The 236,050-nt window shown below is 37.9% G+C and overlaps 14 protein-coding genes and 4 long non-coding RNA genes across 46 annotated transcripts; 10 read left to right on the plus strand and 8 right to left on the minus strand.

The window, feature by feature from the left end:
* Nucleotides 1–66,172: 66,172 nt before the first annotated feature.
* On the minus strand, nt 66,173–68,424 carry tmem53 (transmembrane protein 53). Its single transcript, XM_084411072.1, has 3 exons — nt 68,213–68,424; nt 67,879–67,982; nt 66,173–67,214 (listed from the first exon to the last, which is right to left on the minus strand). The coding sequence occupies exons 1-3, from the start codon at nt 68,265–68,267 to the stop codon at nt 66,516–66,518; spliced, it is 858 nt and encodes a 285-aa protein (XP_084267198.1). The 5' UTR covers nt 68,268–68,424; the 3' UTR covers nt 66,173–66,515.
* An 876-nt stretch (nt 68,425–69,300) lies between these two features.
* opn4.1 (opsin 4.1) lies at nt 69,301–70,929 on the minus strand (the record flags this gene model as incomplete). The annotated part of the gene is made up of 1 exon (XM_084411067.1): nt 69,301–70,929. Exon 1 carries the CDS (start codon nt 70,801–70,803, stop codon nt 69,301–69,303), a length of 1,503 nt encoding a protein of 500 aa, XP_084267193.1. The 5' UTR covers nt 70,804–70,929.
* A 3,520-nt stretch (nt 70,930–74,449) lies between these two features.
* LOC311291783 (PX domain-containing protein 1) lies at nt 74,450–81,785 on the minus strand. Of its 4 annotated transcripts, none has more exons than XM_084411033.1 (9): nt 81,501–81,785; nt 80,532–81,048; nt 79,469–80,174; nt 78,767–78,848; nt 78,168–78,392; nt 77,685–77,818; nt 77,206–77,329; nt 76,887–77,114; nt 75,364–75,502 (listed from the first exon to the last, which is right to left on the minus strand). In XM_084411033.1, the coding sequence occupies exons 2-8, from the start codon at nt 81,045–81,047 to the stop codon at nt 76,895–76,897; spliced, it is 2,007 nt and encodes a 668-aa protein (XP_084267159.1). In that variant the 5' UTR covers nt 81,048; nt 81,501–81,785; the 3' UTR covers nt 75,364–75,502; nt 76,887–76,894. The 4 variants fall into 4 exon arrangements, with proteins under 4 accessions (XP_084267161.1, XP_084267160.1, XP_084267159.1 ...); XM_084411032.1 differs by lacking the exon at nt 81,501–81,785 and adding an exon at nt 81,262–81,498; XM_084411035.1 differs by lacking the exons at nt 76,887–77,114; nt 77,206–77,329; nt 77,685–77,818; ... (3 more) ...; nt 80,532–81,048; nt 81,501–81,785 and adding exons at nt 74,450–74,864; nt 74,988–75,084; nt 75,186–75,300; nt 75,590–75,832; nt 75,982–76,144 and having other exon boundaries at nt 75,402–75,502.
* Nucleotides 81,786–81,861: 76 nt separating this feature from the next.
* prpf4ba (pre-mRNA processing factor 4Ba) lies at nt 81,862–94,114 on the plus strand. Of its 2 annotated transcripts, XR_014627608.1 has the most exons (16): nt 81,862–82,100; nt 82,448–83,617; nt 84,003–84,143; nt 84,818–84,964; nt 85,048–85,129; nt 85,595–85,802; nt 89,622–89,695; nt 90,032–90,122; nt 90,218–90,365; nt 90,568–90,705; nt 90,793–90,946; nt 91,032–91,146; nt 91,275–91,426; nt 91,524–91,610; nt 92,011–92,827; nt 93,862–94,091. XR_014627608.1 is itself a non-coding variant. In XM_084411019.1 (15 exons), exons 1-15 carry the CDS (start codon nt 82,054–82,056, stop codon nt 92,212–92,214), a joined length of 2,958 nt encoding a protein of 985 aa, XP_084267145.1. In that variant the 5' UTR covers nt 81,862–82,053; the 3' UTR covers nt 92,215–94,114. The 2 variants fall into 2 exon arrangements, 1 of the variants encoding a protein (XP_084267145.1); XM_084411019.1 differs by having other exon boundaries at nt 92,011–94,114.
* A 1,868-nt stretch (nt 94,115–95,982) lies between these two features.
* On the plus strand, nt 95,983–97,029 carry LOC311291808. The gene is made up of 2 exons (XR_014627617.1): nt 95,983–96,121; nt 96,828–97,029. It is a non-coding gene; the product is annotated as an uncharacterized lncRNA (long non-coding RNA).
* A 207-nt stretch (nt 97,030–97,236) lies between these two features.
* On the minus strand, nt 97,237–99,673 carry LOC311291793 (uncharacterized protein). Its single transcript, XM_084411069.1, has 3 exons — nt 99,578–99,673; nt 98,777–98,859; nt 97,237–98,337 (listed from the first exon to the last, which is right to left on the minus strand). The coding sequence occupies exons 1-3, from the start codon at nt 99,602–99,604 to the stop codon at nt 97,317–97,319; spliced, it is 1,131 nt and encodes a 376-aa protein (XP_084267195.1). The 5' UTR covers nt 99,605–99,673; the 3' UTR covers nt 97,237–97,316.
* A 4,912-nt stretch (nt 99,674–104,585) lies between these two features.
* Nucleotides 104,586–106,987, minus strand: ccr9a (chemokine (C-C motif) receptor 9a). Its single transcript, XM_084411070.1, has 3 exons — nt 106,848–106,987; nt 106,534–106,601; nt 104,586–106,273 (listed from the first exon to the last, which is right to left on the minus strand). Exons 2-3 carry the CDS (start codon nt 106,585–106,587, stop codon nt 105,221–105,223), a joined length of 1,107 nt encoding a protein of 368 aa, XP_084267196.1. The 5' UTR covers nt 106,588–106,601; nt 106,848–106,987; the 3' UTR covers nt 104,586–105,220.
* Nucleotides 106,988–111,821: 4,834 nt separating this feature from the next.
* LOC311291790 (thread biopolymer filament subunit gamma) lies at nt 111,822–117,931 on the minus strand. 2 transcript variants are annotated; one of them, XM_084411066.1, is made up of 9 exons: nt 117,171–117,928; nt 116,980–117,040; nt 116,772–116,867; nt 116,034–116,213; nt 115,468–115,593; nt 114,002–114,222; nt 113,418–113,455; nt 112,108–112,140; nt 111,822–111,957 (listed from the first exon to the last, which is right to left on the minus strand). In XM_084411066.1, the coding sequence occupies exons 1-9, from the start codon at nt 117,812–117,814 to the stop codon at nt 111,914–111,916; spliced, it is 1,443 nt and encodes a 480-aa protein (XP_084267192.1). In that variant the 5' UTR covers nt 117,815–117,928; the 3' UTR covers nt 111,822–111,913. The 2 variants fall into 2 exon arrangements, with proteins under 2 accessions (XP_084267192.1, XP_084267191.1); XM_084411065.1 differs by lacking the exons at nt 111,822–111,957; nt 112,108–112,140 and adding an exon at nt 112,169–112,394 and having other exon boundaries at nt 117,171–117,931.
* A 3,261-nt stretch (nt 117,932–121,192) lies between these two features.
* On the plus strand, nt 121,193–124,493 carry bfsp2 (beaded filament structural protein 2, phakinin). The gene is made up of 8 exons (XM_084411068.1): nt 121,193–121,771; nt 122,199–122,281; nt 122,394–122,550; nt 122,629–122,784; nt 123,442–123,567; nt 123,665–123,900; nt 124,093–124,178; nt 124,317–124,493. The coding sequence occupies exons 1-8, from the start codon at nt 121,346–121,348 to the stop codon at nt 124,358–124,360; spliced, it is 1,314 nt and encodes a 437-aa protein (XP_084267194.1). The 5' UTR covers nt 121,193–121,345; the 3' UTR covers nt 124,361–124,493.
* Nucleotides 124,494–124,501: 8 nt separating this feature from the next.
* LOC311291806 lies at nt 124,502–125,808 on the minus strand. Its single transcript, XR_014627613.1, has 3 exons — nt 125,510–125,808; nt 125,345–125,410; nt 124,502–125,261 (listed from the first exon to the last, which is right to left on the minus strand). It is a non-coding gene; the product is annotated as an uncharacterized lncRNA (long non-coding RNA).
* Nucleotides 125,809–126,332: 524 nt separating this feature from the next.
* klhl18 (kelch-like family member 18) lies at nt 126,333–134,948 on the minus strand. The gene is made up of 10 exons (XM_084411058.1): nt 134,638–134,948; nt 132,830–132,960; nt 132,594–132,734; nt 131,291–131,489; nt 130,975–131,135; nt 129,728–129,864; nt 129,411–129,633; nt 129,147–129,251; nt 127,808–127,919; nt 126,333–127,709 (listed from the first exon to the last, which is right to left on the minus strand). The coding sequence occupies exons 1-10, from the start codon at nt 134,770–134,772 to the stop codon at nt 127,323–127,325; spliced, it is 1,731 nt and encodes a 576-aa protein (XP_084267184.1). The 5' UTR covers nt 134,773–134,948; the 3' UTR covers nt 126,333–127,322.
* A 13,282-nt stretch (nt 134,949–148,230) lies between these two features.
* nrbp2a (nuclear receptor binding protein 2a) lies at nt 148,231–180,768 on the plus strand. Of its 2 annotated transcripts, XM_084411059.1 has the most exons (19): nt 148,272–148,819; nt 163,900–163,932; nt 172,556–172,678; nt 172,857–172,958; nt 173,054–173,143; nt 173,267–173,307; nt 173,953–174,047; nt 174,517–174,540; nt 174,901–174,984; nt 175,145–175,200; nt 175,299–175,394; nt 175,481–175,613; nt 175,785–175,887; nt 175,983–176,033; nt 176,127–176,262; nt 176,683–176,736; nt 176,822–176,885; nt 177,208–177,263; nt 178,988–180,768. In XM_084411059.1, the coding sequence occupies exons 1-19, from the start codon at nt 148,697–148,699 to the stop codon at nt 179,084–179,086; spliced, it is 1,563 nt and encodes a 520-aa protein (XP_084267185.1). In that variant the 5' UTR covers nt 148,272–148,696; the 3' UTR covers nt 179,087–180,768. The 2 variants fall into 2 exon arrangements, with proteins under 2 accessions (XP_084267186.1, XP_084267185.1); XM_084411060.1 differs by lacking the exon at nt 163,900–163,932 and having other exon boundaries at nt 148,231–148,819.
* Nucleotides 180,769–182,403: 1,635 nt separating this feature from the next.
* On the plus strand, nt 182,404–195,039 carry puf60a (poly-U binding splicing factor a). Of its 19 annotated transcripts, none has more exons than XM_084411051.1 (15): nt 182,430–182,514; nt 183,348–183,419; nt 184,657–184,765; nt 185,321–185,416; nt 186,202–186,291; nt 186,471–186,539; nt 186,836–186,997; nt 187,104–187,196; nt 187,301–187,514; nt 187,822–188,012; nt 188,305–188,361; nt 190,221–190,298; nt 190,968–191,079; nt 192,890–193,137; nt 194,148–195,039. In XM_084411051.1, exons 4-15 carry the CDS (start codon nt 185,336–185,338, stop codon nt 194,445–194,447), a joined length of 1,695 nt encoding a protein of 564 aa, XP_084267177.1. In that variant the 5' UTR covers nt 182,430–182,514; nt 183,348–183,419; nt 184,657–184,765; nt 185,321–185,335; the 3' UTR covers nt 194,448–195,039. The 19 variants fall into 19 exon arrangements, with proteins under 19 accessions (XP_084267172.1, XP_084267174.1, XP_084267180.1 ...); XM_084411052.1 differs by having other exon boundaries at nt 182,438–182,520; XM_084411049.1 differs by lacking the exon at nt 184,657–184,765.
* A 787-nt stretch (nt 195,040–195,826) lies between these two features.
* On the plus strand, nt 195,827–217,852 carry LOC311291798 (uncharacterized protein). 5 transcript variants are annotated; one of them, XM_084411076.1, is made up of 4 exons: nt 195,827–196,051; nt 196,216–196,320; nt 196,428–196,493; nt 196,611–197,702. In XM_084411076.1, exons 1-4 carry the CDS (start codon nt 195,875–195,877, stop codon nt 196,728–196,730), a joined length of 468 nt encoding a protein of 155 aa, XP_084267202.1. In that variant the 5' UTR covers nt 195,827–195,874; the 3' UTR covers nt 196,731–197,702. The 5 variants fall into 5 exon arrangements, 4 of the variants coding, with proteins under 4 accessions (XP_084267202.1, XP_084267201.1, XP_084267200.1 ...); XM_084411075.1 differs by lacking the exons at nt 196,428–196,493; nt 196,611–197,702 and adding exons at nt 213,921–213,986; nt 214,104–214,280 and having other exon boundaries at nt 195,829–196,051; XM_084411074.1 differs by lacking the exons at nt 196,428–196,493; nt 196,611–197,702 and adding exons at nt 204,774–204,839; nt 204,957–205,106 and having other exon boundaries at nt 195,829–196,051.
* LOC311291802 (cystatin-like protein) lies at nt 206,770–208,240 on the plus strand. Its single transcript, XM_084411081.1, has 4 exons — nt 206,770–207,015; nt 207,193–207,297; nt 207,410–207,475; nt 207,593–208,240. The coding sequence occupies exons 1-4, from the start codon at nt 206,842–206,844 to the stop codon at nt 207,710–207,712; spliced, it is 465 nt and encodes a 154-aa protein (XP_084267207.1). The 5' UTR covers nt 206,770–206,841; the 3' UTR covers nt 207,713–208,240.
* Nucleotides 213,464–213,799, plus strand: LOC311291809. Its single transcript, XR_014627618.1, has 2 exons — nt 213,464–213,521; nt 213,690–213,799. It is a non-coding gene; the product is annotated as an uncharacterized lncRNA (long non-coding RNA).
* A 7,344-nt stretch (nt 217,853–225,196) lies between the features above and the next one.
* Nucleotides 225,197–226,882, plus strand: LOC311291799 (cystatin-like protein). The gene is made up of 4 exons (XM_084411078.1): nt 225,197–225,429; nt 225,599–225,703; nt 225,840–225,905; nt 226,023–226,882. Exons 1-4 carry the CDS (start codon nt 225,256–225,258, stop codon nt 226,155–226,157), a joined length of 480 nt encoding a protein of 159 aa, XP_084267204.1. The 5' UTR covers nt 225,197–225,255; the 3' UTR covers nt 226,158–226,882.
* A 976-nt stretch (nt 226,883–227,858) lies between these two features.
* LOC311291803 lies at nt 227,859–229,733 on the plus strand. Its single transcript, XR_014627610.1, has 4 exons — nt 227,859–228,065; nt 228,244–228,348; nt 228,460–228,525; nt 228,643–229,733. It is a non-coding gene; the product is annotated as an uncharacterized lncRNA (long non-coding RNA).
* Nucleotides 229,734–236,050: the final 6,317 nt, after the last annotated feature.

Consider the following 236,050-nt stretch of genomic DNA (forward strand, 5'->3'; position numbering starts at 1 on the left):
AATAATAAATTACACAGAACACTTATTAGCATTGGGAAGTCTGATTAATTTTAGCAAATCAGCTTGTTCAAACAGTTCACTGATTTGTGTTCCCTAAATTCTCTAAAAACCATCCTATGTTATATCTTTTTTAATAATAATAATAACACGCATAGAAGACTTCTTACCAGTGGAAAGTCTGATTCATTTTAGAAAATCTGTTCGTTCAAACACTTTGTTTCAATGAACTGGTTTAAAATGTATTTACTGATTTGTTAAGTCTCTCAAAAGTATTCCCTAAATTCTCCATCATTAAAATACTTAAAAAAACAGCAAAAAATAATTACAAATAAATAATAAATCACCATCATCATCTAAAATAACATTAAAATAAAACAATAATATTACATAATAAAATAATCGTATAATTGATAAAAATGGCTCATTAAATTATTTTTTTTACAATTATTTAACAATTAAAAATAATTTTAGTTTTTCCAATATCGAGTGCATCAAATGTTGAGTTTTGCTAATCCGCTCGACTGAATCTTCAAAAGGAACCGGTTGCCAGGGAAGAATTCGTTCACAAGTCGGACTTGGCTACTTCTTACAATACAGCGGCTAGACCTGCTGGAGGATGCCACTGAGATTATGTATGAAAATCTTGTCAATAAAATGTTTGTTTGCTTTTTCCTCTTGTCTTCACCCAATTTCTTTTTTCTTTTTCTGTTGACTCAAGTAATAAGACAAAAACATCAAGAAGACAACACCCCGGCTCCCTGCTGTAAGCTAATAAGCTGTATCCAGGCTCTGCGTTCGTGCAGCAGTCTGTAGGTAATACGCCTGTCAGACAAGCCCTCATTTGTGTATCAGTGGATCAACAACTCCCTGCTCTGAGTGGAAGAGAGACAGAGACACAGCAAGGCAGAACAGCGGAGCGACGCCAAGAGACGAGAGGAGACACGGGACCGGGGCAGGAGCGAGGGAGGATGGGACATGCTGTTCTGAGGATGAGTGAAGGTTGAGCAGGGGGAGACACGGGTCTCGTTCTCCCCTCATCCCGACTCTCTTTCTTAATTGAAAAGGAAGAGAGTGTGGGCCGTTGTCAGGGCAAACAGTAGTCAGTCAGTCAGTCAGTCAGTCAGTGCATTATTCCACAGTGCTTGGCTAGGCTCCCCTTCACTGGCTGTAATTTAAATGACTGTCAGGTCAGTGGCGAGAGCAGCACCTCTCCCACTAAAAGGGAGGCTGCCATTGCCTTCGCCAGCCTGCCACGCGCCTGATTGTCTGTCTCTCTCTCTCTTTTTCTTTCTCTCTCTCTTTCTCTCCTATCCCAAACCAAATGGCAGGGAGGCACAGCTGTCACCCACTGGTCACAATGCATTTACTTAGTGACAGAATTCTAATTAGTCGGCAAGGTGGTGTCACTAGACTGAGAAGAGCAGAGATGGAGAGAAGGAGAGTGAGATAGAGGGAAAAGGAGGGGGAAGTCAGTTGGAGAAGATAAAGCTGGAATCGGATGAAGTAACACAGTGGGGTTGCAAAGAAACCACAACATTCACATATTTCTCTGCTCGTAGGACTAAATTACAGACTCAAGAGTCGCCAAAGCAGCATTAGATGAAGCAGAGCTGGCAACTTTTGAGTTTGTTTTAACAAAAATCTCACAACTCGATCCGATTCAATTGATAAGCCTACGATTAGAATCAATGTTGATTCATTTCGATATACTGTATATCAGGTACATATACATGTAATTTGTTTCTCAAGGAAAAAAAATTCTCGGAACTAATGCTGTAAACTATAGCCTACAGGGAACCATGTCAGCAGTAAATTATTATTAAAAGTTAAAATTAACAACTGATTTGTATATAATTGCATGTAAGGCAGATTTTTTATAATAATAACAACAACATTATAAAAACTTTTTAGTGATGTATGTAAGTGAATGTAATATACTGTGTTTTTGCTTGTTGTCTTTTAATCAATGTTGAAAACAGTTGACAGTAGCTGTGTTCAAAAGCATTTATTTGAAATAGAAATCTTTTAATAAATGTCTTTACTGTCACTTTTGATCAATTGAATGCATCCTTGCTGAATAAAAGCATTAATTTATTTAAAAAATAAGATATTTTATATGAAGTAATGATAGGCTCAAGAAGTGAGTCAAATGCTGATTCAATAACGCTCTGATGGGTCCAGCTAAGCATTCACTAGTAACTCTTACTGGAGTTTGCATTTTGTTTTTTGTTTTGAACGATGTACCAAAATCTGTAAAACTACAAGTCAAAATACCTCAAGAAGACCTGTGGTCACAAGAAAAATTGCGCCATTTCTGAAGTAACCATATTCCTCCCAAGAACCACAGTTAAACTGGAAACCTAACAGTTTGGAGCACTCAAAACAACCCTGTGGACCTGAAAGAGGGCAGTAATAACTGGAGGCAGTGATGAGTGAAGCTGCAGGGAATGCCCTGCTTCACCCCTTCCCTGTGCGGACTGCAGCGGCACGAGTGGGCCTCGTCTCCTGCTCTCTCCACAGTAAAATGCCTCCTGAACAAGAGGCTTTTAAGGCCCTTGAAGAGTTCATCCAGGGCCCATTACCATAGCTCAGGAGTGGGATGTCGACACCTGGCTGGCCGAAGCAGCAGAAGCAGATCATGAGGGCCCTCCAGGAAGATAGCTAACAAGAGCCCGTTCTCTCTCTCTCTTCTTCTCTGCCTCTTCACCCCACCCCCTCTTTTTCATCCCTGACTTTCACCCCCAACAGCACAAACGCAAGCACCAGTGGAGACTGGCAGCCCTGTCAGGGGTCTCCTCCGGTGCGGCTGAAAGGGTCGAGGGTGGCACTGATTGCGTGTGAGGTGCCCAGGTCACAGCGCATTTACTCAGTGACACAATTCTAATTAACCAGCTACTGCTGTGTCACTGCACCACACAGACAGGGCGCACACCCACCCGTACATTCACACACACACACCAACTGTGACTCAAAAGTGCTTCCGATTTTGTAAAGTGTAGAAGGTAAGACAATTTTTTTTCAAACTAAATTACAAACTCTTAGAAGATGTCTATAACACTAGATTGATAGGAGGAATTTCCCCATGTCTATTTTGAGTGGTTTTGTCACCTGTGCTAAATTTTTACAAGTTGCCCCATAAAAAAATGAGTTCCTGATAATCTCTTTATGAGGAGATTATGAAGAAATAATTTCCTTAAAAGACACCGTTATATGGTGTACCGGTTTCATTGCTGTGCTTTTGTCACATATTGCACTTCCTTTAGACAGGTTATTGAAATGATTGCAATTGATGACTCAAAATCAGCCAAAAAGCTCTTCAAACCCAGTTATTCATTCCTCAGATTCCTACAGTCGCAAACCCACACAACAGCAGATCAACAGCAGATTCACCTACTGAGAATTTAGAGATGTAGATTACTTATATGAATCCACAGAGGTAATTGTATATATATATATATATATATATATATATATAAATACATATATATATATACAAATAATAATAATAATAATATTATATATATATATAAAATGATACATTTTTATTTATTTATTATAATCTTTTATTATTTAAATTTTTCTTTCCCATTTTGTATATATGCCCACATGCCTCACACTGAAAACCGCTGGACTACTCCACTGTTGCAAGCCATACTCTCTCACTGAACATAATAGCAGGCAAAATAAGAGGAGAGATCACAGTACGGGTCACATGAACACTGGCAGGAATGTCGGCAGATGACCTGACCTTGTCTGCTCTACACACAAACTGCACTGGCCACATTATGCAAATCAATCTCTGCCCAGATACACCACCAGCACAAGGAATAATCGTGCATATGTATGTGTCTGGGTGTGCATTTAGCGGTATTGTGTTTATTTGTGTGTGTGTGTGTGTGTGTGTGTGTGTGTGTGTGTGTGTGTGTGTGTGTATGTGTACACAAAACAGTCGATGAGGGGGTATTTGAAAGGCATTCCTGATAAGGTGATGTTCCCAGATTCATTTGCACTTGGGCATAAGGATTAAGAGGACAAAATCTGAAGATAGAAGACAATTGAACCCTGTTTAAAGCTTTTTCCTCTCTCTCCCTCTCTTTTAATTTGTACATGTGTCATGTCCTCCTTTCCACCCCTCTCTCCCTATTCAACAAGCTCGAGTCATTAGCGGCTCAGGTGGTCGACTCAAGGTTAAAGAGAAAGTCAGTGAGGAAAGATAAAGGCTAGGGCTATAAGACAATAATGGAAAAGTCAAATTAAAATCACTGCTAAGTTGGTTCTGGGGCGAAAAATAGATATGATGGCTCCATTAATGAGGGGAATATGGCTGCCGCTTTCCACGAATATTTCTCTGATGTGCCCTTTTCAAATTCATGCATCACTCTGGCGGAAAGCTGGTGCACGAAGGGCTAAGTTAGTAAGTGGTGGGCCAAAGGAGAAGGTCAGGTTTCGAGTAAAAGGAAAAAACTCTCGCCAAAATGCAACCTAGGGTCTTTTTGTTAATCTACCCGAGGAAAATGTTCGTTTAAAAACATAATTAGAATGGAAACGCCACTTTTAAGTTTGACCGTATTTTCGTTTTCGGTCAAATTGCCTTTTGTAAGGGAGTGCTAGGGGCACGACTATGATAGCATCAAAATCGCTATTTTTAAAACACTAAGAAGGCTCGACACAACATGAAACTTTGCTCGAAGTATCACCAGGGGCTCTACACATGAACTCGAGCACTGAGAACATTGTTTGTGTACACAGAGTTTACTAAAAAGAAAGATTTTGAACAACTCACTGTAGCGGTTGTTGTTTCCATCCGCCGGCATTTTGTCAGTCAAAAATAGTCGATCTCCGAATGCAACGTAACAGGGAGGAGAGTAAAGATGGAAAGCTCCTAAAGCTTATAAATTCACGGAAATTTGTTGTTTTGTCATTAGTGAAAATCAATATTGACCTTGTATTTGAAAAAGGATCCTCATATAAGAAACAATACTAAAATTCAGAGTCAGTTCATTCGCATTCGGAGATCGACTATTTTTGACTGACAAAATACCGGCGGACGGAAACAACAACAGTGAGTTGAGTTCAGTGAGTTGTTCAAAATCTTTCTTTTTAGTAAACTCTGTGTACACAAACAATGTTCTCAATGCTCGAGTTCATGTGTAGAGAGCCCCTGGTGATAGTTCAAGCAAAGTTTCATGTTGTGTCGAGCCTTCTTAGTGTTTTAAAAATAGCGATTTTGAGTTGTGCCCCTAGCACTCCCATTCAAAAGGCAATTTGACCGAAAACGAAAACACGGTCAAACTTAAAAGTGCCGTTTCCATTCTAATTATGCTTTTAAACGAAAGTTTGCCTCTGGTAGATTCACAAAAAGACCCTAGGTTGCATTTTGGCGAGAGTTACGCTTTAAAGGAGAACTCCGGTCAATTTTAACATTGAGCTCATTTTTTTTGTACATTTGGAGTGCTGTCAGTACAGAGAACAACGACAAAAATCGGTGTTGCCTACACCGTGTTATCCTCTTTTTAAAATTTGCACCCTGTTGACTTCAATGGGGCAGGTTTTAAACCTGCGTTTAGCCTGCTTTAACATCCTTGATTTGTCATTACAAGTGCACAGCCATGTGAGTGAGTTTATTTAGAGTGAACACGGTGAATCTGACTGCAGTAGATGTGAAAGAAATGAATAAAAATGATAATAATTCAGCCAGCGAAAATACCTGTATTTACATCCTGTTTTCGGTCGAAGTCCAAAGTAGTCAATTGTTGAGTTCACGTGCGTGATCATAGGTACTAAACCTATGCGCGTGAACTCAACAATCGATTACTATGGACTTCGACCGAAAACAGGATGTAAATACAGGTATTTTCGCTGGCTGAATTATTATAATTTTTATTCATTTCTTTCACATCTACTGCAGTCAGATTCACCGTGTTCACTCTAAATAAACTGTCAATGTTAAAATTGACCGGAGTTGTCCTTTAACTGGTCTTAGGTAAAGCTGACATGGCAATGGCTGCCCATCAGACTGTTTTGACAAGTGCTGGCAGAAATCGGTTAACACCGCCCTGCTCCTACTCATCATAGTCATTTAAAGCTACACTGTGTGATATTTTCCCCCATCTAGCGATGAAATTGTATATGACTACCCAGTGAATATTAGGCTGAGTCCCAATTCGCCTACTTATACTACGACCTAAAAGTATGTACTTTTTTTGTGAGGAAAAAGTACATACTTTTGAGTGTGTAGCAAAAGAGTATGCACGTTCTGGGACATACTTCGATGATGTCATGCAACGTGAACGAGAACGTGGTTGCCTAGTTACGCACACCATGACTGTTAACAAAACATTTTACATTTCATTCATTCTTATATGTCCAATATAACTGTATTTACTATTCCCATCTTTTTTTCCTCATAGTTTTTTCCAAAATACATTTACAATGTGTCCTACCAAATTGAGGAGTGAAGCAGGCTGTCGTCGTAGATCAACCAAACGCAGGCGGTCCCTACAAGATAAACACGGTACTTTTTGGCACAACATAACCCCAATAATATTACGAGACAATAAAATATAACTTTAATAAGGGTTCAACATTTGAATTCTTACACTTAAAAACTGAGGGCGAATCTCCGCGGCTGCATCCGGCTGCCATGTTTACATCACCATAGATACCACCATCACCACAAAGCTCCTCCCTCCCGCACGCAATGGGTTGTGGGCAATATTAGTCGTTAGAGTGTGCATTGATCTGCACTTCGAATTCTAACCGGAAATAGTAGACCATCCGGGTATCTTTGGAATACTCTTTTCAACATACTACGATTTGGGACGTACTAATTCTAGTTTCGCATACTATTTAGGACGGATAGTATGCGAATTGGGACTCAGCATATGTTTCTGTTCCTTTCAATTTCGAGGGCGTTTTAACTCCTACGGTGGCCGTATTATTCCAAGATTAACATGGCTTCCAGTTCGACTTCGTCCAACTGAGCCTTTAAAACTATCACCTGTGATCCGTCGCAGCACAGATTTATGTTACAAGGTAAACAATACTTTTTCACCATTGACGTGAGGAAAAGTAACGCAAGTTATACTAGAGGTCGTTCTGGCGTTATGCACAAACATGCTATGGTTAGACAAGCAACTATAAAACTTCGAATTTACACAAATAGGCTGAATTACCTGTCGAGAAGAAAGCAGGCAACTTCGGCGTCCATTTTAAAATCTTTGCTCTTCATGAGCTCTTTCCATCTGGGAAAAGTTACTCCAGTATTGACTTTGCTGATTTGACGTCGCTTTGACGTTTTAATTCTCTCTTTCGCTTCCTTGGCAATGTCTTCGAAAATAGGCGTGATCCTCCATCAGAAATCTTTCAAATCTGCCGGCAGTCGCGAGTAATCTCCCCCTCGCATTCGTCTCTGAGTGTAAAGCACGAAAGGCGAAGCTTGAATTTACAGGTATGTCCCTCTTTGGCTAATGTAGTTTCAAGATGGAGGGGCAACATGGCGACCGGCATTCGAACCCCTCACCCGTATGTACTTTCAATGGCAGATTATAAACTTACGAGAATACTTTATTACTTGAAAGAAGTAAATATACATTAATGAGCACATATATTTTTGAAAGAACTAAGTGTTTTTTGCTAAGAATCAACAAAAAAAATTACACAGTGTAGCTTTAAGATAACTTATATTCGGCATTTCAATCTTTCAAGTCGAAGACATAGAAGCTAAAAGATATGTGCTAATATAGGCAGATTAGATCAGAAGGTGGAGGAGACTGATCACTCATTTGGGAGAAATTGTAATGACTAGTAACTACAGTGACAATAAAGATTCGCCTTTCAAAACAGTTAAGAGTCAAATCACTGTTTTGAAAGTGTTTGTTTAATCCAGGACAAGGGTTTAAAAACTGGAATAAAAATGTATAAAATGTATCACGGTTTCCACAGAAATATTAAGCAATACAGCTGATTTCAACAATGATAATAATAAGAAATGTTTCTTAAGCCATAATTTAGCATCTTAAAGTGATTTCTGAAGGATCATGTGACACTGAAGACTTAAATAATGACTGCAGAAAATCATCCTGCTATCACAGGAATAAATTACATTTTAAAATATAATAAAACAGAAAACAGCTATTTAAATTGAAATAACGTTTCACAATATTTCTGTTTTTACTGTATTTTTGATCAAATAAATGCAGGCTTGGTGAGCATAAGATGCTCCTTTCAAAAACATTTCAAAAATCTTCCTTCCTGAAAAAAACATAAATAAATAAATACATAAGTTAACAATTACCAAATTTAACAATTACTATTTACATCTAGTTTCTAAAGTAGAGACAGAAAGAGAGGGATAAATCAAAAGTATTTTATTCTATTAATGACCACAGTTCCTCTTTAGGTATAGGTATACATCTAACATTACTGTAATAGTGGATAGAAAATCATACATTGTAAACTTACTCCAAGTAGAGAGGATCTGTACTTCTATACCTACAGTATCACAGAAAATAGCTGCATGGGGTGTGTTACCAACATGGCCGTCGACTGAACTGACTTGATTTCAGGTGACTTTGGATTAGAGAGAATCTATAAAGCCAACAATCCACTGGCCCCTTTCAACTTCAACCAGCTCCAATTTCTGATGTCAAACCACAACAGGTCATAAGTCTCATCCGAACTTCCATGCAAAATGGATGTCATAGGAACACTCAAGTGACAGTGGGCTAGTTAATTTTAGCCTGAGAATGGCAGGCAGAAGAGCTTCCACTGTTTGGAGCCTTGTTCACCGAGGCCATCACTCTGACTCAGGTGACCCATCCGGGTGACCTCACTGGTGAAGTGGAGCACTGGAGTAGGGAATAGGGGTGAAGAAGTGTGACCTGTAGGAGGTTAATACATGCTCATACTTCATACTGAGAGGGTGAGCCCATTTAGGGTAATTTCGCAAGAGTGCACTAGCTAGAGCTACTTCAGTGCTAAGAAGTGGCCGGCGAAAGTAGGGCCGCTCTGTTCATTAACATGCCTGCCGCAGTGAAGCACCTGCCACAGTCTTTTGATGGAGAGCTTTTGCATGGCCCCCTCGGCTTCCCCAAGCCTCCGTGGCTCGATTACACTTTGGATAACTTCACTGGCCTTGGAATAATTCATTTCTGCTAATTCCTCCTCTTTCGGGTCCCACCATGCAGGGCACAAAAACCCCATGCTGTCACCGGTCCCCTATCTCACTGCTTTCCCAGCAAAAATGTACAGGCAGGGAAATTAAATGTCACCATAAATAATCCCTCTTACTGTGCAGGCCCTGCGGGATCAGGAACTGGCTCTTCTCCATGTTCCTGGGCAGCGGACACCAGCGCTAAGTGATCTTTGGCTCTGTTGCGACACCCCTCTGAGATTTTCACTCTACACTTTATTCAGAATTAACCAATCAGAAGCGAGATCTGTAAAAAAAAAAACAAAAAAAAAAAAAACAACCGAAGCCGTTTTATTACTCCCTTATTTTCACATGCTTCTTGTACTATGATGTAATAATCATACTCTATGTAAATGACAGCGATATGAATGTGCTCTCCACCGGCACATAATGATGATCGCGTGTGTCATACAGCCTCCCCCGAGACCAACCTACATCCTTTTTATGGTAGTCATTCTCATAAAATGAAGAGCCATTCCTAGGCATGGTGAGGAAATAAATTAAGCTTGTTCTTGTCACGTGGGAAATAAAGCCTGTAAGTTGCATAGTTTTATCTATTTGTTCTTCACTCAAATGCATGCAAGAAGCAACACAGAAATCAAAATGTATTTATTTTTCACACTTCCTGTCGATGCAAATAAGGGAGTCTCAATAAGTGCCTGCTGTGTCCTGGAATTTAATGATACGGTGTTCTCTGCCCCACTCCACAGCCCGGCCTCTGAGCGGAGGAGAGTCCACCACATGGGAATAGGATGATATAATGATAATCAGTACACATGGCAGCCACACAATTCCCATTTTAATGGCCGATTGTCCTGGAAAAGACTCGTTAATAGGAGCATATCTACCCGAACTTGTGTGTTAAAAAAAAAAATAACAACCCCAAAAAGTACATATGATTATTGATTCCCAGCATCCTATTTGATTTTGGACAAATGAAAAAGCAGATGATGATGAACCCTCGCCATGTAGTATGTGTGTGTCTGTCTTGGGCAGTGTTGGTGCATTTGTGTCTAATGAGTGGTTTAGTGCGAGAGCTAGTTAGCACGGGGGAGTGTTTGTGCGGAATCGAACGGGCTGATTTAAAGTACGGAGGTCAAAGGCCGGCCCAATTACGTCCTTGGCGAGGGCGCCTCCTGGCTCTTTGATTCTGCACTTCTAAAGGGGCAAGGGAGGGGCAGGGGTCTGTGGCAGCCGCATTATGGGGGTGTTAATTGGACCATGTTGTTTTAGACGGCCGAGCCATCAGGGCAGGCCACAACACCACCACTGGTCTAATTGCAGAGGCAAAGGCCTTCATGTTCCCTCACAACTGTAAGCTTTTACATGTGCCCGTACAATACAAGCACACACTCTAGTCCATCGATGTAAAACAGCCATTTTAAGCTGTGCATACAGCATAACAGGGCAACTTGTTCAGCCTGTCAGCTAGCACGGAGCAGTAAAAGTTCACACATTATATGTTGAATAATCCTGGCTTTGTTATGGCATGTTGTGTAAAATCTAAATCTCTGTGACAGCGAGAGGACGGGATCTATTCAAACTCCTCATTTGCAAGGCTGTCACCCAAGCCATAGCTCTCTGTAATGTTTAATTACAGACTAAACAGAGACAGGTTTATAATCAGTCGACTCTGCTCAAATAAAGTCATCCTGTAAAAGATTCAGGAAGCTTGTTTCTGATTTGTGAGAAATACCAATTTTGACTTAATTTCCCATAACTGTAACTTTGTATCTCACAATGTGACAATGTATATCATTTTACACTCAAAATTATGACTATTTCTCTCAGTGTGACTTTAATCTAAAAATGGTAACTTTATTTCTACAATGTGACAGTATCTCTAGATTTATTTTTCATACATTTCTTTCTCTTTATACTTACAATTACAACTACTATTTCTCCCAATGTGACTTAAAATCTCACAACTGCGACTCGTCTAATTGGGACTATTTTACATTAATTCATATAATTATATTAATATAGGGAATATTTCTCACTATTCCATTTCTCAAAAAAATTATTTCTCACAATTGCAACTATTTCTCAAAATATCATTTTATTTATCACAATTGCAACAGATTGAATTAATATCTCACCATTTCTACTTTTCCACAATGCTACTTAATATCTCACATTTACACATTTTAAATCTCACGTTTTCCTTATTTTAAACTTTTTCTCACAATTACCTCTTTTTTTTTTAATCCTTTTTCATTTTTTTAATCTGAGACAGAAGCAGGCTTCAGTATGGTACTGTGCTGCAGACGGACGACATTGAGACACAGCTGATATTATCACTGATATCATCTTAAGTCTTCTTTTGGCTTGTTTCATTTCAACAGACTTCAACAATTACCACTGAGACCATAACATCAGCTCAAACTAAATGGTTGTCCACATATCTACCTCTCTGCCCTCTTCAGTGTAAGAGAGATATTTGTGTTGTGCTGATTATTGCTCTCTTCTTTCTGCTCGTCAACACAAAGTAATTTGTGCGAGATGAGGTATTGAGCGGTTAAATTGTGCCGCCGGCACGTTTAGCCTGTCATAAAACATGTCTTCTTTATTGGGATGGCTCTCCAGGCCAACACTGTCCACCGCTCTATAATCCAGTGCTAAGAGCTCCCTCCTGGGCCTCCACACAGCAAAAAACTCCTCTGATCAATGCTTGTCACAAGAGAACAAGGTGCCGAAGGACTGCTGGGATTTTCAGACATGCTCAGGTGCTTTTTGAATATGAGCTGCATTCCCTGGTCACAACTTAGCTACAGACTCCACAGTACCTCTTCTCAATTGGTCAGAAAAAATGTTTGGTATTGATTGTGAACAGACTGCAGATAAGTCCTGAGTCAGAACGTTAGGACGGGACAGGGATGAGAGGTGCCCTAACTAACAAATAAAGAGGTCTGGAGACAAAGCACCTCATTGGAATTACAGATGCATTTCAGAGCCATGCAAGTGCAGAAACAGATCCACAGATGTCTAAATTAATTGATCGCATTATAAAAATTTTCCCTCTGAGAGTAATCAGTCAGAGCTATTGATAATGGGGCCTGGTGCCATTGGCCTTGTGTGTTTATTCATAGTGATATGTTACTATGCCTTTTGCACTGAGTGCCTGAAGCTGGAAAGATGGATGAGGCCTCTGCTGCCACAGGCACTGTATGAGCTATTGTGGCCAGTATATTGCAAATCTCTCTTTCTCTCACTCTCATTACACTTCATCTTTTTCGGATCTTGGAGCATTCACTGAAGTGATGTCTACAATTATGTCGCCTGCTCAACAAAAACGTAATAAGATATATTTATACACACTTTAATGTTCTTCCCAGATGCTTTTTTAGCCAAGCGAACTACAAAAAAGTCTACTTTGAAAAAAAGTTCAAAATAGTTTCATGTAAAATTAGCTTTAGTACCTACAGAAGTGTAAATTGCTTAATTGTACTTCATTATAATACTTATTGGCATTATTTTAGAGAATTTGTTCTGAATAAATAAGCTTTCCATTGATGTGTGGTCTGTTAGGATAGGACAATATTTGGCCGAGATACAACTATTGAAAATCTGGAATCTGAGGGTGCAAAAAAATCAGAACATTGAGAAAATAGCTTTTAAAGTTGTCCATTTATGTTCGCGATTGTGCTGCATTCACTCACAAAAAATAAATGTTTCATATACTTACGGTAGGAAATTTACAAAATATCTTCATGGAACATGATCTTTACTTAATATCCTAATGATTTTTGGCATAAAAGAAAAATTGATAATTTTGACCCATACAATGTATTGTTGGCTACTGCCACAAATATACCCGTGCTACATGTGACTGGTTTTGTGATCCAGGGTCACATATTTTAAGGACATTGGGTTCCAAACAACATTGAATGGATGGACATAAAAACACTAAGATTCTTCAAAATATCTATATTGGAATGTGAGGGTGAGTAAATGATAACAGAATTTACATTTATGGGTGACTATCACTTTAAGTAGAATTTCTAAGTAGACTTTACGCTTCTGAGGACCTGTAACATTCCTGTGAAACATAAATATATTTTGGACAAAAGATGTCCGAATTCACAGTACTCATAAAAGAATAGACGAAAAGTACCCAGATGACCTACTACTTCCGGAGAGATTCTGAAGTGACTGTATAGGCCAGGGCGAGAGGATTTGTGAATGGCATGAAGCGACACAACTGATGCTGGTAGGTCACATGCTAATGACAACATGGTGAATGTAGCATTTCCAGATTACATTCATACTACACACACTCTATTATAGACCATAATTAGCCCTTGGCAAGTACTTATTCAAATTGAGGTCTACTCAAGAGAGTGTGTGATTTCGGATACAATCTAAGATTCTTCACAATATCTTATTTAATATCTAAATTTACATTCAACACTTTAAAGGGATAGTTCACCCAAAAATGAAAATGCTGTCCTCATTTACTCACCCATGTTGTTCCAAACCTGTATGACTTTCTTTCTTCTGCTGAACACAAAAGAAGATATTTTGAAGAAAGTCGGTAACCAAACGACTGATGGACCCCATTGACTTCCATAGTAGGAAAAAAAAAAATACTATGGAAGTCAATGGGGACCAGCAACTGTTTAATTACCAACCTTCTTTAAAATATCTTATTTTGTGTTCAGCAGAAGAAAGGAAATCATACAGGTTTGGAACAACATGAGGGTGAGTAAATGAGGACAGCATTTTCATTTTTGGGTGAACTATCCCTTTAAGTAGAATTTCTTAGTACAATTTACACTTCTGAGGACCTGTAAGAGAAAAGCATTTTGTCCCCATGTACACAGAATTGAATGACAATAAAGACTTGATGGCTTTGAACTTTATTATTCAGCTACAGGTAGTCAGTGCAGAAAAGTGAGGCATGTCAAAACATCTGGAAGTTATACATAAAGTAAATAGAGTCTGAAAACTGTAAGGGCTTGATTTTTAGTGGTCCACAAAGTTTAAGTGCCAGAGTATGGTAGGACCAGCCGTGTCAGACCTGACAGATCAGTTATAAAGCAGAACAGAAGAGGATGTCCCTTGTGGGACACTGGTAATGAGGGTTCAGGCCAGGGTGTACAGACTGAGCATTTCCCACTTAAACTTTGTGGACCACTAAAAATCAAGCCCTTACAGGTTTCAGACTCCATTTACTTTATGTGTAACTTCCAGATGTTTTGACATGCCTCACTTTTCTGCACTGACTACCTGTATACAAGGCTTCCATTTCAAACTTATTTTTGAATTAATAAGTCAATGTCACACAAACTTACAGCCATATTCAAGATCATTAAAACAATAAAACCATGCACGAAAGAGCTCTGTTCAATTTCCTTTACAATTGAATTACAGTGCACAAAAAAATCTTAATCTGATTAATCATACCAGCAAAAGCCACATGATTAATCCAGAATTACTTTCAGTAGACTGGCATTGTGCTTACATCTCAGTTCTCGGACCTGTGCTAAATCCAGTTTAAAAAGCGGTGAATCTCACAGTCCAAAAAGTGTCAGAGCATAGTATAAATCAGACCATGTCTGTGTCAAACACAATACAACAACCCCACCGATCCCGCAGCCCAGCGCCAGGGCCTTTCCACCCCCATGTTACGTGATGCATGTAGTCTGATGGATGGTCCCCTTTCCAGGGTAGACACCATGATGAACACAATGCCTGGAGACAAACCATGCCCCCCTCTATAGGCCTCTGCTCCTCAGATCCCCCCACTGCACACCTCCATTCATTCTGCTTTTATTTATTCACACGCTCACGGCCTGTTTGTTTTTTTAAGCAAAACAAATTGAAAGGAATAAAAGCAAGCGTGAATTGCGCTTTTTATATTCCTCTTTGTGTCAAGAAGTTTGGCTCAGGGTTGTGCATCATGCCACAAAGGTTATGCATAGGATCTCGGCTGTAAAGTATGATTAAAAGTGCAGGAGGATACTAATAGAGATGCGCAGGGTTATAAGACTTTCTTTCAGGTGAAAGGTCCAGAAAATTTCTAAAAATGTTAATAATATCCAAACAAATAAATGCAAATTAAATGCATGCTATCTAGAGAACATCAATCTTGTTTCTACACTCTATCAGTTCGTAACTTATAGTCATTGTGGCATGACTGTCCAGTAGGGATGTGCCTAAAGCCATATTTGAAAATGCACAAATAATCATTTTATTCTGGAAAAATGTAAAAAAAAACCCAGACTTATAATATATTTATAGATTAATCAACCAACAAGGACAAGCAGAGTGATCATTTCCATAGAGAAAAATACTCATTAGACTGATTATCTAATAAACAATATAGTGGAAAATATTCATTATAGAAAAAAAATATTATATCTCATTAAAATATTTGTAATAAATATATCCAAAATTACAATGCAATGATAAATCAAGTCAAGTCAAGTATATTTGTATAGCGCTTTTCACAATACAGATTGTATCAAAGCAGCTTCACAGTATTAAATTAAAATAATACAACAAGGTTTGTTTCTAGTGGAATTTATTGATTGATAAAATTAAATATCCCCAAAATATCCCCAAAGTCTGTAAAGTCAATAAGACTAAGTGTGAACTTTATACATGCAAAACTTGAATTTTTTACCTTTATTCTTCATTGAATAAAGGTTGTAATAAAAAAAATATTTTTAATATCATATCATTTATAAAATTCATGAAATATAATTTTATGAATAATACAAGGCATATTTGCTAAATGGAAACATTAAATTGAATAGTTACATCTAAAACTTCCTGTTTGAGCCAATCCACATCTGGATCTATCCAAATAAAGATATAGATCATTTTTCAATGCAACAGATACAGACACATGTATTGTCTCACAATTGCCGTACAGAGCCTCTACTCTCAACCATTGTTTCAGTATTGGTACAAAAGTTTCCTTCAGCACCATGGACAGCAACTGTATGGTCAAATGGCTGGCACATCATTCCCACCCGTTTATGTTGACCAGATAGGATAGTCTCTTAAACACCCACTTTAAGACTGATCTCGGTTCAATTACACTAGTTGGCTAATCACATACTAGGCTACAGGAGGTGAAAGCGCTTTGAAGGTAGGATCTAAACATCAAAGCTGCAGTCATTAAAACGAGGATGAAGGAAGAAGCTGCAGTAGTTTCAGAAGCTTCTCTTCCTCTTCATTAAGAAACAGATCGGGGGGGGGGGGGGGACACACACAACACAAGTGCAATCAAATGAAGTTTCCCGACTCGGCTTGTTCGGGGCCAACTGCTTCCGTCAGCAGGACGAGACCACGTGAGCGTGCAAACGGGAGAGGAAGCGAGACAAATCCCCCGAGTGTAACTCAATAAAGGCAAAAGTGTCACATTGACAAATGAAGATGGGGAGATATTATTTATAGCTGAGACTATGTTAAACAGCCTGGGTTTGCTCTGTGTACTTTTACTCCGTTTTGAAAAAACGACCAGGCTAAATCTTCTTCTTGGCGGGCAGTGATAAATAAGGACGGAGGGAGTCACCGCTGGTCTGCCGGGCAGGCGGCAGGGATGTTGTTGATGCTCATTCATGTTTACCCTCAACCTCAGGCTGCTCCATCACTCCTCTTCCCCACCCTCCCTCCTCCTTATCTCTGCTATGGCCCTGCGGAGGGAGGAATTGTGGGAAACAGCCAGTCGAGAAGCCTGACAGAGAGCACTGACTTTAATTTTGTCCAGAGGGGGATCAAGCCTCTCTCTCTTCCCCACCTATTCCTCGATCTCATTCTCTCGCCCCCGGAACAAACAAATATTTGTCCTCATTATTAATTAAACAGGGTGCCGAGAAGCACAAAGGTAAATTGACGACAAGCCGTCCTCAAGCCCTGCACACAAACTGCCGTGCACAAACACAGCACCGAGCGGAGCTCGTGGAAAAACTACTCGCCGGTTGTGATTTACGAGGCCCGTTGCATGCAGGCTCTGGCCTGCACCAGTAAGCTATTCATAAACAAAAGCAGCTAAATAATGAATGTCTCTCTGGCTGTGCGGCCTGCCCATGTGGCGGTTAAATGAATAGGAATTAGTGGGGAGGAGTGGAGTTGGGCCCTGTGTGATGTTGTTTATGTGTATGGGGATATTCATTTATCTCTCCCAGTGTTCGCTGCCATGTGGTGAGGGCAAGAGCACGGAGACTATAAAGTGTGTGCGTGTGATTCGTGTTCATTTTTGTCCTCTCTAACAGGCCACTTGTGGAGGTGATGTGATGCCAAAAGAGAGCATTTGTCAGCTGAATACTTGCAATTTTAATGCATGTACCAAAGTGGCATGTAAAGTCATCTTGCCCCAAAAGACCATTAAAGAGTCTGAATTAGCATGATCTTGGTAACATTTTCCAATAAGGTTCTGTACATTAGCATTAGTTAATTCCTAACATAAAACTTCTTTTACAGCATTTATTAATCTTGTTTAATGTTAATATTTACATTCACTAATATATTTTCAAGTTGCATATATTAACATTTGCATCATTAATTGTAATTAAACTAGTTTAAAATTCTAATTAAAAAATACTGAACATTCTAAGACCAGGGATGGCTGTAACATCTGTTTGTTTTAATGTTGTTGGTTTTGTTTGTTTGCACTATTTAGCTTAAAATTTTATATGTAGCAAAATGGGACAATCTGGACCATCGAAATAAAGTGTTACCAAAATTATTTTTACACTAACCCAACTTCACCCAGTCCATTTCATTTTGAATGGGGGTGGTATATACTGTCCCATTTATTTAAACTTTTATGTATTCCAATAAAAGTAAATGAAAGTAAATAAAAGTAAAAAAAAAGAAAGAATAAAAAAGGTTGTGTTGCAACCCTCCTCGTCTGCTCAGACTTGATATACTGTAAATGTTACTAAAAATTTTAAATAACATTTAGGAGTAAATGTTACTAAATGAAATAAAGAAAACTGCTGATTCAGCTGATGCGGTTTATAATTTAACACATTTTAACATTATCGCAGATACATTTTACAACATTTGTAAAATGTAAAATTTTTACCAAATTTCTTTTTTTTGTGTGTGATGTAAATTACAGTCTTCAAATTTATTTTGTAACCTCAAGAGGAGGGTAATCATGTATGATAGTGATTTCCCTGTGTATGATTTCCAATAGGTTAAGCTGACAGTGTTAAAACTAGAGCTGCACGATTATAAATAAAGAATCATGATTTTTTGTTTCAAATAGAGATCACGATTGTCCCACGAATCTAAACTAAATAAAAAAAAAATGGTTCTGACAAAATATAAATTGCTGCAGTCTATTTAAAAATGTTTAATTAATTAGAATGAATAATTTTTTTTCGAAATTGTTTTAAATGAATGATTCAATGACTTACTCATAAAGACTTCACTTTTTTCAGTACTGGATGAATCATACCCCTTTTCCACCAAAAAAGAACTGGTTCGGAACTGGTGCTGGTTCAAAGTTAATTCAACTTGCGAACCTTCTCAGAACCTGTTTGTTTTTCCACTGACTAGAGAGCCCAGCGAGCGACGTCGTTTCGTCACTGTGTACGTTGCCATACGTCTTAGCTTTCCCAACTTCAAGCATAACAATTACAATGTTGGACTACATCGTCTTTCTGCAAATGTTTCTCCTGGCTTTGCGATCCTACATTGGGGTCAGAAGAAGACGTTTAGAACACATTTGTGCTGCTCGTCTGGATTACTATAGATGGAGGTTACGTTCGAGAAGAAGTTCGACAATAACCCCGCCCCAGCCCCCCCAGCCCCCGAACGGTTCTAGTCCAGCAAAGAGTTGGTGCCGCTTTGGAACCAATTTTCCTGGCCGAGAACCGGTTCTTTGGCTGTCGAAACACAAAGAACTGGTTCGCGAGTAGGCACCGGCTCCGAACCGGCACCAGCACTGCCTTGGTGGAAAAGGGGTATCAGTGTTTTTGAACAAATCTTTTGAAAGAATGATTCAATGACTCACTCATAAATGGCCCTGCCCCAAATGGAACCCTAAGCCCTTGCGATCTTCCTCGGAGTCCACACTTTCGTGATGTAATGCCGCTTTGACTGTCGGGTAGATGTCTGCTGCGGAGCTCGCGGGCTTGCAGAATCTGCAAAAGTGTGCATTGAGGGCGCATACACCCTCCCGAATCTTAAAAATGACAAGTGGTCATGCGGACTTAATGGACGTGCATGCAATGGCCATTGGAAGTCACAAGAGCGCAAGTGCACATGAAGTGTGTCATTTGGGACAGGACCCTTACTTCACTTTTTTCATTACTGGATGAAGCAGCATTTTTGAATGAATGTACATTTTTAACAGTCACATGTCACCAATAGTGGCATAACAATGTAATCAATAATCAATACAATGGATATTTGAAGAACAACTACCGTAGATATCAGTGTTTATATCCTAACTGTCAACTTTTATTCCAATACTTCTGTGATCATTTGAATTATTGTAAGACAGAAATAACAATACTCTGTGTAGTTTAAAAAGACTGTTGGTGAAGCTGTTTCATACCTATACTCAACAACTGTTCTCTCTGGGTCAGCGGCAGCGCGAACACAGATTTGAATGTACCGGTATGATTTTGTCAAAAGGTTTAATAGACATAGCCGAATCATTGTCATTTAGGAATTAGATTAGTGTGGGTGTTTGAATCGAGATCACAATCTTTTACCGATTAATCGTGCAGCTCTAGTTACAACTGACCCCATGTTACTGCCATCACCAGTATCAATCTACCTAATGCAATTAGTGATGTCAACGATATGAACCTTATTGTAAAGTTTTACCACGGTCTCCTATCGGGACCATCCACAGCTCAGATTCAGCTTCTCTAAGCCTCCAGGACTCTGTTTAAACTGTTTCTTATGTCCATGATTCAGCTGGATGTTAGGAATGCAAAACGCTGACCTTTCCTCAGTCCAGCGGCCCAGCCCTCAGTCAGCACTCGTTTAATGGCACCTGCCATCCTCCACTGACCGTCCGTGCTTTTTTGCAGGGGGCATATCTGTCAGCAGTGCTGAATTAGTGATCCGTGTGATCTGATAGCAGAAGGCCCACCGCAGCTCCTGATACCAGCCAGAGAATTCTCACCTGAGGCTGAGTGACAGCCAAACAGCAGGGGATGGACAGGCAACCCATGTCATTCATATTCATTCATACGTGAAGACATTCGCATGGACATGCTGGCGCAGGCAGGGTTCTGGTCTAGCACACTAAAGATGGGCAAGATATCCATCCGTATGCTTAATATGTGTGAGAATCACATAACGTTCAAATGAATGATGAATCATTGATGGTAACTCTCAGCGTGTAAAATCAAAGTTTCATTACAGTGATCAGCTGGACTGAGGAGGTCCCTCTCGACTCATTAGGACCCTCACGCTGACCCTAGAGCTTCTTATTGACTCTGAAGTGAAGAGTATCACAGGCAGCAGAGAGAGAACTAGCCCTGAGCCATCCTTTAACCTCCAATGACATTTAACTAAAACCCAATCTCCATCTCTATGAAGGCTAGCTCTGACCCCAAGGGTAAGAGAGGGATCATGAAGAAAAGAAAAACATTTGATATATTCATGCTCACCCATGATCACGATCCGTTTGATATGCTGACCATCATTTTGATCACATTTAAATTGTACATGTCTTAAGGAAGGCTGTCATTAGATTAAAAAAATGATTTTTTAAAAATTACATGTCGACATTATTTTTATTTTATTTTTTTATTTTTTTAGCCAGAGATTGTTAGGGGCAATGAGGGGTGAATCAAGTAGAGGTTGTTCTTTTTATGACATTCAGCGCCCATGCCCAACATTGGTTTCGATTATATTCCCTCGTTAAAGAACTAAAGCTGTGCAGTCTGTAACAGAAGGCTGTTTTTTAATTGTTGACCTATATACATGCAGACATAGATAATGTGTCACATCTTGTGCTATGATTGTCGCATTTTTAAGACAGTATGTAAAGATTAAAACAGTTATTTTTTTTACATTTACCACACTCAATTAATAAAAAATTGTCAGCCCTAGTTTTGAGCATATATTTCATTGTGTGTGTGTGTGTGTACACACTCATACACACAGATACGTGTGCCTTTACAGAAGTAACCACAGTGAGCTCCATTACTAGGAGAGAGGTCAAGGTCCAACACACTGGGACATCATCATCTCCATCTTATCAGCGTTGTAATAATTTGACGATAAAATAAAATAAATAATAAAAAACCACCATAATCTCAGCCAGCTGGAATTGGAAACTTATACAAGGGTTAGCAACTGGAGGTGGATGATGCCCTTGGGCCTCTGCTGTGCACTGGCAGCAAGGGAGAGAACAACTGAAAATGTCCTTCTGTTTGACATATTGCACATCATGTCGCCCCTCTTTTACGGTTCTGCAATCTTTAGCATTTCACAGAAGGGTTTTCGTGTGCAGGTTAACTAGTAGCCAGGGGCTACAGAATTCCGTGTGACAAATGGAACAGTCAATTGGTATGAGGGAGTGCAGCAGGCAGGGTGGGGTTTGAGGGTTACGCCATGCAGGCGTACTGATCTGTAGTTATGGGAGGGGGGGGCAGATAAATCTCTTCCTATGTAGCTTATGATGGCTAGATCGAGGTTTGGGGCTTGAGTCCGTGCTCAGGGGCAGAGGTCAAGAGCCGGAGATTGTAAGGGGCAATGAGGGGTGAATCAAGTAGAGGTTGTTCTTTTTATGACATTCGGTGCCCATACCCAACATTGTTCTCGATTATATTCCCTCGGTAAAGAACTAAAGCTGTGCAGTCTGTAAACAGAGTCAAAACACATCTAAAAACTGTCCTTTAATGACAGTCATTTGCCACTGAGGTGTAACTCCATTTCTTAGTTCATGTATAATGCCCTAATGACAACAAAACCCCTGAAGAACACCATACACAAGATTTTTTAAAGGGAAGTAATAAATAGATTTAAATAGATCAAAAGTGTAAAGACATTTATAATGCTACAAATTTTTTTATATTTTATATAAATTTTCTATTCATCCATTAATATATACAGTGCAATGCATAAGTTAATACACCCATGCTAAAGTTGACTAAAAAGAGGAATAAAAAATATTTTGGAAATTGAACTTAATGCCTTAATTTAAAAAATTAGGAAAAATCCAACCTTTAAGGACACCAATTTTCTTTGTGAATGAATAATGTATCGTAAATAAATAAATGTTCTTCCTTAAAATACATGGTGCATAAGTTAGTACACCCCTATGTTAAATTCCCATAGAGGCAGGCAGATTTTTATTTTTAAAGGCCAGTTACTTCATGGATCCAGGATACTATGCATCCTGATAAAGTTCCCTTGGCCTTTGGAATTAAAATAGCCCCACATCATCACATAGCATTCACCATACCTAGAGATTGGCATGGTTTTATTTCAGTTAGCCTAATAGCTAGTTTGATTTGCATTGCTCTAAAAATCTGCCTGCCTCTATGGGAATTTAACATAGGGGTGTACTAACTTATGCACCATGTATTTTAAGGAAGAACATTTATTTATTTACGATACTTTATTCATTCACAAAGAAAATTGGTGTCCTTAAAGGTTGGATTTTTCCAAATTTTTTAAATTAAGGCATTAAGTTCAATTTCCAAAATATGATTTTTTATTCCTCTTTTTAGTCAACTTTAGCATGGGTGTATTAACTTATGCATTGCACTGTATATGCACACACACACATTTTTCCAGCACTTCAAAACTCAAATATTAACATATTTAAATGTTATTTTTAATGTGATGACCAGAACATTATTTGTTCATCCTTCAAAGATTACCCCCATTTACAAAACCAAAAGTTTCAAGACGTAGGAAAACTCACACTTATATAAAAAAAAAAAAACGACATTAAATTACTGAGTGTGAAAACATCGAAAACAATAATACAATACAATACACATTTTATTTCTAAAGCACATTTAAATCAACTGCCGTTGACAAAAGTGCTTACCAGCATAGATAACGTACCGAACCATGACACCACTGTGTCGAATCGAACTGAACCGTGAATTTTATGAACCGTTACACCCCTAATAACTTTAATATATATTATTATATTATGGCCTTTTTTTTTTTCTTTTTTTTTTGCACCAAGCGAATAAGAGTCAAAATACTCACTTTAAACATTCAACACAGTCCTTAAATGTCATTTGTACTGGTGAGAAACTCCATTTCTAAGTTCATTTATAATGTCCTAATATGACAACGAGGCACCTGTGAAGAATCCCTGGAGTTTTGCCCTTTCACAAAATTGAGCGCATTTAACAACCCTCTTAAAAGTCTCTGAAATACATCAGCTGAAGGACTCGTCTTTTCTCCTGTCAGCTTTCACTCTCAGAGGAAGCAATTTTTCCAACATCCCCATCTAATTTTTTTTATCCTCACATTCTTTAGCTCACACACACACAAATGCTCCTTCCATCACCCCTTCGTTTCTTGGCTCTACAAATGCATTTGTTCAATACCTCCAGCAAACAGATTAGAGGCTTCTTATCTGAGGCAGGAGTACGTGATAATGGCTTTCACCAGATCCCTCCACTGTCACAGATTAAAATGGCTCTGGCTGAAGCGTATTAGCAATCACTTTTTTCTTCTACATTTTTTTGTTTTTTTGTTTCTGCTTGCCATTGGATTTCCTGTCCAATCTATTGTAGCAGGACCCTAAAGATACAAGGAGAAGTCAGTTTCAATCTGATAGGTGATTGTTTTTTTTTCCATCTCCCTGTTGCTGATTCCCTGGTCTGCCATCGATCGATGATTCGCCTGGCTGCTCGTCACCTTGGTGTGTGTGTGTGTGTGTGTGTATAATGGTGTCAGTATGCAAGTGTGTGTGTGTGAGTGTGCGCACAAGTGTCTTAATGCTCACCTCCAACACTTCCTTTAAACTTGATACGAAGTGATTGATCTTTGGGTCCAGTGAACAAAGGCAGACAAGTAGGCCTGCCAGAGAGGGACAATGCGTTTTGCCAAGCCGCTACAGAGGCTCAATTACAGGGGTTACCTGCGTTCCTTATTGGATCACACCTGGGATGCATCTCAGAGCTCTGCACTTCCTTCTCTCCACTGCAACACACTAACAGGCACTCCACTTTGCTTAATGTACTATAACTGGGATCAGACTGCTGGGATTGCTGCTTGAGTAGGTTAACCCACCAGCTTACTGCACAATCCATTAATAACTCTCTCCTTTACTGGCTTCACAGCAATACCTGTCCGACCAGAGTATCGACGCACATACTGCAGCTTACGTGAGATCACAGAAGGAGAAGTTTGTCTGAGGAGTGCAGATGTACATTCCGTCCCATGTGTGACAGCAAAATGTGTTATATGGACTGGCCAGCTCAGGAAAAAAAAAAAAAAAAAAGGAAATGACACACCTCCACGCTAAATTGATCTGGTTGACCTTTAGACCTTTGCTTTGACACTTCCTACTCCCCCGGGTCGTCCGTGAACATCTGAGACACTTGCAGATTCCTCTAAGCCCCCCCTTTCACATGGCATTAACATGTGCTTCTTATATTCTGTTTTTACACATTTACGTGTTCATTCTGATGACAATTCGACCAATGCATTTAGGCCTATACGTGAGAGGTTGTGTTACTGAAACATTTCCTTCATTTACTTAAGTGCTTTCAGTCGTTTCTTTTTTTTTTTTACAAACCCCTCAGTAAATGTTTAATTATGCAGTGAAAAGGGGAAAGAAAAATTATAAAGAGCACTCTTTGGAGAGAGAAATGAGAGAAACAAGATAATTAAGATAATTCAGTAAAATAAATCAATTAAATCGAGTGAGCAAATAGCAAGCGAGGAGTGTTTGTTGTCTTTTTCACATTATAAGAGCAGAATAAAAGTAAAGAGCCAACAACATAGCACTAACAACTCAGTCAAAGTGATGTATATTATTTTGTGCAGTGTAACCTTATTACATACAACACTGTACAAAAGTTTGGGGTCAGTAAGCTCCTAAATGTTGCATAACTTTATGTAATGTGTGGTTCGGAAGTTACTGCGGTGTTTGTGGAGCTCCCTGGTCATGCGGGTACATTAGCAAGCCGGTGCAGCCTTCGCACACATTCCTCAGCCATGTCATCGACAGGAATTTACTGCATGCAAATGAAGCCGAGACGTGCAAGAACGGCTTGTAGATGAGATATACATATTTAATGAGATAAAATGAAAGGTGGAAGAAGGAGGTGGGGAAGAAGGGGTTAGGGTTCCAGATCCTCTCGTTTGCTTGTTTTTATAGACTGGTCCCTTACAAGCAAGCAAATGTCACAGCTGCTGTTAATCCTGCTACATCTGGACTAATGAGGCAGCAATGCACATACTTGTGAGAGTGTGTGGGTGTGTCAGAAAAAAAAAAGAGAGAGAGATGCTAAACCACTTGTGTATATTTGCACATGACTGTGTGTGTCTATGTGTTTCTCAGCAGTGCTGCCCGTTGGAAGGTCCCTCATTTCCCCTGGGGGAGACGCTCACTGCCTTGGTTTTATCTGCGATGAGAGTGATTATAGAGATGGTCTCTTAATGAAACCCTTCCACAAAAGTGTGTTAGACAGTCATCGTCAGCCCAGCAGGACATTGTCTTAATCATAGAATGGACCTGACATGGAGATTCTCACAAAACACACTAACTAGATTCGTCTCAACTCAACCTACCTTTCTCCCTCATTCCTGCTATCCAGAAAACCCAAACTAATGTTGACATTGTAAAAATACACACACACACACATATATATATATATATATATATATATATATATATATATATATATATATATATATATATATATACATACACATACACATACACACACACACATATACACACACAATATCAAAATATTTTGTTTTTAATAAATAAATATCAATAAATTATGTTCTTACATAAAATACATATTAATTTTAGTATTTTTTGTATTATAAACATATTACATATACATTATGTATTAAAATACCAAAAACATTTATATTTATATGTATAACAATTATTAAAAAATAAATGTGTGTGTGTGTGTGTGTTTTCATACTTATTGTATACATGAATTAGTTAATATATGTGTGTGTTTGTGTCCGCTAAAATAAATAGTTTGTTTTTGATAAAGGAATTATCATTTAATGCCTAATTTGTCCTGCCTTTTGAGTCAGTATCTCAGTGCAGGTCAGTTTAGTTTACATTGAGTTCTGTGCTGTAATTGTAAGACATTGTTGGTGTGCTGGTTTAGAGTTGTTCGGATCCTCAGAGATGAAGAGACCCTAGACCTGCTATGGGTTTAAATCACTAGAAAATTGGTTCTTGCAAGCTTGATTGTGTTGGTAAATGAAGGCGTATGTGACTTTGGGGTGTGTGTGTGTGTGTGTGTGTGTGTGAGTGTGTGTGTGCGTGTGTGTGTGTGTGTGTGTGTGTGTGTGTGCGTGCGTGCGTGCGTGTGTGAGAGTGTGAAAATCATTTGATTTTAAAATTACAAAATTAATTGCAAGTCTAACCTTTCCTTTTATAAAGAAATTTCTGAATTTCTAATAAAGTCATTCCTATTTATGCAACTAAGCTTATGTATTTGTATTAAACATGATGCTGTGAACGTAGCTACCTAAAATTGCACATGAACCCCAAGGCTATGAAGACACATGATAAACAACTGCATTTTTTAGTACAGTATGTTGCATAAAACCGGCAGAATCACGTGGTGGCGAGTTTTCCCATAAATTATTGAGAAGCCTACACATGCCATACAGCTGCAAAATGATAAATCATCCTCGAATCAAATAGAAACATCTCCATATAAGCATAATGAAAAAAAAAACAGGGAGGTAACATTTCCACAGGGCGACGGGACAGAGCTCGTACTGGGGATGGGGTTCTAGTGCCCTGGGCTGGCAGCATCTTCCCCATTACTCTATTGTGCTGTCCTGGCCTGGCCTGTCTCTGTCAGCATACCATTATTATGAATAGTGAGCATAATGCGTTGCCATGAATAGGATTGTCTGCCTGATTGTGATGTATAGTTTTTCATTACTGCTCCCCAGCCTCTGCCATTAGGCATGTGGAAAACTCTATTTATCCCCTAATTTGTAAAAATCCCCTCCCTGTCTGATAGCAATCAGAGGACTGTAATTGTCTGTGGAGCAGTGACGGCTATGGCTTGATGAAGAGCTATGTGCGCAGAAGAGCAGGCCGCCACCGCTGGCCGGGCCGATCGCCCCCGTACAGCCACCACGAACCCCCGCGTACAACCCCGCACCTCATCCCTGCATGCAATTAATAACCATTTGCAAATGGCAGACATGTAAAAACCCTTCCGTCTCCATCTTCCAGTATCTTCCTCTGGCGCGTGCACACACACACACAAATGCGGACGGGTGAAAAGGTGCTCCGCCAGTGAGCGGACAGGCAGGAGAAATGAAGACGTGGCAGGGCGGCATGTTAATTAATGCAAATGTAGCATGGAGCGATAACTTCATCCACAGTCTGAGCTTCGCTGTCTCGCCGTTGCTTGCTACAGTCGCCTAAATTTTACAGGCTCAATTAAGGCTCGCTCTGAGGCCGCTTCTCTGTAGGCAACGCTGTGTAGTAAACTCCACCGTTAATTCCTACTGATGAGAACACATACGGACAGCTAAACGAAAGTCATTGTTGCAATTTTGGAAAACCACCTCCTCCATCCTCCACCAGTGTAATTCTTCTAATTTGCAGCAAGGTCTTAATATATGCGTGTGCATTATTTTAGGCAAATTTGAGAGTTTTGCATGTTAATCGGGTTATTCTAATTTATGATACACCATTATGCAGATAATACTGAATTACTTCTTGATTGAAGACCACTAGCGAATCCCCTACCCCCACCAAAATCCAAAAAAAAAAAAAAAAATTGTAAACGCAGTAGCTACACTACTTGCAGTTAACGGTCTTTGTATTTTAAAGGGATCCTTTTAAGTGGACGTCCGTCTTGATAAACACTTTATGCATATCAGCTTCCACTTGTGGCCTGGCAGTGAGAATAATGGCTGTCTAATTGACTCATTTAGGGGCCTTTTGCCTACAGCAGGACTTTGCATTAAATGTTTGATCGCCCTAATTTCCAAACACATCATTAGGGACATCTCAGGCCTCTTAATAACAACTTTATGAGGCTGCTTTAAAAGTCGTGCCTCTTTTTTCCATTTTATTTTTGGCCCCTCCGTTGTTTCGCCAAGTCGCTGGTCATAATTAAGTAAAACATTCAAAATATGGTAATGCAGAACCTGTTTGAATAAGTGTCTTCCATTTCCATAATTCTATTATGGTGTAGAGCCCGTTAATTGGTTGAGAGTGTGGGTATAGCTCGGTGGAAATGTTGCAGTAATTACAATCAGAGTGGTCCACCAGAGTTTATGTAAACACACTACTTCTCTTCTCTTAAGGAGTGGACAAAACGTAAACTGCAAAATGGATATGATATACTGAGTGTGTTAGTTGGTACACATTATTCCATGCAATCACTACTGGTAAAACACATTATGGAAGGAAGCACATGCTATATAGAAGAAAAGAGCAGAAAACTAAAAGAAATGCAATGACCACACTTAATTAATGCAAAATATTTCTAGACACAATTGTAATAAGACAAATATATAAAAAAAAATTCCAATAAATGAAAAAGCAAAACGCTTATATTTGTATTCATTTGCATAGTATTGCAAATCGTATTGGAAATAAGGGACAATATTTGTAATCAGTACATTACCATTGATCTTATTTGTTTTTAATTATACTTTCTTTTCTGCACTTGTGAGTGTGTGCAAGTTTGCACGCTTGTACATCTGTGTTGATTAGTGTGTTTCAGCAGATCATGCTGTTGACATCCTGTCTGCCTTCCGTTCAGTTCGTGATGAGGAAATCATGATACTTACTACAGAAATATGTGCAGGGCTATAGCTTTTTAAGATATGTAAATTAACTGAAAATGTGCCCTAAATATGTAGAGTCCATGCCATAAATATGACAAAACAAAAAAATTATTGCAAATATTACTGTAACTGTTAAACATAAAATGCTCTGTTAGAAGTGAAATCTATCTAATTGACATGGTTTGAGAAATAAGATTTAAACATTTCAATAGTAAATGATTTACAATAGAAATGTAGGGTACAAATATTAAGATTTTTTTTTAAATATATTGTTTCTTACCTAAAATATGTGTGCAATACATTACAATACAATCTGATTGTTTCAGATATTTCTAAACTTTTTTTTTTCTTTTTTAAGGTTTCATTAAAAGCACAGTATGTACGTTTCACCACTAGAGGTCGCTTATTCAAAACAATAAAAAAGACGTAGCTTGATGACGCAGTGATGGAGCGTGGAATCATGGGAGTTGTCGTGTTCACCTCCACAGCCGTTTTCGCTTTATGGGGTTATCTTTGGCGACAGAATCCGCAGCAAACAATAATAAATAATTGTGGTCCATCATGGAAAAACAAACAATTGTGGCTTGCTAGACGCTACCAGAGATCGTCAGCTTTGACGCTACAACTACTACCGCATTTTTTTTTTTTTTCGCATTTTTATATGACTCCATTGACAGGTGATGCAATGACACAAACCACGTCACAATGTAAGTACGCAAGTCAACAAAATATATAACATTGTTCTAGTGGTTTTTGTACATATTGTGCCTTTAAGATCCAGCTAGTCCTCCTAAACAATCTTGTCTATGTTTAGTTGAGAGGGCATGTTTGTCATCTCTCCTCAGCAGACAGATTTCATTACAGAGGAATATATGTCTTCCATGTAATCCCTACAAATGTGGAGAGAGGAGCAGCCCCAAGTCAAACCACATAACAATCAAGCGTAATTTTTAATCTTCAGCATTCCCGATTCAAGACTGTTTACCCTCGGCCTGTTGTTAGAGAAACGGTGTTGAAACACTTTAAGTGAGACAGCAAAGAAACAGTGAGAAAACATTCTGCACACTTGTGTCTCCAGCATCTGTAATTAACCTTGATGCTTACTGCTGTTGTTTCCATTGATTTTTTTGTTTCACATGTGGGTGAAAATTGCACTTTAAGTTACCCTGAGTGTTTAAATTAATAATGAAACCACAAGAGTGCCCTCCTCTGACTTTCAATTAAAACGATCAAGCTTATCGGATCAATGGGAGGAGAGGAGAGGAGAGGAGAGGAGAGGAGAGGAGAGGAGAGGAGAGGAGAGGAGAGGAGAGGAGAGGAGAGGAGAGGAGAGGAGAGGAGAGGAGAGGAGAGGAGAGGAGAGGAGAGGAGAGGAGAGGAGAGGAGAGGAGAGGAGAGGAGAGGAGAGGAGAGTGCACTGCTAAGCTGGACGTGGTCGGCACAAGACAGCAGGAAGTCAGAAACATAAACAAGCATGTTCCAGAGGAAGCAGGTGCTGTAGGTTTGTATCTGTTGGTGTTTGGAGCCATGGATCCCCCAATCAGAAGCTCATCAGGCAGATGCATCCGGGTCTCATGGCCAACACACCAACAGACAGCAGCACCGCCCACATGCTGGCAGCACAAACAACCAGTCAACCGGGCAAACAGGCTGACCTGTCAGGTCACAAAGGTCAGATGCCAACAGAATGATCACATCTCTAACACTGTAATAGGCTGAAGCAGATAGACAGCGCTTGCAAGACAGCTCTGTGTTGATATTTCTTAAATAGTCTAGTAATGGTTTGTTCTGTACTAAAGCTTTATGGACTCAATTCAAATGTGTTTTGTAAACTTTAACTTTAAACTACTTTAAGTAAAAAATTGTCCTATTTACTGACACTGAATCTCTGTTCAGCATACAAATTGTGAGGGCATCACTGTGAAATTCACATATTGAATTATGATTGGGCCTGTCTTTGCATACATTTAAATATCTAGTTTACCCACAAATTTTAATTTATTTAAATCATACTCATGTAATTTCAAACTCATGTCATTTCAAGATTTTGAAGAATTGTTGAAGTTGCTCTTTTCCATGCAATTACAATTAATGTGTGTATATAGTGAGTATATATATATATATATATATATATATATATACATACTGTACAGACACTGTCTTATACTGTTCATTCTAGTGTGTAGATGAGACACATGCTGCATTATGACAACAAAAACCAAATCATTTACAAAGAGCCAAAACCTAGAACCTAGAATATTAATTAGGCCTATTCTTTTGCTGCCTTGCAAGCACTTACATTTCAGTGCATTTAAATCTATGGTTCAAGTTTACTCTCACACTTCCGACCAGGACTTTGACTAGAGCAAAGCTTTAACTGTGAGGTAACATTGCCAACCTGGGGCGAGTGATCTCATTGGCAGGGAGGTGAAAACAAGGGGAGGATCCAGTCGATTGTCAGACCACTGTCAAAGGGTGAAAGTGCAGCGAGGTGACTCAGCGTTAGCCTAGGTAATGGCTTCCTCTTCCTGCTGGCCCGGTGTGTCCTGCTTCATGGCCCACCCACAGTTTGGGCCATGTGGAATCATGCCTACAATAACAGCCTCCAACACGTAGGGAAGGGCAGCAGGTGGGGATGGGCCTTCATATCTCTGCGTCAGTGCTCGTATTGTCTGACTCTCTAACCGCGAAGCAGGAGGATGTTTGTGAGTGAGGAGGCTGTTTCGATCTCCCCTCCGTCTCATTAAAAAATGCCCTCATGGGAAAGTACTTCATAGTTAAGTCACAACATTTCCCCTCAGTGAAAACAGATAATGAGAATGGCTGGGGCAGAACATTATTGTGATTCAAAATGGTGCAAATCACACTTATCAAGTCATCTTGATTCAAAACAACAAATTATGGAACTCGGCCAGAGGCAATGGATGCACAACAACGGGTTCAATCAACGCTAAGTTGATGCAACAGTGAAGATCAACAATAATATTTAGCATTTTATGGTCCAGCATTTAATGGAGTTAATTCATATCCCATTCCTTTAGTCCACGATCCTCCCTCACAACAATTTCTCAGTTTTTGACAGAAATCATTGGCCCATGTTTGCTGAGCTGCTTGATTGCTTGGCACATTTAGTTATGGATGAGTGACACCTGCTGGTGGTTAACTTAAGCAATGCACCAAAAAGCATCTTCAATGCTAACACAAGGCCATTAAAACCATTTCGCCCACTGTATGTAATCAACTTAGTGTTAAAGTGTGGGAATGATAAGGTCAACTCCATTTTACCATGCAGATGACCCGCTGAACAGGGTCCAATGAGTTTCGGGACAGGGCCACTGATGGATTGCCACAGAAAATGTAACATTCGTTGATCTTAATTATTTCATACCTTGCAAACTGAAACATGGTTTATGTGATTGTATTATATGCTTTTGTAGAAAATTCTGCTCATTTGTCATTGATAATGTTATAGCTGGATCATAGATGTGGTTTATGTCAAAATAGCAAAAATTATTTGTTATTTTAAAAGCATCAGTAAGAATGTGTTAAATTACAAAACAGTAATTTTTTCTGTTGTATGCTAAAACGCAAAAATGTGTTTAATTCTAACATTAGAAACTCAACAAACAAAAAAAAAAAAAACGTTCTCTCACTTTCAACTGCTTTTAATTCCAGCAAATGTCTTAACGTGTAAATATTTGTATAAACATACAAAGATTCATCAACTGAAATTTCACAGACATTTGATAAAGAGAAATTGAAAAATGAGTCCATGAATAAGGGAGGGGGGGGTCAATATCAAAAGTAGCAGTCAGTATCTGGTGTCTAGCGCATCTCATCCTCATGGACTGAGCCAGATTTACCAGTCCTTGATGTGAGATGTTACCCCACTCTTCCACCAAGGCACTTGCAAGCTTCTCAAGCACGTATGGAAGGACACATGGTTACACGTGGTTTGGCACAGCAAGGACGATCAGTTGTCTTTCCTGTCTCACTGTAGCACTAGTGTCTATTACAGACATTGCAGTTTATTGCTCTGTTCACATCTGCAGTCCTCATGCCTCCCTGCAGCAGGACTATGGCATGTTCATGCAGGTGATCAGGGACTCAGGACATCTTTCTCAGTCAGTTGAAAGGTCTCTTTAGTGTCTTGCATTATTGTAAATCTGACTTTAATTGTCTACTGCCTGTGAACTGTTAGTATCTTAAGAACTGTTCCACAGGTGCATGCATAATCATTTATGGTTCATTGAACAAGCATGAAAATTATTTTTTAAAGCCTTTCCAATAAACATCTGCAAAGCTTATTTGGATTTTACTAAATTATCTTTAATTCAGTATTCTGACAAATACTTAATTTTTTTTTTTTTTTTTTTTTTTTCTGAGTTTGGCCATAAATTATTAAATAAATTGTTGAAAAGTGCATAATAAAAATTATATATTTATATTAAACAAAGTATATATAATTTATATTATAATAAAATATATTATACAAGTATATATTATTATATAGGCATACAATATTATTTCTATCAAAATAACAGTACAAATACATTAACAAAAGCTAAACAACTGGCCAGATTGGTCACACAGAAAAACAATCTTGCTGTTAAATTAGCCAAACTGAATCTGGGAACTGAAATTTTCCACTCATCACTGGAAGAAATAGAAAAAAACTTGTTTTAACTAATGTTCAAATGTAAATAAATACAAAATGAGTGTTTAAATCATGCAGCTACAAGCAGCATCAGCATACTTCTCCCTCAGAACAATATAATGCCACTAAATTTCCTAATTTGTTCTAATCCCTAACGTAAGCAGTAGCGTCCTGGGAGGCAGTCGGTGGAGTCTGGCTCCATAAGAACTTGCAGTGAGTGGATTACACATGCAGCTCTCCTAAGCCCAGGCAGTCCAAGCTGCATTAAGTACAGTTAAATATCAACCACTAAATGAGATCTTCTCTTTGCTCTGGGAAGGGGGCAGGGGAAGGGGGCAGAGTGTGTGTGTGTGTGGGGGGGGTGCAGAGTGCAGAAAGAGACGCAAAGGAAAGGGAGGATTGTTTTCCTGGTCACTCCGCCTTTCTGACATACCCGCTGAACACAAATATCATTCATTAACAGTAATCTGCCATTTTAACACTGATGTATGGTCCCTAAACACCAAGCCACTGGTTCACATCACCAGCTATAAAACACAGGGACAGTTTAAATATGGACCTGCTGGTCCAGGGATGACTGGCTATCCGTCTCTCCCTCCCTCTCTCCCTCCCTTCATCCTCTCGTCCTAACCTCCAGCAGAGCTCAGGTGCCGCACCATCGCGCCGCAAATGAACACATTTCCAGCGACCAGCACCTCTGATGGCTCTATGATTTCTGACAGGTCAACAGCTGGAGAGAGAGAGAGAAAAAAAGCTGGAAAGAGAGAGAAGACCTTTTAAAATCATCCAAGAGTCCTATGCTTACTCAACTAAACGAAGTAATGAAATGCATTAAAAAAGTGATATGTTAAGATGTATACTCAACTGGTGCATACAAGCTCAGAAATGGCAGCAGTAATGGTTGGTCTTGAATAGAATAGAATAGAATAGAATAGAATAGAATAGAATAGAATAGAATAGAATAGAATAGAATAGAATAGAATAGAATAGAATAGAATAGAATAGAATAAAGCGGTAGTCACACATTTTCATCTAATTCCACAACCTATCACGAAGATTGGGGTTTAAATTGGCAGACCTCTGTAATCAGCTCCGTTTAACACTAAGTTGATTAAGGCAAGTTAATGAACACTACGTAACTTGAGTACAAATAACGTTGAAAGAATGAACACAATCTACTTGTTTACACTGAACTTAAATGTGCCTCAACAGTGGAAAAGGTGATTTTAAATTATGTTGTTAAGAATGTTCAGAAACATACAACAAAAAATGTATTTAACATAAGCATAATGGTTACCATGAAAAAAGCTTATCGGCAACCTTGACAACCATTTTTAAGATAAGGATATTATTTTGAAAATAATAATTACAATTGTGATTTACAAAGTCACATTGCGAGACAACAACAAAAACACAATGAAAAAAGATATACATTTGCAATTGCAATAAATAAATTCACAATTAAAGTTGCAATAGTGATACAAAGTCACTTTGCAAATTGCGAGATATGAAGTTGCAAAAATTAAGCCACAATAGTAAGAAATAAAGACCGATAAAAAAAAGTTAAAATAATTAAAGTCAGAATTACCTTTTTTTTTTATTCATCATACATGACAAAATTTCAATGATTTAAAAGTAATACCACATATTTTTTTGGTATTATGTGGCCCAGAGCAATTTTTACACACCCCATCAGGGGTCTGCGGCCCACACATTGATAAATGCTTGTCTAAGGTGTAGTTTGGATATCTACAGGACCTAAAATGAACACTCACCAAGCCCCAAATGGGAGTAAAAATCGGCGTTGGCGAGTATAAGAAAGAGTGTCAATCACCAGTTGGCCGATAACACTTCTATGAATTAAAACAGTGAAATGTTGTGAGAACATGACGTGATCGACGATCTGGCCAGTGCTGCATCACAAAAGTTTAAGCCTTGCCAATTTAAATATTCAAGCGCAAGATGACACATGTACAGTACCAGTTTATTTGATCCATGAATTAGGTCTTAAAGTGACAGTATCCTATAGAGCTGCAACAACTAATCAATAAAATCAATTATTATCGATAATGAAAATAATTGACAACGAATTTGATGATCAATTAGTCATGTCTGCGCGCTCTGCTCGGAAACCAGTTGCTTTACAGTAGTGAATACTGAATAACCCATTTCTAGGGACAAAACGCATATGAAAAATAGCGGAGGACAGAGTGAGCTGCTGCGGGAAAGGTACATGATCCAAGTTGTCTGAAACATGAGAACGTATTTATAAGCGCTTCAAACAAAAGCATAAGCATTTACCGCGTCTTGTCCTCAATCTTGTACTTTGACAGATGTGCAATGCCTCTGACACGTGTTTTTCTCAGCGCGTAACTTAATTTGTATGGTTATATATCCTTATCTGTAAATGTTACATGCGAGTATTTCCATTTAGCATATTCTGACAACAAGCATCTTGTTAAACTCCAGTGTTCAATGAACGATTCTATTTGCGCTATTGTTTGTAATTTGATTATTTGTTCTTATGTTTTTACTGACTGTTTACTTGTCTTTAATAATGTTTCAAATTTATATTAGTTAGGCTAGTAGTTCTAGCTGTGCTCATAGTAGTTTTTAACTGCCTGTTTTTGCAAAAACAGTTTCAAGGCTGGTAAAAAAATATTTATGGGCGGTAAACTTTAAGCAACCGGCCATTGGCAGGTGTGGCAAAAAGTTAGTTTTAGGCCCTGGTTATCTAATTAATTATTCAATTAAAACTTTGGATGATAATCCAAATAGCAGCACATTACTATTTACACAACCAAAAAGCACTATTTGCATTAAAGTACAATTAGCATTGTCTATGTGGCATCCACAACATGCAAATACAAAAACTATGTTACCATTTACAAATAAACACTAAATTGCAATCTTAATTTATCACCCAGGGTTGAAGAACATTCACACTTTTCCTTTCTGTGAAAGACTTTGTGTAGCTATATCTTACACAAATACAATGGCAAAACAAGATTAATGCAGCTATTGGTTCATTTTACCCATTTGAACCTGCATAACGAAGAATTTCAGTTTTCTCATAGAGACCCCTGGTGTTGCGGGAGACAGTACAGACTGTGAATCAAGGCAAAACTCAGCGCCAATCCCAGCCCAGCTAATGCAGACATAAAGCTTTCTCCTACAAATGAATAACTGCATATCTTAATCAAGTTAGCATCCAGTTATTTCGGCTGGCAAATAAATATTTCTATAATGTTATACATGGGGCTCTTTCCCATCAGGGCTGGGCTATTAAAGTGATTACATTAGAGCCCCGATAGTATGAGAGATGGACACACAGTGACTTTTATGTGCCGGTGGGCCACAACATACAATTACAATAGCAAAAAAGTCATTTAGAGAGATCGCAGTAATATGAGAATGGACACGGTGAGCTGACCTCTCTGTCCTCTCATTTCAATGCAGCCATTTTGTTTCATGCGGTGAGGATCCATGGTGGCTCAGGGGGTAGTTTGTCCTCATTAGAGCGGCTCTGAATGGGAGCGTGGCACAGGCGCGTGTCCGACACAATCTGATAACACAGCTGAGGAGTGGGGAAAATCAATCTGCTGTCGGCATGACGAGGGGAAGTGTGAGGAGAGATGGCTTCCGTGGCACAAGAAAGGAGAAGGTCGGAAACAGGGTTTAAGTGAGGGGAAAAATTAGTCATGTTGTTGGCACTCAAACTAGTGATGATGATTTTGAAGCAGAAATGTGCTGACACTTTAAAGACTAACATATAGAGCATATAGGCAGACACACACACACACACACACTGCCACCACTGCAAAGTCACTGTGATATTTCATCTAAATGCAGAGTGAATAAAGAGGCTGGATAAATTGGAAGCTCCACAGTTAAGTTTATCATTCATCATGAAGTCATCATGACCTCATTTTTTAGATGATCTTATGAGTAGTTACGTACAATAAATTTTACAGTGTTTTATTTCCACCTCTCCATCTTCTCTTACTTTTTCTCTCTCTCTCTCTCTCTCTTCAAAGCCTAGAACAGAACAAATGTTCACTACCCTCCAAATGTTTGGGGACTGTAAGATATTTTAAAGTTTTTGAAAGAAGTCTCTTATGCTTACCAAGGTTTCAATTATTTGTTTAGAAATACAGCAAAAACGGTATTATTGTGAAATATTATACAACTTCAGATAACTTTTTACTATTTATTTTGAAATGTAATTTCTTCGTATGACGATAAAGCTGAATTTTTAGCAGCCATTACTCCAGTCTTCAGAGTCACATGATCCTTCAGAAATGACTCTAATATGCTGATTTGATGCTCAAGGATTATTAATGTTGAAAACAGTTGCACTGCTCAAAATTATTGTGAAAACCGACATAGGCCTAATTTTTTTTCAGGATTTTAAGCTATTTTTTTAAGAAATTTAAACTATTGTTCACATTTTTTGTAACAATGTAAAAGTCTCAAATAAACCTGATAGTGGGCATATTCAAAAATGTACATACACTTATGCCACATTTGTTAGCCGTAGGTGCAAACAGCGCTCATGTTAATTCGTGCCAAGCCTGAACCTCTTTGTTCAGATTTTGTCTCCTTCCACATTAAATTTATGAAAATTGTGTTTCTAATATTCCTTGAGCCTGGCCCATAACGGCCTTATTAAATCAATTGGGTATGATTATGCTGGATTTAAAAAAAAAAAAAAAAAAAAAAAATCAATGCCAGCCTGTAATTGCATATTACAGCGTTATTTCTGCATTGATATTGATAATATGTATGTTTACATTTCACATGATTAAAATCAATGTTGTAAAGTGAGTTATGACAGCTCCCGTTGATGAGTCACATTTATGGAGCGTGGTTAATAGGGTAGTTGATGCTTCACATAGAGTGCCATCATTTATCTCCATATAGAAAGCATCCAGAGCCAGAGAGAGGCGCTTTCTCTCTTTTTCTCTGGCTATCGTTCTAGTGTTTCTTTTCTTCTTGCCATCTACTGTATTTTTTTCCTGATCTAGGCTATATACGCAATTTTACTATTCATTTACCAAACTAACAAGTGAAGAATGGTGCAGTAAAATAATTGTTTTTTGTTGGAATACATACAAAAACAAAAACAAAATTTAATTGAGGGGAAATGTGTAACATTTTTACTTATTCTGGAAGTAAACTAATCATAAGCTGATTTCTAAAATAATTAAATACATTGCTCAGTTTGTCTGAGCGTCCCAACCAGCCTGACATAGCAACAACGGCTAGTGGGGGCAGGACTATCTGTTTGTCTGACCAATGACAGACAGGGGGAGTGTTCAGGGAAACCTAAAAAAAAAAATCATTATTTTCGCAATTACATTTTGACCAGGCAGTAGCGAAATTAGACACTTCACCATCCAGTCCTTAATTAGATTTACAAAACATTGAAATAATAGGATTTTATAAAAAGTTAGAGGGTTGTTTACTTGCATTCAACTGGAAAACAAGGTAAACACGAAAAACAAAAACAGTTATTTACAACGTAAGTGCATTATCATTTGACGAGTGGTGTACAATTTTAGAACTGTCCCATTTTAATCTTGAAAATTTCCCCCCTTTTGTATATTTGCCTCTGATTCAATCTTCTATTATAGGCAGAATTTGCACTTCCATTCCTGCTCGAGTGACGCGCCCATCACCCAAATGAGATTGGACTCTTCTGAAGGATGGATGCCCCTCTCCAAACTGTTTTCCCCCCTCTAAATAGCTGCGGCACTTTACGCTGCCACTCAGAGCGTTTTGTTGGTGCTCGGCACCTATGACGGCCTCACTCCTAATTGTGTTAGGGGGCTCTTTGGATTATGCGTTTTACTTTGGGATGCAATGTTTACTGCATGTTCCCCATATCAGGTGCCTCTGCTGGAGTTTGTGTGCGTAACCAGATCCACCTCAGGGACACCTCTCCAGTAAAAAAAAATCAACACAAATGTGGGGATACATTTGGGGACACATACACATGGTAACAAGAACATGCAGGCTGCTCTCTGCACTGATATCTTGATCTTGAAAATACACCATCACCCACTGTAATAGCAATAATTTAATATTTGAATTTATTGAGGATGCTTTTTTGTATTATTTACTTTGTGTTCTGATGTAAATATTAATGTTAACAGCATAACCTAACGATGAATTAGAAATTTAAAGGCAGATCTGGATTCTGTGGGAAGAACATATTCTCAATATTCTGAATTGACTGCATTTCTAAGAACAAATGTAATACAATTGTACAAATACAAATGTATTATAATAATATTACTACTGTCACTCTTTAACAGATAAAACAGAAGAAAGGTTTGTGCGCTGCAGGGGAAAAGGGCACTTTCACATTAGCCATCAGACCATTTTTTGTTATTAAAGAAATTTGGTCTATTAGGTAGAATTCGTAAGCCAGCCTTCTTACGTGTATGATCATAAAGCCGGGATTGGGAAGTGTGGGGAGAGGACCTGCAAACCCCACCCCCCGATCCCCATCCCCATCCCCAGGTCTCAGTCTGCTCTGCCGGTGAAGCTTTAACTTTAATTAAAAGTTTGTTCCCTGTAGGTGACCTACATCCCTCAGCAAGGTGACTGAGAAAGAGAAGAAACTGATTATAAAAAAAGGTAAGTGGGAATAAATGATGGAAGTGTGGCGGAGGGAAAAAAGCAAGAAGGAAAGTTGAATCGCTAGTCAAAACACATTAAATAAAATAATCAGTAAAATAGAATAAAAATGAATATTCCATTACATAACATTACTCACACATATAAAATATACATATACACGTCATAAAGTTTATTAGCTGCTTTATATCTACCTATATATATATATATATAACATTGTAAAAACCCAACATCTTTGGTGCAATTTTTTTCCTTGTTCATGAATCATGTCTGATAGACAAACTTACCTCTAAAGAAAGAGGTTCATTATAGAGGACATCTTTCGACTATTCTTTTATCAGTAAGTGTTGAAACACTATGTCAGTGCTGATCATAAATCACAGAGTCATGATTATAAGACAGCAAGCATCTGTCTGCTAACACTTCCTCTGGCAAATGATAACTGAGAATCAGACTCTCAGGACGTGGCACCACGTTACACCTCCCTGAGCTCACCTAACTGAGGACCCCGATCTACAGGAGCTACCCCCTGTTCTTCAGCACGGCCCAAGGGGAGAAAGATGAGAGAGATGGAAGCACGGGGGGCTGGTGGGTGGGTCGAGGATGAGAGAGCTCTCTGTTTTACTTAGTGTCTGTCTCCCGGGCCGGCTCGCAGCTGAGCCCTCCTCTGACTGGGACTTTATCTGCGTTCAATCACAGCGCAGCTCCAGCAGGCCAGATCGTTGGCCACCCCGGGCTCCCGGACAGTGAAATATGGCCACAATTAGCCCCGGACACAGTTCAATGATGATAAAGCGCATTCGCACCTTTTACGCTATGATTAAAAGGCCTGCCCGCTCAGCCACTGATAGAGAGAACTAATTTCACATTATTATTATTATTATTAGCATTCCTTGATTGTAATGCACTGACCCATTCCTCCTCCTCTCTTTCAATCCCTTTCTTTTGTAGCATCCAAGCCTCGGATAGATGCCGAGGGGCTCTTTATCATTTACACATCAGCGGCTGTGCATTGCTCCCCTGTCTGCCCCATTTATTTCGCCTCTCTTTTCTATGTATACCTATACCACTCTATCTTTATTCACATCTATCAGCGCATACGCAGGGCTGCCCATCTGCCCGGGGCCACTTCTCTGGTGCCAAACAAACAAGACACCTGCAGAGAATATTACACAGTTCCGTCAGCAGAGACCCTCCAATGTCATCCACGCAGATATGAACCCCACTGCCACGGAATAGATACACATATACAATCACACTGAAAAAAAAAAATGAAAAAAAACAGGCGCATAGTCACTCCTCACCCGAAAAGAGTTGATAAATGGAGGGGCCATAATGAAATGGAGACATCAAGGAGCATGAAAAGAGAGGACGAGAGAAAGAGAGGGGAGGGGGCCGTAATCCTGCAGGAACAGAACAGGGAAAAGAACAGGGGAGTGAGAAAGAGAGAGAGAAAGAGGCAGAGGAATAAGAAGGATCGCCTTTCGTCCGTGTTCCATCAAGGGAGAAATTACACATTTACTAAGGTTTTTTCTTAGGACGACGGCCCCCATAGATCAAACCACTGGATGTACGAGCCAATTTTCAACATGAAATATAGACACCAAGAATCAATTTCACCTGTGTTCTCTCCCCCCTCTCTCCTCACACCAACGGCCGGACCCATGGATCAGACCATGGTTTATGTCTTTCCGTTATCCACATACTGTCCAATACACCTCCATTACGAATGTCGAGCGTGTGTAAGATATAAGTATATTAAATAGACTTATTTAAATAAATCATGCTAGCTGGCTCTGTAAAAATCAGCTTTTTATCCTTTTACCAGGACGTCATGGGACACTAAATTCCAGTATTATGAGAACAGCCAACAAAGCAAACGTACAAAAATTAAATGAAGCAAAAACCATCAATCAATAAAAATGCATCCGGTATGATTACCTTTCAAATATAAGCACAGTATATTGTTTATAAATAGGCTAACATGCATATTCCCAGTGAGAAAGTTAATTACGACACTCCCAGCACATATCCAGACATTTTCAGGGGAGAACGAGCTTGTTGTGATAGCAGGATTATTCTCATGGCTTTTTGTGTATGAGGCGGTGGACTTTATGACATGTGATAGTGCTTTAATATTCACACGAGCAGCAAGAGATGCTTACACAGCTGTGCGTTCTGCACCTGGACAGCAGGAAGTGACTCAAGCCCACTTCCGTTTTGCTAAGAAATATATACAGCGGATGTTCGGTGTGAACTGCGTTCTGTTCTTCAATGGCTGACAAACAATACAGAAACTTGATTTTTCTGCATAGTTGAGGGAACAGACGTTTTTTTTTATTGCTGTATAAAATACAGCAAAAATACCGTCAACTGAATGTTTTAAGTTGAATATCATATTTCCATATGAAATAATAACATCTACGCAATGTGTAGTATTAATCGGGGTCAAAATGTGCATGAAATAACAATAATTAAAACAACTATCATTCACTGTGTTTTCTGGACATTTGATCATTTTCAACATTGATAATTATAAGAAAGGCTTCTTGAGCACCAAATCAGCATATTAGAATATTTCTCTGAAGTGTCATGTATGTATGTATGTATGTATGTATGTATGTATGTATGTATATATATATAAATAAAAGCAAGCAAACCCTGTGTCTCTGTGTGCATGTGACAAGTCTTCTGAAAGCTGTCTCCACTCTCCACTGAAGTTCACCTACAGTCATTGTCTCTGTCAGAACACAATTACTCCACGTCCAGGAAAGGGGCCCCGGCGATAAGCAGTGGGAGGGTCTTCATGTAAAATTCACTTAGGTGCCATATTTTTCCTCCTGGACAAGATTAATTGTATTATAACTCGTTTCAGGGAAGAATAATGGCAGGGCCGGCATTCTCCTCAAACACTCCGCTCACGGGTATTTCTTAATCCATCCTGCAGAATTGAGGTTAAGAGGGATCTCCTGGAGGTTATCTGACTCCCCTACAAGAGCCAGCAGAGATTGATGGGCTAAAGAGACTGAGATGCGATGGTCATATTCATATGGTAATGCCCCATTGTCGCAAGCAGCGCATGGTTTTCCTAATCTCAACCTGTAGTGAAATTGAGCCAAGCGCTTTATCATGTGCTGCAATGATGCGGCAGGAGAAGCCACAAAGCATGTGTTCCGAATTAGACGTGTTTTGTAGAACATGGATTATTTCCGAAGGAAATCTGAGAAGTAAAATGATAACTCAATCTGTGACTCTTTTGGTGTTTTTTTTTTTTTTTTTTTTATCTATAGTATGAATTCCAGTATTTGAAGAGATGAAGGATCTTGCAACAACAACAAAAAAAGATTTTAAAGGGCCGTCCATCAGGGATTATAGTGTCACGTCATGTTTTTCTTAAATCCATCAACAATGTATAACTGAGCACATATTATCAGATTCAAATTCTTGTAATATATTGTGCAATGCATAAATGTCAGACTATTCATTGTATGATCATGACTAATAACACTGAGTTTCAATAACTGGCTCTGTCTATTCATCCATGATCTGTCCAATATGACTTTTTTCAAAATGATTTTGACTGCTGACAGTATAATGCCATCTTAATTCTACCTCTTTTAATGTTCAGCACTAAATACCACAGTACAAGCTTAAAGCTAAGCTAAGTTATGCATCAAAATGACAATCACAACATATTTAGCTGCTTAATGTTTAAGACAACAAAACTGAAATCACAGAATTTAAATTAATTGAAAAAAATATACTATAAAAAATTACTTTCTTAATGCACATTAAGGTCTCATCTTATCGTGAAAGATTTATCGATGTCATTAAAAATATATACACAGTAGTTAGTCTTCATAATACTTAATCGAAATGTCATGAAGCAATTATACTGTATATTACAGTAAGTAACTTGAGACACTGATTTAGCAACTATCACTATTCGGTCTGTCTGCATTCTGGTAATATCCACTTTCATAATACAATCTCTATAAAGAATGAATAAAATCCCACCCCACATTTTTCTCATTGAATTTTCTGTTTCACTCTGAAGTAAAGAATGAAAATGGGTTTGCAAACAGCAATTTATGTTTACTTTACAAAAATTTAAATTCTGACATCATTTACTCACCAAAACAACGCTGAACCCCACTGACTTTTATTGTATGAAGAAAAAAAAATATACAAAATATATTTGTTTGTGCTCCACAGAAGAAAGAAGGTCATACAACTTTGTAACAACATGAAGGTGAGTAAAATATGGCAGAATTTACTTTAGGAGTGACCTATACCTTTATTTATTTTTTATAATTGTCAATTTCAGTAACTTGTGACATTTCCTGATCCTGTTCCCCCCTCTTCTCGCCCATTAGTTCCTGTCCTCTCACTGTCCCTATAAATAAAAGTGGCAAAAGGCCAAAAATAATATTGTGCACTGATTAAGCAGAGTTGATATTGTGACTGCAGCAAACCCTCTGACCAATAGCTTGTTTCTGCAGTGGCATGTGGACAGATATCTGTAGGAGGATTTGATTAAGTTGGATGCAGTGTTTTTGACTCCTGGTCAGTCTTTCAGCACCCATTGGATTTCTGCATCCAAATGCTTGTGCGTGCATTTTTCTCCATATCATCTGCACACCTCCCAGGTCGCTAATCAATAGGCATATTAATCATTCAGGAGAAAAAAAATGTGACAAACCAATTATTAATCTGCCCTGTCAAGTCCAATACAGTAATGAATTTACTAAAAATGGTCTTCACTTCATCCATTCATTAACTGCTGATGGGTGGCAGACTTCACAATGTCACTGGATTTTCTCTAGTATTGATGCCGGCCTGGCAGCTAATTTACAACCTTGCCTCTTGTGCAGAGCCCTAGTCTGCACTAATAAAATGGAGCTTGATAATCGTTAAGGGGCCTGTCGGACAGCAGGCATGGCTTCGTCTGCCTGTACCAAACCCACGAGCACAACACCGGCTCCAAAACTAACAGGTCAGGTGTGTACACAAAATGTGGATGCGCCTATTACCAGCTTATGTGTGTTCTCGTGTGTAGGTTTACTCTCTACAGCTGCAGTAGTTGACAGAAAGGCAGGTTGCACTCTGGGAAGAGAGAGACACTCGCTGTCATTTCCATAGCGGGCAGCCATCTCGCTGTCTGCTCTCTCTCTCTCTCGCACACACACACACACACACACACAATCACAGCAGCCTATTAAGTTCACAGCAGATGATACACAACTCCACGGACCCACAACTGTCACTGCAGGAGGCACCAACTTCCCTTAATCATTTACTTACAGTATGTCTTCATCAGCCTTTATTGATGGGTGTTTTACACCCCACTAAACCTATTGACTACATAGAGATCAAAGACAGATGATGCATTGAGAAATCATTTACTGGGTGCAACTCTCCCTTCCAAGTTCAATTAATGATCATTCCATGAGTCGAGCAGCTTGTGTTTTTTTTTATCTGCAAGAGGTGTGATTGGAAATATCACAAACAAACTGGATTTGTTTTAGCTAGGCTTTAAGTCCAAGTGTGCATCAGCGCAAAACAGATTTGGTGGGCCCAGACTAAGATCATGTACTATTTATACACTTACTGTTGTCAAGTGCTGAACCCTCTTCGCAGCCCCACAACCCCGAATTTGCATACAAATGAAGTTCTAAATGGGCTCAATGACATAATTGACTTGCAATTAGAAATATTCCAGAGCTGGTCACTTTGCAGTGGACAGAGCATGAGCAAAATGAGGGGAAAAAAGGCCTGTTTAGCATATTAATGAAGCTCATTAGCTGTCACTTCACCGAGCTGACAAGAGGACTTATATATGCAATGGCCCCACAGCTTAATTTGAAATGTGAGTTCTCAACACTAATTGTTTTTGAGCATGTTTCTTTAGATCATTGAAGAAATCGTGTCATTTTGGCAGCTGCGGAAGACGACTGCGGGCAATACAGACTGCACGCATCAAATCTAATATCAGAATGTTTCTTTAATTCAATTGACATTCAAATGCGCAAGATGGGATATATAAACATGAAAAAAATGAGCAAAAGAAGGGTCTTCATCCTCGGTAGCTGTGCGTGTTCAATCAAATCAACACTATAATGAAATAGAGGGTACTTTGGTGGTGCGTTCATGCATTTGATGGAAATAAATGATTGTAATACTCAAATACCATATTATTTACATTGTACTCCAAGTTATTATCATGATCTCTGCCCACAAACGTTGTATCACCATGCTAAATTTATATGTATGAATTAAACTGACGTCATAGGACCAGGGCCGGTATGAAAGTTTGGGCCAGAATAAAAAATAAATAAATAATAATAATAATAATAATAAAGTTTAGTCAACAGAAAATGTTTCCTTAAATATATACACACACATTAGTTTAGAATTTTCTCTTTTATTATTACTAAAAAACACTTTTAGGAAATATAATACATTGCTAAGAATACAAATTGATCAACCTTTTGAGGTGGGACCACTGATCTACATATAGGTCTATATAGATCAGTGGGTGGGATCAGTGAATGCAAATAAAAATCTAAACTACTGGCCCAACAGTAAAAAAAAATAACTTATTGTTGAGCCACTGTATTTTTCGGTAAGTGAATTTTTGGTGAGTGTGCCAGCGTTATCTTGCCACAGTTTATATACAAATGAATCAAAGACGAACTGGATAGAGCAGTCAAGATGAAACGTCTGTGGTTGAACAGCAAGCTTGAAATAGTCTGAGATACAGAGGTAAGTGACGGGCCACTGCAGCTCTCCACTGTAAGGAAGGGTAAGGAATGAAGCCAGGCTGCCTAATTATCCACTGGTGTAGTTTGTGCCAGCCTCGGCGTGTGTGTGTGTGTGTGTGTGTGTGTGTGTGTGTGTGTGTGTGTGTGTGTGTGTGTGTGTGTGTGTGTGTGTGTGTGTGTGTGTGTGTGTGTGTGTGTTTGTGCGTGTGCCGAGGAGGTTGGTGGTTATCGCATAGACAGCTTTAGCACCCCCACATTGTAAACACGGGCCCCAGTCGCTTCCCCCGGCTTGTTAACATCATCTGCGTCACTCAGCACACCGTTACTGTCAGGTCCTCGCTGCGCCTGCCGCAATCAGCATTAACCATGTCAGCCCCTTAATGGGCCCGCCATAAAACCAGCTGACAGGCCAGCCAGCGTCGATCTGCGCCTAAGACAAACTGCCTTCCCGCCCTCCGCGCACACATACACTTGCCCACACACACATACTGTAGACACAGTCTAGTTAGCTCAAATACACACAGCCACACACACAAATAATGTCTCATCACTTGCCATCTCCCCAGCCTGCCAGACTCACTAGTGCGATGGAGGTTGTGCTAAGAGATTATAATAACAAAAACACGGCCACCCAGATCCATTCTCCTGTCAACAAGTGGAGAAAAGCCACTTGATAATGCCGCTCTTTCTAAGCTGCCATTTTTCTACCATTCACTGACCCTCCACTGGGTCTGTAACTGCACTGTGCAAAATATTACTCTATCATCTCTATGAAACTGTGCCATTTTTTTGTGAACACACACTGCTTTTCCTTTTTTTTTTTTTATACAATGAGCTCGGTGTTACAAAGCCGTTCTCTAGCTGAATGGTACAGTAGTCGATATAATTATACTATTGAAACGTAGACACTCTTGGTATTTGTTTGTTTTACACTTCATGTAAGTGGTATGCACTTGTGTATGCACACAAGTGTTATGGAAAATCAAATGGATTGGTCCTAAATGACTGAAACCTACACTGTGGTTATACAAATTAGTTGCTTGTACCTTGGAAGGCCTCGTTTTGCAAGGTGAACTCCAAAGCAAGCACACATTTCACATATTGGTCCTGTCTATGTATTGGATGCATGCTGGATCAAATAAGACAAAGTGCCTCCTTCAAGGTTAAGCATAACTTCAGATGAGATCTGAACAGGGAAAACACAAAGTTATACTATTAAAGCTTTTCGAAATAATAATGCCCAACCACGATGTAATGGCAATATACAGTAGAATATTAATACAGTAATGGCAGAGTTCATACAGGATCAACACTCAAAAAAATAATTTTGCTGCTTGTTCAATTTAGATGATTAAAAAATTAGCTAATGCAACATATATTATTATTATATTACACACATACACACACAGACAATTTTTCTTTCTTTCTTAGTGTATGCCAGAAAAGAAAATCAATGTCAACTAACTATCAAACAATGTTTTGTAAATAAAAATGACTAAAAACATATAATGGTTATGAAGTAATTTATTGTGCTAAAAATGAGAAAAGTCTTTAGAAAATTATAGGCAGTGCATGTGATCTGAGACACAGTGTTGCAAGTGTTGAGACCCAGGCTCAAATATCGCTCAGCCCTCCTCATTCTTCATTGCATAGTAGTCAAAGTTTGTACAATACCACTCAAACAAAATCACTAAAATGTTTGAGTGAATTATGTATGTGGTCCCTACATGCATAAGGGTAACTGTATTTGTGCTGATTAGTTTATAGATTTTTGTGCTAACGTGATTTGGTACCTGAACAAGTTAACAATATCAGCTATCAATGGTATAAGCTGAGAGCATCAGCTCAGAGAGAATGACAGGCCAATAAAAAAATACAAAAACATCCCGAATCACTCTACTGAATTCAGACGCTTGACATTCAGATTTTCACATGACTTCACTACAACAAAACTCAACATCCTGAAGCACAGGTCCTTCTGCAGATCATTCAGGTTGAAGACGCTCTCACATACAGTGCCATCCGTTGGGACATAAAAGCAAGGGGACGCATGAGCATGTCAGATGGTGGCCTTTACGTAAACGGCTCTTGGGGCACAAAGGCTAACTACCTCCTCGCCCCCAGCCGACGGCTGCTTTTTCGGACGGCGCTCTGAGACGATGCCTCTCCAGGTAGACCGAAATGGCCACCACTGCGAATGCGCTTGACCTTTCCCTCCCTGCTCTAATCTGATTGTGCCTCCTTTATGTAATCAGCCGCTAAAGGTCACTGAGCTATTTAACATGGGAACCCTTTAGCTATGGAATTTGCCTTGCAGTAAATTACCTTTATTATGTTTCACTCACATGTCACCCATGCAAAAAGCTACTTAACTCCTTGGGTGTCAAGAGTCTTACAAGCGATAATGTTAATGGTTAATCGTTACTGTAACACTGTCCCATTCGAGGGTAAATCATTTGATATATCGGTAAATGGAATGAAGAGACAAGGATTTTACATGAGGGCTACTCTGACTCACAGGTAAGTGCGAATGACTGGTCGAGCAAATTTAATGGCACCTTTGAACATAATTGTGTGTGTATATGTGAAGTTCATTTGAGGCGCACAAAGTAAATCCGTGTGTCGGAAGAGAGGATAAAAAAAAATATCAAGAGAAATTAGAGCTTGACCATTGTATACGTCTTGATATTTATTACTGCAGAGTTGAAGCAAAGCGGAGACCATCAGATAATATCAAATCCATACATGGACAACTGTCAGATATGCAAAAATAAAATATTAGGCCCAGTATGTCATTCTGCGCTGGGTAATGACAAGTCAGGGAAAATTGATGGATTTATCATTCATTTTGCGGTTTCGTAAATCTGTTTTTCGGTCTGACAGTTGTATGTGAGTCAATTATACCAGAGATCTAAAATTCAGTTCTTAATACAAGAATTCACTCTCTCTGAGAAGAGAGAGGAACAAAAAGTGGCCTAACATGGAACTGCATATCGACTCTGCATATATAGTATTTTATCTTATTTTTACATTATTTTTTAATTGCAGAAGAGGTTCAACATGAGCTACAAAAAAATAGGCCTATATATTCAAAAGTAATGCATCAATGCTACAACCCTTTCACAAAACTTTTCAGACATTGCCCATATACCTACAAAACTCATGAAACGTACAATTATGAAGCACACTTTATTATACCATGCAGAAATCGGAGAGTTTCTGCACTTCACAGAGTTCACAAATAAAACATATTTCAGTTCTGTCCTTCAGATTTCCTTTCCATTTCCACTGCAGCAGAACAATCGCTTCTATTCAAACGGAAGCATGAAACTGTAAGGCTCTTAAACCCTCACAATATAACACAGCACAGTCCTGAAAAGGGTCCAAATGAGATAATTCATGTCTGTTTGCTCTAAATGGGAAAGCATCGTTTTCTAATAGAATCATATTTCACCCAGACTAAAAGCTTCCTCAGGAACAATTAAAGATAACGAATGAGCAATGCCTTATTCAAACTGATCCCTCCACATATGCACCCATAACTCTAGACCAATTGTAAAATTGCCTCTTTGCGAATGTGCTGCTACGTTTAATATGATGTTACAGTCTCTTTCATTAATCAACTGCTAATGAGATTGAAGCCTTACTGTTGACCAGGGCTAAGTCCTGCTCACTCAGGTTGTGATAGCCATTTTCACAAAGAAACGTTTTTCATTTACACAGGCTCTACAGTCGAGTAAAAGAGAATGAATACATAAATTCAAGAATGCAACAAAACACACACAATTTTGTGATAACTCCAGTAAGCATCAAGAGATATAACATAAAAAGTTATAAAATGAAAATATTGCATTAGAACTAATGCAGGAACAACAGCTTTTCAGACATTAGCAAAAGCACAGCTCTATGGACAGACTTTCTATTTTATTTAAACAATCAGCTAAAACAGTAAACTAAATGAATGCAAAACAAACCAAGAAAAGAAAGTACTACATTTGAATAAGTGCAGTAAGAAACCTCTGTAAATCCTTCTGGTAGTTTTCATCGCCTAACTCTTTTTAGTAAACTTTATTAAATACAGGATAAAAGTAGTACAAGAAGATAATTCCCAGTAAGACAAGTGGTACAAATTAGCATAAAAAAGTTAATGTTCCCCCATTGGTGTACTTTATCTTAAAGCAATATTAGAGTACACTCTCTCTGTTCTGGTGTAATATTCTTAAAACTTATTCACGCTTATACGGCACCAATTACACACATCTATCCGATTAAAAGTGATGTAACAGTGCTGAAAATGCCATCCCTCCGCAGTACTTATGCCTATCCTTTCAGAGTAGTGTCATTTAAATGAAAGACACCCAGTGCTGCAGGGCTGACCAGTCTCATTCTATTACTGAGACTCGGATGTAGTCTATTTTCTGACAGTGTGAAATTCGAGTGAAATAAAACTTTTACTTTTCCCAAGAGTGGCAAAAGTTTAGAAAAATGTTCCTCTAGAGAAGCCTAAAAGCATCTCTAGACGGCATGAGGATGTGAAATGAGCGCTTTAATGTGCCGATTGCTTCTTCCCAGCCAGGGGTCAGGTAAATACTGTTCAGATCACATAATGTGCTGGTAATATTTTGTAGATCATGTTTCTATTATTTAAATGACATTGTGCAAGGGAGGGAATCACACTGGCACACGGAAAGGTTGAGCAGTGAAGGGAAATGATTTAATGTAATGGGAGGAATAAAGCATCATTAGCGCAAATTAACTATTGTCAGTCGAGGTGATCTTGTTGGGTGCTAATGCTATTGGCAGCCGCTGAAGGTGGCAATTTATGCACAGGGGGTGGGGTGAAGTGAAGTGCACATCAGCATGCATTTAGTGCCCAATGGCAGGCGCGGTCACAGTCGTTCCATTGGGTTTTGTCTCGTAGAGTTTAAGTAGTGCCAAGATGAGGAATGCCCATGTTTAATTCACGCCGCTTATGTTTAACTTCAGGCCAGGAATGGGCCGCAGTCCATTAATTAGTAACAAACGGCCGTTCAAAACAAGATCTGCCTTGTACAGGTCGCCCATTTTCCTAGGTTTGAGAGGCTGCGGTTTTACCTCCGTCACCTGCCAAGCACTTTGACGGTAACATTTTTTATTTCAACAAAGTTTTGGACAGCACTGAGACAAAACAATTACAAAAAAAATGATAAATATATCGCTTTGCAGTTCCTGTGGGTTTCTTACTAAAGTTGCCAAATAACATTTAAATACATACTTAGTTGTTGTTGTTGGCGTGTGTGTGGGTGTGGGTGAACCTGCTGAATATTCATATTTCAAAAAGTATTATTCATATGTAAAACTATTTAATAAGGACAAAAAGTACTGAGTGCTCCTTTAAACGTCTATTCTGAGTACAGACCTCAATATACAAGACCCGAGATATCACTTTCAGCTATCACTTAAAGGGATACTCCACCGTTTTTCGTATTAAACTATGTTATTCCCTTAACTAAGACGAGTTGATACATGCCTCTCTCGTCTCAGTGCGTGCACTTAATCGCTCTGGCGCGCGGTGACACTTTGATAGCACTTAGCTTAGCCCAGTTCATTCAATGGTACCAAACAGAGATGAAGTTAGAAGCGACCAAACACCTCAACGTTTTCCCTATTTAAAAACAGTTACACGAGTAGTTACACGACCAAGTATGGTGACACAAAATAAAACGTGGCGCTTTTCTAAGCGGGTTAAAAAGGATAACTATAATGTATGGCGGAATAGCACTTTTGGGAGTACTTCGACTCGGCGCAGTAAAAAGTCACGCCTGAAAAATCCTCTCCCCCTCTCCCTCTCACTTCTGTCATTAGAAGTAGAACCAACTTGACTTTTTACTGCTATTCCGCCATACATTATAGTTCAAATTTACCTTTTTAACCCGCTTAGAAAAGTGCCACGTTTTATTTTGTGTCACCATACTTGGTCGTGTAACTGTTTTTAAATAGGGAAAATGTGGAGGTGTTTGGTCGCTTCTAACTTCATCTCTGTTTGGTACCATTAGCCGCTTTCCGACCGGAGGAACCTTTTCACAGTTCCTAGAACTATTGGCTAAAGTACCCGGATGTCGGCGTGTTCGCACCGCAGGAACTAGGAACGATTTTAGTTCTAAGAACTCCATTTGTAGGAACTAATTTGGGTCCTACTTCAGAGTAGGGTCTAAACCAGCACTATAGGAACTATCCGTGACGTTAGTGTACGCTGATGACCGAACGCACGCGGAACACCAGCACCCGCCATTTTTAAAACAGCTAGAATGTAAACACACAGATTATAGCCTATATATTTACTCCATAAACTAACAATACAAACATGGAAAACAGTGATAGATGGGTCTCTAAACCTTTATGCTGAAGAGAAAATCCAACGCAACTTTGAGGGGACCATGCAAGCCAAACATGATTATGTTTATCTGCCCAGCTAGCAACACTGGACATCAACCACATAGGCTAATAACCTTTTTTTCATATACTGTCTACTTTCTATAACAGTTCTATCTAATAACATATTAAACAGTACTGTTAGACAGATCGCTAACTAATAAACACAGAGAATGCGAGCATCGTTTGCTCTGGCGTTCTCAGCGCCGCCAAAATAAAGGTCTGTCGCGCCGTCAAAATAAAAGTCACCGTGCCTGCATCACTCCCTTACTCCTCCTACCAGTTCCTATGGCCACTTGGCCAGTGCGAACGCAAACAGCAAAACCGAGTTTAGGGGAGAGTAGTTCTTAGAACTGTTTAGAAGTGGACAGTTCCTAGAACTTAGTTCCTAGAACTACTTGGTCGGAAAGCGGCTATTGAATGAACTGGGCTAAGCTAAGTGCTATCAAAGTGTCACCGCGTGCCAGAGCGATTAAGTGCACGCACTGAGACGTGAGAGGTATGTATCAACTCGTCTCAGTTAAGGGAATAACATAGTTTAATATGACAAAAATGGTGGAGTATCCCTTTAAGCTTGCTCTTACCTGAGACTCACATGACAGTACTGGTCTATGGGATCGTCCAAAAGAATCCATTTGGCAGCTCCTTAAAAACAAACAAAGAAAACATCAATCATATTGTAAGTTGAAAAAGGGCTACCAAAAGACAAAACGTTGACTATGAATGTTTTATAAGAATCATTTCTGTGTGTGTGTGTAAAGTAAATGAAAACTAAAATGAAAATTCTGTCATTAATTACTCACCCTCATCTTGGGAACACAAATTAAGATCTTTTTAATGAAATCTGAGTTTTCTGTCCCTCCATGGACAGCCTACGCAACTACCACTTTCAAGCCCCAGAAAGGTAGTAGCCTAAAGACATCATAAAAGTAATCCATGTAACCCAAGGAGTTTAACCTCAATTATATGTTTTTTAAGTGACACGAGTGCTTTGTTTGCGCAAAAAAACATAATTTACCAATTTATTTACAAAATATTAATCTCCGACGCACATTCGAACGCACGAATGAATGTCTTACGGGTTTGGAACGGCATGAGGGTGAGTAATTAATATGGTAATTCCAAATGTGGTAATTCCACACTGTAGCCTACTTCAACCCCGGTTATGATTCATTTTCCCAAGAAATGTCAAACTGTCCATTTAAACAAGAAAAAAGCTTGACAGCAGCTGAAATTAATATCACAGGACAGACAAAATGCTGCTTTCTCTCAGAATGAGAACCAAACTGATATAGGGTAGAGTGGGGGAAAACACCCCCCTACTGTTTTTCCCAAAATAACCAATAAAGTCAAGATATATTTTGTTGTTACTACGGACTAAGTTGACAAGAGTGATGTAGAAGTATTCACTGTGAAGCTTACACCTGTGCCGTACCTGAGAGAAAACAGATTTCACAGTAACGTTAAGTGATCTAATTTTCAGCAGTAAGAAAAAAAGTGTTGTTTTGGGGGAAAAAAGCTTGTTGTTTTGCAGAACATCACCATTATATATGATATGAGAATAGTAAGGCCTGTAGTTAGGGAGTACATGTTATTTAACGAAAATATAATTATATTTTAGAATGACATCAGTGTTTGTTTTTTTCAAACCTTGTCTGTGGGGTAAAACACCCCCAGGGAGCATGGCTTCCCACTACAATAATTACTTTAGTTACCATGGTCTGAACATCACATCCTTTGTTTTCCCATCAAATATAATCTAACTAGGTGGTTGAATAAAAATATTTGGACTTTATTTTTTTAAATTACCGGAAGTTAGCATCAACTAGCCAGTTAGCATCAGCTAAAGACATTTTTAAAATAGGCTGATTTTCAGCATGTTTCATTCATAAATATTAATATTTATCTACTGTTATTTTGGCTTGTCTTTTTAATTTTAAGCTAAACTGCTTGTACTCTGATTTTGCTGTAAATCTATAAAGCAAATTGCTTTTTTCAGAATGGGGGCATTTTACCCCACCTGTGGGTGTTAAAAATCTAATAACGTGAAAACTCTGGATATTTTTCACACTTGGTTTATAATTTATGTCATTGTCACTAAAACTAGGATAACTGAATCTAGACACATTTAACTGTTGTTTCACAAGGGAAAAAAATACACAGTCCTTAAGGGGGGCATTTTCCCCCACTCTATCCTATCTTATGTCATTTTCATAATAAAGATGTGATTCGTTGTGTTTAATTGGCCTGAATTTCAATGCCAGGAAATCGCACATTACCTCTTGCTGTCCGCCTCAATAATACACTCCGGCTCAATAGAGAGCATGTCTCCCGTAAGTTTCTTCTGCAGTAGCAGCACGAACTACTGCGCAACATGGAAACATAGTCTGTATTTTGTTTGGTATTAGCTGTAGGCCCTAAGCGTTAACTTTCGACGCAATTTATTAAACTCAGACGTTAGCTACGTAAGCTCAGTGGGCATAACGTTACGTGTATATGTATTTTTTAAGGTCAGTTTTCTCTTTTAGGTAAACTACCCTCATTGGGGAAACAATAGTTTGAAGGGAGCTTACAATACCTAAATCAAAGTTTTTGCCTAAATTAATATCATGTCTAATCGATTGTCGAGTTCACGCGCATAGGTTTAGTACCTATGATCACGCGTGTGAACTCGACAATCGACTACTGTGGACTTCGACCGAAAACAGGATGTAAATACAGGTATGTGCGCTGGCTGAATAAACATCATTTTTATATATATTTCTTTCACATCTACTGCAGTCAGATTCACCCGCGTTCACTCAGAAGGAATCACTCACATGACCTGTGCACTTGTAATGACACATCAAGGATGTTAAGAGGCTAAAAGCAGGTTTAAAACTTAACCCATTCAAGTCAACAGGGTGCAAATTTTAAAAAGAGGATAACACATTGTAGGCAACACCGATTTTTGTCGTTGTTCTCTGTACTGACAGCACTCCAAATGTACAAAAAAATGAGCTCAATGTTCAAACTGACCGGAGTTCTCCTTTAATAGGGCATCTGAAAGTGACGCTCTCGCCCCCTGAAGTACGGAGGTCTGTAACCGTCGAGACGTTACACAGAACACACAAAGGTTCAGGTTAAACCATGGGGTTAAACCATTGGCGTCGGAAGAAAAAAAAAAGTGGGTGGGTCCTCCCCCAGAAAAATGTTACTGGAGTAAATACTGCCTTTTAATTAAACAAGTAGGCCTAAACTAAACTCCACTTAACGTCGGGCGGTTCTTTGCCTCCACGTCGTGCATTAAATGCACAGCTATCCGTGGATTATCCCCCTAATATGGTAATTTGCCAGCAATGACAACTTAAAGCTGTTATTGATGTTTGCAACGCAATATTTGACTGGAAAGGTACAACGGGCGGTTACTTTCGTCAGTTGCGGCTCGTTGAGAAATATAATGTAGCGATCATTCAGCGGAAATTGAGTTTAATTTATTAATTTTAATTAAAAAATATATTAAATTTAATTCCTCAAGTGGAATGGATTTGACTGACGACGCTCTGAAAAGCGAACAGACAAATGCGCTGAATTAGAGACGGTAAAAATGAGTGGGAATAATATCATTGATCTTAAAAAGTGGGTGGGTCCGGTCCCACCCATAATGGTTCCGACGCCCATGGGTTAAACCATAACCTTTTCTCTTTTTTTTTCATATGAGGTCCAAATTTCTGAGGCCACTAGAAAATACACTGATTTTTTTAATACATAATTTTGAAAAATTATAAACAAAATGTATTTGTTAAAATAAAGAAGAAATAGCCTATTTAAGACTTTAAGAAGCAAATTTGTGGCATCGGCCATGTGGAGTTCATGTCGGTGGAAGTGCTAAAAAGAGGACAGACCAAATATTAAGACATTCTGAAAATCATGTACATTTTTTCAATTATTCTTTTTTTTTAACTTAATTTGTGATGCTGATAATATAATCTGTAGGTAAAAAAATAAAAAAATAAATAAAAAAAACCTGAGCATTTCCACTAGTGCATTCAGACTTTTGAACCAACTGTATACAGTAGGCCTATATATAATTACCAGTAAACACAGCAAGGGTTTATTGTTATTAATTAAATTTATATGACTGAGACAAAAGAGCAGCAGGGAGACACATGATCATTTCTGCTGCACTGAACAGCTAGTCACGTGTGCGGTGAAGGAATAAACCCCTGCGTGTTAATTAACCCAATGATAAACAGGCTTTTCCCACACACATGTGGCTGTTGCCATGAGTCTCCTGAGTGTTTCACGCACACGATGAACCCCTCATGGGGTGTGTGTGAGTGGAAGAACAGATTAATTGTGGTACGATAACAGATATGCTGATAAGTGATGTGTGTCCAGGGGAAATGTAGAGGTTTCTTTTTAAACATCAGGCTGGTGTGATGTTCTGAGGAGGTGGGGCCCATCATCGCGGTGACATATCTAAATCTCCTTAGTTGGCGAGGTCTAACAGATTATCAGCCAGATTTGAGTAATAGACTCCTCATTTAGCCTTAATGCGTTTTGCATAGAGAGCAACCTCCTCTCATCATTCTTAAAGATGAATCGTTGTCCCAGGCAAAATTTTAAAGATATTAGTCTACCGGCAACTGCATAAATCATAAGATTTTTACTAATGGGACCAAAGCTAAACACAGTCCTACCCTCTTAAGCACACAAAGAAGATTATTATAATGATGTCAAGGTTGTTGCTCCACAGGAGCCTCTGTTATTTACATGAGGTGTTTTCGCAGGAATATAACCAATTTAAATAAAAAAAAACATGTAATTTGTAAGATGGCTACAGATCGTTTTTCAAATAATTCTTTATAATTGAAATAAATGTATGCTTTTAAATATAGATTTTTCATTCAGGATTGATATACAGGTATTTCTCAGAACATAACACATTGGCTATGCAGTGCACACCGTTGTTGAAAATAACAGCGTAATACACTAATTAAAAGATGAAAAAATAAAAAATAAAACCATGGTTCAGATGAGTCACTGAACAAAATGTCAAGGTTTTCTCTTGGTTCAGCTACCTGACAGTGCAGAGACAGAGACCACTGCTCAGCCTCAGTCAGTCCAGATCTGTAATAGTGGGAAAATGTCAGAATGCCCACTCAGACTAATGCAATGCTGAAGGGCCTCTCATTAGACAAGAGCGCAGAGCCTAGTCTGAAACAAATCCAAGAGAACAAAATATTTTTTTTTCTCAAAAATGATATATATATATATTAGTGCTGTCAAATACACAAACACACATGCATATATATACAGTACTATGCAAAAGTCTTAGGCATGATAGTATTTTCACCCCAAAAAATGGTTTTAAGTCAGTTATTTATATCTCTTGCTGTAGTGTATGAGTAGGAAATCAGTTTACATTTCCAAACATTCCTTTTGCCATTAATTGTATAATCCAGTGAGATTTTTGTATGAGTCTGACAACAGCCGGTATGCTTATGATCTGATCTCACCATCATCGAGTCCATCTGGGATTACATGAAGAAACAGAAAAAAACTGAGGGAGACTAAATCCAGAAGAACTGTGGCAACGTCTCCAAGACGCTTGAAGAAACCTGCCTGCAAAGCTACAGTACTGTGAAAAGTGACTAAATTTCTTCTATTAACTAAATCAAATCAATATTTGCTGTGACCACCAAACAAAAACAGCTTTTTGTGTTTAAAACAGCTTTTGTCCTAGGTAACTTGCACATCATTTTTCAAGTAGCTTTGCACGCAGGTTTCTTCAAGCGTCTCGGGGACGTTGCCGCAGTTCTTCTGCATTTAGTCTCAGTTTCTTCATGTAATCCCAGTTGGACTCGATGATGGTGAGATCAGATCTCCGTGTGCATACAAAAATCTCACTGGATTATTACAATTAATGGCAAAAGGAATGTTTGGACATGTAAACTGATATTTCCTACTGACACACTACAGCAAAAGATATAAATAACTGGGTTTTTTTTGTGTGAAAACACTAACGTGCCTAAGACTTTTGCACAGTACTGTTTATTTAAATATATATCTGTGTGTGTGTATATGTATGTATATATATATATACAGTGCTGGTCAGAATTATTTACCCCCTAGGTAAATATGATCAAAGATGGCTATAAAAAATAAATCTGCATTGTTAATCCTTTTGATATTTAATGAAAAGAAATTGCAAAAATCTAACCTTTCATTGAAGTAAAATAGTTGAAAGTGGGGGAAAATCACATTAGGAAATAAATGTTTTTTCTCCAAAACACTTTGGGAGCAATTATTTGCCCCCTTTTATTAAATACTTTTTGCAACCTCCTTTTTCCAAGATAACAGCTCTGAGTCTACGCCTGAATAGACTATAATGCCTGACGAGTTTGGAGAACACCTGACAAGAGATCAGAGACCATTCCTCCATACAGAATCTCTCCAGATCCTTCAGATTCCCAGATCCATGTTGGCGCTTCTTCTCTTCAGTTCAGCCCACTCATTTTCTATAGGGTTCAGGTCAGGGACTGATGGGATGGCCATTGCAGATGCTTGGTTTTGTGCTCAGTGACACATTTTTGGTTTGATTTTGATGTTTGTTTTTGGATCACTGTCCTGTTAGAAGATCCAAACATGGCCCGTTATAAGATTTCTAGCAGAGGTTGTCAGGTTTTGCTTTTGTATCTGTTGGTATTTGATCGAATCCATGATGCCATTTATCTGAACAAGATGTCCAGAACCTCTGGCAGAAAATTAGGCCCACAGCATTAAAGATAGAGCAGAGTATTTCATTTTACACATGGGGTACTTTTTTATCCCTGTATGAACCAAACCCATGAACCGTGTTTGCTGCCAAAAAAGCATTTTTTTTTTCTTTTATTTTTTTTTCATCTGACAATAGAACCCGTCCCGTCTGAAGTTCCAGTAGTGTCAGTTACTTTTCAAACGTTCTATGGACAGATGAAACTTTTTGGCAGCAAATACTTAAGATGGGTTTGGTTCATACTAGAGATAAAAAAGTACCCCATTTGTAAAACGAAATACTCTGCTGTATCTTTAATGCTGTGGGCCTAATTTTCTGCCAGAGGTTCTGGACATATGTTCACGTAATTGATGCACATGAAATTAAATAAATTAAATAAAATTTATTTAAAATTTAAAATTAATAATAAAATATATATACGCAGTTGTATAATACAAATATATAAATAGAAGTATGACCTAAAAATGTTATACCTAATGGGAGGATTAAAGTCCTACATATATTTGGGTATTAATTTAACTATATGGACAGGACGTGTTCAAATGCTTTTGCCCTAACCTAGGACAATCTCTCTGTTATTAATAATTTAATGCTCTATTTTTCTTTAAAATACATGCCACTGGGTTTGAAATGTAATGCACACGACATTCATATATTTTTAAATGTGGCTAAAGTGTCCAGATACTTTTTAGGGCCACTCTATATTTCTTTGCTCTTATATCTGAGTATTATATAGGCCTACTTGAAAATCCAATAACACAGAACATATAACAAAGGGACTTTTGCCGTTGAGAACAAGAGAAGCTGAAGTGTCGGCTGTACGGCAGAATCAAAAGCCTGCTGCTTTGTTTCTGTGCCTCTGTAGAGCTTTTGTGAGCCCTTGCTTCTGGAGGGCTGTCACACAAGAGTACATCTCTCCCCTTCATTAGACATACTTCCGTCTGCGGCGCCCTATATCAGTCAAATTAAACACACCCCACGTGTGCTCGGGGACCAGTGTCGTCGCACTTTTACACTTTCAATCTTTCAAACTCTGCGCCGTTGAGGCACACACGTGCTCTCGAACCAAGTCCACCTCTAGTGTAGCATGGGTTTGTTTTGTAGATCTAATTCGACAGTGCTTTTAACAGGAGCCCGCTGCTTGTCAGATGCGATGGCTGTGAAGAGCCGGAGATGTTCTCTTGAAGGGGCTCTGTGAAGCGCAGTCACTTTGAACAATCTCGCGCAACCCACGCTCCAAGAGGTGCTGTTCGCACGCCGAGGGCCCCTCTCTCTTCCTTCACCCTTTCTTCTGCATTTCTCCTCTTTCTCATAAGTGGAAACTTGCAAGGGGGGTTGGAGAGGTCGGTTGCAAGCCTAGTCCGACTGGAAGCCCTTCTCTTTTCTCTGAGTGTCTAATTCCTCAAGTTACACACCAGGGAAGCTTTTCATGTTTGTCAAAGCGAAGACGACTTTGGTCATGTCTCTCTTACGCTTTCATCCCGAGTGGGAGGGGGGCCGACTCTCGATGTTCCTTTCAGTGGGACGCTTTGCTCATTAGTGGAAGGGACTTGAAGCTCCAACACAACATGTCTCCTCTGAAACAGGTGTGGAGGAAAAGGCCAGCGGGCCGGAATGGCCCCTGCAGGCTTACTGTAAGCGCCGCTGGTCGCTGTGCCAAAAATGCGGGGGAGTGAAGGAGACGGAAGGACAAACATGGGCTGATGTGATGTGTCTGTTTCCTGACACCAGACATCCAAAGCTGCAAAACAAAAGATGACACATATACAGCTGATGGAAGAGGAAGCAGCAGACGGAGACATCGGCTTATGGTTAACCTCTAAACCTGAGACACCGCATAAAATACAACAGTGTTGACACAACCAGCTTCAGGAAAGACAGGTCATAACCCAGGCATGGGCAACAAGGCTTTAGAATTGACTGGGCTGGAAGTATCTTCAGTTCAAAAACATCTCAGCAGAGATTTCATGATGAGACAGTTTATGAGTTCAACCAAAAATGCTAATTCTGTATTCCTTTACTCACCCTCATGTCAAAGCAGATATTTGGGGCTAAATTAAAAAAAGTGTTGTTTAAAAAGTTATTGACTTTCATTGTATGTTCCACTGGGGGGGGGGGGGGGGGAAACATGAGGGTGAGTAAATGATGACCAAATGTTTTATTTTGGGGGGGAAGTGTCCATATTTAGGCATGTTGCCTTTTTTTTTTTAAGTATCCAGTTCCATTAAAATAAAAAGAATAATTGTGTTTATATCATCAATTTTCTGATTCTTATGTAGTTTAATAAAAAAATGTAAACCGATGAAATATTGAAACTTCTTCAGGGGCTATCAAATAACTTGCAGTCATGACAGATTTACCATTTCCCTTTGGATAAGAGCAACAATATCATATCAGATATTGCTCTTCAGAAATGGAGCAATGAGTGCATGGTGATTGTATATGGCAGTATATCTTCACAAGCAGTCTATCTCAGTTATCCAAAGGGCAATGCATGTAAAAACAGATGTACGATTTGACATTAAACTCAAAGTAAAAGAGAGTGACAGTCACAAAATCCCAAAAAACAGATTTAGAAAATTCACAGACATCCCCCTCTGTGTTTGATGGCCATTGACTGTAAATGCCAGTGCTGCAGGTTATCTTTAATTTCAAGGTATGCTCAAAAAAAAAAAAAAAAAAAAGGTATTCTGTTTTATATTGTCAAGAACATTACCAGCTGTCCATCAGCACCAGCAAAAAGAAAGTGACACTAAAAATTGTAACATGCTATCATTAATAAAAAACACCTGAAATCACTGTGCATGTGATAACCTAATTATCTATTAAAAGTCTGTTTAATTATTTTGTTCCGAGCTTCATCTCTCTTGTTTGCAAACAGCTAAACAGATATCTTTGACTGTAACTGCATTGAACAAATATAAGAGAAGTAAAAGTCGAACCACAGGACTTTCGCTTTTATGTGCTAAGGAAAGTGCATTCTAAGGGGTTTTGTTAGACACAAAATTAGACATTTCTCTGTGATTTTGGCCAGCTGTTTTGCTAATTTTTTTAGGCTCTTATCTTAAAAAAAAAAAACAATGCTTTGGCCGATACTGCCATCTGTTGTTCAAGATTGGACATTACTCCCAAACCTACAGCACGGAAACAAGGTAAGTCTTATATGGATGTGTTCGTAATAGCATACTACCATAATACTCTTACTATTGCTGCATAGTACAATGTATACTGTATGTATATTTTCTCTATTGAATACATGGATGAACCTACTAGCCTACATTTCCCAAAATGCTTGGGGTAGGCTTCTATATCCCAAAATGCAACGCACTTATCTTGACCATCAATTTCTAATGCATTGAATGAACAGAAGGAATTTCATTAATCTCTTTCTTTATTCATTATTTGATTAGAAAAAATTAGAAGAAAAAAATACACTTTTTAGAGGTGGATTACTGGACAGCAATTTTGTACATGCAATGTGATGAGGTCATGTGACAACAATGAAGCACACTAATGTTCAAAACAGTTATTGAATAATATTGGAACAATGCCAACTAATTCTGTTATTTAACAAAATAGTGTGCAGGATACACATAGCAGTATTCGGTCGTATATTCCACTCTGAATGTAGCCAGAGTTTTATGTAGATACATAACTGAAAAAAAATATGTAATGTAAATTATATGTTTTTTAAATGCACTTAATTACACAACCGTTTTCTATCTCACTGTTTCCCTACATTGAAAATTAGGCTTGTCTGCCAAACGCCTCTATTTTAAATCATTAATCTCTGGGCAAGTGTGCTGTGTGGGCATTCAGATTCCCATAATGTTCGGCGGCTGACAGCAGCCATTTTCCATGGACGAGAGGACTGAAGAGGCCTGTTGACCCCTTTCCACCACCACAATCTTCCCTCATCACACTGTGAGACTTCATTAACTCTCAGGGCAATTTCAGGACTTTTTCCAGGCGTCGCCATTATACAGTGTGCTGTCAATTACACATGCCTGCTGCTTAAAAGAAATCCAATGATAAAAGTTATCTGAAAGCCAAAAGGTCGTCTTCTCCTCTTAACCTCAGATTGAATGTTTCTTAATCCTGTTCTGAGTAACATATTAGATGTGAAGAATAATATTAGCTCAGTTTACATCTTGTGCTTAATTATTTGGCATAGACATGTACCATCGCATAATAGAAAGTAGCCTATAGTTTGAGCCTCGAAACAACTGGGTCAGTGAAAAAGGACCGTGGTCAACACAAAACACTCAAAGGAAAAGGAACGGAGAGAAGAGAAGGTGGCTTTGTTAAAAGCACAGCAGGTGAATCATGGAGAAATGCTGACCTCTACTGAAACGAATGTGCTACAGCTAAATAGGCCTACAGACAGAACTGTTACCGTTACCATTACCAATGAACTTCAGCGAACGAATGTGGCTCAAAGCAAAACTAAGGCATGAAGAAGCAAAAGAAAAGCATATTCTTCCACAATAATACATGAAAATAATCCGAATAAAAATCATTTAAAATAGAAAATCACTGGTTAGGATAAGACAACTATATTATTTGATTGAAATTGGTTAAACTAAAAGTCATACAACCATTCATAACCATTTAACTTTTCCAAGCAAGCACATAACAAGCAACGCAAGCAGCTTGACCAACCAGGTAGAAAGCAGTTCGTTCATAATGCAGTCCAATAAGCGATGTTCATCTGTCTAAACATATAAATAAACTCCTCTCTTTCTCTCTTTCCTATCAGTGGCGCGAAATGATATATGAAGTGCCACAGACGGCTTTTCCAGAGAGACAAATGCCAGTGACTCGCTCTGAAATGTCAGACGTGACAGTCGGAGACATGCCATGAGAACCTCTGCCTGACCAATTTGAAGCCCCCCTGATCACAAACTGGCTGACTGTCAAGACTGACAAAGGCCAATTTTACCTGCCTGGAGTGAAATATCTCTCTATGACAAATTTGAGTGTAGCCTAGTGAACGTACTGCACACTTGAAAATATCCTATATGTTGGTATACAGGAATCGGATAGGATGTAGTATGAATGTAGGCTCGTGATGACACAATTCCAGCCAGCTGAGCCAAAGAATCTGGTTAATTACTGGGCAAATTCACAATATGAATTCAAAGAAGCATAGAAGTTATACAGTGGAAGTGTTTGTTGCTGTAACGAGTGACCAGTCTAGTTCCAGTTTCAGGGTTGAACAACGAATTTCCATGACCCATTCATTCGTTTGTGATTGATGATATTTTTTAAATATGAATAGGCCTACCATCTTAAATCAAACCCGATTTCCTTATTGAATCAATTAGTTTTTTCTGCATTCTCATTGTATTTACACCACATTTTCCACCAGATGTGCTTAGTGTGCAAGTTTCAAGTTATTCAATTGATTTGCAGTTTTGAAGTCTCATTTTCCCATCACAAATGTATAATCACTATAAACCTTTTAAATTGTGTTACTTTCCCTTATATTTGGGGCCAGTTGCTGTTCAAGACACAATCTTAAGAACTAGCCAGAACAGCAAGGGCCAGATGCTTTAAACTTAGCCTGACCAGACCAAGCAACCAACCAGCAGTGAACCTATTCAGTCTTTTTTACTAAGGTCCAGTCTTAAGAGAAAAGCCTTAGATGACTAACTTGTAAGACTAGTCTGAGCAGTTTAGAAAACTGGCCACAGCCAGCAATTAGTCATTGTTTGTAAAATGATTTGACAATTTTGTAAGATTAGTCTAAGCAGGTTTTCCACAACCTTCCCAGTACCACAAACTTCCATTTGGAAAGGTTGACAATACTCAAGTTTAGTTAACAGAAGCTTTTATTTAAGGAAGGCACATTAGTCAAATACATTAATACATAAATACATTATTCATTCACAATGTCTAAATACACAAATGTACTCATTCACAATGTCTAAAAATCTCAATAATGTGACAAATCAATAACTCCCTAAATTACAATTTAATTCACAGCATAAGACAAATACATCAGAGATTTGGGTACAAATTTAACCCTGTTAAACTTCACGTAGGGCTTAAGATCAGTTTGTTTAATTTATTAAACAGCAGTGCTTTAATTTCACAAATAGGATGAGCACATATACATTTACAGTGTGTATATTATATAGACGATCAAGAACTGTATAATCAGTGACGCACTTGGAGGCGCTTTTTCGCCAGGGTCTCTTCTGAAGTAGTCATGCAGCAGGTCAGAAACGTCCTGCACCTGTTGGAATAGTCCTCTGGACAGTCTCTGTACAGGCTCACATGGGCAGGGCTGATGAAATCAAAACTTTCAACTGTCAACCCTTTCTCCCGCAACACTTTAACCATCTTCTCCACATCCCTGTACCTGATCACCCGGTCTGCTCTGGAATAGAGGTACATCTGAGGCCAGGGCGCCGGGTGATCCATCATGGCATCATAGTGGTTCTTGTGAAAGTACTTGGTCACAGGATACAAAACAATCCTGAGAAGGAAAACCGCCACAGCAAACAGTGCCAGGAGGAAGTACTGCAGTAGCACATTGACTTTAGGCCCTAAAGTGGCTTTGAGCGCTCTGAGCGCCCCTATAATGTTTTGGCTGCCCGGTGCACTGTCCACAACTGTGCCCACCACATACAGAGTGCTGAACTGCTTGTGACTATGCAATAACTCGACCATGTAGCGGTAGAGCATGAAGCCCCCATTGCTGAACACGTGGATGAAAATTGGGTTGTTCTCCACCTCGTAGTCATACAGAAGTTCAAGTAATTTGTGCGCAGTGCTTCTTAGTTCCTTGTAGCCCAACGGTTCTGAAATAAAAACAGTCTTCAAAGGAGCCGTGTAGCGTAGAGTCACACATCCCTGCAAATAAATGAGAAGCTGTTGTAAGAACATTATACATGGGTGTAACTTCAACTTTTATTAAAACAAGCCGATTTAAACGGTCTCCAATGATTTTCTTTTTTTATTTATATAAAGGTCACATTAAAACTTTAGATAAAAAAATACTAAAATAAATATTACAAAAAATATACATTAGACCTATGATAATCAAAGAAAATAAAACATTCAATAATTGTGTAAAAATTATATATAGATTACTTTTTTTTATTTTTCACAACAAACTATTGTACATTTAATAAAAAGTTCAGAAAGGTTATGCAAGTTATCATGCTTGATATTAAATATAAGACATATGCGTGAATACGATAAATGAAAAAAAATATTTTATATTAAGACTGAATGTGGGTATTCATGATACACACATATTATGCCTGATTTAATGTACAGAATGGTTTTAAAGACTATACATCATATCAGATGTTGTGAAAATGATAGTGTGTAATGGAAATGTTTGTGATTGGAAAAAAAATTTGTAAAAAAAAAAAACTCTGTGGTGCATGTATGTTAGTAGAAAACAAACTAGCTAAAGTGTGTGTTTTTTAAAAACTTTACAGGGCCAAAAGTGTCCATTATTAAAGAAACGCCAACATATGTTTTCAAGGCCTTTAGGAAAATGTGTCACCTGTTCGTTATAAATGGAGCTGTATTTGGCGAGATGTTTGTCTCTGCTGCCTGCCCAGCCAAGGAGAATAACGACTGGCTCCTTTGATCCGCGCCAGTGTTTCTCTGTCAACATAAGAATAACGTATCCATACAACACGGATTCATTGATACACACACCTAGTGGTTGACATGAAATCCCTATTATTATTAAAGCTCTCTAATTTATCGCCTATACGGTTATAAACACAGGTTGCAGGCTTCCATGCATTTGCGCTGAATAGACTGAACATATCAACAAAGAATTAATCAAACAAACAACCCAGTGCGGCTGTCAGCCTCAGAACAACACTTACCTGAGATAAGTGCCTCTGGAAAAACTATGTTGTAGTCTATACCATCATCCCCCATATTGACAGTTATTTCTTAAATCTTCTGTCTGCCATTAATATTTCGCTTCAAATGTTTCACAGCTCTCGTGCGGCGGAGCGGACAGTCACATACACTGGCGATTGAAGAAGATAATACATCACGAGTGAAGCCAGCAACATCAGCGTGTCATTGTTTCATACAACATCCGGGTCACAATTCACAAATCATAGTAAAAAATTCAAAATAAAAGTCACTTTTCAAGCAAACTGTTCTACAAAAAGATTAATAGTTGATAATAAAAATTACATTAAAACCAATAGATATGCTGTTTAAAATTAATATGAACCCTTTAGTTCTGAGAAAAGATGCATTGTTTTATATTCTGTTTCTAATGCAATGAAATTCATACATTTTAAGTGTGCTTGAAGTGCCTTCATTTTTAGGAATGTACAATGAACAAAATGTGACCTCGTGTTCTGTTTGGGAGATCCTAAGACTCTTTTAATAGGAATTTTGAATTGTTTTTAATTGTTTGTTTTTTGTGTGTGTGTTTTTTTTATAGTTGTAGTATAAGTTTAGTATTGACCCTATAAAACAGGCCACCACGTTTTTCTGAATTTGCTGTATTGTGGCTTCACTGAAATTTGAAATACAATTAGAATTAAATAACATTAGAATATAAATACACAATGTCAGAATAAGCAGGACTACTGATGATATCTGTAAATGCTGTTTTATTTAAATAAAAATTATGCCAAACATTATATTCATTTAATAACATTATATATATGTAAACATACATTTACTCACACTACATGCCACAATATCTTGATCACACCAGAAAAAAAACAAGATGGTTATTATTCCGGTTTTATAATTCAAATAATAATACATTTTCTAAGTTCACACATAACCTGGAAATCATTTCATTTCAAAAACAAAGTTCACAAAACTAACAAGACAAGGGTTGTTCACGACATGCAAAGAGTAAATAAGGACATCTATTCTTAATAAAAAATAATAGGTCAAAGCTACTAAAGTTACTAGTACCCTGCAGAGCTGCGTCATTCCCTTAGTTCCCTCCGAGAAGCAAAGCCTTTCCATCAGAAAGAGACTCATCTGCTGAATCTGTTTCAAAAGTAATTGACGGCACCGGTACACTTACAACTTTGTGGGCCTTCTCGGATTTCTGCCCACTGGCAGTGCTATTACTTGACCCTGGTGAAAGAATGACAGTATCTGTAGAGATCTCGGTGGACACACGACGACCAAACGTCAAGGAACTGACGCTGGAACCATCAGCCTCACTCTCAGTCCAGCAAGAATCACTATCTGAAGCAGAAGACAAGCGTTTCTTCCCCCAGCGGCCGTTAGCTCGTGCTGCATTGCCGATGCTAACTCCCAGGGAGCACTGGCTGGAGAGGGTTGGACGACGGGAACTAACGCTGCCGGAACTAAAAGAGGAACGGAGCTCCTTCTCTTTCACGCGTAAGATGGTGCGGAGTACTGGAATGTAACGGGCAATAGCCGCCCGATACTTTGGATGTGTAATTGCGTAGATGATGGGATTATGGATGGCTGAGGCCTTGGCAATCACAGCGGGTACTGAATTCATGTAGGGGGTCAGGAGATGGGAATAGCCAGCTGTGGCGGTGAGGGCCACCACAGAGTAGGGCGACCAGGATATTACAAAAAGCAAAATGACCAGGAGGGCGATTTTCGCCATCTTCCATTCGTTCTGCATGCGTTCATACACCTTCTGCGTTTCCCCACAATCCAACTCTCTAATTTCCTTTCCCATTGCTCGGATAGCTTGGAAGATTCCAACGTAGCAGCTGACAATAATGCCTAGTGGGATGAAGAACACAAAAATGAAGAGCAAGATGGTGTACGCTCGAACTGATGGAGTGAAGGTCATATAGTCCCAAGAACAGGAAGTCTGAAGACCCTCTGGAACATAAGCGCTCCAGCCAAAGAAAGGCGGAAGGCTCCAGCCCAGGGAGTAGAGCCACACAACGGCCAACACCGCGCCTGCTTTGCGTCGGCTAACGTTGCCCACCAAGGCAAGAGGCTGAGTTATGGCTAGGCAACGATCAGCAGCAATGGCAGTCAAAGTCATCATGGAACAGATCCCAAAAAGGGCACCACAAAAGGCGTAGAGCTCACAAATGCGCTCACCAAAGATCCAGCGCCTGTGCAGGCTGGCTGCAAAGAACACGGGCGACTGAGTGAGGGACATGAAGAAATCAGCCACAGCCAGGTTCACCACAAACATGTTCCCTGCAGTGCGAAGAGTACGGCTCCGGCAGAACACGTAGATCACCAGTGCGTTTCCAATCACTCCGGTGATGCCAACTATTAGAATGACAGCGCCGATGATGTAGTGAGCATGATCAGGAACATCCACGGTGGGAAACGGGTGTGGAGGCTCATGGTGGTGGCTGTGGGTCGGCCCATGGAAAGGCACATGGAGTAACTTGTAGTTCTTGCTGCCCAGGGACTCCTTAAAGCCTGCAGTGCAGTTGTTGTCTCCAGGGGCACAATGATGCCCTCTCCATGAAGAGTGATGGCTCATGATGTGTGGCTTGATGTCTCAGTCCTAAATTTATTTTTTATACAAAACTGAAGGAAATTCTGCTAAAATAGTTGGGGAAAAAAGGTCACATTCTTGTTTTAAATAAACAGTGCTGTTCTCCTCTTTGTGTCAGTCTGTGAATGGTGGCTCCCTACATTAGCTTTTTATATACTAATCAATGCACCACCAAGTGATTATTGATCAGTAAGTAGTTCACAACTTGGCTTGTTGTAATGGTCAAAAAGTGTCACTTGGCCTTTGGCAATGGTAAACAAAAACACTCAAAATGTTGACCTTGTTAAAATCATGTTGAACTATTTCTGGACTATTTTGCTTTATTATCAAATTTACCCACTATAAGATAATACTGCCTTATACACTCACCTAAAGGATTATTAGGAACACCATACTAATACTGTGTTTGACCCCCTTTCGCCTTTAGAACTGCCTTAATTCTACGTGGCATTGATTCAACAAGGTGCTGAAAGCATTCTTTAGAAATGTTGGCCCATATTGATAGGATAGCATCTTGCAGTTGATGGAGATTTGTGGGATGCACATCCAGGGCACGAAGCTCCCGTTCCACCACATCCCAAAGATGCTCTATTGGGTTGAGATCTGGTGACTGTGGGGGCCATTTTAGTACAGTGAACTCATTGTCATGTTCAAGAAACCAATTTGAAATGATTCAAGCTTTGTGACATGGTGCATTATCCTGCTGGAAGAAGCCATCAGAGGATGGGTACATGGTGGTCATAAAGGGATGGACATGGTCAGAAACAATGCTCAGGTAGGCCGTGGCATTTAAACGATGCCCAATTGGCACTAAGGGGCCTAAAGTATGCCAAGAAAACATCCCCCACACCATTACACCACCACCACCAGCCTGCACAGTGGTAACAAGGCATGATGGATCCATGTTCTCATTCTGTTTATGCCAAATTCTGACTCTACCATCTGAATGTCTCAACAGAAATCAAGACTCATCAGACCAGGCAACATTTTTCCAGTCTTCAACTGTCCAATTTTGGTGAGCTCGTGCAAATTGTAGCTTCTTTTTCCTATTTGTAGTGGAGATGAGTGGTACCCGGTGGGGTCTTCTGCTGTTGTAGCCCATCCGCCTCAAGGTTGTGCGTGTTGTGGCTTCACAAATGCTTTGCTGCATACCTCGGTTGTAACGAGTGGTTATATCAGTCAAAGTTGCTCTTCTATCAGCTTGAATCAGTCGGCCCATTCTCCTCTGACCTCTAGCATCAACAAGGCATTTTCGCCCACAGGACTGCCGCATACTGGATGTTTTTCCCTTTTCACACCATTCTTTGTAAACCCTAGAAATGGTTGTGCATGAAAATCCCAGTTACTGAGCAGATTGTGAAATACTCAGACCGGCCCGTCTGGCACCAACAACCATGCCACGCTCAAAATTGCTTAAATCACCTTTCTTTCCCATTCTGACATTCAGTTTGGAGTTCAGGAGATTGTCTTAACCAGGACCACACCCCTAAATGCATTGAAGCAACTGCCATGTGATTGGTTGATTAGATAATTGCATTAATGAGAAATTGAACAGGTGTTCCTAATAATCCTTTAGGTGAGTGTATATATATATGGGTCAATGACGTGACGGGTCATTTTTTTGTCCAAAGGCCTTAATAATAATAAAAAAACAAATATATAACATCCAAAGTATGTAAGGTAGTACAACTTGATCTCTTTTACTGAATCCGAAAGGTTTTAATTATTTTTTACTACATATAAAGGTATTTTAAAGATTTTGAAGTGTCAAAAAGTCATTCGGTAAAACCGATATAGTAAATATTTAAATGGAATAATATTGTTTTTAATAACTAAAGGAACTACAATAATACAAATATAAAGCAGATAAGGCTCTTTTTTTTCTCCTTTCCCTGTGCAATGTTTTACTTAAATATGTTGGAGTGTTTAGAGTAGTCCAATAAATGATTACATTTATGAGATCAGTGATAATTTTATTTAATATTTCTTCTGTGGTACACACTATATACTATCTCAACATCAATGTCAAATCAGTTTTTAACTTTCAAATCAGTGGTTAACCCGAATGACTTTTTTGGTGACAATTTTTTTCCATCTTGTAAAAAATGACAAAAAACAGTGTTAATTGATTGTACAAACCACAAAATCTTATTGTTAACACCTAGGTAAACTAAAAAATGGTTTCAAATATAGTTATATCTCCATTCTATTTTTTTACACTTTTAAAAACCTTATTCGTCAATGACCCATATATATATATATATATATATAAAAAAATTTTTTTGAGACTTGAGACTTGAGAGAGAACATTGTATGTAGACTTTTCATATGCTTTGTTTTCTTTATTGTGTTTGATAATAAACGGCAATGACACAGAGAAAGATGTCCCCTTCCACATGAATGGCCCTTTTTTCATAATATCATTTGAAGTTTGAATGTGTAATTATTTGAAATGTTGGCAAGCACCCCAGCAGTGAGTTGGACAAGCATGTGAGCGGTAAAGAGGTCACCAGGAAGAAATGTAGAGAGCTGTTTCGATTTTTAGAACTCATTAACTACAAAAATGCGTCCTTTGTTTGTTGTTTAGAGTAGTAAATTAGGCCAGATGTTGATGGAAACAACTCTTTTTGACCCAAAACTAAGGGTGTATGGATTGTCTGAGTGGATGCAGTGAGTCAGATCAATCTATGCAATGTGAAAATGGAGCACAATGACAGTTTCAATAAGGACTGATTAACATCCCTTATCGTGAGAACTGCTCAGTGACCTGAATGTGGTCTGAAACGATTCTCCATGTTCCAGCTAAATAATGATCAGCCTATTCTAGCCTTCAGTCTGTTTCAGGATAGTGACTTGACCTACTTGAGAAAAAAAAAATAGATGTATTTATCCCAGCAGTCATTATTAAAACTGAATATAGTTTTATTTTGACCTTTAATTGTGTTTGAGTGAATCAAAAATTATTGTACCCTTAGTACTATAACACAGCACTACATGGAAAAACATATGCGAGCACCGCAGCTTCTAATTAATGGGCAAACTATTTGGCTAGGCCCTTTAATTCCCGGGAACAAAAATCTAAAATACAATGGCATTCTTTAGAATGTGTTTCCAAATTTTTGACAAGAGGGCTTTTTTTGTCTTACAACATGACAATGCCTCCTTTGGCCACAAAGCAAGGCCCATAAATTAATGATTTACTGAAGAACTTGACAGGCCTAAACATAAGTTCAGACTTGAACCCCATTGAACACCTGTGGAATAAACTTGACTGCAACATCATTCATCTTCGGACACTGACATCAGATTGGGAGCATATCCCCATAGCCATGTTTGATGACTTACAAGGAGAGTGAAAACCATTAATGCCAAAGGTTTTGATATTAAATGCTCAACAAGAATATAAAGTGTGGTGTTTGAGTATCAGCATACTTTTGGATATATAGTGTAAAACAACCTAAGGATATAGGTTGTGTGTGTGTGTGTCTGTATAGTGTAAAACAACCTTCATTCACAATAAATGAACTATTAAAGCTATCAACTAAACATTTTATATGATTTATATGATTATATGATGATTTGTAAATGCCATAAAATGAACAGAGAGGGGAAAAAAAACATTAATCAGACCTGCTTAACTTTTTTTTTATTAATATTACAGTTCATCTTAACATAGAAAATATGAATCATATAAATCTTATAATTATTTTTTATAAATCTTTGCAAATCATTTAGAAGTGTATTATTTTGTTTTAAAAAAAAACTTTAAAAATGACAATATCTGTAGACTTTTAAAATAGAAAGATGTAATTACACAGTCAAGTGCATTATGTCACTCAAGGATGTCTGTCTCACTGGCTTGTTGGTGGAGGTAGGTCAAGTTGCTAGAGGTAATTTGTGATTTTAAAGGTTGATAGTCTGTATCTTTACTTTCAGTGGTACCAGGAGTCATGAAGCCCTTTCCAGGTTTGTGTACAGTTTCCTTAACGCATCGGATTCCATGTTGAATTCTCGTTCTGTTCCATATCTGGGACTCAATCTCAGAGCTGGATGTGACGAAACAAAACATACATTTTGATTCCATACATGCTGATTCCACATAACTCACATGAGCAATATATCAATAGAAGAAATAGAAGAGTGACTATTAGGATGTGTCAGATATTTACTTTGAAGATGGCTCTGCTGCTCCTTCTGCTAGTAAATACGCATCAAAAATAACTGTTTCTGTATTGGCCAAACAAAACCCATTGGCCCTTCTGACATCTGTAGAAAAGCATCATATTATATTAGCTAAAAAACTTGATTAAAATCCAAAATCAGTTCTCTGTAAGATCAAGAAAATAGGAGAATTCATGACTACAAACCAGCTACAGTGACAGGACTCTTGTTGAAAGGCTGGATTGGTTCATACATGGTTTTCAAGGTATAGTCAACAGGTGAAGTCTTGAAAAATGTAAGAACTGCCTCAGACTGAGAGAACTGTAAAGTAAATTACTTGCATAATTATTGAACCTATACAATAGGGCATCAATTCAATTATTACTGACATAGGGGATGGGCAGGCTATTCTTTAGAATGACCTTTTGTGGCATTTTGATTATATTTCTCAATAATTTTTCCACTTCATCCAACCTGGTTTCAACATCATTATTTTCTTCTGCTTCCTTTATCCTCTGTAGTGCTGAAAAACATGAACACATACAACAAGTCTCCAATCAGTTAAATCGCCACTTATTTCAAATGTCATAAATGCACATAAATGTCATACCATCAAGCATCAACAAACGTCCTCTGTCGTCTGGAAATGATTTACTCAAATTCTTAACAAGTTTCACTAAATCGTGATATCGCCTTCGCAGATATGTTATGCTTTTTTCAGACCATTCGGTCCTAATCTCGAAAAACTCGTCTTCTTCTCCAGCAGGACCAACAGCGAAGCGGTCGAGCCCAACGACCCAGCAGTCATTTACGCTCAGGTGAGGCAAGAAATCCGTATCAACACCTGCCATAACTGAATCGTGTCAAACACATTAAATAGAAATTATCTCGAAATTAAATTTGATATATATAAAGAAATAAGTAAAGAGAAGATGCATTCCGCTTCAAAATCGAAAACCGGCTAAATATCCATCAAAATTAGAAAGCAAATCGTGGGATTACATTCGTGGGATACGCAAATCTTCTGACACAAGTTGTACAAACTTCAAACTCCTCTGCTTTCCTCTTCGCCTGCAGATAGTGACCTCTAAACGCCCCATGTGTGCGCAGTCCCTGTGAATTCCCATCCAAAACCATGAATTTCTCAAGTTCACACATCGACTGCAACTGTTAAAGGTCATCGAGTCTGTTATTCCTGTCGGGTGCTAGTGGGCGTTCCTATTCTGTCGCAGTATCCAATTGTGTCAGGCGGCAGGTCACTAACGGCAATGTCATTGGTTGCCGCCGCTGCTCGTTTGCATAATGCATTGAGTTGAGCTCGAGGTGATGGTAAAAAAAAAAAAAAAAAAACGTAATTAAAAGTAAACTACTTTTACCCAGTTTCCTTCTCATTACTCCCAAAGTAAATGTTACAAATGTATGTATCCTTAAAACTTTTAATTAAAACAAACATTTAAAAGCGCCTACATAAAGCTTGTAGTCCTCTGTTAAAGTGAAATTTGGCTGATGGTGCACTGAGCAACAGGTTGGATAATCCAGTTTCTATTGGATTGCTAGTGGGATTTGCTTGTAGTTTTAAGCGCAGTATTACACTTGCTGTATCATGGCATTAGTCAATCCTTTCATCCCTTACTATTTTAAATCTATAATTAACCACCGAATACAATAGAGTAAATTACATTCACCTATATGACTTTAATAACTGTGTCAATGCTGAGGTGATCAACATAATATTCCAATAGCAATGGTATATGGAATTTACTGATTTACTTTGTTTGCATAAGAAAACAATACTTTGCTCTGTCATTATAAAATAAGTGACTGGAATAAAATAAGTGACTGGAAAGAGAAAACTCCCAAGGCAAAGGAATAAAAAATGTATATTAAAAAAAATACATTTTATTTACAAATCATATCACTTGGATGTCCGTGCTCTTTGAGAAGGTGCGGTTTGGGAGCCAGAACCAGAGCTGATCCTCTGCCCCAGTGCGGCGGTTTGTTCGGCACTGTGATGTTTCCTCATGTGTCGCACCAGCAGCTGGCGGTCTGGTGTGGAATACTGGCACAGGTGACAAGGGAATGACTCTCCTGTGTGATGACGCCGTGAATGGAGGTCTAAGCTCTTCTTCTGGATGCTGAAGCAAAACGCAGAGGACTATTCTTAGCTAGAGATGTTGTATGAAACAAGTGTAGTCTGTCGACTTTATGACAGGCGAGTACATGTACCTGCTGTATGGACAGTACTGGCAGCAGTAAGGCTTTTCTTGTGTGTGCGTCCTTGAGTGTCGGCGCAGAGAGCTTCTATCAATAGAAGCATAGGAACACTGTGAACACTTGTATGGCTTCTCACCTAAAGCAAAAAGAAAAACAAATCACTAGAATTCTCACACTCAGGCAGTGCAATGGCATGGCAACTGTTCTATGAGAACCAGTCTTTTGAAAGGAATTCCATTAAGCTTTAAATCTCTGCATGTCACCATGAGCCGTCTTTCTCCATATATTTGCTCCATTTCTAATTAAAGTAGCGTGGGAATGTCATTTAATGGCCTGGCTCTGATAATAATAATTTCTGTTTAGTGACCAGGAATAATAAAGGAGTGATGGACAAGATGTGTGACTGTCATTCCGAAAACAATGATCTATTGCCACTGCTTTTAAGTGTTTAATATTAAAAGATGATATCTACAATGTGCTTGAAACTGCACCTGTGTGGACGCGCAGGTGCTGTTTGAGTGAGGCTTTGAGACGAGTGCAGTAGTGGCAGTGTGGGCACTTAAATGGCTTATCTCCTTGATGAATGCCCATGTGACGCCGCATGGTCAACTTGGTAGAAAACTTCCTGTACAGAGATAGACAGAGGTAAATTATAGAAAACTGACAATCAAAAGTTATCGCAAAAGAAAAGGAAAGGCATGTTAAGCATGATTATTCTAGATATAATTTTTTTTTTTTATTAATGTTTGGGGCCAGTAAGATTTTATTCATACTTTTATTCAGCAAGGACACATTAACTTGATCAAAAGTGACATTTATAATGTTACAAAAGATTTCCATTTCAAATAAATGCTGTTCTTTTGAACCTTTTATTTATCACATAATAACAATCCTTTGAACAGTAGTGTATGTACTATAATATACGACCACATTAAGTCAAAATAATATAGCAAGGAAAGAAATGATTCTCGTACTTGTCACAGAGGTTGCAGCAGAACTCTTTCCGTCTGGAAACAGTGAGTCCAACAGATGTCTCACCCTTCAGGTGAACCACTCTGTCCTTTCCTCCTTCTTTGCTCTTTTCCCTTCCCGCAACCATGTTTTTCAACCTCTTCTTCCTAACCTGGGACCATGACTCTGGCTTCATTCCTCTGAGGCATTCTGGGTATTTGGTGGATGAGTTAAGTTGCTGGTTTTCTCTGAGTACAGGCAAAGAAGTCGGTTTCAGCAGTCTGACAGTCTCACCAAATACTCTTTAAAGCAGTGGTTCTCAACCTTTTGGACTCCGAGACCCCTGTCGTCCACAATCATTTTTGAATATATTAAATCTACAGATACTCATTGTTTCTGTAAATTTCAGGATTTCAGAAGTTTCAAGAGGCGAATGTTCTTCAGGGTTCCCACTCTTGTTAACCAATGAATTTGTATGATTTTCTTTTCATTAATTTGTGGTTTACTTAATAAAGATTAAGGATGAGGTTAATATTTTTTATAAATATTTAATAAAGATTAAGGATGAGATTAATATTTTATACATTTTTATTTCTACCCGATGATAACAAAAGATACTTACATACTGTGAGCAATCTGTTTTTCTTGATCAGCCTGTTTGTGTTGAGTGTGAATATGCTTCAGTGTTTTCTTCCATGACTTCTCTTAAAAAAACAAAAAAACAAAAAAACAAAAAATATAAGAAACAGCAAAACTCAACAGAAATACAGAGCAAGACAAAGAAAATGGCTATGAAATGTTTCAAATTATTAAACATTTTAAAGTTTATGATTTTCGGTGTCTGAGACGAAAAAGACTTTATCCAATATTGGGTACTATACGGTTATCCGGACCACACCTGACCACACGTGACCACAACCGCTCTTGGTTGGTCGTAACCCCAGTGACGGGTAGGTTTAGGGGCGGGGTTGGGGTAGGTCATCACATGTGGTCCGGATAACCGTATAGTACCCAATATTTAATTAAAAATAAATTTATAATTGAATGTTACGGGTCTGGATAAAATAAATATTAAAAACACATGTTAAAAAGAACAAACACTGCTATTGTGATTATGCTTTGGATCAGAACCAACTTTTAGGGTAAATCTAGCCCAACAATTCAGCAAAGACGATTTTGATCTGTACATCCTGCCAATACACATTAATAAAATACTAGTTCAAAACTTACAATTCTTGTACTGGGGTCAAGTCTTTCAAAATGTGGACTTCAACATAGGCTATAGCTTGTCACACCTGTATAGCATACAGTAAATAATTTGTACCTTTGAAATCACAGTGTAAGCATTTAAATCCTTCTTGAAAATGACATTGTTGGTGTATTTCCCACTCCTTCCCTGAGTGACACCATTCCAGGCACAGAGAACACTGCACCAGCCCTCCAGACTCAGATCGACAGTGATGCCGCTGATTATGCCTTTCTTCATGTGCTTCACAAGAATCAGCTCTCCTAAATGTCCTGGGGCAAACACTACATTTATGCCTCTTTGAGCCTTTTCTTTTTCCATGTCCCCTCCAGTGTTGCTCCATATCAACCCACTCCTCTGATTCGCAACCGCAGCGAGGGCATCTGAAGCCTTGGTCTCCACTATGGCATTTTAGGTGCACCTCTAGCATGCTACGACTGGATGCAACTGTCTGGCAGAGGATACAGGCCAATCCGCCATCCTCCTCCTCAGACGGCTTCTGCATTTCAGCATCCATGCAGGGATCTCCAGCATCCTGCTCACCTTCTGGATGGGATAGGCTTTTTGTTGAATTTGCAGACTGAGGTGGACACTTCGTGCTTGAGATTCTGCACAACCCAAGAGTCATGAGATGAGCCGACTGGGCCATTTCCTCATCCTGAACTTCTGTGTCCATTCCACTGCTCAAAGGAACAGCCAGATCTGTGCCAGTATCCTCTAGCTGAAACACAGCTTCCTCCTCGCTGTCCTCATCATGCCTACCCTCCTCAAAGAGTGTGCTCACCTTCATAAAACAAAAGTTTACATGTAAATGATCTAATATTTCAAATTAAATTAAAGGAATAGTCCACCCTAAAATGTGAATTCTGTCATCATTTACTTCTTGTTCCAAACCTGTATGACTTTCTTTTGTGGAACATAAAAGAAGATATTTTGAAGAATGTTGGTAAGCAAACAGTTTTGGTTCCCATTGAACTTAAACTGTTTGGTTACCAATATTCTTAAAAGGGTCTTCTTTTATGTTCCACAGAAGAAAGCCCATCACACAGGTTTGGAACAACATGAGGGTGAGTAAATTATGACAGAATTTTCATTTTTGGATGGACTATCCCTTTAACATTGCAGGAATCTTTATAGTCACCTCACAAGTTTGTGCCACATGCAAGTTGCCATCAGAGTTGGAGCCCAGGCCAATGTCACATGACCGTGGGCTGATGTTTTGAAACATGCCGTACATCGGGAGGAGGAAAGACATACGCTCCATGTCCATCTGATCCTCGTTGCTTTTTGAGCCAGAATGGAGGTCGCTCTCTAGGTCGTATGGAGAGCTGTTATGGTCGACCTCATCTTCATCAACGACCCTCATTCCTACGCCCAAACTCTCCTCATCCTCTTTCTCCAGACATGGCAGATGGGGGCATGGGGACACTGGATCATGTCTTTCCATGACATGATGGCTAATCTTGGCTTTTTGGTTGCTGGTAAATTGACAGACTCTACATCGGTATACTTCAACTAAGAAAGCTTCCACTAAAGAGGACATATGAGCTTCAATGCCTTCGGCTGAGCTGCAGTAGAGACTGGAAGTGACATTTTCTTCTGCAATTCGAAGGGTTACTGGTTGAACGTCTTGATATGCATCTTTAAACCCACCCATTCTAGGAAACATTAGAAGAAGAAAATAGATCAGTTAGTCATTATACGGTCTTGTAAATTATCCTAAGTATGAAATATTTATTGTTTTTTAATTAACAATTAATGTTAAATGAAGATTAAGATGCTTAAGTCGTGGTTGTGGCCAAATTATTGCACCAAGTGAGAGTGACAAGAAACAGGTCTTTCATTTTCCCTTTCAAAATCACTTAAATTACCTTTCTCCCATTCTGATGTTTCTGTTATTTTTGAAAGATCCTGCTGTGCTGAATTGTTTGACGAAGATAGTAGATTCACAGTGTCTGACTGTGATACCAGTACTAACTTCAAAATAAACAATCAAACTGTCTTCCAAATATTAATTTAAAAGGTTCTGATTAGATATTTGCGAACAGGTGACCGTGTACCTAATAAAGTGTCCGGTTATGTGTAAAGGATGTGTAAATTATGTACGTACCTGCATCAAAAGAGTGGTGTCTTTAAATGACGTAGCTTGTGCTGCGGAAGCAAACGTGCGGTTTAGGGACCACGGCGTAATTACAATCCACAGCATAAAATGTGACATTTGCTATATTTTTCTCTGTACTGACAAAATTAAACGTTGTTTTCGTGCTCGAACCTAATTTACAAATACTTTAAGTGTGTAGGCAAAATAGTGAACACTAAATCGATGACAACTGTTCGTAGACAAGACATTTTCTAAGATCCCTTCGTTCGTCAGCGTTTAATACACACTGCGCATGCGGTGTTTGGTAAAGAATGACCCAATGAACTTAACCGATTAGTGTGTCGATTCAGTGATTCAGTCAGTTCAGTTAAAATTTCCCTTTGCGGATAGCCACTTTATAATGTATAGTGAGAAGAAAATGTTAAAACCCTTTTAAATTAGTATTTGGAAGACAAGTTGATTGTTTATTTTAAAGTTATAAATGGTATCAAAGCCAGACTGAATAATGAATCGACTCTTTTTTTTCCCAAACAATTCACTCAGCACAGCAGGATAAATCAAGATGGCGAACACGGACGCATTAGCCAAAACAATAGCGAAGGATTATGTGTAAGTTACACCATTACGGACTTTATATCGCATTATTTTGGTATTTAGATATTTAAATAAAAGTTATATGTATTGAACGTGAAAACGTTTCTGTACAACTGGTTTGACATGCAGTTTTTAGTCAATATCTGTTAACACTTCTGTCCGTCTCTGGTCGACGTAAACCAGCTGTGTTTTTCATTAACGTATACTTTAACGTTTAAACCAACAACAATGAAACATTAGTCTTGAATACCTTCAAATTGTAGACATTTATCATAATACATCCTAGAAAACCAGGCTATATCTTTGTTGTGCTTGTTGGAAAGTAGATTAATATCATATTACTATTCTCTACTCTTTTCCAGGGATGATATGGAGAGCTCTGACAGCGTGGATGAAAATGAACATGTATCCGGTGAAGATGGAGCTAAAAAAGCAAATAACATGGACTTCGCTAGGGTGGAAAGACACAAGAGAAAGAAACACAAACATCGAAGCAAGCACCGAAAACATAAATATCCCTCACCAGATGAGAAGGACCACAAACACAAGTACAAACACAAACATAAGCGGAAACACAGAGACTCATTCCACGACGATAAAAACTGTTCTGCTGGCTATGAAGGTGCTGTCATCTCTCCAAAGCGATCCAGATTTGATGACCTTGCTGCTCTGGAGGATCTGGAGAAACAGAGGGCCATGATTCAAGCAGAGCTTGATAATGAGCTAATGGAAGGGGCTGTGCAATCAGGTATGGGACTGATATTACAGGGTTATAACTCCGATTCAGAGGAGGATGGCGAGGTCCAGGAGGCTGTGCAAAATGGTGAACAACAGAGACAAGATCTCAATGACTATGTAATAGCTAAGGGACATGCTGAAAGATCTCGACAGGATTGCATAGATGATGACAATTTTTATTCTCTGCTGGAAGGCAGAAGCACGTCTGACGAGATGTCAGTCCAGGCTCATAAATCAGAAATTAGAGTTAGTAAGACTGGGTTAGATGTTAATATCTGTGAGAGGCCTAGTGGTCCCAGCCAGGCGAGGGAGCAGAGACGATCCCGAAGCATTGAGAGATCCAAAGACGGTGGTCAGAGGTCCAAATCTCCTGTGAAGTCCAAGGGATTGCCATCAACCAACAAAAAATCAGCTACACGACCCGAAGAGCAAATTGTAGACCACAGATCCTCAGCGAGAAGGAGCAGATCTAGATCTAAAGAAAGAAACACCAACTTGCTAGAAGCTGACAGGGAGAGAGACAAGAAATCAGAAAAGGCACCCTTAAAAGAAGCCTCATCAGGAAAAGAGAATCGGTCTCCTAGCAGAAAACAAGGTCCAGAACAGCACAGCCCGTCTGTGCGTCCCAGGGGCCTCCGCTCACCGGAACGCTTCCCTGTTGTGCAGAGCACAGACCGGGCATCCAGACAGGATAGATCTTCATGCCAAAACAGATCTCCTCCAAGGAGAGGGCGATCTCGGTCGGTTGAGCGGAGACGGAGAGAAGAAGAGCGTCAGAGACTCCCCAATGACAGGTTATTTTTCTTTCTTGCTCTGTTCATTTAAATCTTTGATAGAAATGATTGTGTCATTGCTCTAACTTTTCAAGCTGGCTAGAATTCCACCATACATTTTTTTGTAATTGCGTCTGTATTCAATCAGTGTTGTTATTGTTTAATAAAACTAAATCTGTAACTATTAAAAATATTTTTTGTTAATTAAAAATTTGCAATAAAATCAAATTTAAATATTAGATAAAAAAAAAAAAAAAAAGATATATATTAGTTTATAAACACATTGTTATTATTAGGCTACTAATATTGTTTATATGAATGTTCCTTGTTACCCAAAAATCTTTTTTTATTTTTTTATTTTTTATTTTTTTAAACTCGTTTTCATACTTTTTTGTTATACTCACAGGATGCGATCTCGTGATGAGGTAGGGGGCCATAGAGAGGAGAGTCCTTGTCTGAGCTCCAGACGAAGGTTAAACCACTCTCCTCTCAGACGAAGGTCCCGTTCTCCCAGAAGACGAAGCAGCAGGTCTCCTTTCAGATACAGGTAACTTGTGTACTGTAGCTTTTAATTCTGCAACTCCTCATTTAGAGGATGCAACTATCCAAGAGGCTTACAAATTTCGGTGAGCTGAAAATCGGAGAGCTTTCTGCCCCTTCATTGACAGCTACACAACTACCACTTTGACGCTTCAAAAAGTTCATAAGAGATCATAAAACTAATCCATATGAATTGAGCGGTTTATTACTAAATTTTCTGAAGAGACACGATTGCTTTATATGATAAACAGATTTTATTCACATAAAATATAAATAAACACTCAAACTCAGACATCAGTTGTGGTAAATGGAAGCTCAAGCATGTACGCTTGAACCAAAATTAGGTTCATTATGTGTTACACAGCACATTTGAGCTTCCTCAAGAGGTTTTTTCTCATGCATCAAGCAGGTTCGGTTGAGCCTCTGTTTATGTTTGCTGATTAATGTTTATATGTGAATAAAAGCCTAAATTAAATCTGTTCATCATATAAAGGGGATCAAGTCTCTTCAGAAAATCTGGACTAAACCGCTCGATTCAAATGGATTAGTTTTACACAGAATGTGTAAAGCAGATGATTTACCCCTACTGTGATTAAGCCCCAAACTTGTGTGTTTCTTTCTGTTATGCCCTTTTTAATCTCTCAGTAGCATTAACACTGCATTAATACTGTGTGGATCTAGGGAGCGTGACAGGATGGAGCGCAGACAGCAGGTACGTTCAGGGTCACAGGAAAGGCGGAGGAGAAGGAGCAGGGAAAGAGAGGACATGTTTAAGGGCAGTCTGTCTGAAGGAATGAAGGCTGAGCAGGAGGACTCAGATGATGAAGTGTGAGTATTAAGAAAAATTATGTTTTGCTTCAATGTTGTTGATCATATTTGGTGTAAATACGAATACTTCAATCTGTGTCTAGGATTGAGGATTATGACGTTGATGAAGAGGACGAGGAGGCTTTGATAGAGCAGAGGAGGCTCCAGCGCTTGGCCATCATGCAGGTCAGAATATTTTTAATTTATGCTATGGCTTTTACTTTGTTTTAGACATACACTAATGTTTGGGATCAATAAGATTTTTTTTTGAGGGGAGAGAAATTTCCCTTCAGTCGTGACATAATGGTTAGAGAGTCAGACTGGTAAGCCGAAGGTTGTTGGTTCGATTCTCAATATTGGCAGGAGATGACTGAGGTGCCCCTGAGCAAGGCACCTAAGCCCCAATTTCCCACTGCTCCATGTGTGTCTGTTTTTTCAGTTTTTCCATCACAGGGATGTATTAAATGTATTTTTTTTTTAATTGTTGTATAATTTCACAATATTGCTGTTTTTACTGTATTTTTCCTTAAATTTAGCATTGGTGAGCATAAGAGATGTCTTTTTAATTATTATACATTTTTTTTTATATCTTACTGACTCCAAACGTTTGTAGTATATAATGTGATTGTATTTGTAATATGTCCTGTATAGAAATATAAGCCAGAGAATGAGGACAGTAACATGTCAGGACTCTCAGATCACGGCAGTCCTCAGAGTAGCACTCGCAGCCGATCGCCGTCACCTGATGACATCCTTGAGCGTGTGGCTGCTGATGTCAAAGCCTATGAGCAAGAGAACCTGGACACATTTGAGGATAATGTGAAGGCGAAGCATAGTCTTGTCTCTCAAGAAAAAACAGGTATGTCATCTGCAAAATAACCTTTAATTAAACATGTAGATGTCCTTTCCACTTAAAAATGTTTTACACAACAAAGAAGTTGATATTGATTGACAAACGTTTAAAATGATGTACACTCATATGAGAGAAAGACTTCAGTCAAATGAGTGGTTTAGTCCATTATTTTCATTATAAACAAAAAATATTGCGTTAGAATTAAAGGGATAGTTCACTTTGAAATTAATTTTTGATATGTTTTAGCTTACCTCAAGGGCATCCAAGATGTAGATGTCTTTGTTTCCGCAGTAGTTTCAATTTTGATATTTTTAGGTCAAACCGTTCTTGTCTGTCAGTCATATAATGCAGGTCTATGGTCACTGGCTCAAAACACAAGCACAGAGTCCAAATTAAAACAATTCCCCATCGTCCAAATGAAACAATTCCCCATCATAAGTACACATTGATGGCCTAAGACACGAAACGAGCGGTTTGTTTGAGAAAACGAACAGTATTTATATCGTTTTTACCTCTTGAAAACAGCACACGTCCAAATGATCTGACGGCGCGGGCGGGTATAGATATATACATAGATGTCGCCTTGGCTACTGCAGTTCATTGGAACTAAACCGTAGCCAAGCGACATCTAGTGTATATATCTATACCCGCCCGCGCCGTCAGATCATTTGGACGTGTGCTGTTTTCAAGAGGTAAAAACGATATAAATACTGTTCGTTTTCTCACACAAACCGCTCGTTTCGTGTCTTAGGCCATCAATGTGTACTTATGATGGGGAATTGTTTCATTTGGACGTGGGGAATTGTTTTAATTTGGACTCTGTGCTTGTGTTTTGAGCCAGTGACCATCGACCTGCATTATATGACTGACAGACAAGAACGGTTTGACCTAAAAATATCAAAATTGAAACTACTGCGGAAACAAAGACATCTACATCTTGGATGCCCTTGAGGTAAGCTAAAACATATCAAAAATTAATTTCAAAGTGAACTATCCCTTTAAATAAAAGACTGAATGGATTGCTACTTCTGCGGAGTGATTTACTCCAACTCTGAGCGAACTCTCTGCTCCTCACCACGGGGCTTCTCAGGTTCTGCGAGCAAATCACTCCGCCCTCAAAGTAGCAGTGCTTCGCCTTCTGAGAATATAGTTCCCAGAATGTATACGGTTAGAAGATGACTGTCTCATGTAGGGCTGCACGTTTTCAAGTTTTTCATTAACCGTTAACCGAGGCCCTTAGCGGTTAATACTCGGTTAACCATAGTGTGCGCGCCGCAACCCCGAGATAGGCGTAATTTGCGGGTGAGACATATCCCCACGACCCCACCACTATTTTCTAAGGTCGATATTGTATTGTCCCCACCACTTTTGAAACATCTCGCGGCAGGAATACCAAATAAACAAAACATCTCCAGTTAACTAGCAGAGCATTCATTTCGTTGGTTTTTTTTTTTTTTTTTTTTTTTTTTTTTGGCGATCTAGCGCTGAAATGTTTTGTTTTTTAAATCAAGTGATCAAAGTGCTCGTTGCCGCTGCGATCGAGAAGGGTCTTGTAAAACGTGCGGAGGTATTATTAATTCGTGGCCACGAAACAATTCACCTGAATATTCACCCGTTCACACACACACACCTAAAAAAGGAATAAAAAGCTGTACGAGAATAGTCGGCCTTCACTGAAGAGCTATCTTCACAGGTAAGAAAAACAGTTTAATAATTATTATTAATTCGTGGCCACGAAATAATTCACCTGAATATTCACCAATTCACAAAAAAATAGGTCTTTAGCATTCACTAATTAATAGTATCAAACTGTTTTTGGCCACGTTGTAATTCGTTAAATCAAAATGAGGGAGGGAATTTGTTCAACGTGTCCACGATTTATTAAAACGAGGGAACAAATAAGTCGTCGTAACAACTAATTATTTAGATCAGTGGACAGGGAGCAAGAACAAACAGTGAGAGAGCCCCGGCCGCGCGCGCGCACTCTCACCGCCTTCAAACAACACGAGCGCTGTATTGCGCTCTCTCCCTCGCGCATATCAACACAATAGAGCTGGTAAGTCCCGCCCCTTCCGCTAATCCCCCTGGACCTCAAAGTTGAAAAACCGTCAATGCAAGTGAATGGGAGAAAATAATTATTTTCTGGTCCCGTTTGAATTTTGCCATGAATGTGAACATATGTTGTCTTTGAATTTTTTATATAATCTTTCGTGTGAAGAATGCTACAATTTAGCGGGTAGAAGTTTGATACGGTTAGACTTTGTGTGAAAGCACTTTGTGGACTACAACTCTTCGCTGCTTTCGACGCGTTTGAAACGTCACCACCACTAGCACACGGCTCTAGCTCACGGATCCCGCTAAACATGACTGTGTCTTTGGTGCACTTCACCGCCTTCTTTCAGGGAGAGGACAAAATCGTTGAGGTTGGTGAAAACCACGGGTAAGTCAACTTTATGGGGTGACGTCACATAGGCGACATGTAGTCTTTCTCATTATGTCTTTTCCACAACTGCTAGCCGAAGAATCATACCATATACTGTCAAACTCGTAACATGAAAGATTATATAAAAAATTCACAGACAACATATGTTCACATTCATGGCACAATTCAAACGGGACCAGAAAATAATTATTTTCTCCCATTCACTTGCATTGACGGTTTTTCAACTTTGAGGTCCAGCGGGGTTTTACGGAAGGGGCGGGACTTACCAGCTCTATAGTAAAAGGTCGGAAGACCGATTGTGTTTTATAGATTAGTAGTTTGTTCAGATAAAGTGTTTGATTAGCAAGTACATGTTTAGGAAATGCATAATACAAATTGTATGGGTTAATGTAACGGTAAACGGACTCTGCGGGTAAAACTGTTGTGATGAAATTGCGCATGCTCGAGGTAAAACTGCTGGGGTAAAGCTGTGGCTCTGCGGCTCTGCAGACAGATATTATTGTGCTGCCATCAGTGGCGCGGATACTATGTTTGTTTCTGGCTCGCGCACGCTCGCGCACAGCCTTCACTCTCGCACAGCCTTCACTCTCGGACGCGCGCTTTCTTTGCCCGCTTCATATTAGAAAACTGGTCTAGCGGTCTCTGGTGGTGCAAAAATGTATTACAACTAAATTCAGTGCACGCCATTGACGCCACTTAACCGAGCAAAATGTTTCACTCGGTTACGCAATTTTTAACGGTTAATCGGTTAACCATGGACACCCCTAGTCTCATGTGACCTTGTTATTTGTACACGCTGTCACTATACAAATCACAACATGTAAATAGGAAAATTATTTTGTCACTTATTGGGAGCAGTATGCTAGCTGGAGCCGTTTACCTCTAGTATTGTGCTAGGCTAGCGGTGTGTGCGTCAGACAGAGTTACGGCACGCACCGAGATGAAAAGGGTATGTAGGGACTTATCTAACTCTGGGGGATACGGTGAATAAGCTAAAGTCCCAAAAAGTCGGCGTGGTCCTTTAAAGAATACATGAAAAGAAAGAACATTTCACCAATCACACTGGTAACTTCTATAACAAAATAAAATCTCATAAGCCTAGAGAAGGCATTCAACTCATGTGATATTTAGAAGGAAATATATTGATTAATACCTTGATTATAATCACTCATTATATATATATTGAAGCAGCAGTGGATTCCAGAATCCACCCCTTCAGTATAAAGTCCAAACCGGCTCTCATATTAGTTGTTTAGGAAGAAGAGGAAATGGTCATTAAAATATGAGACATGAAACATTCACTCTGATGTAATGCAAGGTGGTCTGATACATTATTAGCGATTCTACGTTCCTTTCATTGCATCATTGTTCTTTTTCTTTAGGTGCTAATCTGAAAAAGCCAGCAGCCCCTGATATGTTCACAGAGTCAGATGACATGTTCGCTGCTTACTTTGACGTGAGTAGCCAAGTTCCTGCTTTCCATTGTATAGGTCAGTGGCTTTGCAAGCCCCAGAATTTGATTGAATTTGTCCATGTAAGGGGATCTCTACAGGTAGAGTTGCATAGTCCTGTGCAAGCTGTTGTTTCTGTTCTGGAAACTTGGTTCAAAGCTTTTTTTTTTTTTTTTGAAGTGGGTAATCTGACTCTGTGGTGCTCACTGGATCTCGAGGCCTCTCAGACTTTGAAATGGTCTCTTACTGTGTCAGTCACTCATTCATGAATGAACGTTTTAATCAACTCTCTGAATTCAGTTGTGTTGACTGACAATTCCACATCTAATCTCTCTCCGCAGAGTGCCAGGTTACGAGCCGCAGGCATCGGAAAGGACTTTAAGGAGAACCCAAGTCTGAGAGATAACTGGACAGATGCAGAGGGCTATTACCGTGAGTTTGTCTTGTAGCAAATGCTGTATTTAAATCTGTAGAATCCATCTTAAAAGAGAAAATCAAAAACGTGATTGTTCTTTTAATGTATTCAGGTGTGAACATTGGTGAGGTGTTGGACAAACGGTACGGGGTGTATGGCTACACTGGACAGGGTGTCTTTAGTAATGTTATCCGAGCCAGAGACTTGCCCCGTGCCAATCAGGAAGTGGCAGTGAAAATAATACGCAACAATGAGATGATGTAAGACGCTTCCCTTAAAAGCTGAATGCTTAGCCTTTAAACATTTCTGTCTGGTACAGTTGGATTTCTTAACCAACAACACCGTACATTGCGATTTGATATGTCTAATTGTATTGTAAAGATTTATTTGGACAAGAAATTAGATTTAGAATAGATGTGGATTTGGTCTTCATGTGACCGAAGCCCTTGGTTTGTCCCACAGGCAAAAGACGGGCCTCAAAGAGTTGGAGTTTCTGAAAAAACTGAACGACGCCGATGCAGATGATAAGTTCCACTGTTTGCGGCTGTTTAGACACTTTTATCACAAGCAACATCTGTGTCTGGTGTTCGAACCACTCAGGTACATTAGTCAACAAGAATCTATGCATGTGAATCTATCAAGGCAGCATGAGTTCTTTTAAGCAACGTTCTTGTTTTCTTGCTTTAGCATGAATCTGCGGGAGGTGTTGAGGAAGTATGGCAAGGACGTTGGGCTTCACATCAAGGCTGTGCGCTCGTATAGCCAGCAGCTTTTCCTGGCCCTCAAACTCCTCAAACGCTGCTACATTCTGCATGCTGACATCAAACCTGACAACATTCTGGTGGGTCACATTCTCTTTCTGTAAATATTGGACTCTAGCTTTCATTTCTGTCTTATAAGATGAATGTATTTGACTCTCCCTGAAGGTGAACGAATCCAAGACCATCCTCAAGTTGTGCGACTTTGGCTCAGCGTCTCACGTTTCAGACAATGACATAACACCATATCTGGTCAGCCGTTTCTACAGGGCACCTGAGATCGGTAAGTGTGCTGTGAATTGACCTAAGAAAGCAACTGTACCTAATTAAAACAAACTTAAATGAAATTAAACCATCTTAGTGCATTGAATGTGAATGAGTTTTAAAGCGTTTTTCTTCCTCTTTTTGCAGTAATTGGAAATTCATACGATTATGGAATCGATATGTGGTCTGTAGGCTGTACTCTATATGAGCTTTACACAGGAAAAATCCTTTTTCCTGGAAAGACAAATAACCACATGCTAAAACTTGCCATGGACCTGAAAGGAAAATTGCCTAATAAAGTAAGAATTAATTTACATTACATATAATGTTAGGAATTAAGGAAAATTAGAACCAAACATACTAAAAACTGACCAAAATATTATTTAATATTCACAGATGATCAGGAAGGGCCTGTTCAAGGACCAGCACTTTGACCAAAACTTGAACTTTTTGTACACTGAGGTTGATAAGGTCACTGAGAGGGTAAGTGTTATATATTTCATTCACGTTCATTTTGTTTTGTTTTTGACCTAATAACTAGGGCTTCATGATTTGGGGGGGGGTCATATTGCAATTTTACTGAAAGTTTTTTTTTTTATAATTTTTTTTTTTTTTAGCTTCCGTTTTGTTGACAACATGCCATTTATAAGCACTTCTAATTTGAATTTTGGCAAGATGGTTGGCACATGTTGTGCTCACAAATGCATATTATATGCAGAGACGAGTGTGTGTGGAGCATCTGCCTGAGTGTGAAGGAAAATGACTGCGCTTTACTCTGAAAAACACAGTGCATATTATTATTTAATTAAATTGTAGCCTTTTCAATTTGATAATCTCACTAAGCCATTTTGTGAATTCAGTTTAATTCCAATTAATTGTGCAGGAAAAGATCACGATCATGAGCACCATTAACCCAACTAAGGACCTGTCGATTGACATGGTGGGTCGCCAGGCACTACCAGAGGACCAGCGAAAGAAGGTCTTTCAGCTCAAAGATCTGTTGGACCAGATCCTGATGCTGGACCCTGCCAAGCGGATCACCATCAACCAGGCATTACAGCATCCTTTCATCCAGGAGAGGATATGATCAGCAGCATACCTCAGAGACTCATGATGGTTTTGTATCTGCAGATATGACTCAGACAACAAAAGACATTTGCATATTCTATTGCCATGCTATTTTATTTTCATTTCTGATTCATAGTCATTTTTAGCGCAGGACACACTCAATATTTACTTTGATTATTTTTTATTATTATTATTTTAGATGACCTACAATGCACCCCATAAAGTGTAAAGAGTAAATTCTTTCAAGATAATCTATATTGTTCCGATTTCATGCTTCATACACAGCTTCTTGTAGCAGCTAAAATGATATTGCCAGATATATTTGATATTACGATCAAGGTTCAGAATGTAAGAATATCCATCTTTGTGCTAAGTTTGCACACCTTATATTTTGTATAATTCTAGAATTTGATGTAAACCAAATATTACTCAACCACCAAGGACTGTTTAGAGTGTGACATGAGTCAGGCCAGCATAAATGCTGTCTATATCCACCCTCCCTTAGGTGTGAGAGTGAGAACGCAACCTGGCGTGCAGGCCCGGCATGCCCCTTGCCCTAGGTGTGTTTCTGCTGAATCTGAGGTCTTGGGTCCTGCTTGACCTGGTCTGCAGGGAAAGCCTCCTCTGTAAAGGCAGGTTGTACACCTCTATTGGTACACTGAAGGTAAGCTAACCCTTCCAAAACAAACGGCATCATTTTGCACTCTTTTCAAGCCCAAAATAAAGCGTCATCAGGCCCTTTTGGCTTCTTCTGCTTTAAAAAAAAAAAAAGTAATTTGGAGAAATGGATGCCTATTAAAACCTTTTGTCTCCCTGTTGCTCTGTTCCAAAGCCTAGTGAGGCATCGTAGATATGCAATTTATTACCATTCAAATGTTTGGGGTTGGAATACATTTTTATTTTTTAATAAGCATTCAAGCATTTGATCAAAAATACAGTTAAAAACTGTAATATTGTGAATTACTACATTTTCAAATAAAAAGCAGTTGTGCTGCTTAATATTTCTTTGTAGAAACCTTTTTCTAGATTCTTGATGAATATAAAGTTCAAAAGAACAGCATTTATTTGAAATATAAATATTTCAGAACTTTATAAATGTCTTAACTGTCACTTTCGATCAGTTGGAAGCATCCTTGCTGAATAAAATAATTAAAAAATATATATATATAATAAAAAAAATTACTGACCCCATACTATTGATCAATTAAGAAAAAGTGTAAAATAATTAAAAACTGACTATTTTACCCCAAATATGACCGCTAGGCTGCTGCCTAAAATAGGTTTTGAAACAGAGCTTCTGTTGTGGCTTCTCACAGAGACAAAACAGTCTGAATGAATGAAAAGACTGACAGTTGCTGTCTCAAAAATGGTTGGCACCGTTTATGGTTGACATTGAGGGTAAGAGTGAATCCAAGTATTTGCAATGGACCAAGCACCTTCAGTGTACTGCCTCCGATAGACATACCTCACCTTTTTCAGAGTTGTCACACTTGTCATAGTTTTTGTATAACCTATTGAGTGCTTTTCAATATGCATGAGAATATGTATGGTTTCCAATGCACTACTGTACAACCCCTCTGGTGTGTTTTTCGCTATGTGTAGACAATTTAGATGTCTTTTTCTGTGACTGTTCTCGTGTTTGTGACCATGTTGTCTTTTGATACAGGGGTTTTCCTGCTCTGATCTATGAATCTGCTTGTTACAAGCGGTAATTGCTTCTTTATTCATATCTCAATTCCTTTAAGATACACCGGTCATAAAGTATAGCTCATGCTGGAAGAATTACCTGTTATCTTTTGCAAAGTCTGTCCTGCATGAAAATGGAATAATTTGAATTTATTGTAAATTCACATTATTTGTCATTAAACAACATAAAATAAAGATGTTTTGTGGAGCAAAAAACGCAAATTTATACTTCCCACAAGTTGTCTGTCTTTCAAGTTAATCTTAACGCTGTAAGAACATAATTCAGCGTCTTAGGAACCTTATGGTGGGTTTTGTTTCATCGACACTAACTGCTGTTTGTGCTATTTCTCCCATTGTTTCTTTGTGTTCGAGTATATTCTCTGGCCAATGGAGACACGTCTGTCCATCATCCTCCTGCCTGCCTCTGCTTTCAAAGGGACGAGACCTCTTCAAGGCCCTTTATCAAGGTCATTCCTAAAGGCATGTTTAGATCCAACACAAAGCAAAGCTCTGATTAGAAATAAACGGCTAGTTCAGAGCTGATGCGTACGGGATTTATGTTCCCATCTCATCTGTAGCATCACTAAATCTCTTTTTTATTAATATTTTTATAAAATCCATCCTTTTTTGGCTTGAGCTGTAGATCTGTATAGTGATAATTTCTGTCAAGGACCACAAATATGATAATAAGGGCCCCTTTCTAAAATATAGAGGCATCTATATATATATGTTCATGTATTAAAACCCTTGTATATTGCATGTGAAATGAAATGTGATGTTATAATGAAAACATACTATACAGTCAGGTGAAAAAGAAAGTACACCCGTTTGAATTCTATGGTTTTACGTATCAGGACATAAATAATCGTCTGGTCATTAGCCGGTCTTAAAATAACCTGTGTCCTAAACGACATATTACACTGTATCATTATTTATTTAGCAAAAATAAAGCCAAAAAGGTGAAGCCATGTGTGACAAACTAAGTGCACCCTATGATTTAATTGCTTGTAGAACCACCTTTAGCAGTAATAACTTGTAGTAATTTTCTAAATGACTTTCAGTCTCTCATATCATTGTGGAGGAATTTTGGCCCGTTCTTCTTTACAACGTTGCTTCAGTTCATTGAGGTTTGTGGGCATCTGTTGGGAAATCAGCATTTCAGTTGGGTTGAGGTTTGGGCCAGTACAACAGCTTGATTCTTTTCTTTTTCAGCCATTCTGTTGTAGATTTGCTGGTTTCCTTGGCATCATTGTCCTGTTGCATGCATGTTTTGACCTTGGGGTGAATTTGTAGATGATCAATTAATCAAAGACATTTGATTAGCAGCGCCTGACTGCTACTTACCCTCTTAATTCCTATGAAAGCAGTAAGGGTGCACTTATTTGTCACACATGGCATCTCCATTTTGGCCTAGTTTTTGTTAAATAAACCATAACGGTGGTTAATCTGAGGTTGTATTTACCTAATTTTAAAAACCTGCCAACCCGCCAGATGATGTCCTGATATGTAAAGTCATAGAATTCAAAAGGGTGTACTTTCTTTTTCACATGACTGTGTGTGTGTGTGTATATATATATATGAAGAGTTCAGATGCAAAAGCCTCTAAGTGCCATCTGACATTTTCTTCTAGAATGATCATTTTTATCAAGCTTGTATATTTAAATTCAGTAATTTCACTTAAATGGCTATATATATATATAGTCATGTGAAAAAGAAAGTACACCCTTTTGAATTCTATGACTTTACTTTTATTTATATATATATATATATATATATATATATATATATATATATATATATATATATATATATATATATATATATATCCACTAGTAATTACCCAAGTTTAGTCCAAATATTCCAAGTTAATTTCGACAGCCCTAACATAAAATCACATTTTATAACACATTTTTCTGTACTTTTATCAATTCTATCTGCCAGCATTATTATTGGTCTGATCACAGAATAAACTGTCCATATTCAGCTTCATGAAAACCTTGAATTCACTTTAGTTCGGTGTGAACCACAGAGGTTTGTTCCTGGAATTTTTTTTTTTAATCCAAGACCTAAATTGACTAATTTAGTCACTTTGTGTGTCAGCTGATAATTGTGTATTTCCACAGGATATTTCAAGAACATGTGCTTTATGTAATGTCCCAAGATACTGCTATATTTATTCTCTGTATTGTAGGTGCTGTCTGATAAAGAAGACTCTTTAAGGAAATCTCATCTGGAAAAAGGTTTCTGTTTTAGCGAGAGCTCTTAATGAGAATTAAGCTGTTGATTTTAAGTTGACTACAGTATTAGCCTTTAAACAATTTGACAAAGTTACAGATACTGTTGTTGTTAGTCTTCTCAAATCATTTGGCCACATCCAAGTGTGTTTATGCAGTATAACACTTCTATATCTACATTTGCAATTTATATTTGAGTGTGTGTATGTGTGTGTATATGAAGAGTTCAGATGCAAAAGCCTCTAAGTGCCATCTGAAATTTTCTTCTAGAATGATCATTTTTATCAAGCCCATATATTTAAGTTCAGTCATTTCACTTAAATGACAATTAATAGGTCATTTTCATTGCCATTTAAGTGAAATGACTGAATTTAAATATATGGGCTTGATAAAAATGATCATTCTAGAAGAAAATTTCAGATGGCACTTAGAGGCTTTTGCATCTGAACTCTTCATATATATATATATATATATATATATATATATATATATATATATATATATATATATATATATATATATATATATATATATTCCTCACAAATTAAATAATTGGCTCAACAAACATAAGTTTCAATTTGGTATTACACATTCTAAATTTATCAACCAAAAGGTAATGCTTTTCCTTTTTATGAAATGCATGTTTGCATGTCACCCACAAAAGTGACCTTTACTTTAAACCACAACTAACCATTTTCAATTCTATTTTCAGGGTAAGTGTTAAAGTTTTCCCTACTGTCAATGTGACTCCAAGTGTGTGAAAGATCTGATGGCCAGCTGCTTTCCTACTCTATTATTGAAGTGCCTTTCAAGAGCTCATCCACCCTTGGGGGAAATGATCTACATCCGTGCACAGCAAAACAATGTGTAGCCAATATTGTCTGAATATTAATAAATAGTGAATTTTAAAATGACTTATCTAGTTTCAATTCATTTTTACATAGCATTTTGATATATCGATAACACTGTAGTAGTTAGTTCTGCTGCTGTTTCTTTGGGGTTTTTTTAACTGAGGGAAAATTCAAGGTTATTTTCTGTGGTAACTGACAGCATGCCACATATGTTGTTGATGGAGCTTAACTTGTATTTAATTTGGAACATTAAATACAGTGACATGCACAGTTAATAACACACTGTCAATCTTCAAGCTTAAAACCCTTTCAAGATAATTATATCATGTCTTCCTACAAGGAGCACTAGTCTATTCAGAGGAAGTCTTCTGAGGCTTTGGCATGCCTTTCTTTGTGGGTTTGCATCTCTTGAAGCTATTTGGACTATTGCATTTTGGTGACATACTCGAATGAACGTTATGATCATGAACAAGGGCATCAGTCTTCTTTAATTTGACCTCACCAGAGTGTGGCTTCTTGGGTAAAGCCGGTGGTTGCTGAAATCTAATCCACACCTTCCCAGCATTTGGCGAAGGACGATTTCGATGCATGGACTTTAAATGAGAGCTTGAAGAAAGTGTGAGTTTTGTAACTTCTTTTAAAATTGAATTACTGCCTTTAGTCCTCAAGTGTTCTGTCTGAGAATAAGGGCTTTCCACCTGTCTCAGACGATTGTCGCTTCGCACCAAAGCAGTTGCTGGACGAGATCTGACTGCCTTTCCTTGTTCTTTCTGTACAGTCGCAGTCTGAAGTTTCTCCATCTTTATCATGCGTGCCGCCATAGCTGCAAGACAAGGGTCGGTTAAACAAACGTGCTGGCTCTCCAAATCATCTGCTCTGGATAGCAACTGACTAAAGTCGAGGTCTTTGAGTGGAAATGGGAGAACCTCAGGATACACTTGCTCTCCTTCTCCAGTCTCTGTAGATTCTAGATCTCTATCAAATGAGTCCGGCCTCAGGTCCAATTCTACTGGAGTTTCCCATTTTAGTACAGGGATATTGTCTTTCTCTTGATCAGAGAGGTCACTGTTTTCAGACTCAACCGACACCTGGCTGGAGGGCTGTTTTGATGCATTTGCTTCAAGAGGTTCATTACTGCAACTCCTACAGTGATCATCGCAGATTGTCTTGATCTCATCTGGTCCTTCGTCCCTAGAAGAAACGATGCAGCTGACCTGTATGGGGTGAATTTCCAGTGCTGGTCTGGTTTCTACCTCAGGGCTATGTTCAGAAATGTGTTCTTGTGTGTCCCAGAGGATTGGAGGCTGAAGACCAAGCCTCTGCCATCTGTGTGACAGCATCCTTAACTGTGTTTTATGATGTTGCTTCAAGCTGAAGAAAATAATTTGTACAAAAGCAATTATAAAATAAATATTTCTCTAGATGCCATTTAACCTCTTCAATTGATATCTAAGCATTGTTGCATGGAGTATCAGTTCCAGGTTGCCAAAATGTGAGCAGTCTAGTGTTGCAGCATGAAACAAAGCAACATTCAGTTCAACAAAAGGTTAAGATTCCTGGCAAACACAGCAAGCCTCTGTGCCAAGTCCTGATCTACATTTCTAATATACCGGTACTCATTTTTCTTAGACCTAGATTTTAAACGCAAAGTGTTAAACATATCTGTAGGTAATAGAGAATCTATAGCATTAATACTGCCAGTGCTAGGGTAATTACTAATTACTGAATTGATTGATTTTCCAAAACACTCAGATGAGTATATCTGGCTGGCAATACCAGATGGGTTAGTAAGAAGTCAGTATCTACTTACACCTGGGATGATTTTGTCTGGCTGCAACAGGTGGTTGGTTCCTGTGCCATACAGGCATTGGAAATGCAGGCTGCTAAAGATACCTGCAAAATGCATTTAAATATACAATGGCTTAACATGGAAATAAAGCTGTCAGTCAAGTTAAAGCTTTTAAAAAGGTACACTATGTAACTTTTGTTCAGAATTAAGTACATTTAAATAATCAAATAGTCAATAGACATTCAATGCTTCTTCCAAAACACGCTTTTGTCCAACCCTGATACCCTATCTATCCAGAGGGCCAAAAGTTACATAGTGTACTTTTAAGTATGTTGTATGTTTACATACAAATTATTTACAAATATAATTGTTACTGAATGTCACAAAACTTTAAAACTAACGTCACTTTTTATTAAGTAGCCTATTTTTAACCAGTTGGTCTCGAGGTAAATGTTAATGGATGGCAAACATCACATTAACTATCCACATCTTCCACTAAAGCTTGACAACCATAAAGTGTCCAGACATTTTTTGTTATTCATTTTGAACAATATTTCTATTGTTTCATAATTTAAAATGAAACAAATGCCTTTCTGTGAAACATTCTTGAAATGTGTGCTTTTATTTATTTATTTTTGTGAAAAGAAATGCCACTTGGTTTGCTCATTTTTTTTAAGTGTCCAAATATTTTAAATACATTTTGGAGCCACTGTTCAGGCATAATCTAAATATTTTTTTCAAAAATGATATAAACAGAATAATACTCATGTTACACTGGCAGCTCGTGTAACTTCATAAGCAGCAGAAACACTATCATGATACCTGTTGTGCGTTCACTACCACAGACATGTGCAGACTTTCCAGTTGATGTACTAACAGTAATGTAGACGTCCTGTGAACACAGAATATTCAGACAAGATCGTGTCAATAGAAAAAGGATATGTCATCTAAAGTTACCTCTCTAGACACCGTAGTATTAGGCTATGTAATATGAAAATATTAACCTTGCAGAGATATTTGTTTATTAATAATTGAAAATTGTTGTTGGAAGTGAAGTTTCAGACATTTGCAACACTCCAGTTGATGACTATGATACGATATAGGCTAGGCTCCACAAAGGTTTTGTTTCTTTTGGGTCCAATATAAGAATAAACTCCTTACCTTATATTACTCTTCCGACGAAGAGGCACAAAGACAAGTTGTCTAGATAAAACATCCCTTCAAGTCTGCAGTGCAACTATGAAAAGTGTATCGTAGACGTGCACTCACCTCCAAGTGGTGATGTGCGAGCTTCCCGAAACCTGCTCTGGACCCGCCGGTTACAATAAAATGATACATTAGCCAAATTCACCGGACAAGTAAAGATAGCCCTCTAGTCAGTTATGCTCCACGAAGACACCATTCAAATTTTGGATTTGAAGCTAATTTCTGTAAGGTTTTCAAGAAACCAGAAAGTACCCCAATGATACTTTCTGAACGCTTGGCAGGTAAATCATCATGAAGCCACGCCAATATTTGCATACTGAAATGTGATTGGTTTTTATGTCTTCTTCTATTTACATATTAGATTGAGATTGTTTCCTCATTTACATCTATTTAACTTTATTTTTTCATATCCTCCTGGGACCCAGGAATCCTCCTGAGACCCTTATTGTCCTCTGTAGTGGACATTATATTTCAGTGAATTTCTCTGACACCATACATGTCACAGTTATAAAGTAAAGAGCTTGTAAAGAGCACATTCAGGGCTTTTCAGAGATACCAAACGTTTGGAAGTTTCACTGTGAAAACTGCCTCTCCTTGTTCTTTAAAAGTAACTGACATTAATTTAGTGATCAAATGTAACACTCTTGTGGAAATATGATAATATTTGGTAATTATCATTTAAATCTGACTATTTTTTAAATAAATCAACATCTCAGCAAATGTTATGGGGTTTTTAATTAAAATATGACTTTCTGTTATGAAACAGGATATCGATTTCATACATGTCCACTGTAGAGGACACAAGGACTTAAATAATGTTCATCAGGCATTTTTGGAGACATTAAGAATAGAAATAAGAAACAATAAGAAATTATATTTCAATAGGCTATTCCTATGAAATATTAGATATTATTAGTCAAGTCAAGTCACATTTATTTATATAGCTTTTTTTACAGATTGTTTCAAAGCAGCTTTACAGAGATAACAGGAAAATAATGCAAAACAGTTTGTTTCCAGAAGAAAATAGCGTCACAGTTTAATTTTTTTTTTATTTTTTTTTAATTAATTTTGTTCATTTAGCCTATATATAGCCGCTCTGGAGTAAACCGTGATGTCATCGTCCAGCTCAGTTCAGTTCTTGTGTAATAGTGGCAATGCAGGCAGATCAATATTACGGTTGAATTTTAAATTTAACGTTAAATTTAATGTCCCCAACTAAGCAAGCCAAGCTAATGGCAGCAAAGGTGGAAAAAGGCGACAGTGGCAAGGAATCAAAACTCCATCAGGTGGCAGAATGGAGAAAAAAACCTGTGTTGAGGATCAGTGCTGATGGCTGTCGTGTCGATGAGGCCTTCACAGGGGAGAGCTAGTTGACACAATCTCTTCTGACACTTCAGGGATGCGTTGTGGTCGTGTCAAGGTGCAGGTCCTCCATCTGCAGGTGCACTGCCTGATGTGATACTGTAGTAGATGGTTGCATAGTTAAATTTTCTCTCTAATATTGTCAATCTTGTAAGTAAAGAAGTTCATAAAGTCATTACTGCTATGCTCTTTGGAAACTTCAGAAGTAGAAGCTTTATTGTTAATTTAGCCACTGTGTCATATAAATACCTAAGATTTTGTTTGTTTTCTTCTAAGAGAGTAAAAAAATAAGCAGATCTAGCCGGTTTTAAGGCTTTTCTGTACGCAATCGTGCTCTCTCTCCATGAAATCCGAAAAACGTCTAGTTTTGTTTTCTTACAGTTGCGCTCCATTTTTCTGGGTGATCTCTTAAGGGCCCGAGTGTGCTCGTTGTACCACGACGTTGGACTATTTTCTTGAATCTTCTTTAAATGCAAAGGAGCAACTGTGTCTAAAGTGCTGGAAAAGAGAGAGTCAAAAGTTTCTTGCAATATCGAGTTCTTCTAAGGTATCTGGGATGCTGAGGAGATGAAACTTATCAGGAATATTATTAATAAAGCAATATTTAGTGGCATAAGTGATAGTTCTAACATATTTATAACACGGAGTTGGCTTTGCAACCTTGGCAACATTTTTATTATGAAAATGTTGCCTATTATTAGCCTAGGCTACTCTTATTAGCTGGCCTACACTTCTTTTTTCATTAGGCTACATGTTGCCCCAAGAACTCATTGATATGCAAATTAGATACAGTGTATATACATTGTATATAATGGTAAAACTTGCTTATGGCCATTTTACCCACATATTGCATAAAGCAAAATGGTATATTAAATCATTCTGTTATAACCTACTATCTTTCATAGTTGAGAATCATCTTATACAAAGTTTGCTTAAAAATCCTGAAACCTATAAAATGATTGGTGATTATTTGTTTATTTTTTTTACATTGCTTTTGCCTATTCATGCCTATTCATGTGTTTTTTATTTTAATATAATTTTTCAAAAATGTAAAAATGCGCACGTGTGTTCGGGCTCGCATACATGTGGACTGAACTCGTGGTGCGCATGTGCATGCCGTCGGCGTTCTCACTGGTTCGCGTTTTTGAAGTTTGCGCAGAAAGAACTTAAAGTGTAAGTTGCAGGTTAACCACCACAGCCATTTAAAGTGTAAATTAAAGTGCTCTATATGTATATATTTAATTATTTATGTCTTAAAATGGGTGTCTTAAAATTATGTCTTAACTGGGTGATGACATCATAAGAGGAACTCGCAACCCATGTTGCGAGTTCCTCTTATGACGTCATCACCCAGTTACTGAAAAAAACAAGCTAGATTCTTACTGTATTATGGCTATTTGGAGAACGACTGAGGATGTGGGAAACCATCAAATTCTTTATGGACCACAGCCCTACAATTTTTAACCGGTCAGACGTGAGAGAGGGGAGGAAATTGCCAGGACCCATGGCACTCAAAGAGTTATTAATGCTTGGTGTGAGGAGAATGAGTGGAGGGTTGGCCAGGTGTCCTGGTGAGTAGCTACGCTAGAGCTAGTCTAGGCTAGCCTGGTGCAAACTTAACCCGGATAATATAAGGGAACAAGCCAGTCTTTTCAAAATCTTGCCGTCATGTAGAATAGCAAGGAGGGACAACGACTGAAGACATTATATACTTACATGGTGTCAGTCCAAATCAGAGCTGTAGAGATGCACACACTGCATAGGCACCAATCCTAACCCTAACCCTAACCAAAATTTAACCTGCAATTCACACTTTAAGAGTTTTCTGTTAAAACGGCGTCTGGTAGCGGCCCCTAAGTTAATAACTATTGATCGTTGCGACGGAAATGAATCAATCAAACTAACTTTAGCTGGACAATAACTTTATTCTAGAGCTGCTATAAAGCCAAAACACTTTACTTTAATTTCTTATTATCATTGTAAAGCTGCTTTGGAACAGTCTACATTGTTAAAAGCACTATATAAATGAAGATGACTTGACGACGCAGGATATAGGCCTATTTTGAACATCTGTTCCAAGATGGAAAAAATGTCCATGTCCACTAGGGGGAGTCATACAGATAAAAACCTATTTTTTTACAGTCTATGATAAAAACAAACGATAATCTGATCAAAATATTTAAATAAACAATAATAGAATTTTTAAATTGGCTACGCCACAATGCGCATATAGCCTAGTGTTTATAGTTTTAATTATATGTGTTTTAATATATATATTTTTAATGATATATTTAATAGATGTATTGTTGATTGACAGACAGTCTGTCACTTTGGAAAGAACATATGCTGGCTGGCTTGTCTGCCACTTCCTGTCGTAAGTTTAGCAGAGACAGGGGTGTGCTTGTACTGTGTGGTTATTTGACCCTATCTGCACTTCACTAATATATGTAAGAGCAGAGAAACAGAACATTTTGATCTTGAGCATGTACTGCAATGAGTCCTTTTTTTAATCACCATAAAAAAGCCTATACTTTATATGACTAGCCTATATTTTATTCACCAGTGTTTTTTGTTTGTTTTTTAAATTAGTAGACATGGTAGGGGATTTTTTGTTTGTTTTTTAAAGAATTTTTAAGCAGCTACAGAAGAACCCCTTTTGAATCAGTTTTCATTTTAATAAGCAGACAGGCCTATATGTGGAAATTTATGTGATTTTCTGTGCCCCATCCTGTAGGTCTGTTGAATTCAAGGTACTTTTTGAGCGCATTGTGTGTTGATTTTTGAAATGCTTGGGTAAGGTGTGTGTGCAATCACGTGTCTGTTTTCTAGTGAGTGTGTCTGTCTCCCCACAAGACCACATTGAGTAAACCAGACACATAGTGTACGTCACAGTCCCAACGGTTCACACCACAGTACGCACTTGTGGCAATCTGCCAGATTCGAGTATCACAATTAAAACATCTTAGATACTCTCATGTCTATATTAATAGAAGTACGCTTGTGTGCAAAAATTGTACCTTGGCCTTGTCACTGAGGCAGTATCCTCAAAGGTACATTTTTGTACCTTATTTACCCATAAAAGGTGCATTTTGTGGAAAGTGCCCCAGTGATAAGCTGTTCTGGCCCTAAAGTTAAAAAAATAAATAAAAAAAATGTCTGATGGTATACTTCCCCAGTGATATCAGTGTATGATGGAGAAAATGTGTGTTTATGCATATGTGTTTGTATAAGTAGTGAAAGGGAATAAGAATACAATTAAAAAGTCTGTATATCAGGTTTATTAACATTTTATATTTAATATACTGTTTGAAATTTTACAAAATGAGCAGCAAATATTTATACACATTATGTTTGGTGTGAAATGAAAACAACACAGATACAAAACCCTGACTGTACAAAACTGGCTTTAAATCATGTAGAAACCTTTCACAGTTATACTTTTGCAGCAATTCAAAAAAAAAAAAATTGCATCATAAAATAACATTCATAAACATTTTTTAGAAAAAAAAACACTTGTTATACAACATTTGATAAACGTAAAAATTAATGCTGAACAATAGATGGAAAATATTGTAACAGTTAAATGGGCAAATCAGTCCCTGCCGCAACACTGTTTATACTGTATTCATACAGTACACAATTGTTTGATCAGGATTTTACTTTCATATGAATGGCCCAGTCAAACAGAGAGAACTCTGGTTATGCAATATTCAAAGTTGCAGCCATCTCATTGTGGTGAGCAGGTTACTTCAGCCCTCCTCCACACAACATGTATTCAAGCATGCAAAGAACTCTTATGGAACCTCGAACTTCTGTTTTGAAACTCCGATGCCAAGCACCTGCAGCAAAACAGAAGCTTTTGCTAAGCAAGCCTCACTGAGAGTGATCTGACCCTGTTCACAATGACAGCGCATTGGTGGTGTCTGTGTCCGACATAACAGATGGGCGGGGATGGCTTCCCAACAACGCCTTGGAGTTCTTCAGGGTTGGACAACAGCCAAGGTTTCGGAAAATTCGAATCACATCTTTTCGGAAACGCACTCCAACGAAGGCGTAAAGCAACGGGTTTAGGCAGCTGTGCATGTAGGCGAGGCTCTTCAGAACTTGGCTGGCGATGTCAAAGCGCTGGACCTCTTTGCAGTCTGTAATTGTCGTATTGGCTGCCTGAGTGGCTTCCAAGACCAACATGCCATTGTACGGGAGCTGAGAGATAACAAACACCGCCACAATTGCCATGATGACCCGCAGGGCCTTGTGCTTCTGGAAGTTTCTCGTCTTGAGCAAGGTGCGGATGATGTTGGTATAGCAGAAGATCATCACTATGAGAGGGACGCAAAAGCCCATGCAGATCTGGAGAACCAGGACCAGTATTTTAGTACGGTTGTTTTCATTGTTCCAGTAGACCATGGTGCAAAAGTGATTGCCCTCGTCATCTTGTTTCGAACGGGCAAAGAGAAACTCTGGAATGGACAACAAGGCCGCCAGGATCCAGACTAACACACAAATGAGCTTGCTGTACAAGAGACGAATCCTCTTGGAGTTTTGCGCCTGGGCAGTCTTTACAATTACAATGTAGCGGTCGACGCTGATGCAGGTAAGTAGAAACATGCTGCTGAAGAAGTTGATTTTGTAAATGGCAGAGACGATTTTGCAGAGAGCCAAGCCAAAGTTCCAGCCGTTGAAGGAATCGGCGGCCCAGAAGGGCAGAGTGCAGAGGAAGAACATGTCTGCCAGAGCCAGGTTCAGTAGATAAACGTCCGTCATTGACTTCAAGCGGTTTGCGAAGTGTGTGTATATCCAGACCACCAGAAAGTTGCCAATGGCTCCCAGAACGACAATTATCCAATAGAAAGCAGGTTCATAGTAGCTTCGAAACTGTCGCACCGCCGATCTGTCACACACTGACCCATCCTCATAATCACCCATAGGTGTGGAAGATTCCTCATAATCCTGTGAAATATAGCAAAGCATGTGTCTTAGCTTTTAGTTTATTAACCCCGATAATGTGCATTTTAACAACACTTTGTTGACGTTAAAGTTGCAGACAAACACCAGTCATCATTTTTTGTATATTTTACTGAGATGATGTAAAACACATTGGTCAACATGTGTTGTTTTAATAGTGCCATATACAAATGAAAGTGACATTGACATAATGAGACATAGAGTTGTCAGCATGCACTTAATGTAAATATTCAGATATCACTTACATATTCTGACGTCATATTGTCAGTGAATGGCGTCACAAGCTCGGTAATGTTCATCGTTGATCTCTGTTCTTAAAAAAGTTAAAAATATATATTTTTTATTAAATATAAAACAAACTCATTAACAAAGATTCACTTATATTTCACTTAAGTACACTAAATATTAAATTCACAAATATCCACAACCAAAAAAAAAAAAAAGAGTGCATATCATTATCAATCAGTCTTTTGAATTTGGTCTGTTTATGAAATTAAGCATTAGCAACCTGTTCCTTTACATACTCTAAAAACTCTACTGATGTATAGGTAGTACTTACTTTACTATCTTGGAGAAAAAAGGGACTAGTAATAGAGATGAGCTGCTGTCTGCTGCCTTCCCGATCACTATGATCACTTTCACGTTGTTTTTGGCGCCGTCTGGAAAACGTCTGTTTTGCAGAAGCTTTTAAGGTCTGAGGTTTAACCACAGTGACGCACAAGAAGCATGAACTCTTTTCACACTTTTTTTTCCTCCCTCTCTTAGAACCACCTTCTAACACAACAGCCAGGTATGAAATGTTTATTTATGAGCCCATTTTATACATTGGTTTTATTTTATCATTTTTGGACATGCCTCAAAAACCATAATTACTGAGTTTTAGGTTGGCTGCACTTGTTTACTCACAGTGTGTGAAAATGCTCCCCAATATCACAACTTATGCACAACATCATGCAGTGTTATCTGTGGTGCAACATGCAAAGGACTAAAATGTGTTTATGCTCAACAAAAAAAAGACAAATGGCACCTCTACCAACACCTTAACCAACTTTTCTGACTGTGAATGAAGAGTGAATGCCTTGCCTTACGCATGCCATATGTATACTGGACATCCAGGAAAGAATGTTGACACTTTGGATCAATCATTTCTATTATTATACATCTTGACTCATTTAAAAGTCGGGGGATGTTGTTGCCTACACTGAACTCTTGTTTTCAACTCGAGTAACACTGGTATTTTCATGATTGCCATGAAATAAAAAAGAAAACAAGGAAGAACTGGAACTGTATTACCTTCCTTTTTTCACTGTTTTCAGTCACATTGACATGACAGGATCCAGATTTTTATCAACACTAATCATTCGCTAGCTGATGAATTAGAGCAATAGCATACACAGCAACTTCTTTACCAACAATTTACGCAATACAGATGATACGTCAACACTTCTGATCCTGGCTATGCATCGATAACCTTTAAAGTTTTACCATACATAAGCTTTCATTTGCATTTTTTTTACACGCCATCATTGCATGTATAGTTCCTTACTTAAGTGAGAATCTTCGTGCCCCTGACATCCTGTTTATCGTTAAAACTGTCACCCAGACGCTTATTACATTTATTTTTTTATGCACTATTATGCCATATCCTGTTTCAAAGGACAAATTTCCTCTTTCTCACATGTCAGACACGACTGCATGTTCTCCCTTGAAGTAAATATAAATATAAAATATTTAATTTCATATAACAGTGTTAATAAACAGCCGTGATGCTTAGCATAGATATGCAAGATAGTTTTTTTTTAGGTCATGCTGTTAGACGGCTTCTCAAAACAAGTAGTTTTGGGTTATCTTGGATCTGTTGTTGCCATTCCTGAATGCAGTACTGATTGCTCAATTTATAAACTCATCTTATTGCTCGGTTTCCAGACATTATTGACAGTGACAAGATCAAAAACATGTTCTGTGTTGGTATAAACTATTTCTGTGCGAAAATGTGTTGGATACATTCATTTAAAGTGCAAACAGCACTCTCAGAAAAATGTACAAATTATACCTTCAGCTTGCCACTGGGGCAGTACCATTAAAAGGACAACTTTGTACCTTATGTAACACCTCTAAGGTAATAATATGCACCTTTTATGGGTTAAAAAAAAGGGCTTTTAAGGGAACTACCCCAGTTACAAGCTGTTGTACCCCTAAAGGTAAAATTTTTGCTGAATGTTTTTGAGAGAGAAGGTGTACGTCACAAGAGCAAGCGGTGCTAGACCTTCATGCTCTGTGTCTATAATTATACCCAGTGGCCTCCATAGATGACATTTACGCAAGTCAACCATAAACTGTTCCTCTTTCTTTGCAGTTTCCAGTGACCAGGTCAAACAAAAAACATCAGAGTTTTACACCTTCCTCAAACTGTGGTTTGAGGCCTAGTTAAAACTCAAAAAACTGTTGAGGAGGTTAGCATGTGATTCATGTTAGACTGCCTTCAAAAGCCTTTCAATGTTAACACTGCTAAAAAAGAGCTAACTGTTACAGATTCCTTATCTGTAGGTCATTTCACTAAACTTAGGACTGTTATAAAGTGATCAGTCACAAGTGTAAATAGCAAAAAGCTGATGCAATGCACGTCTTGCTTTAAATCAGTGTAAACTAACCTGAAAGTCAGTTGATTTAGGTGGTTACCCTCCTGTACGTCAGTTTGCATGACAAATCTGCATAACATAGCAACGGTTGTGGCACTGAGAGATGAGGACAAGTGTCATTTAGTACCTTGTACTACTGAGAACATTCTGCGGTGAGCATTTGCACGACATGCTAAGACCACAAGGTTATATAGAGGAACAAAGCACAGATAATGCATCTCATACACCCCCACCAAACTTAACTCTGAGTGTGGAGGGTTTATTAATTCACTTTGCATAAACCAAAAAATGCATTTTAATACTAATATGCGATGAGGCTAGAAATATTTCAGGTTGTTAGCTGGATGCTAATCTGTAGCTGCAATGATTGTTTAGTTTTAGTCACTCACTCTTTTTGTTACCTCTCTGCTCTAAAGTAAGGTTGAATTGAGGTGTAGGCCTACATCTATTTGGGTTTGTTTGTTTGAGTGCCTATGTTTCCATTATACCCTTCTCAGTCACATGATGTTTTGAATAGTGTCATGAGCCCTGTGGTATCACAGTGGTAAAGTGAAAAATTAAAATAGAAAAAAAGTGAGAAAAACAAATGACATGAGCGTGATTTCACAAAGCGTGACTTCCTCAATTTTTCGTCAGAGCAACATGAGATCTTCTAACAACAACCTTCTGAGAGAAAGCATAAAAGATTCTGAGGGAAGTTTATAGCTTCATTGTGTCTAAAGAAGATAAGAGTATAGTTGATTTTAAAGATTTACATCGACATGAAAAATATCACCAAATCTGTTTTCTAAATGCGTGCTAGATCTTATTGTGAATGTTTCTTTTTTTCCTTCTTTTTTTTTTTTTAATTCGTAATGTTTAATCAAAAGGTTATAACTGGACCTTCCAATGAAAATGACAGACTTCTCTCTGGTGATACCCAATGTACTGTGTTAATATAAGGGATTTTTCCGTATTGATTCTTCACAGGTGTTTGTTTACATTGTGTTGTGTTTTAGGGCTAAATGAAATGTATTGTGTAATTCCGTGTACTTTTGGGTTGTAACTCACTGAAGCATTAGGGGAGAGTGGGGTATGTTGTCACACTTTTCACACTGTCTAACATTTACTGAGCACCATACATCAAAATGGTATAAATCTCATACCAAATGAAAGAAGGAAGTCTTGGGCACATATGTTGTATTCATAACATCTTCATATTTTATCTCATTACGGAGTTGTAGACTGTTGAATAGCGAGTGTGCACTTGTGACAATTTGCCCCATCGGCGGGTAAGTTGTCACACTAGATTATCTAAAAAATAAGAACACAACTACTTAATTGTGAATATTGACTCAAAACAGACCTGGAAATATAAACATCCATGCCTGGAGAACCTGGAAAAATAATTATTTCAATCCAAATAATACACATTTCAATTAAGTGGCAAAACCACTTTACTTTGAACTTTAAACTCAAACGTTCTATGGCTTGCACATAGATCCTGATAACTGAATGGAATGCTGCAGATAACCTGCTTAACTTAACCTCTGAACAAAACAGATGCCCTGTATCTGACTAATCGGACTCATCTCCAGAGTCACAATTCTGACACACATAAATTGCCTGGCCTGAGGTGCAAGCATCATGGGCCCAATTGTTGCATTTTACACATTTTACGCATATGCTACTCTGAACAATGCCTGAAATTCGTATTTTGAGCACTTCTTGTGTTTTTTTTTTTTTTGCCTCTTCACAATGACTCGCTTAAATTAGTCCTAATTTGTAAGTCGCTTTGGACAAAAGCGTCTGCTTAATGACTAAATGTAAATGTAGCTGCCTTGTTTTTCATAGGTCCAGATTTCTGCTTCCCTTTCTTTTGAAACAGCTTTTTGCTAGATTGAGACTTATTCTTTTCTATTTCTAGTTGCTGCTTCACTGGCGTGTCAGTAAGTATTGCTGATTTGCGTCGTTTTCTTCCTTTGCTGGCTGGTTTTCGGGGGCCATCTTTTGGATATGGCCGGATGTCCAATGGAGTTGGTAGCCCACTGTCAGCAATAGCATTGCTGGGTAAGGGTGAGCTGGTGATAGCAGAAGCATAACTGGGCGTGCTAGGCAGGACAGGGTTGGTGCTGGGGCTGTGTTTATTTGTACAGGGGCAAGTTGTCACATGTGACGACTTGCCCCAAAGTCATTGAGACAACTTGCCCCATATTGACATGTGAGCTAATGTTGGCTAAATCTCAAGTTTAGCTCAACATATCACTTTAGCTAAAGTACCAAAAGACACGTTACTGTCTCCTCTATTTTGTGCAAAATAATAATTTTAAACATTCATACCTAACAAAGTTGTATTGCATAAAATGTAAAGTGATTTTTTTTTTACTTTTTAAGCAGAAAAATAAGAAAATTGTGCTAACCTCAGATTACAGTGATCTTGACCACATGTGAACAGGAAGTTGACTATAGAAGAAGAAGTCACATAAAGTGGCTATTTGATTTTTGAGATAGAGCCTCTAGTGTTGGAGTTATGGACAGTGTGACAACTTACCCGTGTGACAACTCTCCCCTACTAACTTTTTACTATTTTTCAGTATAGCATTACCAACCAATTTGAGACCCTGTACTATGTATTTGACTCAGTTATGTAAATTAAGGTGCTTTTGTTGTATTTCATATAGCTACATTTACTTGTTCAAGTTTGATACTGAATTGGGATGTTCTTTCATTCAAAGAACAAATGTAGTTTGTACGTACTTGTTGTCAATCTGGCATTAATTTTGAGCAAGTAACTGTGCAAATAAATACAATCACACAATTTTTCATGAGACTTCTTTGCAGTAAACTAATGATACTGAATACCTTAGAATTACATATTATATTGAGAAAAACAAAACACCTATAGATTTAATCATAAATGCAGCTTTATTGAAGAAACAGCGAATGACACTTTGGGCCAGGGGTCTGCATTCATCAAGACTGCATTGACTGAAGGGCCTCCCAGAATTCAAGAGGATTCAGTATCATCTGCATCAGAGATAACTGATGTCTCTGTGTAAGAAAGATGAGGAAAGTCACATGCTGGTCTTGTTGATGACTGGTAAAAACAGTAAAGTCACATGGCGAGTGCAAGGGCAGCTCATGGACAGCACAAATAAAAGTTGACTTCAGATCAAACAGTGGAAATGATTGCGCACATACCTGTAATAATTTCTTTGACCTTTATTTGACCAGCTGTTGGTAGAAAAAAGGGACAATGGAATAAAGGCACACACAGTAATAAACAGAGAGAGAAAGGGACAAGGGATGAGCACTATTAATTGGCTGAATATTTGTCAACATTCATAAACCTGAAGCAGTTTCTGTCCTACACTGCCTTTGCATGTTAAAGTAAAACTTGCCTGTCAGGATGTATCTAGTTTGTATGTCCTTTGGGGCAGGGTTATGGGGGGAGTCCTGGGGGGTGCTGGTATGGGGCAAAGCCCTCCCTACAGGATGGAAAAGGGCAGATGAGAAAGCGCCCCCCCTCCCCATGCCCCTGGACTTTTATTTTCAAAAAAAATGCCTATCATCACAACTATTTACATTTTATCTACATGTTATGGATGAATACGCTGTTTTCCTCATAATTCCATTTGCTGAACAAGTGAAAGCCATAAGTCAACAACCTGTGTCACTTTATCATGTGCATGAAAAGTTAAACCAGCATGATCATTCTATCCGCTTTTTGAAATCAACGACAATTTGCATAGCTGTAGGGGTGTGTAGGAGGGATAGTTAACAAATTTAAATTCCGCCAATCATAAGTCATAAGAGTTTCCTTTTTCCATGGAACACCTAAGTGATTTTTTTAAGAATATCTTGACCACTCTTTAAATATAATGAATGTGAATGAGGACTGGGGCTGTCATGCACTCATATGACTTGATATCATGAATAGTTCTTTTGATAATCCTTTTACATCAGCTGGATTCCAGTTCACAAACCTGTCTAAATGACTCACTCACAAATCGGACCGATCCGGTTCTCACTAAAGCAATGATGCTGTTAACAGCTCATTTGAAGATCATCAGTAAAGTACCAACGGAAATTTTACTCAGAATGTTTGTTTACTATTACACAGAAGAAAAAACGTCAGAAGGGTTTGGAATGACATGAGGGTGTGTAAAGGATGACAGAATTTTATCTCTCTTATCTCAGATTGCAAGGAGATCTTTGTGTGTCATCTTCATCATCAAATTCTCACTCATACGTGTACTAACATTCTGTTGGTTTGAGCAGTCATACTGATATAAATATAACAGTTTCGTTAACAGTAACCAAGCAAACACACAATAAGATTCAACTGTCTGACCACATACGTTTTCTAAGGTAGTCAGGAAACTCCCTGATGACTTTCCCTAATGCTTCTGATATCATTGTTGCTGTTGGTCCTCGTGATTTGTTAAACTTACATAAACGTTTGGTTTCCATTTACTCAAAGATAATGAAACTACAAAAGCAGCTCTCACCTGAAAAAGTGTAGGACGACTCTGTGAACTCAGGCATCCTGAAAGTTAAAAGAAAGAAAGAAAATGTAGCAAACAATGCAATCTCTTGACATAGTTTTAGAATTGTCCTGTGTTATTCTAACACTTTCCAATTTATTTATGATACCAATCAAGCAACCACACAGAATATTTGTATTTCGAAAACGTCATACCACAGACCATCACATTAAAATAAACTAGTGAAGGCAAAAAGATGAGTATGGTGGAAAAACTCGACATAAATTAGACACTTTCCTTGATCTGCACATATATGTAAATGTTAACCTAAGATCCTGGGGCCAGTTGCATAAACTTGGCCTCTATGTTAAGACTATGTCAGTTAATAACTAGTTTGTCCAATTAGCAGTTATACAAGAGGTAATCACTCAGATTCAGATTAGACCAAACTACCTTTTTATGTAACTTCAAAAAGTTGGGACCGATCTTGGAAGAAAAAAAAATAGGTTACTAACTTTTAAGATTAGTCTAAGATGTTTATGCAACCGGCCACACTGATGTCCATGTTATGTCAACTAGCCATAATGATTATTTATGACGATATTTACTTGAAGTCGTCTCCTTCCAGTAGCTTTCTGTAGGTGGAGATCTCAACATCCAGGGCGAGTTTGATGTCCAGCAGCTCTTGGTAAGCCAGGATCTGTTTGTGAAGGTCTGTTTTAGCCAACTCTATGGCTGATGTGAGGCTAGCAATCTGTGCCTGATACTCAGCAACACCCACACTAGACTGAGCCTGGGCTTCTGCTAAACTCTGCTCCAGAGACATGTTCTGAAAAGATAAACGCAAACAAATGTTCTTCTTTATAGATGGCTGTCATGATATGTTATGTTTCAAAGACTAAAGGCCTATTCACAAGAATGATAACTATTAAGCGTCCACGACAACGGACGATAACATTTTGTTTATTATATGTGCCAGCTGCAGTTTTGTTGTCTGCCACTTTAAAAGCTCAAGCTCTTTAAAGCAGGATAGATTCTAATTGGCTGTATGGATTTTAGCTAGAATGGATCAGCTGGAGAAAAAAAAAAGCTCTGAAAGTGATTCCAATGATATCTTTCCTCTGTGTTGTTATTGATATACGTGTGGACTCTACTATTTTCATAGAAGTAGAACCATTATTAAAACTTTAATTTGTTATCACTATAGTAATCGTCCTTGGTGTGTGTGTGGGCGGGGTGGGGTGTGTGTGTGTGTGTGTGTGTGTGTGTGGGGGGGTCACACTTAAGATTAGGGTCCACTTCTCACTATTAACTAACCATTAACTTCAACTTTTGCCTCAATAAACTCATAATTACTGCTTATTATTAGTTAGTAAGGTAGTTTTTAAGTTTAGGTATTGGGTAGGATTAAAAGATGTAGGCTATAATATGGTCATACAGAATAAGATATGCTTTATAAGTACTAATAAACAGCCAATATCCTAGTAATATGCATGCTAATAAGCAACTAGATTAGTGAGAATTGGACCCTAAACTAAAGTGTTACCTTTTTTTTATAAAGTGGTTTCATTGTCTTTTCATAGAATAATTATCCAACTTTACAGTAAACCAAAAACACCTGATTCATCAGCACTATGATATCTCATGTTCTCAGACATCGAATTTATTGTAAATGATGTCATAAAACTCTTGAAACGTCTGAGTTGTTTAGAAAACTGCCTACTTTTGCAGCAGTGCAACTTAACTTGTGGCATTGGGGCTTTTGCTGCCAATTCAAAACGGCTGAGATCAATAAACCACTTCCTATGTAATTTGTTTCCTGTCTCAGACAGCTGTGATTTATTCAAGAGATGTTTATAATATGCTGAGAACCTGCGCTGAAGCATTTCACACTGCTGACGAACATTGTTTCTCAAGGGACCTGCCATCCACTGTTGAGCACTTTTACCACCTGAACAGTCCTAAAAATACCTTCCTCGTGTTTAAGTTGATTAAATTGCACTTCATTTCATTGCTGTCAAAAGTGCCTTGATTTGGCCAATATTACACATCCTTTAATAAGTCTAACACTTACCGTGGCCACAAGCCCTTGCAGCTCTAAATTCAGTGTCTGCAGCTCTTTCCTGGCAACTGTGATTTCTACTTTGGTCGATGACACGGCTTCGGTGTTTTTGGCATTGGTCGTCTGCATCTCATCCATCTAGATTCATAAGTAGAGAGCATATCTATTCACAAGTTCACACTTACAAATAAGTCAGATAGAATAAAAGCATATTTGGCGTGCTGTCCGAGGAGAGGGCTCCGGGCTCGGTATTCGGCCCCCGGGCTCGGTATTCGGCCCGAACCCAGAGTACTCCCCCCGTATTCCTGGCTGTAAAAGAATGAGCCAAGAGTGAGGAGTCGGGGTGGTGGAGGGATGCTGAAAAACTGTCAAGGAATGTTAGGTGAGTTGACAGAGTGAATATATATATGCTTCTTCTCATGCTGCTAGGGTAGACATAGTAATTGTTTGATGACAAGTAGATTGGGTTGATTATTTGAACGTGCTCCTCCCGAACTTTGTTTATAAAACATCATTTAGTTGGAGTGCCAAAAATTATCGAAACATTCAGACAATGTGAGCACTTCTTGTGTGCAGACCTTGAGTTTGTAATAAGCCTCAGCCTCCTCTCTGTGTTGCTGCACAGATTTATCATATTCCATTCGCATCTTGTTGAGTGCTTCAGAGATGTCAAAGGACTTCCCGGTGTCTACTTCAATCATTGAGACTGAAGTGTCCATTGTTGTTGTGCCCAGTTTAGATTGCAAAGATGACAATTCCTAAAGTGATAGACATAACACACAGAGAGAAATGAATAAAAAGAAAGAAATACATACGTGTATTTAGCTAGGATGCATTAAATTAATCAAAAATCCCATAGTGTCTTACATTTTTACAAAACATTAAAAAAATGTTGTCCATGCTTTCCATTCATTAAAAGAATCCTGAAAAAAATGTATCATGGTTTCCACAAAAAATAGTAAGCAGCACTGTTTTCAACACTGATAATAATAAGAAATGTTTCTTGAGCAACAAATCAGCATTTTAGAATGATTTATGAAGGATCATGTGACATTGAAGACTGGAGTAATATGCAAAAAAAAAATCAGCTTAATGATAAATAAATAGTTATTTTAAATTGTTACAGAATTTCACCATATTAGTGTTTTTACTGTATTTTTGATCAAATAAATTTAGTGATCATCATTTTATTTTTTAATGTTCATAATTGAAAACAATAAAATAATATACATATATTTGCTTTTTTTATATTTGCAAAGTAATCGTAATTACTCCTTGCATGTATGCATTTCAGATTTTAATTGACGGAAATGTACCTCCTCTTGTGTTTTGCTGACAAAGTCCAGTTCATTTTTCAGGCTGGAGAATTTGGCATCCAAATCGATTCTTAAGTCGGAGGCCAATTCAATGTCCTGAAAAGGGATGCAGGCATTTGTGGTCAAAGTTTTGTCTACGAACAACAAATTAAATCAATGACAGATCGTTTTTAGTATACATTATGTTACTGGATGTCATCCTGCTCACCTTTTTCATGGCAGCAATATCAGACTCAAGCTGAAACTTCACTCCTTGTTCAAAGTCAAGCCTTAGTGAAAATCCAAAAAAAGAACAATGTTATTTATTGACAATATGCTGTATATTTCAAGTGTTTGAATAACATTAAGCATTTTAAGAAAAAGAAAGAAACTATGCCATTGAAAAAAGGAAACACTCACTTAGCCTTCAGTTCATGGGCAGTTCCACGGACATTGTCCAACTCAATCTCCAGTTTGACAGTGTCGATGGTGAGAGTTTCCAATGTGCTGCGATACTCGCTCAGCTGGGCCTCATACTCCACCGTGGCAGTCACGGATGACTCTTGGGACACATCCGTCCCCCCAGTCAGCTGGGACAGCTTGGCCTCCAGAGCTGCGTTCTCATGCTGTAGCGCCCGTACTTTGGCCATGTATGTGGAAAAGCGGTCATTGAGCCCAGAGAGTGTGTGCTTCTCAGCTGCTCTGGAAAGTGTTGGGGCCAAGGCAGAGCCTGATGCTGGACCGGAGGCGAGTGCGGCGCCTGCACCGAGTCCTCCTGCAGCAACGGCGCGACCCATTGCGAATGCAGGACTGGCAAACAGTGCACCACCACCACCACCACCTCCCAGTGCCAATCCTGCACCACCTCCAGCACCTCCACCAAGGCCAAGACCAAGGCCAAGACCTCCACCGGCTCCAAAGCCCAGTCCTCCTCCCAGGCCAAGAGCTCCACCTAAGCCAGCACCACCTCCTAGCCCTAGACCCAATCTTGCTCCACTACTTGCACCAAGACCTCCGTATCCCCCAGACATCCTGGAAGAGCCGAAGGAAACAGACAAAGCCATGGTGAATAGCTATGGATGAGTGCTGAAGGATCAGAGTCTGAAATGAGCAGGGAGTGCAGGCAGGACGGGAGACTAATGCCCTTTAAATACACTAAAGGGAGGGAGGGCAGTGCAAAAAGAGACACTTTATTGAGAAAGAATAAGCTGTAACTTGTCTCAGTGGCAAGGTATGGCATCGGTTGTCTGTTAAACCTAAAAATATTCTCACCTGCAGGCATATTTTCCTTCTAGGATGGGACTTCAATCTAAATGCTGTATTTGCATTGAAAACTAAAAGATGAATATCACCCTTAAATCTCACCCACCAAATTTTGAAGTGGCCTTATTCTCTTTTGGAGAATCACTAAACTAAAATGCAAAAAACAATGACTGTTTCCAAACAGGTTTCCCAAACTTTTATAATCTGCTGTATTTGCTTGTGGAACTGTAGATTTGTTTGAGCCAATCCCCTATGAGATTAATTACAGGAAAATTACTTTATATACACTGATTTATAACTAAAAAACATTTTCGTTAATTAAAATAAAGCTATAAAATAAATATATTTTTAACAAATTTAAAGAGAATTTTAAATCTTGCCTTAAGTTGAAGTATACTAAAACTGAAATAAAATTAAATTAAAGATAAATAGAAATATTAAAAAACTAATAAAAATGACAAAAGCACATAACTTAAATTAAAATGAAAACTGAAAATATAAAAATAAAAGCTAATTCAAACAAAAAAAAATATAAGAAATACTATAATAGTACATAGTCTTAAATACTCTTCATTAGCAAATATTCTGAGCTGTGACGTCAAAGGCAACAGACAGGGGGAATTACTTAAACATAATTAAATTAAAATGATAAAATAAATATACAATCAAATATACAATTTTATGCTTTTAAGAGCCCTCCAAAAAGAATCAGGCACTGGTAAAACATCTACTTTACTATAACAGAAAAAAATTAGTGATATACATGCTGCTTGCATGTATATTTAATTAAATTTATTCAGATTACATTGCTACTTTAGACCGGTCAATGGTTCTTTTTAGAACCCAGACACTACCAGACTTTCACGGTGTTCCGAACACAACAAACTCCCACAGAAGCATGAACCTTGCATGAAAAATGAAAACAATATGTGTTCTAAAATTGGCTCAATATATCAAACACGTTTGATCCACTGACTGGATGGAATCATAGTCTGAAGCTAAAAGGTCTGAGCACATCATACACAACGCAATTTTCTGTGAATTGTGTAAGCTCCAGCCTTTATGCAATTATTATCACAGATCTCTTACATAAGGTCAGTGCTTGGTATCAGTGACATGAATAAAATGTGGAATCTGCTTAGTCTTGAAAGTCTATGCTATGCTCAAGGGCAGACTCTACTGATAGGTTTGTGCCTGTTCTGATGGCAGGTGAAGCATACCTTCACTCATTTAGCAAGTTCAAGGGATGCCCATGGCATAATTACACTCAGCTGCCACATTTGTGATTCATGTTAGAGCAATTAAAATTTAATCTAATAGAAACCTTTATCGTATGAAGAGAAAGGCCAAGACAACTCAATTATTGTGAAAATGAAATCATTTAATACTAGATTAGGATCCCTGGATGCAGACACAGAATCAGACATGAATATCAATGTAATGTATAAAATCCCTTCAACAAGAAATGATGTGGAAAGGGAAGGGGAAATCACACCCTGTTGTTCTGATCAGAAGAGGAATTGTCTGTGGTTCAGTGGAAAGCAATGAGACTATTTTTTTATATATATAAATCCCAGAACATTCTAAAGTGCAATATGCACTTCTCCCAGGGTTATTTAGAATAGGAAGAGGTTTTATTCCATTACTGATTATTCTGACACTTGGGGTTTATTGCAAGAGACAAACTTATAGGTTAGGTTAAACCTTCTTGATTTACATAACAGTACATTTATTCATAATGCAGAAATAACTAGTAGAGCTCTGGTGACGAACGCGGCTGGAAGTCAAAAAGTACATCAAAATGTATGTGGTGTATCTTATTGTTTGAAAAGGCCCCTTTGAGCAAGATATTCTAAGAGCTCTTTGCTCTGAGAAACAATTGTGAAACTAAAGTTGAATCTGGGTTACATACTAAAATGTCGTTGTTTCTTTTAAAATGTATTTTCAGTTTCATACAGTATAGGTCCTGAAAGCCCCTGAATTTACATAGATGTCTTCAAACAAAACGGCAAGACAGACAGACAGACAAACAGATAGATAGATAGATAGATAGATAGATAGATAGATAGATAGATACATAGATAGATAGATAGATAGATAGATAGATAGATAGATAGATAGATAGATAGATAGATAGATAGATAGATAGATAGATAGATAGATAGATAGATAGATAGATAGATAGATAGATAGATAGATAGATAGATAGATAGATAGATAGATAGATAGATAGATAGATATGAATCAGATTCTCTCTGGGCTATAGCATCTGGTCATGTGAGATTAATAGGCCAAGGTTAAAGATTGCCCAATCATCAACATCACACAAATTTATAATTCCAGCTAACTGTAGCAGCAAAGCGTCCTGGTGTGCCAAACAGTTGCCATGTTTAATACGATTGCAAGTGTGATATTGTTTTACAACAGTTCAATAAAGAAGTTAATATTGAGAAACTTACATTTTAGATATAATGTCATCAGATACTTGATCTATTTTGCTCTGCCAACAAACATCTCTAAAAGAAACCAACACACTGATAGCAACACAACGCGTGACGTTACTGAGTGAATCAGTGTTTCTGTAAGAGCGAAACGGTTAAAAATGAAATAAATGATTCAATGACTCGTTCACTATAACATCGTTCCTGAATAAATCAGTGTTTTTGTTATCAGTCAGCATTGACCATATTAATGCAGTATCTGTGATTAAAAAAGATACAGGCTAATGAAACCTTATCACTTTCTCATGGGGAAAAAAGTTCTTCTGACTTCTGTTTTGATGACAGTTGAATACATCTGCCACCAGCAAACAGGATGATGCGGTAAAGATTACTTATCAAATGCAAAATCATCTTGTGAAGCAAGTAATTCTTTCTGTTGCCTTTCCCCCCTCATTTACAACTCTTGTTTATATGAGGTTCTGTATAGCCTAATATATCACAAACACATGGCCTACCACATACACATGTAGGCCTATACTCTCTTGGGTCATTTTGATGATAGTATAGTTTCCCCAGTGTCAAACAGAAAACATACTGAGAGGGGGACCTAGATTGGTCCATAGAGCTTTCCTGAGAAGACCACTGTGCTGAGACAGCTGAAAACTGCCTAGCGGTGATGAACAAAGAGCAGTGACCAGCATCACCAGGTCTCTATCACAATAGTATTAAAACAAAGAGCCTGCTTTCCAGAAGGCCAGGCCACCATAAAGAGGCATGCACTGGTAGCTGTTGCCGTTTAGCTGAGGGGAGGTCAGTGGATATTTACGCTTGCATTGTGGTCATGTCTATGGACTAATAGTGGTCTGTCACTTAAAAAGCATCAGGACAGGAATGCCTCTGCCACGACGTCGGTCCTCCTTCCTGGGCCAGGCTGCCGCGGAGCAGCCCGGCGGTGTGGGCCGCATGAGTGCAACAGGGATCTCTGCGCCTCGGGGAGTGTTTGTAGGCATGGCTCCCACTGGAGGTACCAGCAGCCTGGGTGCACGTGTGTCCCGCAGAGCTCTGGGCATCAGCAGCGTGTTTATGCATGGCCTTAGAAGCACCGTTCCTGTGGTGAGCAAGCCCGGGGATCGAGGCCACCACTATGACTTCGACAGCCTTAACACGTGCCTGTTGGAGTATCGTCATAAAGTTCACGCTCTGGAACAACTCAACCAACAACTGGAGGAACAGATCAGACACTGCTTAGATAGGAAAGCCATCAGCGCCGGGAAATGGACTGGCCTAAAGCAAGACTGGGAAGATGTTTATATACAGGTAGGAGTTGGACTGTATAGATCAAGCATAGAGGTCAAAGAGCAAACTTTTAAATTAATTAATTAAAACTTTTAATATCTTTTAAATTTAAATATTTATTTTTTATTAATTTATCCTAAGATTTTTTTTTTGTAGAGAAAATATCTTAAATTTAAGTTTACTTTTTTTTTTACACCACACTGAAATTTTGTTTTAAACATAAATCTAACAAAATGAGTTTGTAAAAAAAACTTTAAAAAAAAAACTTAGAGAATATGTATTTATTTCGAGAAAGAGAGAATATGGTCAAACTTTATATTTAAATTAATTTATATATATTTTCTGGGAACAGGTTTTATTTAAAAAAATGAACCTCCTAGTACTGAGGAGGTAAAAAGATACTCATATTTACTGGCGCACATGCTAACATATTCCTGCTTTCTGTAAGGTCAGTGAGGCCACCCTGGACAACGCTCGACTTATGCTCCAGACTGAGAATGTTCAAGCCAATGCAGAGGACTTTAAAGAGAGGTGTGAGTGTGGTTCATTGATTAAAACAGAGAAAAAGATTTTGATCGCTCTAGCATTTATCTGCATGAACAGATTTCCAGGAAAGAGTGTGTTTTTATTCACGATTGTGTAGGTACGAGAATGAGCAGCCGTTCCGCAAAGCAGTGGAGGAGGAGATTAACTCTCTGTACAAAGTCATCGATGATGCAAACCTGTCCAGGATGGACCTGGAAAATGATATTGACAGCATGAAGAATGAGCTGATGAATCTGGAGCAAAGTCATATGGAGGTGAAATAAGACCAGTCCAATGATAGAATTATCTTAAGAGTTAGAGTTAAATTAGGATCTTCTTTTGCTCTTCTTTAGGATGTTAAAGTGCTCTATAAGCAGATGTCAGGGCATGAGGTTGAAGAGGCTCCCACTGAGACCAGCCTGGACCAGATTCTAGCTTTCATCCGTTCCCACTGGGAGAAGGTCATTGAGAGGAACCGTGCTGAGATTGATGTCTACCTTGAGTCCAAGGTAAACCATAGAACATGAATCTCATATATATACAGTGTATATATATATATATATATATATATGTATATAAAAAACGGTTAGTTCCAATCCTAGATTCAGGATAAAACACAGCTATGACCGCTTCACCCAGCGGTTCTATGTATCACTGCACAACACTTATTGCTTATATATATATATATACACACACTTGCCGTATATATTAATTTATAGATATTTACACTACCGATAGAAATTAATACTTTTATTCAGCAAGGATGCAATAAACAAAAGAAACAGTAGAGTTACAAAATATTTCGATTTCAAATAAATGCCTAAATTATCTAAGAATCCTCAAAAAATGTATCACCATTTCCACAAAAATATTAAGCAGCACAACTGTTTTTTTATCTTTGAAAATAATAAGAAAAGCTTCTTAAGCACCAAATCAGCATATTAGAATGATCTCTGAAGGATCATGTGACACTGAAGACTGCTGAAAATTCAGCTTTGCTATCACAGTAATAAATTACATTATGTATTAAAACAGAAATTATTGTTCATTGCTAGTTTATGTTAACATATAACAATACCTCTTGGGGTCCTGATCACCTTGTTGGAATTTATTTTGCGATAATGACCATATAACATGAAAATCCCCTATGTGTGAATGCGCAACAGGACGACAAAGTGACCAGTAAGCTGAGTCGAGAAGAAGAGGAGCTTGAGAGTCTGAAGACAGAATGCAATGATGCCGGGTGCAAGATTCAGAATCTGCAGGCCGAGACTGAGTCGATTAGAGCTCTGGTAGGACAACCTTCTCAAAGTGTGATGCAAAAAAAAAATCATAAAGCACAACAATATTCAATTGACTGAACTTTATATGATCCCTGATTCCCTGCAGAAACGAGGCCTGGAGAACGCCCTCAACGATGCCAAGCACTGGCACGACATTGAGCTCCAAAACCTGGGCTCTGTCATCGGAAAGCTAGAGGGCGAGCTCAATGACATCCGTGGGGACATCGAGCAGCAGCGTCGGGACTATGAAACCTTGCACAACAACAAGATGAAGCTGGAGATGGAGATTGGAACGTATCATGGAATCCTGGACGGAGAGGAGAGCAGATTCCACTCCTCAGCGTGAGGCTCATTTTCAATCTGCTTATGACAGGAGGACAAGGACTGTAAAAACAACTAAAGCCCCGACTCAATCTTCTTTCTCGTTCTCCCATAGTCTTAAGTTCTTTGAAACTCTCCCTAGTTTCAGTTTCTGTGCTTCCAGACAGATCTCTCAGGGGATACTGTATGTAACCACAATGTTCTGTACTGTAGGTTCCCCGGTTGTTCTTCTGTACCTGAGGGACGAACTGATGCCACATTTTCCACATCTGAACCACAGAGCTGTCCACAGACGGAAGGTACTGTTTCAATGGAATAGATTTTCTCTACAAAAGATTCTCAAATGATCTGACTGTAGTATGAATATTAAGCTTGATGAACAAGATGTTCAAGGCTTTTTGGAGATTAAAAAACATGTTTTTGATTTCCTTCGTCAGGTTCTAATGCTCCTGGTGCTCCAGAAGAAAGAAAGAATGAATGAAATATGTCATTCATTTTCTTGATTTTCATTTGTTTCTCCTCACTTGTAGTTTAAAGCATCTATAGACTACATGATTGCTGTGCAGGTTAAGAAGTGAATAAAAACATAAGACATAAATTGAAGATCCACTCATAAAACATTGACTTCAATTCATTTTTATTTAGCATTTAGCTGATATTATATACAAAGACTCTCCAGTTGATTCCATATCCTGATCCTATATGCCTATATTCTGTTTTACTCCCACGGGTACCAAAGCCATAAATGATAGTGTGGGAAATATGAATAATTGACTATGGTCAAAACTGAAGCTCCTTAACACGATAATGATACCTTGTGGTTATAATGACACGTCTATGAAACTGCCACTTAGACATTACTTCAAATCCATGTTATCGTTCTGAACTATCATTTCTTTGTTTAGGAAATCCTCAAATAGCAGTTTACTGCATGCATCGGGAAAAAACACAAAGCTATAACAAAAGACAATAGCTGACTGACATTTCTAGTACAAATAGGTAACCATGGTGTGTTTTGAAAAAAAAAACCCAATCCTGCATTTACACAAATTTAAGCAGTTTAGTAAAAACGTATTGAATGTTTTATATATAAAAAAAGTGCACATTCATGCAAAATTAAGAAATGACAATCTAACATAGTATACTAAAACATAGCTGCATAAACAGATACAAAAACAAGTTATTCTTTCCAACAGAAACTGAATGTTATTCATATTTAGGTATATGAATTATGCAGAATTTGGATACAGCAGATTTCATTTCTCTGGTCTCGTTGGGTCTCCAATAACTGAGAAGCATCCAGCACAGTAACGGGCCGGTTTCTTTGTGTTAGCAGAATTCGCTCTTTTCAGACGGAATCCAAGACTGCTGACCCTCACGTCCTATGAACATCAGCACAGATGTAATATTCGACATATATGAACAAATAGGTCTGATTGTATCACATCACAAACACACTTCTCACCTGTGAGTTTCCTAGTGTTACACTTTCTGACGGCTGTGGATCTGATGGTTGGACCAGTAGAGGTGTCTGTATGATGAACAACAAATGCATTGCATCAGTTTTTGCTATTCTTTTCAATATAACCAGTTTGAATGATATTCCCATTTAATAAAAAGATTCTTATACCTTCTGAAGTGGCTCCATGGGAAAAGCAGCTGAGAAGTTCAGCATTGAGATGAGCAGCAACACCAGCAGGGCTCTTTGCATGTTCCCAGTCATCCTTCACTCTCATACTAACAGTGAACAGGCACACGTCTGTTCAATTAAAACACCACTCAAAGGGTGTGACCCAAAGTTGTTGTGCGTCACAGGGAAAATTACAGCACAGGGCGGCATTGTGTCCATAAAATCAATGTTTATTTAAGACATTTAGGAATTACGTGAAAAATTATATTTTAGTCCCACACAAAAGATCTGTTAATGCCGTTCCTTCAGGTTAAATGGGAATGTTTTTAAAAGATATCAGGGCGACCGACTCGATATTTGTCCCTGTTGAGCTCTCCCATCTCATACGGAGGTAGCTGAGGAATGTATTCAAACACATACAGAAAAATGTGATCTAATATATATATATATATATATATATATATATATATATATATATATATATATATATATATATATACACACATATATATACACATATATTACATTTCTGTAAAACGTAAACTTGATTCTCAATTAAGTGACTACAATGTGCAATGCTATAAAAAGAATGATTACAGCTAATAATAAATTAAACATAGAAATACTGCATCACAATTGGAAGTTAATACAAAATAAAACAAAATAAAATCAGCAGAGAAATGCAGTATTGGTAATATGAGAAAGAAAATATAAACCGTGTTAAAAATTCACAGTCAGTAATCCTAATTTCAGATGGGTTATTTGAAATTAAAAGCACAAGGTTAAAAATGTATAGTCATAAACCATAATTTGGACATTTTTTGCACAAAGCACAAGGGAGCGTTCTATTTATAGGCTATCTCCAACACTTATACTTCAACATAGTAAATAATCCTGAAAGCACATATCTGACAAGTTAATCGTCAGTTAATGTCAATTTCACTCTCCCTCATTTTGGTATGTGTACTGATTCTCAAGACAATGGATTAGATGGGCACATCACAGCCCATCCATCCAGTATACAGAGCTGGTGATCGGCAATCCCAAAATCAAAAATAAATGCACATTAAAACCGGACACCAAAAAAAAAAGTAAGAATTCAAGTCAATAAAGTGGTGAAATCAAAACACAGTCCCATGTAAAGTGGAAAGTCATGGCACATCTTTGTGCAGACACATCTTGCTCACATTAAATTTCCATCATGTTCTGCCAAACAGCAACATTCATTATGAGCAATATCCCAAATAACATACGGTTAGTACTTCTAAGTAAGAAGAATTCTTGATAAAACAGAATTAAAAACAGCTTTATCCTCATTAATCATACCCACTTGATTATACTCTTTCTCCCAATTATGGCATGGGTTAACAGTGGTTAACTTTCACCTGTCTAGAAATCTAAATTGGCTTCCAGTTTAGAGGAATAAAAATGACAAATTTATATGTGTACGTGATGATATTACCTAACAACTGATGCTTAAAAGGGCCCACAACACACGCTATCTGTTAACAGTGCAAAAGTGCGTTTTTTAGCAGAAGTGCGGCCCAGTTGTTGTCAATGTCTTTGAACGTACGTATGAATTCTACATTTGGTCGTCAAAAGAACAGAACAGGATTATGTCACCATTAAAGGTGTACTGGCATATCTGCTTTAGGCTTTTCTTAGAATAAAAGCCTGAATAATGGTACCTCTGATGCAAACATGTGAACCAAGGATCATGAGTGCATTTTGTTAGATTATTCAGTACAAAAACCTTTCGTTCTTTTTTTTTTTTAAATAATCAAAATCCTTTTGGGCTGAGGGAGATGTGGCGTTAAGTTGGCTGTAAGGGTATACAGCCTACCCCTACCCCACCCTCGTGGCAAACCATCGGTGTCATAAGCGTCCAGCGGTTCGTTTCTGGGTCGTACATTTCCAAAGAGCTGAGATTGGACTGTCCATCATAACCTCCCACTGCATAGAGTCGACCGCAGTTGGCTACTAGAGAAATGCGGCTGCGTCGAGTGTTCATGGCCACTAGGTGGCTCCACTGATCTGTTATTGAGCTGTACACCTCTGCTCCACTAAGGAACGCAGAGCCATCATAACCTCCTGCCACATACAGATTGCTGCCCACGGCTGCAGCACCGTGCCGACAGCGCTTGTTTATCATGGGAGCAACAGGGTGCCATAATGCTGTATGCTGGTTATAGTACTCCACCTAGCGGCAGAGACATGAAACAAGGAACATTCACAACTTTACATATTGTAGTATTTTGTAACTTATATCCTGCCAATTGAATTATGATGTTCACTTACTGTGTTAAAGATCTGTAGACCATCATGACCGCCTGAAACGTATATTCTGCCTTCAAACACAGTAACACCAGCAGCACTGCGGCTTGCACTCATTTCTGTAACTATTGTCCATCTGGTAACAGAAGACACGCACACACAAAATCAGACACATTCTGATTTCGAAAAACCACAGCAAAAACTTTGCTATTGAACACGTCTTTACATTAAATATGAATATATTAACAAATTAAATTACGAAAATAAACATCCTTGTAATAAGTAACCACTGCTTCAAGTAATTAAATAATCAGCCAATAATTTCAAATTATCAGCCAATCATAAAATGAACACAAATTATAACTAATAGAACAAATTATATTAATGCTATTTTAAAAATAAAATATTAATATATTAACAAATTATTATAAACCATGACATATAATAAGTAAAAAACATTATACTGTAATAATTACTTGGAAAAACAAAAAATATATAAAACACAGAATAAATATAAACAACATCATTATTGATGATATAATAGACAGTAGCAAGTCTTTCTTTCTTTCTTTCTTTCATTTATGTAGCACTGCTAAATAACCGAAGTTGACCAAAGTGCTTTACATAAAAATAAAAAGATAAAAGATAAAACATACATCTCACAAATCTCACATCACAGACACCACATTGAGATTTCCTGTTATAAGCGGTTAATGATAAATGTGCCTTGAGCAAGTTCCTGAATACTGATAAAGATTTAGCAGATCTAATAGAAAAAGGCAGTTCATTCCATAATCTCTGTCCCATAACTGCGAAAGCATGATCACCTTCACTTAAAGTCTATTAGGCTGTACTTACACTTTCTATCATAAAGCAAAAAAAAATGCTCAAATACTGAACAGTGCATGAACACCTTAAATATGTTCAGCCAAGATTAAATAAACATTAGATTTCAATAACATTCATAACGCTGTTGCACCAACTACAGGCTAGACGGTGGTAAAGACTTAAAATTACAATTATTACAATGATGACTTTTATTTATTTTTATTATTAGTCTCTTTTGCAATATAATATAACATATATATACTATTACATAATGTAATGTATTTTAATTGAATTATTAAATAATGTTTAACATTAAATAATAAATAATTAAAACATTAAACATTTTTGTATACTCTTTTTGATCCAAATATTATTGCCACATAATTATATGTATTTTAAAGGCTTCTTAGTTTGTTTTTTCAACAAAATATTTTCCATTACTTAAAATGCTGATTACTTGATTTACAAATTAATCAAGTGACAGCCCTACATTGATCCAATTTTCTAAACATTATCTAAAGAATGTATGACTCACCTGTCAGTCTCTGGGGAATAGCACTCGACTGAATTTAGAGAGGACTTGCCATCATATCCACCACAGACATATATATGGCCATCGACAACAACTGTTCCCATCGCACTAATGCAGAAAGAAGAGATGATAGACCAAAAGCATCAGATATGCATACATACATACATAACATGTACCTAAAATTCTTGGTTTAAATCCAGCTTCAAAATAGCTTTTCAAATTATATATATTAAATATATTTCCCCTCACAATTTCACGATTTCTTACCTGCGTTGGGTATTCATGCTAGCAACTTTGGTCCACGTGTCAGTTTCTGGGTTGTAAACTTCCACAGTTCTAAGCCGTGATTGACCGTCGTAACCACCAATGGCATAAAGCAGCCCATTCACAACAGCAACACCCACTCGACTGCGGGCTGTGCTCATAGGTTGGCATCGCTCCCAACAGTTTCCAATGGGATCAAATACCTCCACGACATTTAATGAGTCACCTGTGCATGAAACGTTGACTCATTAACAAAAACTGACACTTGACAGTAACTAGCACATGAGTTTTCTAAAAGGACAGTGTGAAGAAGGAGGTACCAGCACTGTTGAGGCCCCCGACCGCATAGATTAAACCTGCGATGGATGTGCAACATCTCTGTCGGGTCTTGTAGGCTGGGAGGTGCGGCCGTCGCTCCGGCATCAGATGGTAATCTTTTGCCTCATCAACAAGGTCCCTGTTAGAGTAAAGGTCAAATGCATATTCACGCATGGATACTTTTGGAAACGCACAAACAATTCCCCAAATAATTAATCCCTACATCCTTTCAAAAGTATTACTAAAAAACTGTTACATAGTCTAAGCCATCAGCCACCTAATAATAATAATAATTTACATTACATACAACCATAAAGTCACCACGAAATCAAAACTGATCTTTTTTTAATGGAATATGAAAGTATTTATTATAAATGATTTATCTATGCAAATTCTTTTTTTACTTCATGTGCCCACATATTCTTTAATCAAAATAGCTCTTAATCAAAATTAATCTATTCTCTGATGACATGTTGTTTTTAGTGCAAGGGCAAGACAACCTGTCACTCACATGAGATCATAATAGAAAACAACAATGATCCAATCAATTGACCAAAACAAAGTCCCGCGCAACATTTTTAGCGCAATTTTCCACCGGACAAAATTGCGATTGTTAACTCATGATTTCTGTTCTGTCTGTGCGCACCAATCTTGCACTTCTATCTACTCCTCAACCAGACCACCTAAAGACTTCGGGTTTTCGGCATTATGTTAAGGAAGGTCTAATCTCGGGAATGCACAAAAAAAATCCAGGAAATTTTTTTGGATTTCCTGGAAATTCCAGAAAAAATCCCGTTTTTTGCAAATTTCTCGGCAACCATAATAGCTATCGAGTTGAAACAAATTGCAATCGATAGCTTCTAAAATTTACAATAATATTAGAAAAAAAGATTTGATCAAAACTCTTTCCTTTATGCTTCAAAAATTGAATTTTGAGTGTTGTGATCCCATGACGTGAGAAAATTGCGCTAAAACACTCTGACACACTGAGTTTTTATTACTTGTTTCTTGTTCGAGAAGCTGTTTCACTCAGTTATACAGTACATCACAATAGGCATGAAAAGATTATCACAACTACCGTTTCATGCTGACTTGAAGTACAAAGGTACTTTTAGATATTGTATTGAAAATGTATTTACTGTAGATTTGGATCTGCAAAAATCGCATAATGTCTTAGTTTGGATTCGAAACAGTGTGTTTTTGCCAAAAGGTCCATTTATGGGGCATAAGTTATCTGAAAGAAACGTGCCTGCATTTGTGGCAGCAGCGTACAAGCTCATCTTGTTGGACTCGGTCAGCAAGGAACTGAGGTCGACATAGAGGCAGTCGGGTTTTAGACAGTAACTCCGGTAACCGTGGCTCACGATCTTCACGTGCATGTCGCACCCAAGCAAGCACGGCCTCAAACACCTACAAACAACAAAAAATATCAGATTTTCTCTAATTTTATAGTCTCTCATTAAAGAAAACACCACAAACTATGAAACAATGAAAATGTGTGATTTACATCCATCATTCAGTATCATCCTGTTCTTGTCACTTTATGTTAGTCATTAGAATCTGACCTGCTCCTCTGCTTGGACATTGAGCTCATCGCAGCCCACGAGCTCAAACACCTCCTCCGGCCGAAGGGCCAGGAACTCCTCGGACAGAGATACCTCCACAAAATGCTGGTGAACGAAGATGTTGGCTGCATCGTAAAGTGTGGTGCACATCATAGTCTCTGCGAACTGCCGTACACCAAGGCAATTCTTTGGATGCAACCTGTTAATTAGGAGCAAGTCTAGAATGATCGGTATGTGAAATTAATCACTTTCATATCTCCTTTTTATAATCTTTATAACTCCATAACCTGAGAGAGGCCTGTCACAGTTATCACTTAAAGGTGCTCTAAGCGATGTTGGGTGACGTCACTTCTTGTTGACGTTCGAAGTATTGTCAAATAATGTTTTTAACGTTTTTTTAAAGAAGTCTCTTATGCTCACCAAGGCTGTATTTATTTGAACAGAATCCAATAAAACAGTAATGTTGTGAAATATTTGAACAATTTAAAATAACTTTTTTATTTTAATATATTTAATGCAATTTAAAGCATCCTTGGTGAATAAAAGTATTAATTTCTTTAAAATCTTACTGACTCTAAACCTTTGAACCAGTAGCTAGTTATTACAATATCTATATCAGTAACACTTTACAATAAGGTCTCATTTGGTAACATTAAAGTCGATAGGCTAGTTCACCCAAAAATGAAAATTATTTATTTCATAATTTACTCAACCTCAAGTTATTCCAAACCTGTATGTATTTATTTGCTCTGCTGAACAAAAAAATATCTATTTTGAAGAATGTCAGTTGCTGGGCCCCATTGACCTCCATATTATTTAAATGGGATCCATTAATTGTTTGCTTACTCACATCTTTAAAATATCTTATTTTGTGTTCAGCAGAAGAAATAAATGCATACAGGTTTGGAACAACTTGAGGGTGAGTAAATGACAGAATTTTCATTTTTGGGTGAACTATCCCTTTAAATGTAGCCTATTGACTAACATGAACTAACAATGAGCAAAGCATTTGTTACAGTATTTATTTATCTTTTTTAATGTTAGTTAATAAAATAACAGTTGTTCATTGTTTGTTCATGTTAGTTCACAGTGCATTAATTAATGTTAGCAAATAAACAATTTTATTTAAATAATGTATTAGTAAATGTTGAAATGAACATTAAGATTAATAACTGCTGTAGAAGTATTGTTCATTCTTAGTTCATGTTAACTAAAGAAGTTAACTAATGAAACCTTATTGTAAAGTGTTACCTCTATATCTATATTATATGTCATGAAGTAATCATAATAGTTTAAGCGGTACCTCTGCTGTAGAAAAGAGCAGCAGGCATCTTTGACATTTTGAAGCTGCAGGAAACTGGCCCCTATCAGGAGGGCCTGGACGTTCTGTTGGTCTATGGCTATGTGTCCATTGTAGGCAAAGTTTATTAGGGCTTCAAGTGCACTGTTTAGAGGCAAATCAGAGATGAAAATATTAGCATACACTTACAAACAAAAAAAGACCATGTCTAGAGATCCTGATTGATTTTGTATCTTCACCTGGGATCCATGCCCTGCATGACGATCTCATCCTGTTTGCATTCCACCATGTCATTGGTAAACATGGCATGGAAGTACGGAATAGAAGCAGCAAGGACTATTCTGTGAGCACTGAATTTGTGCTCTCCTACCTGCATACACAGACGGGTGAACAAATCCTGATCAGAAATCATCTCATACACATAATACATAAAATGTCCTGGTTCAGTGTTAACGTGACATTCACTGCCAAATGAAAAATCAGAAACATTATTATCCCTCCACCCAAATGATCACAAAGTATAACCATTCTCAAGGGCAAAAATTAACAGACAAGTGAAATTTTAATGAATGAAGCAGCAAATGTGAAAAAAAAAGAACATTCAGGCATTAAGAAAACCTGCTATACTTAAAGTATACCATAATCCTTAGCATGATCTGTAGTATGTACTATAAGCCAGCTGTCAGTCAGCAAAGACGTGCGTACAGCAGGTCAGGTGAAAGGGATAAATAGGATTATTGCTCTCTGCGACCCACATAAAGGGCTGATGATGCAACAGGTAAAGCACAGCAGCAGATCAGAGACTGTTTCATTAGCTGATGCTTCTACTAATGGTGCTTTATACAGCAACATAATAATATATATAGGCTACACATCACTCAAAAATAAGGAGGCATCAGCAAACCACCTCTTTTTTTCTTTTTGGTATAGAGAATGTAAGAAACGTGCACTATTTTTCATTGTTTACATTTTAACACACTTTCATATTAATATCTCAATATTTACTTTTTAACGCTTATGTCTCTATGTTGTATCTCTCTTTTCTTCTTTTGATCTGCAAAAACAACATTTCTGTTCCTGCAATTACTGTTGCATGCTTTATTGAGATGCTTTTAATAAATTAACCTTAACTTGACTTAGTAGGCTGAATTTTGCATATTATAATGAATCTGAAGCAGTGGTTCTCAAATAGCAGTCTTGGACCCACTAGGGGGTCTCAGCACACTTCCAATGGGGCCTCAAAAATGTTTAAAACTAGCGTTTAAAATAAACTTTAAACTAAAACAGCAATTATTAACAGCATTATTCTTAAAATTAAATGATTATCATTATTCATAAAACTTTTTTTAATTCATTAATTCTCAACAAAGTTCATTCACTAAAAAAGTAATGAATATTTCAATTGAATATAATTTTTTTCAAGTTATGTCAAGATGTACAGCATTTTATTGCATTGAAATTGTTCTTTGGGAGGGGGGAAATAGTTTAAAAATTAACTAGATAGATACAAAGGAAATAGCTAGAAACTGTTGTTTAGAATAAGTTCACGATATAGCCTATTGGATATCCAGCTCTCACATGTGTTCATATTAAACTCAGCTTGATAATATAGTTAAACATTAAACATGAGGAAATGAAAACTTCTTAACAGACCATGGAAGGCGAGTTCACTACCCAAGCCGTTTATAATTTCTCTAAAGGTTGAAATAAAAATAGCAATAAATAATAGCAGGATGTGCTGTTTCTCTTCCGTGCTTTAGTAAGTTAGTTTATTATACAGCTGATGAGGATATTAGCTATACACGCTAACAAATAACACTGGAATACATCGCCTTCAAAATGTACACAAAACATAGACAGATCAATTTCAAGAGATGTATGCAATGAGACACATTAGCAAACGACCTGACATGATTAAAAATTACAGCAGTTCCTTCTGTTAACAGTGTCTGTACTTCACTAGCCTCTACCATGCTGACAGCCCAGTGCTAGCTACTTGGTTAGCATTTCACTAGCAAATTAACCCTAACAAAGAAAAGCACAGTACTTTTAGGGTAACATCACACAGTTTCCCTTGTCGTCGGATCTCCTCCATCACTGCATATCCACGAGCGGGCAAATCGGCGACAGAAAAATGCATCAAATCTTCTAATTCTTCAAAAATCGTGTCACCCATCGTCATTGATGGACTGGAGACGACACTTTTTGTCCAAACCGAGACGCCGTAGATCGAGCTCTTTTAACTGAGTGCCCTCCACTGGTGGTGTCAGTTTTAGTTCCTTATCATGCAGGGGTCATATACTGCTCACATCAGATTTATGTGGATGTACTCATGGATGTACTGGACTGGTCTTATTCATGTGATTCACACACGTCATGGCTTAGGTTGAGTTCAGCTCACGTGACAGTATTGCACAGCTGTTGATGACTCTCTATGAGACCAGACTAGAGTTCTTCACAGTAAACGGTTGATACTAATATACAGAGCTATTTATGTCATATCAAGATATTTCATCCTTTTTCTCTTGCTAGTATAAAGCAACGGACAGATCCAGAGTTAAAAGAAGTTTAGACTGTTGAAGTTTGAAATGGAGGGTTTTGTAGTCACACAAGTAACTTAACCTACATATCCGATTCTTGCAGTTGTAGGCTTGTAGCTTATCACAATCCACATTTTTGTATTTTTTATTAAATAAAATCATCAGTTCATTTCATGTTGTTGATATACTGTATCTGTCTTTCTTTGCTTTCTGCTGATTATATCTGCCAACACTCATTCTTGAGACATGTCAAACTTTGACTTCAAACTTTACCTGCAATTATATTTTAAAATAGCAACATTTTCATTTTTTGTTGTTGAATTTAAGATGATCAATAGAATGTTCTTAACACAAATGTGCCATTTCATGTGATTTTCTCAATATGTATTCTTCAGTAAAATTATTACTTTAGTAGAATGTTTAGTAGAATGATTCATTCTTATAGGCCTAAATTATGCTGTCAGGTTGTCATGCTTTTGCTAACTTTTGGGAGGGAAAACGCCTCCTGGAAAATCTTCTGTAAGCAGGAATGGACTACAGGACACTCGTCCTTTTGTGTCAAAGCAATGCAGAAGTTACAGGCACAGAAAGCTGGTTGTGGTAAAATCTACAATTGCAAAAAACATTTTTATTATACATATATATTATTTATTTATTTTTAAACCAAAAAAGAGCTTAACAATGACAAAAGTGTATATATATACATCATTTTTTATTACACATGTGTTTGCCTTTCATAAAAAGCAACATTACATTCACAATATGTAAAAAAAGTAAACTTTAAAAGGATGCAAGAAATAAAAAATGTTGTGCAGTTGCTATTGTTTACAAGAATTCATAGCACAGAATTGATAAATACTAAATAATACTTTTAACTTATCTACTAATTAATATTTTGAAACACTGTTAATTACCCTGTACCTGTGATCGGTCCGTGTTGTGTATGTCAAATAAAATCAGTCATAATCAATAAATGTTATTTCTTATGTTTTTTTTGTATCATTACTTATTTATTTATCCCTATTAATTAGTTTCAAATACAGTTTCGGAATGTTAGTTACATATAAAAACACTTGTTATTCATTATTAAGTGTTGTATTTAATGGAAACGTATATTTTTTTATAACTCCAATTGTGTTCGGCTGAAAGAAGACAGTCAGATACATCTAGGATTGAATAATGGGATCATTTTCATTTTTGGTTCTCACCTCCCTCTGAGTTACTGTGCATACAGGGTTGGTTGGAGTTTGAGGTCTCTAGATGAGCTGGGGGAAGACCGGTCCAGCTGATGTATGTCTACTGTTCATTACATACATAGCCTGACCAGAGCCCGTCTACGGAGAGCCTGCCCACTCCCTATTAAGTCCAATTGTACCGAATTTTGGTTGTAGTTCCACCAGAGCTCCACTGGGGGCGATCGCCCATGAGTGCAGAATGAATGGGAGTCTATGGGGCTAAACGGCTAAATTTGTCTCTTTCACCCGATTGCCGTTGAGAAATCTCAGATTTGATAGTAGGTTTTGCAAGTTCAACATGGGTTATAGGTCGAAAGTTGAATGAACGAGTACTTATGTCCTTTCGATTTCTCACAGGTTGAGTTGTTGTTGCCCATAACACGCTAGCATTCTACAAATGAACGCTGATTGGTCAGTGAAGCACTGATTACGGCCAGAGATACCGCTTGATGGCATCGTGGCATCCGAAGCGGGACCAGAAACAAACAAAACAAAAACTCTTCTAGCACGTGTGTTTACCTGTGTCAGCTGTGTTGTCGATGCCTCGAGAGAAAAGAAAGTGTAGAGCGCGAAAGCACCAAAGTGACTGAAGGATTGCCGTAAATCAGTATCTCTGGTCGTACGATGTGTATGACGTCATTGACACTTTAAAAGACTTTTTAAAGCAAATAAGTGACTCTAAAAAATCTAACACCCAGCAATGTGTAATTTCTTTGCATCTCCTTTAGAATACAATATTCAAATGACTAGACAAAAAATTATATCCTGAGAAAAGTGGATTTTGATGGGTATACTGCCATAGACCTCCATTCATTCTGCTCTCGTCCTGTGAGCGCCCTCATATGGAATCAAAGTGGAACTGCAACCATTTCAGAAGCCGGAAGTGTACTGAGAGTGAAACTTCTCGCCTTATTAGACATTCTCTGGTTCGCTTCTGTACTCAGTCTGAGATAGCGACCGTTTTCCCCGTTTTCCTCCGGCCTCAAAACAGCCGGCCAATCAACGAACAGAGGGCGGGCTGAGAGCCGTGATGTAGATGCTGATTGTACCGTGGATGCGTAGATTTACTTCACATAATCTGCAAAAGTCGTTCACAGCCATGTTCACTCCGGTATTTCGCTCGATGGTTTTGTTTTCGCATCATATATGTGTTTACAGTGGAAGTTAGATGCGGCTGAGCATGCGCATAACACACGCCATAACCAAACGTTATGTGATTGGCTTAAGCCCAATTTATACTTCTGCGTCGAACTTAAGCCTGTTTTATACTTCTGCGTCGAACTGTCGCCGTAGCTACGTCGTAGGCTGTCTGTAGCGCGCGTACCCTTCGGCGTACCCTGACGTGCACCTCTCCAATAATGTAACAACGCGTCAATTCTACGCGGACACAAGCGCTGTGATTGGTCTGACTGAACCCCTCCCTCGGGTTTCATGCTCCCCAGGTGCGCGTCAACGCGGACAACGACACAGAAGTATAAATTAAAACCAACACGTTGCCTACGGCGTATAGGCTCCGGCGTATGTCCGACGCAGAAGTATAATAAGGCCTTTACGCCGTAGCTACGTCGTAGGCTGTGTGTAGCGCGCGTACCCTTCGGCGTACCCTGACGTGCACCTCTCCAAAAATGTAACAACGCGTCAACTCTACGCGGACGCAAGCGCTGTGATTGGTCTGCTAGGACCGCTCCCTCGGGTTTCATATGCTCCCTCTGCGCGCGTGAACGCGGACAACGACGCAGAAGTATAAATGAAAACCAACGCGTTGCCTACAGCGTAGAGGCTCCGGCGTAGTTCCGACGCAGAAGTATAAATCAGCCTTTACGGGTAACCAATGATTTTACGAAGCAAAGTGAAGTAGCAGAGTTTGGTATTACCAGGCTAACATATACATACAAAATGAATATAAATATTGCAAAATAATTTCTGTTCATTATGTCACCATTGGAAACAAGAAAAAAAAAAGAATAAATTGAAAAACAAAACAGGACCAACCCTCCCTTTATACTGACCATCATCTTGAGCAATGAAACTGTACTGACCATCAGTATTGCAGGTTTCTTGTCTTGGAGGCATGTCTATAAAAAGTGTATACTAATGTCAAACTGCTGACTAGTTGTTTTGTTTAGAATTAAGCATGTATAATGTATAATGAAGGTTGCTATGTCCCACTTGTCTTAAAGCTACACTGTGTAGGATTTTCTTCCATCTAGCGGTGAAATTGTTTATGACTACCAACTGAATATTACTTTCTAGCCCCTCCCATTCTGAGGGCGTTTTAACTCCTACGGTGGCCGTATTATTTCAAATCTGCCGGCAGTCGCGAGTAATCTCCCCCTCGCATTCGTCACGGTGCCACTGAGTGTAAAAATGCGAAAGGCGAAGCTTGAATTTCCAGGTATGTCCCTCTTTGGCTAATGTATTTTCAAGATGGAGGCGCAACATGGCTGCCGCCATTCGAGCGACTCGCTCGTATGTATTCTAAATGGCAGATTCTACGCTTACGAGAATACTTGATTAGTTGGTAGAAGTAATTACACATTAATGAGCACATATGATTTTTAAAGAACAAAGTGTTTTTTGCTAAGAATCAACTTAAAAAATTACACAGTGTAGCTTTAAGCTTTCTTAACTGGTGCTAATGTGCTTGTGCTTGGCTTGGGCATATTTTGCCTTAAAGGGATACTCCACTTTTTTTGGAAATAGGCTCATTTTACAACTCCCCCAGAGTTAAACAGTTGAGTTTTACCGTTTTCGAATCCATTCAGCCGATCTCCGGGTCTGGCGGTACCACTTTTAGCATAGCTTAGCATAGATCATTGAATCGGACAAGACCATTAGCATCTCTCTCAAAAAAATGACCAAAGAGTTTCTATATTTTTCCTATTTAAAACTTGACTCTTCTGTAGTTACATCGTGTACGGTCTAAGACCGACGGAAAATGTAAAGTTGCGATTTTCTAGGCTGATATGGCTAGGAACTATACTCTCATTCCTGCGTAATAATCAAGAAACTTTGCTGCCGTACCACGGGTATAGCAGGCGTAATGATATCATCAGAGCCTAAAAATAGGTCTAATAGGTTCCTAGCCATATCAGCCTAGAAAATCGCAACTTTACATTTTCCGTCGGTCTTAGTACACGATGTAACTACAGAAGAGTCAAGTTTTAAATAGGAAAAATATCGAAACTCTTTGGTTTTTTTCTTTGGTCAGATGTGGAGTCATATAGTCCTGCAAAGATCACCATGTAAAACATTTTGTTACTTATGATTACCAAAATCCCTCAACGCTGTTGTGCTAACAATAACTATTAAAGTTAACCTAAGACTTTAACTCCAACCAGTGGAACACACACACACACACACACACACACACACACACACACACACACACACACACACACACACACACACACACCAGAGACATTTAAAATAGCATTCTGACTGTTAGGAGCTGGGTTTTGTTTAGATCTTGAATCTTGAATATAGCCTAGTATAGCCTACTATTTTTAGAAGCTACTGTTCTGCTTCAAGTTTATGTGTCACTTTTATAGTTTTGTCGCCCTCTAGTGGCAGTTTAGGAAATAAGTGATCATATTTCTCAAGCAGTCATCTTCTGCTCAATCTTGGGATGCCATCCTTTGTTTTGAGTTTGTAAAAGCATCATGTGTAAGTTAATTATTAATTGCGTAATGCTTGATGATACATATCTGCATATTATATTTGTGATAAGTTTATTCAAAGCTTTGATTTAATGTATATATAATTTTGGTGATAGCCTTTAGCTATTAGCCTTTAATTTGATATAGCACTTAATGTGTTGATTCTATTGATAAGATTACTTCTCTATATGAGTCAATATCTGTATTTGTTGCTTTTTCTTGGTCATCTGATAATGCCATTTAAGTAAGGGCCGATGAATTATGCACTGATCTTTCATTGCCATCTATTGACCATTTCCTGATCTCTGTAAGAATGAAATGTCAGTCTTTGGACATCAATCCATTACTGCGACCTGCTGGACTAAATCATTACTCATTACAAGCTTAATGTGTTTAGGAAAGTGTAAAGTAACTCATGTTAATTCATGAGGTTGGAGGCAGACAGTCCTGATCTATGGGAATGTTTCCTTCTCCTTTACAAGCTGTCGCACAAGAGTCGAGACTTCCTCTTGTTAATGTGAGTTTGTTAAAGGTGCACTATGTAACTTTTGGTAGAAGTGCTTTCAAAGGCGTAGGTTAAAACCAATTACAAGTAATTCCTACAATACCAGAGGCTGCAGTTTCAGCGAACCTGCATTTCTAGAACCCTGTTGTTGTTTTTTTCTTCTTCCTCTTCTTTCTTTTAGCAGTTTAAACTACTTTATAGCACTATTCAGTTCTCTGCCTCATTAATTGGGCTTTTCACACTTGTAATGGTTAACCCTGGGTCATACTTCATTTTCTGCGTTATGCTCCGTCTCACTCAAATGTCAGTCGTGTTCTCAGATTTCAAAGTAGGCTATAGACTAAGCCTACTCAAGTGTGGATGAATTCTATGAAAAGCATATGGGTAGCAATATTCAATTTGAAATGTAATATGCAAAATGACAATGTATTATGTAAAATGCCTTTCTGTATTTAAATTTACATTTATGCAACGTTTGGTGTAAAATGAAAATGAAAATTCAATTATTTAATTTACATTTGCCTTTTCATACACTAGGTTTTGATATGTCAACTGAATACATATTTTAACGCAACATGTTGCAAAATGAAAATGTATTACAGAAATGATTAGATATGTTTAACATGTTCAAGAAAAAACTGTAGCAAAATGATCATTTAAATATTATTTTTCTTAATTGCATTTACACTCACAGTTAAGACACTTGCGATTGCATTTTCATTAAAATCCCGCAATGAATGTAGCAAAATTCAATGTGCAAATTGAAAATTCCAAGCCGATCAAGTCCCCGCCCCCTCCCACCCTGTCAATCACTGTGCCCCACACCCAATGCAAAACGTTGGCAAAATTTAGTTTTTTTAGATCATTATCGAGTTTCGTATATATATATAAATATATATACAATAATTGGCCTGATTGATGATATACAGTATACATCTTGGTATTTTCTACCTTTTTATTTGAAAAAAAAATTCTACATAAAATTTTTTTTTGTTGTTGTATGATTTATTTATTTATTTGTTTATTAAATTTCTTTTGGTGTGAAGAATATAATACTATGAATAATTTATTATTATTACTTTTATTATTAAATTAATATTATTTAATTTGCCCCACCTTAGTTTCATAGCACATCACCTCAAAACCGACAAGCTGCAAGGATAATAAAAGATAGATTAGTTTATGCCTCATTGAAAATGTTTTAAAAACATTTAGGTCTATTATACAATTAATTATATAACTAGTTATATAATAACAGTAATAGGTCTGAACACTGCAATAATTAATCATCAACGAAAATTAAAAGCAGCTTTATTTTTAACACAGACTTTCAAAATCAACTTTTTTTTAACACAAAATAATATTCTTCAAATTTTTTCATAACGTATATGAGCCCATTCACTTAGTAAATGGGCAAATATACAAGTAATTAATGGGCAAATAAACAAGCAAATATGCCTAAAAAATTGCCACCCTCCCCCGAAGATAATATAATGTATCCCATCATCTACTGCGTTTAAAAATGCAGTTTAGTTAGACGATAACACTGATAGCTGAAGAGCCACAATGCATTCGTAAAGTGTAGCATTTAATATCATGATATTATATTGTAATTAATGTCAGTGTCCTTGTTTTGTTCTATTATAGCACAACCAAGTGGTGCAGTTCCACCGCTTTTTTTATGTGTTCTTAGAGTGAGCCCATGTGTGTGTTAAATTTGGTGAAAATATCTCATTTTGTTTTAGAGTTATAGACATTTATATGTATGAGAGCATAAAAAATGACCCATGGTCGACTTTGATTGGATGTTTTTGCCACTTACTATCAAAATTTTGACATTTGGGCATTAGCTTATAGACAATGACCTATGTTTTCAAACTTCCTACGGTGGTTTCGTCTCGATCAGTCTAACGGTTTCGAAGATATTGGCAAATGTTTTTTAAATGCTAAATCTCAACGCTACACAAACAGTAAGGCAAAACCTAGCATGTTTGGTATCATTGGACTCGGCAAGGATTCCGGAACCTAAGGAGATGACTCGCGTGAAAATAAGTCAACCACACCAAAAGTTAAAAGCATTTGAAAAAGAAATTTTACCACTAGGTGGCGCTGGTTCGAAACATCTCAGGCTGCTTCAGGGCATCGTATTGATGACCCTTGCCGAGTTTTCGTAATGATACGTTCATGCGTTCATAAGTACAGGGTTTTAGTACAAATTTCAATCTAATGATACCACTTTTATGATTTTTGGACAAATCGTTCATAAGTTATAAGCAAAAATAGCCATTTTACGTATCTCCGGACCAGTAGGTGGCGCTGCGCCGAAACGCAGCATGTTGCCTCAGGTCATGCTTGTGATGACATGTACCAAGTTTGGTCTGAAAGCGATAAAGCGTTGCGGACATACAGCCTTACGTCTGTTTTTGCAAGTACTACGTAAAATTAGTTTGCACGGTATTCAAGAACGGTTTGACGAATCAACTTGAATTCCATAAATTTTTGTCGCCATGGTCTGAAGATGATCTGGTTAAATTTTCATGAAAATCGGAACAACCGTCTAGGACGAGTTTGGAAAAGAAGGTTTTTAAAATATTCACAATGGCGGAAAGATTTACATGACGGAAAATGACGTCATATGATGCAATCGAATCGTATTGAGCCAAGGAATATTGAAATTTGGACAGCTGGTTGCGCTAGAGGGATTGAGTTAGAGACTCCAAATTTGCAATGGTGACTGTTCAGACTGTCCTCTATCAATGGGCCAAATTTCATAACTTTCCCACAAGCGGTTCTGTGGGCTGCCATAGTCATAGACTTCCATATGGAAGAAGAAGAATAATCCAATCCAATCCAATCCAGCTTTATTTGTTAAGCACTTTAAAACAACCAAAGTTGACCAATGTGCAGTACAGGAAAATAAATAAGAAATCATAAATAAAAACATAACAGCTCACATGAGGCGCAAAATTACATATAAAATACAACAATAAAATGAAACGACATAAACATGAGTATATATAAATAATAGCCACGCAATAAAAGCAATCAAAATAAGAAATTAAATCAAGTAAGTAAAGTCGACATCTTACTAGGTGTCAAAGGCCACACAGAAAAGATTGGTTTTAAGACGGGTTTTAAAAACAGACAGAGCCTCTTGCCTGCTTAACGTGCAGAGGCAGATCATTCCATAGATTAGGAGCAGACACAGCAAAGGCACGGTCCCCTCTGAGCTTCCGCTTAGTTTTAGGCACACTCAGGAGCAGCTGATCATCTGACCTGAGAGAGCGGACGGGTGTATAAGAATGTAGAAGCTCAGAGAGGTATGGCGGGGCAAGACCATTCAGGGATTTAAAAGCAAATAACAGAATTTTAAAATGGATCCTAAATTGAATAGGCAGCCAGTGGAGTAAGGCTAAAATAGGGGAAATGTACTCACGTTTACGTGTGCCAGTTAAAAGACGTGCAGCTGCATTCTGTACCAACTGGAGACGGGTGATGGAGGACCCACTAACCCCCACATACATAATAAAAACGCCAATGATTTCAAGAGGTGCCTACGCACTTTCAGTGCTTGGCCCCTAATAATATATGCTTTTATGTCATCATTTACTCACCCTGATGTCGTTCCAACCCGTGAGACATTCGTTCATCTTTGGAACACAAATTAAGATATTTTTATTAAATCGGAGAGATTTTCGTACCTCAGACAGCTGTTCCGTAACATGAGAATGAACCTCATTGGCTGTTGCAGAAGAGCAAACGTGCTGCGTAACACAATAATTAACCTCATTGGTTGTTTATGAAGCTCAAACGTGCTGCGTTACACGAGAATGAACCTTATTGGCTCTTGCTGAAGCTCTAACTTTATTTGTGGCATCTTTATGATAGATAAGAATATACTCAGAATGATCACTTTCTTCAGAAGAACTGGAAGATCGGTCCCAACTCGGCTTTGCAGCAGCGAGACTGATTGCTTCTTGGGTGACTTTACAAAACCTTCGCTGACCATTAGTCTTGAAATCATTCAAATAATTTTTCACTTTGTTTGGGTTGAAAACCGAATCAAGACTAAACTGTTCTGTACACTGTTGATATAAACCCTGATGACTACAGAATACTGACTATACCTGTACCAGGTTGGCTGTAACCTAGAAGACAAATATCAAATATTGCCGTTTTCAAAAACTCAAACTTGTTTCTGAGACAGAATTCATTTCATTTTTCCTTGCATTTGTCCATTCAGCATTAACACATTTCAGGATTTTACTTATTTTTGCAGTAAATTGTGCAAATTTCTAAATACTGGATCATTTTAGCAAGAACGTCAATGTTTACTTGCACCTGATTGCATTGTAGTGTGGCTAGATGATTGTTCAAGAAGTTACATTATAGATATTTAAATTAAAAGAGTTACCTTCAGGTGACAAAAACTACAGCTTGTACAATGAAACACAACCAAAACAAGTAACGACCATGATCGATATAAGCATGGTTCAGTATTAGATATGAGATATCAGAGCGTTTATTAGATATCCATACTCTTTTGTAACTACACAACTTTACCAGCAGGTGGCACAAAATATCCAATAAGAGATGTCTGGAAATTTGAACAAATTCTATTTACAAAAATAAACAGAGAACAGACAGTCATTCTGGCAGGCATGAACTGGCAGGAAAATAAGTTGTTCAGAAGAGCTGTTACCTCAGGGGGGATTTAGTAGAAGTGCTTTTCTAAGAAAGCACTAAGAAAGTTTTGGTTAAAAAGGAGGAAGATTATTTCAAATAATTCAAATAAATTAAATCGAACTGATGTAGGTGTTGGGATGCTTGGTGAAATAAACTTCCAGAACTGAATGAAGAAATAATGTGGTAAAAAGTTAGTATTTTCATGTATGCATTAAAAGAAAATGATTAATGCCTTGTTCAAGTACAATTGCTGATGATTGATACATTATTAGCAACAAAATTATTAATACTACACCTATAGTAGACTTATGCAATTTCTCATTGGATTTCGCAAGAAAGAGTGTGAGAGGTAGGAAGGGTCAATGAGTGTGAGATGCTAAAAAGATATATAGTGAGAAGCCCCAAACAGATATTTGGACACTTTTGGACACCTACAGTGGGTACGGAAAGTATTCAGACCCCCTTAAATTTTTCACTCTTTGTTATATTGCAGCCATTTGCTAAAATCATTTAAGTTCATTTTTTTCCTCATTATTGTACACACAGCACCCCATATTGACAGAAAAACACAGAATTGTTGACATTTTTGCACATTTATTAAAAAAGAAAAACTGAAATATCACATGGTCCTAAGTATTCAGACCCTTTGCTGTGACACTCATATATTTAACTCAGGTGCTGTCCATTTCTTCTGATCATCCTTGAGATGGTTCTACACCTTCATTTGAGTCCAGCTGTGTTTGATTATACTGATTGGACTTGATTAGGAAAGCCACACACCTGTCTATGTAAGACCTTACAGCTCACAGTGCATGTCAGAGCAAATGAGAATCATGAGGTCAAAGGAACTGCCTGAAGAGCTCAGAGACAGAATTGTGGCAAGGCACAGATCTGGCCAAGGTTACAAAAAAATTTCTGCTGCACTTAATGTTCCTAAGAGCACAGTGGCCTCCATAATCCTTAAATGGAAGACGTTTGGGACGACCAGAACCCTTCCCAGAGCTGGCCGTCCGGCCAAACTGAGCTATCGGGGGAGAAGAGCCTTGGTGAGAGAGGTAAAGAAGAACCCAAAGATCACTGTGGCTGAGCTCCAGAGATGCAGCCGGGAGATGGGAGAAAGTTGTAGTAAGTCAACCATCACTGCAGCCATCCACCAGTCTGGGCTTTATGGCAGAGTGGCCCGACGGAAGCCTCTCCTTAGTGCAAGACACATGAAAGCACACCTGAAGGACTCCAAGATGGTGATAAATAAGATTCTCTGGTCTGATGAGACCAAGATAGAACTTTTTGGCCTTAATTCTAAGCGGTATGTGTGGAGAAAACCAGGCACTGCTCATCACCTGTCCAATACAGTCTCAACAGTGAAGCATGGTGGTGGCAGCATCATGCTGTGGGGGTGTTTTTCAGCTGCAGGGACAGGACGACTGGTTGCAATCGAGGGAAAGATGAATGCGGCCAAGTACAGGGCTATCCTGGACGAAAACCTTCTCCAGAGTGCTCTGGACCTCAGACTGGGCCGAAGGTTTACCTTCCAACAAGACAATGACCCTAAGCACAGCTAAAATAACGAAGGAGTGGCTTCACAACAACTCCGTAACTGTTCTTGAATGGCCCAGCCAGAGCCCTGACTTAAACCCAATTGAGCATCTCTGGAGAGACCTGAAAATGGCTGTCCACCAACGTTTACCATCCAACCTGACAGAACTGGAGAGGATCTGCAAGGAGGAATGGCAGAGGATACCCAAATCCAGGTGTGAAAAACTTGTTGCATCTTTCCCAAAAAGACTCATGGCTGTATTAGATGAAAAGGGTTCCTTCTACTAAATACTGAGCAAAGGGTCTGAATACTTAGGACCATGTGATATTTCAGTTTTTCTTTTTTAATAAATGTGCAAAAATGTCAACAATTCTGTGTTTTTCTGTCAATATGGGGTGCTGTGTGTACAATAATGAGGAAAAAAATGAACTTAAATGATTTTAGCAAATGGCTGCAATATAACAAAGAGTGAAAAATGTAAGAGGGTCTGAATACTTTCCGTACCCACTGTATAAGTGTCATTGTTAACATCCACAAACGAATGATGTAAGACCTTTTCTCAGAACTAACTTCCCTTTTAGTACCCGATTAACTATGGACATGTTCCACTAACATTTGAAGTGCCCTATTTGAAAATAAAATATCTATAATTTAAAGCAGAAAAGTCTTTTTGTCAAGTGTGTTTATATATATGCCACTTGGTTTGATGTATGCTATTGTATGTGATTTGAGAAAGTGTATTAAGAGTCTGAGGGTGAGGGAAGTTTTCACACGTCTAAACCCAGTCACTCCATTTAAATACTAGTTTCAAAACTCATGCAAGCCTTGACTTGAGAAATACTAAATCACATACACAATTCACTGTTTACACCCACTGCTTACAGAGTTCTCATTTACAGTTTACCCCACTGTTAGAAGAAAAGAGAAGAAAAGTGTTTATTTAGAAACTAAAGGGTTCTGTCAGGCACTTCATACATAGCCATTTTTAAGGGCATGGGATCATTTTATAGATATAGTTGTAATGAATTAATGTTTTTTTTTGTTTTTTTTTTATCTTAATTATATGCTTTGAATTAAACACCTCGTAAACACTCCATTAATAGAAAGAAAATTAATAATGCAATCATTAAAATTTCTCTCTCTCTCTCTCTCTCTCTCTCTCTCTCTCTCTCTCTCTCTCTCTCTCTCTCTCTCTATATATATATATATATATATATATACACCCTATGGGTTCTACATACTGAACCCCATTGAACCCTTTTTTTTCTTAGGAACTCAATACAAAACTGTATTAAATGACATTTTAAAGCAACATTACAAAACGCGTATTGCAATTTGAAAGAGTAGGCCATTTATAGCCCAATCACCCTTTGCACTGTGTAAATTATGACTGGGGTTGAGTAATCTGACATGCACTGAATAGTTTTATGGCACAGGACAGTAAAAGGATCTCTGTGTGTGCATATTGTCTAAGCTTTACGGTAGCATGTTAAAAAGAGGAAATTCAGAAAGCTCCAGCCAGTCGGGAAAGCTGGACGGAGATGAAATGATGCATGTAGGACGGACTCTTTAGTGTACAACACCGAGTATGTGTAGGGTGGACCTGACTGCGACCCACGTCTCTCACGTACGACGCTGTCTACATTCGGGAGGTTTATCGTTTTTCTAAGTATTCGTAAGGATGGGATTAAATTGACCATAACAGTGAATGTTTTGCCTCGCTTTTAAAACGCTTTTCGCGAATTGTGTCCTTTTAACGGCCTGTTGCAGTATTTATATGTGACTGATGACGGAACTGTAACTTGAAATCGTGACCAGCGGTATTCGTCACTCTTCTATATTCAATGAAACACGTTTGCAGCTACAACATCGCTGCAAGCCTCAGGAGGTCCTGCGTGCTCAGTTGGTCTTAAAGGAGCCGTCAAAGCAGCACGAAAGGGTAAAATGACTATGTCCGTTCCAGAGAACATATCGGGGTCCGGGGGAAAAGAGGAGGAGAGTGAAGAAGATGAGAGTGAAATCTTGGAGGAAAGCCCCTGCGGCCGCTGGCAGAAGCGACGGGAGCAGGTAGGCTACGTCCAATGGGCATAGGAAGCATCGCTGTAATTATCCTGCATAGACGACTGGATCAAACAAAAATATGTATTTAACAATTATTTAAGAACTTAAAGGGCTCTGCAAATGAAAATACATTGTATGATTTGGTTGTGGGTGGCCTCGTGATAAACCAGCCCAGTTGGTTTCTCCACATGGAGAGTTTACAATGATTTGTAGCTCAGCTGTTAAACTCACTTAAGAATGGCCGTTGTAAAAAAACAAAACAACAACATGTAAAACGATGCATAAATGCTTTAACAACAACTATTTGAGCTTTAAGCACATTTAACACCATTTCAGAAGTTTTACACGTAGTTTTCGTATGAGATTCAATGTAAACATTTGAGTTCACGTACAGCCCCTCCCCCTCCGTCCACGTACACGCGCACGCGCACGTAAATACAGCGCATACATATTATGTCACTAATATTTTTATTCATTTGTGTATCATATTTGCTCTTTTTTTTTTTTTTTTTTTTTTTATGAGATAAAATGGGCGTGGAGGTGTCAGCCCCCTCTTGTCGGCTTGTGTTGAAGCGTGATCTCGGCTTTCTTTGAGATAAGTCACAGATACAGTAAACTAAAGCTTATCAGTCCTGGCACACATTCAGGCTATCTATTGTACAGGACACTGGAAACTTGTAACCCCCTCTTTTAACCATGTGCTTCTTTTAGTTCTAATTGTTTAACTTAATTTGTATGCTTATTAATGCTAATTATTTATGCTTAGACAACCTCATCCACCTAGAGTACAATCTAATTGGATGATTTTACTTTTAAGAAGCATGCCAACCCTTGACTTCTAATTAAGCATATTTATTTGACTATTTAAAATAAAGTGGACTAGGTATTGCATGTTTTTCCTCTGAGGAAGTAGGCTACTTGTGTCATCAAGTTTACCTAAGAGTGAATTTAACCATTTAAATCACCATGAAATCAAAATTGACAATTGGCAGCAAGAGCAGAATGAGGGGTGGCAAAGAGGCTTGCCATGGTATGTAAAACCGGTTATACTATATTATGAGGGATGATACCTGTATTTTATAAAGATTTAAAAGGGGAAACAATAAAACACACTTGACAATAACAGTTCCTAACTAAATATTACTGGGCACATCAACAGTTGTTTGATTCCTCTACAATAGGGGTCTCTGCTCCTGAAGGGCTACGAACAGATCTGGCTGTAATTTTCAAGTAATCCAGAACGCTTTCATTAGCTGCTTCAGGTGTTTCTGATTAGGATTTAAGCTACACTGTAACCCTGCTCTACTGCATAACATTAGAACAGCATGAAAGTGAGTAAATGATGACAGCCTTTTCATGTTTAGATTAACTAACTATCCCTTTAAATATGATCTAATCTACATGAAGAGTACAATACTGTTGCTGAAAATGAACGCACCATTGAGTCGTTCTGGACATGGTGTTTCTGTCTTCCTAATACTGCCTTCTGCCAATCTGTTTTGCTCTTCTTCTGCATCACTTTCTTCTTTCAGTACATCCTTCTCTCCCTCCACTGTGTATCTCCTGCTTCTGCTCTTTGCTCTTGTTCTCCTGCTTTGATTTTTTTTAAAGAAAAAAAATTGTGGTAATGTCTCCCTTCCTCTTCATTTGGGCCTTCTGTCTCATAGAAAACAGTCACATAAAAACACATTGATGATGGCCAGCCTATTGCATATACTTTATCCCAAAAATTTACAGGCTAGCCTACATGAAAAGTGTATTGAGCAGCTAGCTAGTGCATTGAAAATTTACATAACTGTACTGTAGCAACCACTGCTCAGGTAATTTATTTAGATTATAGATGATATATCAAAATGATATACATAATATTGAACTATTTGTGAAGTCACGGTAATGGCTAATAGTGTGTGCACTGATAGATCTTGGTCTGGTAGTGTTAATTAATTATTTTATTTTGTTGGCGCCAGAAAAGTTTAAAGAGTGGGGGAGGGGTGAAGATAAGCGTATGTATAGTGACATCACTATATGACGAACACTGCCCCAATAAAAATGATTTAGCTTGTGCATTTTATTGTGGTGTCATTTAGGTATTTGCTTACATTTAGGCTAGATGCAATTAGTAATTAATCCATAAATGTTGTTCAGCTAATCTCGGAGATGTCACAACTAAATTGTCAACCGTTTAAAAATGGTAACATTTAATTTTTTTTAAATATAATTAAGATCTTCAATATATTGTTTATTTGGCTATTTCTCCACATGAATGCAAGTTTTTTCTCCTGAAATCACTGTGATTTGGACGTCAATTTATTCTAAATCATTACACGAGACGCAACTCAAATGAAAGGTTTGCTTTGGTATGTGTGGAGAAGATTCTCACTTACTCGCCTCTGGACAAGCAGGCCCTGTTCGATGGAAAGCAAGAGCACCCTCAGTTAAAACTGTAATAATAGTATATTGGCGGAACAGATTTGTACGCTCCAGTGCATATTTGTGTTTGTGCTCAGGGAAGCGTCAAAGGTTTCTATTTACAATGTGTTTTTGTTTTGTTGAGCAGTGTATCCAATCACAGTCATGTCCGTTGATCTCTTGAAAGCAATGGCCAATCAGAAGTGTTTAAGTTACTCAGAATCTACTCTCCGGTCAAAACATCAGAGTTTTTGTACAGTGCTAAGTTCTGCATGCTCGCAAATCCTCTCATTATAACAAAGTGTAGACACAATGTAAATAGGAGATTCATTGTGCAGTGTAGATAGCTTTATCGATTATATAATATGATTACTTTAATCAAAATGACTTTATTGGATTACTTTGTGAGATCGCGATGAACTGAGATGAATGACTGCTTTTTAGTGATTATAAAAGTAGCAGCCTTTTTTTTTGTGCGGTTTTTGTGCACTTTCTAGGCTATATCTATTCAGATTTTTAATAAAAGTTTTGTTTTTAATGCTGCTAAGAGTTCGGAAGTGACATCCACATATAAATGCAGAATTCACTCTCGAAATTGCAGTGACTGACATTGGTAACCATGGCAATCGACGGGACATAAATTTATCAAAATAGATGTGTATTAAGCAATGTAATTGTAGACTAATAGATTAAAATATTAGAATTTCCGTATCAAAATATTTTTGAAATGCTGCTGCAATTAGGCTATTTGTAAAAGTAATAACTTTTAAATCTTGTAAATCTCTCACTGTTCATTGCTATTCCTGTTATGGTGGTACTTAGACACCCCTAAGTACCATGGGTTATGGTTGCTTACACATTACATCTGCACTCACTAGAGCACCCTCACTAATTTCAGAAGCACTTTCAGCGATTTGATTGTGGAATCGGGCCTGTGGACAAGAGTGCGTTCTTCTTTCAACACTTCAGTTATACTGCAAGGGCGCAGCATGCCCTCCAGTCTGTGAAATTCACAGTTAGCCTTTTACACTTGGCCTACTGCAGGGACAGAAATGTGCCTTTATCTGAATTAAATAATATCAGACATGGTTAATATTCGATATGTGCTTTTAAAGTGACCTAATCGAGGTAAGATAATCTTTTATTATGAGCCGATGGGGATGTTGACTAAGTTGACGCCCCTCCATAAACCAAAATCAAAAATTGTTTGTGCATTATATCAGTATGTGAGCTGTCACTGGTCAGCTTTGGGGTGGCAAAACTAATTTTTAGGGTGGCAGCAGCCACCCTTGTGGCCACGCCCCTGCACGAGGGCAAAGCAACCTATAGAGCTGGTAAGTCCCGCCCCTTCCGTAAAACCCCGCTGGATCTCTAGGTTGAAAAATCGTCAATGCAAGTGAATGGGAGAAAATAATTATTTTCTGGTCCCGTTTGAAATGTGCCATGAATGTGAACATATGTTGTCTGTGAATTTTTTATATAATCTTTCATGTTACGAGTTTGACAGTATATGGTATGATTCGTCGGCTAGCAGTTGTGGAAAAGACATAACGAGAAAGACTACATGTCGCCTATGTGACGTCACCCCATAAAGTTGACTTACCCGTGGTTTTCGCCAACCTCAACGATTTTGTCCTCTCCCTGAAAGAAGGCGGTGAAGTGCACCAAAGACACAGTCTTGTTTAGCGGGATCCGTGAGCTAGTGTCCGTGTGCGAATGGTGGTGACGTTTCAAACGCGTCGAAAGCAGCGAAGAGTTGTAGTCCACAAAGTGCTCTCACACAAAGTCTAACCGTATCAAACTTCTACCCGCTAAATTGTAGCATTCTTCACACGAAAGATTATATAAAAAATTCACAGACAACATATGTTCACATTCATGGCACAATTCAAACGGGACCAGAAAATAATTATTTTCTCCCATTCACTTGCATTGACGATTTTTCAACCTAGAGGTCCAGCGGGGTTAGCGAAGGGGGCGGGACTTACCAGCTCTATAACTCTCATGAGGTCAATTCAATTCACATTTATTTGTATAGCGCTTTTCACAATACACATCGTTTCAAAGCAGCTTTACAGAAAATGCATGAGTCCACATTGCAATTTAGAGTGATCTGTTATCAGAGGTAACTGTCTAAGTTATGTATTTCAGAAATGTACATATACAAAATCACAGTTAGCAAAACATTTATTAATTTAAACAGTGTCATAATTAAAGGCCGAAACAATGAGCTCATTGAAGTAATGAATACTTGTTTGTTAACAAATGATTATGACATTTAGAAAAATGTTGCATTGGTGCACAGGTCACAGCAATAGCAAACAACAACGACCAAGTGATCCAATCAATTCCCAATGGACAAAATCAAGTCCCGCCCTACATCTTTTCTTGTTCAAGAATCCATTTCACTTGGATATACATTGCAATAGGGGAAAAAGCAAATTGCAAAAACTTAAGTTTCATGTTAACTAGACTTAACTCAAATCTGTGATTAAAGTAATATTGTTTTAACTTTTTTTTTTTTTTTTCTCAAAATTATATAAAAGTGTAACTGGCATATACATATAAATAATATAGCCTAAATATGAGCAGGTAGTATATAATGTTTTGAAATTATTATATTACATGATATTTAAAGTCATTTTTTATTAGGACAGTTTTATTTTTTAGTTATGACAACTTTTGTGTTTACTGTGTAAAAGTAACTTAATTAAAATGAATAAAATAAGCAAACAATTGCACTTAAGTTAAGTCAACAAAATTGTTTAATTTGAAATGCCTGTTATTTATAGTGTACTCAAAAGCGTGAAATATAATACACTCATATTTGTGAAAGTTTTTAATTTTATGTTTACAAGCCGTCTGAAGTTTCTCAGAGGTCAGGGATGAGTCTCAACTCGGTGCGCCTTATGTGTTCTTTTTCCTTGACACTTGATTGTGAAAAGCAATACAGATGCAAAATTCTAAATTGGATAAAAACAGTGGGACAAAGTGGCTGGAACACAACTAGTAATTATTTTCTCTTTGTGAATAGAGCTTGTAAGTGCAAGAATGTTATTAGTATGTGGCTCACTCTCTTATTGCGTCAGTGTTGTTAATGGTGCCAAAGCGCAAAGTGTTGTCTAAGAGAAGGACAGACAGGCTTGAACAACAAGAGTGAAAGTTTTGTTGGCGGTGGATGTTTTCTTTTCTCAATGACTGACATTTAAATGGTAAGACAACGATCATGCATCACAGCCAGGGTTGCCAGGTTTACGTAACAAAACCTGCTCAATTGCTATTCAAATCCACCCCCCCCACCCCCAAGCACGGCCAAAACTAGCTCAATCGTAATGTCATGTGAAATGATGCAATGTTGGGAGTTTTTTGGGTAGTTACAAAACTCTGGCATTAATGTTTGTTTCGACAGTTTCAACCTTGTGGCATTAGGCTTATCAGCTTTGTTTGTTTAGTAGAGTGGGCTTTACTACATAAAAAAAATGACACTTAAAAAAATTTTTAATCAATGCAAAAACTTCTGCAATTAATTTGAGGGATATGAAAATTTTGGCCGATACGGATAACCGATAATTCTTTATTTGAAAGCCGATAACCGATATATTGGCCGATAAATCTAAATCCAAATTTTTCTATAATTTGAGAACCTGATTACAAAAGCAAAGGTCTCACCATTAAAAGCCGTGTCCCAACAACACAATTATAATGTTTTTATTATATTTTTATGTAGCCTATAATATGACAGTCTTGCACTGCTCATGTTGCACTAAACTGTATTTTCCTTTTTTGAAGCGATTCCAATCATATTTCAATCAATTCAAAACCATCATGGTGAACAGTGCGCATCAATGTGTCTCAGCTAATGGCAAAAATCCATTATTTATCAGCTTTAATATATCAGCCAAATTTTCTTATTGGGCCGATAATGATAACATTAAAAATGAACATATATTGTGGCCAATATATCGTGCATCCCTAATTTTACTTGCGGATAGTTCTAGGCTAGCACTCCCCATAGTAAAAAAAAAAAAGATAAAAAAAAAGAAGCTATCTCTTTGATATCTCAATTATTTGACCAACAACATTAAATGGTGAGCAAATCGAGAATGGAAGTCTAGTGCAACTCAGATGTTTCTCCTGAGAAAAAGTTACAGAAGAGATCTCACAATCACAAACTGCAAAAAAAAGTCTACAATAGAAAGTTGGAGATTTCTTTTTTTTTTATGTACACATATCATGCCTTCCTCCAAGATCAATTTATCAGAGCTATGTTGTTCACATTCACTTTATAGATCAAGACTTATTGTATGTCAATATTTTATTCCGAGATACATCTGAGACTAAATTTCCCCTCTGGGAAACCACGTCAACAGAGTTTTTTGAGCAGACGTTTACCACAGTTCATTCTCTACACTTAATTAGCAGTGAGCACATGTGTGTGAATGAGAAACCTGAGGTGAAAATGACTCAGTGGACAGATGGGCGAGCAATGATGTTTTCTGGTGGTGGAGTGTTATTTTTCACATGGGAATGGCACATTCAAACGAGTCCAAATCAAGTATATTGTTGGTTTCAATTATCTTTTATTCTAACTTTCTTTATATCGTTATTCTGTTGTGAATTAGCACATTTTCAAGTTTAGTAGTAATTGAGGCAGCAGAATAGAGTCATTATTAAAGAGATTTCTGTGAACACAGCCAGCTTGGCTTTGCTCTTAAAGACTTTTGTTATGCAACTGTTTTCCACCGTTTTGCTCTTTCTCATAAGACTTACTAAACTTATCTTGCAGTTTCATCTGATACATGGCTGATACACAGCATGGCTGTAGGTACAGAGCCGATCCTGACCTCCCTGGGGCCCTAAGCAAAATTCTGTTAAGGGGCCCTCATACCTGAGCCATGAGCCATGTAAACCATTTGCCATTGCCACACAGTCACACCTGACACCCCAGTGCTCCCACTCCTTTAACTAGTACTAATGAAAATGTAATTCCTGATATCAGAAATAGACATTGTTACTAGAAAAAGTACATTCTTAATATCAAGAATTCACATTTTAAATAGTACAAATTTAATTATTGATATCAAAAATGCATCCTGTGAATGAATAAAAGCTAAAATGGCTTGTCATAGCATATCACTGTGTTTTAAATGATAAAAGCAGTACTTGTCCAGCCAATCAGACATTTTAAATGCAATATAGCCTATAAATCAATAGTCAATGTCAAAACATTGCTTTATTGCAGAGTTGTAACTAAACTGACTTGGAGACTAGATAATCATTGTCTTGTTTTAAAAGTATGTGCGCCTATAATGAGGAGTGCCATCACGCCCATATTGTACTGGTCCCCACAGAAAGTGCGCGCTTCATTTCATGCACGCGCATATGAACTCATGTTAACGCGGTTATCTTTTACAAGCTGCAGTTAATAAACAAACACTGTTGCCCTTTGTCGTTTATCAAACGTAATAAATAGTTGTATTTCACTCTCACTGAACACAGCCCTGGAAGTGGCCGGCATAAGCAAGCAAGACACAGAAAGACCAGAGAGAGATGCACATCAACTTAAAGGGGTGGTTGATTATGATTTCACTTTTTTAACTTTAGTTAGTGTGTATGCTGCTGTTTGAGCATAAACAACATCAAAGTTACAATGCTCAAAGTTCAAAGCAAAGGGAGATATTTTATTTGAAAGAAATTGCTTTTTAAGGACTACAACAAACAGCTGATAGGGACTACACGACATTCCTCCCGGGTTAGTGACATCACCAACCCTAGAATTTACATAAACCCGCCCCTGGGAACACGATTTATAGATTATCAAGATAGAATATGCTAATCAATGACTAGAAGATAACTACACATAAGCTAAAGCTACAAAAATACATCAACTAACCATTCGGAAATGTCCTGTTGTATTCTACATGTTGTCACTTCTTCTTGAGTCTCTCTATCTTGGCTGAATCCGATTTGAACAAAAGGCTAAAAGTTTTTGAAATTTTCAGTGCATGTGTGTGTGAGTGCAAGCTGTTGAAGCTCTCTGTGCCTCAGCAGCTCATTTGCATTTGCAACCTATGTGCATTACGATGTGAGATTTGAAACTTAATGTTAGGGCTGCACAATTAATCGAATTTCTAATCGCGATTACGATTACGGATGCCACGATTACGTAATCGTTCAAAGCCGCGATTACGAAAAAAATAAAATAATAATCCACTCTGCGTGCGCGTGTTTAGAGCATGTTATGTTATGAGAGGCGAATCACAACTACTTCAGAAAACCCAGCACAATAGGAACTACCAGGCAGTGACCTATATGTATACTCTGAAATAAAAAGTATTTCACCTCAGAAAAATGGACGTTCCTGTCCTGTCAGCCGTTATACTGTACTCTTAGCGCACACTCTTCAATTGCACGCGCAAATGCGGAGGGGCGCGCCGTGTATCGCTTCACTGTATAGTGCAAAGGAAACTACGAGCATGCAACGTTGTTACGTTGTAAATTAGTAAGTCATGGTCAAAATACCAATAAATCACGTTACTGGTACGTCGTGTGTTAGCTGAGGAGGATTTGCATGCAGGGATGATTTTCATTCTATTCACCAGGAGCAGTTTCTATGTTTCATTAACAGTTCTTGTTAGTATTATGTATTCACCATGGTAACTGTCGTTTCAATATTAACCCCAAAATGCCACTTTATTTTCACTTTGTGTTATTTTTTTATATTTTTAAATGACTGTGGTGGCTCATACCAATTGTAATAACAAAAGCTAGTTTGGGACTGATATTTAATAGCTTTAGCACAGGCCTAATGTTTATTTATTAGTAGTCTTTACTATTAGTCATATTCTTACAATTTATGTCTATGTTAAGTAAAGGGGGACAGTGTGTGTGTTCACAATTTTTAAGTAAACATGTATAATAATATGCCTATATATATATATATATATATATATATATATATATATATATATATATTCAATGTAAATTGTGATAATCGTAATTAGTAATCGCAATTACAATTTCAAGGGAATAATCGGCAATTATGATTTTTGTCATAATCGTGCAGCCCTACTTAATGTTCAACCATTATTTTTTTATCAGCTAAAGTTTAAACACTGCAATAACTAAATCTATTCCAAAGGAGTGCGCTGGGTTACAGATTACATAGTCAATGGAAAATCGGGGAAGGCGAAAAGTGTTCACGAGTTCTTGTCTGACCAAAATGAGCCACATTCCAGAAACTAAAAAAGCCCAGTCATCATCACTTTCCTAAGGACATCAGTGCATGCATAGGAAGAGAATAATTAGCCTGTGAAGGAGCCTCAGTAGGACTAAAGTTCACCTAGTCTCTTTGTTTAATGAGCAATGCTAATGAAATGTTCTAACAGTTAGATCTTTGTAAAAATTTCCCTGAGGCAAGTGCTTTTCATGGCTGTGCCTGCATTTACGAACGGCTTTGCGTTACATTGACACAAATCTGCGTACACTTACTCATTCTGCTCAGCATGCATATCATCTCTGTCTCCCTCTCCGCTCTTTCTGTCTTTGACTCGCACACACCAACACAAATGAAAGCACATGCACGTAGTAAATGTTGTCTTTAACTGCACATTGCCAATGGATTAGCCTTGCCAACCCAATGATCTCATGATCTTGTTTTTCAAGGAGACACTTTACTTGCTTTGACATGGCAATGTAATAGCCAATTGCATAATGGATTTAGTTTCGTTGTTGTTGATCTTTTTTAATAGTGGTTCTGAACTGATGGTTTGTGACACAAAAATCACAGCAGATCTGTTCTGACAGGGCCGCAGGAAACAATGGTAAATGCAAATGAGATGCAACTAGTAACCATATAACATGCACATTAAAGGGATACTCCACTTTTTTTGGAAATCGGCTCATTTTACAACTCCCCCAGAGTTAAACAGTAGAGTTTTACCGTTTTCGAATCCATTCAGCTGAACTCCGGGTCTGGCGGTACCACTTTTAGCATAGCTTAGCATAGATCATTGAATCGGACAAGACCATTAGCATCTCTCTCAAAAAAATGACCAAAGAGTTTCGATATTTTTCCTATTTAAAACTTGACTCTTCTGTAGTTACATCGTGTACTAAGACCGACGGAAAATGAAAAGTTGCGATTTTCTAGGCTGATATTATGGCTAGGAACTATACTCTCATTCCTGCATAATAATCAAGAACCTTTGCTGCCGTACCTTGAGTCCAGCAGGCGTAATGATATGACGCAGCGCCTGAAAATAGTCCCCAGCTCTGTAACTTCCAACGTGACCGGGACTAAGTTTGTCTAACCTATTAGACCTATTTTCAGGCACTGCATCATATCATTACGTCTGCTGGACTCAAGGTACGGCAGCAAAGTTTCTTGATTATTACGCAGGAATGAGAGTGTAGTTCCTAGCCATATCAGCCTAGAAAATCGCAACTTTTCATTTTCCGTCGGTCTTTGTACAAGATGTAACTACAGAAGAGTCAAGTTTTAAATAGGAAAAATATCGAAACTCTTTGGTCATTTTTTTGAGAGAGATGCTAATGGTCTTGTCCGATTCAATGATCTATGCTAAGCTATGCTAAAAGTGGTACCGCCAGACCCAGAGATCGGCTGAATGGATTCGAAAACGGTAAAACTCAACTGTTTAACTCTGGGGAGGTTTTAAAATGAGCCAATTTCCAAAAAAAGTGGAGTATCCCTTTAAGGATAGCAAAATAAATAGGCTTATTTTAATGTTAATAATTTAACATTTGTGTTGGATATATAAATTATATTATGTAAAATTTGTGTCTTGAAGCAAAACCAGTTGAGAACTTTTTCACACTGTCTAATATTACAGTGTAGACTATGATACAGATACTATCTATTTAAACCTTTCTAATATCACCTGGTATCTTATGATGTTCACTGTCAATAGCCTAAATCCAGGGGCTGTTGGCCCATATTTTCATATAGCGTCAGGCAGTCGTTGCTTAAGGTAAAGTTAGTTTTGTATTTAGCCTGCCTTTTTAATTCAGTCCTCACAATGACAAAAGATTCCACAAGCATTTGTGAAAAATGCAAACTACCTGCTTGAGGTCATAAAGGTGAATAAGCTAATGGATAGTTTGCATTTTTCACAGTTGCTTATGGAGTCTTGTCATTCCCCAGAAAGGAACAAACCTTTCTACTGGAGTGTAGAAAGTGAGGCTATACATAGTGAGGCTAGAGAGGAAAAGGATTGCCTTAAAATAGCTCACTTTTCTGTCTTTAAGAGATTCGCTGTGTTTCAGGCGAGCATACAGAAGATTCCTGTGTCTGTCAGGATTACAGATAGAAAACTATGGGTGTTGGCCACATTCACTCAACCTTTCAAACTAAAGCAATTGGTTTGGATAACACTTTATTAAGATTCACAGAATTGCTTTTACACAGATCACCCATAGACATTTGGTGTTTTTAGATTGTATTTCTTTGCACTGTGTCTAGTGCTAGGTGTTGTGACATTATAGCTGGGAAATGGTAGAGATTCTGTTATACCTGTTTATGCCGTTGATGATGTCATCAGATTCAAAGATGCTGTTTAGTGTTGTTGGTAAAGACTGTTTTCACTAACTCTGCCAACTATTGCTCAGACAATTTATCATATGTAGAAATAGCATATCATGTCTATTTACACTTCATCTAAATGGTATCATTTACTATTTGCACTTTTACAATATTTACTAAGATGCTATTTGTTGTTATTTACTGGAGCGATATAAACAGTTTAGGCCACTGCCGACGGGTTCACTGATTATAATGGGAGCAACCACGGATGTCTGGCGTAAACGTGTGGAACTGTAAGTGGTTGTGGTTGCCGAGCAACATGACAATGCGGCTCATTAATAGAGAATTCTACTGTGCAGTCACACCGTCACTGTCAGGAAACATACGTGATTCATCTAGTCATATTTATAATGCATTACAGTTTGGAATCTCAAGCGTTACTAAGCTGATTTTGAATATATCTCAGTTATCATTCATTTGTTATGAATAATGTAATTAGGGATGCACGATATATCGGCATCAGCCGTTAATTTTTGTTATCATTATCGGCCCGATAAGAAAATTTGGCTGATATATTAAAGCCTTTAAATGATGGATTATTTCCTTCAGCTTAAAAAGGAAAATACAGTGAAGAGCACCATGTTGGCTACATAAAATTATAATGAGAAAATTATTATAATAGTATGCTTGGGACATGACTTTTAATGGTGAGAGACTTTTGTTTTTGTAATCAGGCTCTCAAATTTGGATTTACATTTACATTTTACATTTACATTTATTCATTTAGCTGATGCTTTTATCCAAAGCGACTTACAATTGCTATATATGTCAGAGGTCGCACGCCTCTGGAGCAACTAGGGGTTAAGTGTCTTGCTCAGGGACACATTGGTGTCTCACAGTGGATTCCAACCCGGGTCTCTCACACCAAAGGCATGTGTCTTATCCATTGCGCCACCACCACCCCAATTTCAATCTTGGATTTAGATTTATCGGCCAATATATCGGTTATCGGCTTTTAAAATATAACGTTTCATGCAATGATATTTACGCAACTGTTCAAAAGTTTGGGGTCAGTAATCATTTTTTATAATGTAAAGTCTTTTATAATGTTACAGAAGATTTCTATTTTTAACAAAATGCTGTTCTTTTGACCTTTCTATTCATCAAAAAATATTTATTTTATGAAAATGACATTTTTAAAATGTATTAAAATGAATTTAAATTAATAATATTGCACAATATTGCTGTTTTTACTGTATTTTTGATCCAATAAATGCACCCTTGTTGAGCATAAAAATATTTCAGATCCCAAACTTTTGACCAGTGTATATTCAGATATTACTGTGACAAAAAAAACAAAAAAAACTCAAACCATAATATAAGATTTTGATCATGCCGCACACTCCTGGTGTATTTGAACTGTCATTATCAGACACTCACAGGTAATGGACCCTCTCACCCAATGATAGGTGGTGGTAATGCATTTACACTAATTAAACCAGTGGAGAGGAACAGCAGACTAATGAGAGAGAGACAGACAGAGAGAGAGAGAGAGAGAGAGAGAGAGAGAGATACTTGGCTAATGGCCAGTGTAAAGCAAAACCAGCAAACGCCATCTGTCTCACTGCATTAAGCCATTCAAATGGTATTTGTCTATCTCGCTTGCTCTTAGTGCATGAGCATTTGTCCAGTTAGGAAAACAATTATGTTGGCCTTATTCTGACCGCTGCTCATCTTTCTTCGACACACTATATTATCAAGATGGCTGTGTTTGGCACTGGGCTCTAGAAGATTGTGCCAGCCTCTCTCAAAGATCTCTAAGTCCCTGAAGACTAGCAGAGTTAGTTTCCCGTGAAACAATGTTAAAAGGATCTCTTGTTTTAGAGATTTGTTTTGTACCCGTACATTACATTTTAATTGTATTTAACACATTTTGAAGATGTTTAGATCCAAACAGCATTGATTTGACCCCACCGACTCAGCATTTGTCAAAATATCATCTTTTGATATAATTTTCATTTTTGGATTGGGTTTTTGTTATACTGCTTTCAGTAGCATGGATTTGGATGTCGCAGAGACCCTATTCGAGACCTCTGATATAGATATTATTGTATTTCTAAACCACTTTTAAAGTTTCCTCTTTTGCGAATTCAAAGTAAAACTGAATGTGTCCTTTAAAAAAAACAGCCACACAATTTCAATTCCATCTGTCAGTTTCAGATGCACAACTGTTTTTTTACCACCTTCAATTGCAGTTAGCGTAAGATTTTCAGAAGTTTTTCCAACTCTTTTTGTCAGGAGTTGGACTGATTAATTGTGCAAGAGTTATCTGCTGTGCTTCTTCAATTAGTTGAGACAATGCCTCTATTCATAGATGTGAATTTAGAGATGCTAGATGACAGCGATAGGTTGTTCGAACTTATTAGTGTCATGTGTGAGTCTACAGAATGAGCTTTTGATGACAGCTTGAGTATTTCAGCTCACTCATGCTCTTAAGAATCCCAAATTAATCTCATGTGACTGACTAGCAGTAACTAGACCAGAACTGTCAGATACAAGTTATAACTGAAATTCCATCCAGCTTTCAGCTTTACTTCCTCTGGTGAGGGTTAAATAATGGCTAAAATCATTATTTAATCTTCCCTAATGATTTATTTACATAGTTCCCATGGTCCTGGAAAGCCTGCAAATATCAAATTGTGTTTTCCAGGCTTGAAAATGTAAATTAATAAACTCTTAAGTCATGGGATTTTTTTTTATTTATTTTTTATCTGCTAGATATTAGCTATATGTAAAGTAAAACTTGCTTGAAAGCCATAATTTTTGGTTTGTGAGCTTTTTATGTGCTTGACAGATCACGTTGAGTCCCCTACTCATTTACATATTAATACCCATTGCTATCATTATACATTATAAGAAACCCCAGACCTTTTATGGCATAATCATGGTGTAATACATAAAATGATTTGCATGTCATTCCAAACCTGGATGCATTTTTTTTTTTTTTATTCTTCTGTAGAACACAAAAGAAGATATTTTGAATAATGTTGGGATCCAGGCAACATTGGAGCCCACTGACTTCCATTGTATGGACAAAATACACATTTCTAAAAATATCTTCTTTTATGTTCCACAGAAGAAAGTCTTACTGGTTTGGAATGACATGAGGGTGAGTAAATTATGACAGAATTTTCTTTTCTTTTTTTTTTGGATGGAGTATCTCTTTAGGGAGTAGAATGTGTTTTAGTATGTCTCACAATGTCACAAGTAAGACAAGTGACTCCTATATGCAGCTTCTCATATTCATGTGTCACTCTTGTAATCTAGGAGAACTTTGTTTACATGAGTTTAATTTGTTTTAAAGTCCCCCTGTAGTCAATAATTGTATCCCTTAAAACTCATATTTGATCACCAAAATAACATGTTTTTCTTGTGAACAAAATATATGCGGATCCATGCATATGCGTATCACACCAGCTCAGAGATTCACTCAGTCAACTCGTATACAAGTAGATATATCAGAATGGTAAAGTGTTTTATGTATCGCTCTCTACAACGTCGGACACATAACGGTAATTAATATGATTAGACTTTTGCTTGACTACATTATCAAACATCTAATAATGTGTTGCTAATGTTAGACAAACCATGTTCCCGTTCTTCATCTCAGAGTCAGACAGCTGCCTTCTAAAAATCAGCATCCTTACAAACGCTTTGAACAACTTAGAATGTCTGTGGCATATAGTTCATCATCACATTGTAATATAAATCCTATACATAATTAACCCGCTATTTTGCTAAATGTACCCGTTTTTTTTTTTCAGTGAACAGGAAAATACGGGGATGACCTGGCTTCTCTTGAGACTTCCCTTTTAGTTTGCTGTAAATGATATGCTAAAGCCCGCCTGTATGTTGATGTGATTGGTTACAAGGTAGTTTGTGACGTGAGAAACACCAGCGATTTCAAACCACGTCTTTTTTTTTTCCTTCAGTTTTGAGGAGAAAATACTATACAGTGGTGTTGACTTATGAATTTGCACATGGCTTGTCTTAAAGCATATTAAAAGCACCACATAGAAATATAAACAACATTAAAAACTTGATTTTCGCTTTAAGACACGATTGTGATTGTTGCATTCAGGCTGATCTCTCAACCAACCAAAAAGTTAGGTGAAAACTAGGCTACTTGTTTATCTTATCAAAGCTGTATAGTTTTGGTTTGGTTGCTGCGGGTGTTCTTCGCTTGGCACAGCTTTGGAAAATACCAGTTTTCAGAACTGTGCAACAGAAAGCGAAAGCTAGTAGAGGAAGAAAAAGAACCTCTGGAAAAGGAGCGCTTTCAGTAGGTTCACACCATGGCTTCCCACATCTTTAGCGTCACAATGCAGGGCATTCATGAGTCGTGAGTGTGGTGACTAACACTGTTTTGTGTGGACATCACATCATGCTTTTATTCTATAATGCTCTTTGTTTACTTTCCTCTTTTTGTCCTGCTCTCTATTTCTCTTTTTACTAAGTCATCTGATGTCGTCTGCTGCGTATTGCACCTTTCTTTGTTTATGATCCCTTCAAGTCCATCAGCATTGATCGTTTTTCGCATTAACCCCTCATTCAAAGCTAGAGCTCTCATCTCGGTTAATGCTGCAGACTTCAATCCTACAAGCCGGCTGTGACAGATCCTCACTTCAAAAGTGCCACTCATGTTCATACCCAGTGGTGCACTTGTCCTGATGTGGCTTTTAAAATGTTCAGGTTTATGTAATAAAGTGGTGCATTAGGCACCACTGGGCTTCTGAATCCTTATGTGTAGAACAATACCATCCTGCAGATCACAAACAGCAACTGAGCAACGCTTTAACAAACACACCTACTTTGTTCTGTTTACCCAAAAGCAGCGGTATTCATCACTTTCTGCTGATTTTGCCTATTCTTTTATTTCATATGTGAGTGCAAGATAAAAAGTTGAGCGCTTTGGGAGAGGGACACCCTGAGGCAGGAGTTGATAATAGGATGCATCTGTCAGCCTTCTTTCTTTGGTAGAAGTTGCACAATACAGCTTAAACTGGAAGAGGATTCAATGAAAGCTTGATGAGTTTGACACTTTACCCGTAGGATTATCACGTTGAATAGTTCCTTTGAGTGACTGCCAAGTGTGTGATTCTCAGGAATGGTCCAACTGATAGCATGCTCTTCTCAGAGCGTCTACCTGACGATCAGCGGTGATTGTGATTCATTCCATTTTGACAATTTGTAATTCCCAATAACTCGTGGGAAATGTTTAACCAGTAATTTTTAAACCAGGATTTTGGTCAGACTCACTGGAGTCTCTCAGTACGAGTACCTGTTCAATATAGTATGACTGTAGCTTAAAAAGTTATCCTGCTTTTGTGGAAGAAAAATACTACGCCCCTCTTTTCTGACTGGCTATCCGTACTCACTTCTACATTACACCTGGAAACAATTAGATGCACCATTTCTGGGAATTCAGAAAAATTCGACAAAATGTGGGAACCAGTTTTTACTTTTTTGTCTAGCCACAAGGACTTCTGATATATTTATTATTTATTTCAAATTTGTAACGTTTACTTTTTGCAAATATTGTTGATTATACTTTGTTAGAGAGGTTGGCCTTGTATATCGTCATCCTCCCCTTTAGGTTTAGTTTTGCATATTGCACAGATGTTTGTTATATTGTGTCTTTTTGTCTGTTTTTGATGTTTGAAAAACCATTTAAAAAAAAACATAAAAAAAAAAACCTAGACCCTTGTTCCATTTTTTGCTGTTCATATTAAACCCTGGGTTAGCAATTAATCCTTGTAAGATTTTTCAAAAAGGTTTCACACTACACTAGAGCTGCACAATTCTGGATAAATTGAGAATCGCGATTTTTCGTTTAAAATCTCCCATGACAATTGAACAAAATAACATGTAATTTACTAGAGGTTCTGACAAACTGTTAATTGCTTCAGTCTATTTAAAATATTTAATTAATGTATATTAATTATTTAAAAAAATCTGTTTGGAATAAAAGATTCAATGACTCAATCCTGAAGACTTTTCATTACTGGCTGAATCAGCGTTTTTAAACAAACCTCTTGAATGATTCAATGACAAAAAAATTATTTTAGCTTTTATTTAGCTTTTTTTTCCAAATATAACAATAAAACCAACGAACGTCAGAAAAGACACAAAGGAAAAACACACATACACACAAAAAAAAAAAGGGAAAAGGGAGATGCATCATAAAACAGTTAGAAAATCAACTCCATCAGATGAAATCATGTGTCAATTTTTTTTAATGGAATTCAAAAAGGGTTTCCAGATTTTCTAAAATAATTCACCTCTGCCCCTCATTGAATATGTGATCTCTTATATTGGTACACAGCGGCCAACCTCCGACAACCACAATCCAATTAGCACATAAGCAATGCATTTTTTAGCTCTTATCAACAACATTTCAGCAAGCTTAATAGCTTGACTATGTGGCAGGTTAGAGTCGGTAAAATTACCTTATAAACACCTCTGGATCCACTGGAAAATCAATTCCATGAATCTGTGACATTAGATCACATACTTGCACCCAAAACACCTTAATTTTAGGACACAACTATAGAACGCAAAAAGGTTCCTTCTGGACAAGTGCATTTTTAACAGTCAGCCTTCACCAACTACTGGTGTAATGATGCAATTGATGCAATCTTTATTTGAAGTGTCAAGTTACTTTCAAAAGGTAGATTTGCTACCGTAGACATCAGTGTTTATATCCTAACTGTATACTTTTATCCCAGTACTTGTGTGATCATTTGAATTATTGTAATAATGATACTGTGTGGTTGAAAAGACTGTTTCATACCCATAGACCTTAGTCAGGGTAGTGCCATTTTTCTTTTTTGAGAGGCATGAAAACGAGGCTGTGAGGGACAGAATGCAGTGCATTCAATGGATTGTACTGTTGTTTAACAACATTCCGACTGTTCAGCTGATGAAATGTCTTTCTGAAAAAATACTTTCAGTAGACAACAATTTTTAAAAGTTGAGTTGTGAAAAGTTTTTTTTTTTTTGTGACAGACGAAAGTTTCGGAGGCAGTGTACAAGCGTGATTGACATAACGTGAGGTCGTATTTATTTTTTAACGTGCGAAAATTTCGGATGCGAATTTCGGGCTCAGTGTGCAAGGGCCTTTATACAGTGCGTGCCATTGTCTAAATTCAATATGGCAGCTAACCTGACTAAGATCTATACATGACAACTGCTCCCTCTGTGTCAGTGGCTGTGCGAACGCAGATTTGAATGTTCGCAGTGATCAAACTTATCAAAGGTTTAGATAGCTGAATCGTTGTCGTTTAGGAATAAGATCGTGTAGCTCTACATTGCACATTGGTAAACTGTGAGCAATTGTGTTTATTAATTGGGCGTTTAATCAACTGGGTTAATTAATCGACTGCTCTTTCTTGAGTCAGTTTGATTTGGCTCTGATTGAGTTAAGTATATTTCAGTTATAATGTCTCTTTAGCTTGCATATAAAAGTAATTCTCTGTCAGTCAATGCTGTAAATTATACAGGGACACTTCAAACATTAACAACAAATAGTTGTGCTGCCTTTTTTGGGGGGGGAGACAGATTTATTTTTTAGGATTCTTTGATGAATAGAACATAACTTGATAATAATTCATAATAAATATTTTATAAATATCATTATATAATAGAAATGTTGTAAAGAAAACTATTTAAATAGTACTGTACATCTGTAAAAAATTTGTAATGTATTTTTACTATGGGGCAGTTGAATGCTTGATTCTGATTGGTTGACGAACATTCTAAGGTGTGCAATTATTTTCAGGGAAACGCACAGCTAAAGTAGTTTCAGGCAGGTCTTGATCACACAACAGTTCCATATCACCTTGCCAAATGATTTAAGTTATTTCAAAGGTCTTTACAAACCACAGAAATAAAACCCACAACGGCACTGGCTGAGCACTGACCTCTGCTTCGCACGTGGTCGCATCACCACCTCGGGTGTGCATTATTTTTCTAATTGGCCCGTTGTCAATTATTCCTTACATAAAATATCTGCTATGCTAATGCAATGGTTCTTAGACTATCTATTTGGGCCATTTTTTTTTAAGTTTCTGTCAGCTTATCAATTGATAGCATCAAACACTCTGCAGGTCAAAGTGCCTTGTTTTCCATTTAAATAGTGGGGCGGTGAATGGCAGAGGGGAATACCAGCATTTCTGCTCATCTTAGGCAACTCCTCAATTCTTGGAGAGTTTGACCACAAAAATGCAGAGCAGCACGTTTGTATCTCTTTCATGTCGTGTCATGCAATGTGTTCATCTCCGCCCCCAGATCCCTGAGTAGGGTGGTCCCCTCAGGCCGTTTGCTGGTCTTGAGTGACACTGGCACTTTAGCTAACAAGGATTGCTTGTTTTCACATCTGGAACATCTGGAATGGGTCTCTCTCCAGCTAAGAGTGTTACACAAACCATTTTGTTCCAAAATTACAGCACAGCACAGACATGAGTGTCTCCTGTATGTCAGTTAAAATCAGTGCTCTATGGGCTGGCTACCTTTTTGATGGAGAAAGGTGACCTGACGCCACAGAGTGAGGCTCTTCTTTGTACCCAGACAAAACGTTTAGTCCTGTCTAGGGTAGGGGGCCCAGTATGCATCTGGGGTTAGTGTGCTGAATTGAAGCACCATTCTTGATGATAATTGTATATCTGAAAAGCTGTACCTGGATATAAATCTCTGATTCATTCAGGTATGCACGCAAGCCATTCACATTTTCTCTCTGTTAATCCTCAATGGGATGTAGAAGAGAAAATTGAGCATTCAGGGTCAGGTTTCCAGAGATGAAAGTGGTTCCACAGAACAACTCATTAGATTTCTTACATTATGCAGGAAGAGGTAATACAGCTGGAAACGTATCTGTGACAGATGCAGGTTAGGGGATGAAAGGGGAGGAAATGAAGATAGTAATGTTTGTTTTCATTGGAAAAGCTTTTATGTGGGCTCATGTCAGAAAGGATTTTAAAGCACTGAGTGTGAGATTATATCAGCTTTTTTGGGGGGGCACAGTGTTTCCTGATATTTGGTAAAGTTTCCAAAAACAGATTCTCAAAACATTCTTTATAAACTTCACTCAAGACAGACCCCAAACCCAGAATTTAACACCACAACTACATTTTGACAGTGATTTATATTATTTGTGGGTAGTTTGACGCATTCCACTAGATTATTATTTTTTTGTCTGTGCTGCAGGTTCTTGATTGGCTATAAAAAGAACTGGCTCATAAGTTATTTGTTCAGTAATCGGATTACACTGGTCACAATGTATTTTGTTGATTCACTTAAAAAAACTGCTTATAAGAATCATTCATTCTAGAATCTGATTACACTGGTCACACTGTGTGTTTTGATTCACTTAAAATTGGCTCATAAGAGTCTTTTGTTCAGTAGGAGTACATTAATTACAAAGTTTGATTTTGATTAATCTAAAAGAATATGGTCATAAAAGTAATTTGTTTGGCAATTGGATTACATTTTAAGGTTTTTTTTTAGTTTTTTTAACCAACTCAAGAATCATTTGTTCAGGAATCGAATTACACTGGTCATAGTGTATGTTTTTGAGTCACTTAAAAGAAACCGTTCATAAGAGTCATTCGTTTGGGAATCGGATTACACTGATTTCACTGTATGTTTTTGATTAACTTAAAAAAATCGACTCATAAGAGCCATGTGTTCGGGAATCAGACTTTGTTTGGTCACTTGAGGGCTGCGTCCGAAAGCTTAGGCAGCCGACTTGTTGCCTCGCTGGCCTATCAGTCAATGACTTTGCAGGCAGTGTTTGCGCATGAAGGTACCTCACGAAACTGATTTCGGACAGGGTTCTGGGGTAGTGTAATGGTTTAATGATCTACAGCGAAATAGAGCAAGCTTTGGAGAAAACTACGTGAATTTTTGATGACTGAAATAGTCATTTCTTGCTAAAAATGACATAAGTGAACTGACGACCAGCCGCAACTTTCAGACGCCATCTTTATTTTTCTAGCTCAACTGTCACAGAATGGAAGCACAGGATTCTGGAATATCAAAGGCAGTGAAGGATACATCTATGCTGCTTTCAAAAATCGATCAGAAGAAGGTATCTCAGGAGACAGGAAGTGAAACTAACATTGCATTCGGACGTGCCTTGATTCCTTCCGACCTTGGAATGCGTCCTCCGAAGGCAGCGTTTATCAGTTTTCGGACGCAGCCAATGTTTCACACTAGATTCTGTAGCGGCTTTGTGCCGCAGAACTGGACGTCGTTCCATTCCCTTTTTTTGGTACTGGTTCTGTATAAAATTGGACCTGTATAAAAATGCTCCTAAATTAAATGGTTTTAGAACATTGCAATAGTTTTAGGGCATGCTAAAGTAGACCTCATGTCAACAACCCTTATGCATACTGCATTTTAAACATTGATTTAAAATGCGCCATGGCTAATAGACCATAATTTGATAAATCCTAGTAACATTATATATACGTCACTGGAGCACGCTGAAGTACAATACTTATCCATAAAAGGGTCAGCCGCCTTTGATTGCCCATAATTTGTAGTCGCCAGCTGGGTAGAAGGATACTCTGGCTCTCAGAGGAACTTGAACGTTTTTTTAATTTGTTTTCAAAGACATTCCTTGTCTGTTTGTGCGGCATCTAGGGAATTAATTAACTCCAAATGTAATCGGACATGTTTTTGGTGTCCTTGTGTTCTCCGCCTTACATAACCCAGCTTTTCTGTGCTCTGCCATTTTCAATAAAAGTGTCATAAAACTAGTTCTGTTTTACTGTTGCCCTGAGGTTGTCCTTTTAATGGTCACTATTTAACCTCTGAGCCTGGAACACAATGGTGAATGACAATCAATGCGCTTGTAATACCAAAATAAACTTAATTTTTTAAGATGAACCTTCATAGACTTCATAGAATATTATAATCAATCAAGCACATTATTTGAGCTTGAGTTGCTACTTGATACTATTTAGCGTAGTAAACATTATAATGACTCTCTAACATGTACAGCTTATTCTACTCCTATTTTATCGTTCCTTGAATGCCCTGACAAATGAAAAAGCTCTTTGTTGAAACCTACCAAACCGTATTATCAATTTGTAGTCATGTTTTTAAATCTGAGATAGTTAAATCCATCCAAGGCCTTTTAGAGGGCAGCTGTATCTCAGCGTGACTGGATCATGTTGTGTCTGTCTCCAAAACACATAGCTTGTGTTCAATGATCAGCAGGAGGGGAGCAAATTCAGGCTATAAATATAGAAAATCAAAATATGAAAACCCTGGACGGTTTGTTTTCCTTTAGACAGTTGTGATAATAAAAGGTCTGGTTCTGTCCAAAAAAGGTGGAGACTTGATGTGTTTGGGGAGCAAACAGCAGTGTGCCCTCTTCTGTTTTGTGTGCTTCATTTACAGCATTACAAAGACCAAAATGGCCAAGAATTTACAGGCCATTCAAAGTCTGTGTTTTCATTCTCGCTCATCGCAGCCCAAACCACAACGTGCACCATGGGAGAGTTGTGGAGCAGGGGGTGGAGCAGGGGGCGTTTCTTTCACAGAAATACAAATTTCCTGTACTTACAATACCTAGAAGTTGATACTAAAATATCACATTTGCAAACATTGTAGAAAGTTGTGCAATATGAAGTAAATATTGCAGATATCACTGGCTAAATGGTACTTTGTATGAACTTGGCAGCACTAAAACTCTCTTTCCACTCTTTCCTCTCTCTCTGGTTTAGGTCAGTCAGGGAAATGTCCCAGGCATTGAGAGTGCGTACTTGGCCATGGACACTGAAGAGGGGGTGGAGGTGGTGTGGAACGAAGTGCAGTTTTCAGACAAGAAGGTTTTCAAGTCCTTTGAGGTAGGACCATGCTTGTTTTCCAACATCAGTATTCTGGGAGGGATACTTGGCATGCTACACCACAAACATCTGTGATATGTTACTGTATTGGAGCGTCATCATTCTGGAATGGTGGTACAGTGACAGACAAAATGCTTGAAATGTAAAACCAAGTGTGTATGTACTTTGTGTTATGCAGGAGCGGATACGAGAGATGTTTGAGAACCTTACGCAGGTGGAGCATCCGAACATCGTAAAATTTCACAAGTACTGGCTGGACATGAGAGAGAGCAGAGCAAGGGTGAGTCTCAAAACACACCTGATAAAAACAAACGCTTCTGTGAACTTTGCCCTGAATTCAGACATTCACGGTTTCTTTCTATTCGTGCCGCACAGGTGATTTTTATCACTGAATACATGTCATCTGGAAGTCTCAAGCAGTTTTTGAAGAAGACAAAGAAAAACCACAAAACTATGAATGTGAAGGTGAGACGTTTCATCGAACATTGAAAGTGAAAACCCTTCATGCAGAAAAGCTGGAGGACTACACCACCTTCTGGCAGAAATATGACAAACACTTAACACACTGGTACTTTCTGTGTGTCTCAGGCATGGAAGCGTTGGTGCACACAGATACTTTCTGCACTCAGGTAGGACACTGAGAATTCAATATTATCTGAGAAAATCATCTGCAAATATGCTGTGAAAGCTGAAGTGTGTAGGTAAACTAAAAATATTTTCCCAGCTTAATATACAGAGACAGTTATGTGTAGGTTGATTTGTACAAAAGTGTAAACACTGTGGCTCTGTGGCTCTCAAAACATTGCTTGTTTGTTTGAGCATCTTGACCATTCTAGCATAGCAACACTGACTCAACCAATGGTGCCAGTTTGGGGGCGGGGCTGTCTGTTTGTTTGGCCAATGGCAGAGTAGGGGAGTTTTTTGAAGAAAAAAGTTTCATGGTGCTAGAAGTTACACACTTCAGCTTTTAAACCAGTACAATTTATTAATTATAACTTGTCTCTATATAATTTTATTAGAAAAAAAACCTTTTTTACTATTATTTTTTATTACTATTTTTTACTACTATTTTTTTACATTCAATGTTTTGCAACTTTATATATAAAATTTACATTTAATTATATTGACAATACAATTATAATGAGAGAAAAAGTTTAATGTATAAAAGGTTCACTTGAATAGAAAAATAAATTTATAATGTTTTAAACACGTTTTTTTTTTTTATCAGTGTGGGCAATTTGTGGGTACTGACATTTTATCCTTTCGTTCTTTAGTTACTTACATTCATGTGATCCGCCCATTATCCACGGTAACCTGACCTGTGACACCATCTTTATTCAGCACAACGGCCTCATAAAGATCGGCTCAGGTTTGACAGTAGTCTTTTACCTTTTTATTAAAAGGGTTTGTTCACCCAAAAATGACAATTCTGTCATAATTTACTCACCCTCATGTCGTTCCAAACCCCTAAGACTTTTATTCATCTTCGTAACACAAATGAAGATTTTCTTTTTTCTTTTTGATGAAATCTTAGAGCTTTCTGTACTCTCCATTGACAGCTACGCAACTACCACTGTGATGCTTCAAAAAGTTTATAAAGGGACCGTAAAACTAAACCATAGGAATTGAGCGGTTTAGTCCAATTTTTTTAAGAGACACGGTCGCTTTATATGATGAACGGATTTAATTTAGGCTTACGTGTTTAGAACGACATGATTAATGACATAATTTTCATTGTAGGGTGAACTATCCCTTTGAGCTCAAAATTATTTGACTTTTGATCCTCTCTAACATAGAATCTCTAACATAGATGTTTATGTCTCTTCTTTCTTTCACAGTTTGGCACAGGCTGTTTGTAAATGGTGAGTCCACTCTGAGCCCCATATGCCATGTGCACAGGAATGTGGTTATCTCGTCAGAAAGAAAACACAGGCCATACATAGACTGTTTCTTTTCCTTCCTTCCTTAAACAATGCTTTGCGTATATTGGCCCAAAATCCTGGCAGTTGTGTAATGTACTGTAACTTTTCTTGTCAGCTTTGACAATCTAAGACATAAAGAAAGAAAATAAGACCCACATCCCCCTTCAGAGTATTTATTTTGGACTCTAGCCCATATGCTAGACATTTTATCTACGTATGTTTACTGGGTAAAATTCTTCCATCCATATAATGTTATAAATAGTTTAATTTTAATGTTGTGCGTGTCCCCTGTTCCCTTAGTATTTGCTGAGGCGATTCATGGGAATGTGCATCAACATCGAGATGAAATGCGGAACCAGCATTTTTTTGCTCCAGAGTATGGAAGTAAGTATCTGATACCTTTACCATTTTTACACCTTTTGCAATCTGGAATTTTTTTATTTAACCCTGGAAATGTTTTTTTTTTTTTTTTGTTCAACAAAGAAAAGTTGTTTTGCTTATAATTTGTAATCAAGAAATCTACATACCATTTCTTCTTCTCCAGTTGCTGAAGATGACTATGCCATCGATATATTTTCATTTGGTATCTGTGCCTTGGAGGTCTGAAAATTTAAATAATAAATATAAAAATAAAATAATACTATTTTAATCAATACTGATTTATGACCTTTAATGTTGTATTCCACATTCTCCTTTAGATGGCAGTATTGGAAATCCAGGCCAATGGAGACGCTGCAGTTTCGAAAGAGGCCGTTGATCATGCTGGACAGTCACTTGAGGACCCTCTCATGAGGGTAAAAGATAGTTATGTTTATAACTAAAACAGCTCTCCTTAATTCTTTTTGTTTAATTGAATGCCTTTATCTCTTCACATTGACAGGAATTTATCCAGTCGTGTGTACGCACCGAAGCCAAGTCGAGACCCACGGCTCATGACCTGCTGTTCCACAGAGTGTTATTTGAGGTCCACTCCTTAAAACTGCTTGCTGCGCATTGCTTTATCAATAACCAGTGTAAGTGGAACATGTAAAAAGCACTGTTGTTCATGCCTTCCTGAAACCATACAGTAATTATGCTTTCATTTTGATCTCAGAAATTTATGAATGGCCCAATCATCCAAAAAGGAATTGTTGTTCCATTCCTCTTTGGTTTAAGTCTTAAACTTTTATTTTTATTTTTTCCAGATCTCCTTCCTGAGAATTGTGTAGAAGAGAAGACCAAATCTTTTGACCCTAATGGTATCATGGCAGAGATTAATCATCGTGACCGACCTGGAGTACATCTAAAGTGAGTTTCTCAAACAAAATGTGAAGTGTCTGGTTCTCTTTAGTGATTGTTTCCCACGTTTAGACATTTTTCCCAAAGGTGTTTTTTTTTTTAAGGTATTCTCACGTCTCACCTCTGGAACTGGACAAATTTCTTGAGGATGTGAAGTGAGTCATGGAGAAGATCAGCTGATCCTTGATTTAGACTGTGTTTGTTTCCATGCTTGTGGATTTGAAACCTTTCCTCTTCTGCATGAACAGAAATGGCATATATCCCCTGATGAACTTTGCTTCCCACCGGCCACATCCTATCCCCCGCGCTCTTTCTTTGTCGCAGGAACAGATGGAGACTGTGAAGACCCCAACCCCAGAACCACAGGAGACTGAAACCAGAAAGGTTAGAAGAAGGTTTATGTTAGAAGCAGTGTTGGGAGCAACTAACCACAAGTAGTGATGTTATGCCTCATATGAAGCTTTAGGAAGTCTGAATATGTTAGTGAATCAGTTCATTTGTGTAAAAAAAAAAAATCACTTAACAGATTTACAGGTCATTTTAAATGTTGTGTTGTATTTTTTTTTTTTAAGGCAAAATATTAGCCAACAAATATTTGTATGCCTAATGGGGAAGTGTGTCCAGTTATGACACTGATGATGAGCAAGGGTCAATTTGAAAAAGCTGACATTTGTTTAAACATTTCCCAGAAATGGTGATCAATGCATCTCATCCATGTACAAACAGTATTTTGGTTACTTTCTATTAGTTATTAGTAATACTGTCTTCTTAAAAACTTGGTGTGTTTGGCTTGTTTTCGTACAGGTTGTACAGATCCAATGTAATCTGGAAGCAAATGAGGAAGGAACAAGGAGTCATGTGAGTTTACATTTTTTTGGGTGGGTTGTAGTTTTACTTGGCTTCTGTAAATATTGTCCATAATCTATCCTTTCTTTCTCTGTAGCTCTCTCTCTTTTTAAAGATGGATGACAGACTTCACCGTCAGCTTAGCTGTGATGTTTCGCCATGTAAGTAATTATCACATTCAAATGTGTTCTTGGTGCATTTTTTTCTTTTCTAAAATATTATTGTGCAATTTAAAAATTGATAATAAAATATATTTAAAAATATATGCCTGATATATATAATATTATTATTATTATTATTATTATTATTATATATTTTTGTGTTTTTTTTATCAAATATATATTTTTATTAAATATAAAAATATATTATTATTATTATTATTATTATATATTTTTGTGTTTTTTTTATCAAATATATATTTTTATTAAATATAAAAATGTATTATTATTATTATTATTATTATTATTTATTTTTCCCCCACAGCTGACAGTTCCAAAGAATTGGCTAGTGAGTTGGTTCACCATGCTTTCATCAGTGAGGTAAGCATGAGTTCTTCTAACCATCAAGCTTTATTAGTTATCTTAAGGCTGGAATACGCTAGACTACTTTTGTTCAGATTTTTGCCTCGATTTGCAGTCGATATAAGTTGACAATAGTTTTGGGCAGTTGGAGTTGACAAATTTCACAGAAAATCACATAGTGTATGATGGGGTACAGACTCAATCTTTTTAGCTTCAGATTATGATTCCATCCAGTTGGCAGATATCAAAACATGTTTGATATTTTGAGCTGATTTTAGAACTCATATCATAGTGTATGACGATTAGCTACTGAAAGCCGAAGCTGTCATCTGTCTACCAGTAATGATAAAATACAATACAATACAAATACAATAACAATACAAAATTAAAGGGTTAGTTCACCGGAAAATGAAAATTCTGTCAGTAATTACTCACCCTCATGTTGTTCCAACCCCGTAAGACCTTCGTTCATCTTCGGAACACAAATTAAGATATTTTTGATGAAATCTGAGTGCTGGATCACTCCTCCATAGGCTTCTAGGACTAGGTGACCGAAACTTGCTGGCCCAGAAAATGTATTAAAGAGATCGTTAATATAGTCCAAGTGACTTCAGTGGCTCAATCTTAAGTTTATCAAGCGACGAGAATACTTTTTGTGTGCAAAAACAAACAAAAATAACGACTTTATTCCACTATTCATTTCCTTCTATCTGGGCCTCGAGGTAGTTCACGTAGTGTTTTAGCGCAGCGCTTCTGTGTTGTACGTCACACGCATCACACACATGACCAGCGTCGGCCAATAGTGAGCCTACGTGGTGACGTGTAACACAGACGCGCTGCGCAAAAACACTACGTGAACTAACTTGAGGCCCAGATAGCCAGCAAGTTTCGGTCACCTAGGCTAGAAGTCTATGGAGGAGTGAGCCAGCACTCAGATTTCATCAAAAATATCTTAATTTGTGTTCCGAAGATGAACGAAGGTCTTACGGGGTTGGAACAACATGAGGGAGAGTAATTACTGACAGAATTTTCATTTTTGGGTGAACTAACCCTTTAACAAATTAACACAGAAAATATTTGCCTCAATAATTGACTCATCAGCACAGATAAAACTGGCCCACTCACCTTTAACTCTCATTGTATTTTGTACAGTCCATACTGACTGCACCTACACACCTAAGAATGATCTAAACAATCAGGCAGTTGAGATTTGGTATATTTGCTCTACATGAGTGTATTGTATAAGAAGTAGGTAAAGTTGGATGCTTTAAATATATCCAATATATATCCAATATATCCAACTTTAAATATTTCGCCAATATAGTTTACATTTTGTGACAATATAAACAACCAGATTTGCGATATTTTGCTTTACGTAATTGTACTGTATATGTGTGAGTCAAATTAATTGTATGTTGGAGTTTGAAATGGAATTTGGAAGTTTGGAGTTTGTGGTGATATGGAGGATTATGAAGCGTTTAAGGTTTTGTTTTAATTTATAACATATAGGTATAGTGACAAGCCTAATTACTATTTAAAGATATGCATCACTGCCATGGTATAAAAAAAAAAAAAGAAGATGCATATAAATGAAAAGGTTAAAATTTGGAACACACCACCCAACCCTATTTTTAGTCTTCTAGTGTGCAATTCAAAGGCATCTGTGGCAAGGAATGAAAACCATAGCTCATGTAGTTTTGCTTCATGTGTGAATGTGATTGTCTGGTTTTTGTGTCCTGCAGGAAGACTGCGAGAAGTTGGCATGTTTTCTTGAGGATGCATTATGTAAGCACTGGTCAGGGACGTCCACCTCCCCTACTGCCATGGCTGTGATGTACTAAGCCCAGCTGGTCCTAGAATAGACAGACAGTGCTTGAAGACTGGGCCAGAGCTTGAGAAAAGAGAGAGCAAAAGACTGACTAGAGGGAAATAAGACCAAAAGTGCAACATTACATAATGAAGGTCATGACAAGATGGCTTGAGAATAAGCGATGGGCCTGGGGAGAAAGCTCATCACACAGCATGGTACCTGCACAAACTCCAAAGAGCTCAAACTGTTTACTTTAATCTTGAAGTTTAAATTACTGATGTCATTTTACCATGACGAAGAAACACACTTCCATTACTTGCAGAGATTCTGCCTTCAGTGCCAGCATTTTGGGTTGTGACTTTTTTTTCTTTTTTTTTTAAGACGGATTAACTGATTTTTTAAAACATCTCTCCAAGTCATCGTGTCTATGGCATAATCCATCCTCATCTAGCAAAGGACAAAGTTTCACACAACCTGATGATTTTAGGTTGACAGAGCTTCGGGAACCTCTGAGAGGAGGCTAAGTGTCTAAGAAATATTTGCTGCTTCCCATCAGGCAATATGATTGGAGTACGTTTGTTCTAGACTTCAATGTATTATTTATTATTTTAAACAGTTAATACACAGCCTTGGTATACATGTTTAAAAGGAAAATGTATCAATGTTTAATTCTACATTTCTATATTATCTTATTCTGTATGCTTTAACAGGCTGACTTTGAGCAAACGAATGTACGATACAATGGCAAGTGCTCTTGTTATAATTATATATTTTTTCCAACATTTTTTCTTGCTCTTAATGTGGAGTGATTTATACAGAGTTTAAAATGTCTCTGTTCTGAATTGCTTCCATGACACTATGGTGATCTCAGTAGCTTTTCTGATGCAGACGGTAATGAACTTTGCAAATATCTGTAAACCGTGGCAATAATGCTATCTACCGTTTTAAAGTTTGGGGTCAGTGAGATTTTCATGTTATGAAAGAAATGAATACTTTTCTTCAGCAAGGATGCATTAAATTGATCAAAAATTATAGTGAAGACTTGCATTGTTACAAAAAAAATCTATTTTGAAATAAATGCTGTTCTTTTGAACTTTCTATTCAAGAATCTTGAAAAAGAAAATCAGTTTACACATAAATATCAAGAAGCACAACTGTTTTCGACAATGATAATAATACGAAATGTTACTTGAGCACCAAATAAGAAATCTTGAGCATTCAGCTTTGCCATCACAGGAATAAATGACGTTTTCAAATATATAACAATAATATTGCACAATATTACTCTAGCTTTGATCAAATAAATGCAGCCTAAGTGAAGTTCGATCTGATATTTCCTAGTTTTTAATCAATAAAGCAGAATAGCACTTCATCCAGATGACTTTTACCAAGAAAATAAACTGAGTAGTACTCCAAATCCATTTACTTTTATTCATTTAGCAGACGCTTTTAACCAAAGCGACTGATACAAGCTCAAACAATAAATCATAAAAGCATTTTGAGCAGCTAATAATAGGTTCACTAACGCAGGGGTCCTGTTCATGGCTAACAGTGTTAACATGGGATTTTTATTTGCCTTCTTAATGTGAATATGAGCTGATCTTAGATCAGCTGACTGCTCAGAGGTGTTTAACATTTATCTGTTTCTTTGTCTCTTATATTGATTAATGCATTATGATTACATACAATAAACTGACCGTTGACTGAAACAAAGGTTTGCTTTAATAAATCCCTCCTTTGGGTATGAAGGGCTGTTATTCTATTAGGCATTTACATATTACCACAGTATGTGTATATTTTATGTCATGTAAAATGAATTATACACTATTTCTATGTATTCTACATGCAAATGAGAACTTGAACCATGTCAAAGCCAAATATGTACTGGGTGCTGTGATGGCAAGAATGGATACTACATTGCAAATACAACTTGTCCTGTATTTGATTGACACTTACATATTCTGTGAAAACATCTATGTTGCCATGCCGTCCAGAGCAATAGTATCTATTTTAGGGATGCTTTCAGTACTGTGCTCTCCAATGACTTTGACTTCCCAATATCCCTTAAATATATATATGCATGTCAGGAAAAGAATGCTTTGACAGAATTGTTCATTTTTGTTATATTGGCATGGAAGTATTGCAGCTTTAGAAAACCATTACAAGAGATTTCTAATCTCTGTTTATTCTTGCAAATTCAAATGATTCAGATGTCATGAAAAAAAAAAAAAAAAACAGTCACCATCTTCCTAGTGTTATTATGAGACTCAAATGTCTTGCAATGTGATTCATTTGTATGTATATACGAGAGATATATGAATGTACAGTGAGCAGCTTTTAAAATGTACTCTTCCTAATTCCTGGTCTCCTTTCTCATCTGAATCAAATGCATTAACCAGACTTCTGTTTTGGGCAGTTTTATTTTATTTTTTTGTGATGAAGTTGTATACTGTGACATGAAATACTATAACATTAAAATATATTATTAATACTTTAATATGACTGAATTTATTCACGTTTATACATAGAAAAGGTCTGATATATAATGAATAACTGAAACATTTAATGGTGCTCTGAGGACAAGGGAATTTTCAGGTCAGGTACAGTCAAAACAAACTTAAGCCTTTTTTCAAGATTTACACATTTCAATTAATAGTAAAATTCCATCAAATTGAATTGAATTATCCTTACCTATTGTTCATATTTTGAATTAAGAATTTTAAATGAGTTAAAAAAATATAGAGCTTAATAAAACATTTTGAATAAATCATTTTGAATCAATTTAAACATTTTCATTTTTAAAATGTATGACTACGAATCACATAAACGAAATGGTCCATTCACTTTTATACAAAATGTTTTATTAAGCTCTAGGTCTTTACCCATTTAAAATTCTTAATTCATAATATGAATAATATGTTTTTTGTGTGTGTGTGTGTGTTGGGGCAAGTCAAGTGTTTTAACAGTTTTACATTTATACAATTAATTAATTACAGAATGTTTTTATGCATTTGATGTACGTTTTTGATGTTTTATGAATTTTGTTTTTCATAATTGGTTTACTGTTTCCGTGCTGAAAATCATAATAGGCTGCATAATGCCAGACAATATATTTCGTAATAATAATTTTTCCTTGGTGATGGAAATATTTAATATAGGTTTGTTGATTTTGTTCATTTTTGTTATGTACGTGTCCAGACAAAAATGACTTTTATAAAACAGGTTTTGGGAACGTCTTATCAGTGTTGCCACATATTATTACAAGAAAACTGAAAAGTTATGTTTTATTGCGCTCTCGAACGTACAGTAAGAGGCCAATCAAAGCCTGATCGGCCACACACTGCAGCTGCGCGCCTCTTACCTAATGCGCTCTCTAGATATCGCGAGATTTCGTAGTCTTCCTCGCGGTGTGGACGTTAGTGCTGGAAGGTGTGCTCAATGGCGGTGGCTGTTTCAGCGGTAAATGTAATATTTTGTTTATTTTCCATCTTAATATAAACACAGTATTATTTCATGCGCATATAGTAATGTGTCCGGATAGAGATTTAATTTAAAACAGCTAGATGCACAGGGGTATGGCTAACTAGCTTAGCGCACTGAGAGCGGGATTTTCTTCCCGGCCTGCTGCTGCTGCTGCTGCGTGTCTCTTTTTAACCACAGTGATTATTTAATAATGTTCGACTGACCATGTCATTTCTGACAGCTTGGATTTTCTTAGAACGGTGGTTTTTAGCGGGTTATTACTAGAATAATAACCTAAACGCATGCGCTTACTCGCTCTCTGAAACCTTATTTGAGCTAACGCGTTAACCCGTTCACATTGTCCTCCATGAGCTGAATCAACTTCGCTGATGCACGCGTAAATAGAAACGAAGCGCTCTGTTTCCGTGTTTTACACCGAGGTTTGGTTTCAGTTACAATGCGCTTTTGAAAAAAAAATGTCCATCACCGTCACGCATCTTATTGAATACAGATTAACCCAACATTATATAAGGCCTCGTGCCTGGTCAGAACGTATGGGATAACGTTACACATTCAGCATTTATTGAATGCTGCTCTTTTGGCTTCCTAGTCAGTGTGGTTACTTTTTTTGTCAACGTTAGGTAATGTATGTATTGTAAATCAGTACAGTACTGCATGTACAAGTAAATTAGTCTCCCCACCTCCTACAAGTCTGTTCTACAGACATCTCAAAGCCCATGCTATGAAAAGTAAGGTGAAATTCACCCTTTTAAGTTGGCATGTGGGCACAGTGTACATGAGTTTACTGAAACCTCTCTCTTTCCTTATAGACTCCGTTTTGAACAGTAAAAGCTCCCCCATATATAATCTCACAAGACACCCCAGCGGAGAGCAGGCGCTAGGTAAGGGGTCAATCCACTGCTCACCCCGAGACCACAATTAGCCTTTGTCATAAAAGGGGTTTGCAAAGAACATTCGATGTGTCCTATTTCTTTTTTTGAATTATTGCATATATTTGATCAACTAAAGGTTGCATTAGGCAATATTAGAGAGTATATTGAATATATTAATAATTATTTGTTAATATATTGTTTAAATGTCACCAGTATGTGTGTAAAGAGCGTTAAGGGATGGTAAATAGTTTTTTTGCATAGTCATAACAACAAAAACACATTTTCACTATCTTTTTGTGCATTATTTGTCAATCAATCCCGTTGTACCATCTTGGTAGCAGACATCCTGTAATTTTTGTATGAATGCGAGCAGTGTTTGTGTTTTTTTGCACTAATATTCATGCATTGGGAGATTTTGTTTTCAGTCTATTAAAGGAATAGTTAAGCTAAAAATGAAAATGATTTGCTTACGTTGTTCCAAATCTGTGTGACTTTCTTCATTCAGTAGGAGAAACTGAGGATCGGCCTGGTTGCTCTTTTCCATACAACTGTAGTGGACTGGCTTTCAAGCTTCAAAAAGGACATGAAGTAGTCCATGCATCTCAAAGCTTATATTTTAAACCTTCTGACGCCAAAACAATCAAATTGAAGTCATTAGTGAAAATGTTGACATCTGCTATTACTCTAGAAAATAACATTTGGTTTGGAACAACATGAGTAAAGGCTCGTTCACACCAAGAATGATAACTATAGCGACCGATGAATGATGTTCTGTTTAAGTGTACGCTGCAGTTATTTCATCTAATGCTTTAAATGCTGGAGCTCATTACATTGGTTGGGATCTGATTGATCATTCATCAGATGGGGAAAAAAAGTGTTTCCAATGATATTGTTGTAACTGTGGTGTGGACTTCCTTGTTCTCATGGAATTAGAACGATTAGTAAAACTTTTGAGTTATCATTTTTGGTGTGAGAGGTTTTAAATGACAAGTTTCATTTTTGGGTGAACTGTCCTATTAAGAATCACTGCCACAAAACGTCTGTCTACAAAATATGTTGCCGTAAGGTTTGTCAGCAAGGTGTTTTGGTCCTTAACATTAGAGGCAACTCTTTTTCCCTGGATTTGGATGTCAGTGAACTCAAATTGTTGTCTTCCTACCCAGTTATATTGTTCTAAGTAGGTTTGTGTTTTTCTTTTCCTTTTTTCTTTTTTGTCGTTTCTCTCCATGTGTCGTCTGTGCTGTAGAACATATCTCTTGGTTGTACTATATTTCCAAAGCCAATGGCAGAACTTTTTGGGTTCAAACCTCCTTAAGGGGGGACAGTGCACCACTCTGGAGTTCATTTGAGCAAAGGTACTTAAGTTTTCTCTTGTGTAGTTTTAATTAAGAGGGCTCAATTACTTTAGCATATGCACTCTAAGGTTATATGGTCAGATATAACCAGATTACACAATCAAGTATTTGTTTCCACTGAGGGGAAAATTCACCATGTTCCCCTTACAATTTTGTGAGGATCCTGTAAATTGAATGTATACAGAAGGGTTTTATTTCAACAGTATTTTTGATAAATCCTAGGCTAAACTGAAGGCATCCAAAAATGTAGAAAGCAGTTTGAACAAGCTCAAAATTATCTAGAATCATTTGAAGTTTAATTATGTAGATTTCTTTCCAGCACTAGCCCTAACACAGATAAAAAAAAAATGCATTTATAAAGATCAAAAAGTGAAATATTTGCATAAAATGCATAATTCGTAATATTGTTCAAGAGAAGTATTATGACTAATACCATTTGAGTTTGCTCTTAAACTAGATGGTCTTAAAAGCTGTAAGGAAGTTGTCTAGTGTGAATGTACAGTTTCGCTGCAGCTCACAATCGTCAGGTCTGACAGATGCCTGTGCTCTGTGCAGGGAGGCGAGGCTCTGATGATGGAGAATGGACAGAGCACAGCCTCGAAGCTCGGCCTGCCGCCACTCACCGCTGAACAGCAGGAGGCGCTGCAGAAGGTGAGACTCACCAGATACTTCTGCTGCACATTTGTAGTGAAATCAATTATTGTGTATAATTATTGAGGGTGGGATAGTGTATCAGACAGGGGCCATCATTTATATTTTTGTGATTTTGTGATGTGACTTTGTTACATTGCGATCAGGTTGCTCGGAGAGCAATTTAAGATATTTAAGTAAATCAGCATGAAGAGCAGAAAGAGACTTGCTTTCTGTGCTGTCTTTTTTTCTCGCTGTCACAAAATGAAAATGGTAATGAATAACCTATAATAATCAGTGTACATGATACTGAAAAATAGTTGTATCGTTTAAGAACCATCTTAAGTGCAGCCTTGTGTGATATCTGCACATTTAGCTTGAAGCCAAAGTTTCTATAATTTGTCATGTTGAGTCTTGATTTTTCTTTTTCCATGTCCTCTAGCTTTATAAGCATGTGTTTGCTCTGTGCACATGTAAGTAAGCAGTGGACGAGAGCAGAGCCAGTGCTATGCCTTCGGTACTAGTGGCGTCTGATTATCTGCTAGTACTATTCTCAATTGCTGGTACACTATTTTAAAGTGGGGGATCATTCTCATTTACCTTTTGTGAATTTTATTTTTATCTGATCTTTATCTTTGTGCTATATTATTAATGACATATACTTTAGTCAAATGAACTAATAGTTTCATCTCGTAAAATTGAATGTCTAGCAAGAGCCCTGGCTATTTGTGGGCTTGCTGAGGTGGTTTGAAGTTATGTTACTTTAGTTATGAAGTTATGTTTACTTTATGTGCTCTCAATTGTAGGCAAAGAAGTATGCCATGGAACAAAGCATCAAGAGCGTCCTGGTCAAACAGACCATCGCCCATCAGCAGCAACAGCTCAGCAACCTACAGGTAAAACTGCTCAAGAACTTGGGAAATTGTATTTTTAAACTTTCAATGTGTGTATTCATAAACGATTGTAATGTATCATAATGTGAATGTTATCTCAAGGACCCTTTCTAAACTCAACTGACAAAAACATCCCGCTGTGGTACAACAGTCAATGACAGTTGGTTTGTTTTTCCTGACAGATCCCTAATTCCCTTCAGATGGCCTCATTAACGATGGGCTTTGGAGATCCCCTCTCACCACTACAGTCTGTAAGTCCAACGCAGTTTCTCCAAGTAACTCCGTAACCTTCATTCCTGTTCTATTTGTGAATGTAGTAGTAAATGTTTGTTTTCCCTCCTTTTCTTGGCATACATGTGGTTGTTTAGTACTCATGTGTGTAATGTTTGGAGGTAAAGAAAAGCCAGTGCTATGTCTTCGGTGCCAGCATGTTTATTGTCTGCTGGTTCTATCCTCAATCACTGGTACAAGCCTATGAATGAGAAACACCTTGAATTAGCATATGCCTGGCTTGGCACCATCTCATCATATCAGTTGTCCATTACAGGTTGCAGCACAGAGGCAACGAGCATTAGCCATAATGTGCCGTGTTTATGTTGGGTCCATCTACTACGAGCTAGGAGAAGACACCATCAGACAGGCCTTTGCTCCTTTCGGTCCCATTAAGAGCATTGACATGTCCTGGGACTCTGTTACATTAAAACACAAGGTCAGAAGGTCTTTTTTTATAGTTGTGAAGTGTTTTATGAATTACCATTTTATGTTTATTGATTATTGCTGTATTTTTAACTGACGATAATCTGCTCTTTCTGCAGGGTTTTGCATTTGTAGAGTATGAAGTACCAGAAGCAGCACAGCTCGCTTTAGAACAGATGAACTCCGTTATGCTGGGTGGTAGAAACATTAAAGTGAGCACTTTGTAAAAATGAATATTAATAACTTGTGAGCCAACTTTTTCCCCTAAATATTTCAAATGTATTCTATAATTTCTGATCTGTTTCAACACTCATAGGTGGGGCGACCAAGCAACATTGGTCAGGCTCAACCGATCATAGACCAGCTAGCCGAAGAAGCGCGCGCCTTCAACCGGATTTACGTGGCGTCCGTGCATCCCGACTTGTCAGACGATGACATCAAGAGCGTGTTCGAGGCCTTCGGAAGAATCAAGTCTTGCACACTGGCGCGGGACCCCACGACGGGAAAACACAAAGGCTATGGCTTCATAGGTGAGCGGGCGACTGCTTCACCCATTCGGATGAATATAAATGTATCTGACTGAGAGCAGTCAGTCATGGCAGAATGCTGTTCTCTACATGTCTCACAGGGGATAGAGAAGGGTGGGGGCAGGTTCCTCACATGCTTTCATAGTAAGTTTTTATTTCTGTTGTCGTTGTTTTCTTAGGCTCTGTTACGGACATTTGTGCCATAAGTACCCGCTGGTAATTACACAGTAACTGTCTCAGAGCTCTGGTAGATTTATGCTGAGTCTTCTTGGATGCTGTTGAGTCTTAGTCCTCCCTGTTTCCTCTGTAGAATATGACAAGGCCCAGTCTTCGCAGGATGCCGTTTCCTCCATGAACCTTTTCGACTTGGGTGGGCAATACCTCCGAGTGGGCAAAGCCGTCACGCCACCCATGCCCCTTCTGACGCCAACGACGCCGGGCGGACTGCCTCCCGCTGCTGCCGTAGCCGCTGCAGCCGCCACTGCCAAAATCACAGCACAGGTGAGCATTTACACACCTCACTCATCTATTGTTAGTCAGGGAAAGTGTGTGTGAGAGTGTGAGCTGCTGCTTCCTTTGACATTTAAAAGCCTTCCTTTGTAAAGTAAGGCAGCGTGATTTTTAATTCGCTTAGCAAAGCTAGTGCAGACACTTGGTCCTGTATGTGAGGGCTTGATTTGAATCAGCTAAGGCATTGACTGGCATGAAGACTCAGTTATGACACAACATTACTTATTTGAGACCGAGGTTTTACATGCAGAAAGATAACATAGCGTGTAAACTCCAAAAACAGATGGCATGGAATCTGTCCCAGCCGGAGAATCGGACAGAAGACTTCCTCAACTGTCTGGTAAATCCTTCAGGAAATTCTGTTCAAAGCACGCTGGTGCCTTTTTGTTTTGTGTAGAATGAGTGTGGGGAGAGACTTGTCTTCAAGACCTCCCAGTAACAGTGATGCTAGGTAGTGAATGTTTACTAGACAGGCCCATATACTTCAAAGCTGAGCAGATTTAGTCGCAGGTGACTTTAAGTAGCACCTCTGCCAATATTTTTTTAGCTACATTATGCCTCTTATCTGTAATCTGGGTTCTGGCCCACATAATGATGAATTTATTATTCTGGATGTCTGCTTAATCTCTTGAGGCTTTTATCTCTTGATAGTTCTTTGTTAATAGGTGTGCCTATAATATTTAAATACTGAGATAACATTTTGGCATTTTCTATTGTGGATTACTTCCATTTGAGTTAATTTTATTGCATCTATGCTACAGCATAGATCATGCTAAAATTGCCATACTATATGCTACTCAATATTATTGTAAATCTGTATGATCAATGATGTAATTGTTCTATGTTGTCTCATGCTTGTCATACATAGTTTAGTTTAAATTTATATTGTGTAAGCAAATAAATGCATAGGTTTTTAACTTGTTTAGCAGTGTCTAAATTAAATTTATATTTAATGATACAGATTTCTAATAATAAATTTAGCTTGTTTTGTTACATGTTCTTGACCTTTATTTCAGGTCTTGGGCCTAGTTGCATGAAATGCCTGAATGGTTAGATGCGCAAACCCTTCAGAACAGACACTGCACTATTGTTTGTCAATCAACTTTCTATTTCGTTAAGCAGTTAGTTTTTCGCTTCTTTAAAAAAAAAAATTTAAAAAAAAATTGCATTAACTGTTCAAAGTTTGGGTTGGGAAGATTTTTTGTGTGTGTTTTTGATAACTCTTTAATGCTCGCCAAGGCTGCATTTATTTTATCAAAAATACAGTAAAAACAGTTATTGTTGTTGTTTTTTACAATTTAAAACTTTTCTCTTTTAAAATGTCATACTTTCCTGTGATGGCAAAGCTGAATTTTCAGCATCATTACTTTAGTCTCACACAATCTTTCAGAAATCATTCTAATATGCTCATTTGGTGATAAGGAAACATTTCTTATCAATATTAAAAAACAGTTGTGCTGCTTAATATTTCTGTTTAATTTAATGCATAAAAGTACTGACCCTAAACTTTTGAGCAGTGGTGTATATAATCAAATTTAGGTTTTTAGGTCATTTAAAAGGCCTAACTTGCATTCCAGGTGTATATGGTTGTCATCTAATAATTAACAATGTTTAGGATTTAAAGCCCTCTAGGTTTTGTATATATTTGATATAACCCAACTTTGCTATAGAAATCAATTTAAAAAAAATTTACATTAGAGGTATCCACAAAGTTGAATATTTGAATATTCGATCTGCAATAGTTCGAAAATTAAAAAATACTATTCGAATTTAGCTAAATGCTGCTTTGCTTGGCCATAAGTGCAGTGGATCCATAAGTCTTAAGCATGCAACTTAAAACTCATTTATAACTAAATGCACTGATTGGTCGCTGTGGAGTGTGAAAACAAGTTGATCATATTTGATGACAGAATGGCGTCGTCTGTCTCTAGGCACAGCAAAGTTTGGTCAAAATGGTCATGTTGTGAGCGAACTTTGTGAGGTGAAACGGAGATATAATAATATCACCAACACAATAAGTAATCACATGAAATGCAGGTAGATGCAGATGTACCCCTGAGCGAGCTGAGAAGACCACTAATTTGATCTCGAAACATCCTTTAGTTTTTTGTTGAGGGAGACTTGTTTCAGGGACAGAAATCATAAAGCTTTGTAAGAAACGTGGTCGCTTAGCACACTATTATCTTTGTGTCCCTGCAGCATCTGTTGGTGGAACGCTTTTTCTCCTCATCCGGCCTTATTGTTGACGGACTAAACAACCGACTTTCATCCGAGCATGTAGATATACTTGTTTTTCTCAAGAACATGTGAAACAATATAAACACGATAACCATATGCTGACTCAAGTGTATATATACATTCTGTATGATAATTGACAGTCTGGTTTATAAGTGCACTGCGTGAGCTCAATGCTTCTGTTCATTTCATTCTTGTTTGCACACATTGTTTTAAGCTAAATAAAAAAAACACCATGATATAACATAAGCTTGTGTATATCCTAATCATAAGCTTGTTCAGAAATGGTGACACAAACGTATTGATTGAAAAAATGACGTCTTTCTCGTTAAACTTCATTTAAATAATCGAATATTCAAATATTCGAATACAATATTTTTTAAATGCCCATCCCTAGTTGGAATAAATCTTGTATACAAAGGCTTAAGGGACAGCTGAGCATATAGCGTATAACTGAACATGTATGTTGAGTATATCTTCTGCTCTGGAGACAGTACAATACATGTAGATATGTTTTATACATTAATGCTGACAAAAAAAAAATTTCTTAATTTCTCAATAGCCCATTAGCTCCAACTGCCATTTTTATGCAGCTGGCCCAAGGCTTGTCTGTGTGTGCAAAGGTCTGTTTGTCCACTAGTGTTGGTGTTGTGTGCATTTAACGGGCGCTGTCCAGGCGGTGTTTCTATATGTCCCACTCTGTTCTTCCAGGAAGCGGTAGCGGGAGCATCTATTCTGGGGGCGATGGCCGGAGGTACGGGCCTGAACCTGCCCCAGATTCCACAAGCCGTCATGGCTGCTCAGGCCCCAGGGGTCATTACAGGTAGGTGCAGTCAGAAGTGGTTTGTAGTATTTTGTCAGTATTGTGGCCCTCTACAATCAGTGTTTTCACTTGTGTGCCTTAATCGTGCTGTACGTCTTCAGTATTTTGGTTCTGCATGTAGTTGAATTGTGTACGAGTGGGGCCCTTTACTTGGATGTCTTTTGCATGAATGATAGCATTTCATGTATTTTTTAAAACAGGATTGGTAGGAACATTTACAGGAGTCCAACCAAAAGATAATTAAACAAACAGGCTTTATTAATTTGACAGGCATGACCGCCCACACATTACTTAGGTCTGCATCATTTAGAACGGATCACTAATTTTAAGTGGTTGTGCTCAGACCTGTTTGTTTTACTTGCAAAGCTCATTCTGAACGGCCACCATGTTTTCCCATTTCCACATTAGCTTTTATGTGCACAATCTCTCTCTCCCTCAGGTTTCTGTTGTCCTACACAGTACTCAGTTTAACGTGCCCTGTCGTGGGTCGTGTCCACTAATAGATTTCTCTTTTATTTTCTCTTCTCTCCTTGTCTCTTTCTTTCTCCTTTTCTCTCTCCTCTCTTCCCCTCCCTGTCTTTATTCTCCAAATTCGTCATGACCCTTCCCTTTTGCTGCACACTGATCAACCAAGTTTGAAGAGGACTGTTTCTAACCCCTCCCCTCATAAACAAATCTCTCATTCCTATTGGCCAGTGAGTCTCTCAGATCTCAGATGGGTTTTTTTGTGGAATTGATCATGAAGCCAAGCCAAGAGGACGGATGGGGTTTCAAATAAAAAGGGGAAAAGTGACCCCAATCTTAAATCATCTTTTTTTTTTGTTTCAAACTAAAAAAAAAAGTACAGTCACCGAGGCAAGAAGCGAGCAGGTACAGAGGAGGAATGCTTAAGCAATGCCAGAACTGTGATTTCTACATGTTTTCTTTTTCCCTTTCTTTTTTAATGAATCATTTACATGAAAGATAAGAGTGTTTCCTTTTACTGCTGAGATAAATTTGAATGAACTATTCCTTAAAGAAAATATTTAAGACATTATTCAGGGATATCCGCTCTAGCACTCCTTGGCACTTTCATAAGTGAAGTAGCAATGCTGGATTCATGTACAAATCATACATTAAGTCAGATCTTTTCAATCGATTGATCCGTTTCATTCACAAACTGAATATATCATTGACATTCTCAAGTTCATCTCCCTGATGCTGGGATCCAGTCATTAGTTAACGTCTCACTGGAGGGGAAGATGATCAGTGAACAACTTGTATTTAGATTTTTATCATTGATTCTGAATGTTAATTGTCATGGAAATTTAAAGGCCCCTCGTTGTCCAGAAAAAATTCTAAAGCTCCCCGAATAGCAGCTTTTAATTGACAGCTATTTTCAAAAAAAAAAAATTTATCAGATACTGGGGCTTATGATAGTAAATTATTTATTTTGGGATTTCAGATTTTTTCAAAAAGGAAAAATATTATATTTTTAAATATTTGTAATGATTTATTGTGCCTTGCCCACCTATTATCTCCATCCAAATAATACATTGCTCATGTAGTTTTAAGATTTCCTTTTGTTTCATATAAAAAGATGTGGGTTTGAAATGTCAGCCTAGATGACAATTTTTGGGTGAACTTTTTCTTAACGTGCTATTCGTTTTTTTTTTTTGTGTGTGTGTTTTGTCAGGGAACAGTCCTGTAATGGCTGTGTAGTCTGGTAATAGTCCATTTCGCTTGCATAGAGAGGGATTTATAGGTGTCTAGCAGAGATTCAGTGTCAGGCCACAGTTAATAATATACTGACTCCTGTGTTTTTGTGCAGGGGTGACGCCAGCCCGGCCCACGATGCCTGTTGTGCCTCAGGTGGGCCTTGTGAACCCGGTGTTGGCCTCTCCGCCGTCACTCTCAGCAGCTGTGGCTGCAGCCCAAGAGGCAAAGAAGGAAAAAGAGGAGGAGGAATCCGCTCAAGACGGCACGGGCCAGGAGATGCTCAGTGAACAGGAGCACATGAGCATCTCGGGCAGCAGCGCAAGGCATATGGTCATGCAGAAACTGCTGAGAAAACAAGAGGTTAGTTCTCAATCACTAATGTTTGGGGTTGACAAGAAATGGTTTGAAAGAAGTCTTATGATCAAAAAACATAAAAACAGTAATATTACAAAATTTCTATATAAATTAACTGGTTGTCTTTTTTTAATACATCTTAAAGTTTTTATCTTTTTATGATGGCAAAGCTGAATTTTCAGCAGTCGTTACTCCAGTTTTAAAGGATAATTCCGGTATTTAACACTGAGTCTATTTTGTAGTTTGTTTCGGATGAACAAGCTTTAGAATGGGAGTCTATGGCCATGCACAAACATGTCCTTAAAACAACCCTTAACGTTCGTTTTCGAAACTGTTCAACTCACAGAGTGGTTAGTGGTGTTCGTTGATGATTAAAAACAAATATATCGGCGCAATGTATGATTTCAATCCGTTTATTTTTCTATAGTGGAACTATTTTTTTCAGATACCTCACAACCGCGTATAAACTTCCGCTCGATGTTTGAGTCTGAAGCGTCTTTTCCGTTCCCGGTAGCGCAGTAATATCAACGAGCAATGAGTCCTCCAACAGAAATCAATGGGATTTTACAAAATGCCAAATAAAACACGACAGAAACTGTATTTCGCTACTCTACTTGTTTTGGAACATCAACGAACACCACTAACCACTCGGTGAGTTGAACAGTTTCGAAAACGAACGTTGAGGGTTGTTTTAAGGACATGTTTGTGCATGGCCATAGACTCCCATTCTAAAGCGGTCATGGGCAATTCTAAAATAGTCAAAAAGTCGAGACAGGAACCATTGTCAATTTCTTTGTCCACCACTCTTGTTCATCCAAAACAAACTACAAAATAGACTCAGTGTTAAATACCCGAATTATCCTTTGTGTCACGTGGTCCTGATCCTTTGTTATCCTTACTGAATAAAAGTACAGACCCCAAACTTTTGAATGGTAGTGTATGCAAGTTGATCATTTTGCAATGCTATAATGCAGAGAGGTGAGTTTTAAACACTTTTCTGTATGCTCTTTCCTCAGTCTACGGTTATGGTGCTCAGGAACATGGTTGGACCTGAAGACATAGATGATGATCTGGAAGGAGAAGTAACGGAGGAATGTGGGAAGTTCGGAGCCGTTAATAGAGTGATCATTTACCAGGAGAAGCAGGGTGAGGAGGAGGATGCTGAAGTCATTGTAAAGATCTTTGTAGAGTTTTCAGCAGCATCAGAGATGAACAAGGCCATTCAGGCGCTCAACAACCGCTGGTTCGGAGGTCGTAAAGTGATCGCTGAGGTGTACGATCAGGAACGGTTTGACAACAGTGACCTCTCTGCATAGACTGTCAAATACATCCTGCCCTACATAACCTTTTCTTCTCTCTCTCCATCTCTCCTTTTCCTCTTTCTCACTTACACAGAAGCAGCCGCCAGCCACTCTTCCCAGTGGTACTGGCTTCTCTTTATAACTTGTAATTATTTTTTATCGATGTTGATATTAATATTATTAATGATCCCTTCTTGGGACAGGCAAGGAAATGCTCATGAATATTTTTTTTATTGTTGCTGTACTTTAATGTGAATGACTGGATGCCCCCCTCCCTCCTTTTTTTGGTCCATTGGTTTACTCCCCATTCCACCAATCAGATGTTGTTCAAATTCAGTTTTTGTTGTTTTTGCCCCCCTCTTATTGTTTAAAATATTGTCAATAGTCTGTTATGATGCTCTTGGTTTCAAATGCCAGAACAATAAATTCTTCAAATATAACACTTGGGTCTTTTCTCTTTATGAAATTGTATGGAAGCTTTTGTTGAAATGCACCAAAACATGGAGATTTTTTACTGGTGGTTTTCTTGTGCTTTGTCACAAAAATAGGAGAATAGGAGGAGCTGGAATTATGGTTAAAGTGAAATAAACAAGGTATGGAGTGGATCTAAATCCAGCCATGAGTCAAAGTTTATATTTGCGTAATGCTGTTTTGAGTTCAAATCAAACATTGCATGTTTTATCAGGAGATGTGTAAACTTTCCATTTGTACTTTGAAAGCAGAAACACAAGTAGTGAACATGAGCATTAATTAGCATAAATCTGAGGTCTAAATTCACCTTTTTGTGAATCAAGGCCTTTAAAATGTCTTAAATCAGAGCAGAAAGTCTTAAATATTTCGTCATTGCATTAAATCTTGCATGAGGGATTTTCTCAGGTTTCATTTTAAAATTTCTGCACCAGGTTTAATAACTGTCAGTAACCTGGCGTAGAGGAACTTGATAAACATGCGGGCAGTTGCATCTTTTCTGTACATTGCGGCTTTGAAATATTAAATTGGGGAAAGTTTGTCCCAAAGAGTATTTGCAATGCTAGTTTTAGACATTTAGTTTATAATGGTTCACCACCTTATAAATTGGGTTGGAGTCATGCTGGTCTTTATATTATATTGGCTAATCTAAAGACATTTATTAGATTGACGAATCAGAATGTTCTAATAAGAAAATCAAAGGGGTTTTATTGAGCTTCAAGTTTTTATGACCAAAGTATGTTTGAAAACTTACTGACAGTGTGTCCTTTGATTTATTCTTTAAAATTTCCAGACTTGGTCTGAAAAGGGTCTTTTAAAAAGGAGTCTTAAATTTCTCTTCATAAAACCTGCAGAAACCCTGTCTTATTTCATCATATTGGGGAGGGCCTCTGGTTACAGAGTAGACCAATCACAGCTGATGTGGTCTGTAGACCTGACACTAGTGACACTAGTAACATCAGTTACTGTGCAAGATGAGAGGTTTACTGTTACTGCTTAGCGCTCTGCTACTGCTGGAGTCAACAGATGGAAACAAAGAATATCATCAACTAAGCCAACATGAGACAAACATCACTAACACGGCAATACAACTAGCCAATGAGAAACATGGAAAAACCAAACACCTTGATTTTGCCTTCATTTTAGAAGCTGTAAGTTATTTAATTAATATTTTAGAATTTTACTGTCATTTGTCTGTTTTGATTTTGTTTTCTGTGCTTATGCATCTGCCTTAAAGTGCTTGATAAAAAGTTAAACATCTACATGTAAGATTGTCATCTTTATGCTTTACCTTTCTCTTTCCTCTATATGACAGAATTATGACAAGCGCATGCTTCATGTGATATTAAGATCCACCTCATGTGACAAGATGAAACAGAGTGTCCATCGGAAAGACTGTAAGATCCAAGATAAGGCAACAGTAAGTCTCTACTCACTCAGGATCTTAATAGTCAAAATGCCTATAGAGTCGTAGAATATATTTTAAAAAGCTTACAGTTTCACACAGCTCTATTGTATTTTTCTCAGCCTCAAGTTTCTTGTGTTGACTGTCGTGGATCCATGACCTGTTTACTTCTCAGAGAAAAAGACAAGGTACATCACATATTAGTCACATATTGGGGACAAAGACCTTAATTCACCATCATGATCCAACCTATTTATTGTATAAGATATTCCTGCACTAATAGGTTTTAACTGTTCTCATTGCAGATAAAAAAAATTCGATCCGAATGTTTAAATCCCTCAAAGAGGCATTTTACTGGGGAAGGAACTCTGTTGTCACATAAAGCAGAAAATGGGCAACAAACTGGATGTCTGGGATGCATCTGAGAAATAAAAACGATCGAGGATCTTTGCAACTGGCCATATGATTTAAAAAAAACCTGCCCATTTAAAATAAAATAAAAACTACTAATGATATGTAACCTATAAAATTGACCTCTCAGGCCAAGTTTCTTTATCTTGAATTTAATATGAAGATTAATGCAGTCCAATTATCAGTTTTCTCAATATGTTTCAATGTTATGATGTAATTTTGAGAGAAATATGGAAAATACAGTATAGTCTTCATTAGTACGTCCTGTGTTGAGTAACATACAAGTCAAATTAATAATTATTTAAAAATGTTTAAACATTCTTCATAGAAGACCTTGTAAAATTGTCCTCAAAGTTTCCATGAATGAAATGTTATAAATCTTGATCTTTAGACGATTTATTGGCACTGAGTTTGAGAGGCCCACTTTAATCTTGAAAAGATCTGTAAACAGATGTCCTGCAGTGTGACACTGTTATTAAGTTATTTCGGTTTTCATTTGTGTTTTAAATTGATGTAGATCAATACAAATTATATTAAGGGACTTGAAGGTCAAATGCTAACTGTTGGCTTTGTTAAGGAATTTTTTTTAATTAAAATAATCATAACTAACATTCCTTTTTCTTTCAGGATTAACATATATATGCTTTTGAAAACTAAATATCCCAACACTTATGCCAAAGTGTGTCTGAATATGTAACAAAAGGGGGAAACAAAACTTGACAGCTGTCTAAATATATAACCTTATGACTTGAGTAACAAGCTGAAGGAATCAAATAATCCAGATTTGCTTTTACCTAGTAACAGAAGGGTTTGCTGAATTATACTTATAAAGAACTAACCATATTGAAGAAAACTTATGTAATAAATCATGTCACCTTTTTCATGCTCCTATTCTATAAAAACTGTTATACACTTTTTGTCGAGGGGATTCTTCCTGAAAGTGGTCTGAGATCCTCCCGTTCATGATTAAAGCATATTCAATGGCATTGTCTGGAGTCTGTCTGATTACTGTTGCGCATCTTACTTCTGTTCTCAAGTGATAGTGCTGAAGGGGAACACCAGAGACCTTATTCCCAAATGATAATGTTCATAAGGGACGGAACATTGTCCGACTCAACAGGCTGAAGTAGAGACGGCTAGAAGAGCATACATTTGTCAGTCAGGTGTATAGGGGGATTTCTACCACAGCTTTAAAGCTATAAAATGGCATCTCAATGTCACATCTGAATGACAATGTCTGATACTTGTGTACAGTATCATATGAAACTCCATTTAAAGCTACTTTTTTCAAACTGTTATTCTGCATACATTCTTTATATTAACTAAGAAGTTACAGGGAATGTTTACCCCTTTTACAAAAATGTATTTATCACACTGCATGCCAGTTGAAATGAACTAGTGAACTCAAGAAGGTTATTAAAAGTAAAAAACAACAATGGAATTGGTTATAGCGTACCTTTCACAACCATATGTAACTACTACGCGTTTATTTCTATAATAAGTTGCTGTATTTTACAGTTGTTCTTTATCGCTTTGGCTAAATTCTCAAATGAGACTTTTTTTTTATCAAAACAATAAAGTCTCTGAGCAATTAGTTTCTTGTTCACATCAGATTTGGATTTCTTATTGATTTAAGCAAATGACGTGTTTTGGCACTAAATGCACAGGGCTTGTTGATCAAAACTGATGAGTTGATTCTCAGTGAAACTGTCAAACTCTTCACAACTTCTAAACATTCTTTCATCGTGTGAGCCTTCACATGCAAAATGATCCATTCAATTATCAAAATCTGTCAGACATGCATGTATATTTCATAAATACCTATGACATAAAATGTGCTGAATTGGCAAATCTGCCATTGTAATGAAATAGAAATAACAATATTACCAATCAAGTTTGGAAGCATACAGTAGGCTATATGTGCAACAAGCAACTGTGAATTTTCAGTTTACATGTACTATATTTCTACAAATATGTGCTGTATAAATAAAAAGTTCAGTCCCACTTTATATAGGTGTCTTTACTATGTACTAACATTTAAATGAATAAATTGACACAATGCACTTATTGTGTACATTGTACTATTTTTTTTTTAAACTTGCATGTTATTACAGCTAATTAAATCTAGAATTACCAAGCCTGTCCCTAACCTTACCCGTATCCCATCTCAATAGCAGCAAAAGTGTTTTTCAATACAGTATGAGCACAATAAGTTCACTGTACTTTTTTCTGTTAGAAAATAGTAGATAAGGACACCTAAGGTAAAGTGTGACCAAATGTCCATTTTCTTTGTGTGTACTACAGTAATGACTTTTTCTAGTAAATTTTTACCTACTGCTGAAATCTGTATCTGAAAAGCTCAGCGTGATACACAAGAACATTCAGCTAGACAAAACTGACATTCTTGTATACTGTAGAAAACAGTCAGTGTCAACTAAAAAGTAGAAAGCACATGCAATTTGTATTTAACAAATATTTTATGGTGAAAAAACATCTAAACATTTTGACCAGTTTGGTTCACATGATGACAAAAAGACTTCATTTTGGTGGCACTGGCCAATTTACATGACACATGAAGCATGTGTTTTGGGTGAGTAACTACATTTTGCAGACATGCAATAGAGTTCTGATGTTCCAGCAAACATTTGTGACCATTGAGCTTACAGTTTAAAGAATGTTAAAATTGTTTCGAAAAAGGTGCAAAAGCAATTGAGAAAACTATTTATAATATAATTTAACCCCTTGTGACCCTTTTACACAAGTAACAAGAACAATTCAAGTCCACTGGTCGTCAAAATAATTCTTATTAAGTTTTTATGTATGTAATTAATGATTACTGCACCAGCAACTAATAAAGATTCTAAATGATTAATAGATTAAGTAATATATGAATTGTTATTAATTAAATGTGTCTATGTATTATTTCCTTAAAAACATATTTTATTAACTAATAGTGTAAATGAATGCGTTAATTACCACAATGGGTTGAAGTCATGTACTTCAACTTCGAATTGTCTGCTTTAATTAATCATTATCTAATGATTTGCAAATGTATCATTATGTTATGACTTTACTTGTTGAGGCACATGACTATTAACTAATTGTTAAGTAATATGCCATTTTGGTTTTGACATCCACACTAAGCCATGGATTTCAATTTCCAACCATCTACAACCAAGATTTCACTGAGTCCGATGAACCTTGTTGTTCATGGCACAGGAATATGTCAGGTTAAGCTTGAGGTCGTGGTACACATGAGAACATGCGGCATATTTCATATGTGTCTAGACTGGACAAAGACAATAGAGCGTCCACTATAGTCACTGGATGCGATGCGACGCGACGCTACACGACAAAACCCCGACAGTAAACTGATGCCACATTCTATTTCTGACATTCTCCGAGCTCTTGTGCTAGTTCTGTTACGAAGGACAAATGGACTTGCAATGGTCTGTCATGTCCAGTGTAGACAGCTAGTCTCGTCCAGTTTAAACACAGTGTAACAGCGGTCAGGAGTTCAGATTCTGGTGTGCTGATATTTGTGTGCAGCCCAACTTACCCATCCTTCAAACACATTCTTTGACATTACATTCACTGCATGTGCAAACTGTCAAAACCCATAAATGGCATATTACTTAACAATTAGTTAAGTTATGTGCCTCAACAAGTAAAGTCATAACATTATGTTAATGATTAATTAAAGCAGACAACTGGAAGTTGAAGTACATTGCTTTGACCAGATGTGGTAATTAACACATTAATTTACACTTTTAGTTGATAAAATATGTTATTAAGAAATTAATTCATTATGACGCATTTAATTAATAACAATTCATATATTACTTAATATATTAAATTTGTTATTAGTTACTGATGCAGTGATCATTAATTAATGGTTTAGTTCTTTATGAGTCATACATTAACACGTGATTATTTGGGCATTAGTTAAGCATGAATTAATCCATATTAGTGCACCCGTATTGTAAAGTGTTACCAATGATTCACAGGATCAACACTGGAGAGACTTTGGCTTTAAAGACCATTTGTTAATACACCCTAAAAACTAGGCCTATATAATAAAGGCCTCTGCTCAAATCTTTGTACAGTGTTTTCTTTTTTGCAGCCTTGCATTTATTGTATGGCAACCTTTAGAGAATGTAGAAAGGTATCATATTTTGAATGCATATAAAAAGTGTGACAGAGAACATCTGTGATGCTAATAATATAACAAATGAGAAGAAACGTGGATCTTTGCAACTTTTTAAATAAAACTGAAGTAGTGAAATATAAAGAGATATCAAAAAAGATATAGATGGATGGATGGATGGATAGATAGACAGATTTGCATTTGCAGATAGCATTGATACTTCAGCTGTCTAGTTTCGTTTCCCTTTCTGTTATTAGTCAGGTCCGAATCTTCAAGATTATGTAACCCTGTAGGCATTTTTGAGGAAAAGTTGTTATACCACATTTTTAGAAAGTTCAATGTCTCCTGAATAAGGATCCACCGTATAACACTGAAATAAGGGTCCCATTTTCTTGTAATTGTTATTGAAACAATAGGTGCATTATTCACAGCCGAAACACTGCAGGTGGATAGGGTAAAATTTTTAAGTTATAGATATCACCATAAAACCTTTCCAGTTTTTCACTTACATAGAGACAGACATTTTTTGTATTACAAGTTTTCTGAAATGTCATGTTTACATATGCAAATGAGGCATACCAGTATATATATTCTGTATATATATATATATATATATATATATATAATTCGAGGGGCAGGCATACCAATACGCGGTTCTCCCTTTCGGGCTAGCCCTGTCTCCTCGCGTCTTCACGAAGGTTGTCGAGGCAGCCCTTGTTCCTCCCGACGACTGGCTGATCCTAGCTCACTCTCGAGACAAGGTTTGCGAACATAGGGACCTAGTGCTCCGGCACCTGGCTTGTCTGTGCCTTCGGGTCAACTGGGAGAAGAGCAAACTCTGCTCCGTGCAGAGGATCTCTTTTCTCGGTATGGAAATCGACTCGGTCGCCATGTGCGCGCAGCTTACGAGCGAGCGCGTGCAGTCACTGCTAACTTGCCTTCGTCAGTTTGAGGGCAAGAGTGCGGTTCCACTGAAACTATTTCAGAGGCTCCTGGGGCATATGGCATCCGCAGCCGCAGTAACGTCGCTCGGTTTGCTTCATATGAGACCGCTTGATGATCAAGTCCCGAGGTGGGCATGGCAACACGGCACGCTCCGAGTCCCAGTGACTTCGACCTGCCGTCAGACCTTCACCCCGTGGACGAACCTCAGTTTTCTATGGGCTGGAGTGCCCATAGAACGAGTTTCCTGGCATGTTGTTATATCAACAGATGCCTCCACAATGGGCTGGGGCGCCATGTGCAATGGACATGCTGCCGCGGGCTCCTGGACAAGACCCCAGCGCCTTTGGCATGTCAATTGCCTCGAGTTGCAGGCTGTACGTCTCACCCTGAACCGCTTCTGTGCGTTGCTCAGGGGTCAGCACGTATTAGTCCGATCAGACAATACCGCCACAGTAGCGTACATCAACCGACAAGGTGGTCTGCGCTCCCGTCGTATGTGGCAACTCGCCCGCCACCTCCTCATATGGAGTCAGAAGCATCTGAGGTCACTTCGAGCCATTTATATCCCGGGAGACCTGAACCGTGCAGCCGATCTGTCTCGGTTTCGGCCTCTCGCTGGAGAATGGAGACTCCATCCCCAGTCGGTTCAGCTGATTTGGGATCAGTTCGGGGACGCACAGGTAGATCTGTTTGCCTCCCACGACTCGTCCCACTGCGACCTGTTTTATTCTCTGACCGAGGGCACGCTCGGCACGGATGCACTGGCGCACAGCTGGCCGCGGGGCCTCTGCAAGTATGCGTTTCCCCCAGTGAGCCTCCTTGCGCAAACTTTGCGCAAGATCAGGGAGGACGAGGAGCAGGTAATTTTGGTTGCCCCGTATTGGCACAACCGCACCTGGTTCCAAGAACTAGTACTCCTCGCGACAGCACCTCCCTGGCCAATTCCTCTGAGAAAGAACCTGCTTTCTCAGTGACGGGGCACCCTATGGCACCCTCGTCCCGATCTTTGAAATCTCCATGTGTGGTTCCGAGGGAGGTTTGAGTACCCTACCACCAGCGGTGGTGGCTACCATCACTTCCGCTAGAGCATCGTCCACGAGACATGCCTATGCGTTGAAGTGGAACCTCTTCGTCAACTGGTGTTCTTCTAAACTTCAAGAACCCACGAAAGGCCCGATCAGTGTCGTGCTTTCCTTCCTGCAAGAAGGGTTGGAGCGAAGGCTGTCTCCCTCCACCCTGAAAGTGTATGGTGCCGCCATTGCCACACATCATGATGCAGTTGATGGTAAGTCCATTGGAAAGCACGACTTGATCATCAGTTTCCTGAGAGGAGCGAGGAGACTGAATCCTCTCCTCTGCCCTCCTCTCGTTCCCTCTTGGGACCTCTCAGTGGTTTTAACTGCTCTGCAGAGTGCTCCCTTTGAGCCTCTGCAATCAGTGGAGCTTAAGTTCCTGTCAATGAAGACAGTGCTCCTGGTTGCATTGGCCTCCATGAAGAGGGTAGGGGACCTGCAGGCATTTTCGGTTGACGAAGCATGCCTGGAATTTGGACCGGCTAACTCTTACGTGATCCTGAGACCCCGGCCTGGATATGTGCCCAAGGTTCCCACCACACCCTTTCGAGACCAGGTGGTGAACCTGCAAGCGCTGCCCTCGGAGGAGGCAGACCCAGCCTTGGCACTGCTCTGTCCAGTACGCACCCTCCATGCTTACGTAGACAGAACGCAGTGTTTCAGGACTTCAGACCAGCTCTTTGTCTGTCATGGTGGGAAGCTGAAGGGAAAGGCTCTCTCCAAGCAAAGGTTGTCTCACTGGATAGTGGACGCCATTGCTTTGGCTTACCAGCAGCAAGGTCGACCATGCCCCCTTGGTGTGACGGCCCACTCCACCCGGAGTGTGGCATCCTCTTGGGCTCTAGCGCATGGCGCCTCGCTAACAGACATCTGTAGAGCTGCAGGCTGGGCGACACCTAACACGGCCTCTGGGCGACCCCCACGTGTGTAGTCCACTGTAAGCCTCTCTGAGCATGTGTCTTTCCCTCGGCAAGCCACCTTGCCACCCCTGGGTTTGAAATATTCCACCTGCGGCTGGACTACCCAGTGATTCTCAATATGCAGCCCCCTGGGGTCATGTGTATTCCAAGTTCCCCCCTTCGGGCTGGGCATAATTGCATATTTCCACTGATATATGCTTCCCAGTGTACCTTGGTACCTTGGCATAATTCCAGCAGCCATTAAAAACTGTCCCTTTCATGTTAATGTTGTTTTTTCATTGTTTACATGTTTAAATATTCTGAGAATGCATAGTTTAGTTATAATGTTTAATGTTTAAACTGCAATAAATGCATTAAAACGTTTTTTTTTTTTTTTTTTTTTTTGGCAGCCATTTTGTTTTTATTGTTTATGCCAAAACAGTGATGTTTACAACTTGTTATACGGCAGAAATGGATTCAGCACCTAAAAATCATATAGAAACAACACTTGAAGTACTTTTCCTCAAAAATGCCTGCTGCATCTTATCCAGGGCTATTTATCTATTTTGGGACTCGACTACATACACAGTCATGCAAAAAATCTAGGAGTCTCATTTAGTTTATAATGGTTCACCACCTTATAAATTGGGTTGGAGTCATGCTGGTCTTTATATTATATTGGCTAATCTAAAGACATTAGATTGACGAATCAGAATGTTCTAATAAGAAAATTAAAGGGGTTTTATTGAGCTGCAAGTTTTTATGACCAAAGTATGTTTGAAAACTTACTGATAGTGTGTCCTTTGATTTATTCTTTAAAATTTCCTGACTTGGTCTGAAAAGGGTCTTTTAAAAAGGAGTCTTAAATTTCTCTTCATAAAACCTGCAGAAACCCTGTCTTATTTCATCATATTGGGGAGAGCCTCTGGTTACAGAGTAGACCAATCACAGCTGATGTGGTCTGTAGACTTGATACTATTGTATTTTTCTCAGCCTCAAGTTTCTTGTGTTGACTGTGATGGATCCATGTCCTGTTTACGTCTCAGAGAAAAAGACAAGGTACATCACATATTAGTCACATATTGGGGACAAAGACCTTTATTCACCATCATGATCCAACCTATTTGTTGTATAAGATATTCCTGCACTAATAGGTTTGAACTGTTCTCATTGCAGATTAAAGAAACTTTATCCGCATGTTTGCCTCCCCCACCCGCATCAAGGAGTCATCTTCTTGGGGAAGGACATCCGATGGGACTAAAAGCAGGAAATGAGCAAAAACTGGATGTCTGGGATGCATCTGATAAATAAAAACGATCGAGGATCTTTGCAACTGGCCATATGATTTAAAAAAAACACTACTAATGAAATGTAACCTATAAAATTGACCTCTCAGGTCTAGTTTCTTGAATTTAATTATGAAGATTAATGTGTATTGTCCAATTATCAGTTATCAATATGTTTCAATTTAATGATGTAATTTTGAGAGAAATATGGAAAATACAGTATAGTCTTCATTAGTACGTAGGCGCTCAACAACCGCTGGTTCGGAGGTCGTAAAGTGATCGCTGAGGTGTACGATCAGGAACGGTTTGACAACAGTGACCTCTCTGCATAGACTGTCAAATACATCCTGCCCTACATAACCTTTTCTTCTCTCTCTCCATCTCTCCTTTTCCTCTTTCTCACTTACACAGAAGCAGCCGCCAGCCACTCTTCCCAGTGGTACTGGCTTCTCTTTATAACTTGTAATTATTTTTTATCGATGTTGATATTAATATTATTAATGATCCCTTCTTGGGACAGGCAATGAATATTTTTTTTATTGTTGCTGTACTTTAATGTGAATGACTGGATGCCCCCCTCCCTCCTTTTTTGGTCCATTGGTTTACTCCCCATTCCACCAATCAGATGTTGTTCAAATTCAGTTTTTGTTGTTTTTGCCCCCCTCTTATTGTTTAAAATATTGTCAATAGTCTGTTATGATGCTCTTGGTTTCAAATGCCAGAACAATAAATTCTTCAAATATAAAACTTGGGTCTTTTCTCTTTATGAAATTGTATGGAAGCTTTTGTTGAAATGCACCAAAACATGGAGATTTTTTTACTGGTGGTTTTCTTGTGCTTTGTCACAAGAAATAGGAGAATAGGAGGAGCTGGAATTATGGTTAAAGTGAAATAAACAAGGTATGGAGTGGATCTAAATGCAGCCATGAGCCAAAGTTTATATTTGCGTAAAGCTGTTTTGAGTTCAAATCAAACATGGCATGTTTTATCAGGAGATGTGTAAACTTTACATTTGTACTTTGAAAGCAGAAACACAAGTAGTGAACATGAGCATTAAGTAGCATAAATCTGAGGTCTAAATTCACCTTTTTGTGAATCAAGGCCTTTAAAATGTCTTAAATCAGAGCAGAAAGTCTTAAATATTTCATCATTGCATTAAATCTTGCATGAGGGATTTTCTCAGGTTTCATTTTAAAATTTCTGCACCAGATTTAATAACTGTCAGTAACCGGCGTAGAGGAACTTGATAAACATGCGGGCAGTTGCATCTTTTCTGTACATTGCGCCTTTGAAATATTAAATTGGGGAAAAGTTTGTCCCAAAGAGTATTTGCAATGCTAGTTTTAGAAATGCATTTAGTTTATAATGGTTCACCACCTTATAAGTTGGGTTGGAGTCATGCTGGTCTTTATATTATATTGGCTAATCTAAAGACATTAGATTGACGAATCAGAATGTTCTAATAAGAAAATTAAAGGGGTTTTATTGAGCTGCAAGTTTTTATGACCAAAGTATGTTTGAAAACTTACTGACAGTGTGTCCTTTGATTTATTCTTTAAAATTTCCTGACTTGGTCTGAAAAGGGTCTTTTAAAAAGGAGTCTTAAATTTCTCTTCATAAAACCTGCAGAAACCCTGTCTTATTTCATCATATTGGGGAGAGCCTCTGGTTACAGAGTAGACCAATCACAGCTGATGTGGTCTGTAGACGTGACACTAGTGACTGGTTCTGACTAAGATCAGTCTAACAGTGCAGAACATCAGTTACTGTGCAAGATGAGAGGTTTACTGTTACTGCTTAGCGCTCTGCTACTGCTGGAGTCAACAGATGGAAACAAAGAATATCATCAACTAAGCCAAAATGAGACAACCATCATTGACAGGGCAATACAACTAGCCAATGAGAAATATGGAGCCAAACACCTTGATTTTGCCTTGATTTTAGAAGCTGTAAGTTATTTAATTCATATTTTAGAATTTTACTATAAATTTATAATTTTACTGTAATTTGTCTGTTTTGTTTTCTGTGCTTATGCATCTGCCTTAAAGTGCTTGATAAAAAGTTAAACATCTACATGTAAGATTGTCATCTTTATGCTTTACCTTTCTCTTTCCTCTATATGACAGAATGATGACAAGCGCATGCTTCATGTGATATTAAGATCCACCACATGTGACAAGATGAAACCGAGTGTCCATCGGAAAGACTGTAAGATCCAAGATGAGGCAACAGTAAGTCTCTACTCACTCAGGATCTTAATAGTCAAAATGCCTATAGGAGTCATTGTAGAATATATTTTAAAAAAGCTTACAGTTTCACACAGCTCTATTGTATTTTTCTCAGCCTCAAGTTTCTTGTGTTGACTGTCGTGGATCCATGTCCTGTTTACTTCTCAGAGAAAAAGACAAGGTACATCACATATTAGTCACATATTGGGGACAAAGACCTTGATTCACCATCATGATCCAACCTATTTATTGTATAAGATATTCCTGCACTAATAGGTTTGAACTGTTCTCATTGCAGATAAAAAAAATTCGATCCGAATGTTTAAATCCCTCAAAGAGGCATTTTACTGGGGAAGGAACTATGTTTTCACATAAAGCAGAAAATGGGCAACTAACTGGATGTCTGGGATGCATCTGAGAAATAAAAACGATCGAGGATCTTTGCAACTGGCCATATGAAAAAAAACTGCCCATTTAAAATAAAATAAAAACTACTAATGATATGTAACCTATAAAATTGACCTCTCAGGCCAAGTTTCTTTATCTAGAATTTAATATGAAGATTAATGTGTATAGTCCAATTATCAGTTTTCTCAATATGTTTCAATGTTATGATGTAATTTTGAGAGAAATATGGAAAATACAGTATAGTCTTCATTAGTACGTCCTGTGTTGAGTATAACATACAAGTCAAATGAATAATTATTTAAAAATGTTTAAACATTCTTCATAGAAGACCTTGTAAAATTGTCCTCAAAGTTTCCATGAATGAAATGTTACAAATCTTGATCTTTAGACGATTTATTGGCACTGAGTTTGAGAGGCCCACTTTAATCTTGAAAAGATCTGTAAACAGATGTCCTGCAGTGTGACACTGTTATTTAGTTATTTCGGTTTTCATTTGTGTTTTAAATTGATGTAGATCAATACAAATTATATTAAGGGACTTGAAGGTCAAATGCTAACTGTTGGCTTTGTTAAGGAATTTTTTTTTATTTTATTTAATTAAATTAATCATAACTAACATTCCTTTTTCTTTCAGGATTAACATATATATGCTTTTGAAAACTAAACATCCCCAACACTTGTAATTAAAAAAAGGGGGAAACAAAACTTGACAGCTGTCTAAATATATAACCTTATGACTTGAGTAACAAGCTGAAGGAATCAAATAATATAATAATAATCCAGAACCAGAGACCTTATTCCCAAATGATAATGTTCATAAGGGACGGAACATTGTCCGACTCAACAGGCTGAAGTAGAGACGGCTAGTAGAGCATACATTTGTCAAATTAAGTCAGGTGTACTGTATTAGGGCAGTGGTTCTCAACTCCAGTCCTCGGGACCCACTGCTCTGCACATTTTGTATGTCTCCCTTATTTAACACACCTGAACCAGATCATCAGCTCGTTAGGAGAGACTCCATGAACTGATTTGAGTGTGTCAGATAAGAGAGACATACAAAATGTGCAGAGCAGCGGGTCCCGAGGACTGGAGTTGAGAACCACTGTATTAGGGGATTTCTACCACAGCTTTAAAGCTATAAAATGGCATCTCAATGTCACATCTGAATGACAATGTCTGATACTTGTGTACAGTATCATATGAAACTCCATTTAAAGCTACTTTTCAAGCAATTTAAAGTAATTCCATTTAAAGCAACATTTTTCAAACTGTTATTCTGCATACATTCTTTATATTAACTAAGAAGTTACAGGGAATGTTTACCCCTTTTACAAAAATGTATCACACTGCATGACAGTTGAAATGAACTAGTGAACTCAAGAAGGTTATTAAAAGTAAAAAACAACAATGGAATTGGTTATAGCGTACCTTTCACAACCATATGTAACTACCAGAGGTGTGGACTCGAGTCATGTGACTTGGACTCGAGTCAGACTCGAGTCATGAATTTGATGACTTCAGACTCGACTCGACAAAATGTACAAAGACTTGCAACTCGACTTGGACTTTAACATCAATGACTCGTGACTTCACTTGGACTTGCGCCTTTTGACTCGAGAAGACTTGCTACTTCCCATGAAAACTGGGGGAAAAAATGTCCACACGGCCGCGCCGCTCTCAGTTTATCTGCATCTGTAAAAAAATGTGCACCACCTGTATGCATGCAGCGAGCGCGCGCGCTGCCTGCACGACATCCAATCACTGTAGTCCCACGTTGTTTTGATTCGACAGCATCTAACGCCCGTTTCACATTCACACATACTCCGTTTGCAGTGCGTATGCGCCAGCGGGTGCGTATTTTTTTCCGTACCCATGTTAACAGGTTAGAGCTTTCACACTGCCCGAGGTTGCAGTCCGTCGATCCGTTCCAGGTGCGGTGCGTATACAGCAGTGCCGCGATCGTTTCCGCACCGAGTCTATTTCTGCTGTGCTGCACATGTGCTGCACGCGCTGAATTAAAGTGACAGCGCATGTTTCGTGGTCAACATGAACACAGATTGACCTAAAAATGTAGTAATTTCACCATAAATGCGATTAATTAAATAAAATGTATTAATCTCACCATAAATGTATTTAATTAAATACTATTTTCACTTTAAGACCAGGGTAAAGCAAGGAAAACTACAATTTACCTCAACAAGGCGACATAATGAACAAATCTCATCTTCGTGGAGGTGGAAAAACATGTTCCTTGTGACATGCAAGATTTATTGTATTAATTTAAATATAAAATAAAAGGCATGATCGGCTGTTTTTTTTATATAAGTAGCCTACATGGTTAAATATTTGACCACTTGCTTTAGGAACTTAATATAAGTAGAAGTAATGCATTGAATAATAGGCCTACGTTGTTTAAATTGTGTTTAAACGTGCATACGTCTATTAAAGAGTGTATATGTGTACAAAGAGAATCGCAATGCTGAGACGTAAGACCGGGGTAGCCTAAATCAAGGGAAAATACATATTTCAACAAGGCAACATAACACTTGTCTCATTCGTGGAGGTGGAAAAACAAGTTCTTTGTGACATGCGAGATTTATTGTATAAAGATTTAAATTATGCAAAAGAAAGAGTATGAGTCTGCTGTTTTTGTCAATTTTAAGTTTTAATTTAAAATGTAGGCTATGCGATTTTAATATAAGTACATGGTTAAATATTTTACCACTTGTTTGAGCAACTTAATATATAATTATATAAGAGTAATGCATTAAATAATACGTTGTTTAAATTGTATTTAAACGTGAATACGTCTATTAAAGAGTGTATACGTGTGTACAAAGAGAATCGCAATGCTGACAAAAAATTTTTTTTAAATAAAAGATGCTAATAACTTCTGGATTTGAAATACAAATAGTGAGTATGCATTTGTGGTACAGCCGCGGATCACGCACTGCAAACGCAGCATATGTGAAAGCACTATTGCGCGTGCTGGTCTTGCACCGCATACGCACTGCAACACGCATTCCAATTATATTATCAGGTTGGTCCAGTTTTTCAGAAGTGATAATTTTGAGGAGTGAGGATTTTATTGATGACATGTTTAAAAAGGTTTAAGCTAAAACGACCCATGTCTATTTGAAAGTTAAACTGTTTTGCAATATGAGGTTAATACAATACAGGAGTCAGGACTGAAGCTGCATGCTGTGCATTGTTCTAGTGCAATATGCTGTTGAAATACAAGCATTTTTTGTGAAAATTAAATTTTCAGTTTTTTACTATATTTGATTATAAATCAAAGTATAAAAAGAGGTTTAAATAAATACAAATCTTACAGACGTACATGATTTGTATAAATTGTATTTCTGTGGTAAGAGGACTTGAAATGACTCGAAACTAAAATGGTAGGACTTTGGACTCGACTTGAGACTTGTTGGCTTTGACTTTTGACTCGACTCGGGACTTGCCTCATCTTTGACTCGACTTGACTCGGGACTCGAGGGCAAAGACTTGAGACTTACTTGTGACTTGCATAACAATGACTTTGTCCCACCTCTGGTAACTACTACGCGTTTATTTCTATAATAAGTTGCTGTATTTTACAGTTGTTCTTTATCGCTTTGGCTAAATTCTCAAATGAGACTTTTTTTTATCAAAACAATAAAGTCTCTGAGCAATTAGTTTCTTGTTCACATCAGATTTGGATTTCTTATTGATTTAAGCAAATTACGTGTTTTGGCACTAAATGCACAGGGCTTGTTGATCAAAACTGATGAGTTGATTCTCAGTGAAACTGTCAAACTCTTCACAACTTCTAAACATTCTTTCATCGTGTGAGCCTTCACATGCAAAATGATCCATTCAATTATCAAAATCTGTCAGACATGCATGTATACTCCATAAATACCTATGACATGGAATATTTGTAAAATGTGCTGAATTGGCAAATGGCCTGCCATTGTAATGAAATAGAAATAACAAAATTACCAATCAAGTTTGGAAGCATACAGTAGGCTATATGTGCAACAAGCAACTGTGAATTTTCAGTTTACATGTACAGTACTACATTTCTACAAATATGTGCTGTATAAATAAAAAGTTCAGTCCCACTTTATATAGGTGTCTTTAACTACTATGTACTAACATTTAAATGAATAAATTGACACAATGCACTTATTGTGTATGTTTTTACATTGTACTCTTTTTTTTTAAAAAAACCTTCATGTTATTACAGCTAATTAAATCTAGAATTACCAAGCCTGTCCCTAACCTTACCCGTATCCCATCTCAATAGCAGCAAAAGTGTTTTTCAATACAGTATGAGCACAATAAGTTCACTGTACTTTTTTCTGTTAGAAAATAGTAGATAAGGACACCTAAGGTAAAGTGTGACCAAATGTCCATTTTCTTTGTGTGTACTACAGTAATGACTTTTTCTAGTAAATTTTTACCTACTGCTGAAATCTGTATCCGAAAAGCTCAGCGTGATACACAAGAACATTCAGCTAGACAAAACTGACATTCTTGTATAGTGTAGAAAACAGTCAGTGTCAACTAAAAAGTAGAAAGCACATGCAATTTGTATTTAACAAATATTTCCATGGTGGAAAAACATCTAAACATTTTGACCAGTTTGGTTCACATGATGACAAAAAGACTTCATTTTGGTGGCACTGGCCAATTTACATGACACATGAAGCATGTGTTTTGGGTGAGTAACTACATTTTGCAGACATGTAATAGAGTTCTGATGTTCCAGCAAACATTTGTGACCATTGAGCTTACAGTTTAAAGAATGTTAAAATTGTTTCGAAAAAGGTGCAAAAGCAATTGAGAAAACTATTTATAATATAATTTAACCACTTGTGACCCTTTTACACAAGTAACAAGAACAATTCAAGTCCACTGGTCGTCAAAATAATTCTTATTAAGTTTTTATGTATGTAATTAATGATTACTGCATCAGCAACTAATAAAGATTCTAAATAATTAATAGATTAAGTAATATATGAATTGTTATTAATTAAATGTGTCTATGTATTATTTCCTTAATAACATATTTTATTAACTAATAGTGTAAATTAATGCGTTAATTACCACAATGGGTTGAAGTCATGTACTTCAACTTCGAATTGTCTGCTTTAATTAATCATTAGCTAATGATTTGCAAATGTATCATTATGTCTTAATCTTAATCTTAATCTTATATTAAATCTAGGAGTCTCATTTAGTTTATAATGGTTCACCACCTTATAAGTTGGGTTGGAGTCATGCTGGTCTTTATATTATATTGGCTAATCTAAAGACATTAGATTGACGAATCAGAATGTTCTAATAAGAAAATTAAAGGGGTTTTATTGAGCTTCAAGTTTTTATGACCAAAGTATGTTTGAAAACTTACTGACAGTGTGTCCTTGGATTAATTCTTTAAAATTTCCTGACTTGGTCTGAAAAGGGTCTTTTAAAAAGGAGTCTTAAATTTCTCTTCATAAAACCTGCAGAAACCCTGTCTTATTTCATCATATTGGGGAGAGCCTCTGGTTACAAAGTAGACCAATCACAGCTGATGTGGTCTAGACGTGACAGTAGTGACTGGTTCTGACTAAGATCAGTCTAACAGTGCAGAACATCAGTTACTGTGCAAGATGAGAGGTTTACTGTTACTGCTTAGCGCTCTGCTACTGCTGGAGTCAACAGACGGAAACAAAAAATATCATCAACTAAGCCAACATGAGACAAACATCATTGACAGGGCAATACAAATAGCCAATGAGAAACATGGAAAAACCAAACACCTTGATTTTGCCTTCATTTTAGAAGCTGTAAGTTATTTAATTCAAATGTTAAACCTTTATCAAGATGCTGTAATTTGTGTTTGTTTTCTGTGCTTATGCATCTGCCTTAAAGTGCTTGGTAAAAATATTTAAACATCTCCTACATTTAAGGTTGTCATCTTTATGCTTTACATGTATCGCTCCCCTATATGACAGGATTCTTACAGTCGCATGGTTCATGTCATGTGATATTAAAACCCACCTCATGTGACAAGACAACACCAAATGTCCATGGGAAAGAGTGTAAAATCCAAGATAAGGCAAGAGTAAGTAGCTCACTCTCACAGAAGGATTTTGATAGTCTAAATAATGCCTATAGGAGTCATTGTAGAATACACACACAAAAAAAGCTTACAGTTTCACACAGCTCTATTGTATTTTTCTCAGCCTCAAGTTTCTTGTGTTGACTGTGATGGATCCATGTCCTGTTTACTTCTCAGAGAAAAAGACAAGGTACATCACATATTAGTCACATATTGGGGACAAAGACCTTGATTCACCATCATAATCCAACCTTTTTGTTGTATAAGATATTCCTGCACTAATAGGTTTGAACTGTTCTCATTGCAGATTAAAGAAACTTTATCCGCATGTTTGCCTCCCCCACCCACATCAAGGAGTCATCTTCTTGGGGAAGGACATCCGATGGGACTAAAAGCAGGAAATGAGCAAAAACTGTATGTCTGGGATGCATCTGATAAATAAAAACGATCGAGGATCTTTGCAACTGGCCATATGATTTAAAAAAAAACTACTAATGAAATGTAACCTATAAAATTGACCTCTCAGGTCTAGTTTCTTGAATTTAATTATGAAGATTAATGTGTATTGTCCAATTATCAGTTATCAATATGTTTCAATTTAATGATGTAATTTTGAGAGAAATATGGAAAATACAGTATAGTCTTCATTAGTACGTAGGCGCTCAACAACCGCTGGTTCGGAGGTCGTAAAGTGATCGCTGAGGTGTACGATCAGGAACGGTTTGACAACAGTGACCTCTCTGCATAGACTGTCAAATACATCCTGCCCTACATAACCTTTTCTTCTCTCTCTCCATCTCTCCTTTTCCTCTTTCTCACTTACACAGAAGCAGCCGCCAGCCACTCTTCCCAGTGGTACTGGCTTCTCTTTATAACTTGTAATTATTTTTTACCGATGGTGATATTAATATTATTAATGATCCCTTCTTGGGACAGGCAAGGAAATGCTCATGATTTTTATTTTTTTATTGTTGCTGTACTTTAATGTGAATGACTGGATGCCCCCCTCCCTCCTTTTTTGGTCCATTGGTTTACTCCCCATTCCACCAATCAGATGTTGTTCAAATTCAGTTTTTGTTGTTTTTGCCCCCCTCTTATTGTTTAAAATATTGTCAATAGTCTGTTATGATGCTCTTGGTTTCAAATGCCAGAACAATAAATTCTTCAAATATAACACTTGGGTCTTTTCTCTTTATGAAATTGTATGGAAGCTTTTGTTGAAATGCACCAAAACATGGAGATTTTTTTACTGGTGGTTTTCTTGTGCTTTGTCACAAAAATAGGAGAATAGGAGGAGCTGGAATTATGGTTAAAGTGAAATAAACAAGGTATGGAGTGGATCTAAATGCAGCCATGAGCCAAAGTTTATATTTGCGTAAAGCTGTTTTGAGTTCAAATCAAACATTGCATGTTTTATCAGGAGATGTGTAAACTTTCCATTTGTACTTTGAAAGCAGAAACACAAGTAGTGAACATGAGCATTAAGTAGCATAAATCTGAGGTCTTAATTCACCTTTTTCTGAATCAAGGTGTTTATAAGGTCTTAAATCAGAGCAGAAAGTCTTAAATACTTCATTGCATTAAATCTTGCATGAGGGATTTTCTCAGGTTTCAATTAATTTCTGCACCAGGTGGCTTAGATTTAATAACTGTCAGAAACCTGGCGTAGAGGAACTTGATAAACATGCATGCGGTTGCATCTTTTCTGAACATTGCGGCTTTGAAATATTAAATTGGGGAAAGGTTTGTCCCAAAGAGTATTTGCAATGCTAGTTTTAGAAATGCATTTAGTTTATAATGGTTCACCACCTTATAAGTTGGGTTGGAGTCATGCTGGTCTTTATATTATATTGGCTAATCTAAAGACATTAGATTGACGAATCAGAATGTTCTAATAAGAAAATCAAAGGGGTTTTATTGAGCTGCAAGTTTTTATGACCAAAGTATGTTTGAAAACTTACTGACAGTGTGTCCTTGGATTAATTCTTTAAAATTTCCTGACTTGGTCTGAAAAGGGTCTTTTAAAAAGGAGTCTTAAATTTCTCTTCATAAAACCTGCAGAAACCCTGTCTTATTTCATCATATTGGGGAGAGCCTCTGGTTACAGAGTAGACCAATCACAGCTGATGTGGTCTGTAGACGTGACACTAGTGACTGGTTCTGACTAAGATCAGTCTAACAGTGCAGAACATCAGTTACTGTGCAAGATGAGAGGTTTACTGTTACTGCTTAGCGCTCTGCTACTGCTGGAGTCAACAGACGGGAAGAAAAAATATCATCAACTAAGCCAACATGAGACAAACATCACTGACACGGCAATACAACTAGCCAATGAGAAATATGGAGCCAAACACCTTGATTTTGCCTTGATTTTAGAAGCTGTAAGTTATTTAATTCATATTTTAGAATTTTACTATAAATTTATAATTGTACTGTAATTTGTCTGTTTTGTTTTCTGTGCTTATGCATCTGCCTTAAAGTGCTTGATAAAAAGTTAAACATCTACATGTAAGATTTTCATCTTTATGCTTTACCTTTCTCTTTCCTCTATATGACAGAATGATGACAAGCGCATGCTTCATGTGATATTAAGATCCACCTCATGTGACAAGACGAAACCGAGTGTCCATCGGAAAGACTGTAAGATCCAAGATAAGGCAACAGTAAGTCTCTACTCACTCAGGATCTTAATAGTCAAAATGCCTATAGGAGTCATTGTAGAATATATTTTAAAAAGCTTACAGTTTCACACAGCTCTATTGTATTTTTCTCAGCCTCAAGTTTCTTGTGTTGACTGTGATGGATCCATGTCCTGTTTACTTCTCATAGAAATAAAAAAGGTACATCACATATTAGTCACATATTGGGGAGAAAGACCTTTATTCACCATCAGGATCCAACCTATTTATTGTATAAGATATTCCTGCACTAATAGGTTTGAACTGTTCTCATTGCAGATAAAAAAATTTCGATCCGAATGTTTAAATCCAAAGAGGCATTTTACTGGGGAAGGAACTCTGTTGTCACATTAAGCAGAAAATGGGCAACTAACTGGATGTCTGGGATGCATCTGAGAAATAAAAACGATCGAGGATCTTTGCAACTGGCCATATGAAAAAAAACTGCCCATTTAAAATAAAATAAAAACTACTAATGATATGTAACCTATAAAATTGACCTCTCAGGCCAAGTTTCTTTATCTAGAATTTAATTATGAAGATTAATGTGTATAGTCCAATTATCAGTTTTCTCAATATGTTTCAATGTTATGATGTAATTTTGAGAGAAATATGGAAAATACAGTATAGTCTTCATTAGTTCATTAGTACGTCCTGTGTTGAATAACATACAAGTCAAATTAATAATTATTTAAAAATGTTTAAACATTCTTCATAGAAGACCTTGTAAAATTGTCCTCAAAGTTTCCATGAATGAAATGTTACAAATCTTGATCTTTAGACGATTTATTGGCACTGAGTTTGAGAGGCCCACTTTAATCTTGAAAAGATCTGTAAACAGATGTCCTGCAGTGTGACACTGTTATTTAGTTATTTCGGTTTTCATTTGTGTTTTAAATTGATGTAGATCAATACAAATTATATTAAGGGACTTGAAGGTCAGATGCTAACTGTTGGCTTTGTTAAGGAATTTTTTAAAATTAAATTAATCATAACTAACATTCCTTTTTCTTTCAGGATTAACATATATATGCTTTTGAAAACTAAATATCCCCAACACTTATGCCAAAGTGTGTCTGAATATGTAACAAAAGGGGGAAACAAAACTTGACAGCTGTCTAAATATATAACCTTATGACTTGAGTAACAAGCTGAAGGAATCAAATAATCCAGATTTGCTTTTACCTAGTAACAGAAAGGGTTTGCTGAATTATACTTATAAAGAACTAACCATATTGAAGAAAAATTATGTAATAAATCATGTCACCTTTTTCATGCTCCTATTCTATAAAAACTGTTATACACTTTTTGTCGAGGGGATTCTTCCTGAAAGTGGTCTGAGATCCTCCCGTTCATGATTAAAGCATATTCAATGGCATTGTCTGGAGTCTGTCTGATTACTGTTGCGCATCTTACTTCTGTTCTCAAGTGATAGTGCTGAAGGGGAACACCAGAGACCTTATTCCCAAATGATAATGTTCATAAGGGACGGAACATTGTCCGACTCAACAGGCTGAAGTAGAGACGGCTAGTAGAGCATACATTTGTCAGTCAGGTGTATAGGGGATTTCTACCACAGCTTTAAAGCTATAAAATGGCATCTCAATGTCACATCTGAATGACAATGTCTGATACTTGTGTACAGTATCATATGAAACTCCATTTAAAGCTACTTTTTTCAAACTGTTATTCTGCATACATTCTTTATATTAACTGAGAAGTTACAGGGAATGTTTACCCCTTTTACAAAAATGTATTTATCACACTGCATGCCAGTTGAAATGAACTAGTGAACTCAAGAAGGTTATTAAAAGTAAAAAACAACAATGGAATTGGTTATAGCGTACCTTTCACAACCATATGTAACTACTACGCGTTTATTTCTATAATAAGTTGCTGTATTTTACAGTTGTTCTTTATCGCTTTGGCTAAATTCTCAAATGAGACTTTTTTTTTTATCAAAACAATAAAGTCTCTGAGCAATTAGTTTCTTGTTCACATCAGATTTGGATTTCTTATTGATTTAAGCAAATGACGTGTTTTGGCACTAAATGCACAGGGCTTGTTGATCAAAACTGATGAGTTGATTCTCAGTGAAACTGTCAAACTCTTCACAACTTCTAAACATTCTTTCATCGTGTGAGCCTTCACATGCAAAATGATCCATTCAATTATCAAAATCTGTCAGACATGCATGTATATTTCATAAATACCTATGACATAAAATGTGCTGAATTGGCAAATCTGCCATTGTAATGAAATAGAAATAACAATATTACCAATCAAGTTTGGAAGCATACAGTAGGCTATATGTGCAACAAGCAACTGTGAATTTTCAGTTTACATGTACTATATTTCTACAAATATGTGCTGTATAAATAAAAAGTTCAGTCCCACTTTATATAGGTGTCTTTACTATGTACTAACATTTAAATGAATAAATTGACACAATGCACTTATTGTGTACATTGTACTATTTTTTTTTTAAACTTGCATGTTATTACAGCTAATTAAATCTAGAATTACCAAGCCTGTCCCTAACCTTACCCGTATCCCATCTCAATAGCAGCAAAAGTGTTTTTCAATACAGTATGAGCACAATAAGTTCACTGTACTTTTTTCTGTTAGAAAATAGTAGATAAGGACACCTAAGGTAAAGTGTGACCAAATGTCCATTTTCTTTGTGTGTACTACAGTAATGACTTTTTCTAGTAAATTTTTACCTACTGCTGAAATCTGTATCTGAAAAGCTCAGCGTGATACACAAGAACATTCGGCTAGACAAAACTGACATTCTTGTATACTGTAGAAAACAGTCAGTAGAAACCACATGCAATTTGTATTTAACAAATATTTCCATGGTGAAAAAACATCTAAACATTTTGACCAGTTTGGTTCACATGATGACAGAAAGACTTCATTTTGGTGGCACTGGCCAATTTACATGACACATGAAGCATGTGTTTTGGGTGAGTAACTACATTTTGCAGACATGTAATAGAGTTCTGATGTTCCAGCAAACATTTGTGACCATTGAGCTTACAGTTTAAAGAATGTTAAAATTGTTTCGAAAAAGGTGCAAAAGCAATTGAGAAAACTATTTATAATATAATTTAACCACTTGTGACCCTTTTACACAAGTAACAAGAACAATTCAAGTCCACTGGTCGTCAAAATAATTCTTATTAAGTTTTTATGTATGTAATTAATGATTACTGCATCAGCAACTAATAAAGATTCTAAATGATTAATAGATTAAGTAATATATGAATTGTTATTAATTAAATGTGTCTATGTATTATTTCCCTAAAAACATATTTTATTAACTAATAGTGTAAATTAATGCGTTAATTACCACAATGGGTTGAAGTCATGTACTTCAACTTCGAATTGTCTGCTTTAATTAATCATTATCTAATGATTTGCAAATGTATCATTATGTTATGACTTTACTTGTTGAGGCACATGACTATTAACTAATTGTTAAGTAATATGCCATTTTGGTTTTGACATCCACACTAAGCCATGGATTTCAATTTCCAACCATCTACAACCAAGATTTCACTGAGTCCGATGAACCTTGTTGTTCATGGCACAGGAATATGTCAGGTTAAGCTTGAGGTCGTGGTACACATGAGAACATGCGGCATATTTCATATGTGTCTAGACTGGACAAAGACAATAGAGCGTCCACTATAATAGTCAGTGAAACTACACTAGATGCGATGCGACGCTACACGACAAAACCCCGACAGTAAACTGATGCCACATTCTATTTCTGACATTCTCCGAGCTCTTGTGCTAGTTCTGTTACGAAGGACAAATGGACTTGCAATGGTCTGTCATGTCCAGTGTAGACAGCTAGTCTCGTCCAGTTTAAACACAGTGTAACAGCGGTCAGGAGTTCAGATTCTGGTGTGCTGATATTTGTGTGCAGCCCAACTTACCCATCCTTCAAACACATTCTTTGACATTACATTCACTGCATGTGCAAACTGTCAAAACCCATAAATGGCATATTACTTAACAATTAGTTAAGTTATGTGCCTCAACAAGTAAAGTCATAACATTATGTTAATGATTAATTAAAGCAGACAACTGGAAGTTGAAGTACATTGCTTTGACCAGATGTGGTAATTAACACATTAATTTACACTTTTAGTTGATAAAATATGTTATTAAGAAATTAATTCATTATGACGCATTTAATTAATAACAATTCATATATTACTTAATATATTAAATTTGTTATTAGTTACTGATGCAGTGATCATTAATTAATGGTTTAGTTCTTTATGAGTCATACATTAACACGTGATTATTTGGGCATTAGTTAAGCATGAATTAATGCATATTAGTGCACCCGTATTGTAAAGTGTTACCAATGATTCACAGGATCAACACTGGAGAGACTTTGGCTTTAAAGACCATTTGTTAATACACCCTAAAAACTAGGCCTATATAATAGGCCTCTGCTCAAATCTTTGTACAGTGTTTTCTTTTTTGCAGCCTTGCATTTATTGTATGGCAACCTTTAGAGAATGTAGAAAGGTATCATATTTTGAATGCATATAAAAAGTGTGACAGAGAACATCTGTGATGCTAATAATATAACAAATGAGAAGAAACGTGGATCTTTGCAACTTTTTAAATAAAACTGAAGTAGTGAAATATAAAGAGATAACAAAAAAGATATAGATGGATGGATGGATGGATGGATAGATAGACAGATTTGCATTTGCAGATAGCATTGATACTTCAGCTGTCTAGTTTCGTTTCCCTTTCTGTTATTAGTCAGGTCCGAATCTTCAAGATTGTGTAACCCTGTAGGCATTTTTGAGGAAAAGTTGTTATACCACATTTTTAGAAAGTTCAATGTCTCCTGAATAAGGATCCACCGTATAACACTGAAATAAGGGTCCCATTTTCTTGTAATTGTTATTGAAACAATAGGACAATAGAACAATAAAATTTTTAAGTTATAGATATCACCATAAAACCTTTCCAGTTTTTCACTTACATAGAGACAGACATTTTTTGTATTACAAGTTTTCTGAAATGTCATGTTTACATATGCAAATGAGGCATACCAGTATATATATTCTGTATATATATATATATATATATAATTCGAGGGGCAGGCATACCAATACGCGGTTCTCCCTTTCGGGCTAGCCCTGTCTCCTCGCGTCTTCACGAAGGTTGTCGAGGCAGCCCTTGTTCCTCCCGACGACTGGCTGATCCTAGCTCACTCTCGAGACAAGGTTTGCGAACATAGGGACCTAGTGCTCCGGCACCTGGCTTGTCTGTGCCTTCGGGTCAACTGGGAGAAGAGCAAACTCTGCTCCGTGCAGAGGATCTCTTTTCTCGGTATGGAAATCGACTCGGTCGCCATGTGCACGCAGCTTACGAGCGAGCGCGTGCAGTCACTGCTAACTTGCCTTCGTCAGTTCGAGGGCAAGAGTGCGGTTCCACTGAAACTATTTCAGAGGCTCCTGGGGCATATGGCATCCGCAGCCGCAGTAACGTCGCATGGTTTGCCTAATATGAGACCGCTTGATGATCAAGTCCTGAGGTGGGCATGGCAACACGGCACGCTCCGAGTCCCAGTGACTTCGACCTGCCGTCAGACCTTCACCCCGTGGACGAACCTCAGTTTTCTATGGGCTGGAGTGCCCATAGAATGAGTTTCCTGGCATGTTGTTATATCAACAGATGCCTCCACAATAGGCTGGGGCGCCATGTGCAATGGACATGCTGCCGCGGGCTCCTGGACAAGACCCCAGTGCCTTTGGCATGTCAATTGCCTCGAGTTGCAGGCTGTACGTCTCGCCCTGCACCGCTTCTGTGCGTTGCTCAGGGGTCAGCACGTATTAGTCCGATCAGACAATACCGCCACAGTAGCTTACATCAACCGACAAGGTGGTCTGCGCTCCCGTCGTATGTCGCAACTCGCCCGCCACCTCCTCATATGGAGTCAGAAGCATCTGAGGTCACTTCGAGCCATTTATATCCCGGGAGACCTGAACCGTGCAGCCGATCTGTCTCGGTTTCGGCCTCTCGCTGGAGAATGGAGACTCCATCCCCAGTCGGTTCAGCTGATTTGGGATCAGTTCGGGGACGCACAGGTAGATCTGTTTGCCTCCCACGACTCGTCCCACTGCGACCTGTTTTATTCTCTGACCGAGGGCACGCTCGGCACGGATGCACTGGCGCACAGCTGGCCGCGGGGCCTCTGCAAGTATGCGTTTCCCCCAGTGAGCCTTCTTGCGCAGACTTTGCGCAAGATCAGGGAGGACGAGGAGCAGGTAATTTTGGTTGCCCCGTATTGGCACAACCGCACCTGGTTCCAAGAACTAGTACTCCTCGCGACAGCACCTCCCTGGCCAATTCCTCTGAGAAAGAACCTGCTTTCTCAGTGACGGGGCACCCTATGGCACCCTAGTCCCGATCTTTGAAATCTCCATGTGTGGTTCCTGGACGGGACGAGGCAGGTTTGAGTACCCTACCACCAGCGGTGGTGGCTACCATCACTTCCGCTAGAGCATCGTCCACGAGACATGCCTATGCGTTGAAGTGGAACCTCTTCGTCAACTGGTGTCCTTCTAAACTTCAAGAACCCATGAAAGGCCCTATCAGTGTCGTGCTTTCCTTCCTGCAAGAAGGGTTGGAGCGAAGGCTGTCTCCTTCCACCCTGAAAGTGTATGGTGCCGCCATTGCCACACATCATGATGCAGTTGATGGTAAGTCCATTGGAAAGCACGACCTGATCATCAGTTTCCTGAGAGGAGCGAGGTTTTCAGTGGTTTTAACTGCTCTGCAGAGTGCTCCCTTTGAGCCTCTGCAATCAGTGGAGCTTAAGTTCCTGTCAATGAAGACAGTGCTCCTGGTTGCATTGGCCTCCATCAAGAGGGTAGGGGACCTGCAGGCATTTTCGGTTAATGAAGCGTGCCTGGAATTTGGACCGGCTAACTCTTACGTGATCCTGAGACCCCGGCCTGGATATGTGCCCAAGGTTCCCACCACACCCTTTCGAGACCAGGTGGTGAACCTGCAAGCGCTGCCCTCGGAGGAGGCAGACCTAGCCTTGGCACTGCTCTGTCCAGTACGCACCCTCCATGCTTACGTAGACAGAACGCAGTGTTTCAGGACTTCAGACCAGCTCTTTGTCTGTCATGGTGGGAAGCTGAAGGGAAAGGCTCTCTCCAAGCAAAGGTTGTCTCACTGGATAGTGGACGCCATTGCTTTGGCTTACCAGCAGCAAGGTCGACCATGCCCCCTGGTGTGACGGCCCACTCCACCCGGAGTGTGGCATCCTCTTGGGCTCTAGCACATGGCACCTCGCTAACAGACATCTGTAGAGCTGCAGGCTGGGCGACACCTAACACGGCCTCTGGGCGACCCCCACGTGTGTAGTCCACTGTAAGCCTCTCTGAGCATGTGTCTTTCCCTCGGCAAGCCACCTTGCCACCCCTGGGTTTGAAATATTCCACCTGCGGCTGGACACCCCAGTGATTCTCAATATGCAGCCCCCTGGGGTCATATGTATTCCAAGTTCCCCCCTTCGGGCTGGGCATAATTGCATATTTCCACTGATATATGCTTCCCAGTGTACCTTGGTACCTTGGCATAATTCCAGCAGCCATTAAAAATTGTCCCCTTCATGTTAATGTTGTTTTTTCATTGTTTACATGTTTAAATATTCTGAGAATGCATAGTTTAGTTATAATGTTTAATGTTTAAACTGCAATAAATGCATTAAAACGTTTTTTTTGTTTATGCCAAAACAGTGATGTTTACAACTTGTTATACGGCAGAAATGGATTCAGCACCTAAAAATCATATAGAAACAACACTTGAAGTACTTTTCCTCAAAAATGCCTACTGCATCTTATCCAGGGCTATTTATCTATTTTGGGACTCAACTATATACACAGTCATGCAAAAAATCTAGGAGTCTCATTTAGTTTATAATGGTTCACCACCTTATAAGTTGGGTTGGAGTCATGCTGGTCTTTATATTATATTGGCTAATCTAAAGACATTAGATTGACTAATCAGAATGTTCTAATAAGAAAATTAAAGGGGTTTTATTGAGCTTCAAGTTTTTATGACCAAAGTATGTTTGAAAACTTACACTGTTAGAAAAATCTGTAGAAATTACAGTATTACTGGCAGCTACTTGCCAGTAACTTACTGTAGATTTAAATTGATGTTATTTACTGGCAACAATTTGTTCAAAATTAAATGAACATTAAACATTAACAAGTCTTTATCGTTACAGAATAAAACTAAAATAACAGCCTCATGCAAAGCATTCTGGGAACCAAAATCTGAAGGAAAAAAAACAGAAAAAGGTTGATGAAGATTTCTGGTTCCCAGAATGCTTTGCATTAGATTGTTATTTTATAATTTTATTCTGTAAAGACAAAGACTTGTTAATGTTTAATGTTCATTTAACTTTGAACAAACTGTTGCCAGTAAATAACATAAATTTAAATCTACAGTAAGTTACTGGCAAACAGCTGCATATACAGCAAATTTTTTACAGTGTAGGCTACTTACAGTGTGTCCTTGGATTAATTCTTTAAAATTTCCTGACTTGGTCTGAAAAGGGTCTTTTAAAAAGGAGTCTTAAATTTCTCTTCATAAAACCTGCAGAAACCCTGTCTTATTTCATCATCTTGGGGAGAGCCTCTGGTTACAGAGTAGACCAATCACAGCTGATGTGGTCTGTAGACCTGACACTAGTGACACTAGTAACATCAGTTACTGTGCAAGATGAGAGGTTTACTGTTACTGCTTAGCGATCTGCTACTGCTGGAGTCAACAGACGGAAACAAATATAATCAACTAAACCAACATGAGAAAAACATTATTGACACGGCAATACAACTAGCCAATGAGAAATATGGAAAAACCAAACACCTTGATTTTGCCTTCATTTTAGAAGCTGTAAGTTACTTAATTCAAATGTTAAACCTCTATCAAGATGCTGTAATTTGTGTTTGTTTTCTGTGCTTATGCATCTGGGGTTAAAGTGCTTGGTAAAAATATTTAAACATCTCCTACATTTAAGGTTGTCATCTTTATGCTTTACATGTATCGCTCCCCTATATGACAGGATTCTTACAGTCGCATGGTTCATGTCATATTAAAACCCACCTCATGTGACAAGACAACACCAAATGTCCATCGGAAAGACTGTAAAATCCAAGATAAGGCAAGAGTAAGTAGCTCACTCTCACAGAAGGATTTTGATAGTCTAAATGCCTGTAGTAGTCATTGTAGAATATACACTTAAAAAAAAAGTTTTTTTTAAAAAAAGCTTTCAGTTTCACACAGCTCTATTGTATTTTTCTCAGCCTCAAGTTTCTTGTGTTGACTGTGATGGATCCATGTCCTGTTTACTTCTCAGAGAAAAAGACAAGGTACATCACATATTAGTCACATATTGGGGACAAAGACCTTTATTCACCATCATGATCCAACCTATTTATTGTATAAGATATTCCTGCACTAATAGGTTTGAACTGTTCTCATTGCAGATTAAAGAAACTTTATCCGCATGTTTGCCTCCCCCACCCACATCAAGGAGTCATCTTCTTGGGGAAGGACATCTGATGGGACTAAAAGCAGGAAATGAGCAAAAACTGGATGTCTGGGATGCATCTGATAAATAAAAACGATCGAGGATCTTTGCAACTGGCCATATGATTTAAAAAAAACACTACTAATGAAATGTAACCTATAAAATTGACCTCTCAGGTCTAGTTTCTTGAATTTAATTATGAAGATTAATGTGTATTGTCCAATTATCAGTTATCAATATGTTTCAATTTAATGATGTAATTTTGAGGGAAATATGGAAAATACAGTATAGTCTTCATTAGTACGTAGGCGCTCAACAACCGCTGGTTCGGAGGTCGTAAAGTGATCGCTGAGGTGTACGATCAGGAACGGTTTGACAACAGTGACCTCTCTGCATAGACTGTCAAATACATCCTGCCCTACATAACCTTTTCTTCTCTCTCTCCATCTCTCCTTTTCCTCTTTCTCACTTACACAGAAGCAGCCGCCAGCCACTCTTCCCAGTGGTACTGGCTTCTCTTTATAACTTGTAATTATTTTTTATCGATGTTGATATTAATATTATTAATGATCCCTTCTTGGGACAGGCAAGGAAATGCTCATGAATATTTTTTTTATTGTTGCTGTACTTTAATGTGAATGACTGGATGCCCCCCTCCCTCCTTTTTTTGGTCCATTGGTTTACTCCCCATTCCACCAATCAGATGTTGTTCAAATTCAGTTTTTTGTTGTTTTTGCCCCCCTCTTATTGTTTAAAATATTGTCAATAGTCTGTTATGATGCTCTTGGTTTCAAATGCCAGAACAATAAATTCTTCAAATATAACACTTGGGTCTTTTCTCTTTATGAAATTGTATGGAAGCTTTTGTTGAAATGCACCAAAACATGGAGATTTTTTACTAGTGGTTTTCTTGTGCTTGTCACAAAAATAGGAGAATAGGAGGAGCTGGAATTATGGTTAAAGTGAAATAAACAAGGTATGGAGTGGATCTAAATGCAGCCATGATTCAAAGTTTATATTTGCATAAGGCTGTTTTGAGTTCAAATCAAACATTGCATGTTTTATCAGGAGATGTGTAAACTTTCCATTTGTACTTTGAAAGCAGAAACACAAGTAGTGAACATGAGCATTAATTAGCATAAATCTGAGGTCTAAATTCACCTTTTTGTGAATCAAGGCCTTTAAAATGTCTTAAATCAGAGCAGAAAGTCTTAAATATTTCGTCATTGCATTAAATCTTGCATGAGGGATTTTCTCAGGTTTCATTTTAAAATTTCTGCACCAGGTTTAATAACTGTCAGTAACCCTGCGTAGAGGAACTTGATAAACATGCATGCGGTTGCATCTTTTCTGTACATTGCGGCTTTGAAATATTAAATTGGGGAAAGTTTGTCCCAAAGAGTATTTGCAATGCTAGTTTTAGACATTTAGTTTATAATGGTTCACCACCTTATAAGTTGGGTTGGAGTCATGCTGGTCTTTATATTATATTGGCTAATCTAAAGACATTTAGATTGACGAATCAGAATGTTCTAATAAGAAAATGAAAGGGGTTTTATTGAGCTTCAAGTTTTTATGACCAAAGTATGTTTGAAAACTTACTGACAGTGTGTCCTTGGATTAATTCTTTGAAATTTCCTGACTTGGTCTGAAAAGGGTCTTTTAAAAAGGAGTCTTAAATTTCTCTTCATAAAACCTGCAGAAACCCTGTCTTATTTCATCATATTGGGGAGAGCCTCTGGTTACAGAGTAGACCAATCACAGCTGATGTGGTCTGTAGACGTGACACTAGTGACACTAGTAACATCAGTTACTGTGCAAGATGAGAGGTTTACTGTTACTGCTTAGCGCTCTGCTACTGCTGGAGTCAACAGATGGAAACAAAGAATATCATCAACTAAGCCAACATGAGACAAACATCATTGACAGGGCAATACAACTAGCCAATGAGAAACATGGAAAAACCAAACACCTTGATTTTGCCTTTATTTTAGATGCTGTAAGTTATTCATATTTTAGAATTTTACTATAAATTTATAATTGTACTGTAATTTGTCTGTTCTGATTTTGTTTTCTGTGCTTATGCATCTGCCTTAAAGTGCTTGATAAAAAGTTAAACATCTACATGTAAGATTGTCATCTTTATGCTTTACCTTTCTCTTTCCTCTATATGACAGTATGATGACAAGCGCATGCTTCATGTGATATTAAAATCCACCACATGTGACAAGATGAAACAGAGTGTCCATCGGGAAGACTGTAAGATCCAAGATAAGGCAACAGTAAGTCTCTACTCACTCAGGATCTTAATAGTCAAAATGCCTATAGGAGTCATTGTAGAATATATTTTAAAAAGCTTACCGTTTCACACAGCTCTATTGTATTTTTCTCAGCCTCAAGTTTCTTGTGTTGACTGTGATGGATCCATGACCTGTTTACTTCTCAGAGAAACCGAAAAGGTACATCACATATTAGTCACATATTGGGGACAAAGACCTTGATTCACCATCATGATCCAACCTATTTATTGTATAAGATATTCCTGCACTAATAGGTTTGAACTGTTCTCATTGCAGATAAAAAAAATTCGATCCGAATGTTTAAATCCCTCAAAGAGGCATTTTACTGGGGAAGGAACTTATGTTGTCACATAAAGCAGAAAATGGGCAACTAACTGGATGTCTGGGATGCATCTGAGAAATAAAAACGATCGAGGATCTTTGCAACCGGCCATATGAAAAAAAAAACTGCCCATTTAAAATAAAATAAAAACTACTAATGATATGTAACCTATAAAATTGACCTCTCAGGCCAAGTTTCTTTATCTGGAATTTAATATGAAGATTAATGCAGTCCAATTATCAGTTTTCTCAATATGTTTCAATGTTATGATGTAATTTTGAGAGAAATATGGAAAATACAGTATAGTCTTCATTAGTACGTCCTGTGTTGAGTAACATACAAGTGAAATGAATAATTATTTAAAAATGTTTAAACATTCTTCATAGAAGACCTTGTAAAATTGTACTCAAAGTTTCCATGAATGAAATGTTATAAATCTTGATCTTTAGACGATTTATTGGCACTGAGTTTGAGAGGCCCACTTTAATCTTGAAAAGATCTGTAAACAGATGTCCTGCAGTGTGACACTGTTATTAAGTTATTTCGGTTTTCATTTGTGTTTTAAATTGATGTAGATCAATACAAATTATATTAAGGGACTTGAAGGTCAAATGCTAACTGTTGGCTTTGTTAAGGAATTTTTTTAAATTAAATTAATCGTAACTAACATTCCTTTTTCTTTCAGGATTAACATATGTATGCTTTTGAAAACTAAATATCCCCAACACTTATGCCAAAGTGTGTCTGAATATGTAACAAAAGGGGAAACAAAACTTGACAGCTGTCTAAATATATAACCTTATGACTTGAGTAACAAGCTGAAGGAATCAAATAATCCAGATTTGCTTTTACCTAGTAACAGAAGGGTTTGCTGAATGATACATATAAAGAACTAATCATATTGAAGAAAACTTATGTAATAAATCATGTCATCTTTTTTCATGCTCCTATTCTATAAAAACTGTTATACACTTTTTGTCGAGGGGATTCTCCCTGAAAGTGGTCTGAGATCCTCCCGTTCATGATTAAAGCATATTCAATGGCATTGTCTGGAGTCTGTCTGATTACTGTTGCGCATCTTACTTCTGTTCTCAAGTGATAGTGCTGAAGGGGAACACCAGAGACCTTATTCCCAAATGATAATGTTCATAAGGGACAGAACATTGTCCGACTCAACAGGCCGAAGTAGAGACGGCTAGTAGAGCATACATTTGTCAGTCAGGTGTATAGGGGGATTTCTACCGCAGCTTTAAAGCTATAAAATGGCATCTCAATGTCACATCTGAATGACAATGTCTGATACTTGTGTACAGTATCATATGAAACTCCATTAAAAGCAACTTTTCAAGCAATTTAAAGTAATTCCATTTAAAGCAACATTTTTCAAACTGTTATTCTGCATACATTCTTTATATTAACTGAGAAGTTACAGGGAATATTTACCCCTTTTACAAAAATGTATTTATCACACTGCATGACAGTTGAAATGAACTAGTGAACTCAAGAAGGTTATTAAAAGTAAAAAACAACAATGGAATTGGTTATAGCGTACCTTTCAGAACCATATGTAACTACAACGCGTTTATTTCTATAATAAGTTGCTGTATTTTACAGTTGTTCTTTATCGCTTTGGCTAAATTCTCAAATGAGACTTTTTTTTATCAAAACAATAAAGTCTCTGAGCAATTAGTTTCTTGTTCACATCAGATTTGGATTTCTTATTGATTTAAGCAAATGACGTGTTTTGGCACATGTGTGCAAGTACAATTTGCACAACATCTAAATGCACAGGGCTTGTTGATCAAAACTGATGAGTTGATTCTCAGTGAAACTGTCAAACTCTTCACAACTTCTAAACATTCTTTCATCGTGTGAGCCTTCACATGCAAAATGATCCATTCAATTATCAAAATCTGTCAGACATGCATGTATATTTCATAAATACCTATGACATGGAATATTTGTAAAATGTGCTGAATAGGCAAATCTGCCATTGTAATGAAATAGAAATAACAATATTACCAATCAAGTTTGGAAGCATATACAGTAGGCTATATGTGCAACAAGCAACTGTGAATTTTCAGTTTACATGTACTACATTTCTACAAATATGTGCTGTATAAATAAAAAGTTCAGTCCCACTTTATATTAGGTGTCTTTAACTACTATGTACTAACATTTAAATGAATAAATTGACACAATGCACTTATTGTGTATGTTTTTACATTGTACTCATTTTTGTTTTTAAAACCTGCATGTTATTACAGCTAATTAAATCAGGAATTACCAAGCCTGTCCCTAACCTTACCCATATCCCATCCCGCAAAAGTGTTTTTCAATACAGTATGAGCACAGTAAGTTCACTGTATTTTTTTCTGTTAGAAAATAGTAGATAAGGACACCTAAGGTAAAGTGTGACCAAATGTCCATTTTCTTTGTGTGTACTACAGTAATGACTTTTTCTAGTAAATTTTTACCTACTGCTGAAATCTGTATCTGAAAAGCTCAGCGTGATACACAAGAACATTCGGCTAGACAAAACTGACATTCTTGTATACTGTAGAAAACAGTCAGTAGAAACCACATGCAATTTGTATTTAACAAATATTTCCATGGTGAAAAAACATCTAAACATTTTGACCAGTTTGGTTCACATGATGACAGAAAGACTTCATTTTGGTGGCACTGGCCAATTTACATGACACATGAAGCATGTGTTTTGGGTGAGTAACTACATTTTGCAGACATGCAATAGAGTTCTGATGTTCCAGCAAACATTTGTGACCATTGAGCTTACAGTTTAAAGAATGTTAAAATTGTTTCGAAAAAGGTGCAAAAGCAATTGAGAAAACTATTTATAATATAATTTAACCCCTTGTGACCCTTTTACACAAGTAACAAGAACAATTCAAGTCCACTGGTCGTCAAAATAATTCTTTATGTATGTAATTAATGATTACTGCATCAGCAACTAATAAAGATTCTAAATGATTAAGTAATATATGAATTGTTATTAATTAAATGTGTCTATGTATTATTTCCTTAATAACATATTTTATTAACTAATAGTGTAAATGAATGCGTTAATTACCACAATGGGTTGAAGTCATGTACTTCAACTTCGAATTGTCTGCTTTAATTAATCATTAGCTAATGATTTGCAAATGTATCATTATGTTATGACTTTACTTGTTGAGGCACATGACTATTAACTAATTGTTAAGTAATATGCCATTTTGGTTTTGACATCCACACTAAGCCATGGATTTCAATTTCCAACCATCTACAACCAAGATTTCACTGAGTCCGATGAACCTTGTTGTTCATGGCACAGGAATATGTCAGGTTAAGCTTGAGGTCGTGGTACACATGAGAACATGCGGCATATTTCATATGTGTCTAGACTGGACAAAGACAATAGAGCGTCCACTATAGTCACTGGATGCGATGCGACGCGACGCTACACGACAAAACCCCGACAGTAAACTGATGCCACATTCTATTTCTGACATTCTCCGAGCTCTTGTGCTAGTTCTGTTACGAAGGACAAATGGACTTGCAATGGTCTGTCATGTCCAGTGTAGACAGCTAGTCTCGTCCAGTTTAAACACAGTGTAACAGCGGTCAGGAGTTCAGATTCTGGTGTGCTGATATTTGTGTGCAGCCCAACTTACCCATCCTTCAAACACATTCTTTGACATTACATTCACTGCATGTGCAAACTGTCAAAACCCATAAATGGCATATTACTTAACAATTAGTTAAGTTATGTGCCTCAACAAGTAAAGTCATAACATTATGTTAATGATTAATTAAAGCAGACAACTGGAAGTTGAAGTACATTGCTTTGACCAGATGTGGTAATTAACACATTAATTTACACTTTTAGTTGATAAAATATGTTATTAAGAAATTAATTCATTATGACGCATTTAATTAATAACAATTCATATATTACTTAATATATTAAATTTGTTATTAGTTACTGATGCAGTGATCATTAATTAATGGTTTAGTTCTTTATGAGTCATACATTAACACGTGATTATTTGGGCATTAGTTAAGCATGAATTAATGCATATTAGTGCACCCGTATTGTAAAGTGTTACCAATGATTCACAGGATCAACACTGGAGAGACTTTGGCTTTAAAGACCATTTGAAGAGTTCAGATGCAAAAACCTCTAAATGCCATCTGAAATTTCCTCCTAGAATGATCATTTTTATGAAGCTCGTATATTTAAGTTCAGTTAATTTCACTTAAATGGCAATGAAAATTACCTATTAATTGCCATTTAAGTGAAATTATTGAAATTAAATATACGAGCTTGATAAAAATGATCATTCTAGAAGAAAATTTCAGATGGCATTTAGAGGTTTTTGCATCTGAACTCTTCATTTGTTAATACACCCTAAAAACTAGGCCTATATAATAGGCCTCTGCTCAAATCTTTGTACAGTGTTTTCTTTTTTGCAGCCTTGCATTTATTGTATGGCAACCTTTAGAGAATGTAGAAAGGTATCATATTTTGAATGCATATAAAAAGTGTGACAGAGAACATCTGTGATGCTAATAATATAACAAATGAGAAGAAACGTGGATCTTTGCAACTTTTTAAATAAAACTGAAGTAGTGAAATATAAAGAGATAACAAAAAAGATATAGATGGATGGATGGATGGATGGATAGATAGACAGATTTGCATTTGCAGATAGCATTGATACTTCAGCTGTCTAGTTTCGTTTCCCTTTCTGTTATTAGTCAGGTCCGAATCTTCAAGATTGTGTAACCCTGTAGGCATTTTTGAGGAAAAGTTGTTATACCACATTTTTAGAAAGTTCTATGTCTCCTGAATAAGGATCCACCGTATAACACTGAAATAAGGGTCCCATTTTCTTGTAATTGTTATTGAAACAATAGGTGCATTATTCACAGCCGAAACACTGCAGGTGGATAGGGTAAAATTTTTTAGTTATAGATATCACCATAAAACCTTTCCAGTTTTTCACTTACATAGAGACAGACATTTTTTGTATTACAAGTTTTCTGAAATGTCATGTTTACATATGCAAATGAGGCATACCAGTATATATATATCATTTGAGGGGCAGGCATACCAATACGTGGTTCTCCCTTTCGGGCTAGCCCTGTCTCCTCGCGTCTTCACGAAGGTTGTCGAGGCAGCCCTTGTTCCTCTCGACGACTGGCTGATCCTAGCTCACTCTCGAGACAAGGTTTGCGAACATAAGGACCTAGTGCTCCGGCACCTAGCTTGTCTGGGCCTTCGGGTCAACTGGGAGAAGAGCAAACTCTGCTCCGTGCAGAGGATCTCTTTTCTCGGTATGGAAATCGACTCGGTCGCCATGTGCGCGCAGCTTACGAGCGAGCGCGCGTAGTCACTGCTAACTTGCCTTCGTCAGTTCGAGGGCAAGAGTGTGGTTCCACTGAAACTATTTCAGAGGCTCCTGGGGCATATGGCATCCGCAGCCGCAGTAACGTCGCTCGGTTTGCTTCATATGAGACCGCTTGATGATCAAGTCCCGAGGTGGGCATGGCAACACGGCACGCTCCGAGTCCCAGTGACTTCGACCTGCCGTCAGACCTTCACCCCGTGGACGAACCTCGTTATATAGAACGAGTTTCCTGGCATGTTGTTATATCAACAGATGCCTCCACAATGGGCTGGGGCACCATGTGCAATGGACATGCTGCCGTGGGCTCCTGGACAAGACCCCAGCGCCTTTGGCATGTCAATTGCCTCGAGTTGCAGGCTGTACGTCTCACCCTGAACCGCTTCTGTGCGTTGCTCAGGGGTCAGCACGTATTAGTCCGATCAGACAATACCGCCACAGTAGCGTACATCAACCGACAAGGTGGTCTGCGCTCCCGTTGTATGTCGCAACTCGCCCGCCACCTCCTCATATGGAGTCAGAAGCATCTGAGGTCGCTTCGAGCCATTTATATCCCGGGAGACCTGAACCGTGCAGCCGATCTGTCTCGGTTTCGGCCTCTCGCTGGAGAATGGAGACTCCATCCCCCGTCGGTTCAGCTGATTTGGGATCAGTTCGGGGACGCACAGGTAGATCTGTTTGCCTCCCACGACTCGTCCCACTGCGACCTGTTTTATTCTCTGACCGAGGGCACGCTCTGCACGGATGCACTGGCGCACAGCTGGCCGCGGGGCCTCTGCAAGTATGCGTTTCCCCCAGTGAGCAGACTTTGCGCAAGATCAGGGAGGACGAGGAGCAGGTAATTTTGGTTGCCCCGTATTGGCACAACCGCACCTGGTTCCAAGAACTAGTACTCCTCGCGACAGCACCTCCCTGGCCAATTCCTCTGAGAAAGAACCTGCTTTCTCAGTGACGGGGCACCCTATGGCACCCTCGTCCCGATCTTTGAAATCTCCATGTGTGGTTCCTGGATGGGACGAGGGAGGTTTGAGTGCCCTACCACCAGCGGTGGTGGCTACCATCACTTCCGCTAGAGCATCGTCCACGAGACATGCCTATGCGTTGAAGTGGAACCTCTTCGTCAACTGAAAGACCCTGACGCCATTGCTTTGGCTTACCAGCAGCAAGGTCGACCATGCCCCCTTGGTGTGACGGCCCACTCCACCCGGAGTGTGGCATCCTCTTGGGCTCTAGCGCATGGCGCCTCGCTAACAGACATCTGTAGAGCTGCAGGCTGGGCGACACCTAACACGGCCTCTGGGCGACCCCCACGTGTGTAGTCCACTGTAAGCCTCTCTGAGCATGTGTCTTTCCCTCGGCAAGCCACCTTGCCACCCCTGGGTTTGAAATATTCCACCTGCGGCTGGACGCCCCAGTGATTCTCAATATGCAGCCCCCTGGGGTCATGTGTATTCCAAGTTCCCCCCTTCGGGCTGGGCATAATTGCAAATTTCCACTGATATATGCTTCCCAGTGTACCTTGGTACCTTGGCATAATTCCAGCAGCCATTAAAAACTGTCCCTTTCATGTTAATGTTGTTTTTTCATTGTTTACATGTTTAAATATTCTGAGAATGCATAGTTTAGTTATAATGTTTAATGTTTAAACTGCAATAAATGCATTAAATTAAAAAAAAATTTGGCAGCCATTTTGTTTTTATTGTTTATGCCAAAACAGTGATGTTTACAACTTGTTATACGGCAGAAATGGATTCAGCACCTAAAAATCATATAGAAACAACACTTGAAGTACTTTTCCTCAAAAATGCCTACTGCATCTTATCCAGGGCTATTTATCTATTTTGGGACTCGACTATATACACAGTCATGCAAAAAATCTAGGAGTCTCATTTAGTTTATAATGTTTCACCACCTTATAAGTTGGGTTGGAGTCATGCTGGTCTTTATATTA

The sequence above is a fragment of the Rutilus rutilus genome (genome assembly GCF_951802725.1).
Source record: "Rutilus rutilus genome assembly, chromosome: 6".
NCBI lineage: Eukaryota > Metazoa > Chordata > Actinopteri > Cypriniformes > Leuciscidae > Rutilus > Rutilus rutilus.

Excerpts from the sequence above, each read along its gene's own strand:
- LOC311291798 (XM_084411075.1), top strand. The coding sequence starts at position 195,875 with ATGAGAGGTTTACTGTTACTGCTTAGCGCTCTGCTACTGCTGGAGTCA. Across the intron at positions 196,052-196,215 it reads TTGCCTTCATTTTAGAAGCT|AATTATGACAAGCGCATGCT; the intron begins GTAAGTTATTTA and ends TCTATATGACAG. Across the intron at positions 196,321-213,920 it reads AGATCCAAGATAAGGCAACA|CCTCAAGTTTCTTGTGTTGA; the intron begins GTAAGTCTCTAC and ends TATTTTTCTCAG.
- puf60a (XM_084411037.1), top strand. The coding sequence starts at position 182,494 with ATGGCGGTGGCTGTTTCAGCGGTAAAT. Across the intron at positions 182,521-185,320 it reads TGGCTGTTTCAGCGGTAAAT|GGAGGCGAGGCTCTGATGAT; the intron begins GTAATATTTTGT and ends TGCTCTGTGCAG. Across the intron at positions 191,080-192,889 it reads GGCCCCAGGGGTCATTACAG|GGGTGACGCCAGCCCGGCCC; the intron begins GTAGGTGCAGTC and ends GTTTTTGTGCAG.
- ccr9a (XM_084411070.1), bottom strand. The coding sequence starts at position 106,587 with ATGAACATTACCGAGCTTGTGACGCCATTCACTGACAATATGACGTCA. Across the intron at positions 106,274-106,533 it reads ACAATATGACGTCAGAATAT|GATTATGAGGAATCTTCCAC; the intron begins GTAAGTGATATC and ends TATATTTCACAG.
- LOC311291783 (XM_084411032.1), bottom strand. Across the intron at positions 80,175-80,531 it reads ATGTGGCACAAACTTGTGAG|GTGAGCACACTCTTTGAGGA; the intron begins GTGACTATAAAG and ends TGTTTTATGAAG. Across the intron at positions 78,393-78,766 it reads AAACAGATTGCTCACAGTAT|AGAAAACCAGCAACTTAACT; the intron begins GTAAGTATCTTT and ends GCCTGTACTCAG.
- LOC311291802 (XM_084411081.1), top strand. The coding sequence starts at position 206,842 with ATGAGAGGTTTACTGTTACTGCTTAGCGCTCTGCTACTGCTGGAGTCA. Across the intron at positions 207,016-207,192 it reads TTGCCTTGATTTTAGAAGCT|AATGATGACAAGCGCATGCT; the intron begins GTAAGTTATTTA and ends TCTATATGACAG. Across the intron at positions 207,298-207,409 it reads AGATCCAAGATGAGGCAACA|CCTCAAGTTTCTTGTGTTGA; the intron begins GTAAGTCTCTAC and ends TATTTTTCTCAG.
- bfsp2 (XM_084411068.1), top strand. The coding sequence starts at position 121,346 with ATGCCTCTGCCACGACGTCGGTCCTCCTTCCTGGGCCAGGCTGCCGCG. Across the intron at positions 122,282-122,393 it reads GCAGAGGACTTTAAAGAGAG|GTACGAGAATGAGCAGCCGT; the intron begins GTGTGAGTGTGG and ends ACGATTGTGTAG. Across the intron at positions 122,551-122,628 it reads TGGAGCAAAGTCATATGGAG|GATGTTAAAGTGCTCTATAA; the intron begins GTGAAATAAGAC and ends GCTCTTCTTTAG.
- prpf4ba (XM_084411019.1), top strand. The coding sequence starts at position 82,054 with ATGGCGAACACGGACGCATTAGCCAAAACAATAGCGAAGGATTATGT. Across the intron at positions 91,147-91,274 it reads CTACAGGGCACCTGAGATCG|TAATTGGAAATTCATACGAT; the intron begins GTAAGTGTGCTG and ends CTCTTTTTGCAG. Across the intron at positions 91,427-91,523 it reads AAGGAAAATTGCCTAATAAA|ATGATCAGGAAGGGCCTGTT; the intron begins GTAAGAATTAAT and ends TAATATTCACAG.
- LOC311291793 (XM_084411069.1), bottom strand. The coding sequence starts at position 99,604 with ATGTCTGTGGTAGTGAACGCACAACAG. Across the intron at positions 98,860-99,577 it reads TGGTAGTGAACGCACAACAG|GTATCTTTAGCAGCCTGCAT; the intron begins GTATCATGATAG and ends TGCATTTTGCAG. Across the intron at positions 98,338-98,776 it reads CAGACAAAATCATCCCAGGT|CTTGAAGCAACATCATAAAA; the intron begins GTAAGTAGATAC and ends TATTTTCTTCAG.
- LOC311291799 (XM_084411078.1), top strand. The coding sequence starts at position 225,256 with ATGAGAGGTTTACTGTTACTGCTTAGCGATCTGCTACTGCTGGAGTCA. Across the intron at positions 225,430-225,598 it reads TTGCCTTCATTTTAGAAGCT|GATTCTTACAGTCGCATGGT; the intron begins GTAAGTTACTTA and ends CCTATATGACAG. Across the intron at positions 225,906-226,022 it reads TTCTCAGAGAAAAAGACAAG|ATTAAAGAAACTTTATCCGC; the intron begins GTACATCACATA and ends TTCTCATTGCAG.
- nrbp2a (XM_084411059.1), top strand. The coding sequence starts at position 148,697 with ATGACTATGTCCGTTCCAGAGAACATATCGGGGTCCGGGGGAAAAGAG. Across the intron at positions 173,308-173,952 it reads CAGATACTTTCTGCACTCAG|TTACTTACATTCATGTGATC; the intron begins GTAGGACACTGA and ends TTCGTTCTTTAG. Across the intron at positions 176,886-177,207 it reads TAGCTGTGATGTTTCGCCAT|CTGACAGTTCCAAAGAATTG; the intron begins GTAAGTAATTAT and ends TTTCCCCCACAG.
- klhl18 (XM_084411058.1), bottom strand. The coding sequence starts at position 134,772 with ATGACGATGGGTGACACGATTTTTGAAGAATTAGAAGATTTGATGCAT. Across the intron at positions 131,490-132,593 it reads TGCTCTTTTCTACAGCAGAG|GTTGCATCCAAAGAATTGCC; the intron begins GTACCGCTTAAA and ends CCTAATTAACAG. Across the intron at positions 127,710-127,807 it reads GTCTACAGATCTTTAACACA|GTGGAGTACTATAACCAGCA; the intron begins GTAAGTGAACAT and ends CTCTGCCGCTAG.
- tmem53 (XM_084411072.1), bottom strand. The coding sequence starts at position 68,267 with ATGGGGGATGATGGTATAGACTACAACATAGTTTTTCCAGAGGCACTT. Across the intron at positions 67,983-68,212 it reads TCCAGAGGCACTTATCTCAG|AGAAACACTGGCGCGGATCA; the intron begins GTAAGTGTTGTT and ends TTATGTTGACAG. Across the intron at positions 67,215-67,878 it reads GCTCCATTTATAACGAACAG|GGATGTGTGACTCTACGCTA; the intron begins GTGACACATTTT and ends ATTTATTTGCAG.
- LOC311291790 (XM_084411065.1), bottom strand. The coding sequence starts at position 117,814 with ATGGCTTTGTCTGTTTCCTTCGGCTCTTCCAGGATGTCTGGGGGATAC. Across the intron at positions 114,223-115,467 it reads TGCAAGGGCTTGTGGCCACG|AACATGTCTCTGGAGCAGAG; the intron begins GTAAGTGTTAGA and ends TTATCTTTTCAG. Across the intron at positions 112,395-113,417 it reads GTCGTCCTACACTTTTTCAG|GGAGGGCTTTGCCCCATACC; the intron begins GTGAGAGCTGCT and ends TCCATCCTGTAG.